The 288,358-nt window shown below is 44.0% G+C and overlaps 1 protein-coding gene and 1 pseudogene across 1 annotated transcript; one reads left to right on the forward strand and one right to left on the reverse strand.

The window, feature by feature from the left end:
- Nucleotides 1–4,615: 4,615 nt before the first annotated feature.
- On the forward strand, nt 4,616–217,060 carry LOC126355146 (BMP and activin membrane-bound inhibitor homolog). Its single transcript, XM_050005341.1, has 4 exons — nt 4,616–4,803; nt 154,617–154,770; nt 187,859–188,022; nt 214,641–217,060. The coding sequence occupies exons 1-4, from the start codon at nt 4,713–4,715 to the stop codon at nt 215,132–215,134; spliced, it is 903 nt and encodes a 300-aa protein (XP_049861298.1). The 5' UTR covers nt 4,616–4,712; the 3' UTR covers nt 215,135–217,060.
- LOC126356766 (5S ribosomal RNA) lies at nt 62,347–62,464 on the reverse strand (annotated as a pseudogene).
- Nucleotides 217,061–288,358: the final 71,298 nt, after the last annotated feature.

A 288,358-nucleotide genomic window follows, 5' to 3' on the forward strand; every position in this document is an offset into this window, starting at 1 on the left:
AATCGCGTCGGAAACCTTTTCACATGAATCATCTGAGTACAAATGATAGCTCCGTCAATGCACTGTCTTTTTTTTTTTATACCGTCCTCTTAATGTATGCATACTCGCTATCCTATGACTTCTGTCACCTCAGTGTATGTTTAATTTGACAACAAACGCAAAACTTTAAATGCGATTTTCTCGAAACCCTATTTTTCGATTTAGCGGGAAACATCACCTGAGTACAGTACACACGACTTTTATTAGAATTTGATATTGGCATTCAGAATTGAATTCCTTATTGGCGTAAGTAACCTTTAGCGATATCTTCAAAATTCTGTTTTCCGTGCACGCTTTTGTCTCTATTTTGTATGAGAAGAAAATTATTGTTTCAACACCTCCCTATTTTGTCTGAATTTAATATTTTTAAATTATCCTAAGTACGCTAAAGAAAATATGTAAAAAAAGATTTATAAAAATTATTTTGTTACAGGCCGAATAGGAGGGTTTCGAAATTCTCGCCGATGATCGGCGTTCCGGCAGCTAGGAGTCCTTCCACCTGGTACAGCGGTTAGTTGCTTAGCTAGTTAATTACGTGTTCCATAGATCATTTGAAAGATAGTTTTATAGAAAGGATGTGAAACGAGCCAGTTTCCAGGATCTGTATACATTATTAATGTTAACATTAACGAACACGTTATTATTTTTAGGCCTACTCATGTGACTACATTTATTTATTTATTTTTTACTGGCTACATATTACTAAGTGATAATTACTCGATCAAATAGAAAGACTTGCCCAGGAAAAATGATTAAATTAGATTTAAACTATGTTTCACTAGGTGTCATATATTTTATGTTATTGGATAAATTATCAGGATTTTTTGTTCCTGCATATTGAAATCCTTTCTGAATCGCTGATAGCTTTAACAGTGGGTATTACTTTGTGTCGTCTAGTGTTGATAACTGCTGTTATCAAATTCTGATGGAAATTACAGGGAGTGCCCAGTGTGGACATAAATATGATTTCTGACAGAAAAAGTGTAAGAAATAAAAATATGTTATTGCATTTAACATTAATTTTTGTTTTACTTGAAGAAAAAAGAATTATCTATTTTTCATGCGCTGCAAGCGGAATATCCCCTTCAGCATAGCTCATTTTCTAGATGTGCGGCCATTCTCGAAACTATTAGTGTTCGTGCTACTCTATTCCTCGAAAGTTAACTGAAAAGTGTGCCAATATACTGTACATAAAAATATAGTGCTTATAATGAAATATTGGTGATGGGGAGGGGATTTGGTCATGACCTCCATAATTCTCTCTGGTTTACTCCCCCCAGTGTAATATGTGCCAGCGAAAGGGGTAGTCTCCGTGTAGTCAGCCTTTCCCTCCCTTGTTTTTTTCTGTTTAGCAACATAAACGTCGACATACACAAGGTTTCATCAGTCACCTACAAGATACTGGAAGAGTGCCTACGCTTCTTAGGAGGTAGGAGAAAAGCAACAGGAAATCACCTATAATAACCCTTTCCCAGGATCGAAATGCAGTATTCCTCTCCGCGTATGTTAACATCGAATATAGATTTACCTATTAGGAAGTCTGTTCTGAAGGTAAGTGGCTGAAATGTAGCCGTTACAGAAGTTAAACGTGGGATCCAAATAGACAGGAAGAGAGCAGAAGCTTTCGAAATATTATGCTGCAGAAGAATACTGAATAAACAATGGAGAGGTGCTGAACGTAATTGGCAGGAAAAAAAAATTGTAGCACAACTTAACTATAAGAAGAATTCGGTCGATAGGACACATCCTGAGGCATCAAGAAATTGTCAGTCTCTTAATGGAGGGAAGTGTGAGGGGCTAATAATTGTAGAGCGAGACCAAGGCTTTTGAGCCGTCCGCGGCTATCTTGTGGCAGATCATTTTTCGGTGGTTTTGGCGCTACTTCTACCTCCTTGGTTGGTTCGACTGCTCTCTCGACACTTCCCGTCAGAGGGTTTCTTGCGCAGAGCGAGGCAGGCTATCTGGGCGCGAGCGCGCTGCCTTCGCAGAGACTGTGGCGCCTGGAGGCGCCCCGTGAAATGCCGCGATGACGCGGAGAGTGATGACGATGGCCGGAGCAGTCGTCTGGAGAGTTCAATGTGGCTGTCACTTGAGTAATAGGGCTGTGTCAGCATTCTGAACAACAAGGCAAGGCGCGGAGTGGTATTCTGTGGCGCCCGTAGTGTGCGCTGCCAGGAAAGATTACGCCACTGCCAATGCGATGCAAGCATCCCCTCTCCAGAGCTCCAGGTGCACTTAAGCCCGAAGATTTATGCACTATTTTTGTGTGTTTGTCAGTTGAATAACATTTACAGACTTTCACAGGGGCGAGGGCTCGACATTTTCTGAATACACTACTGGCAATTAAAATAGCTACACCACGAAGATGACGTGCTACAGACGCGAAATTTAACCGACAGGAAGAAAATGCTGTGATATGCAAGTGAATAGCTTTTCATAGCATTCACACTAGGTTGGCGCCAGTGGCGACACCTACAACGTGCTGACATGAGGAAAGTTTCCAACCGATTTCTCATACACAAACAGTAGTTGACCGGCGTTGCCTGGTGAAACGTCGTTGTGATACCTCCTGTGAGGAGGAGAAATGCGTACCATCACGTTTCCGACTTTGATAAAAGTCGGATTGTAGGCTATCGCGATTGCGGTTTATCGTATGGCGACATTGCTGCTCGCGTTGGTCGAGATCCAATGACTTTTAGCAGCATATGGAATCGGTGGGTTCAGGAGGATAATACGGAACGCCGTGTTGGATCCCAATGACCTCGTAACACTAGCAGTCGAGATGACAGGCATCTTATCCCCATGGTTGTAACGGACCGTGCAGCCACGTCTCGACCCCTGAGTCAACAGATGGGGACATTTGCAAGACAACAACCATCTGCACGAACAGTTCGAAGACGTTTGCAGCAGCATGGACTATCAGCTCGGAGACCGTGGCTGTGGCTACCCTTGACGCTGCATCACAGAGAGGAGCGCCTGCGGTGGTGTACTCAACGACAAACTGGGTGCACGAATGGTAAAACATTAGCTTTTCGGATGAATCCAGGGATCTGTTTACAGCATCATGATGGTCGCATCCATGTTTGGCGACATCGCTGTGAACGCACATTGGAAGCGCGTATTCGTCATCGCCATACTGGCGTATCATCAATGGGGTGCCATTGGTTACACGTCTCTGTCACCTCACGTTCGCATTGACGGCACTTTGAACAGTGGACGTTACATTTCACGTGTGTTACGGCCCTTGGCTCTACCCTTCATTCGATCCCTACGAAACCCTACATTTCAGCAGGATAATGCACGACCGCATGTTGCAGGTCCTATACGGGCCTTTCTGGATACAGAAAATGTTCGACTGCTGCCCTGACCAGCACATTCTCCATATCTCTCACCAATTGAAAACGTCTGCTCAATGGTGGCCGAGCAACTGGCTCGTCACAATACGCCAGTCACTACTTTCGATGAACTGTGGTATCGTGTTGAAGCTGCATGGGCAGCTGTACCTGCACACGCCATCCAAGCTCTGTTTGAGTCAATGCCCAGGCGTATCAAGGCCATTATTATGCCAGAGGTGGTTGTTCTGGTAACTGATTTCTCAGGATCTATGCACCCAAATTGCGTGAAAATGTAATCACATGTCAGTTCTAGTATAATATATATGTCCAATAATATCCGTTTATCATCTGCATTTCTTCTTGTTGTAGCAATTTTAATGGCCATTAGTGTATAAAGTAATTGCGACCCGTCACCTTACCACCTCATTCGTGATCCTACTACTTCACCTTGACTGCAGCAGGCAGTTGCAGTTAGGTGCAGGTTGCAGCAGTTACGCAGAGATGAAAGGCTTTTGCACAAGATAGACTAGTGTATCAAACGAGTCTTTGTGCTGAACACGATAACAACGATCAACCAGTGCCCATGAGGCTTACGTTACGTTGTAAATTTTGTAAACAAGACGTTCCTGGCTTGTGCGAGTCTTTTTTACGTTTATCATGTTGACTGTATAAAAAGACGCTATGCGGCAACAAGAACGAAATGATAGGTCTTCTAAATGAAACACGTTAGTTTGAAATTGAAATTTTATTTTGTTGGTAATTATTCATTTACAATTGTGCTTTTATTTGCTAAGTACGTAGCACGTCAAATACTTTCACTCATCTTCAGCGGATACAAAAAAAGATTCATCATGTATAATCCCTTAACGGCTTCTTCTCATACTTTTTTTATGAACCTGGATAGACGGGAATGTACACCGTAAGTTTATTAATCCTAAGAGGCTCGTGTGTCAGAGACCGACACAAGAGAGTCTATACTTTGTTTTGTATTACCTGAAGATAGAGCGTAGCCCCCCGAAAGGCGAAGTGATTGATGAAGAAACAGCGGAGTGGCGGGTTTACGGCGTTTTATTCCCCATCAGCAAAAAACAGAAGGGACTCCTAAAGGGGGCCGAGTGCTCCAGGCGGTCGCCGGGACGCCCGGTGGGTCCCGGTCCCTAGAGCGCATGCGCGGCTGGGTGCTGTGGTGGGGGGCGAAACGCCGTCCCGCAGCTGGAGCGCGCGGCTGCATGCGCTCAGTCTGTTGTCGGCTGTGGGCATGAGCGGTCGCGCCGTGGAGAGACGCCTCGAGTGACACGCGAGACCGTGCGACGTGTTGAGTGGCGAAGCGACGCCGCCATGGGGGGCGTGCTCGGACGACGACGGCGCCTCTCGCTGATCCTGGCCACACACTTGCCGCTGCTGCTGTGCGCCGCCGCCTCCAACAGTGGTGAGTGCTGCCATCCTTCAACACGGTGTTGCTGTTAGTTCACGGAAAACGCCTTCTCGCATAATGAGGAGAATGTACCCGTTGCGCCGATAGAAATGCATGTTATGAGGCTGTGAACCTGCTAAATGGCTTACCCTATCACAGGAAACATTGTTGTCAGATGTATTTGGAAGCAAAATTTCTGCATTGGACAATTACTAAGACCTCAACTGGTACGAAATATTCTACTGGTACCGATCACTTCACTGTTCATCTTAGGTTTTATTTCAATACATGACAGCTCGTTGCGAGCATTTTCTTTTGTCTTCATTTATCGAGGCGGACACACAGCGTCTTTGTTGTTTTCTACAGGCACAGAAACAGCTTAACACGAACTAAAAGTATGCAAAGAAGTTGATCTGATAGACCGATGTCGTCCATTGTCATTGACGTGCAATTGCTGGTCGTAGATTGTGTTCCAAAAATGGACAGCATAGAGACAGAAGTGATGACACTTTCTGCAGGACTCGACCATGATTTTTCAGGACAATGCTCAAGCACGTACAGTGCAAGCTGTTAATGATTTGTTGACTGATGAGGCTGCTAAGTGCTATATCACTCCCCTGACTTAAGCCCTCGTATGTTCAACTCGATTTATTAACTGAAGGAAACACTTCACGGCATTCGCTTCAGAACTGCTACAAATTCGTCGGCCAACAGAGCGCGCCGCTCGAACTGTCAAGACAACTGGCACTGCTAAGAGCGTCCTACGACTTCCACATCGCTGGCAACGATTTATACACGAGCTGGTGACTACTTTTAAGGGCAGTAAAACTTTGAAACGCGTATCTATTTCGCACGAGCTGTAAATAAATAGTTCCCACTATTAAAGTTTCAACCCTCGTATTTCCTTTTTTGTGGATAGTAACGGCTCGTTAGTAATTCTTCGTTTGGAACTCTTCAAGATCAGGGTTTCTGATGCACCCAAAACTTTTAATTTCAATGGCGTGATAGTAATAAATGTTGTTTTTAGGTCCATACAGGCTTCTTATTACAAAGATTCGATTCCATTAGGAAGTTTGTGCACCATGATCACGCAAGAAGTACTGTAAGCAAGGGAAACGCCAACATTGATCGTGTAAATTTGAAACCATTTCTTTTTATTATTGCATAGACTCATATAATCGAGAGCCATATATCTTCAAACATGGGTATTTATCGTGAAGAACATGCCAACTAGCAAGTAAGATTCAAACTAAATCTTAAATTTCACTTGCTAGTTGGCAGGGTTTTCACGATAGATACCCATGCTCGAACTTACATTTTGTGCATGATTATACGAGTCCACTGGGCACTGTGTTGCACTGTATATGATTACTCTATGATTGAAATCGATATGCAATAATAATAATGAAACGGTTTCAGATTTATACGACCAATGCTGGCGTTTTCCTTGTTTACAGTCTCATTACAAATATCTTCTTGCAACAATGCTCGGTTCATTGTGACTTCTACGTGTTTTGCAGTTATGGGTCCACCCATCCTCAGGGATTCCTTGTTCTTATTGATCTGTGTTGCTGCTTATAGGTGCAGTGTATAATAAGCCAAGATAAATATTTTTTGCGGTATTCACCCACCTAGTTGCCTGCCGTTGCCACAAGACACCAGAATGGATGTCTTTGTACCTACTGATTCTATTTGTAATGGAGATAATGCGTTTTGCAGTCCATCATCTGCAGAGTACAATCGAGGCATCATGCCCGCGAGCGAACTCACTTTGATGATGTATTCCTTGGTCTCAGAAAGACATTTAATTCAATTACGCTCTGCAGCCCAGTGAAAGAAATGCGAGCTTACCGCGTATCAGACCAGGTTTGTGGTTATATGTAGGACTTCCTTGCAGTTAGTTACACGTTGCTCTTAACGGGACAGAATAGACGGATGTAAACTTAATTTCAGGAGTAAAACAAGAAAGCATGCTAGTACCATTCATGTTCACAATAAGATCTAAATGATCTAGTGGATAACATCGAAAACTCCATGAGGCTGTTCGCAGATGATCCGGTCGTTATAGGAAGAACTCGAGAAGTTTAGAGAATCGAAGGAAGACCAGCAGAAGATTGTTTATTGTTGCAGGGAGTGGCTGTAACGTATTCCGCTTGAGTAGGTGAAGAAATCCACTACACCGGTGGCGACAAATCACTGTAAACAGTCACTATCCTAAACTGCCTGTGAGTGACCATCACGAGCGACCTGTATTGGAATGATCACACAAAACAAACTGCAGAAATAGCAGATTCCATGCTGAAGTTCGTTGGAAGCTTCTATGGAAATGTAATTCATCCACGAAAGTAGTTGTTTACGGAACACTTGTTCGACGGTTCTCGAGTATTGCTCATCGGTCTCGGATTCTTTCTCCGTTGGTTTAATAGACGAGATAAACAAAGGGCGGCGCCTTTCGCCACGGAATCATTTAGGGGCAAGAGCATTACAAAGTTGCTCAACAAACTCGTATGGTAGACGCTTCGAGAGATGCGTTCTGCCTCACAGAGAGCTTTACTATCAAGAAATTCCGAGAGAGCACTTTCCGGGAAGCCTCGAGGAACATTTTACTTTCTCCCATATATACGTCTCGGGAAATAACCACACGGAAAGGATTGGAGAAATTAGAACTCATCCAGAGATTCGTTCTTCCCACACGCCACTTGCGAGTGGTACAGGGAAGGGGAGAAACGATAGTGGACCAGAGGTACCCTCCACCATACACCATAAGGTGCCTTGCACAGTCTAGAACTTGTTGAACCGCTAGAGGAAATAACAAACGCGCAGAGCGACCTGTGAACTACATTTGCTCTCGAGCGCATAGAAATTTGTGTTCGCCGGAAAACCAAACAGCAGGTGGCTCGGGCTGAGCTGCTGCGAGCGACGGACCCAGTTGTGAACAACGAGCACGCGAACAGCCAACAACCCGTTCGGCTGAGAAATGTTCTCGCGGCACAACACCAGTTTGGTGGGAAAGGAGTCGGCGCCGCACAGCTGAGAAATCGTCTTGGCGTCCGCCTTAATTAGCATACAACTCTTCAGGAAATATGCCTTGCTACTATGAGACTTCGTTGGTGCTACGGCAATAACACAACATCACTGCGTTTGTCATTTGTGATATGTTGACTTCTGACTGAATACGGAATATAGGTATGAATTGGTTCACCGTCTCTACTTTCTTAAATGTTGTCTAAAAAAGTGAAATGCTTCATATAGTTTGTTGTTGCCTGTCTGAGTCTGGATCCTCGTGATCTGAATCTCGTCACAGGCTTCAGAGTACTGCGTAACTGTCATTGCCACATGACGAAGATGAAACTTTGAAATTTAACACTAAAGTGTTGTTATATTTTAGAGTAATTAAGTGCAGGGTGTTTGACTAGCACAGGTAAAAAAGGAAGCTGCGAGTAGAGAATAACCAAACGTAGGTCCGAAGACACCCCATTACGACGTATGGGCAGGAGTACAATCATGGTAGTGTAATAACACTGATGACTTCTAAGTGTTCGTTTATTTCGAAACACCACAAGTGAGGTGTAAATTACAAAGTAATAAACTGCCCTCGTATGATTTCATCATCATTTAGAATATCTAAATGTAAATGTTGTGTGACTAGGGCATCCCGTCGGGTAGACAGTTCGTCCAGTCCCTGAGCGGAGAAAATCTCCGACCCAGCCGGGAATCGAACCCGGGCCCTTAGGATTGACATTCTGTCGCGCTGACCACTCAGCTTCCGTGGGGGGGGGGGGGGGGAGACTTAGAATATCTAAGTATTGGTGAACAGCGCTCTGCCAGGTGCACCGATGAGTCCGTTGGCCTTTTGTGTAGGGGCATTTAAACGCTGTGGTGTATTCCAGCCCTGTGGCTAATGTTATTGAACTCCAGGAACGCATTGTGGATGGTTGTCAGTGCGTTCGGAACACTCCTAGAATTTTTGAACGAATATGGGCATCAGTGAGGAGACAAGGTGAGACCTGCGATCACAGGAACAGGGCCATGTTGAACCCTCTTGTAATGTGTTTGTTCTCAAGTGCATATTTGAAGTTTGAATCCTCGGGGACTCTGTTATGATGTGTCAGTAAAATTCTTCTGGGCTGTTGACAGCTGTGGTAATTTATAAAATTGACCAACGTTTTAGACAGTATTGCAAGTGACGTTCCTCAGGGTTTTGTGCAGAACTGACTGTTATAAGGTGTTCATGTTCTTGATCGTAATACGTCGTATCAGGGAAACCATTGGTTTCCGCACCTACGTTGTTAGAATTATTTCCTTATTTAAACTTCCTCTCTTCTCCCGTTTGATTTATAATCAAACACCCCGTATCAAAGAGAAAGAAGCAGATCAAATATCAATAACAAAGCCACACTCTAGTGTGAAATTGCGACTTGAAATACCCCGTAAAGCAGCCACATTACCAGGAAATGTCAACGGATATTTTCCTACCGTGTTCGGGAAAAAAGTCTACTCTTCGCACAACTCGTTTCGTGTTAGTAACACTTTATTTATACATGGAAGATGGTTTCGTTGATGAAGCAGGTTGAACAGATGGCAGCGTGCGCTCCCGTATTGTTGCGAAGTGTTTTTGTTTCTCCCGGCCAAACCGGTTTTCTGGCATTTAGGGCTCATTCTCTGTGGATGCATTCGCGTGTACCTCGGAGACTTCTATTGTGGAGCAGTTTTCTAAAACAATGCCCAACAGCGACGAGTCTCGTGAATGGAATCTCGAACCTAATGTCTTCAACGAACAGGACACCCACAGGTTCATAATTAAAGTGGCCAACATTACCAGCCTACGCGCGGATTACTATCAAGCCACCCAATTTGGTAATGGCAGCACTCGGGCTGTTTCAAGCGTACTCCGCGGTGATTCCTTCCGAATACGCTACCGTACAGTGAAAGCGCTTCGCCTGTAAACGACCACTGCGTTGTCGGACCTTACGCCACAACGAGTGCAAAGATAACCCTTCAGACGAGAGATTTTTGTCGAAAGGAATACGCTCACACCTATGACACCTATGATGAGAACCTCGCTCTGTATTTGGCGAGAAGATCAGGCCGGTTGCAAGGTGCACGCGTATTTCGTAGTGTCTGATTGCGTGTTTCTGTCCCATATGTCTGTCTTCAGTAAACAAATAATGCCAACATTCGTTTGGAAGTACACAACCTAAGAGATTTAAATAAACTGATTACGTTTGCGTGAGCTGAAAATTTAAATAAAATCTTTGACATGAAATTGCGAGACATTGACAGTGAATTATGTTATCACTTGGTGAAGTCAGTTCTATAAAAATAGTCAGAACATTTAACAGGTTCAGAGCAATCCTCAGTAGCATACAAGTTAATAAGTTAAATTTTCCAATTAGTTTTAAATGTACGAAATTAATGCCTTGGAACAATGGCATTACACGAGAAATACAAAATATTACAACCAATTTTAATAGTCAAAATGAAAATCCATCGTGTGTTTTAGAACTTGAGCATTGGGCCAGAATTTTTTTTTCTCAGATACGCATTTAATTGCTCGATTGGTGAAGGAATCTCAGGATGAATATCAGTAATCGGTTTCCAGGTAATTAAACGGTATTTCTAGCCTTATTCATCCGGAGAGTCCTTCACGCTTAATTGTATCTTAGAGATCCGCAAGCTTTGCACGATGGGAAAATTTTGCTGAGACGTTGGATGCGGTTTACAAAAACACAGGGCCAACGTGTAGATGCACAATATGTGTCAGTTATCTCAAAACAGTTCAGAAAATGTTTTCAGAATTTTGATAATGCCGCACAGTCACAGTCATAGTAAAATACGTTTTTCGATATGCACGAGGTTTAGGATTCTCTAATATTACCAAGAATGAAATGCTCAGATTAGAAAGATCGTAAAATAGGGATGTAGTGTTTCAGCTTAATCTGTATATCGAAGGAACAATGACGGAAATAAAACAGTTCAGGAGTGGGTGTAACATTCACAGTGAAAGGATATCAGTGATAAAATATGCCGATGATATTGCTATCCTCAGTGGAAACGAGGAAGAGTTGCAGCATCTGTTGAATGTAATGACCAGTCTATTGAGAATACACTATGAATTGAGAGTAAAAGACAAGTACTGGAACGTCTGAGGAGTGGTATTATAGAAAGATGCTGGAAATTAGATAGACTGATTAGATAGGAAATTAGGACAGGGACATGTGGAAAATGTTGACAAGAAGAAGATGGGCTAGGGTGGTAAGAAATGTGTTACGACATTAAGGAAATATTTCCATGGTACTAGAGGGGGCTGTAAAGGGCAAAACTATTGGGGAGGACACACGCTGAGACATATTCAACAAATAATTGAGGGCGCTGGGCGCAGGTGTTACTCTGATATTAAGAGGCTGCACAGGAGAGGAATCCATAGCTGTACGCACTATACCGTTCAGTAGACTGACGAAAACAAAGAAGAGTTTCTCAAACAAGCATAGAGACTTACCAACAATGTTTGTCAAATTTATCATCACTTTTGAAGCAGTTGTCACGCTGTACGAAGTGTTTTGATATGAATAACCGGGTGATCAAAGAGTCAGTATAAATTTGAAAACTTAATAAACCATGGAATAATGTAGATAGAGAGGTAAAAATTGACACACATGCTTGGATTGACATGGGGCTTTATTAGAACACAAAAAAAGTATTGCTAGACGCGTGAAAGATGTCTTGCGCGTATCGTTTGGTGATGATCGTGTGCTCAGCCGCCACTTTCGTCATGCTTGGCCTCCCAGGTCCCCAGACCTCAGTCCGTGCGATTAATGGCTTTGGGGTTACCTGAAGTCGCAAGTGTACCGTGATCGACCGACATCTCTAGGGATACTGAAAGACAACATCTGACGCCAGTGCCTCACCAGAACTCCGGACATGCTTTACAGTGCTGTTCACAACATTATTCCTCGACTACAGCTATTGTTGAGGAATAATGGTGGACATATTGATCATTTCCTGTAAATAACATAATCTTTGCTTTGTCTTACTTTATTATGCTAATTATTGCTATTCTGATCAGACGAAGCGCCATCTGTCGGACATTTTTTGAACGTTTGTATTTTTTTGGTTCTAATAAAACCCCATGTCATTCCAAGCATGTGTGTCAATTTGTACCTCTCTATCTACATTATTCCGTGATTTATTCAGTTTTCAAATGTATACTGGGTCTTGATCACCTGGTATATTGAGCCTAAAGCTCTTCTGCCTGTGTTTGCTTACAAATAGATGTTTTTGAGAGCAAAACACAGTTTTGAAAGTAAAAACAATAATTCTGTTTTGCGCAAGGCGGACCCTCTCCAAAAATAAATCTATTTTGACACTTGTAGGAATGATTGCCAATGCAGACAAAGCATTTCTTGCGTTGACTTTAGCACTATGTGCAAAGAAGAAAAATAAAACACTACGCTGGGCCAGCTTATGATTGAAATTGAGAGATGTACACAACCATGAAAATCTGCTAAAGGAAATATTACATTCAGAACCTGATGATCACATCAACTTTTTCCAAATGCACAGCCAAACTCTTGATGATTTGATAGAATTACTTTTCACTCACGCTGAAAAAGAAGGCACACTTCTGCGGAAATCTGCTATCTTCTACGTGATCCTCTAATCAAAGGTCATTAACCACGATGAGGAAACACGTGGAACCCCAGATCTCAATCCCCTAGACTTTCAGTTATGAGGACACTTGAAGGAATTAGCCTACGCCATGGCAATCAGCGATTTGCGGACACTACAGTGTCGCGTTTTCAGTGCTTACCAATAGGAACAACGCCAACCAGGCGTACTTGAAAGGGTGCATCATTCCTAACGCCGGGGCAGACGGAAGTGTGCATTCTCATCAATGGACACCACATTGAACCCCTCCTCTAAACACGTGTATATCGCTGAAAGTATGCATTTCCAGACCCATCTTTCATAAAATCATTTTTCTTGTTTCGATGAGTACTACCACCTTTCAAAGTATTCGGCATTTTATTTTGAACATCCTTTATACATCGTCCGTGGAAGAACCGGATATTTTCGATTTTTATTTTTTATTTCATTGCGCTCTCGCTTTTATGTTGTGCGCAAAATATTGATTATCTTTCTAACGTCTATTCGTTAAAAACAGTCTTGGTTGCAATTTTAGTCTTTTTTATTTTTCAACGTTTCGCCTTATTTAGGCATCTTCAGGTTATCTATATAGAAAACAGAGAACAAATACATCTATTTAAGAATCGCGATCGCGTTGTGCAGACTTGGATAATCTATAAGCATATATAAGCAGATCACCTATTGAAAGTATAAACAGATCACCTATTGAAAGAGCAAACACCTATTTGATATTTCTTAGAAGAATCCTTTAGTCAGTGTAGCCAAAGGGCACCGTCAAGTATATCAGGTCAACATTACCTTCGTTAAATTCAGTAAAAACTGGAAATATAAAATAGTAAAGTCATTACCTTTCCTATATGGACGCGAGAGGCACCAAGATCTGCATAACGCGTTCCCGGTCACAGGAGCGACCACGATTCTTAAATAGATGTATTTGTTGTCTGTTTCCTATGTAGGTAACCTGAAGATGCCTAGATAAGGTGAAGGTGAAACGCGTCGCTGAAAAATAAAAAAAAAACTAAGATTGCAAACCCAGACTGATTTTTAACCAATACTGTTAAGCACTGGTTTGCTGTATGCCACACATGGATTGGAAGAATTTCTAACGTCTTTCTGCGTATTATACGACTGTGAGAAATGCAACACTTCCGCCATTTTTGTAATTGCCAGCGCTCTTTTATTTTCATCCTTGATAGCGAAATATGCGCGGCGGAACATGAACACAAACAATGTCCGACATCTTGTCAAATATGGTGTCAATCAGAACTTCTCTCAAACGCGGTTTGTGTTTGAAAAAAAAAAAAAAAAAAAAAAAAAAAAAAAAAAAAAAAAAAAGAGCCTACTGCCAAATAATTGTACAAACTGGTGAACTTTGACAGATTGTGTTCTCTTTTACAAGTGCTTGAGAAATCCGGGACCCCTTGTCCCGCTGATTGCGCTCGAGGTTTTAGACTCGCTACTTGTGTACCCTCGCCCCTGCCCCACCCCAGTGCAGTGCAACGGCCCGCTAGTGGGGAGTGGGAACTGACTCATTACCCGGCGCAGAGCGGCGCCACGTCTCGCGGCAGAACAAAAGAATGGCGCCGGAAGTTGTCTGCGGCGCAGTGGCGCCTCGGATGTGCGTGGCCGGAAGTCGGGCCACCTGCTGCTGGCCGGCGGCGGCCAATCGCCAGCACACATCTCTGGCGCCAGCCCCTGACCCCTGTTTTTATCCCCTCATTATGTCTGGCTACAACAAGGATAACGAGGCAACGTGGGAAGTCTACCACCCTCTGAGTTAGTCAGGTGCGTATAGAACGACATTTTGTTTCTGTTATGTTGGCTACAGATACGCTTCCTTTCTCTTAATTAATTCCAAAGGCAAGGCAAAAGGCCTTTAATAACCAATTCGCCAATTAATGTGTTAGACACGGTTGCTGTTCGTCTTCTGTCTTCTCCATCCGGTACTTGGCGATACTGGTGTAGTAGGGAAAAGCAACATCTCAATCAGGTATTCACATGTAACAATATAAAGCCGTTAGTACCTCATGTTTGTGATGAGGAAAAACATGATAGTAACAATGGATGTGTGGAAAAGAAAGTGGGAAGTTCAATGACGTTAGGAGCGTAATAGAAAACAGTGGGAGGAGCGAAAGGGAGATTAGTGAAGCGTGAGTTCCTGCCTGATTTGGTGTAACGATGTACCACTAAGAAGCAAACCAAGTGTTGTAGCGAGTATATTGTGCTCCAATACCCATGTATGCACAGCAATCGCTGGTAAACAGGATACAGGCTTGCGAGACGTAATTTAAAATGAGGATTGGACTAAGTAGAATGGATACGATAAGGAATGAGACAGCGAGTGAAAGAGAAGCCAATGCAAGAGACCATAGAAAAGGCTTAAGATAGTAGGGGCATGTTAAAAAAGTAGAAGTTTGCAGGCTGTCAAGATAGGACAATACGACGCCACGGAGTTAGACACAGAGACGAATGCATCGTTGCAGTGAAGTAATGTGTGATGGAGAAGATTGGGACGAAGTGAAGGGACAAAAAAATGGGTCTGAGCACTATGGAACTTAACGTCTGAGGTCATCAGTCCCCTAGAACTGAGAGCTACTTCAGCCTAACTAACCTAAGGACATCACACACATCCATGCCCGAGACAGGATTCGAATCTATGACCGTAGCGGTCGCGTGGTTCCAGTCTGAAACGCCTAGAACCGCTCGGTCACAAAGGGCGGCAAGGAGAGACAGACGAGGTGCGAGGACGGGAAAAGATGGAGAGGCTTAAATTCCATTCAGACCTAGGCAGGGACTGTAAACTATAGATGATGGCGATGAGTACCTTAATGTTTGCAGACGATCTCTAACAATGACTTAAAGGAAGCAGGTGGCAGCGTAACCTAGTCAAAATATACAACTGTGAAATTTTACGTTAGGAGAAAAGTAGTAATGAGATAAAAATATGTTTAGATGGCGCCTGTCCCGAATAAATGTCAAATTATCTCGACTGCAGTACCGCACACGCATATCTTGGCACATGTTATCCACTAACGTAAGTTAATTGCTAACAGGATGCCGCGTTTGTTGAGTGCTGGTAATAAAATGCAGTACGAATATCTGGAGCCTTTTAAAGAGAAACGATTGAGTTTGGAGTGACGTAAAGTGGAACGATCACATAAAACCAGACTGAGTTCAACTGGAAGAATCCTAAGGATATGTAATCCAGCCACGAAAGAGGTAGCTGACAAAAATCTCGTTCGGTCAATTGCTGAGTAGGCTAATGCTCAACACTTCGAGCCCTACCACGTAGTATCAATAGAGGGGGTAGAGAACACCTAAAGAACATTGGAATGTTCGTCATGGCTTCCTTTAGTTAGTGCTACACTATTTACAGAGCCCCATCAAACTCCAGTGGCAAACGCCGCAATAAAGACGTTATTCGCCATAGAGGGGTTAACTGCTGAAATTGCGATAGCCAGCATTTCAAGATGTGTATGGAACGTATTACTTCCTCAAACACGTTTCTCACGAGATGACCACGACGACAAAATTAGAGCAAATCGGGCTCATACGGATCCTTGCAATCAGCCGTTCTTCTAGATCTACGTATATAGGATTTCCCTCCTCTAAGTCATTGGTTGGTTTTCTCTTTAAGTTTAGGTAGATATTCGAAATTTCGTTTTTGTAATGTGTAGTTGGACTCGGCTCAAACAAGTACTATTCATTACGTATCTCATGCGACACCCCATGGAAGCATCAGTTTTTTTTTTTTTTTTTCGATTACGAACAACATCGTTTATAAATCGGAATTTTCCATGTCACTCGATACAGTAGTCCGAAATTAGTCTAGTGTGATATTCGTTTTATAGACATGTATTGAGAGGGACAGTAAAACGAATGAGTAACCAACGACTCGCGCGTCGCCCTGGTTTGTCTGCACTGACTGCAACCGCCAAGCAGCACCGCTGCTCAATCGCTGTTGGAGAACTAGTTTTCTCCGTGTTTTACTGACCATGTTAACACATGTCTACGAAACGAATATCGCACTACACTAAGTTGGGACCGCTCTATCATCGGGCACGTAAAATGCAGCTTTGAAATTAGTTTTATTGTTACGGGAAACAAATAGACGCTTCCTGTCGACACGGAGCGTCGCATGAAGGCGTGGCGAACCCTATGTATTTGGGATGACTCCACCTGCGCTCTGCGGAAACGAAATTGGGAATATCTGCTGAAACATCAGGGAAAATGTGCTTAACAGCTCTCAGGAAGGAAACCCAGGATACTCAGTACGACCATGCACGTTACATGGTGCGGGATATTTGGTACCAGTGCCAGAGATTTTCTATCCTGTTGCGTTCGCGTGGTGAGTGAGGGAAAAGTGACAGCTTACAGACAGACGGGTCGCCATCGATACTGTCGTATGCCCCCACTTCAAAAAGGGTTCAAATGGCTCTGAGCACTATGGGACTTAACTTCTAAGGTCATCAGTCCCCTAGATCTTAGAACTACTTAAACCTAACTAACCTAAGGACATCACACACACCCATGCCCGAGGCAGGATTCGAAGCTGCGACCGTAGCGGTCGCGCGGTTCCAGGCGGTAGCGCCTAGAACCGCTCGGCCATCCCGGCCGGCGCCCCCACTTCATGAGACACTGCGGAGAGGTTTGACATTTAATCTAGGACATTGGTACAAAGACTGGTGGTCAGGAACTTTACGTCATCACCTCTCCTCGTTGCCGTCCAAACAGTGGCAGTGGAAATTTCATCCGCCACCAGGATTCGAACCGGCTTACCTTCGAGTGCAGTGCAACCGCACAGGCTTGCGTTAGCCATCTCGCCTGTGGTGACGACTAGTGTATGAAGTACTCTTCCTCACGCACCGTAAGGTAGCTTGTGGAGTAAAGACGCAGAAGCGATTCAGTCTCAGTACAAACCGCGTCTCGATTCCGGCAGATAATGACCAATCTAGAGTACTGTGACTGTACAGTGTAGCTATCGCGTGGGTAGACCATTCGTCGATTGGACTTCCGATTATAGCTGTGTGACATGTGCGCCGGGTAAACTACACGCGTACAGACGCGTGACGATAGCAGCGGGGCCGCATGTGGAGAGAACTGTTTGTTGTTTAGGGCCGTCATAAAAACAAACAGACACGGAGAGGATCCTCTGGGGCAGCGTTCAGCCGAGCCCCGGCCGCCCGCAGGTGGCTGGCGCAGAGTGCGTGGCTTCTGATTTACAGACCAGGTCGGCCGGCGGTATGCGTCCGCCCTCTAGATCCCCGGACAGATATCGCAGCCGCCGAAAACAATTCACTCGCCCGACCCGCTACACGGCCAGCGCTCTAGCCGATAGCGACGAGTCCCGCGAATTCGATAGCAGCTACTTCACTCCCACACTGTGCTGTATTGTTAGCTCTTCCCTTCACTTACGCCACTGACCCAGTTCCTGCACTCCCCAACAGTACAACAGAACGCAACAGTTGGGCGGCAACAAGAAAGAGATATGCGACATGTGGAACACACAAAGCTCGGCACTACTACCCGATCACGCTGCTATTGCACTTGACCTTTATCGGAAGCTGGCGATGACGTTACAGTGAACAGGTCTAGTAGTGAGTAAGGAAAAACGCGCTATTTTGTCAATGCTTCCAGGTCGGCTGTGCATATACTTCCAATCGCAAATACGCACTGACTCACGATAAGCCAAGCGAAGCGATCTCACTCCAGGTTATGTACGCGACTGCATGCGTACCGAATGTGTTCCAAAACGCTCCGCATACAAAATGGGTAGTGGTCAGCACTCTACACTCGCATTCAGGAGGACGACGGTTCAAACCAGCGTCCGGCCATCCTGATTTAGATTTTCCGTGATTTCCCTAAATCGCTTCAGATAAATGCCGGGATGGTTCCCTTGAAAGGTCACTGCCGACTTCCTCCCCATTCCTTCCCTAATCCGATAATCTTGATGTTCGGTCCCCTCCCCCAAATCAATCAATCAAAATGGGATTTTCCGGTGCTCATTCTGTTGGTGATGAAAAGGTAAGATCAAGTGCTGTGGATACCCACGAGAAGGATCGTCTTAGTATCACTATCTTACAGTACAGGATCAAAGTGTGAATATTACACACTTCCTCTTGGTTAGACAAATGGAGCAGCTCGGCTGGTTCTTTTTGAGTTTCATGTAGTCTACGGTGGGCTTGATGGGACCATTAATCCGTGGGCAGTTCCTTGAAAAACGAGATTTTTTTTTTACTAAATTTTCGCCGTCACTGGTGGACCAAAACCAAGCCGAGGTTTTCAAGACGGATATGCAAAGCAAATGGCTGAAATTTTTACGATATATTCCTAAGATCATGATAGATTTTCTTGATATCTTTATCCGTTTCCGTGATTCAGAGGGTCAAAGTTAACCTACTTCCACAAGCGAAATTGGTTATGAGGGCCGGCCACGGTGGTCTCGCGGTTCTAGGCGCGCAGTCCGGAACCGTGCGACTGCTACGGTCGCAGGTTCGAATCCTGCCTCGGGCATGGATGTATGTGATGTCCTTAGGTTAGTTAGGTTTAAGTAGTTCTAAGTTCTAGGGGACTGATGACCTCAGCAGTTGAGTACCATAGTGCTCAGAGCCATTTGAACCATTTTGGTTATGAGGCGATATCTTAGTAATAAACAACCACAGCAAATTGCTCAAATCTTAACGCTACATTCTCTAGGCATTTTTATAGAAGAACCATCTCCTTGTTATCAAAAATGTTTATCCAATATACAGAAACAACACAAAAACTTGTTTTTTGCACTCGAAAACCCATCCGCAGATTCCGAAACGACTGCTCGCAGCAACTGGGTGTAATTTATACAAAGTAGATCTAACATCCAGATCTTGAAGAAACTTCAAAATTTTCTTCGAATCTTTACCTGTTTACGAGATACAGAAGTTCCAAATTACTCTGCTTTTACACATATAATACGCACAAAATCCCGTGTGATGCGAAAAAGTAATTTTTAAAGTGATGTAGCACGTAGAAATATGATGTTAAGTGTCCCCGTTGTCATCTAGGGACCACATGATGTAATACAGAAGAACATGCGAAATTTTTTACACGTAAAATTCGGTCTGAGGTGCAGAATTACTTTTGCCAACTATCTGAAGTTTACTGACCAATACATTTATTTTCATACAAGTCACATGGCATGCTGCAGCAAGGAAAAGAAGGGAATCAGCGGAGAAATCCTCCTACAGGAGCACAAAAAACGTGAATATGTTCCTCTTTATTCGAAAAGACTCTCACTGAAGAGTGGGATAGGAGCAGCCTCATTCTGCCTTCCTCAGCAACTTTTCCCCAAAAATTTTGCCATGCGGACAGATTCGCGCTTTTTCAAGCTAAGAGAGAATAAGACTGTAGCAATGGCAAAGAGATGGAAAATAATAAATACTTGAACGTAGTAGATAACAGTTGTGCTATAGAAAGAGCAAAGGAGACAACGGTAGTGTGAGAGGAAAAAAAATGGTTCAAATGGCTCTGAGCACTATGGGACTTAACATCTATGGTCATCAGTCCCCTAGAACTTAGAACTACTTAAACCTAACTAACTTAAGGACAACACACAACACCCAGCCATCACGAGGCAGAGAAAATCCCTGACCCCGCCGGGAATCGAACCCGGGCACGGGAAGCGAGAACGCTACCGCACGACGACGAGATGCGGGCAGTGTGAGAGGAAGATACATAGGAACACAGTGGCTGTGGGGTAAAGGTGACTGCCGGGGGCGGGGGGGGGGGGGGAGTGGAGAGAGGAGAAGGAATGAAGAGAAACAGAAAGTGGCTGTAGAAGAGAGCCATTGAAATGTGAGATAGCAAAAGGGAGGCAGTGATAGTGAAGGGGGGATACTGCAGCAGTACGGCGAAACGAAGGGGACTGTGGCTGTGACGCAGGAGACAATGACAGAGAGAGACACAAAGAGATATTGGCAATGGGTTGGTTGAAGGAGTGAGTGAGAAAGGGCAGCTGGGAGTGGATGGTTGTGAGCGACTTACAGCGATGAGCTGAGCTTGTGGCAGTTTGAAGTAATTTGGAAGTTTAAAAGAGCCCGAACATCTTCTCAAGCCAGAAGTTTTGGGATAATTTTTAAAGGTGCCGAGGAAAACAGAATGAGGCGGCTGGTACCCCACTTTTCAGTCAGTCTTTTAAAGAAACAGGAACATATTCCCAGTTTTTGTGCTCCGACAGTAGCATGTTTTCGCTGGTAGGCCTAATGTTGTGGTCGGCAAGTAGAACTTACAAATAGTCACGCATAGAGACCTGATATTGTTTGTTTATGCTAACTCCGATCAAACACTCGAATCAGTCACAACAATCAGATGTCTGGCTTTATCCATCTTGGGAGTTTAAGTTGGAGCAAACATCTAAATATACGTGGCTATCAGTCAATTAGAATGGAACTAACTGAGCTGTGCTCCAACTAAAACTACTTTAGTCTTTCCTTCTCTGCAGTATAATGTGTAAATCGACCAAGCAGCCGGCCGAAGTGGCCGAGCGGTTCTAGATGCTACAGTCTGGAACCGCGCGACCGCTTCAGTCGCTGGTTCGAATCCTGCTTCAGGTACGGATGTGTGTGATGTCCTTAGCTTAGTTAGGTTTACGTAGGTCTAAGTTCTAGGGGACTGATGACCTCAGAAGTTAAGTCCCATAGTGCTCAGAGCCATTTGAACCATTTCTTCGAACAAGCAATGAAATATACTGTTGTATCACCCATTAGCGTCAAATCTGGTATAAAGAGAACCCGGTACCACCGAAAGTAGTTGCTGTTATTGATGTGGCTTGCTTACGTGCAGCAATTATAAACCCTCGTGACAGGGCCTAGAACTGCTCGGCCACAGCGGCCGGCACCACAAGAGGTATAAACGGTCTTAGGCCTCATTTACTTATATGATTAGCCTATTACTTAAAACATGTTTACGTTGAGCAGGACTCATGAAAGCTACCCATTGATGAAGGCACAAAGGCGCTGAAGCATATTTGGGTGTTTATAAGCAACAGTTGTTTGTATAAAAGGCGGACCCGAAATTCAGTAAGTTTTTTCTATAACCGCGGCTGCTGCTAAAGCTTAAACAACCAAATTCTGGATAACGTTTATGAAGACATTAGAGGATAACTTTCATCGTACTAGAGACAGCCGTCGAGGGCAAAAAAGTTGGAGGAAGAAACTGTTATTGGGACATGTTCAACAGGGAATCGAGGAAGATGGGTACAAGAGAACTAGATGATACGGAAACTGAAGAAAAGCGGGGAGACTTTGTCTGCAAGACGGAATTATATCGAGGTCAGGGGCACTATGAGCAGCGGAGGGAGGGAATATCACAAAGTGACAGAATAAAAGATTATTAGGCGAGATGAAGATGAAATGGGAGATATGATAGTGCATAAAGAGTTTGACAGAGCACTGAAAGACCTAAGTCGAAACAAGGCCCCGCGAGTAGACAACATTCCATTAGAACTACTGACAGCCTTGGGAGAGCGAGTCCTGACAAAACTCTACCATCTGGTGAGCAAGATGTATGAGAAAGGAGCAATTCCCTCAGACTTCAAGAAGAATATAATAATTCCAACCCCAAAGAAAGCAGGTGCTGACAGAAGTGAAAGTACCTAACTATCAGTTTAATAGGTCACAGCTGCAAAATAATAACGCGAATTCTTTACAGAGGAATGGAAAAACTGGTAGAACCTACGTTTCTAGCATTTGCAGACTTAGAGAAAGCTTTTGACAATGTTGACTGGAATACTGTCTTTCAAATTCTGAAGGTGGCAGGGGTAAAATGCAGGGAGCGAAAGGCTGTTAACAATCTGTACAGAAACCAGATGGCAGTTATAAGAATCGAGGGACATCAAAGGGAAGCAGTGGTTGGGAAGGGAGTGAGACAGGGTTGTAGCCTCTCCCCGATGCTATTCAATCTGTATATTGAGCAAGCGGTAAAGGAAACAAAAGAGAAATATGGAGTAGGAATTAAAATCCATGGAGAAGGAACTAAAACTTTGAGGTTTGCCCATGATATTGTAATTCTGTCAGAGACAGCAAAGGACTTGGAAGAGCAGTTGAACGGAATGGAGAGTGTCTTGAAAGGAGAGTATAAGATGAACATCAACAAAAGCAAAACAAGGATAATGCAATGTAGTCGAATTAAGTCAGGTGATGCTGAGGGAATTAGATTAGGAAATGGGACACGTAAAGTAGTAAAGGAGTTTTGCTATTTGGGGAGCAAAATAACTGATGATGGTCGAAGTAGAGAGGATATAAAATGTAGACTGGCAATGACAAGGAAAGCGTTTCTGAAGAAGAGAAATTTGTTAACATCGAGTATAGGTTTAATTAAGTGTCAGGAAGTCGTTTCTGAAAGTATTTGTGGCACAACTTGACCAGAAGAAGGGATCGGTTGGTAGGACATGTTCTGAGGCATCAAGGGATCACCAATTTAGTACTAGAGGGCAGCGTGGAGAGGAAAAATCGTAGAGGGAGACCAAGAGATGAATACACCAAGCAGATTCAGAAGGATGTAGGCTGCGGTAGGTACTGGGAGATGAAGAAGCTTGCACAGTAACATGGAGAGCTGCATCAAACCAGTCTCAGGACTGAAGACCACAACAACGACAACATAGGCGAGGAACAAGCTCGGTATGAGAACGTGGGCCACAGGTGGCGGTAAGTGGAAGGAGAATCGGCTGTGCGCTCAGTGGAACACGGTTTGCGGGCGCCCAGTGGATGCCTGCCGGCTGTCTTGGGCGCCCCCGACCTGGCAGCGCGGCCGCCCGCGGCTTTGCCCTCGTCCGTCATTACCGCCCCTCGCCGACATTCCGGCGCAGCAGGCTGTGTTTAGCGCCCCCATTTCATTTGCGGCGGTCGCAATTACTGCGCGATTAGCGCGGTCCGCAGCCCCCCCTAATAACAGACGCCGGCGCCGCGGCGCCTTCACAGCCCTTTGTCGGCTGCCGGGGGCGACTCGTAATGCCGACGTCTTCCTCTGGGCGCCCCTCCGGATGGTACTTTACGAGGACAAAAGTGTCCTGCGCCGCACAAATCGGTCGGTTTCACAACGGAACATTTCGCCGGCGAACTACGTACCCCATGGCATAACGCTGGAGGCCATCCTTATCGTATTTTAAGCACATCGACAACTAAAACCTACCATATTGTGTGTAACGGATGGTGCTTTGTGCTAGACTGCCACTTCCACTCATTTGCGGTCGCTAATGGTACACAAGACGAACAACTGCTGCTAAACCGCGGTGTAAGCTCGAATCTCTAAGAGGAAGCAGTATAACAACTCACCGTGCTACACTACTGGCCATTAAAATTGCTACACCAAGATGGAATACAGATGATAAGCGGGTGTATTATGTGACTACATTTTCATGTAATATGAGTGCACAGATCCTGAGAAATCAGTACCCAGAACAACCACCACTGGCCATAATAACGGCCTTGATACGCCTGGGCACTGCGTCAAACAGGGCTTGGACGGCGTGTACAGGTACAGCTGCCCATGCAGCTTCAACACGATACCACAGTTCATCAAGAGTAGTGACTGGCGTAGTATGACGAGCCAGTTGCTCGGCCAACATTGACCAGACGTTTCCAGTTGGTGAGAGAGCTGGAGAATGTGCTGGCCACGGCAGGAGTCGAACATTTTCTGTACCCAGAAAGGCCCGTACAGGACCTGCTACATGCGGTCGTGCATTATCCTGCTGAAATGTAGGGTTTCGCAAGGATAGAATGAAGGGTAGAGCCACGGGTGGTAACACAGCTGAAATGTAACGTTCAATGGTCAAAGTGCCGTCAATGCGAACAAGAGCTGACCGAGACGTGTAACCAATGGCACCCCATACCATCACGCCGGGTGATACGCCAATATGGCGATGACGAACTCATGGTTGCAATGTGCATTCAAATGGCTCTGAGCACTATAGGATGTTAACTGCTGTGGTCATTAGTCCCCTAGAACTACTTAAACCTAACTAACCTAAGGACAGCACACACCTCCATGCCCGAGGCAGGATTCGATATGCGACCGTAGCGGTCGTGCGGTTCCAGACTGTAGCGCCAAGAACCGCTCGGTCACTCCGGCCGGCAATGTGCGTTCACCGCGATGTCGCCAATCACGGATGCGACCATAGCGATGCAGTAAACAGAACATGGATTCATCCGAAAAAATGACGTTTTGCCATTTGTGCAGCCAGGTTCGTCGTTGAGTACACCATCGCAGGCGCTCCTGTCCTGTGATGCACCGCAAAGGGTAACCGCAGCCGTGGTCTCCGAGCTGATAGTCCATGCTGCTGCAAACGTCGTCGAGCTGTTCGCGCAGATGGTTGTTGTCATGCAAACGTCCCCAATTGTTGACTCAGGGATCGAGACGTGGCTGCAGGATCCGTTACAGCCATGCGGATAAGATGCCTGTCATCCCGACTGCTAGTGACGCGAGGCTGTTGGGATCCAGCACGGTGTTCCGTATTACCCTCCTGAACTCACCGATTCCATATTCTGCTAACAGTCATTGGATCTCGACCAACGTAAGCAGCAGTGTGGCGATACGATAAACCGCAATCGCGATAGGCTACAATTCCACCTTTAGCAAAGTCGGAAACATGATGGTACGCATTCCTCCTCCTTACACGAGGCATCACAACAACGTTTCACTAGAGAACGCCGGTCAACTGCTGTTTGTGAATGAGAAATCGGTTGGAATCGTTCCTCATGTCAGCACGTTGTAGGTGTCGCCACCGGCGCCAACCTAGTGTGAATGCTTTGAAAAGCTAATCAGTTTTGCATATCATAGCATCTTCTTCCTGTCGGTTAAATTTCACGTCTTTACCCACGTCATCTTCCTGGTGTAGCAATTTTAATGGCCAGTATTGTAGGTCGGGAATTCAATAAGTAATGCAACACATTCGTTTCTGTCCCAATTTCTGTTGAAAAATGCGGAATTTGTTGTGAGACATCGTGGAATATTCCCACTTCAGCCCCTATAGTTTCATGAAGTTCCGCTTGCTATACGGAGCCTTCAAAATGGCACATGTAACGGATGTGAGAGGGGCTGTCATTGAGTTTCTTTTGGCGGTAAACCTGATCATCGCAGATGTTCGTTGGCGCTTGTAGAATGTCTACTCAGAACAAAAGCTCGGTGGGTCGCTGGGAGAGGCGTATATCACCGCAGCAAGATCGTGCAAACCTGTCCGATCTCTCGCGTACGCTCAGGAAATTGAAGAAATGATTCAGCGTGTTCGTCGGCACAAAGTCCAAGCGAACTTCTATTTCTTCATGACAACTCTTGGTCTTGAGAGAAGCTCACAAAACTTGACTGGTCTGTTCTTCCTCGTCCACCCTATAGCCCGGATCTCGCACTTTCCGACTTTCATCTGTTTCGCCCAAAAAAGGATGCACCCCTCGCAAAGAAGTACGAGTACGGTGGGGAGTTATTGATGCTCCGACGTAGACCAGTAGAGCGGTACGAGGCCCTGCCAGTAATGTGGTGTAAGACCATAGCATTGCACGGAGTTATGTTGAAAAAACAGGTTTTAAGCCAAAGATTGGGCAATAATATAGTCTACTGGAGTGTTAAATACAACGAACCTGCAATCAGAAAAAAGTGTAGCATTACTAATTGAACATACTCCCTCTAGAGTTTAACAGTAGACCACACTGTGATGCAGAACGTTTCTCTCTTGTAGAATCTGCCACTAGAGTTGGCTGTGCGTCTTTGTGACACCTTATCTCTTACTAAGCGAATCTGTGGCAAAAAGTGCAGCTCCTCTTTGGATCTTCATTAATTCCGGCAAGACTTGCAAACTGACGACCAGTACCCAAGCAACTGTCGAACTATGGATTTGTATGTTTGCGGGCATATGCCTTTCTTAAGAGTAGTTTAATGTGGTGGTCGTACTTTACAATCCTCTGTTTCCGAAGTGACAGCTTCCACTAACTGTTCAGCAGTTGTTTAATTACACATTAACAGCACTTCTTAACAGCCTTTCTTAAGAGTAGTTTAATGTGGTGGTCGTACTTTACAATCCTCTGTTTCCGAAGTGACAGCTTCCACTAACTGTTCAGCAGTTGTTTAATTACACATTAACAGCACTTCTGTCTATTTGTGTACAATGCATTTATTTATATTCAGAGCATTGACCCTCTGCAGGTCTTCCTTTATTTCGCTACAATTTGCTAGCGTTGTGACTCCTGTGTACACGACAGCACTGTCAGAGAACAGCCTCGTGGACCTTCCGACGTTATGCACTGTTTACACATAACGTAAAAAATAATGGACTTGTAACACTTCCTTGGGGTACGCCAGAAGTTACTTTTATGTCTGAAGATTCCTCTCCGTTTACAAGAAAGTTGAAGACGTCGTCATTAATGAGAAATTTTGTCAGAGTGTAATTCGAACCCGAGTTCTGTGCTCATCGTGAGCAGACCTCGTAATCATTAAGTCATATGAGCACGCCTCCAGGCCTGACTTCCGTTCATGTTCCCATCAATGATTTCCCTAACCTAGTGCTACCACCTGCATTTCTTCCACACGGAATGTGTGAATAGCGTCACTTAGCGAACAGATTTCATTTATCTCGACAAACTCGTTACGTTAAGGGGTCTGACCGGTTTTCGCTCATATCTTTTCATGACATTGCATCTTTATTGACGTCATACCTCCTCGACCTTCATCGCATTTAATTCAATTGGTAGTCGTTTGGAACTCATATTTGGAAAGTTCACTATCAGTGTTTGAGTCCGGCTTGCCGATGTGCTACGATAGCGTAATGGTAAAGGCGACTCTTCGCGAAAACCAGAAAATCCGACTCCCAGTCTGGCACAGATTTCCAGTTGCCAGTACATGCGCATTACCTTCCTGGCTCTACATATCGAAACGATTTGCACTACTATCATCAGAAAATTAGAAAAAATGGTGTCTTCCTCTTCAACCCCTTCTACTATCTGAACACATTCTAAAATATCTACCATATTGTAAACTATAGGAAGATGGAATCCACATCTTCATCTGCTTCTGCTATTGGCAATATTGTGTAAAAAAAGGCAAGCTGTGTTTCACAAGCCTAGAAGTGTAAAGATGGGCTGATAAACAGGCAAGAATGAAACTTCCCACAAACGAAAGAGGCAACGCGCCTTGTATTTCACATTAATAGTCTGGAAACATAGAGAGATAACACAAGACCTTTACGTACTCTCGCTCATTATTGTGAAACACGGGGGTAGACGTGAAATTATTTGGACGGCGACCCCGCGGTTGTGAATTGGCCTTCGTTTTCAGTTCAACTGCATAGTCATTGCTCCTGCTCTGGAGCATCTCGGTTCCGTATTTGATTCTGTAACAAGACAGAGTAATTCTTGATAGTGACTAAGCGAAAACACTCCCTCACTTTGAGCTGCATTAGGATGCACGTACGCGGCGACAGCAAGCAACTGGTAACGAGCATTTGTACGCCTGAAAGAGAATGACCTGTTTTAGAGAATAGTATAGCAATTTTTAAATTATAGGAACAGCTGACAAATTTGTGTCTTTAGGACAACTCACAGCAACAAGCGGATACGCCCTTAATGCAACAGAGAACAGGAGAAACAGCGTGGTGTTCATTTGAGAAACCGATTGCTGTACCGAGAAGCAAATTCCAATTTGCCTTACACGGAAAGTATAGAACCAGTGCATGCCAGAACTAACGTACGAAAGTGAAACATGGACCTAAGGTGCTGGAACAGTTCAAAAATTGGAGGGTTGCCTAATAATGGAAGGAAAGATGCATTTTGGGTCAAACAAGTATGCAAAGAAAAACGAAGACAAGACACGAGTTGGAGGATGTGGTGGAAGCTGTTAAACGTAATGCCCGTTCCAGCTGGGTAACTGGTGCCTGCAAGGCAGTGCGAGGAGCGGTTTATGATCACGGGACATGTAATCAGCAGTCTCCAGTCCCTGCAGCCGTTACTGCTAGCAGACGTTCCCTGAGCATACCGCCGCTTCTTTATTCAAGCAGCTCCTTCTTTTGCCTCAAGAAGCTGTGTGGACCGCGTTCCAGACTTCCTACCTCAGTAAAATCCGAGGAAGTAACGGGAATCGAAAGCGGGTCCTTCCGCACCGAGTACAGCGCCGCTAACCTTTCGGCTGCGTAGTCGTTCGAAAGTACCTGTTATGAAACTGAAGTGGAGATGGGCTGGGTGTATAACGAGACGAAATGATGTGAGGTGTACGGAGATTCTGTGTTGGATTCCTCGGGCGATGAAAAAGACGTAGAGTACGATCCAATGGAAGATGGACTGACGACAGAAACAAGCAGAACCAACTTGAATGAAAGCAGAACCAACTTGGATACGAAATGCTGGAGATTATAACGGACGGATAAATCAGGGACAGAACTTAATTCAACAGTGAATGATAAATCGATGATAATCAAAATAAAAGAAGTCTCGAGTGAAAAATTTTGCCTCAAAACGTAATCTGTTGCGAAATTTCATCTTAATTACTAGCTGATGGCGTTTTTTTGGAACCCAGAGAGAGAGTGAGAGAGGGGTGGACGGGATAGGGGAGGAAGAGAGAGAGAGAGAGAGAGAGAGAGAGAGAGAGAGAGAGATGGGGAGTGGGGTCATTTGATAGAACAAGGGACAGTAAGGAAATCAAAGCACAGACAAAGTAATAAAGTACTCGAATATCGGATGTAGCGATGCATCGAACACGAGTACAAAGGTTGTGTTTGGAGCACGTGCTTAAAAAAGCTTATGCCTGCTGTTACTAAAATTAACATGTAGATTGATAGTGACTATTCATGGATAAACCGACAGAGTGAAATAAATGGCAAGCTTTATAATAAAAGATGTTCGAAACTGAGTATGTTCATATAACAGCAGGCCGATGTGGCCGAGCGGTTCTACACGCTTCAGTCTGAAACCGCGCGACCGCTACGGTCGCAGGTTCGAATCCTGCCTCGGGCATGGATGTTTATGTTGTCCTTAGGTTAGTTAGGTTTACGTAGTTCTAAGTTCTAGGGGACTGATCACCGCAGATGCTAAGTCCCATAGTGCTCAGAGCCATGTGAAACACTTTTTTCACATAACGTAGCAAACAAAGTGTGGAAGCTACGCCATTAGGACATTGACGTGTCATATACTGCAGAAATAAGTAACTTCTCATATATACACAATCTGATGAGAAGTGTCAGGACACGCCTACACGTAATGCAGAACTGACAACTGAACATCACGAGGTGCGGACTCGACTTTGTAAAAGGAGGCGGTTTTGTGTTTTTTGGAAATTTGTGGTAAGAACTATGGGATCAAACTGCTGAGGTCATTCGTCCCTAGACTTACACACTAATTAATATAAATTACGCTAAGGACAGCACACACACCCATGCCAGAGGGAAGACTCGAACCCCCGACGGGGGAGTCGCGCGAACCGTGACAAGGCGCCCGAGACCGCGTGGCTACCCCGCGTGGTAAGTTTTGTGTTAGTAGAGAAGCAGTAACAGTAAAATGCGTTGTTCAGGAGATCTCAGTAACTTCGAACGTGGATTAGGCATTGGATTTCACTTCTGCAACATATCCATTAGGAACATTTCAGTCCCTTCTAAAACTGCCCAAGTCAGCTATTGCTGATGTGAATGTGAAGTGGAAGTGAAAAGGAACAGCCACAGATAAACCAAGATCAGGTAGATTTCATGTGTTGCCGGCAGGGACCCTCGAGCATAGCAGGAGGTGAGTGTAGGATATCGCATGAAGGCAGCGGAAGAAGTCACTCGTGAGTTGGTAATGATACCGGGAGTCCAGTTAGCAAAATGACTGTGACTAACAAGAATGGTGTACAATGATCGATTAGCTCCCCATACGCGAAATATTTCTGTTGTCAGAGCTGAGAGGCGATCGAGGTGGTGTGTAGTCCTCCGCCACTGACAGTGGATGACTGTACCCTGTGGCAGTCCGATGGAAGTATTTGGATTTGGCGAATACCGGGATAACTATGGCTGCCGCCATATGTGATGCCAACAGTGAAGTATGGAGGAGGTGGTGTTACGGTTCGGGGGTGTTTTCCGTGGCTAGGGTGTGGTCCCCTACATTTTCTTAAGCACAGTATGTTAAATGTGGGTGGTTATAAACACGCATCACAACCTAGTGTGCAGAGGAGGAACAGTTCGGAGACGGAAATTGTTTGTATCAGCATTATAGTTCACCCTTCCATAAAGCAGTGGTTTGTGGACAGTGACATTCCTGAAATGACCTGGCCTGCTCAGAGTCCCGATCTGACCCCAGCAGAACATCTTAGGGACGAGTGAGGGCGTAAACTTCGCTCGCTCTCGACCTCAGTGTCCAACATCGCTACCTTCTTTGGTTCAAATGGTTCAAATGGCTCTGAGCGCTGTGGGACTTAACATGTATGGTCATCAGCCCCCTAGAACTTAGAACTACTTAAACCTAACTAACCTACGGACAGCATACAACACCCAGCCATCACGAGGCAGAGAAATTCCCTGACCCCGCCGGGAATCGAACCCGGGCGTGGGAAGCGAGAACGCTACCGCACGACGACGAGATGCGGGCGACCTACTTTGGTTTCGACTCTTGAGGAAGAACGGGCTGCCATTATTCCAGACATTCAGTCAATTTGTTGAATGAATCCCCAGCAGAGTTCAAGACGTCATAAAGGGTGGACACACCTCATATTAACGCCCAGTAGTAGGTGCCCGGATAGCTTTGATCAGATATTGCACGCTTCTGACGTATTCACATCGCAATTAAGACACGTCTACAGCATCCGAACCCCTGATGAGGCTGCGCTTCTGACAGTACACTGGCGGATTAAAAAAGAAAAAAAACGCTATTGGAAGGACGTGCTGCAACAGGCGGAGTGGTTTTACAACACCGTCTTCAGTAATATCAGAAATTGAGTCCGCCTTGATGCAAAACACCTTGTTATTCGTTTATTTCTTTATTATCCCAAGATGGCGTAATATTCTGGATCAGAAACAAAGTACAAAAGTTTTGTTTTTCTGTGTAAAAAAGCAGCTACATACCACCCAACGAACATGACATGATGTTCGCTAAGTAAAAAGACGGCAACAGAAAAAAGAGCACAGAAAATATGTCACAAACAGCTTAAAACATGCTGCAACATACAATAAATAAGATTAAAAAAACCTACTGATGATGGTGATATTTGTCGTCGAAACTAGTTTGAGATAATAAAGAAATAAACGAATAACAAGGTGTTTTGGATCAAGGCGGACTCAATTTCTAATATTACTGTTTTTGTATGCAAACACCGACCAAATGGAAGAGTCCTAAAATAATATTATTGTATCACCGTCTTCACTGGAGCAGCGTGTTCTCGTATAATTGCAACCTGTGCAGCTACTTTCTGAAGCCGCCCTCCGTCGATCTGCTGCCTCCGACTTCACTGACGAAAGATATGATGTTGTTATGTACTGAATGTGCCCTACTTTTAGTTATATGTGTACATCAGATCTACATCTACATTCATACTCCGCAAGCCACCCAACGGTGTGTGGCGGAGGGCAGCCACAAACATCTTCACTGTAACGGCGACTAAATTTCGGGTTTTGATAATAATTAATGTTAACTTTCTGGTCAGTCGATCACCCTTCGTGTGTTGCTGAGTTACCGAAGACATGATGGTTAATAACGTCTTTGGGTGTTACTTATTATTTACTAATACGCCCGTAATTGTTGAAATAACTTTAGTTTTTTATTAACAACATTCAATGAATCGTGAATTATTGCGTTTTGTATAGAGGGAAAACGAGGGTTGATCCTACAATTACTCTCAGCAATTACGGCAACTAAAATGTCCGTGATTTTTATAGTTCGTCGCTCTAAATATATTATAGCAACGACTGTGTCCATTACTATACTTCGATAAAGTCATTCAAACTTCGTACGCGTTTATTTTCACAAAGCTAAGTGTCCAGTTCCGTTCTTATAATCAGTTTAACGTCCCTTCGTATAGTCCACAGATCGTCTTATGAGTTATTGACAATGCAACAGAATTTAATACTGAGCGCTACTTTTTGTCGTGCACACAGTCCCCCAGATATTCCTTAGTCCGCGAGCTTGCGGCAAAAGTCTATCCCGTGTAAATTAACTATAGTCAATTTTCTTGCAGTTTAACGAGAGTGCCCTGATCTCTTCCGTAGCATATTACACGGAAATGCCCGCTATATCGCGCGTCGCTGCTACGACTTATTCAGTGCTCAGAAAACAAGACAAGAGACCTAACAATACCCCCGCATGGTTTATACAGCAGAATTTAGAAACAAAAGTAGCCAGGTTAAACCCTCTTTCATTTCCCCCGCATTGCTGCAGATGCTATTCTGATGATAGATTATACTGGGTGATCAAAAAGTCAGTATAAATTTGAAAACTTAATAAACCCCGGAATAATGTAGATAGAGAGGTAAACATTTACACACATGATTGGAATGACATGGGGTTTTATTAGAACCAAAAAGAAAAACAAAGTTCACAAAATGTCCGACAGACGCTTGAAAGATCTCTTGCGCGCGTCGTTTGGTGATGATCGTGTGCTCAGCCGCCACTTTCGTCATACTTGGCCTCCCAGGTGCCCAGACCTCAGTCCGTGCGATTATTGGCTTTGGGGTTACCTGAAGTCGCAGCTGTATCGTGATCGACCGACATCTCTAGGGATGCTGAAAGACAACATCCGACGCCAATGCCTCAACGGACATGGTTTACAGTGCTGTTCACAACATTATTCCTCGACTACAGCTATTGTTGAGGAATGATGGTGGACATATTGAGCATTTCCTGTAAAGCACATCATCTTTGCTTTGTCTTACTTTGTTATGCTAATTATTGCTATTCTGATCAGATGAAGCGCCATCTGTCGGACATTTTTTGAACTTTCGTATTTTTTTTTTCTTTTTTGGTTCTAATAAAACCCCCATGTCATTCCAAGCATGTGTGTCAATTTGTACCTCTCTATCTACATTATTCCTTGATTTATTCACTTTTTAAATTTATAGTGACTTTTTGACCACCCGGTATATCGATAATTTTAATTAAAGCTTTTTCAATGCTTTTAATTATTACCCATGCTATCCATCACCTCTGCGCTATACGAAAATAAGCCTGATAATATTGTCCTTAGTTAAAAGAGCGGCTATATTTCTCACAGCGCTCATCGACGTAAGCACTTGTGACTCGTAGCAGAGCCGTGCTCACTATTTTAATAACCGCGACAGTGCGTATGTGTGTGGCTGACAGTGGCAGCCTGCGCGAGGAGACGGCGGGCGCCCTCCTGTCGCGACAGTGACCCGTCTCCCCCCCCCCCTCCTCCTCTTGCCGCCTTTGTTTGTTTGCCGCCGGCGCCAGAGGGGTGGGCACCCTCTCCGCCCCCCTCCGTGCGCGGCACCCCACTCAGCCGTCTCTGTTTCACCGCTTTGCCGGCGTCACGCAGTATATATCTTTGTCTGTGTCGCCGAGTCTTCTTCAGGTACTCACAAACACGACGGCTGTAGACGCACCTCTGGCAGTATCGTACAATTAAAAGCATGTGTACCTAATCTGCGAATCACGGAGGAGAGGAAACCTTTTATTATACTACGTTGTAAGGTGTATTCCCATTCCAATCACCGACAGAGCGTGGGGAGAATGAATACGTATGCGTCCCTGTAGATACGATGAGTCCCCTCCACAACAATCCCTCCGATGTGGTCGCACCTACGGTACGATAACGCTATCTGTATCGCCGAGGCACGCAAGCCGCCCCACCGGCAGCGACGTTTATTGTTTGTGACAGAATGTGCAGCTACATTTTATGAATCTATTGTGATACTCCACGAATCACTGTGGAGTACGCAGAAGAGAACATGTGCTGTGCCATTTTTAAACTTTCCTCCTCTTTCATGAGGAGGAAAATGAGAAAAATGACTGCTTGTATGTCTGTGTACGAGTTATTGCTTGCCTTATTTTACCTGTACGAATATAATGGATAATTTATCCTTTTGTGGTTTTATTTTCTTTTTGGGGGGGGAAGTAGGTTAGAATACTCACAACTTCTGGCTACAAAGAGGTTTCTGAAGTTTTTGAGCAGTTTCTCGATTCTCATCTTTCTTCGAGTGCCTACCAGCAAAAATTTTCAAAATTTTTTCTACACTCTCTCACTAGTGAAACACGGCAGTCCTAATTCGAAAACGTTCGCTGTCCCTTCTTCGCTCGACCCACCGAGCGAGGTGGCGCAGTGGTTAGACACTGGACTCGCATTCGGGAGGACGACGGTTCAATCCCGCGTCCGGCCATCCTGATTTAGGTTTTCCGTGATTTCCCTAAATCACTCCAGGCAAATGCCGGGATGGTTCCTTTGAAAGGGCACGGCCGACTTCCTTCCCCATTCTTCCCTAATCCTCGCTGTCTGGTCTCCTTCCCCAAAACAACCCAACCCATACCTCTTCATTCGACCTGATAACGGCTCCCATACACTTCCTCAGTATTCATGTAACGGCACTACAACTTTTCTCTACGCAATGTCTTGTGCAGGCAATCTACAGTTTCTCCTTATCCTCGCAACAAATCTTTAAATTCAATTCGGATGTTATCAGAAATAGGTGGTTCAAAGGGCTCTGAGTACTATAGGACTTAACATCTATGGTCATCAGTCCCCTAGAACTTAGAACTACTTAAACCTAACTAACCTAAGGACATCACACAACACCCAGTCATCACGAGGCAGGGAAAATCTCTGACCCCGCCGAGAAATAGGTGGTATAAACGTTACAAAGAACTAGCATACGTCACTTAATTTCATTCCATAACATCATACGTGGTCATTATTTGCGGTAACTCGTCAAGCTAGGGTTCTGAGAGTCCACAAACGTGCAATATGAATTAACTGTGATGCCAAGAACGCCTTGCTGAGGCCTGTTCAACGAACTACTGCTTACCAATATGTTTTTCCATAATGAAGTTTGTCATAAATAGTATAGCGTGTAAAAAGTGAAAGCACAAACATTTTTATTTGTGACCGAGGAGTGTGCTGAACAAGATTACATCAGTATTTACTTCATTTTCAGACAAATAACTATACGAGTAGCTGTTAGGACGTATGTTTTTAGATTGGTTAGTTCTTCCAAGTACGTGTTGCAAGAGCAAAACATTAATACTTATTTTTCTCTGGGCAGCAGGATAGGTGCTGAAGTGTGCACACATGCACGCTAAACGGATAGTCTATACTGACAGGTGTAGTCCGCTTACTGGTGCACTTATAACACTGTAGAAAACATAAAGTCCTAAAGTTTATGATGTGTTCGTGGGAATACCGTTCGACATAGAAAAAAACAACAAACACACATGTATGTACTTGTTAAAGTATCACATACAAAAGTGTCTGCACTTACACCCTGTATCTCTTTTTGAAACCAATAGCTCTGTTCTTGGAATAAGAACAGCCTACATTAAGATTAAAAGCCAGATATTTTGGTCCATAAAGGTGTCCATTAATCACGAACACATGTTTTTAATAACTTGCAAACAGCCACAAAAAGTGTTCAAACATGGCTCTGAGCACTATGGGACTTAACATCTGAGGTCATCAGTCCCCTAGAACTTAGAACTACTTAAACCTAACTAACCTAAGAACATCACACACATCCATGCCCTAGGCAGGATTCGTACCTGCGACCGTAGCAGTCGCGCGGTTCCGGACTGAGCGCCTAGAACCGCTCGGCCATCGCGGACGGCACAAAAAGTCTAGCTGCTACTGAAATTCAGTGTAAGAGGAGCTTAAATAGACACGCCGGTGAGCAATTGCTTCTGTTCCATTGACGGCCTTCTTAATAGAACCAAATAATGTACATATCATTAGTTACAATAAAGCTGTCACCAATTCTTCCAATTATGATTCACATTCTCTGGACCAGCACGGAGTGTATTCCTTCGTGGTACGGCGTGGAATACTTTTCAGTGCTGTGCTGTGAATCAGCGTAACGAAATATTAATAGCCCTCTGGTATTGGAGAAATGTGGTTATCTGTTTTCCCAGTGAGAGTGCGATATTTTTCCCAGTCAACCTTTTTTAGATTCCATTGTGGGACTAGGGGACTTTGTATAACGAGAACTGACAGTTTCACTTCGACATTCACAGTTTCGTGTTGGGTTCTAGGGAACTGTGGTAATACCCTTCTTGCACGTGAAGAACATAGCCTGTTGCTCTCCTTGTGAAGAAAGTCAGGTCCTGATGAAAAAGTGGCCCTGTCTGTAGGATCGCACAAGAGATGAGATCCCTCCCGCCAGCCCAATTATTCAGTCTTTCGCCTTCCGTGTTGCATTCCGTGTAACCCCCGTTGGTATGGTGAGAGTTCAAATCCCCAGCGTATACAGTTGGGTGTTCGGCTATGGGCATTTTATTTATTGGCCCAAATTCGGATGGGGGTTTGTACATATTATAAAGAGTTAGTTCTCTCTGTTTGATGCCTGTTTCGTGTTTTGATTGTTCTAGGCCCGTATTCACGTTTCCTACCAGGTTTTGTTGGACCAATGTTGTGAGGCCATGTTTGTTGCCACGCTCATATTCAACCAAAGTAAAACCAGGGATTTTACGACTGGAAATCATTTCCTTCGTCAGATGGGATTCTTGTAAAAAAAGTTACTACTTCCTGCGCTAAGATTTTTGCAGGGTTTCTTCTGTCGTCTTTGTGCAACCTTCTGCACTGAGATGGCACGTGCATAATCTCTTCATATCCGTCGGGGCAGGCGCTCCCTCTTTTTGTTAGCGTTTACTTGGACCGAGAGGCACTGGTGCGTTCGGTCGCCGCTTTTGTGTTGAGCCTTCGCCGATGAGTCATAACACAGCATTGCTCAGGGTGGAGAGGTGATCTATACATCGCAAGTCAGGTGTGGTGAACCGCTAAGAGTAGATGACGTCCGTGATCTCTTCCAGAATGTATACTAGGAATGTGTATTGTGGTAGAGCCTTAGATTATGTCTGCAACGAATAGACTAGCTACAATACTTGTGCGATACGGGAAGACCGACAACGGCACATGGACAGATTCCAGACAGCGCACTTTGTAAACGTGTTCACTTCCTAAGGCACAACAGATAGCATCCGTCTAACCTGCAGCATCGAAAAAAAGCAAAGTAGATCTTACCAGCCGGTGCATGGACCGTACAGTCACGAGTCAGCAATACCAACCACAGACGGAGAAACTTTTGTACGATATCCATGGATTCATTTTCGTAAAGACCACGTATCGCATTCCTACAGAGAGAAAAAATTCCGTATAGGTCGCAGGTTAGATTCCTGCCTCGTGCTTGGATGTGTGTGATGTCCTTAGGTTAGTTAGGTTTAAGTAGTTCTAAGTTCTAGGGGACTGATGACCTCAGCAGTTAAGTCCCATAGTGCTCAGAGCCATTTGAGCCATTTTTGAGAGGCATTTGGGCAGCCGTTTTCCCGATCTCCATACATGAATGGAACAGAAAAAACCGTAATAATGAGTAAGTGAGACGTACCTTGTGCTGTACCCTTTACACTGGTTTCCAGAGTATAGGAGTAGATGTAGTTTATAGGTGCAGTTTCGCTGTGATGTGAAGATTCAAATTAATGTTGTAAGCTGAATATTCGTTTCAAAAACTTTCTCCTCGTGTGACGTGTCCGTAAGATATCATGTTCAACTGATGAGCAATACTGACTGCTGGTTGGCCCTGTATTGTGCTTGTGAACAGTGCGTGAAACATAACTTTAATCTTAGTGAAATTGTAAATTTGAAATAATGAAAATGAATCTGATTAAATCCCAAAAGAACCTAATTGTGTACGCAGAGGAAACTATTTCAATGAAACTCAATACTGAAGTACGTCATGAAAGGTATGTAACATGAAGTGCAAAGTCTGACTGGAAGTATCCATAAAATAAAATACTGCTCAGTTCAGAAGAAAATAACTGTTGAAGATTATGTTCATTGTTTAGTGTAAATTAATCTGCTTACTTGGCACAACCACCGGAAATTCTGACTACATACTATTTGTTCTCAAGAATGTCAAACAAGATTTCCCATGAAGGAAAAGTAACTTACCTCTTTCTCGGAATGCTACTTTGTGTCTGGCATACTGACGTTCTCGAAACCAAGTTGAAGTTAGCAGCTAAAGAGAAATAATATAATTACTAAAAAGCTTTTCTTTGCTTGACAGAAACAATCTGTGGCAGCGTGTGGTGTAACGTGCAATGCATTTCACTACAAATGCTAGAGTAGAGTTTGACTTTAAAGAAAAGCGTTCTTGAAAAATTATATTCTGATTATTGTCGAAAAAGACTGTACAACATAAGAAGGCTCTTAACAATTATGAAATTCACTCATTACGAAAATTACCGACATTTAAACCAATTGCATTCTTTGTGACATAATAAAAAGAGAGATCAAATTAACATTAATCATGAATGTTTTTAGTTATCTAAGGGATAAACATTTCCTTCAGTTAATAGTTCTGACAAACAAACATTTCATTGTTGCATGGTCGTTGATTATCTTGAAATATTCCTCCGAACATTTTTTTCCATCCATACAGTCGAGAAAGTATCTTTACAAAGAATTCCATCTCCATAATAAAGAATTATAGATCATTTCTCCCACATTTACAAATATCAGATCTCCTTCTCTAAAACTCAACTACTACAGTGCCTCTATTAAGAGTGCCCTTCCTAACACTGCACATCACCAAGTGCACCACAGCTTACATTAAACACAGAGTGGCGGACCTTTTAGACTACTCGGGCAGAGCGATCATGTATCTTTATCCTAGTACATTGAAGGTGAAATACACTCCTGGAAATGGAAAAAAGAACACATTGACACCGGTGTTTCAGACCCACCATACTTGCTCCGGACACTGCGAGAGGGATGTAGAAGCACGGCACAGCGGACACACCAGGAACGGCGGTGTTAGCCGTCAAATAGCGCTAGCTGCGCAGCATTTGTGCACCGCCGCCGTCAGTGTCAGCCAGTTTGCCGTGGCATACGGAGCTCCATCGCAGTCTTTAACACTGGTAGCATGCCGCGACAGCGTGGACGTGAACCGTATGTGCGGTTGATGGACTTGCAGCGAGGGCGTATAGTGGGCATGCGGGAGGCCGGGTGGACGTACCGCCGAATTGCTCAACACGTGGGGCGTGAGGTCTCCACAGTACATCGATGTTGTCGCCAGTGGTCGGCGGAAGGGGCACGTGCCCGTCGACCTGGGACCGGACCGCAGCGACGCACGGATGCACGCCAAGACCGTAGGATCCTACGCAGTGCCGTAGGGGACCGCACCGCCACTTCCCAGCAAATTAGTGACACTGTTGCTCCTGGGGTATCGGCGAGGACCATTCGCAACCGTCTCCATGAAGCTGGGCTACGGTCCCGCACACCGTTAGGCCGTCTTCCGCTCACGCCCCAACATCGTGCAGCCCGCCTCCAGTGGTGTCGCGACAGGCGTGAATGGAGGGACGAATGGAGACGTGTCGTCTTCAGGGATGAGAGTCGCTTCTGCCTTGGTGCCAATGATGGTCGTATGCGTGTTTGGCGCCGTGCAGGTGAGCGCCACAATCAGGACTGCATATGACCGAGGCACACAGGGCCAACACCCGGCATCATGGTGTGGGGAGCGACCTCCTACACTGGCCGTACACCTCTGGTGATCGTCGAGGGGACACTGAATAGTGCAAGGTACATCCAAACCGTCATCGAACCCATCGTTCTACCATTCCTAGACCGGCAAGTGAACTTGCTGTTCCAACAGGACAATGCACGTCCGCATGTATCCCGTGCCACCCAACGTGCTCTAGAAGGTGTAAGTCAACTACCCTGGCCAGCAAGATCTCCGGATCTGTCCCCCATTGAGCATGTTTGGGACTGGATGAAGCGTCGTCTCACGCGGTCTGCACGTCCAGCACGAACGCTGGTCCAACTGAGGCGCCAGGTGGAAATGGCATAGCAAGCCGTTCCACAGGACTACATCCAGCATCTCTATGATCGTCTCCATGGGAGAATAGCAGCCTGCATTGCTGCGAAAGATGGATAACACTGTACTAGTGCCGACATTGTGCATGCTCTGTTGCCTGTGTCTATGTGCCTGTGGTTCTGTCAGTGTGATCATGTGATGTATCTGACCCCAGGAATGTGACAATCAAGTCTCCCCTTCCTGGGACAATGAATTCACGGTGTTCTTATTTCAATTTCCAGGAGTGTATTTACAACGGCATATGAAAATTTTACAACGTAAGCGTATGTATTTCTGCATATCTCTGGAAGGCCCGGAGGAATTGTTACGAACTGGACCAAAAAAGCTGTGGGCAAAAGATTGTCCTGGAACAATTATGGGCAGGGGTAGCAGTAGAAAGAGGATTGTAGACATTAGTGTCAAATTTGGTTTTGAGGATCACTAGGCCTGTTAGTAAGTGTTCTAATGTACACTAATGGCCATTAACATTGCTACAACACGAAGATAACGTGCTACAGACACGAAATTTAACCGACAGTAAGAAGATGCTGTGATATGCAAATGATTAGCTTTTCAGAATATTCACACAAGGTTGGCGCCGGTGGCGACACCTACAACGCGCTGACATGAGGAAAGTTTCCAAAACATTTCTCATACACAAACAGCAGTTGACCGGCGTTGCCTGGTGAAACATTGTTGTGATGCCTCGTGTAAGGAGGGAAAATGTGTACCATCACGTTTTCGACTTTGATAAAGGTCATATTGCAGCCTATCGCGATTGCGGTTTACCGTATCGCGACCTTGCTGCTCGCGTTGGTCCAGATCCAATGACTGAGCAGAATATGGAATCGGTGGGTTCAGGAGGGTAATACGGAACGCTGTGCTGGATCCCAGCGGTCTCGTATCACTAGCAGTCGAGATGACAGGCAGCTTATCCGCATGACTGTAACGGATCGTGCAGCCACGTCTCGATCCTTGAGTCAACAGATGGGGACGTTTGCAAGACAACAACCATCTGCACGAACAGTTAGACGACGTTTCCAGCAGCATGGACTATCAGCTCGGAGGCCATGGCTGCGGTTATCCTTGACGCTGCCTCACAGACAGGAACGCCTGCGATGGTGTACTCTAACGACGAACCTGTGTGCACGAATGGCAAAACGTCATTTTTTCGGATGAATCCAGGTTCTGTTTACAGCATCATGATGGTCGCATCCGTGTTTGTCGACATCGCGGTGAACGCACATTGGAAGCGTGTATTTGTCATCGCCATACTGGCGTATCACCCGTCGTGATGGTATGGGGTGCCATTGGTTACACGTGTCGGTCACCTCTTGTTCACATTGACAGCACTTTGAACAGTGGAAGTTACGTTTCAGATGTGTAACAACCCGTTGCTCTACCCTTCATTCGATCCCTGCGGAACCCAACATTTCAGCAGGATAATGCACGACCGCATGTTGCACGTCCTGCACGGGCCTTTCTGGATACAGAAAATGATCGACTGCTGCCCTGGCCAGCACATTCTCCAGATCTCTCACCAATTGAAAACGTCCGGTCTATAGTGGCCGAGCAACTGGCTCGTCACAATACGCCAGTCACTACTCTTGATGAACTGTGGTATCGTGTTGAAGCTGCATGGGCAGCCATAGCTGTACACACCATCCAAGCTCTGTTTGACTTAATGTCCAGGCGTATCAAGGCTGGTGGTGGTTGTTCTGGGTACTGATTTCTCAAGATCTATGCACCCAAATTGCGCGAAAATGTAATCACATGTCAGCTCTAGTATATTTGTGCAATGAATTCCCGTTTATCATCTGCATTTCTTCTTGGTGCAGCAATTTTAATGGTCTGTAGTGTAGTAGGATTTCACACTTGTTTTTAGCAGTACATTGGGTAGTTAGCATCTGAATGGTATTTCTTTTAACGGCATAAAGCTACGCGAGTACGCATGCACCTTGATAATAATAATAATAATAATAATAATAATAATAATAATAATAATAATAATGAAAGAAACGAGCTGGTGTACTAGCTGAAGTTTTCGGTTCTCAGATGTGCCTCCGATTCGGTTTTTGTTCTCGAAAACATTCTATACTGCCTGAAGTTCTCGTTTTTTGTATATCTCTAAACTGAAGCCAATAAATCCTACTGTAGGATCAATGTCTGGAGTCTTGTTTGCCACCAGGACGGTCACCGTGTCCTGTTAGCGTTGCAATATTTTACTGGCGACTGTTTTGTCCGTGACCGGTGGTTTCCTGGAATTCGAAGGCAGGCAGAAAACAGTTGAGAGGGCGCAGGGGAAAGACAGGGGAAGCTGTCCGCAGGCACGGACCTGAAAGCTAGCAGTGCGCTGCTCTGCGGGAGGCACGGACAAAGCAGCAGCCACAGTATACAGACTAGGATAGGGAGGGCCCGCGGGCGACCGCATCTGCGCTCGTACGGTGCCCACCTGCAGGGCCGAGTTTAGGCGCGGACCAGCTGGGCCCCGGCTAGGGCGTCGAGGGGACGGTGTTGCACTGTGTATTTGTAATAATATTTAAGTGAAATGTTGAGAGACTCACGTATTTTATATCATGTTGTTGTTGTGGTCTTCAGTCCTGAGACTGGTTTGATGCAGCTCTCCATGCTACTCTATCCTGTGCAAGCTTCTTCATCTCCCAGTACCTACTGCAACCTACATCCTTCTGAATCTGCTTAGTGTATTCATGTCTTGGTCTCCCTCTACGATTTTTACCCTCCACGCTGCCCTCCAATGCTACATTTGTGATCCCTTGATGCCTCAGAACATGTCCTACTAACCGGTCCCTTCTTCTAGTCAAGTTGTGCCACAAACTTCTCTTCTCCCCAATCCTATTCAATACCTCCTCATTAGTTATGTGATCTACACATCTAATCTTCAACATTCTTCGGTAGCACCACATTTCGAAAGCTTCTATTCTCTTCTGGTCTAAACTATTTATCGTCCACGTTTCAGAGTCATGCATAGCTACACTCCATACAAATACTTTCAGAAAATACTTCCTGACACTTAAATCTATACTCGATGTTAGCAAATTTCTCTACTTCAGAAACACTTTCTTTACCATAGCCAGTCTACATTTTATATTGTCTCTACTTCGACCATCATCAGTTATTTTGCTCCCCAAATAGCAAAACTCATTTACTGCTTTAAGCGTCTCATTTCTTAATCTAATTCCCGCAGCACCACCCGATTTAATTCGAGTGTCGGCCGATGTGACCGATCGGTTGTAGGCGCTTCAGTCTGGAACTGGGCGACCGCTACTGTCGCATGTTCGAATCCTACCTCGGGCATGGATATGTGTGATGTCGTTAGGCTAGTTAGGCTTAAGTAGTTCCAAGTTCTAGGGAACTGATGTCCTAAGATGTTAAGTCCCATAGTGCTCAGAGCCATTTGATTTAATTCGGCTACATTCTATTATCCTCGTTTTGCATCTGTTAATGTTCGTCTTATATCTTTCTTTCAAGACACTGTCCATTCCGTTCAGCTGCTCTTCCAGGTCCTTTGCTGTCTCTGACAGGATTAGAATGACATGGGCGAACTTCAAAGTTTTAATTTCTTCTCCATTTTTCTTTTGTTTCTTTTACTGCTTGCTCAATATACAGATTGAATAACATCGGGGGGAGGCTACAACCCTGTCTCACTCCCTTCCCAACCACTGTTCCGTTTCATGTCCCTCGACTCTTAAAACTGCCATCTGGTTTATGTACAAATTGTAAACAGCCTTTCGCTCCCTGTATATTACCACTGCCACCTTCAGAATTTGAAAGAGAGTATTCCAGTCAACACTGTCAAAAGCTTTCTCTAAGTCTACAAATGCTAGAAACGTAGGTTTGCGTTTCTAATCTGTTTTCTAAGATAAGACGTAGGGTCAGTATTGCCCCACGTGTTCCAACATTTCTACGGAATCCAAACTGATCTTTCCCGAGGTCGGCTTTTACCAATCGTGTGTAAAGAATTCGCGTTATTATTTTGCAGCTGTGACTTATTAAACTGATAGTTCGGTAATTTTCGCATCTGTCAACACCTGCTTTCTTTGGGATTGTAATTATTATATTCTGCTTGAAATCTGAGGGTATTTCGCCTGTGTCATACATCTTGCTCGCTAGATGGGAGAGTTTTTATAGGCCTCGCTCTCCCAAGGCCGTCAGTAGTTCTAATGGAATGTTGTCTACTCCGGGGGCCTTGTTCCGACTCACGTCTTTCAGTGCTCTGTCAAACTCTTCAGATACATTCTTTATATTGCAAGTGAAGGACAAACAAGAGTTACAACATGGAGGTAATGTTCCAGACGATGGAACCGCATTGCGGCAGCTTTCGGTATCTCCATAACTGACAGCTGTTAATGTAAACGAAAGAGGAGTTAGAACAAAGAAGACCTTAAGTCGTCCGCTCACGTGGTCCAGACATGCGTCGTGTTTGCTGTATCCCCTGCAACGACCTACTGCACCTCACGGCACGTGGTCCTCATCGTGGCTTGCGACCATAGCGCACTCCAGCGGCAGTTGGCGCTCCAGTCACACAGTTTGTTTACAGAAATGCACGAGCGTCAAATACAGGGTGGCGCACGAAATGTGTTACTATTTTGTTTTTGAATATACACTTTATTGTCAATACAATCTGAAAGGGACATATACTACAATGAAGAGCCGTCCATGGAGATTTGATTAACTCAGAACATGATCAATATGTTCACCATTTCGTTTCCTAATTTCCTTCAAACGAACACTGAAGTTAGTGATTACCCTACGGCACATGTCTTCCGCAATTTCAGTGCAAGCTTGAAGAATAAGTCTTCTGAGCTCCATTAAATCACGTGGACGTTTCGGGAAAATTTTTTCCTTTAGGTACCCCCAAAGAAAAAAAGGTCACGTGGATTGAGGCCTGGACTATCGGGGGGCCAATTTTGTCCGTCATTGAAGCGACGTGCAAACTTGGGTGAAATGATCCGCATGCCGAAATGCTCGTGTAAAAACTCCAACACAGTGTTTGCAGTATGTGGCCTTGCTCCATGTTGCATGAACCACTTCGTGTTGAAGGGCAAGGCAGTAGCAAGAAGCTGTGGAATGAAGCTATTGCGAAGCATGTTCAAATAACGCTCGCTGTTCACAGTTTCTTCAAAGAAAAAGGGTCCAATAAGTCCGTGACTGGAAATTGCTGCCCACGCTGTAATCCTCGGAGCATAATGTTGTCGTTCATGAAGCACTTGTGCGTTTTCAGTGGACCAAAAGCGTAAATTTTGATTGCTAACCACACCGTCTAAATGAAAATGCGCCTCGTCTGAAAACCAAACGTTGTTGAGAGTTTCTTCCCTATCCTCCGCCCACTGAGCAAACAGTAGTCTCTGCTGCTTGTGTTCTTCAGTGAGCTTCTGTGAACAGGTCATCTTGTATGGGTACATATGGAGGTCAGTTTTAAGAATGCGTTGAACGGAGTGTCTGGATATTCCCAGTTGCACTGCTGCCTTTCTACACGATTTCCCGGGACTTCTCTATACAGCAACTCGTACCGCTTCAATATACTCCGGCGAACTAACAGGCTTAGGCCGAGGTCGCTTCGCTTCCAGTACTGTTCCTTCCTGTACAAATTTATTGTACAACCTCTGGATGGTCTTCTTGCAAGCGACTCATCGTGTGTTAAACTGTTGTCGAAAACACCTCTGAGTCACAACAAGGCTTTTCGTTTCATGAGAAAGTAACACAATTGGCGATCGTTGTTGTATTGTCAGTCTTCCATTGTCATCCATTGCTGTTTACTAGTCTCCTAGCGGCAGTATCGTGAATTACACGTCATTTCGTAACTCATTTGTTTTTCCAAGCTCTGCTGGTGCTGGTGTAGAGATCCCAGCGGGATATCTAATGTGCGTCGTAAATTGTGAAAGAAACAATTGGTAACACATTTCGTGTGCCACCCTGTAGTTGCGTTGGCTCTTGTCAGCGATCGTCGAAGAAGGGCGAAGAAAATCGCGAGAAGATTCTGGACTCGCCGGTGACTGAACAGAGAATTGTTGGTAGAGTACCACTACATATGCTGCATAACGATCTGAAGTACGTAATAGCAGGGATTATTCGTTAGCTCAGTTGAACCTCCATCACAGTTCCAGTTTTAAAATTAATACAGTTAAAGTATAGACCCCTCCTCATCCACATTGAATACCTCCGCTTCTCCTATATTATCCGCAAACCAGATTCCAATAACGCCACCGTCTACCCTCTCATCACCAACCCTGGTACGCTGCCATGTCTTCCCTCCGTCCCTACACCTACACACCTCAACGCAACCAATTCCCTCTCCCAGACCATGAATCCACCCCGATATTTATCCCTCCCACTAAATTCAACCCTTCCCCACCTGTTCGGTCGCTACTTTCAACCGAACCACTGGAGAGTGCTGCCCTCTCTAGAGATATTTATACCTGCGGGACAATGGTCAGAAGTCAATCCCTCCAAGGGGGGCATAACGGTACACTCGCCGCGGCCAGGGTGGGAAGAGTTGTGAAATGCCTCTCTGTCAGTCAGCTGCCATTAGCTCAGCAAATATGTATATTTCGACTTGCAAGTATGAATCAAATTGTAAGCAATAAGTGGTTATCTCAACTGTCGTCACTCGTTACAATCCGAATGGATTCTAATCACCATAGTCTTTCTAAATTCATGGCTCTCCGGTACATTTACGCTTTACATTTTCGTCAGAGGACGCTAACGTTTTCATCCTCACCTAACCCACTCCACATCAGGAGTCCTCTCTCCTTTTCCCTCTCCGTCTATTCCCATCCCTTTTCTCTTGTAACCACTACCCTACCCACGCGCAACACTACAACTCATCCTCTCTCTTTCCTACATGTGTATTTCCAGCCATCCACTTTCACTCCTATCAATCATTTCCATAGTTTTCCTACCTAACAGACTCCTGTCTTTTCACTCATACCTCTGAACTGTCTGGGACATATGCTCTCTTCCCATAATACTTCTCATTCAGTGCAGATTCTCCAGATTTTAAGTAAAAGTGGAGTGCTTCAGTGTCTTTTTATCGGAAGAATTTCACTGATCTGTGATGGGTTTTATAAAATCTATGTACTTTCGTTTTTTGACTGCCCGTCTCTGATTTTTCATTTAAAATAGAAAAACAGTCCTGATGTTTGTTTCTCATTCTGTATTTTTTTAATCGCTTGATTGAAGAGTGGGATATTGTACAGTTGACAGCCCACCTCTCACCCATACGAGTCTAGGGAGTATGAAATAACAATAAAAGAAAACGTATAGTGTCTAATGTCAGTTTCTGCATGTATGATACCGATATCGTTGAAGTTTTATTGGCTAGTATCAGTCTGAAGTAAGCTACAATGTCACGTAGATTTCACGATCGACATTTGTTTCGTAATTTCATTCGAATGCAAGAGGAGATTCGAAGCTACTTACCATCACTGAAAAAGATATTTACTGGCGAGATACAGACATGGGGCAGCCCATGAAACCGATAAATAGGAATGTATCTTTTACGTCAAGCTTCATAATGGCATAATCTTCCAGCGTGTTACTTGTTTTTACGTTCTGACGTAGGTGGGCAGTCAGGTCATGCATTTGAAAGGTCTCGTTAAAGATTAACAGATTTCTGAGCAATGCTGAATACAAAATCTTTTTAGCTTATTAACGTAATCGTTGGTGAGTGCATAGCGTAATAGCATAGTAATAGTAAGATTTGTAATATTAAGACTGAAAACCATAGTAATTATTACTGTCTATCGAAAGTAAACACAGTATTCCAAAATCGTAACAGTAGCACCGTATTACTAAGGTTTGAAGCTCCTCTTCATGGCCGGCCGCGGTGGCCGAGTCATTTCATTGTAGCCATTTTTGTGGAATAATAAAAAAAAAGCGTTCTAGGCGCTACAGTCTGGAACCGCGCGACTGCTACGGTCGCAGGTTCGAATCCTGCCTCGGGTATGGGTGTATGTGATGTCCTTAGGTTAGTTAGGTTTAAGCAGTTCTAAGTTCTAGGGGACTGATGACCTCAGATGTTGAGTCCCATAGTGCTCAGAGCCATGTTTGATCCCTGCTGGCTGCGGATGACATGGCGCTCAGTCTGTACCGTTGGGCTTTTCGAGGCCTGTTCGTACGTGGTTTATACCTTAAAGAAATAAAATATGACCTACAGAAGATGGCAGATCGGTGTCGAACATGTCTGGGTGAATAGTAAGAAATAAACACATTTTGTATAAGGCAGATATTCGACACAACTCAAATTAACACATCATTTAATTTTTAATTACAAAGTAATTATTACTGCGGATATTCGCAGAAGTATCCTCATCGGCGTGGGATTTTATCCTCGAGGTAATTATTATTTCGGATGTGCACACTAACGCAGACCTCTACTCGAGCGATGATTTTTCTTGCTGGAGACCTCTCTCGTGTAAGGGTGTACAGTTCCGACGCCGACTGTAATGGCCCCACCTCACGTCTTTTGGGAATAGAGAAGCTCCGACCATAGGAAATCCAATACTGTAGCGAAGGAGCAGCCACAGCTGGAGACTGTCTGTAGGGGGGCCGAGCGGCTGGAGGGCTGTGCAGACACAAAGGACTGACCGGTGCGCCTCGCCGTGGCGCCAGCCTTGCCTCCCTCCCCTACCCCAGTAGGGGCAGCAGCAGGCCAGCCCCCTGCGACGTCTTCCTCCTGCCTCGCAGCTTGTTTGTTCCCCGCCGCAGGCAGCTTACCTGAGCCCTGCCTGCCGCGCGCGCGCCCAGACTTGAAGAGAAAGCCAAAGCCGTGTTTGTATAGCAGCGATGACACCACGATTTATACGGCGTAGCAGGCAATTGTTGCGCTCTTGAGCAACAACAGGTCCCTCTCTCTCTCTCTCTCTCTGTGTGTGTGTGTGCGTGTGTGTGCGTGTGCGTGTGTGTGTGTGTGTGTGTGTGTGTGTGTGTGTGTGGAGAGAGGGAGTCGATGTTATGTCACAGCATTTCTCGTGCTGTCGACTAATTTTCCACGAAAAAAAAGTCGGTCACCAGGACTGATTATCTACATTATACCCTAGAGCAGGGCTTCCCAACGTGTGGTCCGCGGACCCCTTAGGGATCCGCCGGCTCATTCTAGGGGGTCCGCGGCCACCTTTCACCAAATCTTGTAAAATAATGCCTAAAATTATTGAATAAAAATGTGAAAATCAAATTCATCACTATTTTTTTTTTTCGTGTGAAAAACATGTGTACTTTTACTTCAGATCGTATTCGCAAGCAGCCATTGCGTTTCCTAAGTGAGAACGTAACACAGTTTAGTGCCGGAGAACGCGGCTTCTCTGGGCGACTGTTTCGCAGCAATACGGGGGTCGTTTGTGCCCTGGCTCACGGCGCTACATGCGCTGCAACTTTTTACGCATGCGCGGAGCGAGCTTTGTCGACCAATCACAGCGCTCGCTCTCGCGTATGCGGCCCCAGGCATCATTAAATGTTAAACTTGCTTTGTCAGTGCACTACCTATTTCATAAGTCAATTTTTGACCAGTTTATTACTTCTAACACTGATCGGTGGCTGAAGTCAGGATCATTGAAGAAGGGTGCAGTTTCTCCATCGCCTTCACAACAAGCGAAGTTTCGAGTTGAAATGAATGAGAAGGGAGGACGAACAAAGGAAGACTTCACACACATTTGAATACTTTTCTTCGGATTTCACGAAAAACCACACACACACACACACACACACACACACACACACACACACACGACTGTTACGAAATATGCGTGCTCCTTACACAGCAGTAGCCAAATAGTGGAAGTGAACAGACCATAAGTGGCAGCTTCTCAACAGCGAACAGTTTGGACGTGACGTTGATTGCTCTTGGAGGAAGACAGCTCCATCGTCTGAAATTTCAGTTGCCAAGTAATTTTAATCAGGCTATAGTGTTTTGAATAAAGTGAGTAAATCCAGTAGTAACTGTCTGGATACAGTGGGAATTCAAATTGGATCGTTAATTTCAAGTTTTTTCATTCATCTCTAAACCAAAGACTATTGATACTTCGGGGGGGGGGGGGGGGGGGGGGTCCATTGGGAATTGGGAACATGGAACTTGCATTAAGAAGCTTTCAGTTCCTATGGGTTTTGCTGTGAAATTTAGTTACTGTGCTCTTGACTGACTAGGGGTCCGCCATGGATTTTCGACTGAAGAAGGGGTCCGCCAGCTGAAAAGTTTGGGAAGCCCTGCCCTAGACAGTAGGTCGAATAGAGGCAGAGAGGTAAATCCCCTTTCTTGTCATAATTCTTGTGACTGGTTTGATGCGACCCACCACGAATTCCTAGGGTGACCAGACGTCCGGATTAATCCGGACATATCCTCCTTTTTAGCTCTTTGTCCGGGGTCCGGGCGGATTAAAGTATCAATAATTAATAAGGAATGTATGTATGTTATGTCCATAAATAAGAAACTCATTTATTAAAATTGAACGTATGTTTGAAGGGGACCCGGTTGGGGTGGCGGAGCGGTTCTAGGCGCTACAGTATGGAACCGCGCGACCGCTACGGTCGCCGGTTCGAATACTGCCTCGGGCATGGATGGGTGTGATGTCCTTAGGTTAGTCAGGTTTAAGTAGTTATAAGTTCTTGGGGACTGATGACCTCAGAAGTCCCATAGTGCTCAAGGTTATTTGAACCATAACCCTGAATTTTAACCCCACTCGCCAAGAGGGTGACTCATTATATCGGAGGTCTTCGGCTGATATTGCTAAAGATTTTTATTAAAAATTTAAATAGTGAGATTTTTTGATTTGTAGTCAAAGCCACTATCCCTTTACCATGCACGCAATAGCGGTTCTTGTTTTAGAAAAAGCTTTTCGCAACTGAAATACATTCTCCGAAATTTTGATGTGGAAGGGATACATTAGTGGAGAGAGGAGTAGTACAGACTTGCAACCTATCCATGTTATTCAGTCACTACATTGGATCAATCAGCAAAGGAAACCAAAGAGAAAGTTGCCACCCACCGTGTAGTGGGGATGCTGAGTCGCAGATAGGCACAACAAAAAGACTGTCACAAATAGACTTTCGGCCAGCAAGGCTACGTCACACACACACACACACACACACACACACACACACACACACACACAAGAGCGCGCGCGCGCGCCCGCAACTGACACACACATAGCATGTGCTATATGGTCAATGGCAACATTCCTTTTCATAATACATTACAAAAGATATTCCATCCTGGATTTTACATTGTTTGAAACCAAGGAGAAAGTTGGATTGAGGATCACAGTTCAAGGAGAAGAAATAAAAGCTTTACTTAATTGTGTGGTTCCGGGCGGAAACGCATCATTAAGCAATAGCTCCAATAAAAACCTCAGAGATCTCAAAGGTCTTGGAAACGCAGTTGAGCGGAATGGACACTGCCTTGAAAATATGTTATAAGATGAATATCGACAAAAGTAAAACAAAGGGCAATGAGTTATAGACGACTTAAGTGATGCTGAAGGAATTAGATTAGGGAAAAAATGGTTCCAATGGCTCTAAGCACTATGGAACTTAAGATCTGAGCTCATCAGTCCCCTAGACTTAGAAACTGCTTAAACCTAAGAACATCACACGCATCCATTCCCGAGGCAGGATTCGAGCCTGCGACCGTAGCAGGCGCGCGGTTCCGGACTGAAGCGTCTAGAACCGCTCGGCCACAGAGGCTAGCAGATTAGAAAATGCGACACTTAAAGTAATAGATGAATTTTACTCTTTCGGTAATGAAATAAACGTGGTACACGTAATGAGAGTATGAAATACAGATTAGCAGTAGTAATAAAATCTTTACAAAGAATATATGCCATCATCAAAAATAAATTTAAATCTTAGCGTCTGTTTATTGGAAGGAATTGCGTGGAGTGTAGGTTTGTATGGAGGTGAAACATGTACGACGACAATTTGGTAAGGCTTAACGGCTTGATGCAAGTGTCAATTGCATGTCACTAGTCCTACCGGGGAAAAATGGTTCAAATGGCTCTGAGCACTACGAGACTTAACTTCTGAGGTCATCAGTCCCCTAGAACTTAGAACTACTTAAACCTAACTAACCTAAGGACATCACACATCCATGCCCGAGGCAGGATTCGAACCTGTGACCGTAGCGCCTAGAACCGCTCGGCCACCCCGGTCGGCTCTACCGGGGGAAAAAAGGAGGCCTATAGTTTAAAGTCAACCCTGCACCACGTGTCATCCACGGCGACTGTTCATATCACTGAGGGACAGAAGCAACGTTAATGGCAGAGTGAAAAATTCCCGGGGTTCGATCGGGATTCGATCTCGTGACGTTTCGATTTTGATGCACGCGCTTTACCAACAAAACTATCAGGCCCGAATACGCGGACGATAAACAGGACCGAAAAAGAGGGAACAGCAAGTTTTGCAATAATGCACTACTGCCCATTAAAATTGCTACACCAAGAAGAAATGCAGATGATAAGCGGGTATTCGTTAGACAAATGTATTATACTAGAACTGACATGTGATTTCACGCAATTTCGGTGCATAGATCTTGAGAAATCAGTGCCCAGGACGAAGTGTGGTACGGTTTTAATTCCGCCGGGAGCCGTGGTTATTACGCCCGGCGTTCGCGGCCACTGTGGCGCGTCCTCTTCCTCGGTGTCTGCGCCGAGAGCGCGATCCCGGCTCGGCCGCACAAAGGGCAGGCCTTTTATGGAAGCTGGCCGGCGCGGCGCGCACCAGGCTGGCTAAATTGGAGTAATTAACGAGCGGCAGGCGGCCGTGTAGCGGCGGCCCAAACACACAGCGAGTGAGCTGCGCGGGATAACTGGCTCCTCTGTGTGTGTGTCTGTGTGCGTGCCGTCGCTGGAACAGACCACAAAGACCTGCACCCTCCGCCGACTAAAGCTGTCGTCAGCCAAGGATCCAAAAAAATCTGCAACCGCTCACAAATTACAGAGCGATCTTTCACTTCGGTGCAGAGTGTGCTCTGTTTCGAAACTTCACTGGCCAGTAAAAACTCTGCCCCCGATATGTACTGCCTTTTTCTATGATCAAGTATCTTTGGCTCGCAAGGTTCCACATAGTCTGATGAGCAAACAAAATGGAATCGAGGAAGCAGCATTGTCAATACAGGTTATTAACGACAAAAGCAAAATTCATTGTAGTTCTTACTGAAAATCGCACGGTGAATTCTTCACACTGTGAAAACTGAAGGAATATTATAAACGTCGTCCAAACATTTCAAAATACCGACATTTATTTGCTCGATATAATGAATACTAAATTAAACAGTATTTAGGAGACAGTACTTTATCATTTGTATGTTACTCGCAGAATGCTCAGGTGCAGCCCTGCGTCTCAAGTTAAATTTTCCCCGTGCGGTTCATGACTGTCTCATGAGCATGTTGCTCGCAGGTGTATACGCGCTTTTAGGTGATGTACGCTCAGCAGACGCTACAGGCGCGACGTTATTACCATTCACAAAGCATTCCAAGAAGAGCCAGTCAATGCATTAAGTCGTCGTATATATATACATCTCGCGAAGCGACCACAGCGGGAAAGCTAGACAATTGAATTCAACTACCGACTGTCACTCTTTCGATGTACCGGTCGCGAATGGAAAATGACTCTGGTACTAAAGAATGCACAGTACATGTAGATCAGGCAGGCATCCTTTGGTGATCCGCGGGCATCATTCACGTACATAATTAAGGTCTCGCGTTCCTAGCGCATAAAGGCAAAACTATGTTTATGGGTTAACGCACAGATTTGAATGACACCCCTTTCCCCACACACCACGCCAACAAATTATGCATCAAAACAAGAGTTTTTGAGAGTACATTCATTCCACGTTCACCTCATCTTCAGATGCCTACATTTATTTACCTGTCATGAGCATTGTCTCTTTACTTATGACATTATGCAATAATTGTGAAAACTTCCGTTGCAAAGTTGTTAGTAATGAAACGATGTTCGTCACACGTGAATAAATGTAAACATCAGAAGAAGGCATGCCAGGCGTCTTGAAATATCATGATGGAAAAAAATTGCCTATAAAAGCAACTGGTTTCAGCTAATTCATTGCGAATTACCTTCAGTTTCAATAGTGCAGAGTTCTAATACATCCATAACAGACAAGAATTGTTTATTGATGTTAGTACCAGAAAGAACAGAAGAATAAAGTATGGCAATGAGATACGCAGTCCCAGTCGACAAGCGGTTAGGAGTAGCTTTGCGAATTTTGGTCACAAGCAGGTCATTCCAATGCTTGAAATTTAGTGTCTTAATATCCACAAACACTATTTTCAGGCATTTTCTAAATATTTGTACAGAAATACCTTTGATGGCAGATTGCATAGGCGTGTATTGTTTCCGTGACCCTAAATAAATTAAGTCATCAATTCTTAGTTCATTTTAAGGAGTTTAAACGTGTAAATCGCTTGAACTAAGCATACATCGGCTGTTAATATACAGAAGCCAAACTGAAACAATGCGAACAACAGAATAATGAATTGTCAAATCTTCTATACTCGTCCTTACACGTTCAAACATGTTTAGGTAATACTAAGAATATTTTGGTCAGTTCGTCAATATTTCTCCTATTGACAATACGACAATCCTCGCTCTCAGACGGTCATTATATTAACGTACTGGCAACTGTAGTGGGAGTGTGAGGGCACTTCCGTGTGACATTACTCCCACTGCAGATGATATCACGAATCGTGCGGTGTTAGCACTCTACGGAATAGCCGAAACTGCTCTAACCTGTGAAATCAGAGATCACTAAAAAATTTACGTTATGTACGGCCAGACAGAAAGCAGCACTTGTGTAACGAACCGATCGGCGGAAATATTCGAAAATGCATCCCGGGCGAAGTAAAATGTCCTCGCTCTCTCCCACAAATGTCTTCCGCGGGACGGTTTCAAAACAATCACGACCCATATCCAGCCGCACGTTGCCCACCCATAATGTACACTACTGGCCATTAAAATTGCTATACCAAGAATAAATGCAGAAGATAAACTGGTATTCATTGGATAAGTATATTATACTAGAACTGACATGTGATTACATTTTCACGCAATTTGGGTGCGTAGATTCTGAGAAATCAGTACCCATAACAACCACCTATGGCCGTAATAACGGCCTTGATACGCCTGGGCATTGAGTCACCGAGCTTGGATGGCGTGTACAGGTACAGCCGCCCATCCAGCTTCAACACGATACCACACTTCATCGAGAGTAGTGACTGTTGTATTGTGACGAACCAGTTGCTCGGCACCATTGACCAGACGTTTTCAATTGGTGAGAGATCTGGAGAATGTGCTGGCCAGGGCAGCAGTCGAACAATTTCTGTATCCAGAAAGGCCCGTACAGCACCTGCAACCTGCTGAAGTGCAGGTTTCGCAGGGATCGAATCAAGGGTAGAGCCACGGGTAGTAACACATCTGAAATGTAATGTCCACTGTTGAAAGTGCCGTCAATGCGAACAAGAGGTGACCGAGACGTGTAACTAATAGCACCCTATACCATAACGGCGGGTGATACACCAGTATGGCGATGACGAATACACGCTTCTAATGTGCGTTCACCACGATGTCGCCAAACAGAACGTGGACTCATCTGAAGAAATGGCGTTCTACTATTCGTACACCCAGGTTCGTCGTTGAGTACACCGTCGCAGGCGCTCCTGTCTGTGATGCAGCGTCAAGGGTAACCGCAGCCATGCTGCTGCAAACGTCGTCGAACTGTCCGTGCAGATGTTTGTTCTCTTGCAAACTTCCCCATCTGTTGACTCAGGAGTCGAGACGTGGCTGCACGATCCGTTACATCTGTGGGGATAAGATGCCTGTCATCTCGACTGCTAGTGATACGAGGCCGTTGCTATTCAGCACGGCGTTCCGTATTACCCTCCTGAAACCACCAATTCCATATTCTGCTAACATTCATTGGATCTCGACCAACGCGAGCAGCAATGTCGCGATACGACAAACCGCAATCGCGTAGGCTACAATCCGACCTTTATCAAAGTCGGAAACGTGATAGTACACATTTCTCCTCGTTACACGAGGCATCATAACAACGTTTCACCAGGCAACGCCGGTCAACTGCTGTTTGTGTATGAGAAATCGGTTGGAAACTTTTCTCACGTCAGCACGTTGCAGGTGTCGCCACCGGCGGCAACCTTGTGTGAATGCTCTGAAAAGCTAATCATTTGCATATCACAGCATCTTCTTCGTGTCGGTTAAATTTCGCGTGTGTAGCGCGTCATCTTCGTGGTGTAGCAATTTTAATGACCAGTAGTGTAGATGAACGCGCTAAACCCCCCTCTCCGATCCCCGGGCACTGCGCAATGCGGACGCTCGGAGCGCCCCGGTTGCGGCTGCCCGCCTGTGAGCTGCGGCAGCGTGTCCCACTCAGCCTCGCCAGTCAGCCGGCTGACGTATCCATCACGCCGGGTTGACAGGCCGCCCGCAAAACACTCCGCGCGCCCATCACTCACCGGCCCGCGTCTGCGCGGCAATTGAATTAGTCGCACCTTCTGCAGGCGCAAAGCACCCTCTTCCGTCTGCCTCTCCGCGACGTGCCACTGACTGCACAAGGACACAGGAAGCGGCCTGGCAGGAACTGCGGAGCGTACACACAGCATAATGACGTCTGTGTACTCCTCAGCGGAGCATACGTTACTGGGAGCGCATAAAAATACACTACTGGCCATTAAAATTGCTACGCCACGAAGGTGACGTGCTACAGACGCGAAATTTAACCGATAGTAAAAAGATGCTGTGTAATGCAATGATTAGCTTTTCAGAGCTTTCACACAAGGTTGGGGCCGGTGGCGTCACCTACAACGTGCTGACATGAGGTTAGTTTCGAACCGATTTCTCATACACAAACAGCAGTTGACGGGCTTTTCCTGGTGAAACGTTGTTGTGATGCCTCGTGTAAGGAGGAGAAATGCGTACCATCACGTTTCCGACTTTGATAAAGGTCAGATTGCAGCCTATCGCGATTGCGGTTTACCGTATCGCGACATTGCTGCTCGCGTTGGACGAGATGCAATGACTCTTAGCAGAATACGGAACGCCGTGCTGGATCCCAACAGCCTCGTATCACTAGCAGTCGAGATGACAGGCATCTTATCCGCATGGCTGTAACGGATCGTGCAGCCACGTCTCGGTTCCTGAGTCAACAGATGGGGACGTTTGCAAGACAACAACCATCTGCACCAACAGTTCGATGACGTTTGCAGCAGCACAGACTATCAGCTCCGAGACCGTGGATGTGGTTACCTTAGACGCTGCATCACAGACAGGAGCGCCTGCGATGGTGTACTCAACGACGAACCTGGGTTCACGAATGGCAAAACGTCATTTTTTTTTGGATGAATCCAGGTTCTGTTTACAGCATCATGATAGTCGCAACCGTGTTTGGCGACATCGCGGTGAACGCACACTGGAAGCGTGTATTCTTCATCGCCATACTGGCGTATCACAGGGCGTGATTCAATCGGGTACCATTGGTTACACGTCTCGGTCACCTCTTGTTCTCACTGACTGCACTTTGAACAGTGGACGTTACGTTTCCGATGTGTTACGACCCGTGGATCTACTCTTCATTCGATCCCTGCGGAACCCTACATTTCAGCAGGATAATGGACGACCGCATGTTGCAGGTCCTGTACGGGCCATTCTGCATTCAGATAATGTTCGACTGCTGCCCTGGCCAACACATTCTCCAGATCTCTCACCAATTGAAAACGTCTGGTCAATGGTGGCCGAGCAACTGGCTCGTCACAATACGCGAGTCACTAGTCTTGTTGAACTGTGATATCGTGTTGAAGCTGCTTGGGCAGCTGTACCTGTACACGCCATCCAAGCTCTGTTTGACTCAATGCCCAGGCGTATCAAGGCCGTTATTACGGCGAGAGGTGGTTGTTCTGGGTACTGATTTCTCAGCATCTACGCAGCCAAATTGGGTGAAAATGTAATTACATATCAGTTCTAGTATAATATATTTGTCCAATGAATACCCGTTTATCATGTGCATTTCTTTCTGGTGTAGCAATTTTAACGGCCAGTAGTGTATAATCCTATCAACTCAAAGGTTTACTATAGTCCGATTAAAATTTCTTGATAGTTGACACTTCATGCGTTGAAGCTGGATTCCTCCAATAGCAGCTCAACCTCATGCCCGGACCGTTTGCCGTTGTCAACCTGGCACAACAATGGGTCAGTTCAAATTCAATTCCTTGACAGTCCTCCTTTCTTGAAGTGTTTGGATCCCGAACATTGAATCTGCCCTTTTCATTTCGTATTTCATCACAAATGATAATCACACAAAAATCAACACACACGCACATACACAACGATGCTGACGAAGTTAACACGTTTCATATAAAGCACTAACCAAACACTACTGGATCCTTCTGCACAGACATGGGCTTACATTAGATAAGCTTCACACGACATTCCATGTAGCCGAATCTCTGAAGACTGCAATTCATCGTTCAAACGGGGTCACCAGGTCATAAACATAACAACCAAACGCGGTGTAGTGCTGTAGCGTGCCGCGCGGGATTAGGCGAACGGTCTAAGGCGCTGCAGTAATGGCCTATGCGTTTGGTCCCGGAGGAGGTTCGAGTCCTCCCTCGGGCATGGGTGTGTGTGTTTGTACTAAGGATAATTTAGGTTAAGTAGTGTGTAAGCTTAGGGACTGATGACCCTAGCAGTTAAGTCCCGTAAGTTTTCACATTCACATTTGAACATTATTTTTGCTGTAGCCTCGTGGGTAGTGTATGACCCTTACGTACTGAAGGTCGTAAGTTCAGACTTCGTCAGATACAACGAATTTTTTATTACTAAGTCTAATTAAAAGCTTTGATTATTATTTTTATACAGTGAATGGGTTTAAGTGTATTTTTTTCTAGTACTTTACCTCATAATTTTTATCATCGAATTTACTTTTTAGTTGGTCTTATTTATCTTCCTATCATTCTTTTTTCGTTTGCAATCTGTCTGTGTCGCCTATAGTCAGTAATCAAGTGCCAACCAAGACTGCTCATCGGTTGGTAACGCAGCAGCCAGGGGCGTTTCTAGAAGTCGGTGAAGGGGTGGACTAATGAGGGGGGGGGGGGGGGGGAAGGAGGGGAACAGAATATCGCTTAACAAAAGGAGAGTCTGGGTCCTCTACCGACAAATTGGTAAAATTTAGTGTTGCTTAAAGTAATTTTTGGTTACTGTTTTGGAGTTCAGGGTAACAAATGTGTTTTAATAAATAATAAGTCGCCTATTTTACGTAAAATGATATTTTTGGTTTAGACAGTAAGTCATTTTCCACTCTTATTCTTTTGTTAAAATATGTTTGAAGTACATTTTAACCTGTATTGCTACATAATTATTAAAAAAATGATTGAATCTGATGGTGTAATAGATTCGCTGACTTCTGAAGTCATTTTATCGAGTGCAATGTGATACTCCATGGGGGGGATCTGTTATTTCGTACCATGGGCCGCCAGCTGTAGAAGTGCAGGTGTCTCCGCAACTCAGAAACGGGGCTGACGTATAAAAAACTTCGTTTCCACAACGATGTAGCTTCTTAAAACAATGATTTCAATTCAATCTTGCAGATCCTTTCATCTCAAATAAAGAAAACCCGGAGATATCCCTACTGCTGGTCACGTCAAATCCGCATAGTTCCAAAAGTTGCATTTTTCGTCGCCGATATTGAAATGTTCTCTTTGGCATCAACAATTTTGTATTTCACTCTTCACATAACTGTAAATTATCGTACCTGCATTAATAATTCCTCTTATGAATTTAAAATAAATATATTCGATTAACGTGAGCATTTCCGTAATACGATTCAGCTTATTTGCAGCCAACTTTATTCAATTACTAATCATAATCAGAGATGTTAATCACTCTTAAAAGTTAAATATACACTCATAATGTTGTTGAATTTCCAAATTTAGTTTCACACACTGTATCTAGCGATTATCTTTCGAGATTAAATGACTACCACTGTAGTCAATTACACGAAAGTCTCAATTAATACCTCCCAGAATCACTGACTGGTAACGTGATCTCAAGAAAAACACATTACGAACTGTCTCTTGAATTTGCAATGTCACGAGTTATTACAGTCTTCTCCATCGTTCCGTTTTAGAATATACTGTTTAAGTATAGCTTCTGACTCCATATTACGATCAAAAACTCATCACCATCACTTTCGAATAAACTGTTTATAGACAGAGATATTACTGTACGTAACAACATTACTGCACGTAACAACCACTTGTCCTAGCTTTTAACATTAACGGCATATTATTCTTTTCTTATGAAGCTCATATTACCTTCCTACGCTGAATTACCTTTCAGTCAAATGGAAGGATTAATCTCTCCTAAGCATCCAGTCTCATGTTATTGCACTTTCAGTTTAGAACCAGATAACTTTGGAATATTCTTCAGAAGTTATTTGAAGTACGTTAACTTTATAAACAGCCTCAAGCGATACAGATTTTATGAAATCCACACATTTTCATGTTCACATGCTGAACATCTCTACAAGAAATGGTTACAACGTAATATTTCGTCATTTATTTGGACATTTCAACAACGTGTTAAGAGTATCGGCAAATCTTCAAAGGCGCCCTCCCATGGTCCTGCTGTCGGCTGGACTTCTTTTTGAAGCAGTGCAAAGATTTTAACACTGAACTGGTCCCTTGAGACGTGCTGGGATAGCCTCAGTTCGTAGCCGTTTCTGTAAAATAATGATACTTTCAACGGATCAACACTGTTTTCGCAATAATAACTGGTGTGAATATACAGCTTGCTTTATTCACACGCGAAATCTTGCAAAGAGGAGATGCAAGTGAGTTGATAGATTTCGGCAGGCTACAGTTCCGAAAGGCATTAGCACTGTACCAAACCGGCCACTAATGCGCCCAAGTTAAGATCATACACCGCTTCTTCGCAGAGGAGTGTTCGACTCGATGAACAGGGCAGCTGTAGAAGGGGGAAATGTCCCTAATAGATTTGTTAGATGACTTCCAGTGACTACACAACGTTCACTGAGCTCTTCCGACCTACCCATTCTCCTGTTGCTGTTCCTCCACCAACAACACAATACTCCCCATCTTCTTCTTTGAAATGTGTAGAATACGGATAGGCCACATCATTTGCATAATGTGGTGCATGCTGATTTAAGACACAGCTTTCGTAAAATGCTGATTGCATCAACGTGATAAAAGGTTGATCCCAAACTATGCTCAATGAAATTGCAGTCAAGTGTGAAATATTTACGCCTCATGGCTACAAAATATAACTGGTAACGATGAAGTGTAAATATTTTATAGTTCACTACAAATTTGTTAAGCACGGCTTAGGATCAGCCTTTTATTACGTTGCTATAGCCAGCATTTTACTGAAGTTGACTTAGAAGAAGTTCAGAGGCATACGGTGTATAAGCTGACATAGTACCTCACCGTGATCGATCTGAAGGTGGTTGTTTGCACAAGCAGAAAGTTTAAGATTGTATATTATTTGAGATCTAGACAATTTTAGAAATGTTGTAATAATTTTTAATTTTTTAAAAGTAATCTATAAGATCGGTGTTCTATATCCCACATTATGTCAGGCATTGCAAGCCCCTGACTGTTCGCTCCTATCTTCTTTGTGTTTTGTTGATGTCTGCAATTAATCCGGCCTGATACGGGACCCATAAAACTATACTAAACCCCACCCGAACAGGCCATGAAGGCCCAACGGTACCGACTGACCGCCGTGTCATCCTCTGCCCACAGGCGTCACTGGTTGCGGATATGGAGGGGCATGTGGTTAGCACACCGCTCTCCCGGCCGTTTGTCAGTTTCCGAGACCGGAGCCGCTACTTCTCAATCAAGTAGCTCCTCAGTTTGCCTCACAAGGGCTGAGTGCACCCCACTTGCCAACAGCGCTCGGCAGACCGGATGGTCACCCATCCAAGTGCTAGCCCAGCCCAACAGCGCTTAACTTCGGTGATCTGACGGGAACCGGTGTTACCACTGCGACAAAGCCGTTCTCCTACGGGACCCACACACCTGAGTAATATTAGAATATGTAGTGTTGAAATGTTTTGTGTGTAATCTCTCTTGCAGACATGCTGGGAGATTAAAGGAGAAGATTAGTATTTAACGTCCCATCGACAAAAAGGTCATTAGAGACGGATACCAAGCTCGGATTAGGGCATGATGGGGAAGGAAATCTGTCGTGGCCTTTCAAAATAACCATTCCGGCATTTGCCTGATGTGATTTAGGGAAATCACAGAAAATTTGAATCAGAATGGCCGGACGCGGGTTTGAACCGCTGTCCTCCCGAATGCGACCCCAGTTTTTCAGTATCCTACAACGTATTACAGCCAGCCATTTGCTCTACCTGCACTGCATCCTGTGTGGTACTTGCACTCACATCTTTATATAGGGATTATCCTAAATATTCTTATGACGTGACTGACTCTGGTTGTCACTCAAAAGATACCGCGCGTTGCCTTTCGTAAATTTTCCCTACATTAACAGATAATTTTCAGTCTTTCGTCGGCACCGCTATGTTTGTCTAGGTGTAACTGAATACTGCTGTATTTTTTACAGGATACTGTCTGCTTAGTGATTAATGCATACCATGGACATCAGCCACATCAGACATCACATCTAAACGTCTACAGATGACACTCTACGTGCTGCGTCCCACATGACATGTTAGATATACAGGAATGCATTTTTTTCGTTAGCCGTCCATATGGTAGTGAAAAAGAAAGAAAGGTTTCCGTAAGTCTAGAAATGCGGAATTAACCTGGTTTCGTCTGCTTCAGATCGTGTGTGCGAAGTCCGAGCTGAGTTTCGAGAGATATATGCTTTCGAAAACCCATGATGGAGGTAAGGTTAATGAAACACTAGAGCTGTTTTATCTGTGCTGAATCTTGTTGAGCTCCGTGGCCGGTAAAGATTGTTGGTGGAGAATGCAACCAGCCGGAAATTAAAAGTTTTGTTTTAATTTCATGACCGGTTTCGAGCTATCATCCTCACCTCCAGACGGCTACACATGTTTAATTGCAGTAATGTGTTCTTTAGCAAGATATCGTCTGCTTCTGCTCTGCGTAAGACTATTTAGGCAGTTAGCATCACATTATATGTTGTGGGGAGAGCAAATATATGCTAATGTGCCCACATTTGATTAGATATGAAGTAAAAGTGTTATATTCACGTACATTAGTACTGGTGAACCGGTTTCGTCTCATTCTGCCGTTACGCTCTTTCAGATCGATTGCAAAGTGTTGAAATGTAAACGGCATACACTTGCTGAACAAACCACTGTGGCACACAAACACTTCCTGACATTCATCATGTCAGCTTCAGCCTCAGATATGTACATTAGATGTAATTTTTTTTTGTTTACAATGCAAAGACTACATCCTAAACAAAGATACCACACATTAGCCAACAACCAAAGATCACAAGAACCTTATGTTAAGGAAAGAATATGTACGGGGGTGCAACAAATTAATAACGGAATAAATGCTACCTGTATAAGAAAAGATTTTCTACTCCATGGTACGCAGTGGCACGTGGCGAGGGCAGTTTATTTTTGCGGGTGTTTTATCGTCGGTATCCATAACGTACTTACCAACATTTATCTGCCAATCTAAAGATGCTTTGAATTAGGCGAAACGCGCGTCACTCATGAGTAGATCAACATTAAAATCTTCTCTGGAGGACCCGCAGCTTGTATAAGGTCATGTGGCGACTATCTGTTACAAAATCAGCTGCAAATATTTTATTTCTTGTTGTTTTTACGTAGATACAGCGACAAGCTTGTTTCGGCATTTGTGCCGTTTTCAAGTGTTTGTCTAGATGAAGTGACGTCCTCAAAACATCATAGAACGTAATTTTTTTAATTTACTGCGTTGTTAATATAGTTCACATATCTACCTTCCATAAAAATTTCGTGTTACGTTTGACAATTATAAAATGACAGATCGTGAATTGTAAACATAATGCATCAATGGAACGATCTGTCTTTTGATAATTGTCAAAAAGTAACACAAAATTTCTGTATAAGGTAGATACGTGACGTATATTAACAACGCAGTAAATAAAAAAGTACTTCTATGACGTTTTAAGGACTCACTTCATCTAGACGAACACTTGAGAATGGAACAAATGCCGAAACAAGCTTGTCTTGTACCTGTGTAAAGACAAACAGAAATAAAATATATGCAGCTAATTTTGTAGTAGTAAAAAAAAAATCGTTAATTTCAACATCGCAACCAAGACAGTTTTCTCCCCCTCTTTCTACATAAGAGTTACTGGAAAGTTGAAAGTAGTCCCTACTGAAAGGAACTACTTAATTTTGTGCCATACACTTTCTGAGTCGGATGGATCGCTGGGAAGTCACGGTAGCTGTAAGAAAGAAATTTGAAGAAAATGTAATGTACCTACTGCGAGGCAACTACCCAGCAACAAATATACTGAAATACAGATGCAGCTTCTTCATCTCGATACCAGTGTCGAACGTGCCACCACAGGAAGTTACGGTAAAGATATGACCAGCGAGAACTGGTTCCCTCTAACAACTGGCTGTGTACCGAATCAAGTCTTTATCGTTCCGATCTAAGATCGTCCTTAATGACTACGCGTCTCTCCCCTGGCCTGCTTTGTCTAGATGACATTCCTGTATCTCCCTCCGTGTGTGTGTGTTGGGTGGGAGGATGGTAGAGAGAGGTATAGACGGGATAGCTGTCTGACAGGGCAGATTGCTGGCGCGTGACTCAGCCGACCCGCTGGGAGGGCCTCCACTCATAACGAGAACTGCAGTGAGGAGTCAGCAGTAACCCGCCCGCCGTTACTGGGCTTTTCTGGAACAGTGGCGCGTAAGCTTCCACCGAAATCACCCCCCCCCCTTCTAATCCTCTTCGTCTTGTCCTATATTTCAAGAAAATTAAAAGTCACAAATTTCATTAAGGTAATCAGAATTTGTTTAGTTTTTCTTGGGGGGGGGGGGGGGGGTTCACAGTCGGATAAGACTTTTTAAAATATGTCCCAGTCGCCTTAGACCGCAGTGTTGTGGTCTTTAGCCCGCAGACCGTTTTGATGTAGTTCTCCACGATATTCTATCCCGTGCAAGTATCTTAATCTCTGCGTAACGATGATTCCTTAACGCCTGTGGATGTGTACTGTCAACCGATCCCTTCTTTCTTTCCTATTCAATCAGAACCTCCTCATTAGTTATTCAATCTGCCCATGTGATTTTCACCGTTCTTCTTTACCACCACATTCCAAAAACTTTATTCTCTTCTTGCCTGATTTGTTTACCGTCCACGTTTCCTTCCGTGCATGGCTATTTTCCAGACAAATCTCTTCAAGTACACGAAACCCTCTTCTTGCCATTTCTAGTCATTTTACATTCCTCTCTAATTCACTCAACCGCGCCTGACTTATTTCCACTACAAATCGTTACACCTGTCGATATTTAGATTTGATCTCTTTTGAATGACTGTCCAATGTCATCAACAAACCTCAAAGTTAAGTCTTCTTCCTGAACTTTTCCCTTTCGAAATTCCTTGTAGGCTTCCTTTGCTGACTGAGTGACAGGATATAGGCTACAACACTGTCTCACTACCTTCTCAACTAAACTGTCGAAATTACTTTGACATTTGCTAAAGCGCGAAATTTTCGTTGCGTTTTACCTAAAAAATGGCTAATGCTATAACTGCTATTGAGAAATTTAGGTATAAATAATTTTAAAATTCGAAGGCAGTTAGTTGCTGCTTAAAGTAAACAGAATATGAGGGTTGGAACTTAAACAGTGGCAACTATTTATTCACACAGCCGATACAAAAGTGTTACATGTTTGCACCTGTTACAGTCCTTCAAAGTAGTCACCAGCGTTTTGTAGAACCAGTTTCCAGCGATGTGGAAGGCGTAGTAAACCGTTAGCAGAGCCTGTTCTGACGATGGTGCGTATGGAGCGGTCTAATGGTTCAAATGGCTCTGAGCACTATGGGACCCAACGGCTGTGGTCATTAGTCCCCTAGAACTTAGAACTACTTAAACCTAACTAACCTAAGGACATCACATACATCCATGCCAGAGGCAGGATCCGAACCTGCGACCGTAGCAGCAGCGCAGTTCCAGACTGAAGCGCCTAGAACCGCTCGGCCATAGCGGCCGGCCAGTTGGCACAGCGAACGGTTACAAATCTGTTCTTTCAAAATAAAGGGCAGCTCCGAGCCAGAGGTCCAGTAGCAGACCGTCAATGCACAGTATTACTGATCGTTTTTGTAGCGTCGCCTGCGACCAGGTTTGCGAAAGAAGGGGCAACACTTTCTGTGCAATCCACCCATCACTTTGCATGACAATGCGCGGGCGCATACAGCGTTCTAAGTTCTAGGGGACTGGTGACCTCAGATGTTAAGTCTCATAGTGCTCAGCGCCATTTGAACCATTTGTGCCAACTGCTGCTGGAATTTCTGCTGCAGATGCAGCACGATGCGCTCCTCTCTGCAGTGTCACGTGGTCGTCCGGACTCCCGATCTTCCTGCGACCCTATATTTTCGTGACCACCGCTGCCGGCAGTGACGTCTACGGTGGCTAGATTGCGGCCAGTTATTTTGCAGCTTCGCAGAAAAAACATCCAGTTTCTCGTAGCCCTATTACACGGGCTCGTTCAAAGTCTGTGAAGGGCTGATAATGGCATCTTTGTCACCTGAAGGGCGTTCTTGACTATCAGCTACTCACCACGTCCAATCTCGAAGGTAACTAACGCCCACGACCGTTACAGTGTTTATTTAAAACAAACCTGATTTGCATCCTCATAATGGCGCTCCTAACGCCACTGTTATGCGACTGGCGCAAAATTTGAACAGACAGTATTTTCGAATGTAGCAACACGTCTACCAACATTCGTTTACGTTGCACAAAACTTTCTTGGTGATGCAATTTTTTCCCGTCCGTGCAATAGTTCAAACTATCAGTCGTAGGAGAATTTCCTACGCACTATATTTCAGAACAAGTAAAGGCCGTAATGAAGTAACTGTCCATTTCACATGTATGGAATCTCAACCCTAACTGTTAAAGATCGCACTGGCAGTCTTCGGTATTACTGCAGTACAACTTTCACTATAAGCTGAGCCATTCTTGAGTTTTCCCAAGTGAATTTTTAGAGAAACTAGTTTACTATTTCTCTTGATTTCGAATACGGATCATTAAAGCCACGAACTTTCATTTGAAAACTGTTTATGGCAAGTTATATCCTTAATTATTTGACTAATGCTACTTGTTAATAGCTTGCTGTCAAAATGTCTTCAGGTTCAAAAATGGTTCAAATGGATCTGAGCACTATGGGACTAAGCATCTGAGGTCATCAGTCCCCTAGAACTTAGAACTACTCAAACCTAACTAAGCTAAGGACATCACACACATCTATGCCCGAGGCAGGATTCGAACCGGCGACCGTAGCGGTTGCGCGGTTCCAGACTGTAGCGCCTAGAACCGCTCGGCCGCAAAGGCTGTCTGTCTTCAGGTGTAACATTGATTACTTTCATTTCTTCGCGTTTCCGTCGTTCATTCGTCATCTACATTATTCTCACATTTAATATTAGTTTTGCATCATGCTAAATCCCTGTTCGACTCCAGCCGTAACTCGAAAGGATTCCAGAACTCTGCAAGCTGCAATTGGGACCGTGTTTCGGCTTAGCCGTTTGGTAACAGATAAGTAACTGAAGCTGGCGCTACAACTTCTATCATGTTCCAGAAATGTAACGTAATGATTGAAAGTTAAATTTCGATGATTGCAGGTGTTATAATTTAAAGCCTGACACCATGACTAACTTTCTCGGACAGCAGTGATATGCTTTGCATCGACTCTATAATCTGCAAAGCACTAGTGCAACAAAACTGTGCTGTAGGTCACCTGTAAGTAGGCCAAAACTGCGTTTTTTACAACGTCGGATCGTTCACTCGTATGCTCATCCGTTTAGATCTTCCACAACACCGTGCGGAAGTGGGATATGCAATAGTTAAGATACTGGACTAGCATTTCGGAGGAGGTGAGTTCACATACCCATCAGGTCATTCAGACTTAAGGTTTCCCAAAATTACCCAACACACAGGTTGCAAATTCTGGGATGGTTCCTTTGAAGCGGATACATCCGATTTCCTCCTCCTCCTCCTCCTATCCGAACTTGCACCCCAACGCCAATGACCTTGTCGTCGACAGCACCTTAAAGCCAAATCTCGCTTGCTTTCTCCCTTCTTCAAGCCTTCAACAACAAAATTACTTCAATTTAACAATACGCGTAGTCAGTTTCTCATTTTAACAACATATGCTTTATTTCTTTATCCTTCGTCTCCTCTGATGTTTCTCTGTTAACCTCGTGGCCATATCTGTATAGGCATTAGGCCGTTTTTTTTTCTTATCAGCCTAACAGATGCTTCATTTTCGACGCAGAGGTCATGTGATTACCGCTAAGTGTTCTTGAATACGCCAATAAAGCAATATCTGTTATAATTTTTCTGAAGAGCAAAAAAAGTTACCGAGAGCGGGAAATGTATCTCATGTCTTTTGCGAGCCAATCGTGCCGAGAAATAAAATGCTAATATGGCTTCATATCAAGAGAGGCGAAGGTCGGAGACAATCTGCCAACATGCCACGGAAAAGTTACTCACCATCTGCGAGGAATGACGAGGAGTGAAGGTTCGATACCAGCGTATTTCATCATTTTAGATGTGTTCTCTCGTTCCTTAGTCCCTAGGTTGATTATGACTATCTCCTTAGTATCTTCGTTTTTTTATGCTTTCTGAGTGATCTGTAGTAATATTTGTTTCTCTTTGTAAGATGTTCATCGGTCGAGGACCCTTACGACGTTGAATTAACGGAAGAAGTAGAGACGGTCCAAGTAAGAGCTGCTGTTACGCACGGGTTTGTTTAATTAGCGCGAGAGTATCACGGATAAGCTCTAAAAAATCCGAGAAGAAATGCTGCAAGAAATACTGAACGTTGTGTATTGAAGTGGTCCTCCTCCCATGTTTGGGGGAGCCTATTTCCCACTTCATCAACAATATTAAGACAACTGTACAATGGCGATAGTGCTCGAAGAATAATCAATGCTTTACGGTAAGTCAATTTTGTTAGTAGGTAGAATATTTCGCTACCACTTTCGAACCACAGATCACTGTCAGCTAACCTTTCAGATCTACACCGCTATAAAACACTTAACGCTTTTTGAAGTTTTGAGAGTAGTCGCTAATGATTTGTTCCTGGTAGTAGATCTTATCTCTCCAAAAAGATTAAATTTATAATACGGGTAAATTTCCTGACACATGGCTGATGTCACACTTCATCCCTTCACCCAAGAAGAGCAATGCAACAAAATGGGGAAATTACGGACTAATTTGCCTAACAAGCCATGCCCTAAAGATATTTCTCAAGATCTTTCAATATAGAAACACTGCGCAGTGTGAAAGAGCTACGGTATCATGACGATATGGATTTAGACGGAGGTCCACGTACGAGGGAAGGATTGGTCACAATTAAACTATTGGTTCAGAAATGCTAGGATCAGAGGAAGAATGTAGTGCTGTGCTTCATATATTAAGAAAAAGTTTTGACAGAGTGTTTCGCCATAAACTTGTACAAATTTTGAGAAGACTTGACACAGACGGAAGAGATACTGCTACATAAGAAATCTGTATTGGAATAAAACAGCTGAGGTTAAAATTGGCAGTCAGGTGACAGAAGTGCAAAGAATCTGTAGAGGAGTTAGACAAGGATGTGTGCTCTCACCACTCCTCTTTAATCTGTACTCAGAACTTATATTCAAGGAGGCACTTGAATACCGTGAGCTAAATATCAAAGTAAATGTGATATGGATTAACAACACAATATATGCGGATGAGACAATCCTAATTGCTGATAACACGACACCTACAAGGCCTTCTTACTGCAATGAGAGAACACAGCAGGAGTATGGACTTCAGTACAACACAAAAAAACACAAATTTTATGATAGTAACTCGCAATTCAATCAAACATCGAAATGTAGAAATAATGCATTGCGGACGTGACTATTCGAAAATTGGTCGTCCGGCATGAAAATAAGACGTAGAATAGAGAAGGCCCGCAGTGCATTCATGAAATTTAACAAAGTGCTTACAAGCATTAACTGCGCTCTGAATCTCAGAATCGGGTTTATAAAGAGCAGTGTGTGGTCAGTACTTTTGTGTGACGTGGCAATGTGTGGTCAGTACTGTTGTATGGCGTGGAAAATTGGACACTGAAAATAAACACTGTGAACGATTTGGAAGCATTTCAGATGTTATTATATCGAAGAATCCTTAACCTTTTGTTGGTAGAAAGGAAAGCAAATGAAGAGCTCTTGAGAACAGTAGAAAGAGTCCGAGAACTGCTAATCACGATCAAACATAAGAAAAAAATTTTACTTAAGTCACGTGATACGAAATGAAAGGCACCACTTTCTTCAACTGATAATCGAGGGGAGGATTGAAGGCAACGGAGGGATTGGTAGGAGAAGGATGTCATGGCTTCGCAATGCCAGACAGTGGACAGGAATAAGAATTGCGGGAGACTTGACCCATACTGGAAGAGACAGAGAAGACTGGGCAGATGTGACCGCGAACAACCGTTAGTGGATATGCAGCAGCAGCAGCAGAAGAAGGAGAAGAAAAAGAAGGAGAAGGGCTCAACGGACGAAGCAAGGAGGGCATAAAAAGCGTATTAGCACATGAAAATAGGGCTTTCCTGCCCAGAATATGGTTCCTAGTATTCAGACAGCGGTCTTAATCTAAGAACGTACAAGGGGACCCCGAAAAGTAAGCTACACTTTACTGTGGCAGGTCAAGTAACTTTTAGTGAATGCTTCACTAAACTTCAAGGTGATGCAATTTTTTCAACGTAGTCACCAAGTCTCCGTGTCCGCCTCGATAGCTGAGTGGTCAGCGCGGCCGAATGCTGTGCAAAGAGGCCCGGGTTCGATTACCGGCTGGGTCGGAGACTTTCTCCGCTCAGGGACTGGGTGTTGTGTTGTCCTCATCATCATATCATTCCCATCGACGCGCAAGTCGCCAAAGTGGCGTTAACTCGAAAGCTTGCACCAGGCGACCGGACTACCTGACGGGAGGCCCTAGCCACACGACATTTCATTACCACGTCTCCGTAAATGACTGTCGCAACTTTCTACAAATCGTTCAGTTCCGCAACTACAGCAATCCGATCCTTGGTCACGGAACCATGTGGAACAGCTGTGTGAACTCCTCATTGTCGGAAAATCGGCGGCTGCTGCAAATCAGTTCCTCGATTACCTGGACTTCGTCTCCTTCCCAATCAGATCCACCCGCGTCTGTGCGGCCTTGGTCAAATCGTTGGCACCATTTCATTATGACAGATGTGACATCACATTTGGTCCATATACCGCTAGAATTTCACGGTGAATCTGCATAAAATTTCGACGTCTTTCCCATAAAAACCATACTGTTCCGCGTACTTAATTTGAAGTACATCTCCAGTTACGACGCCATTTCACGCGCTACCTGAGACCCACGTGTTATACGCACCGCAGCAGAAGCGTACCTGCAGGAAACCCGGAACAAATACTCTCTTCCGACAATGTGCCACTCTTGTAGCGCAATGGTGTTGGCTTGGGACGACTTGTGTAACTTACAGTTTGAACGGCTCTCGTACTTTTGGAACGGAGCATTGCTGACAGGAAATAATGGACTTTGGGAAAGAAGAGAGTCAAAGTGTTTGAGATACTGTGCAATGGCAGGATGTCGAAAATTATGTGAGATGGTAAGATGAATAATAAGTAAGTTTTCCGCTGCGTCGGCGAAGAAAAGAACATATGGAAAACATTGAAAAGGAGAAGGGAGGGGATGATAGGACATGTAAAATACACCACAGGATAACCATTCGTGGTAATAGATGGAGCCGTGGATGGTGAAAATTGTAGAGAAGGCATAGACTGGAATATACCCTACCAATACCCGTAACTGAGGACGTAAGTGTTACTGTGAGATGAAGATTTGTCGGTCAAGACACCACAAGAACAAGAGACGTCGCACGACGGCTTTCCGACTTCAGCCGAGTGCCAGGTATACTTCCGATTCTTTGTCACTAGTACTATCAAGCTGTGATTATGAGAAGAGCTTTCGGTTTTTCGTGGTCTCTCAGTCCTCTCTCATTGAGTTTCCCAGCGAGATGGTTCCCAGCCTACCTGTCTGCCGGCAGGAGCGCATGTTATCTGCGTGACCTAATGGCGGCCTGGACCCGTAAAAGATGGATCGCCAGCAGAAAGGAATGGTCGCATTATCTCTGGGGCCCCGGATCCATTAGCAGGGAGGGCTATCGTGTGCTGCCGGGGAGGTCGTGGCGCTCTGCATGTATCTGGCGGTCACCGGGCCCGAAAGGGGACATCTCTCCTAATTACCTGCTCCCTTCAGCGCGAGCCGCCTTCCCCCTGAGCACTGGGGAAAAGACTGAGCACGCTTCTTTTAAGATTGGAGCCTTTTTTATACGTACCAAGGCTCCGTCGTGCGTAGCTTGAAAGCGTTGTCCACACGAAAACGATTTGCTTGCAGATCTGTTTTCTACAACAAAACACATTGTAAAAGCTTTGTTGTAATCACATTTCACATTTTAGCTTCTAGATTCGGAATTCTTTTTTTTTTCAGAAATATATATTTCGAAATTAAACATTTCAGTTGATTAAAAATATGGTTCTAGTGCAAAGGCATGCTGCTAACATATTGAGAGGCTGGGTCACCCATTTTTTAATTTTTTATCTGTAGCTGGGTGATCTGTTCTCTTATACACTTAACAGATTGAGTTCCAATTTTTTCTGCCTGAAACCTGCAATTTTTTGTTTTATATTTTATTTTTTATGTGCCAGTGTCTTTCACATGAAGCCACCGATGCTATTGCGAACAGAGACATCTAGTGATACACTGAGGCACTTTTACGAATGTATTACACTGTAGCAGTTACGTACAGCGTTCAAAGGAACAATCTGCGCAGAGATCGTGCTAAGTGATTGTAGGAGAGTGTGACAAGTGTTTCTTTTCTTTTTTCAATAGACATCCGAGTCAGAACGTCATTGGCATTGAAACTAAGTATATCTAAAATTATTGTAATAAATATTTTAATTTGTTGATTTTAAGAGCACCACTGTTGCAGAACGTATTTTTGATATAAATTTATTAAATTTTAGGCCCAGTGTTGCTTGTTACCTACAACTATCATTTGTTCTAGGTATTATGAGTTCATGAAAATTTTGAGATGCGGGATTGTGTTTAAGAAAATGCGGAATTCCTTTCAAATACAGCTCATGAACTGATTGATGGCTGACACTATACGTACCAGTGGTTCCAATTTGAAACCACGCCCCTAAAATAGTTGACTGTTCACTTTTTGCCAATTTATTCCAGTCGCATACTATGATGATACAAATCAAAAAAATTAATTTATTTGTATTATTCGGAATCAAAGGGTTGAGGATCACTTGGATCCATAGAACCAGTGCCATAAAGTAGGGTGTGGCAGTCAGGGAGCATGCCCATGTCTCCTTTTGGTAGGGGTGCATTTTTGTAACAGGTGGAAAAAATGAGGAAGCAAAAAACAGAAGAGGAAGACGTTGAACGACGTGGGGCGGGGAAGACGATGGAGTAGTAGTAGATGAAGAAGAAAACTGATTAGGTGGAACCAAAATGGGAAGAGGACGAAGATATGTGATAGGAAACCATTAGGAGATTCGGAACGGACAGCGTTGAGCAACAGTTCTGTATCGCCTACCTCTCCCTGGTACGGAGACATCTGTCCTTTGTTTTCGGCTAACAGATTCTTAATGTGGTGCTAGTGCAACGAAAATTTAGAATGGTATGTTTTGCGTCTGTTTTAGGCCTTTACTTTGACCGGCAAAGAAACAGTCATGAAATTACTGTGAGAGGCAATGCGAGTATCGGAACAGATTTGCTACTGGATACAAGACTTCCTTGCAGATAGAACTCAACACGTTGCTCTTAACTGAACAAAATCAACAGGTGTAAAGGTAATATCCGGAGCACCCCAAGAAAGAGTGATAGGGCCTTTACTGTTTACAATATTTGTAAATGATCTACTAGAAAGCGTCGGAAGCTCTTCAAGGCTGTTCACAGATGATACGGTTGCCCATAACAAAGTAGCAACGCTGGAAGATAGAAACGATTTGTGGAATGACCTCCAGAGAAATGATGAATGGTGCAGGATCTGTCAGTGGACCCTGAACGTAAATAAATGTAATATATTGCCCACACACCGTGAAAAAAGTCCACCACCAGACAGCTACACTGATGACAAACCGCTGGAAAAGTATTAGGAGTCACTATCCAGAGCGAGCTCCAGAGATGTGACCACGTAAAATAAATAGTGGGAAAACCAAATTGCGGACTCAGATTCACAGGTAAAATCTTAAGAAAATGTAACTCATCCACGAAGTAAGTGGCTTATAAGGCGCTTGTACGACCGATTCTTGAGTAATGTTCGTCTATATGTGATTAATACCAGACAGGGCTAATAGAAGAGATAGGGAAGATCCAACAAAGAGGGACACGTTTCGTAAGGAGATCGTTTAGCCGGGGCGAGAACGGTGCGGAGAACTCCATTGGTAGACGTTTCGAGAGAGGCGTTGTGCATCACGGAGGGATTTACTATTGAAATTTCGAGACAGCACTTTAGGGAAGAGTCGGACAACATATTACTTCTCCCCACATATGTCTCGCGTAATGACCACGAGGAGAGAATCCCACAAATTAGAAGCAGTACATTACATTCTGTAATATTTCCATAAGGTAAGGTTCAACAGCAGTAAAGTATTTTATAAAATGCATTTTAATCACCAGCTGTTTATTTGTCCCATTAGTCATTTACCGGCTTCGGTTACTAATCATCATCCAGGATGTAGATCATTCCGTATTCCTCGTATTCCTTTGAAGATGAACAATGTCGACATCATCCAGTGAAATGGTACAAGCACCGGGCAATAATTTGTCTCGAATACTAGAGATTAATAGAGTATTCTAAGACAAATTATGTCATTGTGTAACATTTCACTGGATAATTTCGCTACTGTTCAGCTTCAAAGGAATATGGTATGCTTTTAACTAATCTGTTGTACCCTACAGTCTTGTCGTTGGTTAATGACTGAAACCGGTAATGACTAATGAGACAAATAAACAGCTATTCGCGAGTGGAACAGTGTTGGAGCGTTCGGTTAGTGGTACAAAAGTACACTTCGGCACACGCCATTAGGTGGCTTGCGGGGTATGATGTAGATATTAGGACTGCGTTTTGTTCCAGGTCTTTTATTCTCATCCTCGCTTAGCCCTTTTTTCCGCCCATGGAGGCCATCAGGCCATTACAATAAAGTAAAAGGTGCACGTTTTTAACATTGATAGAATTTTCTTTCTGTACTTGGCAGAGCTCGACAACAGTATTAAACAGGAAACACTTTTGATGATGTTTTCCAGTATTATTTAGTTGGTCACGAGCTGTCTTTCGGCTTCTTAAGTGACCGTCAGGTGACAATTGAATGTCGGAACCTCAGACAAAGTGACATGTGGCTTACAAACACAATACTCATGCACATACAGAGGATACATAAAATTTTTACATGAATGTAACCATTCCTGCAGGACATAAAATTAATTCTTTCCTTTGTGAAGAGTCTGAATTTTATGCATCTCCTATATCTGTATCGCGTCGGAGATGTCCTACATCTACATCTACATGGATACTCTGCAAATCACATTTAAGTGCCTGGCAGAGGGTTCATCGAACCACCTTCTCAATTCTCTATTATTCCAATCTCGTATAGCGCGCGGAAAGAATGAACACCTATATCTTTCCGCACAAGCTCTGACTCCCCTTGTTTTACCGTGGTTATCGTTCCTCCCTATGTAGGCTGGTGTCAGCAAAATATTTTCGCATTCGGAGGAGAAAGATGGTGATTGGAATTTCGTGAGAAGATTCCGTCGCAACGAAAAACGCCTTTCTGTTAATGATCTCCAGTCCAGATCCTGTATCATTTCTGTAGCACTCTCTTATATATTTCGCGATAATACAAAACGTGCTGCCTTTCCTTGAACAGTTTCGATGTACTTCGTCAGTCCTATCTGGTAGGGATCCCACACCGCGCAGCAGTATTCTAAAAGAGGATGGACAAGCGTAGTGTAAGCAATCTCCTTAGTAGGTCTGTTACACGTTCGTTTCGTCGTAATTCACATTCCACTACTGAGGTGGATACATGGGTACATCCCGAACAGAAAGCCAATAGACTGAAACTCGGACGACATTTCATAATGAAAAAGGGAGCGATGCTCTCGTGGAAAGGACACAACACATTTGGACCGGACTACTGACATTTCGACATCGTTTGTTTTCCAGGAATAATGTACCTGAGCTGAACATCGGAATTGCCACCTGATGATAAAGCAAAGCCTCTGAGAAGCGTCGTGAATTAAAGAAGTTAAATTCACTGACAGGCTACGTTGGCTTTCTATTTATGTTTTAAACAGTCACCGGCTGTAGTGGCCGAGCGGTTCTAGGCGCTTCAGTCTGGAACCGCGCGTCCGCTACAGTCGCAGGTTCGAATCCTGCCTCGGGCATGGATGTGTGTGATGTCCTTAGGTTAGTTACGTTTAAGTAGTTCTAAGTTCTAGGGGACTCATGACCTCCACTGCTTAAGTCCCATAGTGCTCAGAGCCATTTAAACAGTCAACCTACCAAACATTATAAAAGTTGTGCCGTTTTGATTTGACTAACCCTTCTACGACAAAAGTTTGTCTTGCTTTACGATTGTAGCGTGAATTGCGGACGATAGCGTAATTTCTGGAAGTCCGTCCCGGATGAATCAGACTGACCCCTGGGCTGTAGAGCATGAGAGGGGGAGCGAACAGATAACGAGAGAACTTCGCCGGACTCTGATAACCCCAAAACAAGGGCATGCCTCGATTAGTTTTCCTAATATGGCGCCCAAGACCCTCCGTCGTAATCAATTTATAAATATGGAGCGTGTTTGTGCGGGCTGTTTTAATGTTTCAGCCACTAATTGGTAAGTACACACGGCGTGTGTGCGGGATCCCGCTGGTTCCGCAGAGAAGTTACTGCGCGAGAGGCGTCCAGTGTTTGGGAGACGTCAGAATTGAAAGCTGGCAGGGGTCAATAGAAGACTCGGGCGGGTCCCGTTCTGCTGTATTTGCTTCCAGCTTCTAAATGGAGTCTACAGCGAGGCTGCCCCGCTTTTAGCCGCTTTGTTTACGGTGCGTCGCCGGAGTAGTGATGCGTTTCAGAACGCTGCTAGAGGGCTCAGAAGGGTCCTGCCATCTTTTAATGCGCTCGGCAACTCAGATAAACAAAGGTGCGCTGGTTGATCACCGACGTGCCGCAGCGCTTTGAAACATCTACACCTATACTCTGCGAATTACTTTGAACTGAATGGCAGAGCATGCTTGCTGTTGTACCATATATCACGATTTGTATCCCGTTCTGTTCACGTTTGAAGTATGGGAACAAATGACTGCTTGTACGGTTCTGTGCGAGCTCCTATTTGCCTGACTGCATACGCGCGGCCAGTACGATGTAGGTACGTAGAGGTTAAAGAATATTTGTCATTTCTCCTCTGATAGATGTTTCTTGAAACTTGCTAAGCAGGTTCTCGTCAGGTTTACGCCGATTCTTCTAGTGTCTACCAGTTATGACATTTCAACATTTCTGTTAGACTCTGTCAAGTCAGAAAAGCCCGTAATCATTCGTACCGCCGTTCTTTGTGCAAGCTCGCCGACCTTCGTCTCTTTTATACTCTCCAGGATAACGTGCATCATCCTGTCTCTAAGGAAATATTCGATCCAGTAGCACTCCTCGAAACGGATAGTTTTTTTTTTTTTTTTTTTTTTTACTTTTACGCGTCAATCAGCATGTTCAGTCATTCGTTCTCCGATTTCGTTGTGCAAAATATTGCTTATTTTGTCAATGTATGTATAGTAACAAAAAAAATGGTTCAAATGGCTCTGAGCACTATGGGACTCAACTGCTGTGGTCATCAGTCCCCTAGAACTTAGAACTACTTAAACCTAACTAACCTAAGGACATCACACACATCCATGCCCGAGGCAGGATTCGAACCTGCGACCGTAGCAGTCGCACGGCTCCGGACTGCGCGCCTATAACCGCGTGACCTATCTAGTAACAGCCATAGAATTATATTCTGTTTTTCACACGTATATGTATTGTCTAGGTTGTAATTATAATATGATCTGAAAATATTGAAAATATTATTCTGTATTCGAGGTAATGTGCCGGTCCAGTTAGAGATATATTTCATGTATGCAAAATCTCGTCAAGATGTTGTCGATGAAAATCATGAGAACGTAGGTGGCTTTGGGGGAGAGGACGTTGCAGACACGAAATATGGACAGTTTATTTGATTGAATATGGACAGTTTATTTGTTTAGGACACACTTTGGTAACCGATCTGAGTTGGACCTAGGAGTCCCACGGAGATCTATTTTGCACTGCTTGCCTAAGTGAAGACAACGTGGAGGTTGTGAACCATCAGTTTTGTGCGCTGACTGATTATGGAATTGCAGGTTACTGCTTTGTTAAAAAATGGCTCTGATCACTGTGGGACTTAACATCAGAGGTCATCAGTCCCCTACAACTTAGAACTACTTAAACCTAACTGATCTAAGGACATCACACACATCCATGCCCGAGGCAGGATTCGAACCTGCGACCGAAGCGGTCTCGAGGTTCCAGACTGAAGCGCCTAGAGCCGCTCGTCCACAACGGCCGGCTGCTGTGTTAAACCCCGGAGATTATTAAAAGATTGCGCTAGTGTATTTGAACGTTTTGGAAGATGGAAGTCTGATAAATTAGAATTTCTAATAAGAACTATGAACTACGTTAATTAACTGCTCAAGTGTAATGAACTTTGAAATCTTCTTCAGGATAGTATTAAGGATAAGGCAATCGACTAATATGTAAACAGACAGAAGCTAACCGACTGCATCGGCCACTCGCACGTTTTACGCAATGTCTGTGAGGGATAAAATATATATATGAACACTCTGATGAAATAAAGTTGGAACGGACGTGTACTGTTGACTGTGTTAACCTTGTGTTGTCCTAATTAGACGTCAAGCTCCTGTCCTAGCATCCGTTCGTGATTGTAGAGACTTTCATCATATCGCAGAGTGTCGAACGGTGGATGCTCTCCGCAAAAATTCTTATCTTGGTCTTTCAATCTACTCTTAACAGATATTAAAAATTGGTGACGTGCCGTTACAAAGATCGCCCATTTTGTCTTTGCATAGTGGCCCTCATAGGTTTGGCTGCAGCACCAGCGAGGTTACTTCAACTACAGACATATCGCCTTTGATGAAAATGAACGGTGACAAGAAAAGATTGTGTAGCTATTGAGAATTTCATACGTCATTGCTTATGTATGGGAATGGACTTCACAAGCAATGAAGTAGTCTCAGAACTGGAGCTAGTAAAAGAGGGAAAAAAATATCACATTAAAAAACTCGTTAATAATTAAACATTAAAATAACGCGTTAACTGTTGAAGGTTACATAACGCAATTAACATGTAGAGAGCTAAGTATTCGACTGACAACTAGATAATAGCACTCGATAAACCATTGAAACGAAATAGCATTGCGATATCATTTAAAATTTGATAGATATAGCTAAAAGGGAGCAGAAAACGATGCTTATCATGCAGTTTTGAAGTGCCGGACATTAAACGACTTACAGGATTATTTGTCGAAGTCGCTGGTATCATAAATCATCATACAACTAGGCGCCACAATTACATTTCCGTAGCATCACCAATCTTCATTTATTTGTTGCCTGTTATTCATATAACTTACTGTGTAACATATAGAGAGCGTGTATATGTGTGTGTGTGTGTGTGTGTGTGTGTGTGTGTGTGTGTGTGTGTGTGTGTGTGTGCGCTGCTACGGTCGCAGGTTTGAATGCCTCGGGCATGGATGAGTGTGATGTCCTTAGGTTAGTTAGGTTTAAGTAGTTCTAAGTTTAGGGGACTGATCAACTCAGATGTTAAGTCCCATAGTGCTTAGAGCCATTTGAACCATTTGTGTATGTGTGTGTAACAGTTACGCTTATGCCTGACAGATAGGAAGTGAATCCAGCACAAGTATTGTGGTAGAAAATATATTTTACGTGTGACAATCGTAGAGTTAATGCGTGATTAGATGTTCCATACAAACGTGCCTCCTTTACACGGGATTTGGTACTGAATCAAAAAGTTTCCTAAACTCTACAAACGCCGAATTACTGTGACTTCTTCTATCCATGCCACTGAAGACTTCGTGTACGAAGAGAACGAATTGATTTTCACATGAACGGTTTTTATGGCACCCGTGATCATTTCCCCGGAGAATGTAATGTTCTTCCAAGTAGGCCAAAACATGTTATTTCACGAAACATTCTAGTGTTCTGCAACAAATAGACATGAGTGATACAGAACGGTAGTTCTGTGCGATATTTCTTCTTCTTTTTTCGTAGATGCCACTTGTACTTTTTTCGAATCACAGGAAGTGTACTTGTGTTCAAGGTATTAACTGTAAATTATGATCAAAAGTGGAGCTGATTACGTAAATTCTCTGAGGAACTTGACGGGGACTCATTCGGGCCGTGCGGTCCTATTGAGTTTTTGAGTTTTACTTATTTAACCTGTTCAACACAAGTAGCTCTTACTTCTATGCCTTCTGACGAGGTTGTGGGAGGCAGTCGAGACGAAGTATCGTGGGAACCTGTCTAACGGAGCCTTTTTTGGATTTTATTGGCACAAAGATTCAGATCTTCCTTTAGAATTCGTTGCAAGCCGGTTCGGGAATATACGATCGTTGTGAACGTCGGCGAATAGCTTTTACCGGACTTGCAGCAACGTTATTTCTCACGATGGCGATGACTCCCGCAGAACGACAAACACGAGGGTTCAATGTCCACAAGCGAACCGGTTTTCCCAAATTTAGCAATCAGTCTCATCACAGTCGACTTGTTCGGTGCATACCGTTGACCAGATCATCCATAGAGCTTGCGAATAGTTTCTGCAGCATACCAAATCTTTGCGTTCGTTGGGTCAGTAATGCTAGCATGTTCAGCTTCTAACCGAACTTACACCTTTCTAAATATATCTGTGTTTGATTTTCGATCATCTTCTGTTTCAAAACAACGTACATAGTGAAGTCCCCTTGTTACCGTTTAGTCTCGCAACCGCCTTAGTGTAAGGATGCTTTTCTTTGTTCTCCATAATTTTAGTTATAATAATAATGTTAAACTTCATCTATGTTTTTCATTAGAGGCAATTGGTCCATATTACATTGCTAATGGTGTACACAGAGTTTGTTTGTCTATTGCTGTTTCTGTGTAAGACAAACCATTTGTTGCCTTATACTTCATGTTATCACGGTCCACCGTTACCAAGCTTTTCCGCTTCCCAAAGGCGACTCTGCACCTGACACTAGAAGAAATCCAATAACGGCAAGTAATGGAGTCGTCTCTGGCCACGTAGGACTTACAATTCCATTTAACATTAAAATTATTAGTTACTTGTTTCCAGGATTCTGAAATGCATGACCTCAGTAGCTGTATGGTTTACCAAATTATGCAGTAGTTGCAAGATTAATTTTCTTTATTATTCGATGACTAGTTTAGAGCCTAAGCTAATCATCATATCATCCGCTGAGCCATGGAATAACATTCATTGCGACAGCCACGTGGCTATTCACTCCAGTTAAAACATCTCGTAAATTGATGCAGGGTTGAACTTCATTCACCTAACACAGACAAAATTCTGATTATTCATATTTTATAATACGCTCCTGCTGTGCTCACGGTGATGTGTACCACATCTGAAAAATTAGTCTTCGGGGGATTAAAGTTCAGTCATTTTATTTAACATTCATTCCTTGAGGGATACATTGCAGCATAAAAGCCACCACGTCTGTTGTAAGTTTTCACTGTGACAACACGCTTTTCTATTGCGAAGCGCTCTCTTGCCAGCTACGAAGGGAACAGACGAAAATTGTGCAAGTTTCAGTGCTGCCAACATACTAGAATAGAAATACACTCCTTGAAATTGAAATAAGAACACCGTGAATTCATTGTCCCAGGAAGGGGAAACTTTATTGACACATTTCTGGGGTCAGATACATCACATGATCATACTGACAGAACCACAGGCACATAGACACAGGCAACAGAGCATGCACAATGTCGGCACTAGTACAGTGTATATCCACCTTTCGCAGCAATGCAGGCTGCTATTCTCCCATGGAGACGATCGTAGAGATGCTGGATGTAGTCCTGTGGAACGGCTTGCCATGCCATTTCCACCTGGCGCCTCAGTTGGACCAGCGTTCGTGCTGGACGTGCAGACCGCGTGAGACGACGCTTCATTCAGTCCCAAACATGCTCAATGGGGGACAGATCCGGAGATCTTGCTGGCCAGGGTAGTTGACTTACACCTTCTAGAGCACGTTGGGTGGCACGGGATACATGCGGACGTGCATTGTCCTGTTGGAACAGCAAGTTCCCTTGCCGGTCTAGGAATGGTAGAACGATGGGTTCAATGACGGTTTGGATGTACCGTGCACTATTCAGTGTCCCCTCGACGATCACCAGAGGTGTACGGCCAGTGTAGGAGATCGCTCCCCACACCATGATGCCGGGTGTTGGCCCTGTGTGCCTCGGTCGTATGCAGTCCTGATTGTGGCGCTCACCTGCACGGCGCCAAACACGCATACGACCATCATTGGCACCAAGGCAGAAGCGACTCTCATCGCTGAAGACGAAACGTCTCCATTCGTCCCTCCATTCACGCCTGTCGCGACACCACTGGAGGCGGGCTGCACGATGTTGGGGCGTGAGCGGAAGACGGCCTAACGGTGTGCGGGACCATAGCCCAGCTTCATGGAGACGGTTGCGAATGGTCCTCGCCGATACCCCAGGAGCAACAGTGTCCCTAATTTGCTGGGAAGTGGCGGTGCGGTCCCCTACGGCACTGCGTAGAATCCTACGGTCTTGGCGTGCGTCGCTGCGGTCCGGTCCCAGGTCGACGGGCACGTGCGCCTTCCGCCGACCACTGGCGACAACATCGATGTACTGTGGAGACCTGACGCCCCACGTGTTGAGCAATTCGGCGGTACGTCCACCCAGCCTCCTGCATGCCCACTATACGCCCTCGCTCAAAGTCCGTCAACTGCACATACGGTTCACGTCCACGCTGTCGCGGCATGCTACCAGTGTTAAAGACTGCGATGGAGCTCCGTATGCCACGGCAAACTGGCTGACACTGACGGCGGCGGTGCACAAATGCTGCGCAGCTAGCGCCATTCGACGGCCAACACCGCGGTTCCTGGTGTGTCCACCGTGCCGTGCGTGTGATCATTGCTTGTACAGCCGTCTCGCAGTGTCCGGAGCAAGTATGGTGGGTCTGACACACCGGTGTCGATGTGTTCTTTTTTCCATTTCCAGGAGTGTAATACGCATTTCAAAAGTTGCGTTCTTTATGGGACAACCTCCGTAACAAGTTCGTAACTGCTTCCCTGAATCCTTACTGTTTCCTCACGCCGGTTACGTCAATGTCAAACACAGTGATCTCGAGTCGCAGTATTCACTCGGCGCCCTGCGGCGCTTGTGTGGTCCTCGCGGCGCGCCGTGCTCGGAGGTGCGTTCCGGCACGCGCTCCCATCATCAGGATGCGGACCGCGCCGCTGGCTCCGAGCCAGGCGCCACCCGCCGCACCTCGTGCCGACGCCCTCAGGCAGACACAAGCTAAGGGGCCCTTGCAGTCTCTCGTCGCTTTGTCCTGCGCCACCAGGCCAAACCTCGCCTAAATCAGGGACGAAATTATTGGGTAACGCACCAACGGAAACGAACTCTTTGACCAAACTTCAACCGAAATTTAACAGCGAAGCTTGGAAAATGCTGAGGAAGCAGAGGCCGTTGCATTCTCGGTTCAAAGGAGGACGTGCAAATGACAACAGGCTAAAGTTAGTAGAGATTACTACGTCTGTAAAATGATATATGCGTCAAGTATACAATTACTGGAATACTCTCTTTCAAATTCTGAAAGTGGCAGGGGTGAAATGCAGGGAGCGAAAGGCTATTTACAATTTGTACAGAAACCACATGGCAGATATCAGAGTCGAGGGGCGCGAAAGGGAAGCAGCAGTTGGGAAGGAAGTGAGACAGGGTTGCAGCCTCTCCCCGATGTTAGTCAATCTGTATATTGAGGAAGCAGTAAAGGAAACAAAAGAAAAATTCGGAGTAGGTATTAAAATTGATGGAGAAGAAGTAAAAACTTTGAGCTTCGCCGATGACATTGTAATTCTGTCAGAGACAGCAAAGGACCTGGAAGAGCAGTTGAACAGAATGGAGAGTGTCTTGAAAGGAGGATATAAGATGAACATCAACAAGAACAAAACCAGGATAATGGAATGTGGTCAAATTAAGTCGGGTGATGGGGAGGGAATTAGATTAGGACATGAGACACTTAAAGTAGTAAAGGAGTTTTGCTATTTGAGGAGCAAAATAACTGTTGATGGTGGAAACAGAGATGATATACAATGAGGTTTGGCAATGGCAAGGAAGCATTTCTGAAGAAGAGAAATTTGTTAACATCGAGTATAGGTTTAAGTGTCAGGAAGTCGTTTCTGGAAGTATTTGTATGGAATGTAGCCATGTATGGAAGTGAAACATGGACGATAAATAGTTCAGACAAGAAGAGAATAGAAGCTTTCGAAATGTGGTGCTACAGAAGAATGCTGAAGATTAGATGGGTAGATCACATAACTAATGAAAAGGTATTGAATAGAATTGCGGAGAAGAGGAGTTTGTGGCACAACTTGACGAGAAGAAGGGACCGGTTGGTAGGAGATGTTCTGAGGCATCAAGGGATCATCAATTCAACATTGGAGGGCAGCGTGGAGGGTAAAAATCGTAGAGGGAGACCAAGATATGAATACACTAAGCAGATTCAGAAGGATGTAGGTTGCAGTAAGTGCTGGGAGATGAAGAAGCTTGCACAGGATAGAGTGGCATGGAGAGCTGCATCAAACCAGTCTCGGGACTGAAGGCCACAACAACAACATACAATGCGACTTTCAGTTGTCACCTGAAGATCGCCTGAGAAGCCGAAAGCCGGTTCGTAACCGAATAAAAATAATTTTGCAGAACTTTATGAAGTGTTTTTTCCTTTTAATATTATTATCATGTTCTGCAAAACACCGACGGAAAATTAAAAAAATGCTATAATAAATTCCCTTGAGAGTAGAAAGCTTATGTCCACTAGTCAGCACGCTTTTAGAAAGTATCGCTCGCACCAAATGCAGCTTGCCCTTCCCTCGCGTGATATACTGCGCACTATGGACGAAGGGTAACAGGCAGATTCCATATTTCTAGATTTCCGGAAAGTAATTCACAAGGGGCCCCAATGCGGACTGTTAACGAAAGTGAGCATACGGGATTGGTTCCAGGATATAAACGGCTTATTTCAATAGTGGTACAAGTCCATTTTTATTCATTCTGAGATACAGAGTCCTAAAGTAAAATGAGCGCTGAAAAATCTGCAGTTGAGATACCAGAAAATTTCAAGTATACATTTAACTCTAGGAGTCTGTATCTCATAATGAACAAAAATGGACTTGCACCACTATTGAAATAAGCCCTTCATATGTAAGTGGCTCGAAGACTCCTTGATTAATAGAACCCAGGATGTTGCCCTCGGCAGTAGCACCCAGTGTGTTGCCCTCGATGTAGAGTGCTCCTGAGAGACAAGGGTATCGTGAGGAAGTGTGGCAAGAGCACTGCTATTTTCTATGTACATAAATGATGATGTGGACAGGGTGAGCAGCAATCTACGGCTGTTTGCTGATGTTGCTGTTTTGTACGAGAAGGTGTCGTTGTTGACTGTCTGTTCGGTGTGATGAATGGCAGGTAGCTCTAAATGTAGAAAAATGTAAGTTTGTCTACATCTACATGGTTACTCTGCAATCCTCACTTGAGTGCCTGGCAGAGGGTTCATCGAACCATTTTCATACTACTTCTGTACCATTCCAGTCTCGAATGGCGCGTGGGAAAAAGGAACACCTAAATCTTCCGGTTCGAGCTCTGATTTCTCTTATTTTATGATTATGATCATTTCTCCATACGTAGGTGGGTGTCAACAAAATATTTTCGCATTCGGAAGAGAAATTTGCTGATTGAAATTTCGTAAATAGATCTCGCCGCAAAGAAACCGGTCTTTGTTGCAGTCACTCCACCCCAACTCGCGTATAATAACAGTAACACGCTCACCCCTATTGCGCGATAACACGAAACGGGTTGCCCTTCTTTGCACTTTTTCGACGTGCTCCGTCAATCCTACCTGGTAAGAATCCCACACCGCGAGGACGGGCAAGTGTAATGTAGACTGTCTCTTTAGTGGGTTTGTCCCATCTTCTAAGTGTTGTGCCAAAAAAGCGCAGTCTTTTGTTTTGCCTTCCCCACAATATTATCTATGTGGTCTTTCCAATTTAAGTTACTCCTCATTGTAATTCCTAGGTGTTCAGTCGAATTGACAGCCCTGGGATTTGTGCGATTTATCGTATACCCAAAATTGATAGGATTTGTTTTAGAACCCATGTGGACGACCTCGCACCATACAGAAATTCTCTCTAAATCATTTTGTAATTGACCAGTTGTCACTTTTCGCACCATACAGAAATTCTCTCTAGATCATTTTGTAATTGACCAGTTGTCACTTTTCGCACCATAGAGAAATTCTCTACAGATCATTTTGTAATTGGAATTGAACCTCTGATGATTTTACTAGACGTTAAATTACAGCGTCATCTGAAAATAATCTAAGGGAGCTGCTCAGATTATCACCTAGACCATTAATGTAAAACAGCAACAGCAGAGGGCCTATGACACGACGTTGCGGAACGCCAAATGTCACTTCTGTTCTACTCAATGATTTACCGTCTATTGCTACGAACTGTGACCTCTCTGAGAGGAAATCTCGAATCCAGTCACACAACTGAGACGATACTCATACAGATGTGTGCGAAGACCAAACACGTAATGTTCGAATACAGCATTAGTAGCGTGCTGCAAGGAGGCAGTCTTATTGGATTAAATATCTAGGCGTAATGTCGCAAAGTGATGTGAAATAGCACGAGCATGAAAATGTTGTAGTAGGGAAGGCGAAAGGTTAGACGCTTTGATACAACGTCTACATTTTCGGGAGATATTGGGAGAATTTTAGGAAAGTGTGGTTCACCTGTAAAGGACGCCATATACTGGACACTACTAAGACCCATTCTTCAGTATTTCTCGAGTGTTTGGGAGCCGCACCAATATTTGGCGACTTGATGCGTTACGTGTAAAAAAAAAAAAATGGCTCTGAGCACTATGGGACTCAACTGCTGTGGTCATCAGTCCCCTAGAACTTAGAACTACTTAAACCTAACTAATCTAAGGACATCACACACATCCATGCCCGAGGCAGGATTCGAACCTGTGACCGTAGCAGTCGCACGGTTCCGGACTGAGCGCCGAGAACCGCGAGACCACCACGGCCTGCCGTTACGTGTAACTTGTTGCCAAAACGTGCGATACGAGACCACTTTTTATAAATGTAAATCAAGTCTTTTCTGACATAAACTTTAGACGACCACGTAATTATAAAAATGAGGCGTTTAGAGCATGTGCTGTATGTCGAGGAAATTATTACATCCCTTGCTTTTACGCAGAATTTCACCGCAGCACGTGCAAATTACAACTGTAAAATAATAAAAGAATTTAATTTGTTTACAATGTTCTCATGTATGCCTTCCAACCCCTTCCTAAAAATTAGTTTGAGATGAAAAATTTTTCTTTGCTTTTCATTTTATTCCTTCTATGATGCCATTAATAAATTCAGTATATTGAGTATTATTCCGGTTTATTTGGATAAGTAACGTAAAAACTGAGTATAGAAACGTTTCCGCAACCCCCCCCCCTCCCCCGGCCCCCGATACTTGGGTACCATTCTGTGCTCTTCCGCTGTTCTTTCGTTGCTCTTCCGCTGTATATTAGAATGACAACAATGAAAATTTGTGACGGACGGTGACTCGATCCGGGGTTTGCTCCTTTAGGCGATCAGTTGCCTTAACCTCTTCTTCTATCCGTGCACGAATCACGTTCAGACTCAAACTTCGATACGTCGTCGTTCTTCTACCGCAACCTGCACATATCCGAAGGACCACTGCGCATACTTTTTAATAACACAGGCTCTACTATTTCATATGATAACATAAATGGTTCATGCCTGTTCCGATTCGTGCCAAAAAGCTGTTTTTTCTAAGCGGTTGGCCATCTGGAACCCTCAGTTCTACCACTTTCATTTCTGGCCACGCCCTACCACACATTTGTAGGAAATCGGTAATGATGAATAGCCACGGTCTCCTTGTTAGACTGAAACACACTAGCGCATATGGTTTACATAAACTAAAAGCGTGCTCCAGACGGAGTATTGCTATGCTTTCAGTGAATACAAGTGGCTACTGTCGGGTGAGGATAACAGAGTGAGGGCAGGAGAGTGTTTCTGGGGCCAGTCAGTGATGAGAGAGGCCTGACGGCGCCTAATTCTGGCGCCAGCGCGGCGCCCAGTGCGGGTATTTATATCCAACCCTGGCGCCGGCGAGGGCGGATCACCCCTCAGGCGTGTTCTGAGGGTGGAGGAGAACACCTCCCTGGAAAGTACTCAATGCGGGTGTCGAACAAACCCTAACTCTTCCTAGCAGATGCACCTGCTCACAAAGCGGCTCACGTTTTCTGGATGTAGATAAGAGGGTCGTTCAATAAATAATGCCCACATTTTTTTCTCAGAACATATTTTTCGTGAAGAGTCAGAATTTGGTGACAATATACATCAACATATTTTGTCCATGTCCTATTTTCCTACGTTGTCTCCGTCACGTTCTATGGCCGTACCCCAATGTTGTAGAAGAGCATGTATTTACTGCTGGTGAAAGCTCTTGTCCTGTTGGCGTAGCCATGCTTTCACCGCATGACTGACACTCTCGTCATCTTCAAAGTCGGTGGTCTCGCGGTTCTAGGCGCGCAGTCCGGAACCTTGCGACTGCTACGGTCGCAGGTTCGAATGCTGCCTCGGGCATGGATGTGTGTGATGTCCCTAGCTTAGTTAGGTTTAAGTAGTTCTAAGTTCTAGGGGACTAGTGACCACAGCAGTTGAGTCCCATAGTGCTCAGAGCCATTTGAACCATCTTCAAAGTATGTTCTCCGTAGAGAATCTGTAAGCGGCCCAAAGAGATGGAACTACGAGGGCGTCAGATCTGGACCGTAGGATGGATGAGGCAGTGATGTCCAACCCAATTTGGCGATGTGTTTCGGGGTTCTCAGATTTGTGTGTGAGGGCGCATTACTGTGTTGGAGCAAGATTTCTGCTGGATTCTTGTCCAATCTAACGCGCTGAAAACTTTTCTTGAGTCTTCACGTATGCCTCTCAATTGATGGTTGACTCTCTTGGCATCACATCCACAACATCGCAATCCTAGAAGACTGTCACCATGACTTTTCCGGCAAACGGGGTTGTCTTGAATTTCTTCTTTCGTGATGAATGAGGACGATGCCAATCCATGGACTACCTTTTTGTTTTCGGCGCAAAGTGGTGCACCCAGCTTTCGTCTCCCGTAACGATCCGTGCCAGAAAGGCCTCTCCGTCGGTCTCAAAACACTCCGAAAATTCAGACGAAATGGCCTTTCTTTGAATCTTGTGGTTCGCTGTGAGAATTCGTGGAACTCGTCGTGAGTACCTATTTGAATATCCGAGAGTCTCGATCATTGCAGACGCACTTACAATGCTGACCGCCAGCTGTAGAGCCAATTGTCGAGTTATGCACGATTCGGTACGTCTGGAGCAATGGACTGTGATAGGACGTCCCGAGCGTGGCAGATCATGGGGCTCTGTTTCTGTATTTCCAGAGGCTGTTAACTTAGTTTACCCACCGCCCAACTGTAGCCCTATCAACTGCAGCATCGCCATAAACTGCACACAAACGTCTACGGATGCTGACCACGATTTCTTTTTCTGCACACAAGAACTAAATAATATCACGCTGCTTCTAACGTAAGCCGTATGTTGACGCCATTTTGACGCTGTACGACAGCTCTGCCATCTACCAGAACGGTCCGAAACTTCACCGGCGCACAGAAGAAACATCAAATGTGAAGCACCAAAAGGCTACGTATATCAATGGCTATTTTCAAAAAAATGTGGGGCATTACTTATTGAACGACCCTCGTAATTCCCAGCCACTGACACCAAAGATGGCATTTCTGGCCATTAGATTGGTCAAGGCAACGAACATCTTGTTTACTTGCAATCTTATGTGTCGACTGGATTTGCCTAAGCCGAACACAGATCAGCACTAAGCGAAGGTGTGCAGTTGCTGGAAGAATGTTACTTATAGATAACGTTAAGTAAGGAGAGAAAGAAGCTGTCTTAGAGGTACTCTTCATTTCTTTGCATAGTCGTATAAAAACTGCCGGTACCAGGGAACAGAACTCGTTTTTGTACATTATGCATGTCATGTAAATATATTAAGAAATACAAGGGGCAGCAGTATCTTTGTTCTCATTGGCCTATTTGCAAGTAAGCTGTTGTTCGGAGCTACCAGACCTAGTTGTTCGATGACTCGTTCGTTGCATATTTTGAACGTTAGTGACCATCGCGTATTATTTCACAATACGAATACTACAGTATACCCTCACAACATTGCGGTTTTTTTCTTCCTTTTTGTTTAGGTGATTTGTACATTTAGATTTGGTTGTCTTTCATTAATTTCCTTCAGCTTCTTTATTCATCAGATGTCGATTATCGCGACAGCAGGTGTGACCATCCGGCAGTGGAACTACGGTAGATGTGGAGATTCTGCGACCGCCACGACTTCTCGTAAGAGACTCATGCAGTCCCTAAAGTTGCTTTCTTGGTGGAGGTGGAAGGGAGGAAAGGCGTGCATGTGATTGTCTGCAGTTGCATTGTCCTCCACCATTGCATTGGAATTCCGTAAATGTGGACGGGTTATACCGTTGGGGTTGGACATAGATATGGGTTTTAAATGTGCCACTGTGTCTTGTATAAACTCACTTGTTGCTGGAACAAAGAAAATTTTATGCATTGATCTCCAAAACGGCAAATCACGTTACTCTTGTGATGTTGCGCATAGCAGTGCTACAGTGATGATATCGCCAAAGGATCACATATACATCCATAGACACTTGATAACAAGTCTGTTTTAATCCCAGAACATCTTCATACTAGCGATAATGGTGATACGTGCAGCCATTAACGATGAACGATACAGATAGCACGATTTCCTGACGACTTGCTCGGCGTCCAACTGTACAAAACCTCCCAGCAAGTATTGCGAGAAGAGTCTTGAACAGTTTTTGCTCTGTACATGCAGATAGAATCTGTCGCGTAGCGCCGTATAACGATCCTGTCGCCGGCCGGAGTGGCCGAGCGATTCTAGGCGCTACAGTCTGGAACCGCGCAACCGCTACGGTCGCAGGTTCGAATCCTGCCTCGGGCATGGATGTGTGTGATGTCCTTAGGTTAGTTAGGTTTAAGTAGTTCTAAGTTCCAGGGGACTGATGACCTCAGAAGTTAAGTCCCATAGTGCTCAGAGCCATTTGAACCATTTTTTTGAACGATCCTGTCTTGGAGGCGGTTAAGTGGGAGATGTGTCTCAGTGCTGGATAGTGACAGATGGTGACAAGAGACTGGACTCGCACGTGGTTTATGTATCAGCCGATAGAGGACAGTATTAAATAGGGGGACTATGATTTTAGTTTCGACTGTGCCCACTAGAGTGCACTAAAGTAACTGAATGTTTTTCATAAGCTGTTCTAGTATTTTCATAAAGTGTTATTATGTCTTTTTGTGTATGTCAAATGTTATAAATGTGTTTTAGCAGTATGAATGATGCGTGAGTGTGGTTTAAGGTTAATATAAGATAATTGTTTAACGAGTTGTGTAGTAGGATTTAGTGTGGGAACATTTCGAAGAAATATGGATATGGACAAAGGGGATTTTTGTAATATAGATTTGTTAAGTCAGTTTGTGGTGAAGGGCAAGTTAATTCGGGTATAAATAACAATAGTAAATAACTTTATGCGTAAACGAAACTTCAGTATATTAGATAATTACGTCGGTAAAAAGTGCAGTCGTGAGATAAACTATTTTGCGATTGGTTATGGATGAGAAGCGCGGACTGACGTGGGAGAATGTTGTTTTGCTATTGGCTGTTCAGTAAACTGACCAATGGTAAGAAGAGAAGACTTAAAGAGTGTTCTAGAAGAAGAGTCGATGCCTAGCCATGAAACAGATCGGACGTGCGCAGTAGTAGTTCCGATGGAAATGATAAGTTGTCGGATCTAGCAGTGTTTCATACATCAAAAGTGTTGGAAAGTGACGGCATAATTATTCCGACGTGTGTGTAGAAATTTTGGAATTTTTAAGTGAATTTTGTGACGAGAAAAGAAATCTATTCCGCGTGGCGTATTGAGCAGGTCGGTGACTAAAAACTGTGACTGCATTTGGTACCGACAGACTTAACATTTGGCGAGCATTCTCAGTCAACAACAATCAGTATTTTCGTAGCTATTACGTTTTCGGGAAATGCAACACCATAAACTTGCTAACGTGAGTGAAAGGTATTGTGAGTGACTGTGTTAAGACTGGCACGGGCTTGGCAGTGATACTTGTTCACCTAAGTTTCAGAATATATTAATTGAGGACAAAATTTCCAACCTTTGATTTCGCATTTCTCCCAAAACGTAGATTAGTGACTTTGATTATAGCCTGGTTCACGTCGAAGTATAGTAGGTTTCACTCGGCTTTCCTACTGATGATCTGCTGAGACAATGTTCACAGGTAGGTGCAGGTTCGTCGTAAAGGGACGGAAAGGAACGCGCCGTCGCAATGGCTGTTACCTCCTAGTAACATAAATGGCGCTCAATATTTGCTTTAACGATACCATATTGAGAGGCAGGAGTTATTTATTGAAGTATTGCGGCAGTAACTGTAGCTGAAGATTTAGCGTTGTGGCCTGGAGGCGTATCGGCTGGCCGGTCTTCATTGCTCTTCAGGGTCGAGGTCGACGGAGGGCGGGAGCTGCGGCGGGAGCTGGAGCTGGACTGGCCTCGGGCAGTGGCTCACCGCCGTGTCGTACTGGTCCACCACCCAGAGCGCGTACACGAACAGGAAGATGAAGAACATGGTCATCACCAGCGCCAAGCCCACCAGGGCGCGCACTGCCAAATGTAGCGTCCCGAGCAGGAGACGCAGCATGGCTGCCCGGCCGTCGCTCCCTGTAGACAACACAGTCGACGTAAGGTGTCCTCTCCACAAGACACAGCTATTCTACGTTTCATATAAACCAGCATTATGTGGCCCCTCGGAGAACGAACCCTGTGTAACATGTCGCCACTGGAGAGTACCCAACAAAGCAAGTCCTCCCTGGAAGATAGTTCCAATGTGACGCCTCACGTGTGATTTTGTCCCATTCATAATAACTGCCAACCTTCAAAAACCAAAAATCAGGAGATTCAGTTTTAAAAATCAGGAGATATGAAAGATCAAAAGGCTGTGGCTCATTTTTGTATACACCTAAAACAACTGAAAAGTTTTCCTTTAAGGCGCTACAAAGCTATATAATGGCGAAAAAAAAAAAAACACATAGAAACTACCGTCCGTTGCAATAGAAAGTGGCCATTTTTCCAAAATGTCTCCGATTTCTTCTTTTTCCTTTTTTGCCATTTCTCCGATAATTGCGAAAGTTTTTGTCCTTCCGCAGCTGTATTTTTTCGCTATACTGCTATCCGGCGACATTTTCCGGAAAAGGTGACGCGCATGATCAGAGCAGTTAATCGGCAAATTATGTTCTAAAATAAAAGACGTAAATAAAAATTCATCATTTATCACTCCATCACTTTCACTTTTGTCGCTGAATTCCAGTTTTCTATTGTTACTGGCGCACTTCAAATTGTCTCGGTGCTTTTTTGTTTCCACATGTTTGGAAACATCACTTTTCCCACCATGTGATACACAAATATCACATCGGCAAACGGTACAAAAAGCGAACGACGGGCCTTTCCTCGACTCAATAATGCACGGAAACAGAACTACATTCGAAAAATTCCATGTTTTAAGGATTACAGTTTTCAATAATTTAAATTGGAACGATCACATAGATAATGTTGTGGGAAAGCAAACCAAAGACTGCAATTTATTGGCATGACACGTAGGAAGTGGAACAGGTCTACTAAAGAAACTGCTTAAGCACGTTTGTCTGCCTTCTACTGGAGTATTTTTTTTAAAAAAAAACAACTTTATTGACCAGTTATTATGATACAAATTAACCTACTACCTAAATACATTAGTAGGTCCTATTTTTAACTTTTACAATTTCTAACTACAGCTATTGTATCAAACACTACAGGTATCTACAATGATTCTTACCACTATGGGGTTAGTCTACTATGCTATACCACATTGTTATTTTGGTGTTACCTTAACTCTCTCTGCTTTTAATGATGACACTACTTTTGGATATTTGTTATTGATATTACTAACACTACACTACCTGCAGCGTTACAAGTGTGCCAGCTTGATATAAACCTAATTGTTGGCCTTTCCCACTAAGCTAATCCTAGTGGGAGTGCCCCTGGCACTGGGCTGGCCGGTGACTTGTCGCTGCAGTTCTATACTATTTCTGTATCCTAGTTTGACCTATAACTAACCTTATATCTAATGTCATAGTCGGTGCGTGGTCTTGTTCGGGTATTGATGTACTGCCCCCCCCCCCCCCCCCACCTATTCCGAAAACTTGGCGGCTTCCAGCTGTGAGGCGGCTGGCCAATCCAAGTCCCGGCGGAACTGAGGGGTGTACTTGACTGGAGTATTGCTGCCTGGTGAGGGATCCACATCAGATGTGCTTGATGGAGTATGTCGAACAAATTTAGAGGAGGGGTGCTCGTTTTGTACTATCGCGGAACAGGGGGAAGAGTACCACGGACATGATACGAAAATTGGGGTGGCAATCATTGAAAGAAACCCATTGCGGCAGGATCTTCTCGTGAAATTTCAGTCATCAACTTTCTCGTCTAATTGCGAAAACATTTTGTTTGCGCCCACCTATATAGGGATAAATCATCATCATAATAAAATAAGAGGAATCAGAGCTAACACGGAAAGGTTGAAGTGCTCGTTTTTCCGGCTCACCGATAGAGATATAGCTTGAAGGTGGTTCGAAGAACCCTCTGCCAGGCTAAAGCGATGTTGTCTTTTACTTGGACAAATTAAATGTGGGAAACGTGTGTACCGCCTTGGTAGAGAAGCTGTTTGCGAGTAGCCGAAGTCCTGGAAGAGCAGGCTACTGACCGGTTATCCGTTCTGGTCAGTGGCGGTGGATAACCCTCAGCGGCCAAACAGGGTCGCGTTCCAACAACTTGTGTGGCCGCGAGTAAACACTCGTGCCGACTATCGCTTCTATGGCGCGACAAGGCTAGTCCCCATTTCATTGTACTGATGTCCTCTCGGTAACCGGTTGTAATTGTTTGTTCGTAAACTCAACACAAAACAATGCTTTTAAGTGATCCATTATGACTAACAACTGTGAAATTTTGCTATTAAGCGAAGGGTTTAAAGTGTGCTGATGACAGTCGGAACATCCTGTTAGAGAATTTTTTTAAAAAGAGAAAGAAGTTAGTAACTATAGTCTGATTAAAATTACTTGATAGTTGACGTTAGCCACTTGCCTCTACAGTGTTGCCACGTCCGCTGTCGGCTACGCTTGGTTATAGGCGACACACAAGCATGGCGGGTCACTCACAAATGCTGTTAATGTGTAACGTGGAACAATGTTGCAAGCGGTCACCGCGAAGTATGACACAAATGGGGGATGCCCTGTCGACAGTTGAGTTTAACTGATCAAGACTGAACTGCGGCAGACGACGCGTTTTGTAGTCCTGAATTTAAGCTCACGTCCTAACCTAACCACAACCTCGTGATGTGCAATGTAACCGAGACTTTGCATCAACAACCTGCGGCAGAACTGAAATCACGATTGGTTTGTTCGGGCTTTTAAGGGTAACCTCTACGAGCAAACTCGAGACAGAAAAATTTCTGTTTCAGCTTTAAAAGTCATGCAGTTTCCTAAATGCTCGTGTCAAGCCTCCAGGCCATCACAATCTGCCCACATTCTCACTGACGCGCGCCTTCCCCATTGTATCCAAGGACGGCACGTTCACTGATACTACATGTACTGTGCGTGTGTCTGACTAACAGTCTCTCTTCGCCAGGACGTGGACGAGTTTGTATTGGTAGTAGATCAGGGGTCATATTGTTTTGGTTGATCAATGTATGATTGAAGCATTGTAGATGTGTAGCTAATATCTGACATCCAGCCATTCTGTCTGTGGCTGTAGTAACTATATGATTTGTGATTTATTATAATCACATAATATTTCTCGAAGACGAGAGCAGCTGTGTGGCTCACCTCTCACTTGCTGCTGTCTGCTGGGCTCCCCACCTGACTTGCTGGTGATGACTAGGTACTCACCTCTGGCCTCCTGGTGATGAGTAGGTCCCCAGTACTGGCATGCTGGTGATGGCTAGGTCCTCTCCTCTGGCTACCCTGCTGGTGGCTTATCTCTGGTTCCGTGGTGTGGTGACTCGGCCATTAGCTCTGCTTCCTTGGTAATCACTAAGTCCTCAACTCTGGCCTCCTGGTGATGAGTAGGCCCCCAGTTCTGGCTTTCTGGTGATGGCTAGGCCCTCTCCTCTGGCTCCCTGCTGGTGGCTGGGTCCTTACCTCCGGTTCTGTGGTGGTGACTAGGCCATTAGCTCTGCCTCCTTGGTAATCACTAGATGCTTACCTCTGGCCTCCTGGTGATGAGCAGGCCCCCAGTTCTGGCTTGCTGGTGATGGCTAGGCCCTCTCCTCCGGCTCTCTGGTGGTGGCTGGGTCCTTACCTCCGGTTCTGTGGTGCTGACTAGGGCATTAGCTCTGCCTCTTTGGTCATCGCTAGGTCCTCACCTCTGACTTGCTGGTGATGGCTATGTTCTCTCCTCTGGCTCTCTGGTGGTGGCTGGGTCCTTACCTCCGGTTCTGTGGTGCTGACTAGGGCATTAGCTCTGCCTCTTTGGTCATCGCTAGGTCCTCACCTCTGACTTGCTGGTGATGGGTATGTTCTCTCCTCTGGCTCCCTGCTGGTGGCTGGGTCCTTACCTCCAGTTCCGTGGTGCTGACTAGGCCATTAGCTCTGCCTCCTTGGTAATCACCAGGTGCTCATCTCTGGCATCCTGGTGACGAGTAGGCCCCCAGTTCTGGCTTGCTGGTGATGGCTAGGCCCTCTCCTCTGGCTCCCTGCTGGTGGCTGGGTCCTTACCTCCAGTTCTGTGGTGGTGACTAGGCCATAAGCTCTGCTTCCTTGGTAATCACTAGGTCCTCACCTCTGACTTGCTGGTGGTGGCTAGGTCCTCGAGGCACGCCAGCGCTGGTAGGCGGCGAAGAGGAGCAGCAGGACGAACGTGCCAGCCACCACCTCCAGCAGCGTCCCCAGGACCAGCTTCACGATCCACCACACCGTGGCCAATTTGAAGCTTCCCTGAGTGTCCGACAAGATTTTTTCGCCCATGTCAGCGCGATCCACATTCGCTGGCCTGTGGGAAAGGAGTTGGTCTCATCACTAACATAGCCATGGTATACAAAAAAGGCGTTCGTGACTAGATGTCTAGCTACTGGTGGTTCTTTCAGGTTGTATGGTCCACGAAACAAAAATAGTGTTATGGACCATGATCATATCATGATCATACGAGCCGAAAGACTCACCTGCAACTAACCGTGATATGGCCGACACAAGTGGCAGGGATGCCGTTGCTATGTGGGCGGAGTTTTGGAACAGATGAAAATATTAGGGACTGAAAAAGGAAAGAAGGAGAGCACAGTAAAGGGCGAAATAAGAAGGGAATGGATGCGAAGCACTCAGAACGTAAGGTGGCGGAGATGTATGAAAGGATATCGTCAGGATATTCCTATTACACAGTGTTGAACAACAGTTTCATAAAGCCTACCTCTTTCTGTAACAGAGACCCTGGTGTTTTCTTTGCGGTTACTACATGGAGCGCAATGGCCGTTTAATTGAGAGTACATTTTACGTTTGTTGGGATTTTGAGTCCGTCAGCAATGGAAAGGCGGCAAAGTAACCATGTTAGTGCTGCGAGCAGTGTGGCTTTGACCTGTGTGTTATTCCATATTTTCAACTATGAGGGCGCAATGTTGACGTTTGCCCTGGTCGCTCACTACACGTACCTACGCCAATGCCTGTTGTTTCTATCTAGGTTCGAAAACGGCGACGGTGACAGCCGATAAACGTGAAGAGAAAACATTAAAAAAATTTAAAGCTAAATTTATGAAATTTGGTATTTCACTTCTCGATTAGATACAAAGACATATCTGTTAGGGGATGAAAGTTGCTGTAGAAACATCTCCACAAGAACGCAAAAGGCATGATTAACAAAAACTTTGGATTCCACCTACCAGAATCGCTTTTTGGTCAGAACTACATTCGAAAAATTCCATGTTTTAAGGATTACAGTTTTCAGTAATTCAAATTGGAACGATCACATAGATAATGTTGTGGGAAAGCAAACCAAAGACTGCAATTTATTGGCATGACACGTAGAAAGTGGAACAGGTCTACTAAAGAAACTGCTTAATCACGTTTGTCTGCCTTCTACTGGAGTATTGCTGCCCGGTGAGGGATCCACATCAGATGTGCTTGATGGAGGACGTCGAACAAATTTAGAGAAGGGGTGCTCGTTTTGTACTATCGCGGAACAGGGGGAAGAGTACCATGGACATGATACGAAAATTAGGGTGGCAATCATTAAAAGAAACCCATTGCGGCAGGATCTTCTCGTGAAATTTCAGTCATCAACTTTCTCGTCTAATTGCGAAAACATTTTGCTTGCGCCCACCTATATAGGGATAAATCATCATCATAATAAAATAAGAGGAATCAGAGCTAACACGGAAAGATTTAAGTGCTCGTTTTTCCTGCTCACCGATAGAGATATAGCTTGAAGGTGGTTCGAAGAACCCTCTGCCAGGCACTGAACTGTGAACTGCAAAGTAATCGTATAAATGTACATGCATGTAGATGTAGATGAAAACTAAATGACATTTATCTTTCGTCATTTTAGTTGTTCACAGAAAGTTCTTTCCCACTGTAAAGTTTATTTTGACTCTAATGATGATGATGGTTGTGGAAAGAGAAAGGGGTAGTACCTAATAACTGACAGCACTCAAGGGTAATTATCTAAGAAAGGCTGGGAACCACTGAGATAGACTGATTCACGAGCGAGGTTTCTGTTTATAATTCAGTACCGTTAAGTAATGATGAGTGCGTAATATAACTACTTCAACTGTTGCATATTTCAGTGGCATTCGGAGTGACATCTAGGGGCAATGATGCGAGCTGCGAGCTGATCACCTAGAGATGAAGCAGCATGTGGCGGCAACCGCAATAAATCAACAGCCGCCGAGAATCCAGAGAACGGCGACCAGAATCTAGTTCGGACCTGATGGTCCACGGGTAAAGCTCGTGCCTGGAAACCGCTAAGTTGCGTTATCGAATCCCGGTCGGGGCACAGATTCAGCCTGCCTTTTAACCTATCATTCAGATCCCAGTTATACGGAGATTGGCGAGAAAGACACGTGGTCCGGATTCCACGTTAGACTGTTAGACCCCTCTCCACGGTCGAATAAGAGGGGTACGTCAGTAACACGCAAGTCGCCAAAGTGACGTACAGTTGAAAGACTTTCATCAGGTCACTGAGACACACTAAATTATTATTACCAGAATCTACAGATGTCTTCTACCTCTGTGTTTATACTATCTGTAAACAAACAAGCCAAACTTAAACAGCCGCAAAATCCCCAAGATTGACGATCTTTTACAGAAGCTCGAAATTTAGCGCGGACTTCAATGCGAGATACTTATATCAGTTTCCACAACTAAACTTTGTCTCGAAACCTGGCAGAAAATCCAAAGAGATTCTGGTCGTATGTGAAGTATGTTAGCGGCAAGAACAATGCCTTTTCTGCGCGATAGCAATGGAGATACTATCGAAAACAGTGTTGCCAAAGTAGAGTTAATAAACACAGCCTTCCGAAATGCCTTCACAAAAGAAGACGAAGTAAATATACCAGAATTCGAATCGAGAACAGCTGCCAACATGAGTAACGTAGAAGTAAATATCCTTCGAGTAGTGAAGCAACTTAAATCACTTAATAAAAGCAAGTCTTCTGGTCCAGACTGTATACCAGTTAGGTTCCTCTCGGAGTATGCTGATGCATTAGCTCCATACTTAAGTCATACACAACCGTTCGCTCAACGAAAGCACCGTACCCAAAGACTGTAAAGTTGCACAGGTCACACCAATATTCAAGAAAGGTAGTAGGAGTAATACACTTAATTACAGGCCCATATCGTTAACGTTGATATGCAGCAGGATTTTGGAACGTATATTGTGTTCAAACATTATGAATTACCTCGAAGAAAACTGTCTACTGACACACAGTCAACATGGGTTTACTAAACGTCGTTCCTCTGAAACACAACTAGCTCTTTATTCACATGAAGTTTTGAGTGATACTGACAAGGGATTTCAGATCGATTCCGAATTCCTGGATTTCCGGAAGGCTTTTGACACTGTACCACACAAGCGGCTCGTAGTGCAATTTCGTGCTTATGGAATATCGTCTCAGTGATGTGACTGGATTTGTGATTTCCTGTCAGAGAGGTCACAGTTCATAATAATTGACGGAAAGTCATCGAGTAAAACAGAAGTGATTTCTGGCGTTGCTCTTGGTAGTGTTATAGACCCTTTACTGTTCCTTATCTATATAAGCGATTTTGGAGATAATCTGAGCAGCCGTCTTCGGTTGTTTGCAGATGACGCTGTCGTTTATCGACTAATAAAGTCACCAGAAGGTCAAAACAAACTGCAAAACAGCTTAGAAAAGATATCTGAATGGTGCGAAAAGTGGCAGTTGACCCTAAATAACGAAAAGTGTGAGGTTATCTGCATGAGTGCTAAAAGGAATTCGTTAAACTTCGGTTACACGATAAACCAGTCTAATCTAAAAGCCGTAAATTCAACTAAATACCTAGGTATTACAATTACGAACAACTTAAATTGGAAGGAACACATAGAAAATGTTGTGAGGAAGGCTAACCAAAGACTGCGTTTTATTGGCAGGACACTTAGAAAATGTAACAAATCTACTAAGGAGACTGCCTACATTACGCTTGTCCGTCCTCGTTTAGAATACTGGTGCGCGGTGTGGGATCCTTACCAGATAGGACTGACGGAGTACATCGAAAAAGTTCAAAGAAGGGCAGCACGTTTTGCATTACCACGAAGTACGGGAGAGAGTGTCACAGAAATGGTACAGGATTTGGGCTGGACATCATTAAAAGAAAGGCGTTTTTCATTGCGACGGAATCTTGTCACGAAATTTCCAATCACCAACTTTCTCCTCCGAATGCGAAAATATTTTGTTGACATCGACCTACATAGGGAGGAACGATCACCACGATGATATAAAGGAAATCAGAGCTCGTACAGAAAGATATAGGTGTTCATTCTTTCCACGCGATATACGAGTTTGGAATAATAGAGAATTGTGAAGGTGGTTCGATGAACCGTCTGCCAGGCACTTAAATGTGATTTGCAGAGTATCCATGTAGATGTAGATACTAGAAGATGAAGGAATAGGCAAAGGATAGGGGGAAGTGATTAAGAGTTTAGATAGTTTTGCTACGTTTCACATTAGTAGATATACTAATTCACGAGGAAGGTTGGTGTGTGTGACTACATATTATAAACAAGTCGTCCGACTGTTTTGCGCTACCCGTGCGAAACCCGGACGAGTCGCTGGTAAATTACAATTAGGCATTAATTGGCTGTAACGAGCCACTCCAAGCCGCTTATCCTAAAATACGTGGAAAATATCCCGGAGATATTTCGGCTCCACCCTAGAAATGGCCAATTAGAACTCTTCTTTTGTAATTTTGCTCCGCTGTAAGTATGCGGACAACGCCAATACTCCATCTGCCTTGCGTGTTATCAGTGAAGTGTTTCTAGACGTCCCGGAAAACCTTTTAGCCGGTATCCCGTGCGCAAGATTGCGGCCCATTGCGGAATCGTGCGTGAGTTATCTGGGGCGATACGAGGTGACCTGCTCTCTGGGAAGACGGGGGAAATGAGGCGGCCTACACGACACGGAGCGGTAGACAGCAAGCCAAGGGGCTTTTAAAAGCTGTGCGCCTCCCGAGGGGCCCGTATCGCAGCAGACTGCGCGCCGCGCGCCATCCACGTCCACTCTGAGGGTCTTTGAGAGGCGGCGGCATCCTGGGGAGGGAGGTGGCTCCAGTCCCGGAAGCTGGGCGCTGGCGCCATTACCACGGGAGACGCCCCTCTAATGGAAGGCACAAAAAATTATCGCGACTCCACAGACTCGCCAGACCTCAGGACGTCACTGCACAGTAGAGTAGAGCAGAGCAGAGCAGACTGCTTCCAGACTGCACTTCCCCTACAGGTACGGCGTTACCAGCTGCTCTCACACAGTTGTACGAGGACATTTCGAAAAGTAAAAGATACAATGGCTCGCAGTCCTAAAATAGAACATTTACTTAGAAAACGTCAGTTACATCTTATTAACTGGATTATTTGTTATTTTCTGACATAATCACCCCCGTTATCCCAACATTTGTTAAGTTGGTGCACAAGCTTTTGTATCCCACAGTCATAGAAGGTTGCCGCCTTTTGTCGGAACCACATTTCAACTTCATCTTTGATCTCTTCATCGTCGTGGAATGATTTTCCACAAAGATGTGACTTCAGTAACGGAAGACATGGAAGTCGGCGGGCGCAAGGTCCGGGCTGTTATGGCGGATGGTCCAATACGTCCCATTTGAATTGTTTGAGTAGTGCTTTGGTTACGAGCGCTATGTGAGACCAAGCGTTGTCATGAAGCGAGCGGACTCCACTTGTCAACATTCCCCTGCGTTTGTTTTAAATTTCCCTTCGAAGACGATTCAAAGTCTGGCAGTATGCAGCAGCATTAATTGCCGTTCCAGGAGGCATAAATTCCAACAGAAGAATGCCTTGTCTGTCCCAAAAACTAGAAGCCATGATTTTCTTCGCTGAAATCGACGTTTTGCATATCTTGGCTTTTGGTGAATTCGAATTGCGCCACTGAATTGATTGTTGCTTGGATTCAGGTGTATGGTGATAAACCCACGTCTCGTCACCTGTCACAATGTGATCAAGGAACTCATCGCCCCCTTCAGCATAGCGTGTGAGGAAGTAGAGTGCAAAGCCCATTCTTTTCTTGTTGTTTTCTTCTGTTAACAGTTTTAGAACCCAGCGCGCACACAATTTCCTGTACCCTAACTTGACAGTCACAACGTCATAAAGAGTTGTCGTTGACACGTGCGGTATGATCTGATGCAATTTTTTCAATGGGAGACGTCTATTCTCACGAATTGCTTCCTCCGTTCTCCAAAGAAGGACATCAAAGGTCACAAAATGTTCAAATGTGTGTGAAATCTTACGGGACTTAACTGGTAAGGTCATCAGTCCCTAAGCTTACACACTACTTAACCTAAATTATCAAAGATCACAGATGGCCGACCTGTTCTTTATTCGTCATGAACATAGGCCCTACCTTCAGAGAAATGACGACACCATTTCGTTACTTTTTGACGATTCATAATGTTCCTATAAACAGAAACAATTTCTTTGTGAATATCCCCTGGTCGCTGCCCCTTCGCCTGAAGAAAACGTATGACGGAGCGCACTTCGCATTTGGCGGGATTCTGAATCGGCGCAGCCACTTTAAACACGACCTACTCCAACCAGAAGCAACGTTCAACTGCCGAACGACCGCGAGGAGAAAACTAACGGTTCAAGGTTAACACCAGAGTTGCCAACTTGCTCGCCAAAACTCTTCTGATCCTCTGGCGTACGGTGTATCTTAACTTTCCGAAAGACCCTCGTATATGAAATATGCAGCCTGAGCCTATAGTGGCCTGCAAGTCTGAAGGCAGCTGTATGATGCGTACTGCGCAGAGAGAGACGGAAGTTACAACGGGCGTTCAGTAAGTAATGCAGCATATATTTTTTCTGAAAGCAGGTTGCTTCTATTCAGGATTACAATACACCCCATTATCACCCACTCTTTGCATAAAACCCTATTTTTCAACATAATCTCTGTCCGATGCGAGCGGTCTTACTCTACCTTACTGGGAGGGCCTGTATACCTCGTGGTCGGCAATGGAGTCGACGTCTTGCTGCATCAATAACCTCCCTGTCATACACATACTGCTTTCCGCGGAGTGGATCCTTTCGTTGGGCCAAACAGATGCAAGTCGAAAGGTGCGAGCCCGGTCGGGGTGACCGAGCGGTTCTAGGCGCTTCAGTCTGGAACCGCGCGACCGCTACGGACGCGGGTTCGAATCCTACTTCGGGCATGGATATGTGTGATGCCCTTAGGTTAGTTAGGCTTAAGTAGTTCTAAGTTCTAGGGGACTGATGGCCTCAGATGTTAAGTCCCATAGTGCTCAGAGACATTTGAACCATTTTTTGAAAGGTGCGAGATTCGGGCTGTAAAGTGGATAAGGAAGAACAATCCGACGGGGCTTTGTGAGCTTCTCTAGAGTTCACAGGCTTCTGCGAGACCTAGCTTTGGCGTGGAGAAAGAGAACTTAGTCGGCATTTTAAAAATGTAAATGCCGTGTGACTAGGGTGTCCCGTCGGGTAGACCGTTCGCCTGGTGCAAGTCTTTCGATTTGACGCCACTTCGGCGACTTGCGCGTCGATGGGGATGAAATGATGATTATTAGGACAACAAAACACACAGTCCCTAAGCGGAGAATATCTCCGACCTGGCCGGGAATCGAACCCGGGCCCTTAGGATTGACACACTGTCGCGCTGGCCAGTCAGCTACCGGGGCGGGAAGTTGGCATTTTTATGACGACAAACAGTCTGAAGTCATTTCTTCAGTTTCCTGAGGCTAGGCCGTCCATTGTGGCTTAGCGGTTCTAGGCGCTTCGGGCAGGAACCCCGCTTCTGATACGGTGGCAGGTTCGAATCCTGCCTCGGGCACAGATGTGTGTGATGTCCTTCGGTTAGTTTGGTTTAAGTAGTTCTACGTCTAGGGGACTGATGACCTCAGATGTTAAGACCCATAGTGCTTGGAGCCTGAGGGTAGCACAATACACTTCAGAACTGATAGTTGCGCCTTGAAGGAGGAAGTCAAACAGAATAACACCTTCAGACTCCCAGAAGACGGTCACCATGTTTTTTACCGACTGAGGGTGCAGCTTTAAACTTTTTCTTTGGAGGAGAGGTGGTCTGGCGGCACTCCATGGACACTCGTTTAGTTTTAGGTTTGAAGTGATGCACCCTTTTTTCACTGTCTGAGACTATGTTCCACAAAAAATGTCACGATCTGGCTCGTAACGCGCTAGCAATTACGCATGGATGGCTGTTCGATGCTCTTTATGGCTTTCTGTTAGGCGCTGAAGAACTCGGAGGGTACACAGCTTTCAGTACTCAAATTGATGGACAAAAGTGTCAGGAGTGCCAACAGAAAAGTCCATTTGTGCAGCGAGGTGTTCGATTGTGATCATTCTATCAAATATGTTCAAATATGTGTGAAATCTTATGGGAGTTACCTGCTAAGGTCATCAGTCTTTAAGCTCACTACTTAACCTAAATTATCCTAAGGACAAACACACATACCCATGCCCGAGGGAGAACTCAGACCTACGCCGCATTCACCCGCACAGTCCATGACTGCAGTGCTTTAGACCGCTCGGCTAATCCCGTGCGGCTGATCATTCTATCACCTCGAATGAGAGTGTCCGCACGTTCCAACATTGCAGGAGTCACAGCTGGATGCGGCCGGCCGGCACACGGGAGATCGACAGATTTGCGACGATGACAGACGCGTCGCCCAGCGACTCACCGTGCTTTTATTCACTCTCCAAGTGTCCGTAGACATTCTGCAAGCGCCTAAGAATATTTGCAATGCTCTGGTTTTCCGCCTAAAGGAACTGAAAGACAGTTCTCTGCTTAGAACACACCACCGTTACAGGCGGCATTTTGAAGGCTACGTATAGCACCGCCACCTATCAGAACTTTATGAAACCATAGTGGCTCAAGCGGGAATATTTCACGACGTCCCACAACAACTTCCGCATTTTTCCAACCGAAATTGGCTGAGAAAAAATATGTTGCGTTAGTTACTCAACGTCCCTCTTACTGTGCGATCTCACATTGAGCTCTCTCTCTCCCTCGCTCGCTCTCTTTCCCACTCGCTCCCACCCCACGCTACACGCTTCACTGATAACTGGCAACACTGGGTTAAGCGTCACATTGGGCCACAGCTTCTGCTTCCTAAGTCGGATTTCGACATGCAACAGAAGTGACGCCACAATAGGTGGCATATCGGCTGCCATGGCAGTAGCGCCTTGTGCTGCTGTTTCCACAAGCTGCTGTCAAAATTCTTCATTCAAATGGACATTGGTGTTGTCTTTCATGTTACGGCGTTGGAATTAAGGCAAGAATACAACAAGAAGAATAGAATGCCATAAATATTGCACTGGAAATGGATTTTGCGCAGAAATCGCAGTGGGACATCACACACATTTGTAAAGTAGCATGCGTAAACAGAAGATCCATTTGCGAACCACTTTCGAATAACAGAAGCACATTTCAAGTACTTGTTGAGCTGTATATCGAGCGTCGTTAAATAATCCAATACTCAGGGATGCAGCGAAAGTACAAGTGACACTTCGATAATTGACACTGGCGACTACCTGGCATCTCTCCAGCATATGTACCCCGTCCCCAAAAGTACAATTTTAAAGTTCTTTTGTGGTGTATCGGATGTTATTAACAGTACCTCAAGACTCATATGAAGTTGTAATTTTCACTGTTGCACACCACATTATTTATATAAGTATACGGCAGTTATTAAAGTTATTCTGTACTGAATTTTGGGGCTACGCTGAAATACGCTGTAATATCGTTGGTGATTGTACATTTATGTGCATTTATTGAAGACTACTGTCAAGCTGAAATTGCACTATCGCCAGAAAACTTCCATTTGAACCACACTGCTTTAAAATATCGAAACGTATGTATTTTTGCTCTCCTTCTGCTACTAACTCCTGGTGTATAGGTGAAGTCAGCACGGCAAGTAAGATGACAGCTTGAACTGACAACTGAAGCAACAGACATGCATTTGACCTGTCAGTTGCGAGCAGGCAGTGTTAAGTAGTGGACTTGGTTCAAATGGTTGAAATGGCTCTGAGCTCTATGGGACTTCGCATCTGAGGTCATCAGTCCCCTAGAACTTAGAACTACTTAAGCCTAACTAACCTAAGTACACCACACACATATATGCCCGAGGCAGGATTTGAACCCGCGACCGTAGCTGTCGCGCGGTTCCAGACTGAAGCGCCTAGAACTGCTCGGCCACCCCGACCGGCATAGTGGACTTGCGCGCCATGCTGTGGGAACCTTGTTGTATCACAAGTCACAATGGAACAATATCTCTTAATCAAGTGTTCAAGATGTTCTCCATAATGCTTTGAAGAAGAGGAAAGCGTTTGCGAAGTTTATGCAGCACACTTTGATTCCCGGATCAAAACAAGGGCGCATGGTAGCCTCCCGCGACTTGACTGAAACGCAAAACGCCGACATTTCTTTTCTGGAAAAAATCGTCACGTCTGACGAGACTTAGTGTTAACAGTATTAACTTACCACAAAACGACAAAAAAAATTATATGAAGGGTCAACGCTTCGACGACATAACCGACATCCAAGACAATGAGGCGGTCGAGCTTAAGAACATCCTGAAGAAGTACTTTTGTTTGTTGTGAACGTTCTGTGCCTAGTAATCAAGCTGAGAGAGACTGTGTAGAATTCTTGAAGCATTGAAACCTCCATCTTAACGTTTCACTGTTTTTAAAAACTCCAGTCTAGAAATTTTTTCGACTGACAGGGCGTATACGTCATACACAGCACGTGAAAGTTTATAATTGACGTACGTGGCAAGTAGTTATAAGGTTAATACTCCGATACCTACAAGCATCATATTTTAGTAGCGTGCAATACGAAAAGCCCAGAAGTCAGTAATTTTGCTTCAGAAAGAAGGAAACCAGCATGGCGCTAGAAAAAGTTGACGACTAATGCTGCACTTTAACGCTACAAATGAAGCAAGGCAAGCGTTCTAGCAACACCTAAATCTCGAACTGATTACTGTCGCATATGTGCAGTAAGGCTGCCGATGACTGTCTGAGGCCGATATTCGAAAAAAAAGATGTTATGCAGAGATGGGATTTTGTCGAGTATTTAGCTCTAGGTAGTCTCACTTACCTCCTCACTCCGCTCGTCAGGGAAGCGAGGTGCGCCGACGAGGCAGCGCCATCAGCCGCCTATTAAGGCGTTGCCACAGTTACCTCGCATTGTCGTCGGTTCTGGGCGTGAGCTCTGTCGCGCAACCCGAGTAGAAATGCCAGAGATTTTTACCGAGTTACAGGCAGACCTGCACAGGATCACAGCGTCCCACTTCATATATCGCTGTAAATTTACCGTTTTGCAGGCGGGAAGACTCGCGTTTCTTCGATTACACTATTCGTGATCGATCACAGAAACAATAACTACCGTAAAATATCTAAAGAGTATGCGTCCGAATGGATCTAAAGTGGAACGATGAGCTAAAACGAGTCGTAGCAAATCGTGTGTTAACATTGGGATTCACCGCGCAAGAGTGCTGTAGGAATATAATTCACTTGCAAAATAGGTAGCTTACAAAATCCATGTTCGGTCCGTTCTTCTATGTTTCTCGTCAATCTGCCATCATTACCAGGTAGGAATAGTAGAGGAAATACAAAAAAACTAAAGAAGAGTGGCAATTTGTGTCACAGGTTCTTTTTGAAAGCGTTAGTTCGTCTGGGAGACGTCCGTCAAACTCGGCAGAGACTAAAAATTGGCTCTGAGCACTATGGGACTGAGGTCATCAGTCCCCTAGAACTTAGAACTACTTAAACCTAACTAACCTAAGGACATCACACACATCCATGCCCGTGCCAGGATTCGAACCGTAGCGGTCACGCGGTTCCAGACTGAAGCGTCTAGAACCGCTCGGCCACACCGGCCAGCCCTGAATGCTGTGATTCTAGCGAGTGTCACCCCCGCTCTCAAGAAACATCGATTATGTGTGGACTAAATTTATATAATACTGATATCTATACTCAACTAATTTAATGGGATAGATAAAAAAACCTACTCACAATGCGGCGGCAGAACACACACATAAAAGAAAGTTGTAATTCGGCGAGTTTGCGGAGCCAGTGGATCCTTCTACAGGCAGGAGGGTTGAAGGGGAAGGAAGGGGGGTGAAGGAAAAACGACTGGAGAGGTCTAGGAAAAGGGATAGATTCCGGGACATTTTTACTCGTGTGTTACGGTAATGTAGGGAAATCAGATTACTTAATCATACATAATGCTACAGACTTACATAGATTAATCTGTCTGGGCAACATTTCAAAGCATAGCCCCACTGACAAACACAGGAAAATACCTATTCGCACTTCAGCGCTCCGTATGATTATGTTACAAGAGCTGATATACGAACGAGAGTTAGGCCCCTGGGGAGAGGACGAGTGGTCCCAAAGAATATTGGAAAATAATCGTGACTGAAGCTGAAAAACACTTATTTTAGGAAATTACTTAATACAGCGAATTTAATGCAACGTGGACAAATTTAAATCTGCTATCATTGCTACACCTGGATTACAAAACAAAGTGAGTGACAGAAAATCGTTTACAAGACAACTGTCTTAGTAAAGTACTATGTTTCTTTTACGGGATGTGTGATGCCACAGTAGCTGTGAAGCAGAGAAAGTGATAGGACTAGTGAGATCGTCCCAAGTGGACTCGGTACTGCACGTTAACGGGGAACACGTGAATTTACTCAGTACGGAAGCGCACAGCTGTTTCTTCCGGAACCAAACCGCGCTTGCGCATAACGAAGAAGTGACAACTTCTACCCACGTTCCATGCTCATCTGTCAATCCCTTTATTACTCTCATCATCCAGACGGAGTTCCATTAGTAATCTGCTCGATGACTCGTTCAGACTCATCACCTCTGTAGCTCAGTATATTCCGACTTTTTCTGAGACGTACGATGCCTCACAAATTCGCGCTCGCCACTCAATACGGGGCTTAGCGACGGCGTTGTGCAGACTGGTGACGTCCCTTCCGTCCTCCTTCACTCGACGGGAGGAGACGCGACTCGTAACGGTGTTCGTCCCGTCGGTATGACGTGGAACAGCACCTGTAACTCTCGTAAGAACACAACTCCTCGCCTGGTTTAGAAATATTCTGTTATCTGTCCGCAACAGTCTTCTCAGCATGTGCGAACTGGTAAACTGCAATCGTTTATTTTTATTTTTATGCCTCGTTAGTTCCGTGATGAAAGAAAGTCTTGATTATTGATTTCATCAAAATGGTTCAAATGGCTCTGAGCACTATGGGACTTAACATCTTAGGTCATCAGTCCCCTAGAACTTAGAACTACTTAAACCTAACTAACCTAAGGACATCACACAACACCCAGCCATCACGAGGCAGAGAAAATCCCTGACCCCGCCGGGAATCGAACCCGGGAACCCGGGCGTGGGAAGCGAGAACGCTACCGTACGACCACGAGATGCGGGCTTTTGATTTCATCATTACAGTCGTTTTTTAAATCATACATAGCAAGGATGAAATTTTGCTGTTTACTATTCCGTTGCTATGCCGTTGCTACGTCAAGTTCTCTTAAAATGTTTGAAGAGTCAATCAACTTGCATTAATGCACGTTGTATTGTCCGTTCAATGAGTTCGGCGACACGTAAGATTTATCTTTTGACTCAGATTTTATTGTTCTTTCTGTAATTAATTGTTTGTCCCTACAACAAACGCACACAGATATATCATTAAAGATTAATTTCCGTTCAGTTCAGTAATCGTGACGCTGACTAATCGCCATACTTGTCTTTCTTCGTGTCTTCGTTTTATTCTGCCCTACTCAAGACTAAGAATTGTTTCTCTGTCGTTGACCCATTGCTTTCAAGGTTTGTAACTGTTCATCAGTACGAAGGTTAAGTGCGATAAACCAAAATCACTCAATTGAAATCTAACACTCGTCTTACTGTACCGTCGCGTTGAGAACGGTGAAGATTAACTTTCATCAGGCGAATGACTGAGCAATACTTCAGTCTCTACGTCACGAATTATCAAACTTCCAAAACTGAAGCATCTAATAGCGTTAACGTCCAGACACCTATAGCAAAAGTACTCTAGAGCGACTCAAGAGCAACTAATTAACTGAACATTTCTATATCCGAGTTGCATTGTAGCAGCTGACCGAGGTGGCCGAGCGGTTCTAGGCGCTACAGTCTGGAGCCGTGCGACCGCTACGGTCTCAGGTTCGAATTCTGCCTCGGGCATGGATGTGTGTGATGTCCTAAGCTTATTTACGTTTAAGGGGAGGTAGGACGTCAAACGGGCCGTCTTGGAGCAGGAGAGACACCAAAGAACTTTTTAATTCCTACTGCCTATACTTTTACGAGTAAATTCATAAAACTTTGTCAGCATGACCAGGAAGGATTCAGGATTCACACTCATAGCAGTGGTAGTTCAAAAACAGAACAAACTTAATTTTGTTTTACATGGGAAAGTTGATCATTTTTTCACTTACTATTGGCTGCGTTTGTTGCTGTAGGTACACGTTTCTTCATAAGTAAGAGAAATTCTTCGATGAATTTTGCACAGCATACAAACCATACTTACAGATGTATGAAACTCTAGAAATTATTTAATTTATGAAAAAAGGAAGGTGCTGTTACATTTTAAACTTCATGTTTGGGAAAAACTCAAATTTTATAGTTAATTATCTCAATTTTTACCACAGTTTTCAATAGACCTGTAAGTATGGTTTGTATGCTGTGCAAAATTCATGACTTATGAAGAAAAGTGTACCTATAGCAACAAATGCAGCCAATGGTAAGTGAAAAAAGGTCAAATTTCAAATGAAAAAAAAAATTTTCTTATGTTTTTGAACTTGCACTTCTATGTGTGTAAATCCTGAATCCTTTCTGGTCATCTTGACAAAGTTTTATGAATTTATTCGTAAAAGTATAGACAGTGGAAATTAAATTGTTCTCTGGTGGCTCTCCTGCTCCAAGTCGTCCTGCTTGACGCCCTAGTAGTTCTAAGCTCTAGGGGACTGATGACCTCAGAAGTTAAGTGCCATAGTTCTCAGAGCCATTTTTTGCATATAGTCGCACTGAACTTCCTTTTCTATGCGGCTACAACTCTCTTCCGTGGTAAATGTTATCTTCGACTGAACTACTTTCTTGGATTTAACCTTCGCTCGTATGATTTTGAATTTATTCTATAGATGTCTGATAAAGAATCTATGATAATCCTTTCCTTTTATCTCCCCTTTTTTATGCTATTCTCAGTATTTGAATGATATAGGTGTTAATCAAAATATTACCAGTGTAGATTTTATCGTCACTGTCAAGATGACTCGCTTCCCTCTTTGAAGTTTCCACAAAGTTTGTTAATTGAGGTTTTCTGTCCTTGGGGCGTTGAGCAGGCGCTCCCTCCAGGTTTCTGCAGCTGTAACAGTGGCGCCTCCACAGCGCAGCGGAGCCCGTATTGTTCGCGGAGGGTTTGGGGCAGGTCGCGCCATTAGCCCCGGGCGATGCTATCTGCGTACATGGTCTGCCACTCCGGGCCGTCCTGTCGGCGCAGACGCATGTGTCTGCCCCACCCCAGACCAGACCGCACCGCCTCTCTACCTGCACCTCCCTCGTCCCACACCACCCCCACAGCCCACATTCCACGAACGAATCCAGCCCAAACCTGGTGATTACACACATTTTCCGAGCCAGTGACCTCTACAGTGCAGTTCACACGATCACTGCTATTTTTACGTGCTCAGCACCCGACCTCTACAACTTGTACAAAGTTGTCCTTCCCGCGAGTACCGAACTCCACTACTAACAGCTGATCTGACATCTCCTCTTGGTCACTTCCCACGACACGTTGTCGGAATCTAGCAGCGTTAAGCTGAAGAGCATGTAATCTTCCACCTGCTTCCTAATTCCATCTATTGTCCGCATTAGTCTTTTACGAAGATTTGAGAGGAGCGAAGATTACAATAAACTTTCTAGTTTACTTCTCTTTTCACGCAGAGTTGGCTCCAGTTCTCCTTGTCCAGGGGCCTGATTCTCGAAGCTGCAATTCTCACATTTACGTCCTCACGGTTGACCTGATCTAAATAAATTTGTACATTGTTGTTGCAGAATTTTTGTCGTTACGTATATCATACAATCTTTTGATTTTTCACATTAACGAAGCCGAAATTAGATTGTTCGCACAAAATAGAAAAATACGTCCGACCACATCAGAGGTATGTTTACTACTGTCTCACTCAGCGGAAATAACAATATTCCAATGGCTCTACCAACTGAGCTACGCAAGCTCGTTCTCACAGCCTTACTTCTGCCAGTATCTCGCCTCCTACCTTCCAAACTTTACAGAAGCTCTCCTGCGAAACTTGCAGAACTAGCTCTCCTGAAAGAAAGGATATTGCGGAGACTTGGCATAGTCCAGCCTGGGGGATTATCCGGAATGAGATTTTCACTCTGTAGCGGAGTGTCCGCTGATATGAAACTTCCTGGCAGATTAAAACGAGAACGAAATCCTTCACACGCACTTGACCATCTCCAAATCACAAAGAACTCATCCGTCCAAACATATTTACGTGCCCTTTTATCTGAAGGGCATCTTGCGGAATTTGGGTCGGCCGATTAGTGGACCCTTCCTCGACCTTTCCTGAATTGCTGGCTTCGTTCCCGCCCCTATAATGACGAGACAAAGTTGTGGAAAAAAATTCTCTCTAACCACTGAGAGTCGTCGAATGATCGATTTTTTAGCCGTAACTGCATACATGGACTGAACCCGAACTCCACCCACTAAATTTTGGAGGTTGTTCAGGGATGTTTTCTGAATACGAGGGACCCATCGTCTACGGTGGCGGCTACAGAGTAACTGCATTTCGTCTGGTTTTTAATGATCTTTGCATCTTTATTGACCCCAAAACTCTTGTACAAGACTGCTAATGTCGACGGCATGCGCTCTGTATATTGTTTGGAAACCAACTTGCTTCATTCATTCATGACATTTGCTGTTAACAGAAAAGCGCACTCTAAATGCGAACATTTTATGTTAGGACTTACCGTCACAGTCCTTGATACTGAATGAAACACGTTTACTGTTACCAGTTACTGTTTATTTATATCCACTACACGTTTCAAAGGTTTAAACCTCCATCATCTGGTAGATTAATATATGTTAATACGACATATGTGTGTTGTGTTATGACTTTGGGGCTATCTGTGGCACTGTTTTGTGGAGAAACAAAACACTATTTCAGAACATATTTTGAGAAGGCTTTTGACTAAAAACTAAGCTGTAAAGTAAGTCTGAGAATAAAATAATTAAAACAGAAATGTCTCGAGTGGGCACAGACTCGTTCTTCTGTCGTAATACATCACATGTTTTACAACTGAACAATAACTTTCATATCTCATAAAACTTAATAGACCCACCCAAATAAAACCAACCATTTGTACCCTGCATCAGCCTGATATTGCATATATTTGTTTATGTTATGATGAGTGTATATATCTGGAAATCTTTAACTCGCTACCAAAATATTACATCAGCATTTACTTTGTTGTAACACGTAACGGATGTAAGTGTAACAAACCCACGCCCCCAGCATACCCGAAATTTAGCTCTCTTTCTCGTAATCCTTCCATCTGTCTCTGAACCCCAACACAAACTGTTATTTATGTATAATTTTACCACTCTTGGTAACATATAAATATTCCACTCAAGGTTGCAACATGTCACCTCATTATATAAACAAGCACGAAAGTTAAGCTATATAAGCTATGTAAACGTGACAGAAAAGGACTTGTATACAACTTTTAATATTTATTCTAACGTATATATTCATCAATTCAAGCATAGATGGCAACAATGCTTTAAAACTTACTTAGAAATAGTACTGTTGTTCTGCTATATGTTCTTGGTACTTCGAACTAATATTTCTGTTTTTCCTAGAGAAAGTAGCATGTGAGTACTGGAGGTACTTCTGTTTTAATTATTTTTTCTCACATTTACTTTATGTTTATTTTTTAGTCAGAAATCCCCAAAATCATATTGCGAGATAGTGTTTTGTTGCCACAGTCGGCCTCAAAGTTGTAACACAACCCACACATGTATTCAAACGTATTAATTCACGTTATGATGGAGGTTTAAGCACTTGAAACCCGTTGTACAAATAAATAAAGAGCAACGGTAAGCTTGTTTTTTCATCCCAGTGATGGCCACTTTACTCTCCAACGTATAGCTTGCCTTCAGTGCTGCTCTGGTCTGTCTCGTGCTTGCTTTTTCGGCAACGTTGGTTGTAAGTTATCAGTGGTACACACCAGTAGGTACAGGTTTACTAGTCAGTAATTACGAGATATGCACATACGTTACGTATTCAGTGAATGCAACGCGAGAGCGACGCAAGGACGCTTTGCTCAGCTGTTCAGGCAACTACGACAACTGCATCGTAGTGCTTCTGGAAAACTGGATCCTTCCTTAGAACGGAAGATAGTGGCCAAGCGAGTTATGCAAGAACATCCGATGCGGAAGAGAATGTGTAAAGACGCGACTGGTGATAAACGAGACATCAGTGGTTCAAATGGCTCTGAGCACTATGGGACTTAACTTCTAAGGTCATCAGTCCCCTAGAACTTAGAATTACTTAAACCTAACTAACCTAAGGACATCACGCACATCCATGCCCGAGACAGGATTCGAACCTGCAACCGTAGCGGTCGCGCGGTTCCAGACTGAAGCGCCTAGAACCGCTCGGCCACAAAGCCGGCCTAGACATCAGTGGTCTGCACTCTGCACGAGCTGTGAACACATGACAAACAACCGTCGTTGCATCACTTTATTTTGTGCTGTACGTAGGTTGTAGGAAATAAATGGAAAAGTTCTCCGCACAATCGGGAAGGATAGGAATATGTGAGAAACATTAAGCAAAAAGAAGAGAGTGCATGATCGACGTGTGTTGAGACGTCAGAGCATAGCTTTCGAGATGCAGGAGCGAGGCTTAGAGGACGAAAATTGTAAGGGAGGACAAAGACTGAGGTATAGACAACAAGTAATTAAATGAAATCATATGGTTCCAGAGACCTTTTCGGGTCTCATGATGAGAAATATTTCTGCGAACTGAAGCGACGAATGAAAAATTGTACCTAAGTCAGGATTCGAACGCAGGTCTTCTGCTCACTAAGCAGATGCAATAACCACTAGGCCACCATTGCACAGTCTCTGTGTACAACTGCACGTACTAACCTAGCACGCTTCCCACTTGACTCCAAATTCCCATTCACACCTCAGCCCACTTGGTTATTCTCCCTAAGCTTGAAGATTGTTGCGGTGGATCTAAAGCTGTATTGGAACAGCACTTAGTTTCGGGGGAAAGAGCAAATGGACTGAGGCGTGAATGGTAATTTGCATTGACGAGGGAGTGTCGTGTCCTGACACAGGTGGGAGAGGGAGAAAAGGGGTTACTGGTCAGTCTGCGCTCCCGAGCGGTGAAGCACTTTATTGTTTCCTTTTATCTGAACCAACACTGGTACAGGCATCTACTAGAAATGCAGGTGGTAAGACTTGGTAGAGAACTCATTGTGGAGACTCTCGGACAAACATGGTTTTGAAATAGTTGTTTATTCCAGACAGGACTAACTAATGCACTGGAGGCTAGTTCTAGGGTTGGGAAAAGCATGAATAACACTGTTACAACAGAAGCCAGTGCAGAAGTTCCAGGAGTGGATGCCTACCACAGTAGCAAACACTGGCAGCATCTTAAGGCAACAACTTAGTTGCAAAACAAAACTTAGTGCATGTGACACTGTTCACTGAGGCACTCCGAGAGAGTAGACTTATGGGGAGCTGCACCGAGGCTGGAGTCGACGGACGCGGATTCGACGCCCAGATTATCTGACTGAGAACTCCGCCATAATGCGGACTCTAGGGATTTTAAAGAGTCGCTTGGGGCCACTGTTTTTCCCACTTAAAGCCACCCAGCCAATCACGCAGGTCTGTTGCAGGCGCCTGCCAATCACGGTTTAGTTAGGTCCCCTCTATTGCTCCTAAATCGGGGGTGTTAATGCGGTTGCACTAAGTCCGTATTTAGTATCAACATTGTTCAGCTGGAAGCTAAACGTAACTGCTCTGCCAAGTAAGGCTTGCAACATTATTGTTATACGACATTTAGCCCCGCCCCTAGGGCTCTCCGGAGTAGGGACTCCTAGGTCAACAGTTTTTTTTTTTTTTCGTTTGCGCTCTCTTTCTACCCCTATGAGTCTACTGACGTTGCCGCTCCCAGGGCTGGCATCAAGCTGGCTTTATACGCTACTACGTGCCTGTTGGTTACAAAGTTCTACGGTGGCAACCTACCACAGCGTCTAGACGACACACGAAGTTACATGTTAATTCCTTGAAGAGTGACTAGCGTCCTGGGACCGGGTCTGGGGGCGTCTGCATTTTCGCAAGGCTCTCCCCTTAACGGTTTACTTGATGTAACAATGTCTCTCCTAGTCTCGTCTGCCCTCAGCATCGTCTCTGCTTCCGCGCCCTGGAGCGCCTGTCCTTTCTCACAGCTTCAAGAAACGCTACAGCAGCAAGGAATAATCAATATACTACAGGTGGCGTACTAGGATAGTCCGTGCAGCTGTGCAAACCCACTGTACCAGAGCGGCCTAGTGAGCAGGAAAACTGGATCGCAATGTCGGCCTTGGAACACATTTGAATTCGTCGCTTCAGTCTCCATATGTTGTTGCTGTGGTCTTCAGTTTGACGCACCTCTCCATGCTACTCTATCCTACGCAAGCTTCTTCATCTCGCAGTACCTACTGCACCCTACATCCTTCTGAATCTGCTTAGTGTACTCATGTCTCGGTCTCCCTCTGCAATTTTTACCCTCCACGCTGCCCTCGAATACCAAATTGGTTATCGATTGATGCCTCAGTATATGTCCTACCAACCGATCCCTTCTTCTAGTCAAGTTGTGCCACAAATTTCTCTTCTCTCCAATTCTACTCAATACCTCCTCATTGGTTATGTGATCTACCCATCTAATCTTCAGCATTCTTCTGTAGCACCACATTTCGAAAGCTTCTACTCTCTTCTTGACCAAACTATTTATCATCCGTGTTTCACTTCCATAGATGGCTACACTCCATACAAATACTTTCAGAAATGACTTCCTGACACTTAAATCAATACTCGATGTTAACAAATTTCTCTTCTTCGGAAACGCTTTCCTTGCCATTGCCAGTGTACATTTTATGTCCTCTCTACTTCGTATATACCAGAAATAATTAATTGGTGGATCTAAAGGACGTTCAGATATTTTATTGCCTTTATTAACACCTCTTGAGGACATATGTTACTCTTTTATTTCTGAGGACTTTGGTTCTGATCTTGTCCCAGCTTTCTGATGTCCAGCATTATCCTCTCCATTGCTCTTTGTGCACGCTGTAATTTACTGCCAGTCGCCTTTGTCATAAGGTGAGGTAAATCAACAGAGCTTGGCACTATCAGAGCTCAAGTTGTATGCGTCTAAACGATGGAGACAGCTTTAGACACCTACAGAAACCGTTTTGAAACGGTCCTTGAGGAAGCTGGTGTGGGGTGGAGTTGCGCCGCCACAGAGGTACCTGTGTGCTGCCGCGGCACGGCCACCAACGAGGCGCCCCGCGTAACAAGAGCCTTGTGTTGTGGGTGAGTGTGGGTGGGGGGGGGGGGCAGCAGGTACTCATTAGGGAGCAGCGCAGGCAGGGCTGACCAGGTAGGGCAGGCAGGTGGGGGAGCCACGCCAGCTGACCAGCAGCGGAAGCCGCAGCAGCTGCGGGGGCAGGCGTGGGCGCTGACCGCCGCTTCCGGCAGCGTGCTGCGGAAGTCCTGCACATCATCCAACTGATGGCGATGATGCGTCGAGATTCTCACTGATAACTATACCTCTATTACGTAATGCGATAAGGAGAAAATAGGCCGAAATTTTCAATTTTGTCTTGCGGTCCGACAGCTACCATGAAGTCTTCATTATCACCTCAAAAAAATCGGGCTGCACCCAAGAATCTTCATAATGGTGTGAGTCCTTCTCTTCATGTTCACAGTTCAGTGGACTCATTTTTTCCCATGATGAATGATTTAGCGGTGTCCTTCATCTACAATGCTGGCCATTAAAATTGATACACCACGAAGATGACGTGCTACAGACGCGAAATTTAACCGACAGGAAGAAGATGCTCTGATATGCAAATCATTAGCTTTTCAGAGCAAAAATATGGCGCCGAGCACTATGGTCATCAGTCCCCTAGAACTTAGAACTACTTAAACCTAACTAACCTAAGGACATCACACAACACCCAGTCATCACGAGGCAGACAAAATCCCTGACCCCGCCGGGAATCGAACCTTTTCAGAGCATTCACACAACGTTGGCACCGGTGGCGACACCTACAACGTGCTGACATGAGGAAAGTTTCCAATCGATTTCTCATACACAAACAGCAGTTGACCGGCGTTGCCTGGTGAAACGTTGTTGTGATGCCTCGCGTAAGGAGGAGAAATGCGCACCATCACGTTTCCGACTTTGATAAAGGTCGGATTGTAGCCTATCGGGATTGCGGTTTATCGTATCCGACATTGCTGCTGGGTTGGTCGAGATCCAATGACTGTTAGCAGAATATGGAATCGGTGGGTTCAGGAGGGTAACACGGAACGCTGTGCTGGATCCCAACGGCCTCGTATCACTAGCAGTCGAGATGACAGGCATCTTGTCCGCATGGCTGTAACGGATCGTGCAGCCACGTCTCGATCCGTGAGTCAACAGATGGGGACGTTTACAAGACAAACACCATCTGCTCAAACAGTTCTATGACGTTTGCAGCAGCATGGACTATCAGCTCGGTGAGCGTGGCTGTGGTTACCCTTGACGCTGCCTCACAGACAGGAGCGCCTACGATGGTGTACTGAACGACGAACCTGGGTGCACGGATGGCAAAACGTCATTTTTTCGGATGAATGCAGGTTCTGTTTACAGCATCATGATGGTCGCACCCGTGTTTGGGCGACATCGCGGTGAACGCACATTGGAAGCGTGTATTCGACATCGCCATACTGGCGTATCACCCGGCGTGATGGTATGGGGTGCCATTGGTTACAGGTCTCAGTTACCTCTTGTTCGTATTGACAGCACTTTGAACAGTGGACGTTACATTTCTGGTGTGTTACGAGCCGTGGCTCCACCCTTCATTTTATGCCTGCGAAACCCTACATTTCAGCAGGATAATGCACGACCGCATGTTGCAGGTCCTATACGGACCTTTCTGGATACAGAAAATGTTCGACTGCTGCCCTGGCCAGCACATTCTCCAGATCTCTCACCAATGAAAACGTCTGGTCAATGGTGGCCGAGCAACTGGCTCGTCATAATACGCCAGTTTCTACTCTTGATGAACTGTGACATCGTGTTGAAGCTGCATGGGCAGCTGTACCTGTACACGTCATCCAAGCTCTGTTTCACCAAATGCCCAGGGGTATCAAGGCCGTTATTAGGGTCAGAGGTGGTTGTTCTGGGTACTGATTTCTCAGGATCTATGCACCCAAATTGAGTGAAAACGTAATCACATGTCAGTTCTAGTATAATATATTTGTCCCATGAATACCCGTTTATCATCTGCATTTCCTCTTGGTGTAGCAATTTTAATGGCCAGTAGTGTATTAGATTGATGCTTAAATTTGTAGCGTGTTTGTTTTGCGTTTTGGTATTTTGCTTGCTACGGTTTTTTGTATCGAATATAATTTTTTATTTGTAGTTCACTGTTCCTATTGGAGTTTACATATTATCATTTTGTGATTTGGTGATAGGCAGACACAGCCAGAAATACGAGGTCCGGGTATGAGGATAATGCCACTGGAAAAAGCACGGCGTGAAAATGTTTTTCTGATTTTTAAGGACGACCGTTTTGACATTAGTGACTGTCAACGTTCAGGAAGTCCTTCGGCGTTTGATGAAGGTCGTTTAACAGTATTAATGCACAATGATCCACGTCAGTGCACTCGTGAACGGGAAGATGCGTTGAACTGTGATCATTTGCTTGTAATGGGCAATGTTCAAAAGTCGGGCGTACGGGTATCGCACGCTACAACCCAAAATCACAAAAATCTTCGGGCGGCCATATTTGCATCTGTGCTTGCTCGCCTCAAACAACACCGATCATGCCTATCCCGTCTCTTTACTGGTGACGAGAAATGGTGTCTTTATTTTAAGATAAGGAAAGGAAAGGAAACGCTGAGCCCAAACAAAGCAGCAACTTTCCGGGTGCTGAATTTTCCACGTCCTTCATCACTATGGGGAAAAAAAAATGTCTTGGAAGTAACAGCCAGTAGAGTAGGTTAAGAATCTACGCTGAGAAAACCAGTTTATAACAGGCATATTAAGTGCATATAAATGCAGTAACACACATGGGTAAATTAGTAAACTTTGAAAAGGAGAGAGAACTCAATAAATTGATTTAGAAAAATCTGTCAGAGATGGGAGGGTACACAAATGGAAGCCGTGTATAGATTAAGTAAGAATGTTTACAGTAAGAAGGCCATATCGATAAGAGCAAAAGTAACCCATTCATCGCGATAGTGAGGCTAGAATGTGTGTATGTGTGCAAAAACCCATCTCTGAACTTAGACAAGCTAGTATAATTGTAGAGAGAAAAATATGGAAAATATCTTGTGTTTAATAAGAAGCACGGAATTCTGGAAATTAAAAATAATGATGAAAACGTACAAAATGACAGAAACGTACAGGAAAAGATGACTAATATTTGTTAAACAGTTGTGCAGAATGAACGTCAACAGGCGAAGTAATCAGACATTCTGGTACCTCTGCCATAAGAAGTTAACGAGAATCAGATCCAAGAGCTAAAAAGAAGATATAGCAATGTCCAATATAAAAGAATAAGAAGTAGCAGAAAGGAACCATTTCAGGAGGAAGGTATTAGAATAAGACAAATTCCAAGGTAGAAGAGGTAAAAGAATAGCTGGGAAGTGCTCTAAAGAAAAAGAGACGTCGCGAAGAGATTAAGCAATATTGGAGAAAGAAGAAGCAGTTGAAACTTGAACTTGGTCCCTAGCTGGCCAGTACAAGAACAAATCTGTCTTTCGAAATACCTACATTGTGAAAGCAAAACTTTCCCATTGTTACACCGGAGCAAAAATGACAGTTACAGAAATAGATGAGAGCATTATTGAAAAAAACAGAAGTCGCTCAGTAGAGGAAGGACAAGTAGATATGATGGAGTACCATACGCGTTAGATTCCACGTCAAATACGCGGAAGAAATTGCCTTTCTTCCAACAAAGCAGTTTATCAAGGCAGATGTTAGAACGGAAAGTCTTGCGTAGCGGGAAATAGGCAGAAGTCATTAAATAGTCGTCTAGGATAGGCTGACGTCAAGGATGAGAGCAAATTCAGTCTGAGTCGTGATTCTGGACGTACCGCCATGTGGCGAGACATGCACAGCGGAACATTGTTGAACATGATCATATTGGTGATCCATGTGCTATGGTGTTTGGAGGCATAATGTTGCGTGAGTGTACTGACCTCCAAATCTTTCAGCACGCCACATTCATATTATTGTGACACTGCACTCCTTCTCCCGGCACATCTTTTCAGGGGTGAATTCGCCCAGACTTCATTTTTTTGAATCTCAGTGCAGGACCGCACCAAACAGCGCTGGTGCAGGAGCTCTTAGAACAAAAGAATATTCAGCAAATGGACTGACCCGCCCGTTCCCTCGACTTAATTCCCATCCAGGACGTGTGGGATGCTTCACGGAGCCGTATTGTAGCACGTCCTTATGCACCAACAATGTTGTGGCAGTTGTCAGCCACCCTGGTGTGGAAACGGGACGCCAGCCACGAGAACTCCTTACCAAGCTTGTGGCAAGCATTGGAACGTGTTGCAAAGAACCAAGGCCCGCCTTAGTGTTGTCCAGGGGATCATTATGAGTCGGTGTGTAACAACTGCCTTGAATAAAAGTGTCATCTCCGGTCGTCTTATGGCGTAATGATTTCAGTTACCATATGTACTTTACTGTACTGTAGAAGCTCTTTTTGCGTATGGTCCGAGTTTGATCGAGCGACTTAACTTGGAGGTGACATATCACACGAAAGTTACTTCCGTCCTTAAGTTTCGCACACTATTTAAATCATCTAACGAACAACAAGGAAAGCTGTTCGAAAATGATGGGTTTGTATATGGCAAAATCACAACAGAAAAAAATTGTAGCGAAGTGCACGAATAAGCGTAGAGCATCGACAATTGATGCAGGGTCTGACATTTGACCAACAACGTTATCAAACGTAACACAATGTGAATTAGCTGTCGGTAGCACAGATTACTCTTCGATTAAACCATCGACGAGTAGGGTTCAACATCACTTCGGCGAGGAGTTCAATGCAGATGAGGTACAACTTCAAATTGTGTAAAGATGGGGAGAACAAATCGACCGCTCCCTTCCCAAATTAATAATCCCGCCATTTCCCTCAAGTAGTCTGGCAAAACCACGGCAACCAAAATCTGGAAGATCAGACGGAGAAATGAAGTAGCGTCCTCCAGAATGCGAGTCATCGTGACAACTGCGCCACTTAATTCGGTAAAATGTGTGGGAGTAAGTGGCCGGATCGATCAAAACAAGAATGACCACATGAAACTAGTGGCAGGAAATGCAAACGTCAAGCTGTTTCGTTGGAAGAATTCTATGGAAATGCAACGCATCCACGAAAAAAGTGGCTTACAAAACACACCTGCGGTCGATTGTCTGTGAATGGGATCCTTCCCAGTGAGGACTCTTAGACGATTCAGGGAATGTCCGTCGAAGAGCCGTTCGTTTCATCAGGGTTTCGTTTAGTACGCCGAAAGAGTTACAGAGATACTCGAGTACTCGCAGTGAAAGAAGGTGCAGAAGAGGTATCCCGCCTCATTGAGAGGGGGTATGTTACAAGCAGATCGATGAAATACAGTACTTCCATTCACATACATCTCGTGTAAATATCACGATGGGAAAATCAAAGAAATTAGATCTCATACAAAGGTTTACCGGGAGTAGTTCTTGTCCCGATTGGAACAGGAAAGGGGCGTCATGATTGGCGCATCTGCAAAGCTCCGCCGCAGACAGTTCGGTGATTGCTTGCGGAGTGCGGTAGTAGATACAGTTAGGCACTGTAGTTTAGTAAATAATACACAGTATGTATTTACGAAGTATTGGAACGGCTATTCCGTTACTGATGTAAAAGAGGGGACAGTGTCAGAAGCGGAAGTTATGTTCGGTGTACCTCAAAGGCAGCGAAATCTCATCGCTAACGGGATATAATGCGACGTTATTAATGGGCATGCATTAGCGTCCAGCGTGCCTCCAAGAAAGTGTGTTACTGCAACATAATGATGACGCCACTGAGAACGGGAAGGTAACATCGTTATAAAATTGTCACGGAGTACAGGATCCTCATCTACATCAGTATCCTGCCGATCACGATGAAGTGCATTCCAGAGGGTACTTTTTATTGGATGAGGTTATAAGAATCTGTGTAAGCTGACGCTCGACATAAATAAATATAATGATATGCACCTGTTTGGGTAAACAACCTCCTCTCTGGCGATAATCATTATAGTACTTTCTGCCTTATTCATACCGCAAACTGAAACAGTTTTTCACTAGAAGAGCTTCGTTTTTATTGACGAAGCTTCTAGAATGGTTATACCCTAAACATAATCGGACACATAATATAGGGTGTTTCAGAAAGAATGTGCGGATTTGAAACACACATTTATTAACTGTGAGACATCGAAATGTGGAACTTGCGACACACAAGTTTAGATTACAGATGTTCAATATGTTCTCCACCAGCGACATGAGCAATATCAAATCGATACTCGAATTCCTCCCATGCATTCGAGTGAGCATGTTCATCGTCGATGAGGTTAGGCAGTACGGGTCCGTTTCTTCAACTCTTCTGGGTTCTGTGGTAGTACCGATGCATAAACGTTGTCCTCAGTGGAGGCCAGCTGAGAAATGCTACGTCGCCGGCTGTTTGATAACCGATCCAATGGCTTTGCACCGTTTCATTCACATACTAACGCACTTGGCGACACCGGCGAGGGGGTGCCGCACCTTGTCGAAAACTGATGTTATACCTGTTCAATTTGGGAAACAAGCAGTTTCGTAACATAGCTAGATACTGCGGACCGTTAGCAGTTTTACCATCAAAGAAGAATCGGCCGTAAACAGTTGACTGGGATATTGCACAAAACACATTGACTTTGGTTGAATCTCGTACATGTCAAGTGTGTGCATGTAGCTTCCGTAGGCCGCAAATCCGAACATTGTGTTTGTTTACTTTACCGCTACTGTGGAAAGTCGTTTCATCACTGAATATGATACGTTGGGTGAAAGTGTTATCATTGTCAATAGAATTCTGAAGCTTGGCAGGAAATGTCACACCTTTACGTCTATCGTCATGACTTAGGGATTGTAAGAGCTGCAACTTGCAAGGCTTCATAACCAACCGAAGTCTCAGAACACGCTGAACTGCCGTTGTAGTCAGTTGTAACTCCAGACTGGTACGACGAGTTGGTTTTATAGGACTACGTTGGAACGCGGTTTGATCTCGTGTGACATTTTCGCCGGAAACACGATGACCGACCATGACTCTTTTCTTTACACACACAGCCTGTGTCTAGAAACTATCGATACCATCTGCGAATGTTCCATCCACTCGGAGGATCAGTTTGGTAACTCAGTCTGAAACGTCTTTGGGCTCTAATCGCAGAATTACACTTAGCAAACTCGAGGACACAAAATTATTTCTGCTGCGGAGTAGACGTTTTGCAGCATACAACGGTAAGCAAGCAAAACAGAACACAACCGCAACAACTAGCGGCAATGAATATAAACCACACAATATATCAATTCATACCCCGGTGAACTTACCGAGCGAAATGGAGCAGCCGGCCGCAGTGGTCTCGCGGTTATAGGCGCTCAGTCCGGAACCGCGCGACTGCTATGGTCGCAGGTTCGAATCCTGCCACGGGCTTGGATGTGTGTGATGTCCTTAGGTTAGTTAGGTTTAATTACTTCTAAGTTCTAGGCGACTGATGACCACTGATGTTAAGTCGCATAGTGCTCAGAGGCATTTGAACCATTTTTTTTTTTTTTTTTTAATGGAGCAGTGGTTAGCACTCTGGACTCGCGTTCGGGAGGACGACGGCTCAAACCCGCGTCCGGCCATCCTGATTTTGATTTGCCCTAATCGCTCTTAATCGCTTCGGGCTAGTGCAGGGATGGTTCCTTCCCCATTCCCCCTAATCTCCCTAATCCGTCTCTAACGACCTCGTCGTCGACGGGACCGTAAACACTTATCTCCTCCTCCATATGAACATGGTTACTGCATTCAAGTTTCAGTCTCCCTCTACAATTCTGACCCACTAAATTACCCTCCATTACCAACCTGGCTCGACTTCGGGGCTAAAGGACGTGTCTTGTCTAGCTATCCTTTCATTTAGTAAAGTTGACCCATAAATTCGTTTCCTCCCTGATTCTATTCAGTTCATCTTCGTTATCGAATGAAACAACAGGTTTACGGTTACCAGTCACTGCTTTTATACATACACAACGCGTCACGAAGGTTTAAACCTTCGCCACCGGGTGGATTTATAAGTTTTAATACGACTTTTGTATGTGTGGTGTTACGACTTTTGTTACCCCAAAATCGCAACACAATATACACATCTCGTATTAACTGATGGGAATCCACCTGATGATAAAGGTTTGAACTTCTGAAACCCATTGTGAAGATAAATAAACAGTGATTGGTAACAGTAAACTTGTTGTTTCACTCGATATCACGGGAAAGCCTAAGCTAAAATTTTCCCATTTTGACGTCTTCTTTAGTCATCCATCTACTGTTCAACGTTCTTCTGTAACACCATGTATCAAATACTTCTGCCTCGTGATGACTGGGTGTTGTGTGATGTCCTTATGTTAATTAGGTTTAAGTAGTTCTAAGTTCTAGGGGACTGATGACCATACATGTTAAGTCCCATAGTGCTCATAGCCATTTGAACAATTTTTTTCTGTTCTCTTAGTAATCGTATTTTTCACCATCCACGTTTCAAGTCAAAGTAAAGCTACAGTCCGGACAAATACTGTCAGGAAAGACTTTTGAAAAATAATTATACCTGATATGTACGTTTTCTTCTTCAAGAAAGTTTATTTTTCTATTCCAAGTATATATTTTATACTCGCTTTACTTCTGCCATCCTCAGTTATTTCTGAAGCGTCTCATTTCCTGATCTTATTTCCGACCTTCCGCATAAATTAATTAGCTCACATTCGATTACCAACTTTGTAAAATTTTTATTTAGTTTCATCTTATTTCTTTTCAAGGCACTGTCCATTCCATTCAGTAGATCTTCCAGATCCTTTTCTTAGAGAATAACAAATTCATTACCAACCATTAAAGTTTTTATTTCTCGTATGGGACATAAGAAGGCGGATATAAGCAAAGTAAACTCTTATTCGTGTTTTATTCTCAGTATAAATTATTATTATAGTGGAGACAACGCAACCCTTGTTTCTGTACAAGATACTGAACGCGATACTGTCAAGAAAACTTAGCATCTTACTTCTGCGTTAAGGAGTTAATAATGCTGGAAACTTTGTCGATTATTCCATCGCCCGGTGATAGTGGCTTTCGTTCCTTTTTTGACGTGTGCTCGTATGGGCGGACGGCTGGCCGCAAAAGGCAAGGATCCGGGTTCGAGTCCCCGAGAGATGGCGCCGATTAGGATCTCCGCCGGCTGGTTTATATGCGGGGATAGAGGCGGTAATTACCGCGTGGAATGCGAGGGACTGGCCAATGCGGACGGAGAGGCGGAGAATGGCCGGCGGAGGAACACAGGCCCGCGATGGGCTGGGACGGGGCGGCCCGCGATTTGCAGGCAGCGGGCAGATGCCGGACAGGGCCCCGCGCTGAATATTCATGCCGCGGCCGGCGCAGCCGCCGGCGCGCGTTGTCTTCCCCTCCCCTCCCGGCCCTCCTCCTCCTGCAACCGGCTCCCCTCCCCCACACGCGGCCATGTATCGGGCGTTCATTAGCCGGCCAGCGCCAGGGATGGCCAAGAGACACACGCATTCCAGCAGGGCCTGGAGATGGCCGTCAACAGATCGCGAGAGTGTAGTGTGTGCGTGTGTGTGTGTGTGTGCGTAGTTGAGAAAGTGAGAAGCAGACTGCCCGTGCCGTCACAACGAATTAGTAGCGAAGTTGTCATTACTCTGCACGACTAACCTGCAGCAGCGAATGGTGTCCACCAGACTCGATCATGCGCCCTTTTCCATTGTCTTCCGCAGACTGGAAACCAAGTCACTGACGCAATTGCACTCGGACCTTCGCACGGAACGAGTTACCAAACGTCGACGAGGAGCTGTAAGAATTCTGTGACGTCACCTCGCGGCGTGGAAGAGTCATTTCCACGCGTGAAACACAAGTACTGCGATATTCCGGCAACGTGCTACGAAAGGTTGAACCAATAAGAGGCAAGAACGCTCTCTGCGTCACAGGCAGAACCTGAGACGCCATATTGTATTTGTCTTTTTTAGGTGATACCCATATTTCATGGGTTTTACATTACAGCTTACACCCCATAAATATATGATTTTTCTAAGCATCAGCACAATGAGCGTCTCTCGAAAACGCGCTGTTGTTAGTGCGATTTATTGTAACAAAATGTCGGGAAACGACTGTGGTTAACGAATTTCCATATTTAGTCATTTTCGTGTCATAACTTGCGCGTCATGAAAGTACGCCTTTTTACGGCAACAGCACAGTGAAGATTCACCAGAAAGGAGTCGTTCTTGGTGGGATTTGTTATGATTAAATACCAATTAAGAATATGTAGGCGATTAAAGTTTTCAGAATACTGTAGCTCAAATACTTAGCCGTGTGCTGTAGGAGTTCAGCACAGCGTAGGTGGGAGGGGCGCTGAATTACGTAACAAAGTGTAGCGGCTTCGCGTCTACTATATCCAGTTTCCTCTCTCTTTTCTTTTTCCACCTACGCTTTTTTTTTTTTTTTGAAATGTTTTGCGACATTCTTCTTCCATTAATAGAAATATTTCCTGTAGTATTCGATGTTACGCAGGTATAAGTGCACTGTCCCTCAGGACTGAATTTATCTGATTTTGCAAATAATTATAAGCTAATTAGCCGACAAACCCGTCGTTGCTCGGGTATTCTTTTTGCCAATTTTCTATTAGAAACGAAAAAAAAAAAACTGGACTGTGTTTGTAGTGAAGTAACGAAAACGTTTCATTTCCAAGTGTTCCCGAGACACCTATGAAATTACCAAACAGTCGCCCAAAGATATATGCATAGTGTACAATTGATTAAGTACAGTATCCAAATTAAGAAACACGGTCCTGGACAGCTTCTGTACGCTGCACGCAGCGGCTTCGCGTATCTACAACGTGACTTTGTAGAAATATCTATGGCGACGCCTTTCCATAGCTATACGGACGGCTTTCATTTTCATGTTGCGATTCGCAGTTGAAATCTGACAAAAGCATTGCAGATGTCAGGTATTTCCTTAAGCCAATATGACTATAGATGCGTCTTAGTAGTGAAGAATAAAGTAATTAAAAATTCGAGCCGGCCGCGGTGGTCTCGCGGTTCTAGGCGCGCAGTCCGGAACCGTGCGACTGCTACGGTCGCAGGTTCGAATCCTGCCTCGGGCATGGATGTGTGTGATGTCTTTAGGTTAGTTAGGTTTAAGTAGTTCTAAGTTAAGTCCCATAGTGCTCAGAGCCATTTGAACCAAAAATTCGCGCATGACGCGGCGCTCTTTCACGTATCTAAGAGCGTATGGCACCGTATCTCTTGACCTGTGTGTCCTACATGACATATGTGTGTAGGTATATTCAGCTACTTATGTGGATACTGTTAGCGAAATATGTTGGGAATAGAATTAGCAGTAAAGATATATTTTAAATTTAAGCGCCAAGAATGAGGCAGCAGTTTTTCACCCATCTCAGTGTTTATGACGTCGTATCTCCTGAAATTGAGGCCCACGAGAAACACACGCTACGGCGCGTACGTCACGAATTTGTAATTGCATGTTTACGTACCAATGAGAACTGCATCTTTTACTGTGGAGATGCTAGATTGTTTATTAGTCCCACAACAATCGAAAGTCCCTAAGCCTAATAATAATCTGATACGGCTGTACAGGGTACAGCAAAATTTTATGGGTTGGATGAGGCACTACATCTTGTATGAAATGAGGCCTGTAGAGACTAAACGGTATAAACGAGCTGTTGTATCATTTATGCAGGGCATAGATCTTAAATTATAGCCAGTTGCGTATTTTATTGTTGTACTAGTAACCAGTAAGGCACACTTCAGTAGAGTTAACACGATTGGAAACGCATTTGGTCTGCTGATCTGAGCGAGCGAGCCAGCTCAGGCCTACCCCCTTGACGTACGTGCCGCGGCCTGTCTTCCTCGGAGACCTCGCCTGAACTACGTGTGGTCGGAACGAGTGTCTGGCGGAGTTATTAGATCGGCTACTGCTGCTGCAATGGGAGGTCATCAAGATTTAAGTGAGTTTGAACTTGGTGCTATAGATGGCGCACGAGCGATGGGACACAGCATCTCCCAGGTAGCGATGAAGTGGGGTTTTCCCTTACGACCATTTCACGAATGTGCCGTGAATATCAGGAATCTGGTAAAACATCAAATCTCTGACATCTCTACGATCGGAAAAAGATCCTGCAAGAATTGGACCAAGGACGACTAAAGAGAATCGTCCTGTGTGACAGAATTGCAACCATTCCGTAAATTGCTGCAGATTTCAATGCCGGGCCGTCAAGAATTGTTAGCGTGCGGACCATGCAACGAATCAATATGGGCTTTCGGACCCGAAGGCCCACAGGTGTACCCTTAATGACGGCAGGACACAAAGCTTTACGCCTCGCCTGGGCTCCTCAACATTGCAACTGGAAACATGTCGCCTGGTCGGACGAGTCTCGTTTCAACTTGTCTGAGCGGATGGACGTGTACGGGTATGGAGACAACTTCATGAATCCATTGACCCTGCATTTCAGCAGGGCACTGTTCAAGCTGATGAAGGCTCTGTAATGGTGCGGGGCGTGTGCATTTGGAGTGATATGGGACCCCTGGTACGTCTAGATACGACTCTGACAGGTGGCACGTACATAAGCATCCTGTCTGATTTCCTGCATCCACTCGTGTCCATCGTGCATTTCGACGGACTTCGGCAATTCCAGTAGGACAGTACGACACTCCATACGTTCAGAATTTCTACAGGGTGTCTCCAGGAACCCTCTTCTGAGTTTAAACACTTCCGCTGGCCATCAGACTCCCCAGACATGATTCATGATGACGATTCCCTCCAGCACTACTTGAGACATTAGTAGAGTCCATGTCACGTCGTGTTCCGGCACTTGTGCGTGCTCACACGGGCATTACACGATATTTGGCAGGTGTTCCAGTTTCGTTGGCTCTTCCGTGTATATTCAATTAATAATCGAAAATGGGACGAAAATGCAATTGAGTTAACGAATAATTTGCATTAACATGTACCTCAAATCGCTGTACAGCATTACGTACCATTACTCTACCAACAATTCGCTGTTCAAGCCATAGACAAGTCCAGAATATCCGCTCTTCATCGACAATCGTCAACAGAGTTGACGCAGCTGTTTCCCGTGTGGCCATTTTCGTAAAGAAACTGTGTGGTTTTCGAACCAATTAAAGCCGACAACGGCCGCTGGAGGGCGCTGAGAGCGCAAACCACGTTAACCAGCTCGTCCCGTGTGTCGAGGGCACTGTCTCTCGTGACGTCGTACGTCCCGTCCGCGACCACGTCAGCGTTAGCTGCCATTTCCCGTGGGAGGACGGCTATAGGGTCTCGTATAATGATAATATTACGAGAAGAAAAAGCGCAGTCGTTAAAAATTTTCTTTTCGTCGTTCTGATTTTTTTTGTAGTTGGGGTGACGTACAGCGGTTCTCTGAGTTTACTGATCCAAAGATATTCCACAGCTCATACCAAACTAATGCTGATTCTTTGGTGTGTAGTCTGATCCACCGAGTTCTAGCACGATTTAATACTGAAGCAGAAAGACAGAAGCAGCTGCGCCGCTACTTGAGGAGCAGCTATTGTTACGTGCCCGGTTACCAGCGTTGCGAGGAAGAGAGAGCCGTAGGCGAGCGTGCGCGACTGTTGGGTTCGGCGTGAGTCCGGGTCCCTCGGGCAGCAGGCCGGCCGCATTAGCATGGGCGACTCGCGCTGGTATTGGCGCTGTCCGGGGAACGCGTTATGCAAATACGGCGGGCAGAAGCGCGCGCTTTCAAGTCGCCGCTGCCCGCCCCTGCGACGGCGGCTGCGCGCGAGGCAGGCAGGTAGGCGGGTCAGGTGCCGGAGCAGCAGTAGCCGCAGTCTACGCTGCACTGACAGCAGGCTGCTGCCGCTCCCCGGGAAAAAAACTGAGATGGTGAGACCGTGGATGTGTACAATTAATGTAGGTTGATTCTTACAAAGAAGAAGACAGCAACCAGCCACTATTAATACTGCTGTTTATTTAGGTAAATAGCACCGTTACCGGTTTCGAACTGGCAGGTTCATCATCAGACGGCTGTTCAGATGATTTGCAAGATACACTTTATATTGTCGTTCTTTTCCGATTTTTATTCTTCCACTGTGGCGAAATATTTTTGGTGTGTTGGTGCCCTACGGTAGAAAATAGTGTTAGAAGCGCCCGATGCGAAAATAACTAACCTCCAAACGATGAAATACAGAGTAAATAAATATGAGGTTAAGTTGTTATCATACCTACGTCAAAAATTCCACGCGAATTTGTTGCGAAGTTGCAGGATTGTGTTTACCGAAAATACAGAGTAAATAAATATGTGAGGTTAAGTGATTATCGTACTTACGTCGAAAATTCCACGCGATTTTGTTGCGAAGCTGCAGGATTGTATTTTTCGAAAAACTTCACATATTTATTTACTCTGTAACGGCGCTATTTACCTAAATTAATATCAGTATTAATAATGGCTAGTTGCTGTCTTATTCTTTGTAAGTATTAACCTACATTTTTTAAAAATTTCAGTAAAAAAAAAGCACTCTGTTTCTGGGAGATAATTCATCGCCGAATCCAGAAGTAATTTCAGGATTTCTGTATCAGCCTCAGCATCCACGTGATACTTGGTTTTAGTAAATGTTGAAGTCAGCCTGTGCATTATAGCGTTATGCAGGGCGAACCTGAAATGTCGTTGTGGGTGTATGTTTGCTGCCGACTCTGATAACAACAATGCTATCACTGAACTGTTCACAGTAACACACTCTTGCCCTAACTTCCTATTCATAACGAATCCTAGTTCCGTTATTCCATTTTCTTCCGCCATTGATATTACCCTAAACTAATCTGACAAGAAGTCCTTGTCTTCTTTCCATTTAATTTCACCTACACCTTTGTTGTTGTTGTTGTTGTTGTTGTTGTCTTCAGTCCTGAGACTGGTTTGATGCAGCTCTCCATGCTACTCTATCCTGTGCAAGCTGCTTCATCTCCCAGTACCTACTGCAACCTACATCCTTCTGAATCTGCTTAGTGTACTCATCTCTCGGTCTCCCTCTACGATTTTTACCCTCCACGCTGCCATCCAATGCTAAATTTGTGATCCCTTGATGCCTCAAAACATGTCCTACCAACCGATCCCTTCTTCTAGTCAAGTTGTGCCACAAACTTCTCTTCTCCCCAATCCTATTCAATACCTCCTCATTAGTTACGTGATCTATCCACCTTATCTTCAGTATTCTTCTGTAGCACCACATTTCGAAAGCTTCTATTCTCTTCTTATCCAAACTAGTTATCGTCCATGTTTCACTTCCATACATGGCTACACTCCAAACAAATACTTTCAGAAACGACTTCCTGACACTTAAACCTATACTCGATGTTAACAAATTTCTCTTCTTCAGAAATGCTTTCCTTGCCATTGCCAGTCCACATTGTATATCTTCTCTGCTTCCACCATCATCAGTTATTTTGCTCCTCAAATAGCAAAACTCCTTTACTTCTTTAAGTGTCTCATTTCCTAATCTAATTCCCTCCCCATCACCCGACTTAATTTGACTACATTCCATTATCCTCGTTTTGCTTTTGTTGATGTTCATCTTATATCCTCCTTTCAAGACACTGTCCATTCCGTTCAACTGCTCTTCCAAGTCCTTTGCCGTCTCTGACAGAATTACAATGTCATCGGCGAACCTCAAAGTTTTTACTTCGTCTCCATGAATTTTAATACCTACTCCAAATTTTTCTTTTGTTTCCTTTACTGCTTGCTCAATATACAGATTGAATAACATCGGGGAGAGGCTACAACACTCTCTCACCCCTTTCCCAACCACTGCTTCCCTTTCATGCCCCTCGACTCTTATTACTGCCATCTGGTTTCTGTACAAATTATAAATAGCCTTTCGCTCCCTGTATTTTACCCCTGCCACCTTTAGAATTTGAAAAAGAGTATTCCAGTCAACATTGTCAAAAGCTTTCTCTAAGTCTACAAATGCTAGAAGCGTAGGTTTGCCTTTTCTTAATCTTTCTTCTAAGATAAGTCGTAAGGTCAGTATTGCCTCACGTGTTCCAACATTTCGACGGAATCCAAACTGAAACCTACACCTACTATATCTATATCATACACAGTATGTACAAGAGCCAAGAGGAAATAATAAGAGGTCGCCGCCGTACTTGTGGACGATTGTCATCTGGAGTTGTACAGAACAGCGACTCATTACTGAAAACTATGTGACACCGTAGAAGTCCATGCTTCTCGGTCAGGGCACCACTTCAGGCGCAGCCATACGTGGTGGTAAGGTCTTATGGGACCAAACTGCTGACGTCATCGGTCATTTGTGTTGTGTTAACAGCAGCCTATGCATGGGATGGTGATTCCCTAGTCTCCGACTGATGGTACGGGGTGAAGTATAATATTCCAGTGAGTGCATTACTTGCTCTCGGCTGCCAGACGTGAAGGGGTCACGATGCGCGTGGTGCACAATAAGGCAATCCTCCGATCTGGCGGTCAGATGTAGTCGGCCGGAATCGTGGCAGCGACTGCGCATGCACTCACGCTTCCATCAAGTCCAACATCGGGCCACTGTCACTTCTGAATGGCCTTCAAATCTGTACACTGCGCTATTCGACCAGTCAGCCAATCTGAGATCCACAACGAAGCCCCTTCCAAACTCTGTGAGGCACTGACAACGCTGTCTCAGCTGAGTACGCCTCAGCTCCTTGTCCTTCACTCATCATACAGCTTCTGACGCTGTACGTGCCCCTTAAACGAGGTGGAATCCAAAATTTTCAGGACTGACGCCGCCATCTGGAAAGTAGGACTAGTAGATCTTTGCACCGCTAGGTGGCGAGAGCTGCATATCTGATGAGTCAATGTGCGGGGTGGCATTTCGCTGGGACGACGTGCTGCGTGTCCACAGTGATTTCCGTAATTCTCTGTGCTTGATGTGTGGCGATTTTACAATGTGTCCGCGAACAGAACATCGCGTGTGTATCACATTCTGTGCGAATCTCGGGAAAAGTGCCACGGAGATCCTTGCAATGATTCAACAAGTGTTTGGGGGACAGAGCATGAGCTGGACGCGTGTGTTTGAGTGGCATGCTGGGTTCAGGGCCGCCCGTACAGACGTCGAAGATGATGTTCACACTGGAAGGCCCGTTAGCCGCACAACGGCAGACATTGTTGCCAAACTTCAACAATTGGTTGGTGTGTATCGACGACGAACCATTCAAGACCTTCCGGATGAAGTGGTTATTGGTTATGGGGCATGTCAACGAATGTTGACTGATGAATTGAGCATGCATCAAGTCGCCGCAAAATGTGTACCAAGAATCTTGACTGTCGATCTAAAGTCACAGTGTGTTCAAGTGTGCACGGACCTTCGTCAGACTGCATCTGATGATCCGACCTTCTTGTCACGAGTCATCACTGGCGACGAGGGATGGATTTACGGTTATGACCCGGAGACAAACCAACAACCGTCCAAGTGGAAGAGCCCAGGGTCTCCAAGACAGGTGAAGATCAAAGTGAAGAGCATGATCATCGTTTTCTTTGATACCAAGGGAATTGTGCGCAAAGAATTCGTCCCACCCAACCTAACAGTGAGTGCCGCATACTACTGTAACCTTTTTGCGATGGCTCCGTGAAAACGTGCGGCGACGACGGCTCGAACTATGGCGTCAAGGAAAGTGGCTGCTGCATCACGACAACGCGCTCTGTCACACATCCTTGCTCACCAGGACCTTTTTGGCAAAAAAACAACATGGCGGTTTTACCCACCCACCGTATTAGCCAGATCTGCGCCTTGCGACTTCGCGCTATTCCCAAAACTGGAATTCAAGTTGAAAGGCCGTCGGTTCGACACTCTAGAGGGGTTTCAAGAAGCATCGCTAGCAGTGATAAACACCCTTTAAAAACAAGACATCCAGAAAACGTGTGACCAGTGGCAGAAGTGCTGGGACCGGTGTGTAGTCCGCAGGTCGTGGTCGTGCGGTAGCGTTCTCACTTCCCACGCCCGATTCCCGGCGGGGTCGGGGATTTTCTCTGCCTCGTGATGACTGGCTGTTGTGTGATGTCCTTAGGCTAGTTAGGTTTAAGTAGTTCTAAGTTCTAGGGGACTGATGACCATAGATGTTAAGTCCCATAGTGCTCAGAGCCACCGGTGTGTACGTGCGGATGGGAACTACTTCGGGGGTGATGGTGACCGTTAGTCCAAAGGTAAGGTTTTCAACAGATTGGCAACACCAGTCCCGAAAAGTTTGGAATATGGGACTTAACTTCTGAGGTCATCAGTCCCCTAGAACTTAGAACTACTTAAACCTAACTAACCTAAGGACATTACACACATCCGTGCCCGAGGCAGGATTCGAACCTGCGACCGTAGCGGTCGCGTGGCTCCAGACTTTAGCGCCTAGAACCATTCGGCCACCCTGGTCGGCTCACGACTAATCCACTCTGGCGGCCGTTCTATGTGCTACTCCATAATTGACCTTTCGCTACTTGAGAAAGTTCCCACGGAAAGCGAGTGATCCTAAGAAATTTTCTGGAAGAGAAACAACGAATAAACCATTGAAAGAAACACATTCCATTTTCCACAGAACAGGGTAACGTTTGTTAATCACGTATCACGTTTTTTCACGTTCCAGGTTACAAACGTTGCTCAGAGTGACGACCGTCTACATCCACGACAGCTTGGAACCCAACTAGAGATACCATTTCGCTACTGTTCGAAGCACTTTTCGAACGGCGGTCCATGGAATGTTCAGCTGTCGTGACACAGCTCGTGCACTGTTCGAAAGTCACACAATCTCAGCCATCACAACAGTAACTTCTTGTACAATTTGTCGCGCAGTTGGCCGTCGTCCGGTCCCAGGCAATTCCGAAATCGCCAGTTAATTTGGGCTTCCGAAACATGTTCTGACAACATCGGTGCGGAAAGAGTATCTCTCCGTATTCCTTTAATGAACTACACTCGCGAACAACAGCAACACTACTGCTGTTGTTATGATAAAACAGCGGTACGAGTAAAACTCCGCTCACTTTGTCCAGGCTCACGTTGGCCGCCTGCAACTATGATGCACAGCGAACCTTCTGTTTCAAACCTGCGTCGCCGTACCAGTACCGGCGCCTAACGGAAACTCGTGACACTGACACCGTTCACAACGAAAATCGTGCAGATCGCTGTCTGAACATCATTCCTATAAAGTTGAGCACCTATACGCTAAATGGTTTTCCGCCTACACTTGTTCAAGTAGCGAGAATTTAATTATAACCGCTGCGTACATACCAGCGAAAATACATTAGCATCCTGGGGGTTTCACTTTTTTGCCGGACAGTGTAGCTATCTGGCAGGGATCACAATAGAACTTCTGGATGAAAATTAAATAAAAAGGAAAAAATTAAATGTTAGGCGACACAGTATAGTTTCTGGTCCATTGATAATAATCATAAAACTTGGATGAAAAAATACATCTAGGAAATGGACCCTGTTATTATCATTAATAAAATGGGCTTGTTAATATTTTGCTTCTTGTCTTAGCTTTGGCCAAACGGTTCAACGAATGATACTAACTAACGTAAGAGTAACTACTATCAATTTAGATGTAGACCAATTTTTTGAAATTTTGTGGAAATAAATTGACAATTACTTTACTTACATGTCTGCAGCTGGTAAACCTAACTCGTTTATTTTTTATTGCAGCTGACATTTTTAAGTGTATTGTTTATAAGTAATACACATAATTAAAGTAAATTAGCTGCCCAAGCGGCAACACAGAAATTATGTTCCCAGTGTGGGACTAGCAAGTTGCCCTGCACATGAAGTGGCACCCAGTGCGAGACTGACAAATCACTACAATATTTAAACTAAAGGCAAAAGCGAAGGACTTATCTGCTGCCACCACAGATCCAATTCTGCTTTCACGTAACAATTATGTATCTACAATCGTACTAGTACCTTGACCGTCACAGTTTGCAAATTTTTCCTCAGTTGGTAGAATATGTCAAATTAATTGACTAACAGCCAGAATGATTTACTATCGTGTGACTATGCATTTAAATATCATAGCAGTTATCATCAGATTATTGTCACCTTCATTTGAACCTTACAAATAGCGTTAGTTCCATTTCAGTGATGCCATTATGATTATCGCAGGACACATTGTTTCTCAGCGCTAGAAGCGCCCACACAGAATTTGAGACTTTCATTTTTGTTGGGAGAAGTGTAAACGTTCGACGGAGCAATGCACAAGAAAATAATATGGGCAATCAAGAACTACAGCAAACAAAACAGGATGTAATATTGGATTAGTAGTTAGACAGAGGCGAGCAGGTAACAAGACTGGAACAGGTGGAAGAAAACGCCAAACGAGACGCAAGACAGATGGTTCTAAAGAAACCAATTGAAGTCTGAGTGTGTGCAGACGCACTTAGCCATCAAACGCAGTGCATTCTGCCGTAAAGATAACGATACCTCTCAGAATGGTGCAAATGCAGAGGCTGTGTAGTTCGTATCTCGAAATGCGTTATGTTGTGTCAATAGATTATTGTGGCTGTTCATGCGATTAATTTGTTTCTGTCATTGTAGTTTTAGACAGTCATAGTTGGACAGCTATGGAAATGTCTACTACTGCGATTACGTTTGCGAAAAATTACCATAACGAGCATCATATTAGCGTTTTCTCTTCTCAAGAGTCTTCAAAATATCGTTAGGAGTACACCATTCAATTGAGAAAATGCCTCCCCCGGCATCTCGAAAGATAAAAGCGTTAATTCTTAGGTGCACAGCTTTGAGTGCCACCATACTTCGAACAGATGGTGAAATATTTGTACCATCGCTGTCGCCTGGTTCCACCAGTGTTCGTAGAGGACACATGAATGTTTTCGGTACTCAGATTTTTACCTGAGGACGATGACATCCGTAGGGTATCAAGGAATTTGATTTGAAGCAACTAACAAATCGAGAAAGCTGGAGATTCTTCTACCTAAGAGTGTCACAAACCTTTCTACGCAGCCAGGAGGCTACTTCTACACCCATGCTCATGAATTAAGGATAATGCTGATACATGGTGAAACAACGCTCTGGTGGGCGGTTTGCGGGTTTAAATCACCTCGGGGTATGACCATGCAGTGCATTTAACCTGCGGTCGTCGCACGGTGGCGCTGGCAGCAGTCCACACACGCAGAGGTGTGTTGGTGCATTTCAGAGTACGGTGCAGCGAGTAAGTGTGCAGACGTTTTCAGAAGTGCTAATGGTGACTGTGTGTTGAAAATGGCTCAAAGAACACATATTGATGACGTTATGAGGGTAGAATACTAGGGCGACGGAGGCTGGTCAAACAACAGGTCATAGCACGGGCCCTCCGTGTGCCACAAAGGCCTAAATCCCATCGAGCACGTTTGGGATGCTCTTGGTCGACGTATCACTGCACGTCTTCAAACCCCTACGACACTTCAGGAGCTTCGACAAGCACTGGTGCAAGAATGGGAGGCTCTATCCCAGCAGCTGCTCGACCATCTAATCCAGGCTACGCCAATCCGTTGTGCGGTCTGTGTACGTGTGCATAGTGATCATATCCCATACAGATGTCGGGGTACATGCACAGGAAACAGTGTCGTTTTGTAGCACATGTGTTTCGGGACAGTTTTCTCAACTTATCACCCATACCGTGGACTAGCAGATCTGTGTCGTGTGTGTTCCCTGTGTGCCTATGGTATTAGAACCATCTTTGTGTAGTGCCACTTTGTGTGGCACCACATTCTGCAATTATCCTTAATTCATGAGCATGTGTGAACATGGCTTTCAAGAAACGGACATTTGTCTCTAATTCCAGAGACGCGAAGACGCCGAGCCACAGCGACGGTAATATTTCATCGGCCCCGAGACGGGAGCACACCAGACAACAGATGTCAGAATAAGAAACCGTCTGTTGGCATTTACACCTATTTAGTTATGTGTGTTCACTAAGTTAATTTCTTGTCTTTAGTAATTATTCCTTTGTAATTCTGAACCGCATAGTGGTTACTATGAGTGTCCTAGGACCGTCAGTTAAGAAATACGTCTGCGCATGAATGTTATTTTCACTTGTTACAGAGAAAAAAGAGCGTTTACAGGCGAAAATCTTGTATGCTTGGTGCCCCGTAACTATTTTTTAACATATTGATGGTACACCAGGAGATGCATGAAAAAATATTTAATGTAAGACCGGAAATTCGGATATAAACCCTTTATATGACACTGAAGATGATACCCAAATACCAGTTTGGCAATTAAATATTTCTTCATCCAGCTCATGAGCTGATGGTGTGCAGCGAGATGACTTTTAACAACGTTTGTATGATTATGTTATTCAGATTGGTGAGAGTTGCATCGAAAACTTACTGTAAACATATTAAGTAAGAGTGTAGTTGGGTAAATAGCTGGACAGCTAGAGGCCGCGTAAAAATTAAAAATAATTAAATGAAAGGACGATTAGTCTACATGCAGTATGAAGAAGGTATCTGTTCTTTCGGACATGTCCGACCATGCAGCGCTCTAGAATGAAATAATTAAATCAAGACCCTACGTTGTCGACGGGAGTTGGTATACATTAACGGGGAGAGTTGAAAATGTGTGCCCTTACCGGGACTCGAACCCAGGACCTCATGCTTACATGGCAGACACTCTATCCATCTGAGCCACCGAGGGCACAGAGGACAGTGCGACTGCAGGGATTTATCCCTTGCACCCTCCCCGTGAGACCCACATTCCCAACTTAATGCCCACACACCACATTCGTGGTGACCTTGCCCATTACACTCATTACTCGCGGCAGACAATCTTACCAAGTCTCGTAAGAGTTCGGGCAATACGTGTGGATCCGTACAAAGTATATGAAGATGGTATCTGTTCTTTCAGACACTTGACCTTCTTCTTCTGTGCTGGATGCACACGCATTGCCCGAACTCTTATGGAACTCGGTAAGATTGTCTGCTCCAAGTAATGGGTGTAATGGGCAGGATCACTACGAATGTAGTGTGTGGACATTAAGTTGGGAATGTGGGTCTCACGGGGTGTGTGTAAGGGATAAATCCCTGCAGTCGCACTATTCTCTGTGCTCTTGGTGGCTCAGATGGATAGAGCATCTGCAATGTATGCAGGAGGTTCCGGGTTCGAGCCACGGTCGGGGCACACATTTTCAACGGCCCCCGTTGATGTATATCAACGCCTGTCGATAGCGTAGGGTCTTAATTATTATTTGATTATATGGAGGGTTTATAGACTAGTCGATATAGAAGTCACTGGATACAGATAAATCTTTAAAAGAAATCTTATAGACCTCTGTCTTCACCAGCTTAGTGAACTCGTAGAAGACCTGATTCTGAATCACTGGCCAGGAAATTGGACTGCTGTGCTCGAAGTACGAGAGCAACGTCTTTGTTGTTGTCGCGGTACCTCCCTCGCTTATACACTAATGGCCATTAAAATTGCTACACCACGAAGAAGACGTGCTACAGACGCGAAATTTAACCCTCAGGAAGAAGATGCTGTAATATGCAAATGATTAGCTTTTCAGAGCATTCACACAAGGTTGGTTCCGGTGGCGATACCTACAATGTGCTGACATAAGGAAAGTTTCCAACCGATTTCTCATACGCAGTTGGCCGGAGTTACCTGGTAAAACTTTGTTGTAGTGCCTCGTGTAAGAAGGAGAAATGCGTACCATCACGTTTCCGACTTTGATAAAGGTCGGATTGTAGCCTATCGCGATTGCGGTTTATCGTATCGCAACATTGCTGCTCGCGTTGGTCGAGGTCCAATGACTTTTAGCAGAATATGGAATCTGTGGGTTCAGGAGGGTAATACGGAACGCCGTGCTAGATCCCAACGGCCTCGCATCGCTAGCAGTCGAGGTGAGAGGCACCTTAGCCGCATGGCTGTAACGGATCGTGCAACCACGTCTCGACCCCTGAGTCAACAGATGAGGACGTTTGCAAGAAAACAACCATCTGCACGAACAGTTCGACGACGTTTACAGTAGCGTGGACTATCAGCTCGGAGACCATGGCTGCGTATACCCTTGACGCTGCATCAGAGACAGGAGCGCCTGCGATGATGTACTCAACGACGAACCTGGGTGCTCGAATGGCAAAACGTCATTTTTTTCGGATGAATTCAGGTTCTGTTTACAGCATCATGATGGTCACATCCGTGTTTGGCGACATCGCGTTGAACCCACATTGGAAGCGTGTATTCGTCATCGGCATACTGGCGTATCACCCGGCGTGATGGTATGGGGTGCCAATGGTTACACGTCTCTGTCACCTCTTGTTCGCACTGGCGGCACTTTGAACAGTGGACATTACATCTCAGATGTGTTACGACCCGTGGTTCTACCCTTCATTCGATCCCTGCGAAACCCTACATTTCAGCAGGATAATGCACGACCGCATGTTGCAGGTCCTGTACGGGCCTTTCTGGATACAAAAAATGTTCGACTGCTGCCCTGGCCAGCATATTCTCCAGATCTCGCACCAATTGAAAACGTCTGGTCAGTGGTGGCCGAGCAACTGGCTCGTCACAATATGCCAGTCACTACTCTTAATGAACTGTGGTATCGTTTGAAGCTGCATGGGCAGCTGTTCCTGTACACGCCATCCAAGCTCTGTTTGACTCAATGCCCAGGCGTATCAAGACCGTTATTACGGCCAGAGATGGTTGTTCTGGGTACTGATTTCTCAGGATCTATGCACCCAAATTGCGTGAAAATGTAATCACATGTCAGTTGTAGTGTAATATATTTGTCCAGTGCATTTCTTCTTGGTGTAGCAATTTTAATGGCCAGTGTTGTAATAGACGAGCGTAAATATTTTATTCTATACTTCATTCGCATATATTCACTTCATATGTTAAACTAAGTTCATATTGTCTATGATCAAATATTAATAAAATAAGGAATTCGAATTAAGGAAATTCTTAATCTATCCTCGTGTCTCTGAACTGTAAAACGAATACAGGACCAGCGTATGTACACAGTCCATTCCGTTGGGCTGCCCGCCTGCCTGTAGAAGCGTGCGTGATGTGTTGTTTGCGCTCGTCTTATTAAACTCCTGCTGCGGGTGCCGGTGTTGGCTGTTTGCTGGCCAAATAAATTAGAAAGCAGGCAGTGAACAAGGCTGCCGCCTGAGCAGAGGGCACTACGCACGTACAGTTCCGTCCATCACGACCTCAGGTCGGTCCGGCACGATATGCAAACAAGTCGAGCAGCAGGCGACAGGGGAACTGCTGACCTAGCCTGCTTTTAAAAATTACTGCGTTGTGAGTATGCCCTCAATACTGCCGCAGTCAGTCACCCTTTTCTGTTATCCTCCCACACTGAAGTGACAAGTCATAGGGTAGAGCTATGCACTTGTAGAGATGGCGATTGTGTTGCATACACAATTTATAAAAGGAGAGTGCATCGGCAGAGCCGTCATTTGTACTCAGGTGATTCATGTGAAAAGGTGTGGACGTGATTTAACAGATCGCGCAATGGTGGCTGGAGCTACACTCATGGGACATCGTTAGGGGGTTCAATATTCCGCACATAGTGTCAAGAGTGTGCAGAGAATAACAAATTTCAGGGATTACCTCTCACCACGGATAACACATTGGCCGTCGGTCTTCACTTAACGAGCGAGGCCAGCGGCATTTGCGTTGAGTTGTTAGCAATAACAGACGAGCGACACAGCTTGAAATAACCTCAGAAATCAATGTGGGGTGTACAACGAACGTATCCATTAGGACAGAGCGGCGAAATTTGGCGATACTGGGCTATGGCAGCAGACGACCGATGCAAGTGCCTTTGCTAGTAACACGCCATCTCCTGCAGCGCCCCTCCTGACATCGGGACCTTATCTGTTGGACCCCGGACGACTAGAAAACCGTGGCCTGGTCGGATGAGTCCCGTTTACAGGTGGTCAGAGCTGATGGTAGGGCTCGAGTTTGGCGCAAACCTCGAGAAACCACGGACTCAAGTTGTGAAAAAGGTACTGCGCAAGCTGGTGGTGGCTCCATAGTGGTGTCGGCTGGAATGGAATGGACTGGGTCCTCTGGTCCCACTGAACCGATCGTTGACTGCAATGTTTATGCTTCGCTGCTTGAAGACCATTTGCAGCCAGTCATGGACTTTATGTTCCCAAACAACGATGGAATTTTCATGGATGACAATGCACCATGTCACCAGGCACTAATTGTCTACGACTGGTTTGAAGAACATTCTGGACAGTTCGATGATGATAATGATGTTTGGTTTGTGGAGCGCTCAACTGCGCGTTTATCAGCGGCAGTACAAATTCCAAACCTTTGCTCAATCCAATCTCGGCACTTTCTTGAATAAAGATGAGATAATGAGGACAACACAAACACTCAAACATCACGAGGCAGGTGAAAATCCCTGACCCCCTCCGGGAATCGAACTCGGGACCCTCGACAGTTCGAGTGAATGATTTAGCCACCCAGATCACCCGACATGAGTCCCATCGAACATTTATGGTATATGATCGGAAGATCATTTCGTGCACAACATCCTGCAATGGCAAAGCTTTCGCAAATGTGGACGGCTATTCAGGCAGCATGGCTCATGACTTTTTCAGGGGACGACCAGCAACCTGTGGAGTCCATTTGACGTCGAGTTGCTGCACCACTACGCCGAGCAAAAGGAGGTCCTACACGATATTCGGAGGTATCCCACGAAGACTCATTACATGCTTCGAACGCCCCCCCCCCCCCCCCCGGCTCTTCTTCAAATAAATGTACACAGCTGGCCATTAAAATTCCAACACCGGGGAGGTTAGCAAATAAACGAACTATTACTTAGCGTACAAAATGGTTAAAATGGCTCTGAGCACTATGGGACTTAACATCTGAGGTCATCAGTGCTCTAGATTTAGAACCACTTAAACTTAACTAACCTAAGGACATCACACACACATGCCCGAGGCAGGATTCCAATCTGCGACCGTAGCGGTCGCGCGGTTCCAGACTGTAGCGCCTATAAACGCTCGGCCACCCCGGCCGGCACTTAGCGTACATACCGGGTGGTTACAATTAAAGTGCAGCTACTCAAAGAAGTCCAGTGTGGGCTGTAATTATCGTATGGCAGCGAAACTTGTTAGACGTTCTATTGCATTCACGCGGAACCGATTTACGCTAGAAAAAAAATTAGTTCCAGTTTTGACTAGCAGATGCAAATCTGGCGCAGTGAATACAAGAAAGATGTATAGAATTGCTTCCATTTATAATGGATTAGGGGAGGTACGTTGAAAGGTGGCTACACTGAGTCACAGCGCCAGAGATTGCGCCAAAGATTATTATTCCGCCGCCTCCACTGGACGCAGTAGTAGTTCAGAGGATGTCGAGAGCAGTCGTTGTTCTGTTGGGCGAGAGAGTAGACGATCTGAGTGTGGCCTAAAATGTTGTACTGTTCGGTTGGTGTAATGTATAGCTGGATGAAGATGCAATTGTGAGAATATATTTGGGAAAGCAATAAAAACCACGTGCAAGGGGGCTTAATTAAAAAGAAAAGACTAATATTAACGAATAAAGGCAATAATTATACCAGCTGTGCAACCGGTTACAAAGTCTCGTAACCGGTTGGCCCTGACTAGTATTAGCACGCAATTTGACTGCATAAAATAAAAATAAAGAATGACAAGGAATTTCCATTAACACAATTGATTTATCAAGTCCCCTGCAACTATAAAAGTTATGAAACAACAAAGGACAAGTGTAACTGTTCTGTGTGTGGTAGTGTGACTCAACGTACATGTATCTGGCTCAATTCTTTTTCAACACGACAAAATATTTTAGACACCATTTACAATGAACTAATTGAAAAACCAGAAATACTACAATTGCACATAGAAATCAGAATTACAAGTCTAATAAATGAACACGAGCCACATTCTTTGTTGACTGTGCCTGTGAGCAAGAGGGATCGTTATTAAAGAAAACTGTAATACCTTTTTACCTCATTATATATTAAGGAAATTATTCCATTACACCAGCATCATAAATTAAAAGCCCATCTACTTTCTCAAATATATTCGGACAATTGCATCTTATTCCATCTATACATTACACCAACCGAACAGTACAACATTTTAGTCAACACTCAGATCGTCTACTCTCTCGCCCAACAGAACAACGACTGCTCTCGACATCCTCTGAACTACTACTGCGTCCAGTGGAGGCGGTGGAATAATAATCTTTGGCGCAATCTCTGGCGCTGTGACTCAGTGTAGCCACCTTCCAACGTGGACAGAGGTCAAATTAGTGAGAAATGCATAATGCTGATTTTATTAGTAACAGCTGCTTACAGGATTTGTTCAATATGAGCACTGCAGAGGTCGACGAGATGCTGTACAGCGCCAGATTTTCACCTGGTGCCCAAAATAGGAACTTTTTTTTTTCAGCGTCAATCGGTTCCATAGTAACGCATCAGCATATCTACAAAGTTTCACTGCCATACCATAATTACAGTCAACAGGGGACCTTCGTGAGTAACGCTAATTGTAACCACCCAGTACAAAGTACGAAGGAGGAATACGTGATTAAATTTGTAGGTCATTTGGCGACCTACACAGTACAGAATTTAGTACACAGAGCTGAAACACCTGACAGCAACAATGGTTGTAACCAGGTAACTCATCGATTCGAGCTGACCTCGGATAACAGAAACGAGTATGTCGTTTCATGCTGATTTTAGTCTGTCCCAGGCTTCATCAATCACAGCGCCTGGCGACCGGTGTCTCGGCAACCCACGACCAAACGTTTTCGGTGGATACGAGATCTAGAGAATGTGCTATCGAGAGCACAAGTGAATATTCTTTGTATCAACGTTTGTTACGACGAAGACAGGCAGCAGGTGAAAGGGTCTTTCAACACATAAAGTTCCATCTTTTTACAGATTTTAAGAAATACAGGAATACTTCCTCAATTTCGACGTTTCTTTTGCACGTGTACGGAGTTTTGAACAGTTTCGACAGATGGCAGAGCCGTAGTGAAGCATCAAAATAACATCTGCGTAAGACAACGTGATGTAATTTAACTCTTGGTTGGCAGAAAAAAAAATCGGGGTTAACATCCATGAACATTTATTTGACGTTTATGGCTATCATGCAGTTGATGGAAGTACTGTTGAGCGATGGGTAAAGACAGATGAAGCGTCATAAAGTGAAAAACTGAACTCCATGATCGTACACGACCGAGACGTCCTGTCACATCAGCTGCTCCCGACATGATGAATCGCACGGACGCCATTCGTTATTTGTGGAGACCCGTACACCACAACTCGACAATTTTGCCCTACAGTAATCGGTGAACATTGGGATTACGTGTACAGTGACTGAGAGTCTCGGGTATTCAAAGGTGTGCTCAAGATGGGTTCCACGTATGTTCACAAAGCACCACAAGATTCAAACATAAGCCACTTCATGTGTACTGTTGTAGTATTTTGAAACCAGTGGAAAGGCCTTTCCGCAACGGGTCGTTGCAGTTGACGAACACTGTGTGCATCACTTTTGAGCTTTCACCAACAGGTTCAAATGGCTCTGAGCACTATGGGACTTAACATCTAAGGTCATCAGTCCCCTAGAACTTAGAACTACTTAAACCTAACTAACCTAAGAACATCACATACATCCATGCCCGAGGCAGGATTCGAACCTGCGACCGTAGCAGCAGCACGGTTCCGCACTGAAGCGCCTAGATCAGCTCGGTCACAGCGGCCGGCTCAGCAACAGGAAATACACGCACAACACTGGAGTATTACCGTAAAAAAAAACAATACATGTAAACCAATTATTGACCGAAATCGTTACTCAGTTCCAAACCTTAAGAATAAGAATGTTATGAGAAAAAAATGTGGACCATTATTTATTGATCGACCGTCGTGGTACTGTGTTACCTTACTGAAAGATAACGTTACAGGGACGTCGAAGATAAAGCACAGCCACTGACCTTAACACGTCAGAAATGTGATACCTGCTGTCTAAGTTACCGGCTATGTGAAAGAGATGATCTTACTGTGTACCCAGTGGCACCACATACCATCACGTCTGGCGCCGGGCTCGAATGCTATTTGCCAACTTTCGTTTGTCCCTTGAGTTTCTTTTTTTATCATGTGACGATGTGATGTGCATTAATTGAAATATATTAAATGACTTCATGATGATCATCAGTCCCCTAGAACTTAGAACTACTTAAACCTAACTATCCTAAGGACATCACACACATCCATGCCCGAGGCAGGATTCGAACCTGCGACCGTAGCGGTCGCGCGGTTCCAGACTGTAGCGCCTAGAACCGCTCGACCACAGCGGGCGGCAATTGTTATTCCGTTAATACGTATATGTATCTTAATGTTTATGTTTTATAATATTTATACCGCATTATTCCTATAATTTTAGTTCCCAGCGGCGTATAAAATGAGAGAAATAAATTTACTGCACTGTTCCTGATACGAACACAAATTAATGCAACAGCTTTCATTAATTAACCTTTTACTAACAGTGAAAGCGTCAGCTCTGCCGATCGGGGAAAATAGTTTTCTTTGACGTTATTTTGTACTTACAGGAAGAAAATAGAAACAACAGAGGAGGTAAAAAGGCTCTTTCTATTTCGTGTGAATATTTCTTGATGTGTTTTTACATATAAATTTTCTCTAGCAAATAAACGTCGACGTTTCTGAAACGTGTGAGAAACACTTTTCTTATTGTCTTACAACAATTTTTTTTCGCAAACATCTCTTTTCAATTTTACTTTGCCCATTAAAAAATTTTGCCACTGGTAGCGTATTAATTTTGATACTAAACTACAACTTTTTGTGTAACGAAAGGTAGGCGTGTATCATAACTTCACTTTCACCGTTCGCTGTTAGTGCATCGTTGCACACCTCCGTTTGACGGTTACGTCTTCCTCCGTTCCGTTCCGCTGGCGTTCATTGTAAATCGGCCTCCTGCTCTGGCTACTGTGCCGTCGCTTTGATAACTGCTTGTCCGTTGTCTCCGGCGTAACGAGGCTGTAGGTTCCCACACACCACACCACACCACACCGCACCGCAGCCGGCCCAGCAGAAACGCCAGACCCGAACGTCTGGCTGTGCTCCGTACCTCCCGCTTCCCCCTCGTCCTCCCCCACCCACTTCTGCCATTAGGCCGGCTCGGCTGTGTTTGGAGAGGAATCTCGCGGGCCTCCAAATTACAGGCCCCGTGTGTGTGTGTGTGTGTGTGTGTGTGTGTGTGTGCGGCCGGCCTTCACGTGCCTTCTTCCGCGCGCTCGCCTCTTCTCCTCCTGGAGGCTCGGGTCGTACCACTTTGTTTCGCAACGAAAATCAATACCCGACCTAGTCATTACTACAGCGATTTCAATCGGTCCATCGCGTACTCTGAGGCCCAAACCCGTCCTGGCAAAGAGTGCGTGATTTGTCACGTATGTCATGAATTGTGAATTGCTACTCCGTAATTCGGTCGACGTGTAAAAGTCGGCGTGTAAAAGCTAGTACATATCGCGGCTGCACAGTAGCGCTTCAGTCTTTTTTTAAATTTTTTATGATACTTAACACGATACCCCCTTTATGCAGAATAACACTATCGCCCTTGTACAGACATTTATTTCTGACGCGTGCTTTATGACTAGGGCTATAAAAGTAACGACTAAATTTTTTACCATATATATTCGGTATTATCTAGACACATAACTTACCCGTTACAAACTATTCGTTGCTAGTTACTTTCGTTACTAAATGATTCTGAGCACTATGGGACTTAACTTCTAAGATCATCAGTCACGTAGAAATTAGAACTACTTAAACCTTACTAAGCTAAGGACATCACACACATCCATGCCCGAGGCAGGATTCGAACCTGCGACTGTAGCTGTCGTGCGGTTCCAGACTCTGGCGCCTGGAACCGCTCGGCCATCCTGGCCGGCGAAGTTTACTGTGGACCCTCCTCTGAATGTAATTGTCGACAGTAATCGCAGTTTTATTTATGTCCCCGCTTTTCTCTGGACAAAGAGAAATGACACCGTGTGCTTATTTTCTGCTAAGGGATGACTGCACTACATAATGAGAAAGTATACTGAATTGTAGTTGGCGTAAACTCACATGACTAGCACAAGCCGTTGTAAAATAGTATCGTTCAGCTCATATCACAGTTTTGGAATCGAACTTAACACTTTTTCAGAAACGTAGGTGGGGCGAACACACTGATATCGGAGACACAAAGTTACGGAACACGACACTCAGGAATTGCTCCCGCATGACGCTTGAATTCACAGGGTTAAAGAAATGCATCTGAGAGTAAGCAACTGGAGACATAGGAATACCGACAACTTGGCCCGAACCCGACATGAACTGAACGCGGGGACGAAAATTGGGCAAACGGAGAAATACATTGCCAGCAAAAAAATCGCAGCGCCAAAAAATAATTAGTGTAGAGTAATGAAATCTAGCGAGTACATTTGTGTGGGTAACATATTTAAGGGATTAAGTTGCAAGATCACAGATTACTGTGAGCGCAATGTAAAGCCCTGCAAATGTGAAACTCTGGTACGTTAATAACCAGCGTAGCGGACAGAATATTGAAAGCAAGCATGAAAACGTGCGCAAGTGCGGATGTGAGTTTGTGGGATGGAGTACGACGCCTGTTGCACTCGTATTGTAGAAAGATCCCCTTAGAAATATTTATGAATTATTCAAATGTGGGTGAAATCTTATGGGACTTAACTGCTAAGGTCACCAGTCCCTAAGCTTACACACTACTTAACCTAAATTATCCTAAGGACAAACACACATACCCATGCCCGACGGAGGACTCGAACCTCCGCAGGGACCAATCGCACAGTCCATGACTGTAGCGCCTCAGACCGATCGGCTAATACCGCGCGGCCTTTGTGATTTACTGTGCTGGTAAACCTCTTACGTTATTTGATTTTCAAACAGCTAAGCAAAACTGAACGTACTCAGACATTTCTCTCTTTACTTACTCTGATCATCACTAAACTGACACACAATATTTTTAGCGCAACGCAACTGACTTTCAATAACCCTACAAAAGAATGGCCGTCACTAACAATAACCTATACCTTTCATGAATCACTTACCTCATAAAAATCTTCGTTACTCGGACTACCGCAACACAACGAGCGCCAATACTGCCAGCTAAACAGAAGATTCTGGCTACTGAAGGCAGTATATATATATATATATATATATATATATATATATATATATATATATATATATATATATATATATATAAGTGTGTGTGTTTCCAATCATAATCAATGCAATGTTCGTGTTGACGGGTGCAAATGGCTGAGCACTAGGGACTTAACTTCTGAGGTCATCAGTCCCTTAGAACTTAGGACTACTTAAACCTAACTAACCTAAGGACGTCACACACATCCATGCCCGAGGCAGGATTCGAACCTGCGACCGTAGCGGTCGCCCGGTTCCAGACTGTAGCGCCTAGAACCGCTCGGCTACTCCGGCCGGCGGTGTTGAAGGGCTCAGGCGACGCTTGAAGCTCTATGTGGTGCAGTCATCAAGGGTACACGAGTGCGCCTTCGGGTCCGAAAGCCCATCTCGGTTATGTATCGTTGAGTGGTTTGCACTCCTACACTTGTCGATGACCCACCACTGAAATCTCAGCGATTTGCGGAAGGGTTGCATTTCTGTCACGCTGAGCGATTCTCTTCAGTTGTCCTTGGTCCCGTTCTTGCCCGATCTTTTTTCGGCCACAGGGATGTTGCAGATTTGATTTTTTGCCGGATTCCTGATATTCTCGGTACTCTCTCGAAATAGTCGCACGGGAAAATCCCCACTTGATCGCTACCTCGGAGTTGCTGTGTCCCATCGTCGTACGCCGACTATAACACCGCGCTGAAACTCACTTAAATCTTGATAACCTGCCACTGCAGCAGCAGTGAACGATCTAACAACTGTGCCAGACACTTTCTTCTTATATAGGCGTTGCCGGCCGCAGTGCTGTATTCTGCCTGTTTGCATATCTCTGCATTTGAATGCACATGGTTATACCAATTTCTTTGACACGTCAGTGTATTTAGTCTTTTCATTAAACTACCACCTCACACAGCTGTACTTTACTGGGGCCATACTTGATAACAATTAATGTCTTCATCTAGAGAGGAAAGTGTGCTTATGTTATCCCGCAACTGTACATTTTATTAATGAAAGGCCACTCCACTTAGTGATATGTGCTTTATTTAGTCCACGACTGGTTCTGGCCTTCACAACCAGGCAATTTTCGAGTGGGTCTCAAAATTATACTGTTGCGAAGCAAGGTCACAATCAAAATAAGGTACGCATCACGAACTGGAGAGGCTTTTCATTAACTAAATGATTGATAACTATCATCGATTATGGAAGAATATCTTTTGCGGTTGCACAATGAAATGAAATTAGCGTTTGGCGTCATTGGCCGTGAGGCCCCTGACGGGGCAGGTCCGGCCGCTTTGGTGCAGGTCTTATTACATTCGACGCCACATTGCGCAACCTGCGCTTCGGATGGGGATGAAATGATGAAGAAGACAACACAACACCCAGTCCCTGAGCGGAGAAAATCCCCGATCCAGCCGGGAATCAAACCCGGGCCCGTAGGACGGCAATCCGTCACGCTGACCACTTTTTTAAAATTCTTTGTTGATCTCATTTTGTTCTATTCTCTTCATTGAATGTGATAGGGGCGGACGTCTCATGACACCCATTCAGGTTGTTCTTTGCTCCGTTCACTCAGTTTTTTTCATTACAGAGGGTAGCTAAACCCTCTGAGAAAACACGCTGAGCTACAGTCCCGGCGAGTATTCAGCTGTCGGGGCGGACTGCGGTTGCACAATGTGTCGGTGGTTACCACGTGCGCCTGATGATGAAGCCTTGAGCGTTCCGAAACCGATAACGATTACGAAACATTAAGTACAGCTGTGGGAAGGGGTTATCATGAAGGGAATGAGCAGTTGACTACTCTTCGGAACAAGGGTGTTTCTGCTGGCGTCCCAGCAAGGTGTAAGGTGTTAAGATAAACGTAGCTTGCATGCTGACGCGATCTTGTGCTTATCACGGTGGTGTCTGCGTTTGTGTTCGCAGGGGAGGTGCGGTGCTTCTGCAACGTGCCGCCGTGCATCACGACGGGCTACATGTGCAAGTCTGCGCTCGGCGCCTGCTTCAGCGAGGCACGGCTCGGCTCTGCCCCGGCGGGGCCCGGCGCCCGCCTCCACGGCTGCCTCGACATGCTGCACAGGTAGGCCACCGCCCCGCCCTGTCTGAAAGCACCCGCTCCACGACACTTCACGCCTCGAAGCCAACCTGTCGCCTCTTCGGCAGCGGTCGCGGTCGCACTGATGTCGGTGGATTCCGCCGACGACCGACGTCGGCAGAAGACGTTGTGTCCTTTAGAATCAACACATTTGTACGTGCACGGCCACAGTGGAGCCTGCCTCATCGCCCGAACTTATTTCGGACGACAGTCGGCGAAATTCAAATCAGTTTGTTTTCTTCGCCCGTATCGAACCACACGATACGAAACACGCATTCTGGCAAACTGATAAGTTTAGTCAAAGAAGGCGTTTGTGGCATCCTCACGATATGGTAACCGGTGTATACACTACTGGCCATTAAAATTGCTACAGCAAGAAGAAATGCAAACGGGTATTCATTGGACAAATATGTTGTACTAGAACTGACACGACATTATATTTTCACGCAATTTCGGTTACATAGATCCTGAGAAATCAGTACCCAGAACAACCACATCTAGCCGTAATAACGTCCTTGATACGCCTGGGCATTGAGTAAAACCGAGCTTGGATGGCGGGTACAGGTACAGCTCCCCATGCAGCTGCAACACGATACCACAGTTCATCAAGAGTAGTGACTGGCGTATTGTGACGAGCCAGTTGCTCGGCTACCATTGACCAGACGTTTTCAATTGGTGAGAAATCTGGAGAATGTGCTGGTTACGGCAGCAGTCGAACATTTTTTGTATCCAGAAAGGCCCGTACAGGACCTGCTACATGCGGCCGTGCATTATCCTGTTGAAGTGTAGGGTTTCGCAGGGATCGAATGAAGGGTAGAGCCACGGGTCGTAACACATCCGAAATGTAACGTCCACTGTTCAAAGTGCCGTCAATGCGAACAAGAGGTGACCGAGACGTGTAACCAATGGCACCCGATATCATCACGCCGGGTGATAGGCCAGTATGGCGATGACGAATACACGCTTCCAATGTGCGTTCACCGCGATGTCGCCAAACACGGATGCGACCATCATGATGCTGTAAACAGAACCTGAATTCATCCGAAAAAAATGACGTTTTGCCATTCGTCCACCCAGGTTCGTCGTTGAGTTCATCATCGCAGGCGCTCCTGTCTCTGATGCAGCGTCAAGGGTAACTGAAGCCATGGTCTTCGGGCTGATAGTCCGTGCTGCTGGAAACGTCGTCGAACTGTTGTGTAGATGGTTGTTGTCTTGCAAACGTCCCCATCTGCTGACTCAGGGATCGATACGTGGCTGCACGATTCGTTACAGCAATGCGGATAAGATGCCTGTCATCTCGACTGCTAGTAATACGAGGCCGTTGGGACCTAGTACACGGCGTTCCGTATTGCCCTCTCGAACCCACCGCTTCCATATTCTGCTAACAGTCACTGGATCTCGAACAATGCGAGCAGCAATGTTGCGATACGATAAAAAGCAGTCGCGATAGGCTACAATCCAACCTTTACCAAAGTCGGAAACGTGATGGTACGCATTTCTCCTCCTTACACGAGGCATCAAAACAACGTTTCACCAGGCAACGCCGGTCAACTGCTGTTTCTGTATGAGAAATCGATTGGAAACTTTCCTCATATCAGCACGTTGTAGGTGTCGCCACCGGCGCCAACCTTGTATGAATGCTCTGAAAAGCTAATCATTTACATATTACAGCATTTTCTTCCTGTGGGTCATATTTCGCGTCTGTAGCACGTCATCTTCGTGGTGTAGCAGTTTCAATGGTCAGTAGTGTAGTTCGGAATCTGTGGCCTGAAATCATAGGTTTATTTGAAACCACAACACGCAAAATCCTTAGCGGAAATTCTAGGTGTAAGTTTTAACCTAAAAAAAAAAATAATATTTCAGTTGAGAAGACTGGCGTATGTTACGCTTAAAATTACTGCACTGGGCTTTTTTATGGTTGTGGTAGGTGGACAGTAGCTGTCTACAAGTTATAATTACTGGTTACTCGCGTTTTGATGCCAGAAGAGTGGTGATACTGTATCTGATACTCACATTAATGATCCACTTCTGGCTTAAGTAAAACTAGAACATATACTTTGATATTTGACATGTGAAGATTACATCTTTCCAGTATTTAGACCTATACCACGTTCTGAAAAGTACAATTTCAAAGTTTTTGTGTGATATGTTGGATGCTATTTGCGATGCCCTAAAGGGTAATTTATAAGCTAAAATTTTTACTTTCGAAGAGATATGCCACTAAGTGAAGGCAGTTTGTTGGTTGCCATAAGCGTTTCGCTTCATTTATTTGGGAAGCATCATCAGTGGCCTGTATTACATGTTCTCTTTTATACACACAAAAAATGACTAAATATTTTTAGTCTTCCATTCCAAATATTACGAAATATGAAAACTTATTAGTTCCTTTCTCAAATCCACTGGACATGTGCTTAAGGACCATTGAAGTTTCCACTAATAGAATCTGATTTTCTGAATATACTGCTAGTATTGCATTAATTTTCACCGTTTTTCTAATACAGTGAACTGCTGTGAAACAAAAATCTTCCTTTCATGAATTAAGTAATACTTTCTCACACATAAATTTTACCTATGCATCTTGTAACAGAAACATCATTTATTGTCACAACGTAAATGAACCGTTATGCGCTCTTAATCTCATTAACAGTACGTTTACACACCGAAGTCGTAAAATCTACCACTGTAGCATAATAAACCATATTTGCCACAACGTGTTTTGGAAAGATCCTTAATGTGATGTATCATTGAAACTACATATTTTCATATTACACACGTATGAAATATACGAAAAATATCAATTACGGCATGTTAGCCTCAAAGATGGAAGTGACTTCTGACTGTAACGGGTCGTGGGAGAAGGAAAGTAAAGTCACAAAGTTGAAACTGTTTAATTTTTATGGCATAGCGTTTTTCCATTTAGCTCATATATTCGTTAAACTAATATTGTAATTCCAGTAACCGAGGACAGAGTGTACAGTAAGTCTGCGGGCTTTCGTGGCCGTTGTCACTGAAGTTAAAATTTTCTGGGTTATTAGGCCGCGTCATGTTTCTTCTAAAATGTTCGACGTTTCGGCCCCTCTGCTGGGATCTTCTCCAGGATCTTTTAGTGTCCTCTAGCAGTGTTCTAGCAGTAGAGGACACCAAAAGATCCTGAGGAAGATCCCAGCAGAGGGGTCGAAACGTCGAACATTTTAGAAGAACAGTCTACGAATATACCTCCGGTGCTCAGTGTCTGAGGGCCACAACTTTTCTGCAAGCAACTGCGTCTCCGTCTTCAATACGCCGCCGTGGCAGCTACCTGCCGAGAGTGGCAGCATCAGATCTTAAACCTTAGATGCCACCTAATTTAAATTAGACCTTAACATTCATCTGTAGTAAGCCTGTGATTACCAAGCGAAGCAGTAACACTCTCCTAATTAATACAGAGTGCAGACTGAGAATCTTAAGTCGCTAATTTCGCCTTTATAGAGTTATCATGAGAGACGAAAGAACACACAGTGATTAGAGTTCATGGGGCAAGCTCGTGTTCACACTGGTCAGGTTAGCAAATCTAAAGGGTCTTTCCGTGACGATGGTGAAGCTTCGTAAAGTACTTGTGTGGAACACTTACTTCAGTACCTCATAACTAGAAAGTGGCTCTGGACGGTACGGCTACCAACTATTTTCGGGTGTCCAGTGTTTAACTGTAGGGTCATTTACTAGACTGCGGCTCGTCTATCAGCTATTACAAGCTGGCGACGGTACTTTTCTCAGATCGGGCTTGTCACGATACATCTTCTGCAAACCGCCACGGGAAATGCCCATTGGATGCACGACCCTTGCTTCGGCCACCCACAATCTGACCGCTGTCAGATGTTCAAATGTGTGTGAAATCTTATGGTACTTAGCTGCTAAGGTCATCAGTCCCTAAGCTTGCACACTACTTAACCTAAATTATCCTAAGGACAAACACACACACCCAGGCCCGAGGGAGGACTCGAACCTCCGCCGGGACGAGCCTGACCGCTGTCAAATGGACTGTCGTGCTGATAGTCAGTGCAAGACCTGACTCGAGATCCTTGTCACATGACACACCGAACCGTTCGCTGTTGCTATAAAACTGTTTCTGGACTTTAGAAAAAGCATTTCATTCAATACTATATCGACGCTTCCCGAAGGAAATGCTTCCACGTAGGTTATCTAATCAGATTTGGATATGGATAAAAATTGAGTGACAGGTGGATTCCCAAATTATACAACTTACTGACACGCAAGTAATATTGCTTGATGTGAAGTTTAAAGCTTTCCCGGCGTACTGATTGTTCCATAAAAACACGGGAGAACTGCGGGATGTCAGTAACGTCCTGCCACGATATTTCGGCGCAGACTCTTCTGGCCATCTTCAGGTGAGTACCATTGTAGTAGTACTGGCGAATATGCGCTGAGCTCCTACTGAAAGGCCCGGGACCATTTATGTTCAAAATATACACTAATAATATTGCTGGCAGTATTAGCTGTAATTTTAGGCTTTTCGAAGATTATGCTCTTATCTGTGAAGACATTCTATTCGAATAAAAATTGAAAAAATATTAAATTAGAATTCCAGAAAATACTAGCTTGATGGAAACGGTGAAATCGGTGGCAGGAGCAGCTTCACGTAAAGAAATGCAAAGCTGTGCGCTTCACGAAACCTAAAAAGTGCTTTATCCTTCAACTATCGGATCAATGAATCACGACTGAAGTCAGCCAGTCTCTAGAAGTAAGAAACGAGGCGACCATACACGAGGGCTATTCGGAAAGTAAGATCCGATCGGTCGCGAAATGAAAACCAAAGTTAAATCGAAAATGTTTTATTTGCAACAGTTTGCTACACCTTCCAGTTATTTCTCTGCATAGTCGCCGATCCGACTTACGCTTAGACATTTGTCGTAGCGTTATATCAACTTTTCAATACCTTCGTCCTAGAAAGTAAACATCTGTGCTCTCCGCGACTTCTCTGTGCTGGTCTGCAGCTCGTTGTCTGTGCCAAAATGTCTTCCTAGCCAGCGGGAGCCAAGTCCGGGCTGTATGGTGGCTGATCAAACGCAATGCTTCGAAAAAGCTGCGGGGGCGTCCTCGTTGGCCTTGCAGTGCGTGGCTGAGAATTGTTATGAAGAAGTAAATGTGTGACAGGTACATTATGTGAGGTCGCACGAAATCGGGGGAAACATCGCAGCGGGCACCCATACTATGGGGGGACACTGTTTTTCTAGGCATCTGTAGATGCCCAGAATCGAAAAGAGCGACGTGACGCGATCGACAGGCATACCAGAGACACTGCCCAACACATCTGTGCAAAGCTTCATGGGATTTTCAGTGTCGTTTCCATTTCTCGACTTATCGGACCTTATTTTCTGAACAGCCGTCGTCGGTTCGGTTTTAGATAAAATAGATCACAATTCGTTGAGAGAGGATAGTGGATAACTTGCCTTCAGCATGTGGATACCACTGGCCAGCCACCGAAATGAGACGAGGGGCGAGGCTGAACTCATGACAGGAAAAAGCCTTCTCCTGGATTTTGGCCACTAGACGGGAATTAAGGTGATCATCTGTAGACGCGGTGTTCCAGAAAGATAATGAAGAGTGTCGCGTGCGGCCAGATCTGAGTGGGAAAAGTCACTTATGAAACGTGTAAACGGTCAGCCTTGGGCGGCAGTGAACAGTCATGGAGTCACTGAGTAGTCAGTAATAATGGAGTAAGGAGAGTACCAATAAAGACGCCACAAATTGGATGACAGCAGCTACTGACGGAACAGTAGTACTTCATTCGCGAGGAGACGGCGATGTTCCGTGCGACGCAACAACTGACAGATGAGTAGCTGCAGTTTTTCAACTGTCTTGTGTATGTTTCATCGAATAATTTAGAAAAGAGACAGCCTTCGTCCCGACTAGGAGTGTAGCGCATTCCATTTAGTACCTGTCTTCTGTGAGTTACACCAAGGGGCCAGTGATGTAACAGTTAGGCCAAGAAGCCACTGAGTTAGGTAAAGTCACCTTTAATTAGTAGAAGACAAAACAACAATTGCCTTTGTGTCTGATCTAGGCAACCCAATAGAACAAGGAGCCAATGGGCTCTTGTCTCTTGATAGTTGGAAGAACATGTGTAGCACAACGGAATCATAGTGAAAAGAGTTTCTACAATAAAAAGTTGGTACCTGGTGTGACTAACGTATATATGTTAGCTAGTCAGACGCCTCACATAGAAATATGCCTCAAGGTAAATAAATTTATTTGATGTATTCATATCACTTTGCTACTTTGGCAGATCACCAGCCCTGTCAAAGATCCTTCTCTGTTCCCCTACAACAATCCTAAAACAACCAAAGAGGTTCTACTCCCTCTCCACTCAGTTATGAAGGCTAATTAGGCAAAAAGACAGCGAACAGTTTTGTCGTCAATGTCCTGATTACAATACGCAGCACACCACATGTTTATTGGTAGCATTTACCTGTGCTGGGACGCGGAAAACTGCTGTTTGAGGAAATTTGGAAATTTGTTGTAAGGTCTCACGGGACCAAACTGCTGAGATCATCGGTCCCTAAGCTTACACACTATTTAATCTAACTAACTTACGCTAAGGACCACACACACACACACACACACACACACACACACACACACACACACACACACACACACACACACACACACACACACCCATGACCGAGGGAGGACTCGAACCTCCGACGGTGGAAGCCGCCCGGACCGTGACAAGACGCCCCAGACCGAGCGGATACCCCGCGCGCCTTCTAGAAGAGAGATTACAGACAAAGCACTTCTACGACACAGAACTGAATACTGTTAAAGTGTGTGTAAACCATTATGGCAGTCTAAAAGGTGTCACCAACCGAATGAAGGCACGGCGAATGGTCGTTGTCTTGATTCACTGTCGTGTGAATACAACAGAAATATTGAAAAATCTTAACAGTTAGGCATTAGAGAAAAGATTGGATACGTTTCACCGAGAAGCTGCTTAGAAGACCTTAAGGATCGCTGTACTGGCAGAAGCTATTAAAATCCTTCAACCCCGAGCGTATATACACTGTAGAGATCACCTGATAAAATTAAGCAAATAACATCTCGCACAGAGGCGTACCGCTATCTTTCCTACGTTTCATCCGCTAACAGAAGAAGAAGAAGAAACTTATATGGTCACACACTTCACAGTGATTTGCAGAGTAGTACATACAGAGCGCTTTGCCTTTAATAAAGGAGCTATCTCTCATTTCTCTTGCGCGTAGGTGTCCCATGTCTTAACCACTGTGCCTCCTAGCTCGATATGACAGCATGGCCCTCTGGAGTCTCTTTGGCTTACTACAAAAAAACTATAATATTATTTTCATTAGTGGAGAATGTTGAGCTGCGGGAACATAACTGCTTGCTTGGATGTTGGGTTCCAACCGCGTAATAAAACGAAATTGATTGGTGGCTCGTTAAACGACACTGCAGGCAACTCGTCCGGCGCAAGGCTATCGTCGCGAGAGAAAGTCCGAGTTTGGAAACGCGATTACATCGCAACATTATAATGTAAATCAAAATCCGCGCCGTGTTCCTGGGATGTTGACGGTTCCAGCGCAATCGGCTGTGCTCGTGCGGCATGTGTGTAGCTGACAGTGACCTGTAAACTATTTGGACGAAGAACTCTGATCTTGCAGCGTAGACTTACGTGTGACTCTAGATTCTCTCACATTCCATGTAGCAATTAGACAAAAAGATTCGATCAGTCTGAGAATGATACAGAATTATGTTACGAGTTTCGTCGTCAGTTGTTATGATGGCAGGTGGCCAATGCTAAATAGAAACATATATTGCAGGTTTGTCAGTGAAGTCGGTAAGGAGCTGGCTACATAGTGTGTATCTGCAACGACTGAAATAATTAGTAGTCGTTGTTTAAAAAATAATATACAGGGTGGTCCATTGATCGTGACCGGCCCAAATATCTCACAAAATAAGCGTCAAAAGAAAAAAAAACTGCAATGAACGAAACTTGTCTAGCTTGAAGGGGGAAACCAGATGGCACTATGGTTGGCCCGCTAGATGGCGCTGCCATACGTTCGGATTTTACTAAAATGTGACGATGATGAAGTATCTTGCATATTAATAAACAGCTTCAGCTGTATTTTGTCGTTTGTTATTAGATCGCTATCGCTTTCGCGTCACTAAAAGCCACTTCTTCAGGTTGAACACATAAGTAAAACATTACAGCTAAAAAGCTCGAACCTTTGTGCCAAACATTCGTTGTCCGACCCCTAAAAGAATGCATGTCACAGAATAAAGCAGGTGGATTCCAAAATGATGTGTGGGTCCGCTTTTCCGGTTTTATGCAGTCGCGAACTGGGGACACGATTGCGTATAGACCCACCAACCACATTGCAGGCAAGCTGTTTTATTCTGTGACATGCCGCCTTTTAGCGGTGCTTTGTTCTGACGGACAACGAGTGTTGGAAACTAGCTTTCGAGATGTTTAGCTCAAACGTTTTAGTTATACGTTCACCTGAACATGTGGCTTTTAGTGCCATGAAACCGGTAGTGATCTAATAATAAAGAACAAAATGCAGTTGAAGCGGCTGAAGTACTCATAGCTGTGGTTGCCCTACCTACAAGGCTGTCTGCAGAACGATGAAATGACTTTTATCTTATGTGGAGAACTTCTGTAAATTTGTATCGCCATATGGAGCGTTTTAAGCCGAAGTCGCTATTGACTGCACATGGTACTTACATTTTTTGCCTTACAACATGTCCACGGATATTGAAGTTTTTATTTATGTATACTAGAGCCAGAACAAAATACTACCATATGGTGATGGGAGGAAATGCGTGTTTTAATATAGCTAACGTAGAAATTTTACGCCCTTCCATTTCGCAAACAGTGCCGTTTGCCAGCCGATACATTTGACAATTGAGGAGTTTGATGGACTATGGACGTAAATCCGAAAACTGCATTTCCGGTAAAAGTGAGTTGAAGATTTGCATGTTTATATCTAATTGAGAAACAGTTATATTTCAATGATGTAATAATTCTGTCTTAGACCACGCTTTTAACATACAGAATCATACCTTACAACTGAAGATATTTCTTCCATTTGTGATATATTATCCAAAATGTAATGAATGGTTTTTATGCCCTTTTACCATCAAACATGATACCTCTACAAAATGTCATGAAAATTGAGTTGAAAATTGCTTTTATTATTTTGTTAACCAGTTAAACTGTACATTAACAAAAAATATATGTTCATGGCCATTATAGTTTATGTTGCTGTTCAGGATCAGTAGCTTCTTCACTGTTTACTCTGTCTAGAAGTTCTTCATGCCAGCCTTTCACTGTATCAGGAAGAAAGTGGAACAGGTCTTTCTCCTTCAACTTTGCTGCTGCAGCAGTTGCTTTCTCTATTAATGACAAAAATGAAATATCTTCAGGGAGTCTTGCTGATTTCTTAATGAGCTTAAAGGGTGTAAAGACCTTCCAATATGATTTTGAAGCACCGATTGTGCCATCACTGACAAATTGCATCCTCACATATGACTGCAAATGGAAAGGAAATTTCCCCTGTGGCTTTGCTGAGAAGCAGCCCATTAAGCTTTTCTTCCAAACTTTAATAAGCTCTCTTCCGTCAATGACTTGAAATGGCTCTGGTTTCTCCCTGCATTGTATGACGTACTCGCTTTTAAGTGTACAGTTTCCCTCTTCTTCAACTTTCTTCCATCAATGCCAAAATTCCAGTCACACTGACTTCTTTTCGTCTGTAAAGTCATTTTCTGACTCATTACCACCCACTTCACTCATTATATCACACAAGTTAACACGCAAAGCAGCTGAGAGTCGATGATATAATAACCTATACGCCACAAACAAGGTGACAACTGCCTGTCATCCACTGTCTTCATAAGGTGATTAACCGAGCGAGATGGCGCAGTGGTAGCACACTGGACTCGCATTCGGGAGGACGACGGTTCAATCCCGCGTCCGGCCATCCTGATTTAGATTTACCGTGATTTCCCTAAATCGCTCCAGGCAAATGCTGGGGTGGTTCCTTTGAAAGGGCACGGCCGACTTCCTTCCCTAATCCGATGAGACCGATGACCTCGCTGTTTGGTCTCTGCCCCCACACAATCCAATCCAATCCTTAAGATGATTGCTTAGCGTACACCAAAACTATCGAGCTGAAATTGTCAAGGACGATAATTCAAATACGGAGGTATCGTTGTAGCACTTTGACAGAAAAATGGCGTAAATCCAATTACGCCCATAGTCCATCACACTCCTCGATTGCGACTAGAGCGCGCTGCTGTCGCGTATACCACGTTGAGGGACACGCACGTCTGCACGAGACGCATTTCTGAGCATTCACAGCTCGTTGAACTCGGCGCGCCCGATGCTCGAATGCACTGCCCGTATCCTAATCGTGCGAGGTGTGAAGCCAACGTATGTTAGCGACAAAACTGTTCTGCGTATCTGAAAGTTCGCTCCGCGGGCTTTCCTACGCTGTGGGTGCCTGGCATCTGCGGTCCTGCTGCAGATGACGGCAGGCCGGACGGAATGCCCGGCGAAATAAAGGCTCGCTTTAATTAGGCGTGGGCCATCTCGGCTTTTCACCGCGACTTTATAATCGCCTTCGCGAGTAATTAGCTGCGGAGAGCGGCCCCTAATCAGGCGGGGCATTACGTTTTAATAGAGGCGGCGCTGTCTCATTCCCGCTTCCCCCTGCAGTCGCTGTCGTCTTGTTGGCGGGACTCCTCCAGCCTCCACTATCCTGCCTGTGGCCGCTGGCCGCTAGCCAAGCACCGGAGTCGCTCTCACGGAGCCTCTGCAGACAAGTTGTCCGTTGCATCAGAAGCGGCGAGCATCGGACGCCCGCCGAAAACACACACGCACACACTCCGACTGGAATAAAAATGTGCCCGGACAGCGAATGGCTGGAGGGGAGGAGAGTAGTGCGAGGGAGAGGGAGAGAGAGAGAGAGATAGGCGCTGTGGGAAAATTCCCTCCGTCCCGGATCCGGCAATTATGCGCCGCGGCCAAACACGAAAGGATTAACAACGTGACTGGACGGGGAAGCACTTAACGGCCATTAAAAATGACGTGCCGTCCGCAGGTCACACAAAGCCCGCGCGTCACTTTCTGTGCGGACTGCGGCCGTAATTGACTTCCGGAAAGCCTCCGATGCGCTTCCGCACTGCCTCATTAAAAACCAAAATACGTACTCACGGAATTTCAGATCAAGTTACTCCACGACGGAGGCAATGTGCTCCCAGCTTGACAGGGAGCGTACTTGCTCACGTGAGAACCTCTGCATCCACACTCCGCAACACACGGGCAGCGAATGTGACAGAGTAGTTTTTACCAATGCTACTCATTCCCTTTCCCTAGGCAAACCTAGGTTTCTAGCATTTGTACACTTAGAGAAAGCTTTTGACAATATTGACCGGAATCCTCTCTTTCAAATTCTGAAGGTGGCAGGGGTAAAATGCAAGGAGCAAAAGGCTATTTACAATTTTTACAGAAACCAGATGCCAGTTTTAAGAGCTGAGGGGCATGAAGGGGAAGCAGTGGTTGGGAAGGGAGTGAGACAGGGTTGTAGCCTATCCCCGGTGTTATTAAGTCTGTATATTGAGCAAGCAATAAAGGAATCAAAAGAAAAATTCGGATTAGGTATTAAAATCCATTGACAAGAAATAAAAACTTTTGATGTTCGCCGATGACATTGTAGTTCTGTCCGAGACAGCACAGGGCCTGGAAGAGCAATTGAACGGAATGGACAGTGCCTTGAAAGGAGGGCATAAGATGAACATCAACAAAAGCAAAACGAGGATAATGGAATGTAGACGAATTAACTCGGGTGATGCTGATGGAATTAAATTAAGAAATGAGACACTTAAAGCAGTAAAGGAGTTTTGCTATTTGGGGAGCAAACTAACTAATGATGGTCGAAGTAGAGAGGATATAAAATGTAGATTGGCAATGGCAAGGAAAGCGTTTCTGAAGAAGAGAAATTTGTTAACATCAAGTACATCTACATCTACATCTACATCCGTACTCCGCAAGCCACCTGACGGTGTGTGGCGGAGGGTACCCTGAGTACCTCTATCGGTTCTCCCTTCTATTCCAGTCTCGTATTGTACGTGGAAAGAAGGATTGTCGGTATGCTTCTGTGTGGGCTCTAATCTCTCTGATTTTATCCTCATGGTCTCTTCGCGAGATATACGTAGGAGGGAGCAATATACTGCTTGACTCTTCGGTGAAGGTATGTTCTCGAAACTTTAACAAAAGCCCGTACCGAGCTACTGAGCGTCTCTCCTGCAGAGTCTTCCACTGGAGTTTATGTATCATCTCCGTAACGCTTTCGCAATTACTAAATGATCCTGTAACGAAGCGCGCTGCTCTCCGTTGGATCTTCTCTATCTCTTCTATCAACCCTACCTGGTGCGGATCCCACACTGCTGAGCAGTATTCAAGCATTGGGCGAACAAGCGTACTGTAACCTACTTCCTTTGTTGTCGGATTGCATTTCCTTAGGATTCTTCCAATGAATCTCAGTCTGGCACCTGCTTTACCGACGATCAACTTTATATTCAACAGCCATTCCGTGCACCATGCGTCAATTCGCTGCAGATCCTCCTGCATTTCAGTACAATTTTCCATTGTTGCAACCTCTCGATACACCACAGCATCATATGCAAAAAGCCTCAGTATTGATTTAAGTGTCATGAAGTCGTTTCTGAAAGTATTTGTATGGAGTGTAGCCATTTATGGAAGTGGAACATTGACAATAAATAGTTTGGACAAGAAGAGAATAGAAGCTTTCGAAATGTGGTGCTACAGAATAATGCTGATGATTAGATGGGTAGATCACATAACTAATCAGGAGCTATTGAACAGAATTGGGTGGAAGAGAAATTTGTGGCACAACTTGACTAGAGGGAGGGAACGGTCGGTAGGACATGTTCTGAGGCATAAAGGCATCACCAATTTAGTATTGGAGGGCAGCGCGGAGAGTAAAAATCGTAGAGGGCGACCAAGAGATGAATACACTAAGCAGATTCAGAAGGATGTTGGTTGCATTAGGTACTGGGAGATGAAGAAGCTTGGGCAATATGGAGTAGTATGGACAGCTGCATCAAACCAGTCTCAGGACTGAAGACCACAACTGCAACAACATCCACATGGGTACTCAACAAAGGGATAATGATTGCTTATATGCCTGCATGCCAGCTCTGCTCCTCATTTTGTGAACGTTGGTGAGAGTGTAATCTTTCTCCATTCACCTAAAACGCTGCTGCTTTCTACATCGTCAATAGCGTTCTGCGAGTTGTACTTCTTCCCGCCAAGGACACCCACCTGAACTTGACGGAGGATGAAAGTGAAATACACTTTGTGGCCGAAAGTACCCGGACACCTCTGTGCAATGCGGAGCTGACCACTGAGATGTCACGAGAAGCTGACCCTCGAATATAAAAGAGGACGGGGATATTGCTCTGCCAGTAGAGAGTCATCAACAGCAGAATGGGTCGGTCAGTACAGCTCAGTAACTTAGGACGTGGACCAGACATTGGATGCCGCCAGAGTAACAGATCCATCATGGTACAATTCAACTCTTCTAAAGATGCACAAGTCGACTGTTGGTGATGTGATAGTGATATGGAAATACAGAGGAACAACCACAGCTAAACCACGACCAGCAGACATCACCTACAGTCGGACGGGGACCATCGAGGTTTGCGCAGGGTGGTTGTAAAAAAATCGCAACAAATCAGCGAAAGCAATGACTTGTGGGTTGCAAAGTGCTGCCGGCAGACCAGCTAGCGCAAAAAAGAGGTACCATGGTGGTAGAGCGGCGCTTGAGGTGATGTAGATGAGCGGAAATGAGTAGTCTAGAGTGACGAAACATAGTATACCCCGCGTCAATCCGATGTAAGGGTTTAGATTTGAGAAATGCCTGGAGAACGCGTGTTTTGGGGTGTTTTTCCTGTTTATGATGCGCTCCTCTTTTTGCACTTAAGACAATGCTAAATGCGGAAGGATACGAAAGCATTTTGCAGCATTGTGTTCTGCGTATAGTAGGAGGATAGTTCGGGGGCGATGATTGCTTTTATTAACATCAAAATGCAGCCTGCCGTGGGGTAGTCTCTGTGGGGCAATGATTTGTGGGCAAAAACAGTCTTGAAATGTACTGGACTGTCGAGAGTTAGCGACCTTAACTCAATGGAACAGCTTTGGGATGAGTCAGAACGTAGACTCCGCTTCAGCCTCAGCGTCCATGACTACCTTCTCTGGTTTTGGCTCTTGAGGAAGACCGGGCTGCCATTCCTCCACCGGCATTCAGACTCTACGTCGAAAATGTCCCCAGCCGTCATAAACGTGAAGGGTGTATGAACCACATATTAATGTCCACTAACAGGTATCCAGATACTTATGATGAGATAGTGCATGTAGCAGCGTGTCCCCCAAATACGTTCGACGTCTGTTTTTAATCCGTCCTGGTGGTAAGCCTAGAACTCTAGCAATATTCAAGAATGTGCCGCCCACACCTGTTCGTGGTCACCTTAATAGGTCTGCTACACTTTTTCGCAATAGACCTTATGTGCTTATTAAATTTCACGTCGTTTCTCAATATTACGCATACATATATCGTTGTGCCTGAGTCAAGCAGTATGCCATTGATACTGCATTCGAATACTACAGTAATATTTCTCCAACTTATGTGCATTAATTATCACTGTATTCATATGCTGAACATATCTACAGGATGTCTCAAGCCTTTTCGGTCAAATTGAAACAGGTGTTAGAGGGTTCACAACCAATTACATTGAGAAAGGTTCAAATGGCTCTGAGCACTATGGGACTTAACATCTATGGGCATCAGTCCCCTAGAACTTAGAACTACTTAAACCTAACTAACCTAAGGACATCACACAACACCCAGCCATCACGAGGCAGAGAAAATCCCTGACCCGCCGGGAATCGAACCCGGGAACCCGGGCGTGGGATGCGAGAACACTACCGCACGACCACGAGATGTGGGCCATTGAAAAAGGGAATCAATGATTGGAAATGCACATTTATTGTGTTATGGACATACTCAGTGAACATCGCGTAGCAACGACGTACCTCATGGTAATTGTTCAAAGCGACAACCGCCAGCCTCAATGCATGTAACGCAATGGAGCATGCAGTTCTTGGAGACTGTACCCCTTGACCGCGAAAGGATATGGTTTCAACACGAGGGTGCACCGGCCCATTTCGATGTGAATTTCCGCGAACATTTGAACAACACGTACCCTCGCCATTGGGTTCGAAGGGGAGGTCGTGACCCATGGCGATCGCCGGATCTCACGCCCCTGGACTTTTTCCTCCGGGGTTACGTCAAGACGTTGGTTTACGCTACCACCGTAGAAACGGATGAAGATCTGCCTGCTAGGGTCCAAGTTGCCTATCTCCTCGTATAACAGATACCAGGGATCTTCGAGGGGGTGTGGCAGAACTTCATGCGCCGTCGCCATTAATGCACCGAGACTGGTGATTAATGCACCGAGACTGGTGATCGTAACTTAGAACAACTACAACGACCTACGCTGTTGTTATGCGGTGTACGCTGTATATGTCCATATCACAATAAATACGTATTTCCGCCCTTGGTTCCCTATCTCAGTATAGTAACTATTACCCATTTCAAAATGACTCAAAAATTTTGAGACACCCTGTATAGCGCCAGTTATCTCCCTGCGTTTGGACAGACCGTGATTACAGAAAATAACCCTCACAGACGGGCCCTGCACAATTTGCTACGCTTTTTGATGACAATTAGGAGAGAGGATGCTGGCGATAAAGCTGACGGAATGAGGTCCCCCCCCCCCCCCCCCCCCCCTAAGAAAACATTCGTGTGGAGTTCTGTGATTTGAACGAGAGTTGGCAGGCAATGCTATCCAGACACGACTTAGAACGTACCCTCAACACATCAAATTTTCCATTACCCCGCTACTATTGCACATATGTTTTCCTGTATACCTTCCAGGGCTAGCACTCCTAGCAGGAATGGAACGCGGAGAAATGGCCCAGCCACAGCTCACACTCAGTGTGCAGAATGAGTCTTCGCAGCGAGGTGTGCACTGTTGTGAAGCGTAGACTGAGTGAGGTGACTCAGTGGTAAGGTAATGGACTCCACTCCAAGATGACACAGAAACTTGGGCCCGACGCTGGCGCATTACCATCAACTCGGAAAAGACGCAGGCTATGCTGATTACCCGTAGGCTCGGAAGGCGCGAACCTCCTCAACACCCCCCCCCCCCCCCCCCTCCACCTTCACCTAAACGGATCCCAACTCCCCTGGCGCAGAACCGCCATGTACCTTGGCGTAACCTTGGACTCTCGTCTTACGTGGAAACCCCACATAGACGAGATCCACAGGAAGGTCTGCGCCAGAATGTCCATCCTGTACCCAATCCTTAACACAACCAGCTCCCTCCCCTGCACAGTAGGAGTGAACGTTTACCAGGCCCTGATCCGGCCAGTAATGGAATATGCGTGTCCTGTCTGGGGATACGCGGCGAAGCAGCACCTGGACAAACTCCAGAGGCTGCAGAACCGCGCCCTCAGGAGGGCACTGCACCTACCCATGGGATTCCCCACCGACGATCTGCACGCCGCTGCTGAAATACCACTCCTCAAAGAAAGATTCCAGGATCTGGCAAGGGCTTTCTACGAGAGCTCTTCCAGGTCCGAGAATAACCTTATCCACTCCTTAGGTCGGTATGACATGTCCCGCGATAAACACAAACGCCCCATGACGATCTTTGACGATTAAGTCGAAGATTAAATCCCAATATCCAATCCTCAATCCTGCTCCTTCCCAAGAAACACCAATATTCTCGCCAACCTCAGGCAAGTACCAGACACACACAGAACATTCATCACATATCACAGACAACCAAAAAACTACAGCTAAAAATCACACACACAAGTACACAGGGGAGTAAAAGCCAAAAGGCTACAAACTCCCACACACACTTCCCCAAAGAGGGGAAAGTATAAGATGAAGCGAGAGACCAAGAGCGTGGCGGCTCAAATCCTCCGTCCCCGCAAACAGATTCGAGTTATCCGTTGTTGCTATAAATGGTGTATGGAAAATACCAAGACAATTTCTTTGGAAAGGAAACGGCAGACTACCTCCCCCATACTTACCGAATCCTAGCTATCCTAGCTTGTGCTAGGACACTGATGGCCTCGCTGTCGACGAGCTGGCAACCCCTAATATTCCTTCCTTCTTACTCGTCTACTTTCACGCACGATATCTTTCAAAACACGTGACTGGTTCGAGAAAATTTTGAATAATTTAGTCCCGTTTGATACCAAAGGAACTTGCACATCTTCAATGTAACTGCACAGCTTACCATCTGAATACATCATGCCTTATTGATAAACTCTTCGAATACCGAAGACAACTGCGCAGTTCAGACGGGCCATTGGTCGGCGATCGCGACTCGTCTTTTGCGACGATAAATCGCGCATATCTCTCCGGTAATCGTACGGTTCATTGCTTCTTGTTGCCATCATGTCCTCTATGGCTTATGGTTCTTGTTGGACACTACCGGCGTCTTCCTGAACTTTGAAGTACAGAATGTTTTTCTGATTCTAACTGCGTATTAATTTTTTAAAAAAGCTGTCGCATATGATATTTTAATGGAAGAGCAGAAACTCCAGGAGCCTGACTCGTCTTCTGACAGTGTAACAAAGAACACGAACAACTTCCGATCCGGTTCTCGTGAAGAAAATACCAAAGTTGCTGCAGCCACCGAACGACCTGTGGCTCACCTTTTCCTGTCACCCAGTGTCACTTTTGTCGTGACAAATGCTGCGTGGGACGTCAGGACTGAAATCAGAGCTTCGCATAACACTGAAAGCAGCAAGTTTTTGGTTCAGGTTACTACACAGTGAAACTGAAAGTTCGTAGGACACGTACAGAAACACACAGAAAGTCAAATTTCGCTTGATTGTTTGCGGAATAGAACAGTGGAAATTTGACTCGTATTGAAGTATACCCTGCCATACAGGATAGTGGTTAGCCATATTATGTGGATGTAGATACAGAATTTGAGCGCTCCACACAAATTTTCGTAATGAATGACTAAAACAATAGCTAGAGCCTGGTAGGAGTGGAAAATAAGCCCGGGTCCAGTTGCAGAGTAGCAGAGGCTGCTTGGACGTCTTGGCGCGGCTTCCCCCTCCCCCACTCCCTTTCCAACGAGGTGAGCGTGACTCGCCACTTCCCAGTGGCCGCCGCACCGCCACGCTATTATGTTTGACGCCTGTCAGGTAATAACGCTTCATTACGGTAGCGGCTTAGATTTTTAACTCGCTGCCTCATCACGCGCACGAATTAAAATTCTCAGTCCAAGGGCGCGTGGTGCGCCCGCGATACACCGCCGAACAGCAGCACCTTGCTCCTTTTACCTGGAAAGTATGAAATTTGTGGCGCGCCAATGTGGAAGGCACCCGTTGTCCGCAGCAACGATGATGCAGCACACTCGTTTGGTCTGTACGATTACTGGAGGGATTTACTCGACACTGGCAACGGCTGGCGCTGTTCTGACGAATGCTTTCTGTTTAGACTCAGTTCTCTTTGCAATTAATCAAACGAAACTGTGTGGTTCCAGAGACCTTTCCAGGTATGAAACAGCTATGATGTATATATGAAAATTGAAGGGGGGGAGTTAAAATTTGTACCAATGCTGGGGTTCGAACCCAGATCACTAGGCAGATCCGCTAACCACTACGCCACCCTGGCCCAGTGGCTATGCACTAGAGGTCTGCGCGGATAAGAAAAGTTCAATCCGCACCGCATCCGCGAGTTCCCTATCCGCATATATTTAAGTTTTGAATGAGCAATTAATAGTAATAGACAGCAGTACTTAGAATTATGGTATGTAATGACATAGTTATTGTTAGGGTGCCATTTCTGTGACAACTTAACTACTTTTTATATATACTAAGATGGTATCTGTTCTTTCGGACATGTCCGAAAGAACAGAGACCATCGGTGACCATGCAGCTCGTTAGAATGAAATTACAATGAAATGAACACCCTTAGTTGCTTACAGGCGTTGACATACGCCAGTGGGGACAGATGAAAATGTGTGCCCCGACCGGGGCTCGAACCAGGGATCTCCTGCTTACATGGCAGACGCTCTATCCATCTGATGGTAGACAGTGGGCATGTATTAGGCCTACACTGCAAAACTCTGGCCCACCTGTGAAAACGTTAAAATGTCAGCAATAATTGACGTTGTCTGGAAGAAATAATTCGTCTTCCGAAGAGTGACAACAAAATCAGTGGTTATAGAAATTAGGAGTGGTTGCATGAAGTAGCAGTTCCTTAGCACTCACTGGACCGTACTTGGCCCCCACATCAATAAGAAACTGTGCCGTCCCCAGAAACCCAGATCCATACGCAACTTCGAATTGTAAAATGTCTTTGCTGACAAGATTGATAAGTTTTTCTGTCGCGGCTGTCTTCAAATTCGGCGGAACTTCAGGAACTTTCACGTCTCTCTTAGTATTTAAATAAGTAATTATGCTACTTTTTCGAGCCTTACACGAATGTTTTAGCAAATTTGAAGTTCCACTTTTGTGTTCAGTGTAGGAATATACTTTTTTACATGCAAAACAAGCCACTATATCTTTTATCTTTCCGTTTCCATCAAATACTTATCCGAACTTTTTTCCAAATTGGCGATCTCAATTTGTTTTCCTTCACTAATGTAAAATCACCTTTTTTCACCTTACACGAAAACGTATCTATCGATATGGTGTTCATTTGAAGAAAGAACTCTCAATGGTATTTGCTACGATGCACGTTGTCACTCGGTTACTACAAAGCGCTAACTGAAGGCAGCGGAAAATTGCAACGGTCACCTGTCTGGTAGGTTTGCCACCCAGAGAGCACTTCACAGGCCACAAAAAAGACACGGTCGTGGAAACGGATTAGGTGCAGGTCTCTTGGGTACAGCTACGTCGGTCGTAGCCAGGGGCTGAGGGCAACAGACATTCGCTCTACCGGGGCCGTGCAAGATTCCAAGAATGTCAACACACTTGACACATTGCAACATACGTACTGGACGGATGCCTTGCTCATTATCCGCAGATGACCCGCGGATATCCGCGCCGGTCGCGATTTTATCCGCCAAGTAATAAATACCGCGGATATCCGCATCCGCGCAGACCTCTACTTTGCACGGACTACGCTAGCTCGCCTCCCAATTCCATCCAAATTCCCCTTCACGCCTCAGCCTATGTGGTATAATTTCCCTTGAACTTAAACAGCATTGCCGAGGCTCTCCAATGATATTGGAATCGCACCTCGATATTGAAAGGAGCAGGCGATCCTGCCTGAAACCCAGGCATGGGTGCTTTAATCAAAGCTAACTATGTCGTTCCAGAGACTTTACAATTTTCCTCGTCTATGATGTATACATGCAGACTGAAGTGACAAGTGAAAATTTGCACCAAGGAGACTCAGTTTCGAATCGCAGCCTTGGTACAAATTTTCATTTGTCACTTGAGTCTGCATACATACATCTTTGCAAATAGATTTTTAAAAGAGACACAAAGTCCTTGAGATCAGCTAGGGCATTACGAGCAAATTCAAGCACAGCTCCCGATCTCGCACACAGCAGCTCCGAGTCTGCCTTCATGGTTGTCGCCAGCAGGCACAAATACAAGACGCAGAGTATACAAGACACTAAAACCAAGACAGTGCAAAGAGACCATATGATGTCAGCTTATGTGTCTGGTGGACAGTGATCAGTGGTAAGGCGTGTGACAATTTTTTTCTTTTTTCATTCCACTCACTGGGGAGTGGGGAACGGGCGGAGAAATGTTATTAAAAAGTTTTTTATTTAAAATAAGAAAATTTAAGAACAATAAAATATGATCCCTTTTGAAATTATCGTAAAAAATAGCAGTGGCGTGGTTGGTGCATAGATGTACTTGACGATGCTGTCTGCAGGAGGAAAGCTACAAAGCCTCCGTACCTTCAGGCCTCAAAAAGTACAACCGAATACGAGGTGCTATCCAAAATTTACGGGACTGATGCTGCCATCTGTTGAAAACCTTACCTTTGGACTAATGGTCACCATCACTCCCGAAGTAGTTCCCATCTGCACGTACACACCGGTCCCAGCGCTGGTCAGACGTTTTCTGGACGTCCTGTTCTTTGAGGGTGTTTGTCACCGCCAGCGATACTTCTTGGATCCTCTCTAGAGTGTCGAACCGACGGCCTTTCAACTTCAATTCCAGTTTTGGGAACAGCGCGAAGTCGCAAGGTGCCAAATCTGGAGAGTACGGTGGGTGGGGTAAAACCGCCGTGTTGTTTCTTGCCAAAAGGGTCCTGGTGATCAAGAACGTGTGACAGGGCGCATTATCGTGATGCAGCAGTCAGTTCCCTTGACGCCATAGTTCGAGCCATCGTCGCCGCTCATTTTCACGGAGCGCTCGCAAAACGTCACAGTAGTACGTGGAATTCACGGTTTGTTCGGGTGGGACGAATTCTTTGTGCAAAATTCCCTTCGTATAATAAAAAAAAAAAAAAAAAAAAAAACGATGATCATGCTCTTCACCAGTCTTCGAGAGACCGGGCTCTTCCACTGGGACGCTTGTTGCTTTGTCTCTGGGTCATAACCGTAAATCCAAACACTTGCTGAATCATTGCAAGGGTCTCCATAGCACTTTTCCCGAGATTCTCACAGAATGTGATACAGACGCGTTGTTCTGTTCGCGGATCCGTCGTAAAGCCGCCACACACCAAACAGAGTATTACGGAAATCACTGCGGACACGCAACACGTCCTCCCAGCTGAATGCCAGTCCACACACTGACTCATCAGATGTGCAGCTCTCGCCACCTAGCAGTGCAAAGATCTACTACTGCTACTTTCCAGATGGCAGCACCACTCCCGAAAATTTTGGATTCCACCTCATACACTAGAAGACTGTGGCACTGTTATGGAAACTTCAGAAAGTGCATAAAACTCCCGTACGCTAAGTTTTGTCTTCAGTTTCCTGAGGGCGGCACAATACACTTCAGAGTTGATAGTTCACTGTGAGGGAGGACATCAAGCAGAAAACCCCTTCAGAATCCCAGAAGGCCGACGCCATGACTTTGCGGAGGCTGCGACTTTGAATTTTTTTTTCGGTGGGAAGTGGTGTGGCGCCATTCCATGGGGTGCCGTTTTATTTCCGGTTATCAAGTGATGAGTCCATGTTTCATCGCCTGTGACTATTTTCCGTCTTGTTGGGCAGCGAGGAACATAGCGGGTGCGGCGGAGCGGTGATAAGAAAGTTCGCCAGCAGTGAGTGAAGCAAGCTGCAAATTAATGTACACCTACCTCAGTATAGCGTTCGTTCACCATCCGTTGCTCTGCATTCGTAGGTACTATGTAGACGATGTTAAAAGTAGCGCTGAACAAAACCATCGTCCATGCATAGTCCGCGTAACACACGTAACAAAAGAAACCTGTAAATCTCTAGTAATAACGGGCAAAAGTGGATGCTTCCTTCCTTCATGAAAATGTCCCGATACTAATGTTTTTTACTGTCTGTTACTTATGGTGTCAACAAGCTCACACTTACGTCGACAGCACATCTACTACCAGTTCATGTAGCTTATATCACTCACAAGACAGCCAGAAAGGCACTGAGTCCAACCCGAAATATTACGAGATTAATACAGTCAATACTCTGCTACGAAATGAGTTTTCACACTCGCTCCTTTTCAGTGGATTCTTCAAAGGAAGGTGCTCGCCAAAAAATGTTCTGTAAATGCATACTGAACACGCCACGCTGAATTCTTCACAAAGGCCGATAGTTTCACACGCTGTTTTCTCTACAACAAACACTTCAAAATATCCCAAACTTCACAGAGCTGTCCGTAAATGCATCTGTTTGCACGGCGATATAAACCGAACGCGAAATAACAGTCACTTGATCATTTTACAAAGAACTTTTTCGGACACGTGTAACATGACCTTCTCGTCCAGCACCTAATCCACGCCTCTCTGAATGCCGTCCGGGAGCTAGTCCACGACTCTCTGAATGCCGTTGCTTTCACAGCATATAACTCATTCCAATGCGCGGAAAAGACTTTCCTCTGATTGGCTGATCAAAACGAACATCCAGTCAGATCAATTTTTCAAGATCATATTCGAGCTTAAGCCGTTTTACTCCAATCAACATTCGCAGATGCATTTACGTCATCTCATGCCGCAGATATTAACAAGAAGTACCACCAAACCAAACCAAACGAAAACTATCCTTGAAGTATACTGTAGAACTGATTATCCTCTAATTACCTTTCTGGCTGCCTTGTTACAAAAGCAAACACTCGTAGATATACGTCATCCGCCAGTTAGGGGGATTTACAGTTTTCATGACACCCACGTGGCGTAACACTTGTTACTTACGTAAGGTGTAATACAACATAGAATTGAAATTTGACGCATGTCCCACATACAGGCTCACCTTCACTGTCATTTACTCTCACCCTAACACAACATATAAATATTAACTTTTCAACTGTTACTTTCATCACGAAAGAAAAATTGTCGAAAGTTTAGAATTGAAAATCTTTATAAAATAAATTGGCACACTGAGAGTGCAATTACTGCTTTCAAACAACAAAATAAATATAAACTGTTATTGTTCCTATCCGAATTTACTTTCTTAAGTACTTTTTAATGGGTTTCTTATATCTCCGAAACTATTAGAGGTAGCGGTATCAAATTTTTACTCAAAGTTCGTCTGAATAACAAAAGCTGATACACAAAATTTGGAATAAAACAGATGATATTTAAGATAGTTATTTAGTTTCTTAGGTGAGGTGAATAAGTGATTTTAGTACACGCCACCATGAGCATCTCACGTTCCGCTTTAGCGACAGGTGTGGTTGTGACGCATACGGGAGGCCAGAACTCAGCCACTGCCTTGTGCTACTATACTGCAGCCTTCCAAAAAAGCTTGCCATAACGTAACAAACTTACTGCAAAAGTTTGCAGTCTCGTAATAGCTGCGACGCTACACCTTTGAGTTCACAAGCTGTGGTCGAGTATGTCGGCACCACCATCAGAGACATCCAGTGTTTCATGCTCGTCCGTCGATCACCTCGAACGAGAGTGTTCACTTCCAACAGTGCAGAAGTCACAGCTGTGGCCGGCATGTGGGAGAACGGCCAGGTTTGCGCAAGCGTCGCCCAACGACTCGTCGTGCTTTTGTCTCTGTAGATGTTCTGCAAGCGCCTATGTATACCTCCTATACTGTGGTTTTCCGCCAAAAGAAACTCTCTGTTTGGAACACACATACGTCACAGACGCTATCTTGAAAGCTACGTATAGCACCGCCACCAATGGGAACTTCATGAAACTATAGGGGCTGAAGCGGGAACATTCTACTATGTCCTACAAGATATTCCTTTTTTTCCAATCGAAACTTGCCAAACATTACTTGTTGAACGCCCCTCGTACAAACCGAAAGAAGCGCTTTTAAATCTAGATCATTTTGAGACCTTCTGTATGCACGTGCGCCTGCTGTGGCTAATAATTCTAATGATCTCGTTATCGACGCAAAACGCTAATTTTACTTACTCCTCTTTTTCAGCAACGTTAAATCATCTAGACAACAGGCGTAGACTGGTTAAGTTCATCCTTGAGGTTTACAGAGCCGTGGGATTCTGCGAGCTCGTTTCACTACTGTCGGCCAATTACAGTCGCTTTACGGAAAGTGGAATGGCGCCCGCGAAGAGAGCAGAGGGTAACCAGTAATCGCGGAGATTAATGGCGGCCGGTTGGCTGCGAACTGCGCCGGATCGATGCTTTAGCGCCGCGTTGACAGCCTCGTTATCTCCGCACGGGTCCACGCTCCGTGGGGCAGGGCTGCCATTAAGCGGAAAAAGCCACTAATTCCGAATCACCGGCAATTTGCGGAGGTAATGCTTTTATGCTGATAGGGGGGGGGGGGGGGGGGGAAGGAGGAAGCCGGCAGGCCGCCCCGCACTGCCCAAGGACGGGGAAACACAGTCCCCAAGGGCATGGTCTCGCGTATCTAATGCTCTGGTCTGCCGGCGTTGCTATCTCGTCATTCTCATTAACCAGAAAAAGAAGCGCACCGGACAACAAATACGTCACTGCCAGGAGGCGTCACGCTAATTCACGTGTGGCGACAGAGAGAATCGACAGGTTTCTTTGATTACACCGTATGCAGCTGAAGCCACTCATTAATGATACCCCATGCGCTGTAAGGCGTGGTAGAGGGACCGTCATACCAATATTATAGATTTTTTGATAGAAATAAGTTTCTTGAATTGGCCGTTATTCGTTTACAGCCATATATGAGAATATGACAAATATGAAATACGACGTATGAGAATATGAGAAATATGACGTTGCATTCCATCTGGCCTTGGTGCATTCCATTCGGAAGGTATCACAAAGCTGTCGTATCCTGTTCTGGGCAAGCTGGCCGACAGCTGAATATTTCGTCCATAAGGGACGGCATTACGAGGGCAGCGACCGTTGATCAATATAAATACAACAGTTTCTGCGTCAGTCACTTGTTTATTTTGTCACAACGCGTTTAGATGGTTCAGACCGTCATCTTCAGGTGGAAAATTGTTTATTTATACTACCGGTGTTGGTGAAGAGTACAGACGTTTTCCACAGATGTAGACTAAGGGCAGTGTACATTATTTTGCGTGTTCTACTAACGATAAAAATTTTTGATTTAGAAAAGGCTGTTACAGCTTAAAAATCATGAATTTCTGACAGTGAATTTTACTTACAGGGACGGTAGAGTTCTAAAAGGTCTGCCCGATGTATGTCCTCTCTACTGCACATTACATTTACGAGTTTACAGTTGAGAGAACATACATCAGCTCTTTATTCACACGAAGTGCCGAGTGCAATTGAGAAGGGATTTCAGATCGATTCCGTATTCCTGGATTTCCGGAAGGCTTTTGACACTACCACACACGCGGCTCGTAGAAAAATTACGTGCTTCTGGAATATCGTCTCAGTTATGTGACTGTATTTGCGATTTCCTGTCAGAGAGGTCACAGTTCGTGGTAATTGACGGAAAGTCATCGAATAAAACAGAAGTGATTTCTGGCGTTCCCCAAGGTAGTGTTATAGGCCCTTTGCTGTTCCTTATCTATATAAACGATTTGGGAGACAATCTGAGCAGCCGTCTTCGGTTATTTGCAGATGATGCTGTCGTTTATCCATCAGAATATCAAAACAAATTGCAAAACGATTTATAAAAATATATGAATGTTGCGAAAAGTGGCATTTGATCCTAAATAACGAAAAGCGTGAGGTAATCCACATGAGTACTAAAAGGAAGTCGTTAAACTTCGGTTACACGATACATCAATCTAATCTAAAACAGATGTAACAGATCAGTTAAGCAGACTGCCTACACTACGCTTGTCCGGCCTTTTTTAGAATACTGCTGCGTGGTGTGGGATTCTTAGTAGATTGGACTGACGGAGTACATCGAAAAAGTTCAAAGAAGAGCAGCACGTTTTACATTACCTCGAAATATGGGAGAGAGTGTCACAGAAATGATACAGGATTTGGGCTGGACATCATTAAAAGAAAGGCGTTTTTTGTTGCAATGGAATCTTCGGAGAAACGATCACCACGATAAAATAAGGTAAATCAGAGCCCGTACGGAAAGATATAGGTGTTCATTCTTTCGGCGCGTTATACGAGATTGGAATAATATATAATTGTGAAGGTGGTTCGATGAACCCTCTGCCAGGCACTTAAATGTGATTTGCAGAGTATCCATGTAGATGTAGATGTAGATCAGGCAACAGTATGCAGACCTTAAGAACTCTACCGTCCCTGTAAGTACAATTCACTGTAGAAATTGATGTTTTATAACCTCTGTCGTGCCTTTTCTAAATCAACAATTTTTATCATTAGCAAAATACACAAAGCTACACCGTCCTTGGGCTGTGACTGTGAAAGACGTCTGTACTCTTCACTACACCAGTCATGTAAATAAACAATTCTCCACCCGAAGGTGATGGCGTGAACCATCGAAATGCGTAGTGGCAAAATAAACAAGTGACTGACGCAGAAACTGTTTTATTTGTGTAGCCCACAGCTGTTGTGACTGGTACTTGATAATCTGGATACTGTCACTGCGTCGAAGTTGACGTCCCAGTTGGTCCCACACATGTTCTATCGGTGAAAGTAGCAGAGATCTTTCTGGCCACGGGAGTACCTCAGCACCTCGGACACTGTTCATAGAGACACGCGTCACGTGTGAACGAGCACTGTCATGTTAAAAAAAAAAAAAAAAAAAAAAAAAAATGGCACCACGATACTCCCACACTCAAGGTAGCACGTGAGGATGGAGGATGTCCGTGACTTACCAGCGAGCCGTCAGAGTCCCTTCAGTCGCTAACAGCGATGACGTGACGTCATACCCGAAGGCTCCCAAACCATGAGTCAGGAGTAACACCGCTGTGTGCCTCAGAAACACTGAAAGAACGGGACCTCTCCCCAGGACGTCACCATACGCGGCGGCGATGGTCGTCCGGGTATTTCAGTACCACGATTCATTACTGAACACTGTGCGACGGTATTCACCAGCAGTCCTTTCCGGTCACGGCACAACGCCAAACAAGCCGTCGGTGTCGTGGAGTTACTGCTAAGTCCATAGTCCGGCTGCTTTTAGGCTGCGACCTATGGTGCGGGATGAGACGAAATGTTGTAGGGAGGCCATTACTATGGTAGGCGCTGACGTGAGCGGGCCACGATTTCCAATGCAATGTGTAATACAGCGATCCTACATTTTGGGAATCAAGCGTAGTCGATGGGAACCTTGACGACGAGAATGCCTGCTATCAGTTCCCACGCAGTCCACCATCGGACCACCGTCACATCGGAAGGCCCGACAAATCTCAACATTGTAAAATCCGACAAGCTGGCCAAATTGAGACCAACAATAAGGTCTCTTTCAGTCTCTGCCAGGTACGGACAACGCTGTCTCAGACTCAACACCTGGCGCTGTTTACGACCCTCGTACACTCTCCCAGGCTTGGTAACAACAGTAAACACGAATATCGCTAATGTACTCTGGTGGCCGATCTACTTGTTGCAGAACTGCAACTACAATCATTTACATACACGCCGATAATGTGTGTATGTGTACGGAAGTGACACTGACATCCGACCGTGTCTTCAGGGTGACTCACCTTTCTTGTCAGGCAGTGTAGTTATACAATGCGACGTGCTGCAGTTGTCCAGCACTAACTATGTTATCAGATACTATATGTCTCAGTTGTGTGACTGGATTCGTGATGTCCTCTCAGATAGGTCACACTTCGTAGTGATAGACGGTAAATCATCGAGTAGAACGGAAGTGATATCTGGCGTTCCGCAAGATAGCGTCATAGGCCCTCTGCTGTTCCTGATTTACATAAATGATCTAGGTCATAGACTGAGCAGCCCCCTTAGATTGTTTGCAGATGATGCTGTAATTTACCGTCTAGTAAAATCATCAGGCCATCAATTCCAATTACAAAATAGAGAGAATTTCTGTATGGTGCGAAAAGTGGCAACTGGCACTAAACAAAGAAAAATGCGGAGTCTTCCATATGGGTACTAAAAGAAATACGATAAATGTTGGGTATACGATAAATCGCACAAATCTGAGGACTGTCAATTCGACTAAATAACTAGGAATTACAAGAAACTTAAATTAGGAAGACCACATAGATAATATTGTGGGGAAGGCGAAACAAAGACTGCGCTTTGTTGGCAGAACACTTGGAAGAGACAGCCTACATTACACTTGTCCGTCCTCTGCTGGAATAATGGTGCGCGGTATGGGATCCTCACCAGGTAGGATGGATGGAGGACATCGAAAAAGTGCAAAGAAGGGGAACTCGTTTTGTGTTATTGCCAATAGGGGTGAGAATGTCACTGATATGATACGCGAGTTGGGGTGGCAGTCACTGAGACAAAGGCGGTTTTCTTTGCGGCGAGATCTATTTACGAAATTTCAATAGCCAACTTTCTCTTCCGAACGCGAATTTATTTTGTTGACACCCACCTACGTAGGGAGAAATGATCATCATAAAAAAATAAGAAAAATCAGATGTCGCTTTTCCCATGCGCCATTCGAGAGTGGTATAGTAGAGAAGTAGTATGAACATGGTTCGATGAACCCTCTGCCAGGAACTTAAGTGTGAATTGCAGAGCAACCATGTAGATGTAGATGTGAATATAGTCATACAGTTTATGGCTGTTGAAAGTAGTGATCACTATCTGAGTTTCGAAATTTTATCATTTTGAAGCATAGTGCGATATTAAAACCCGCCCTACGACATTAGATTTTGATGTGCTGAAACATAGTCTCCAGCAGTTTTAGTGCAAATACTTTGGGTATACGAGAAAGTATGACCGCGTCTCCACACACGATCCACCTGGCGAGCACAAAAACAGCTTTCCACTTAATTAAAAATAAAATTTCGTCCACAATATACACAGGAAAAATCGCTTGTTTAGCCAACCCGATGCTAAACGAAGCTTTGAAAATCACGTCGCTACCAGTCAGGAAAGGCTCCCGGACTTACCGGGTCTGTTCGGAAGAAATTAAATTGACTGTAGAGTTGTAGCGGAGGTGGCAATGAGAAGAGAGGTTGATAAGGGTTTATCGTCCCGTCGACGAAAGAGTAATAGGAGACGGAGAACAAACTCGGTTTGGGGAAATAAGGCGACCGCGGCCTTTCAAAGAAACTGTCCCGGCATTCACCTTATGTGACCTATAGAAACGACGGGGTGCCTAAAACTAGATGGAGGGGGCAGGCATTTGACCCGCCGTCCAATACTTTTGATGGAGGTCTCTCGGCTTAACCGCAGGAGAAGTGCTGCAAATCTTCTGTCGTGGGGTACGCACTACGGTCACACTATTCCGCAATCCATTACGGAGAAAACCGCGTGCACTTGCTGACCTAAACTTGAGTTTTGTTGCCTCTCAGTTTCTCATACTGTGATGTTTGTCGTGGTCGTTGACAGCCATACGCTGCAGTTTTAGGGGAGAGGTCAGAGCAGCATGTGGACTGGAAGAGACCTCCGATGTCGCAACTCGAGGCGCCCGCGCGTGCAGTACGCGGCCTTGGGTTGGTGCAGCTCGCCATGCTGCCAAGAAGGCGCCACGCGCTTGTCTCCACAAAACAATGCTTCACCAGCTTCGGTCTTCTGCAGCAGTGGGCAGCGAGAGTGCAATCGTGCGCTGAGCCGGCGAACATACACTCCTGGAAATTGAAATAAGAACACCGTGAATTCATTGTCCCAGGAAGGGGAAACTTTATTGACACATTCCTGGGGTCAGATACATCACATGATCACACTGACAGAACCACAGGCACATAGACACAGGCAACAGAGGATGCACAATGTCGGCTCTAGTACAGTGTATATCCACCTTTCGCAGCAATGCAGGCTGCTATTCTCCCATGGAGACGATCGTAGAGATGCTGGATGTAGTCCTGTGGAACGGCTTGCCATGCCATTTCCACCTGGCGCCTCAGTTGGACCAGCACAATATTTCGGCGAGCAGACATGTCGCTATCGTCAGGTGCGCTGACGAACTGAGCTCCTGAGGGCGGGCGGCCGTATTAAATACCCTTCCCTCGCGAGGTGTTCTCTCCGCGGTCCGCGCCCGCGCGTCAGCGGTCGCAGTACACTCTTCGACTGTTCGAGGAAGAAATACGCCAGGAGAAACTGAAGAATCACATTGTTGTTCCTGATTACCACCTTCTTGATTTTATCACGCTATTTTCATTGTAAGTATGTTGCTCGTATTGGCGGGCGGGATTAGCCGAGCGGCCTAGGGCGCAACAGTCATGGACTGTGCGGCTGACCCGGCGGAGGTTCGAGTCCTCCCTCGGGCATGGGTGTATGTGTTTGTCCTTAGGATAATTTAGGTTAAGTAGTGTGTAAGCTTAGGGACTGATGACCTCAGCAGTTAAGTCTCGTAATATTTCACACTCATTTTGAACATTTTTGTTGTTGCTGGTATTCTACTTAATTTTGGCTCCCATTCGTAATATTGAGTAGGGTAAATATTTCGACATTTGCTTTTGTTTCATATGAAACAGAAGCTGGTTTCGTCGGATGGTATTCTGTGGATTCGTGTCTACTTGTTACTGCTTACGAACCAGTGTGCGAACTGCTCGGTTTAAATGCATTGTAAGTGTGTTATTTTCGTTCTCATCCGTTTTCGGTACACTCACATTTAATAGGGGGCCATTGAAAGTTTGATTGACGGTTGCTTAAGTGTACTGTTTACAGTAATTGTTAATAAGGGTTCCAAACATCTGCGTAACTATTCCCGCATTTTAGCATTTGCGAGAATGTATGGTGTAGTCACCAAAACTACGAAGCATACTCGTCTACATCTATATCCCCATCCACATTCTGCAAGCCACTGTGAAATGCGTGGCACTCAGTGGCGAGAAGCAACAGCATTCAAAGCAGAATTACGTACTCATTCTGTGACGAGATGTAATAAAGTTGAATTCCAGCACTGTCAAAAGTTGCTAACTTGCAGTTCTCCTTTAAATGCGAGAAACTACTCATCGAGCAGTCACAGACGGATTCGTAAGCAATAACAAATACAAATAAGTCCACAGAACAGGATGTAACGAAAGCAGCATCTGTTTTATATGGAATCATTTACCCACCGAATTATTACGGATGCGAATCGGGATACGAAGAACATATTTACAATGCAATTTGAAGTGTGCAGTACACGCGAGAAGCCATAATCAGAAGCACAACGTGATGAAACGAACTTCTTTTACTTAAGCCGGTATTACACTATCAAATTTCTTTGTTAAAGATTTGATCAAAGATATGATCAAAGATATGATCAAATATTCGTCAAATATATTTGACAAAGGTCTTTGACGTAGCACTAAAAATGGGTATTACACTGTCATCATATTTTTCGTCAAAGTTCAAGATGGCTGACAACAACAACTTGTTGTCAACAGCAGTTGCATGTACCACAATTGTACTGTGGCACATGCGGAAGAGAAGCGGGGAAACAAAAGGAAACGTACCTGGGTGAAGCTGCGGTTTTTACGACGACACAATAAAAGCATTCAACAAAACTTGTTACGTGAGCTTATAGTGAAGTAAGTCAAGTCGTACATCAATTACTTAAGAATGGATGAGCATACGTTTCTGTATGTGCTCAGTAAAGTGTATCCTCATATCACAAAGCACAATACTCACTTAAGAACTGCTATATCTGCAGAAGACAGGCTCACTGTAACACTCCAATTCCTTGCTACAGGAGAGAGCTAGGTTAGGTTAGGTCTCCAATCTTCTTAATCTATTTTTGTATTCAGGGTGCCTCACGTTGTAAAGCGCCTCATCAGCTTCATACACCACTATTGACTTTGTAGTTGTCGGTAACACACCAATTGTGTTTACAGGCAATGTTTATAAAAACACTAAAGATGACAGAACGTTGCAGTGAACAGAAGACAAGCGACTTCTTTGATGAAATCTACAGCGATGCCCTAGAAGCCGCGCGAGATTAGCCGAGCGGTCTGAGGCGCTGCAGTCATGGACTGTGCGGCCGGTCCCGGCGGAGGTTCGTGTCCTCCCTCGGGCATGGGTGTGTGTGTGTGTTTGTCCTTAGGTTAATTTAGGTTAAGTAGTGTGTAAGCTTAGGGACTGATGACCTTAGCAGTTAAGTCCCATAAGATTTCACACACATTTGAACATTTTTTTGATGCCCTGGGTTTGATCAAATATTTGACGACGTTTGACAAAGTTTCCTATTACACTACCAAATTTCTTTGACAAAGATATTGGACAAAGAAATTTGACAGTGTGATACCGGCCTTACGAAACGAAAACAAACTTGACAGATTGCAGCGCCCCAAGTGGCTTGGCAGCGAACCAAGGTCGTGTTACCGGAAGTCTGTATACGAGTTCCACTGTCGTTGTATGACGGCTGAGTGTGTGACGTGTGCCCGCAGGGACCAGCAGGAGGCGTGCAGCGAGGACGGCGGCGCGGGCGCCGGGCTGTCGTGCTGCTCCACCGACATGTGCAACCACGTGGACGGGCTGGCGCATGCGCACGCTTTCGGCCGCCAGTACGTCGCCTGGCACCACGGCCGCCTCAACGCCTCCTCCCTCACAGGTGCGTAGCTCAGGGCTGCCTGCCCGCCTTCTCACCCGTTTTATGGAAGTCGTGATGGGAGGAACATCGCCACATATTAAGTGAATCTCCTTACTGTCCTACCATTTTAGGTCTATGTTGTTGCTATTGTTACGGTCTTCAGGCCAAAGACTGATTTCATACAGCTCTCCACGGTTCTGTCCTGTAGAAATCTTTTCATCTCTGCATAATTACGATGGTAAGCCCAAAAGTAAGGTCTCCTATTTTTTTTTATAAGTACAGAACTCTGTTTGTGTGGCAGTTGGTCAAACTGTTATGAGGAGCGCCTCAGGCGCTCTGTGTAAACATACGCACGCCGCACTGAGGCACTCAGTCTTGGCTTGGCAGCCGTTGAGAGTGGACCTCCCATTAGATGTTGCTGTCAGTAGTAGAACAAGGTTCGTGTCTCCGTACTCTGCATTCTTGCCAAATTTATTCAAGATGGCGGCGATGACGTCATCCAAGATAGCGGTATGTAGACTTGGCAACATGGCATGACGTCATCTAAGATGGCGGATATTGGTGGGAAAAATAAACCAATTGGGCTACCTCCACTAACCTAACCTCCAGAAAAAATGATGGCAAATTTGAATTTTGGCGGGAAAATAGGTCAATTGGGCTACATCCACTAACCTAACCCTCCAGAAAAAATGGTGGCAAATTTGAATTCCAACAGGATAGCGCATGCAAAATCGTACTTGTCTTTATTATTATTCATTATTATTGATTATCATTTATTAACATGATTATCCATTATTATTATTTATATCATGCACGTTTGTATTCAGTCCTACTGGCTTAGTTCATATCTCAGCCACCAGGGAGCGCCGCTGTGACGTCATTCAAGATGGCTGATTTTGGTGGGAAGAAAGCCGATTGGGCCACATCCACTCAACTACCGTTATGACCTTAAATTCTCTTGCACATTCAGTCTTTGCTATCGTTGTCAAACCATCGCCATGTGTTCGATCATCGAGATGAATGTGAGTGATAGAGCTGCTTTCAATAAATGCATTTCATGTAGACATTCGAGTGCTATAAACGTGGTTTCCTTTCTTCAGCCTGTCTTGTAAGATACGTTATAGGGTCAAAATTGTCCCGGTTGTTCCTATATTAATCCTAAACCTAAACTGAATAGATGCTGCCTTATGCTCTGTCATACTAATACAAACAATGATCATCTCCAAACCGTTCCTCTACTGTCGTAATGCACAATGTGCTCAAAAATAAGTTCATGTCTTTCCGCGCTTGTCGTCTCTGTATTATAAGGGATCTACAGCTAAACCAAGGATAGTACCCCCATACCGTTCTCCCATCTCCTCCGTTCTTCACTATAAGCACTGCACATGATAGGTAACATTCCACAGCTAGTCACCATGCCTAAATACATCCATCGGATTGCCAAGGAGCATAGTGTGTTTCATCTCTACAAATAATTCGTTTCCTGTCATCCGCTGTCCACAGGCACCGCCTTTTACATCATCTCAAGCGCTGCTTAGGAACCGCGACGGAAATGTGTGGCTTATGAGGAGGTGTTCCACCCTTTCTCCCCATCATTTTTGACCCCCTGCGCACAGTCATCGTGCTAGCTGGACTGCTGGCTGCATTTGGAACTCACTAACGATTCCTTCCGCTGATTTGATGCGATTCCTTACACCCATCCTTCGTAGAATGCTCTACGCTCCCTGTACTCGGTACCCAATGTAAGCCTGGTCTCGGTTTATCCGTGGCTGCTCCTTCGCGTTTTGACTTCACAACAGCATCACAAATAGTCGATTGGGTAGCGTTAGAAGATCGAAATCTCCCTCGAGGATTTCTTACTCAGGAGACGTCCAACGGCTAGTCCATGTTTAAGGTCACTGAGCTGTGCTGACCGGCTCATTTTTCTGTCACTGCTTCTCTATTGACAACACAGTACTCTATGCCTCCTGTTATACTGACGCGTCTGCGTAGTGGGCAATTCCGCATTGCATACGGGTGTCTACATCTACACCTACATCTACATTTATACTCCGCAACCCACCCAACGGCGTGTGGCGGGGGTTCACTTTACATGCCACTGTCATTACCTCCCTTTCCTGTTCCAGTCGCGTATGGTACGCGGGAAGAACGACTGCCAAATAGCCTCCGTGCGCCCTCGAATCTCTCTAATTTTACATTCGTGATCTCCTCGGCAGATATAAGTAGAGGGAAGTAATATATTCGATACCTCATCCAGAAATGCACCCTCTCGAAACCTGGACAGCAAGCTACACTGCGATGCAGAGCGCCTCTCTTCCACAGTCTGCCACTTGAGTTTTCTAAACATCTCCGTGACGATATCACCCTTACCAAATAACCCTGTGAAGAAACGCGCCGCTCTTCTTTGGATCTTCTCCATCTTCTCCGTCAACCCGATCTGGTACGGATCCCACACTGATGAGCAATACTCAAGTATAGGTCGAACGAGTGTTTTGTAAGCCACCACTTTTGTTGATGGACTACATTTTCTAAGGACTCCTCCAATGAATCTCAACCTGGTACCCGCCTTACCGACAATTAATTTTATATGATGATTGCACTTCAAATCCTTCCGCACGCATACTCTCAGATATTTTACAGAAGTAACTGCTACCAGTGTTTGTTCCGCTATCATATAATCATACAATAAAGGATTCTTCTTTCTATGTATTCCAATACATTACTTTTGTCTGTGTTAAGGGTCAGTTGGCACTCCCTGCACCAATTGCCTATCCGCTGCAGATCTTCCTGCATTTCGTCATATATATATATATATTGTGAAAAGCAATGGTCCCATAACACTCCCCTGTGGCACGCCAGAGGTTACTTTAAAGTCTGTAGACGTCTCTCCATTGAGAACAACATGCTGTGTTCTGCTTGCTAAAAACTCTTCAGTCCAGCCACACAGCTGGTCTGATATTTCTTTGGCTCTTACTTTGTTTATCAGGCGACAGTGCGGAACTGTATCGAACGCCTTCCAGAAGCCAAGGAAAATGGCATCTGCCTGAGAGCCTGTAGCTAATATTTTCTGGGTCTCATGAACAAATAAAGCGAGTTGAGTCTCACACGATCGCTGTTTCCGGAATCTATCTTGATTCCTACAGAGTAGATTCCGGGTTTCTAGAAATGACATGATACGCGAGCAAAAAACCTTCTAAAATTCTAGAACAGATCGATGTCAGAAATATAGGCCTATAGTTTTGCGCATCTGCTCGACGACCCTCCTTGAAAACTGGAACTACCTGTGCTCTTTTCCACTTGGAACCTTCTGTTCCTCTAGAGACTTGCGGTACACGGCTGTGCCGGATATTTCTGATCGGACATTGTGTATCAGTTGACTGACTGTAGCCATGAGTATTGGTGCTGTTAACACAGTTTCGTGAAATGCACAATTCGCATTTCTCTTAAATCAAGAAATATTTACCAGTCCATCATGCTGTTTATATGTAACTGGGGATTGGAGCAGAATCGCCACATATCCCGTAACAAAAACACCTGCGAAAAGCCTCAAATTAGAACCAGTACTATCTGCCAAATCACTAATGTACAACACGAACAGCAACGATCCTATTGCACTCTTCTGGAACACACCAGATATTACTTCACTGTGTTTAGACGAGTCTTTGTTGGCCGGCCGATGTGACCGAGCGGTTCTAGGCGCTTCAGTCCGGAACCACGCGGTTGCTACGGTCGCAGGTTCGAATCCTGCCGTGGGCACGGATGTGTGTGATGTCTGTAGGTTAGTTAGATTTAAGTAGTTCTACATGTAGGGGACTATTGACCTCAGATGTTAAGTCCTACAGTGTTTAGAGCCATTTGAACCATTTTGAGACTTTGTTGAAGGTATCGTATGACGTGTTATCTGTCAGGAAATGTTACCTTTGGTCGCGAAAAAGAATAGATAACAAAATTTTGTACATGGCTGCACGTTCAGAGACCGTGAATAGTAACAATTAAAAGAAAACAGCCCTCGGTCACTAATTTTTAACGAATTAATCGGATTTCGACAGTGCTAGGAATGTCTTCCTCAGAATTTACCCCAAAGAATGGTCTATAACATCGTCACAGAATTCTGACTAAAAACTTATGATACAACTTATAAGCACGGAATTATCGTGAAAGACTATCAGTACTTATATGTCAATTATAAAATAGTAAATATGCCAAAAGGGCATTAGTGACAAAGATATTTAAGATAAAAAAACTGTGATGGCGAGCCACTTAGGGCTGCTCGTTACTTGTGTGGTGCAGGTTTTAAACGGACTGAACGACATCTTTTTTTTTCTTAAATATCTTTGTGACTAACGCCCTTTTGGCATATTTACTATCTTATAAATGACATATAAGTACTGCCAGTCTTTCACGATAATTCCGTACTTATAATTTGTATCATACGTTTTTAGTCATAATTCTGTGACCATGTTATAGACCATTTTTTGGGGTAAATTCTGAGAAAGACACTCCCAGTAGTGTAGAAACCCGGTTAATTCGTTAAAAATTAGTGACCGAGGGCTGTTTACTTTTAATTGGAAAGATTAGATATATTCGTAGGAACGTGTCTCCCTTACCTTGACCAACAGCGAAAGATTTCAAACCGTATTTAGTTCAGAGGGCGTACACGTGGTGACTCTTATCGACGTCAACTTGTGAAGTGCGCTGTGACTGCACGTAACAGATTTACGAGCCAGTATACGGCCGTTGGGCTCGCGCGAGATGCAGCCAGCGAGCGATCAGAAGTCGGAGGCGATAAAAAGGTCAGCGAGCGTTGCCGGCTGCCAGCTCTTCGTTCTGCGGCCCCTGGCGTTAGGCAACCACACACACTGATATACGCGGGTGGCCAGCGGTCCCTATACCGCTGCGTCCGCCTTTCTCCTCGCAGGCACAAGGAATGTCAGCAGATTTCTCCCATCGTAACATTCAGCGTGATTTTCATCTCAGCAGCGCTGATCCTGGTAGAGCTACAGCATACCTGGTATGCCGCGAACAATGTACCCTACGAGTAACTGTCTATATGAAGTGCGTGGCGAAATATAGTTTTTATTGTACCGTACTTTAAAGTTGGTCGTAGTTTGCGGAAATATGATGTGAAGTGTGTTTTTCGACCACTATCTAAGGTCAGGGTCCTTTCAGTTTCCGTGCAGGACGATCTTCTTTTGCTCAAGGCGAATGTCTACCGTATTCTTTGCAGTTGTGCCATGTCAAATATCAGGACTCTGGAGGACCAGTGTATTCAGTACTCACCACAGCCGAGAAAATCCACCTCTGCAGAACATTGTCTTGGCACCGATCATCCCATGGAATACGACAGCTTGGAGGGACAGAGTTAATGCAACCACAGCCGTTGATTATTAATTTCACTTTCGACGTGGGTCATATTTTGTTTGTGAAGGCGCCAGTGTTTACAGTGTCTGTGTGTGTGTGTCAGAGAGAGAGAGAGAGAGAGAGAGAGAGAGAGAGAGAGAGCTAGCTTTCCGGAGTTTCTCTGCAAACTGAGGTTTTAAATTCCCTTGCAAGGCTCTTACAGCAGTTATGCCTTGAAAATGGCAGAGCGTTCTCCTGTCGAATCATCGGCGGTTGTCGGCGACACCATCTGGCTGGATTCCGGTACGTTATTGGCACATATTACTTCCTTCCACAAACGAATCGCTGACCGCGACGAGAATCTTAGAGAAATTTGACTTCATGCGGATTCTTATTGACAGGTACCCCTACCCTTGTAAGCAAAGAAGGGAAAGCAGAAAGGTGGAAGGAGTATATAGAGGCTCCATACAGTGGTGATGTACTTGAGGACAATTTTATGGATATGGAAAAGAATGCACATGATGATGGAACGGGAGATATGATACTACGTGAAGAGTTTGACAGAGCACTGAAAGACCTAAGTAGAAACAAGGCCCCGGGAGTAGACAACATTCCATTAGAACTACTGATAGCCTTGGGAGAGCCAGGCCTAACAAAACTCTACCATCTAGTAATCAACATGTATGAGACAGGCGAAATACCTTCAGGCTTCAAGAAGAATATCATAATCCCAATCCCAAAGAAAGCAGGTGTTGAAAATTACCGAACTATCCGTTTAATAAGCTACGGCTACAAAATACTAACACGAATTCTTTACAGACGAATGGAAAAACTGGTAGAAGCCGACCTCGGCGAAGATCAGTTTGGATTCCGTAGAAATGTTTGAACACATGAGGCAATACTGACCCTACGACTTATCTTAGAAAATAGATTAAGGAAAGACAAATCTACGTTTCTAGCATTTGTAGACTTCCAGAAAGCTTTTGACAGAGTTGACTGGAATACTCTCTTTCAAAGTCTGAAAGTGGTAAGGGTAAAACACAGGGAGCGAAAGGCTATTTACAATTTGTACGAAAACCAGATGGCAGTTATAAGAGTCGATGGGCATGAAAGGGAAGCAGTGGATGGGAAGAGAGTGAGACAGGGTTGTAGCCTTTCCCAGATGTAATTCAATCTATACATTAAGCAAGCAGTAAAGAAAACAAAAGAAAAATTTGAAGTAGGTATTAAAAGAAGAAATAAAAACTTTGAGGTTAGCCGATAACATTTTAATTCTGTCAGAGACAGCAAAGGACTTGGAAGAGCAGTTGAACGGAATGGACAATGTCTTGAAAGGAGGGTATAAGATGAACATGAACAAAAGCAAAACGAGGATAATGGAATGTAGTCGAATTAAGTCGAGTGATGCTGAGGGAATTAGATTAGGAAATGAGACACTTAAAGTAGTAAAGGAGTTTTGCTATTTGGGGAGCAAAATAACTGATGATGGTCGAAGCAGAGAGGATATAAAATGTAGACTGGCAATGGCAAGGAAAGCGTTACTGAAGAAGAGAAATTTGTTAACATCGCGTATTGACTTAAGCGTCAGGAATTCGTTTCTGAAAGTATTTGTATGGAGTGTAGCCATGTATGGATGTGAAACATGGACGATAAATAGTTTGGACAAGAAGAGAATAGCTTTCGAAATGTGGTGCTGCAGAAGAATGCTGAAGATTAGATGGGTAGATCACATAACTAATAGTTATTGAATAGAATTGGGGAGGAGTTTGTGGCACAACTTGAGTAGAAGAAGGGGTCGGTTGGTAGGACGTATTGTGAGGCATCAAGGGATCATCAATTTAGTATTGGAGGGCAGCGTGGAGGGTAAAAATCGTAGAGGGAGACCAAGAGATGAATACACTAAGCAGATTCAGAGGGATGTAGGTTGCAGTGGGTACTGGGAGATGAAGAATCTTGCACAGAATAGAGTAGCGTGGAGAGCTGCATCAAACCAGGCTCAGGACTGAAAAATGTTCAAATGTGTATGAAAATCTTATGGAACTTATCTGCCAAGGTCATCAGTCCCTAAGCTTACACACTACTTAACCTAAATTATCCTAAGGACAAACAGCCATACCCATGCCCGAGGGAGGACTCGAACCTCCGCCGGGACCAGTCTCACGACTGAAGACCACAACAACAATAACAACATCCCTACCATGTATGATTCGCAGGTGAATTAGGGAAGGGCGAAAAAAGATAGCGGTGTTCTCTACCATACAACGTACGCTCGCTTGCGGAGTATAGATGCAGATGTAGAAGTTCTGCCATCATCGGCAGCAGACAAGATTAGTATTTTACTTTGCAGTCGACAGCGGCGCTTCTCCGCAGCGCCGGTGCCGCAGCATCAGTGAGTGGCGAGCGGAGCTGGTCCTCCAGCAGCCTCGCGTGCGCCACAAGGCGCGCCTTGTTCCTGGCCCCCTCTCCCCGCTAGATGCTAATGAGTCCCCCTTCCGCCCCTTCCTTCCTTTCCTCTTCATCCTCATGCCAGTTACAGCCTAGGCTTAGCGCCAGCGTACTCTCCCATTATACTGCATTCGCAACGGCTCTTTACTTTCTTTGCGCGCGTGCTTGGAATATCCACGGCTGTTGTTTTGACCCTCCGACTGAACCTTGGATGCCACGTCTTTGCTCAACTGAGAACGGACGGTTCATTAGCTACGTTATTACTTTAGCTGCAGCTGACACCATGCGAATCAAATTACAGTTTCTATTATTGTGTAATACGCTACGCGATTAACAAATGGTGTCTCTCATCAGTCATTTACGTAATGCGTGCAACTATCGTAAAAAGGTGAAACTGTACTTAACCCTGAGGGTAGTTTGAACAATACAATGATTTTATAGGCATAATGTTCCATTGGAGGCCCCCTTGCTATCCTCCGACCTTTAACTCACATGCCCAACCAGCTACTGTGAGGATCTACAGTTTTACCTGGGCTCAGAACGACGGATTAATTAACAAATCATTGCCACAGCTGAAAGAAGTTAGATGCTTAAAAAAAAAAAAAAAAAAAAAAAACCGCTGGCACCGACTGAGGATTCAAGGAAGGACCTATCATACTACAAAATAACGATAACGTTAAATAAGCCGTAGGAATGTTGACATTACTGCAACATAATTGTTTCTTTACGCACTATCTTTCCGAGAACCTTGTTCATATCGGGGAAAAGAAACGGACGCACCGTATTGAATAGAGAAGTGAGAACCAGAAGAATCACAGACTCCGATTTCTCGCCCCTTTCTTTTAGCGCAGGACCCACAACCAGTTAATTACAGACTCTGATGACGGCGGTAGATAAAACATGTCGTGGAATACCGTCATCATCGAAAAATTTCATTAAGTAGACCCAACAGAATTATTTGTAAGAGTGCAGAACGATTATGGACTCAGTCCAAGAATTTATTTCCTTCATTAATGACCAATGGCCCGTACTTCCTAACGGAAGGACCAAGTAGCATCGCGCAGGAGCTTTGTTTGGTGACTCCGGAGTCCAATGCGAGTGCCCACAGTTGGGACAGGTGTATACTACGACGAAAGATGGGCTCGTCGCAGACGCTCGTCTACACGTTTCTCTCGCAGCTAAGGCGCGGCCGTGTAACATATTGACATCCTTGATGAGTTTCCTACATCTGCTGTGGTCTTGGGCGAGTTCCTCCCATTTGCCGCAGCCAGTATTAAATGCATTCACGTCGCGCCTGACGTAATCTTCAAAGCTCAAAGCACGTCTTCCAGGGGGCCTTTTGCTATGTGCTGTCTCACTAAGCGTCGGGAAAGACGAGAGTGGTCCGTACGATGTTAAGTGTCCAAGTCACCGCAGGCGACGTTCGTTGAGAGTGCTGGTGATACTCTGTAAATTCATAGCATTCAGATCGTCTCCTTTGTCACATGGTTCCTCCATCTTTTGCCTAGATTTTTACGAAAGCACCGCAGATGAAAAGTGTTGAGCTTACGTTCTTACATGGCGTATTGTGTCCAGGTTTCAACGCCATAGAAGACGGTGCTAAGCACGAATGGGTGATAGACGATGGTCACCTTAAGGTGTTTGTTGTCCCACACTCCCGTGCGGAGCTTCCCGAAAGCGTTAGCCGCTGTGCTAATTTTTGCGTTTATTTCGTCGTCTGGAGAGAGGTCTTATGACACCTCCGAACCGTGGTAACAGAATTCGTCGACTAAATTCATCAAGGAACCATCAACATTAGCCCAAGACCAACGGGACAGATTTCTCGGCCTATCCTTGCGCCGTAATCACAGTCTTCTTTACATACACAGACATAGAGAAGAGCTTGCATGGAGCAGCAAATTTGTCCATAAACCTCTGAAAGACGTATCGAACGTATGCTATGGATGCGGCATAGCCAGCGAATAAAAGGTTACCTTCAAGTAATTCATCACGATAGCGTTTAGATCTGAAGAATAACATGTTGCAAACTTCCCGTCAACCAGGCTACTTTCGCAACTTCGAGAAATAACTAGATGAATACACCGATCAAGGTAGGAGCCAGTACAGAGCCTCGACGAACTTCTGTTTGCTCCAGAAATGGATGTGATATGCATCCTCCAAATATCACAACACCCTTCACAGCTTTGTGAAAAACCCTGATCATCTTCAAGAGTGTTGGAGAAAGACCTGTCTTCACTAATAAAATTACAGTCTCTTCCTGCGGACTGTGTCCAATGCCTTAGTTCGGTTGATAAAGGCAACAGGTAAAGGAGTCTTCTGCTCGCAGCGCTTGTCCTGAATTTGTTGGAGTGTGAAGGTTGCATCATCAGCAACAGATCGCTGGGCTTGAAACCCACATTTGGGGATTCACGTTACACACGCTCAGCAAGCTTCTTCATACTGCCCAGCACCACCAGTACAAATGCTTCTTCGACGATACTCGGCAGTGAAATTCCGCAGTAGCAATTGCAATCACCGTGACCGCCTTTACCTATGTATACAGTGCCGATGTTGGCGTCGCGCATATCCTGCGGCGCAGTATCCTTAGCGCAACATTCCAGTAAAAGGTTGCAGAGCACTGGAAGGAGCGGAGTCAGTGTGATAAGTTCTGTGGGGGCGGTGTCTTTACCTGCGCATTTCGCTCATTTTAGCCGCGCAACAGCTCCTTGAAGCCCCTCCTTAGTATGGGAGACGTCCAGCTCGGGGTAAATTTACGACCGAGAAATCTCTCCTGTTGGTCTTGGGCTAATGTTGACCGGATGTGAGTAGACGTCGCATCGGTGAAACTCTCGATTGCAATCTGTGATGACTGTTCCATCGATCTCCATAAGTGGGGCAGTCTTCTTAGGGTTCGGCCCATGGTCCTTTTGATACCCGAATACACTCCGCCGATGTCTCCACACTCCTGTATCTTTGTGCAAAGTTTCTCCAAGTACATGTTAACGCAGTTCTGGACTGTTCCCTGAACAATTGCTTTGCTTTACTTAACAGGCAACGTTGCATGAGCTCGAGTGCCTGTTTATATTTGGCTGACGTTTAGAATCAAGGAGGGGGTTTCAAGGCATAACCGTAAGTTATACTCCGCCGATTAACAGTGTCAGTTTCACTGAATGTGCCTGTGGAATGTTTTATTTTTTGATTTGCAATGCCAGGCTTTCTCGCGCTCGATCGTACTTACTTATACACTACTGGCCATTAAAACTGCTACACTGAGAAGAAATGTAGATGATAAACGGGTATTCATTGAACAAATATATTATACTAGAACTGACATGTGATTACATTTTCACGCAATTTGGGTACATAGATCCTGAGATACCATTACGCAGAACAACCACCTCTGGCCGTAATAACGGCCTTGATACGTCTGGGCATTGAGTCAAACAGAGCTTGGATGGCGTGTACAGATACAGCTGCCCATGCAGCTTCAACACGATACCACAGTTGATCAAGAGTAGTGACTGGAGTATTGTGACGAGCCAGATGCTCGGCCACCATTGATCAGACGTTTTCAGTTGGTGAGAGATCTGGAGAATGTGCTGACCAGTGCAACAGACGAACATTTTCTGTATCCAGAAAGTTCGGTACAGGACCTGCAACGTGCGGTCGCGCAGTATACTGCTGAAATGTAGGGTTTCACAGGGATCGAATGAAGGGTAGAGCCACGGGTCGTAACACATCTGAAATGTAATGTCTACTGTTCAAAATGCCGTCAGTGCAAACAAGAGGTGACCGAGACGTGTAACCAATGGCAACCCATACCATCACGCCGGGTGACATGGCAGTATGACGATGACGAATACACGCTTCCAATGTGCGTTCACCGCGATGTCGCCAAACACGGATGCGACCATCATGATGATGTAAACAGAACCTGGATTCATCCGAAAAAATGACGTTTTGCCATTCGAGCACCCAGGTTCGTCGTTGAGTACACCATCGCAGGCCCTCCTGTCTGTGATGCAGCGTCAATGGTAACCGCAGCAATGGTCTCCGAGCTGATAGTCCATGCTGCTGCAAGCGTCGTCGAACTGTTCGTGCAGATGGTTGTTGTCTTGCAAAGGTCCCCATCTGTTGACTCAGGGATCGAGACGTGGCTGCACGACCCGTTACATCCATGCGGATAAGATGTCTGTCATCTCGACTGCTAGTGATACGAGGCCGTTGGGATCCAGCGCGGCGTTCCGTATTACCCTCCTGAACCCACCGATTCCATATTCTGATAACAGTCATTGGATCTCGACTAACGTGAGCAGTAACGTCGCGATACGATAAACCGCAATCGCGATAGGCTACAATCCGACCTTTATCAAACTCGGAAACGTGATGGTACCCATTTCTCTTCCGTACACGAGGCATCACATCAAAGTTTCAGCAGGCAACACCGGTCAATTGCTGTTTGTGTATGAGAAATCGGTTGGAAACTTTCCTCATGTCAGCACGTTGTAGGTGTCGCCACCGGCGCCAACCTTGTGTGAATGCTCTGAAAAGCTAATCGTTTGCATATCACAACATCTTCTTCCCGTCGGTTAAATTTCGCGTCTGTAGCACGTCATCTTAGTGGTGTAGGAATTTTAATGGCCAGTAGTGTATTATTATTTGCAAGCGTAGAACTAGACTGGCATACAGTTTGGAATGTAGTTCCGTTGTTCGTCGCACCAATCGCTGCAGTACGCAAACAACAGTTACTTGAATTATCAGGCTTCTGTCGAATGCTTCCGTCGGAGCTGCATTAACTGTAGAGTAATTACAAGACAGCATAAGATTTATGATCACAATGCGGAGTAAGTAAAAAGAAAATCCCTTTAGATACACGGCGTGGTCGTGGAGCACGCCAAACAAAAGGAGGAAGATGGGGATGGGTAACATCGAGAGCAGTGCGCAGTAGAACGGGGAGGCAGAAACAAGGATGAGTCGAGCGGTAGAACTGGCTCTGCTGTCGTCAGCAGGGGTTGATCTCGTAAATCATGCCGGGGCCAGTTATAAATTGAATATTAGGGCCGTGTCGTGCGCTGCCGTCCCATTGTTCGAGGCGGGCCGCCATCAATATGGAACTGAGGACGGCGTCCGGCCCGCCTCAAAACAATAACGCAGCGCTCTGACCGCGCTGTAAATCAAAACACGCTCTGCTGCTAAGGTCCGCGCATGCGCGAGGGTGGCAAGCGTCCCATTGGCTGCGACCGCCACCGGTAGCGTTCATGTTTCCTGCGACCTCCGGTAACTCGTTCACAATCATGCCAAGTTCCGCAGTTGCTGTATATAGTCTTTAAGGGACAGCGCAGTAATTACTAGTTGTACACGGCCACGGTTTACTGTGGCTCAATCTGCTTAAATGGAAAAGAAAGATAAGAAGAGCACGCGTTTCTAATATTTACGGGTATTGTATATATATGCCCTAATCTCCTTCTCTTCTCTGCCTCTGGCAGTTTCCCCCACCAGCTTTCTTTGTCCATCTCCCCTCTCTCTCCATCACCTCCCCTCCTCCTCCTCTCTCTGCCCACCTTCTCATCCCTCCTTTCTCTGTCCCATGTTCACCTCCCCCCTCCCCCCCCCCCCCCGTCTCTCCTTTTCTCTCTCTCCATCTCTTGCAGCCCCCCCCCCCCCCCCAATCACTGTCCATCTCCTCTACACCGTTTTCAACGAGATTAGATATTAGATTAGATTAGTTTTTAATTCCATAGATCCGTGCTGAGGAGGTCCTCGTGGATGTGGAACTTGTCAATTTTTTTTAAGCTGAAATAACAATAGTAATAGTATGAATAGATACAATACATCATTTGTTTCTGTTAAAAAAATTCGTCAGTGGAGTAGAAGGAGTTGGCCGCTGGTAAGCCTTTCAGGCTCCTTTTAAACTGATCTTTATTTGTAACTAAATTTTTTGTGTTTGTTGGCAAATTATTGAAGATGAGTCTTCCTGAGTAGTAGACCCCTTTTGGAACTAAAGTAAGTGCTTTCAAGTCCTGGTGCAGATCATTTTTGTTCCAGGTATTGTATGTATGAACTGAGCTGTTTGTTGAAAAAAGAGATATATTATTTAGGACAAATTTCAGTAAGAAGTAAATATACTGAGAGGCAGTAGTTAGTATACCCAGTTCTTTGAAGAGGTTTCTACAGGACGTCCGTGAATTTACTCCAGAAATAATACGTATTACATGCTTTTGGACTCTGAAAAGTTTTGTTTGACTTGAAGAATTACCCCAAAATATTATACCATATGACATTATGGAATGAAAGGAGGCATAGTATGCAAGCTTTTTCATATTTATGTCACCTATGTCAGCTAATACTGGAATTGCAAATACAGATTTGTTAAGGCGTTTCTGCAGGTCTGTGGTGTGCTCCTCACAACCGAATTTATCATCAAGTTGTAATCCTAGGAATTTAATACTGTCAACCTCTTCCATCTGCTCTTCTTCATACTTTATGCATATGCTGGACGGAAATCTCTTACAGGTTCTGAATTGCATATAGTGAGTCTTTTCGAAGTTTAATGTCAGTGAGTTGGCTTTAAACCATTTATTAATATCCATGAAAATATCATTAGCAGATCTTTCTAGAACTACACTCGACATATTATTTACTGCAATACTTGTGTCGTCTGCAAACGAAACGAACTCTGCTTCTGGCAGCGCAACTGATGAGGGTAATTTCTGAAAGTAAGTTTGTAGCGGTAACACTGACCACCTTAAACGGCAATCGATGCTAACGTTAAACTTCTGAGAGGAATTTTTGAGAAAGTTGTGACCGTGAGGTAACCTAATGGGAACAGAACAGTCAAACTGGGATTCGTTTCCGACACACTTCAGTGTCAGGAATAGACGTTCTCCCAACGTAAAAGCAAGTTGTAACATTACATATTACTGTCAGTCGCCAGCCTAATTAAGCATCTTTGGCAAGCAATATCGTAAAGCAGAAGGCAGCGCTAAGGCTAACTTAATCTTCCTTGACACACACACACACACACACTAAACTCTTTTTATATCTGTTCACTCTACAACACAGTAACCTAACTTCCAGATAAATGTACTACTAACGTGGAAGTCAGACAAACAAATGGCCAATGAGATAGCAAACAGTGACATATGCCTCGCAACAACATGTTCCTTAAATGAACTAGATGCAACAGTTTATAAAATCAATCACCAACACACCCTAGTAGCAATACTAAACAGGGGAGAGCATTAAATGATTCTGATTTAAATTACATGGTCTGTTAATGATCATATTCTAAAACATCATTGCTTAGTACAGGGTCTCTATACCTGTGCACTAACCAACTTGTGTTAGAATAGCTAACGCAGTAAATATTTCATTCTTAAACTCGGACTGAAGCCGTTAAACAAGTTGCAAATCTAACTACACTAGTTCTGAAGGAGCCTTTCCATTGCTTCATTAACATAACTAGCCTAGGACATGCGAAGGTCCTTAAACTTTCATGATTTGAAGAACCATGCTCATTAACAAAACTACACAAGTATTTATGACAAATGGTAAGTATCTCCATCAATAATTATTGAGTAAGTAAATCACAACAAACTCTAACTATTTAAATAAATAATGTGCTTTGGTAAGCAGTCTTTTAACCTACTCAAAACATAGTTTGCTGTGCAAATGCCAACACAAGATTAAATTTAATTCAAACACTTACTCATGGAATAAACACTGATAAACTTTGTAATACTGATCGAAGTGCATAAATGCAATAATTAATAATATTTTTCACTTCAGATCAACTTTACTATTTTCAGGCAGCTTTTCAAGTAAGGCAAATTATTTAAGGAAATGACTGCTGACTGATTTAAAAATGCACTGGAAATGGGGTATCTCTCAAACTATAAAGCTGGACTTTAAACACTATAACTCCACACATTAGAAACCAATCATAACTATTTTTATAGCTGCCGAATAAATTTTTCCATTATAAATTACGACACTCGGAATTAAATTCATTAAGATAGGATTCCTGTCCAGGTTTCTGATTGGGGATAGTCACAGGTGTATGAAGGAGCTTTTAGCAACACCACGATTATTATTAAAATCAACCAAATTTCACAATTACCTGGTCTGTTTACAGAGTGCCAGTTAACAATTTAGTGGAAGGCTGGTGGTACTGGTGGCGTAATTTGCAGTGACTGTCAACATGGCGGCGATGCAGTCATGACAGTACTGTTGGCCTGCCCTGTTACAGATCATCTTGGTGTCGCAATTATGCCATGATAGTAGTATCTCGAAATGCGGCATTCGAGGCCCATAAATACTCTGGCCTCAAAACTCCAAGAATATATGCCACAATGATCCACCCCTTCTTGCGACATGTTGACCACAGCATTGCTCATCCCAGACTCCTTACCCTTCACAAATGACGACTTGCCACTTGCGCGCCAACCACACCTTTTAAACTCTGCCAGGCAACTTCCGCAGCTGCGGGGCTTCCCCACATCTTTTACATTCAGCTCTGCAGATGACGAAGAAATTGAAGAAATATATGATCAAATAAAATAAATTATTCAGATAGTGAAGGGAGATGAAAATTTAATAGTAATGGGTGACTGGAATTCGGTAGTAAGAAAAGGGAGAGAAGGAAACGTAGCAGGTGAATATGGACTGGGGCAAAGAAATGAAAGAGGAAGCCGCCTGGTAGAATTTTGCACAGAGCACAACCTAATCATAGCTAAAACTTGCTTCAAGAATCATAAAAGAAGGCTGTATACATGGAAGAAGCCTGGAGATACTAAAAGGTATCAGATAGATTATATAATGCTAAGACAGAGATTTAGGAACCAGGTTTTAAATTGTAAGACATTTCCAGGGGCAGATGTGGACTCTGACCACAATCTATTGGTTATGACCTGTAGATTAAAACTGAAGAAACTGCAAAAAGGTGGGAATTTAAGGAGATGGGACATGGATAAACTAAAAGAACCAGAGGTTGTACAGAGTTTCAGGGAGAGCATAAGGGAGCAATTGACAGGAATGGGGGAAAGAAATACAGTAGAAGAAGAATGGGTAGCTTTGAGGGATGAAGTAGTGAAGGCAGCAGAGGATCAAGTAGGTAAAAAGACGAGGGCTAGTAGAAATCCTTGGGTAACAGAAGAAATATTGAATTTAATTGATGAAAGGAGAAAATATAAAAATGCAGTAAATGAAGCAGGCAGAAAGGAATACAAACGTTTCAAAAATGAGATCGACACGAAGTGCAAAATGGCTAAGCAGGGATGGCTAGAGGACAAATGTAAGGATGTAGACGGTTATCTCACTAGGGGAAAGATAGATACTGCCTACAGGAAAATTAAAGAGACCTTTGGAGATAAGAGAACCACTTGTGTGAACATCAAGAGCTCAGATGGAAGCCCAGTTCTAAGCAAAGAAGGGAAAGCAGAAAGGTGGAAGCAGTATATAGAGGGACTATACAAGGGCGATGTACTTGAGGACAATATTATGGAAATGGAAGAGGATGTAGATGAAGATGAAATGGGAGATACGATACTGCGTGAAGAGTTTCACAGAGCACTGAAAGACCTGAGTCGAAACAAGGCCCCCGGAGTAGACAGCATTCCATTGGATCTACTGACGGCCTTGGGAGAGCCAGTCCTGACAAAACTCTACCATCTGGAGAGCAATATGTATGAGACGGGCGAAATACCCTCAGACTTTTTCAAGAAGAATATAATAATCCCAATCCCAAAGAAAGCAGGTGTTGACAGATGTGAAAATTACCGAACTATCAGTTTAATAAGTCACAGCTGCAAAATACTAACGCTAATTCTTTACAGACGAATGGAAAAACTAGTAGACCTCGGGGAAGATCAGTTTGGATTCCGTAGAAATGTTGGAACACGTGAGGCAATACTGACCCTACGACTTATCTTAGAAGCTAGATTAAGGAAGGGCAAACCTACGTTTCTAGCATTTGTAGACTTAGAGAAAGCTTTTGACAATGTTGACTGGAATATTTTCTTTCAAATTCTGAAGGTGGCAGGGGTAAAACACAGGGAGCGAAAGGCTATTTACAATTTGTATAGAAACCAGATAGCAGTTGTAAGAGTCGAGGGACATGAAAGGGAAGCAGTGATTGGGAAGGGAGTGAGACAGGGTTGCAGTCTCTCCCCGATGTTATTCAATCTGTATATTGAGCAAGCAGTAAAGGAAACAAAAGAAAAATTTGGAGTAGGTATTAAAATCCACGGAGAAGAAATAAAAGCTTTGACGTTCGCCGATGACATCGTAATTCTGTCAGAGACAGAAAAGGACTTGGAAGAGCAGTTGAACTGAATGGATAGTGTCTTGAAAGGAGGATATAAGATGAACATCAACAAAAGCAAAACGAGGATAATGGAATGTAGTCGAATTTAAGTCGGGTGATGCCGAGGGAATTAGATTAGGAAATGAGACACTTAAAGTAGTAAAGGAGTTTGGCTATTTGGGGAGCAAAATAACTGATGATGGTCGAAGTAGAGCGGATATAAAATGTAGACTGGCAATGGCAAGGAAAGCGTTTCTGAAGAAGAGGAATTTTTTAACATCGAGTATAGATTTAAGTGTCAGGAAGTCATTTCTGAAAGTATTTGTATGGAGTGTAGCCATGTATGGAAGTGAAACATGGACGATAAATAGTTTGAACAAGAAGAGAATAGAAGCTTTCGAAATGTGGTGCTACAGATGAATGCTGAAGATTAGATGGGTAGATCACATAACTAATGAGGAGATATTGAATGAGATTGGGGAGAAGTTTGTGGCACAACTTGACCAGAAGAAGGGATCGGTTGGTAGGACATGTTCTGAGGCATCAAGGGATCACCAATTTAGTGTTGGAGGGCAGCGTAGAGGGTGAAAATCGTAGAGGGAGACCAAGAGATGACTACACTAAGCAGATTCAGAAGGATGTGGGTTGCAGTGGGTGCTGGGAGATGAAGAATCTTGCACAGGATAGAGTAGCATGAAGAGCTGCATCAAACCAGTCTCAGGACTGAAGACCACAACAACAACAACTGAAAAAATGGGTTTTCATAAACATTGCGCACATTGTGTGCGCGCATGACCAATGCACTTGGTTTTTTTGACACGTTACGATAACAATGGCGACATACTTTTATCATAGATAGTCACGGAAGATGAAACTTGAGTTGGTTAAGACACTCCTAAAACGATACGGCAATCGATGGCATGGAGGTACACTTCGTCCCCAGGAAAGGTTAAACCCAAATAACTCCCGACATCCCGAAAACTCATGTTCAGTGTTTTTGGAGAGACAAGGCGCTTTACTGACTGACTTTTTTACCACGAGGTGAAACAATCAATAAGGATGTTTATTGCCAGACGCTTAAGAAATTGCCCCGCGCAATAAGGAACAAGTGTAGAGGAAAGCTCTCAAAATGTGTGGTTTTCATTCACGACAATGCTCGAACACACACTGCGAAAGTGGCCAAACAGCTCCTTCGGAGCTTTGGCTGGGACTCTTTTAGCCATCCTCCGTTCAGGCCCGACCTCGCTTTTCATCTCTTTCGGCATCTGAAGTCATTATTTGGTGGCAAGCGCTTCAGTAACGATTAAGAGGTAAAAGAACGTGTTACCTCATGGTAGGCAATACAGGCGGCAACATTCTACGACGAAGGAATACATAGACTATGAGAAATGCCCGGAAAGTTACGGGGTCAATGTTGAAACATAGTGCGTTACAGATTTTTGTGAAATAAATTGCTTTCTTTATCTGCATTCGATTCCTTTTTTTGTTACCAACGGAACTCACTTTTCGAATTACCCTTGTATGTCCATTTCCTTGGACCCCTCTGTCCAATTCCTCTTTCCCCCTCTCTCTGACCTTGACCATTGTTTATTGTTATTGCAAATTCAGATTCTGTATTAGCATTCTAATGATAAACCAATACTGAGCGGGGTGTCGCAGTGGCTGCCACACTGGACTCGCACGTCGCGGGGACGACGGCTCAGTCCCGCGTTCGGCCACCCTGATTTAGGTTTTCCGCGATTTCCCTAAATCGCTCCAAGAAAATGCCGGGATGGTTCCTTTGAAAGGGCACGGCCGACTTCCTTCCCCGTCCTTCCCTAATCTGATGAGACCGATGGCCTCACTGTCTGGTCTCCTTCCCCAAGCAACCCAACCCATAAATCAGTTAACCACAAATACATCTTTCCTGTATGCCAACAACGTTTCACTATAAAGTATATAGTACACTCCTGGAAATGGAAAAAAGAACACATTGACACCGGTGTGTCAGACCCACCATACTTGCTCCGCACACTGCGAGAGGGCTGTACAAGCAATGATCACACGCACGGCACAGCGGACACACCAGGAACCGCGGTGTTGGCCGTCGAATGGCGCTAGCTGCGCAGCATTTGTGCACCGCCGCCGTCAGTGTCAGCCAGTTTGCCGTGGCATACGGAGCTCCATCGCAGTCTTTAACACTGGTAGCATGCCGCGACAGCGTTGACGTGAACCGTATGTGCAGTTGACGGACTTTGAGCGAGGGCGTATAGTGGGCATGCGGGAGGCCGGGTGGATGTACCGCCGAATTGCTCAACACGTGGGGCGTGAGGTCTCCACAGTACATCGATGTTGTCGCCAGTGGTCGGCGGAAGGTGCACGTGCCCGTCGACCTGGGACCGGACCGCGGCGACGCACGGATGCACGCCAAGACCGTAGGATCCTACACAGTGTCGTAGGGGACCGCACCGCCACATCCCAGCAAATTAGGGACACTGTTGCTCCTGGGGTATCGGCGAGGACCATTCGCAACCGTCTCCATGAAACTGGGCTACGGTCCGGCACACCGTTAGGCCGTCTTCCGCTCACGCCCCAACATCGTGCAGCCCGCCTCCAGTGGTGTCGCGACAGGCGTGAATGGAGGGACGAATGGAGACGTGTCGTCTTCAGCGATGAGAGTCGCTTCTGCCTTGGTGCCAATGATGGTCGTATGCGTGTTTGGCGCCGTGCAGGTGAGCGCCACAATCAGGACTGCATACGACCGAGGCACACAGGGCCAACACCCGGCATCATGGTGTGGGGAGCGATCTCCTACACTGGCCGTACACCTCTGGTGATCGTCGAGGGGACACTTGAGTAGTGCACGGTACATCCAAACCGTCATCGAACCCATCGTTCTACCATTCCTAGACCGGCAAGGGAACTTGCTGTTCCAACAGGACAATTCACGTCCGCATGTATCCCGTGCCACCCAACGTGCTCTAGAAGGTGTAAGTCAACTACCCTGGCCAGCAAGATCTCCGGATCTGTCCCTCATTGAGCATGTTTGGGACTGGATGAAGCGTCGTCTCACGCGGTCTGCACGTCCAGCACGAACGCTGGTCCAACTGAGGCGCCAGGTGGAAATGGCATGGCAAGCCGTTCCACAGGACTACATCCAGCATCTCTACGATCGTCTCCATGGGAGAATAGCAGCCTGCATTGCTGCGAAAGGTGGATATACACTGTACTAGTGCCGACATTGTGCATGCTCTGTTGCCTGTGTCTATTTTCCTGTGGTTCTGTCAGTGTGATCATGTGATGTATCTGACCCCAGGAATGTGTCAATAAAGTTTCCCCTTCCTGGGACAATGAATTCACGGTGTTCTTGTTTCAATTTCCAGGAGTGTATATATGTGTCTAAATGTTTAGTACAACAACGTGAAAAAGTGTGAAGTAAATCGGAAAGGTATATTTTGATATTTTTGGTAGCAATGTTTTGCCTTAATATAACACATATAGTTTTATATTATCTGTATTAAAAATATCCATACATTAACGTATTAGTTACCTAAAAACACGGCCGTATTAGAATTCAACGTTGCGTCAAAATTACAAAGCATTCGGTCAGGAACTTTCGTAGAATAGCGATTCTGAACAAACCAATATTTACATTTTATAACGTTTCCTCCTTTGTTACATATGTATTACACATATAACAGGCAGCGTTCCAGTAGGTACATGAAAACACGTGAGTATTAGAATGCAATGTTGCTGTCAAAATTTCAAAGCAATCCGCCAAGAACTTATAGAGATGTGAGATTTTGAAGAAACTAACATCCATGTTTGTACTTATATAGAAACTGTGAATGCTCCTAATCACAAATATCCGAAAGTTTTTGCCTCAACGCGTTGAAATTTTGACACAGCGCTGTATTGGAATACGTTTGTTTTTATACCTATTTTTAAATATATATAATGTATATTTTTTAAAAAATTTCGTAATAGTAGTTACAAAAATAGCTGTTACAAAAAAAAACTCAAAAAGTGAGAGGCGTTTAGTGCTTATTACGCTATGACTTACAGATAGTTCAAATCGCCGGTGTCACATATTGTGACATCAGTGATGACTCTGGCAACGGAGACGGAACACGTAGCTTTGTGTAGACCTATCCGTAATTCCTATATCTACGGCAACACCTAAATATTATAGGCCATTCCTAAAATTCGATTTACGATGTGTTGGGTTGGTGCATAAGTTAGTAGCATTTTTGCAAAGTTTAGTAAACACAAGAAACGCACATAACAAGGACTTCGGTCTTCAGTAACGTATTCTCCATCAGTATTTACAACAGTCTGCCAGCACTGGGGTAACTTTTCCGATTCCGTAACTGCAGAAATCACGTGGTTTTTAGGCGAAGAACTCAGCAGTGTTCGGAGCTCAATTTTATCCATATTGGAAGTTTTCTGAAGGTTGTTCCATAGAGAGCGGAAAACGTGAAAATCTGAGGACGCACTGTTTGCAAAAATCGAAGAATATTTGAAAGATGATCTCTTGCTGTATCAGCTTGCAGCATTTTTGTGTACTGTTTTTAAATATTTTATTATACAACAGACAAGAGATATTCCTAGCTTGCATACGAAAGTCTCAGAAAGTTTTTAATCTGATCGAAGTCCTGTGATTTTTGTTCAAGTGTTTCTTGATAACTTAAATATGTACGCTTCTGTATCCACTCCTTCAGACAAATTTATTTTTTTCTCATATTTTTATTTCTCTTCGCGATTTTTCTTCGATAATAATGATGTAACAACGATGGTGACAGCTCTGATTTTTCAGCACTGCACCGCAAACTTGCACTTACTTGCCTCAAGACGCGACTGTAGTCGAAACTGTTCTGCAAATACGTAACAGCAGTCTGTGTGTAGTTAAGAAGTGCGAGGCACTGCAGCAACTACAGCCGTGAAGAAATACAGGAAATGTATTCGCAACTGCTAATGTGAAACGCCATCTGCTGTATATAGGCATGACAAGAATGAAAATTCGTGCTAGACCGGAGCTAGAACCCAGATTTCACACTTTACGTAAGCGGTCACCTTAACAGCTTCGGCCATCCGAGCACGAATCACCCAGACCAAAACTTCCGTATGTCACCCGTGTGTCGCAACTTGCACTCTTACATTACGCACATTTCCGTCCAAGAAGCACATATTTATTGAGAGTCAAGGACCTGATAGTTGCGAATAAATACGAAATAGCAGTCCTGTTTTATGAACAAGTAAAGTGCATTGTTCCTTCAGACACGCACGCATGAATAAATAAGTTCTTCCTGGACAGTAATGTACGCAACATATGAGAGCTGGTTGCGACGCATAGACGACGACGTATGGAAGTTTGAGTCTGGCCATGATTCTTGCACGGATAGCCGAAGCAGTTACCACTATCCCTAATGTAAAGTGGGAAAGCCGGGTTGAGTCTGATGGGGCACAAATTTTCATCGTCGTCACTCCAATATACAGTCGACTGTGGTGCATATTTGCAATTGCAAATACATAATGTAATAATAATGTACTTCTGCAAGTATTTGCTGGAACTTTCTGAAATTAACTTGCCCAAACGACTTTCAAAAGTAAACTCGGGCAAGTTTTGGTTCTAACACCTTAGCAACTGCAGAAGTTACTTGCTAGTGGACGCACGCCTTTAGGAATGTGGGTTTTGACGTTAAATGCACGTCCTTTATTTGAGTCGTTTTATTGTAACAAGATTGTCGCTATACGATTTATGATCGGTCAGTATTTCACAGGACTGTTTGACCAGTAAGGTATCAGCGTCACTATCAGTGTCACATTGTGCTCATGCAGGAAACCCTATCACACTCCGTATTTTTGTAGACATGTACTCGTTTTCGATGTTTAGTGTAGTGCCAATATAAATTTTTATGATTGCCACTAACGTCCGCATTTTCTCGTTTTGGGAATTAAGATCTTTCGATCCTTCTTTTAATCAACAGCTTATATAGTTCTTAATTCAGTTACTGAATTACGTAATTTGTTATTTGTTTACTATCGATCTGTTATGTTAGTAAAGCCAAAAAAATCGATTTACATTGCTTAGAGTTAATGTTTCGTCTGGATGTAAAAGTTTCTGAATATGTGGATGCAACCATTAAGTGTTATTTTCTTGTTTTAAGTGGCTTGATTTTGCAGATGTATCATTGACTTATATGGAAGAAATTTTTGTTGGATAAAAACATTGAAATTGATGATAAGCGTTTGATCAGTTTTACCCTCTAGAGTAGCCGAGAGCGCTAACGCGCTGCTTCCTGGACTCGGGTTTGCGCGCCGGCCCCGGATCGAGTACGAGTGGCGGATTAACGACGAGGGCCGGTGTGCCGGCCAGCCTGGATGTGGGTTTTTAGGCGGTTTTCCACATCCCGCTAGGTGAACACCGAGCCAGATTCCCACGTTCCGTCTCAGTTACACGCGTCGCAGACATTTGAAACACGTTCGCACTATTTCACGATTTACACTAGATGCAGACAGCTAGGGTACACTGATTCCCTCCCTGGGGGTACGGGATGGCGGCAGGAAGGGCATCCAGCCACCCCTAAAACTAACCTTGCCAAATCCGTGCTAACCACGCCGACCCTACGATCGCTGCGGGACTCTGGCGTAAGCGAAAGAAAGAAAGCGTTTAATCAGTTTTCAGATTTAAAAAAAATTATAGCCACATATGAACCAAGCCGTAAGTAATGATGCAAGTACATCGTGTAGTGCAGTAGAGAGGAACAGTTTAGTGAATTAATTAAAATTATGCAGTTCTTCTTCGCAGTGACCCCCCCCCCCCCCCCCCTCCCCCAAGGGCTTGTGCTGAGCGGTTGTTTTCCTTAATACAGGAACAGTGGACAAGGAGAGAAATAAACTGACACCTGAATCTGTGAATGGGATTGCAACGGTTAAATTTAAGTTTAGACATTAGAATACAAAAAGCTTTTTTTAAAATATTTGTGTCGACAAAAGGCACTTTTAAGAAACATTTGGTCCAGTGCAAAATATACACGGGAATGGAGCTCTAAGGTAATGTAAATACACTACTGGCCATTAAAATTGCTACACCACGAACATGACGAAATTTAACCGACAGGAAGAAAATGGTGTGGTATGCAAATGATTAGCTTTTCAGAGCATTCACACAAGGTTGTCGCCGATGGCGACACCTAAACATACTGACATGAGAAACGTTTGCAACCGATTTCTCATACACAATCAGCAGTTGACCGGCGTTGCCTGGTGAAACGTTGTTGTGATGCCTCGTTTAAGGAGGAGAAATGCGTACCGTCACGTTTACGACTTTGATAAAGGTCGGATTGTAGCCTATCGCGATTCCGGTTTATCATATGGCGACATTGCTGCTCACGTTGGTCGAGATCCAATGACTGTTAGCAGAATATGGAATCGGTGGGTTCAGGAGGGTAACACGATACGCCGTGCTGGATTCCAGCGGCCTCGTATCACTAGCAGTCGATAGGACGAGCATCTTATCCCCACGGATGTAACGGATCGTGCAGCCACGTCTCGTCCCCTGAGTCAACAGATGGGGACATTTGCAAGACAGCAACCATCTGCACGAACAGTTCGACGACGCTTGCAGCAGTATGGACTATCAGCTCGGGAGACCGTGGTTGCGGTTACCCCTGACGCTGCATCACAGACAGGAGCGTCTGCGATAGTGTACTCAACGACGCACCTGGGTGCGCGAATGGCAAAACGTCATTTTTTCGGATGAATCCAGGTTCTGTTTACAGCATCACGATGGCCGCATCCGTGTTTGGCGACATCGCAGTGAACGCACATTGGAAGCGTGTATTCGTCATCGCCATACTGGCGTATCACCCGGCGTGATGATATGGGGTGCCATTGGTTACACGTCTCGGTCACCTCTTGTTTGCATTGCCGGCACTTTGAACAGTGGACGTTACATTTCAGAAGTGTTACGACCCGTGGCTCTACCCTTCATTCGTTCCCTGCAAAACCCTACATTTTAGCATCATAATGCACGACCGCATGTTGCAGGTCCTGTACTGGCTTTTCTGGATACAGAAAATGTTCGACTGCTGCCCTGGCCAGTACATTCTCCAGATCTCTCACCAATTGAAAACGTCTGGTCAACGGCGGCCGAACAACTGGCTCGTCACAATACGCCAGTCACTACTCTTAATGAACTGTGGTGTCGGGTTAAAGCTGCATGGGGAACTGTAGCTTTACACGCCATCCAAGCTCAGTTTGACTCAATGCGCAGGCATATCAAGGCCGTTGTTACGGCCAGAGGTGGTTGTTCTGGATACTGATTTCTCAGGATATATGCACCAAAATTGCGTGAAAATGTAATGTCGTGTCAGTTCTAGTATAATATGAATACCCATTTATCATCTGTATTTCTTATTGGTGTAGCAATTTTAATGGCCAGTAGTGTGTGTGATATGTGTGTAACAGTTTGATTTTTTGTTTGTTTGTCGTGTAATAAATTTAAAAGATTGAGAGTGTCCCCTTTCTTCATCCTAAAATACACAAAGTGTCCTCTGTTTTGCATTCCAACATACGGTAAACGTGCCTGCAGGTGGTGCGGCGAATGCGAGTGCGTCCGCTCGCGGCGCGGTCTCGCCCGAATCGACGGCGTACGCGAGCGGCGAGGTGTGGCTGAAGGCGGCGACGATCGCAGTGCCGGTGTGCGGCGTTGTCATCCTGGTGGCGCTGGTGGCGGCAGCGGTGCGCATCCTGCGCCGCGACGCCCGCGAGCTGGCCGCAGCCTCGGCCGCCTGCAAGGCGCCGCCGCTGGCGCGCTGCAAGGTGCCGCTGCTGCCCTCTGCCGCCGCCGCCGCGCGCCACCACCACCACCACCACCACCACCACCACAACCACCACCAGGAGGCGGCCGAGCGCCGTCCCGACAAGAACGAGGCGAACGCACGCCGCAACCGAGCCGCGGCGCACGCCAACCTGTTCCGGGGAGACGAGGCGAGCGGCGCGGGGACCGCAGGGGAACCCCCGGCCAAGCTGTACCACAAGGCGGCCATCGCGTGGCGCGCCGACGGCTGCGCCTGCCCCGTCTAGCAGAGGAGGCCTCGCCGACACGAATCCCAGTTCAAGAGTGCAGTCTTCGAATTCGACAGACCAACCCCCGGTGCACTTGCCATACCAAAACCAGCCACCTCAACTTAACGAGTTCTGATTGCCTGCTGGTGACTCTTGAATCAGAATGGCCTAGGTGCCATTGGATCTTGCCAGTGCGTGGAGGATCCTGCATACGTTTCAGAGCAAGTACGAGAACCACTTACTTCCGTGTACTGGCTATCGAATTAGAACGTGGTCTGAGAAATGCCTAAATGACATCCTCGAGGAATCGAAAGATGATGTAATTTATTTCTCCTGGCCTATAGTTAGATTAGGCCTATTCTGTTCCTGATATGTCTTGGGGCTGTAATTTAAAGCCAGGATGAGGACATCACGCACTAATTTTCCTCTCGATTAGATTTGCTTTCTGACAAAATGAATATCAGCAGAGAAAACTGCCTTGGAAACACCAGACTCCTTTCCTCCTTAGGTATCTATAGGTGTATCTTGCGATACCAGGGAACAGCAGAGGTAACATCCCAATATCAACTGCAATTCCTCAATTACAGGGGAAGTAAACTCTTTTCTGTTTCAGTTTGTGGTTCTGTTTCAGTTCTAGATTTTTCTAGATGAGTAAAGTTACTGGAATGATCAGGTAATCTTGAAAATGTGGCTCAATTAACTAACTGAGAACATGGCAAACAGCAAAGTGTAACATATTTTGCATACAACAGTGCTTTGTTTTATTTTCTTGCTGTCTGCATACATACGTCAGGTAGATACCTTACACTACTATGCATTGCTGCTTGTATATGTATCAGAGATCATTTAGTTAGACACATACAAATGCAGTTCTATGTCTTGGATGTTGTGTTTTGACTTTGCAAGTCCTGCAAGTTCGCATTATTTCCATTTGTGTTAGTAAAACGGTATATGTTTCATTTTACATTGAATTCTTCCAAGTAATAGAACATTTTGAAATGCGGCATCATTAGAGTATGTTAATGTACCCCAGCAGAAGTAATTTTCCCTCTTCACTTGGGGTACTGGCTGTCTTTCCCATGCACATCTTTCATTTATGGGCAAATATGACAATCTTGGTCATGAAATTCTTTTAACTGTATCTGTCCCACTTCTGTCCCATTAACAAGAAGACTTATCTATGTCTGTTTTAACTGGTGCTGTTTTTTACTGCTGATTGCAATCAGTTTGATAAAATCATTTGCAATTTGTTATACCATTGGAAATTAGGACTACATATGGAACTACAAATAACTACTATTCTACATTAATTCTCCTTCTGACTCATCAACTGTCAATCTCTCATGACCTCCTATATATTCACGACAATAACTTGACTCGTAGGTAGGATACCCAGTAAGACAGCAATGAAAATGTTTTTAAATGTCATTCTCTGTTCAAAAAGCTCTTTGTAGCTTGCACAGTACAAGATATATACTTTTTTAGTCAACACTGTAATATATATGTACAACATTTATTTAGGTACATTTATAACCATTTTATACTGTGAATATATATATCTATACACATTGTAATACTGTACATTAACAAATATTTAAAAGACTGTATAGGATAAAGGAAATGTACATAAAATACTTTATCAGTCGGACTTCACTTGAAAGTTGATTTGTGTTTGGGTAAAAATGTTCCAGGACACAAATTCTGACTTTAGTGCATCATCTTCATGATTAGTGATTTGTGAGTAAGTGGCCCTAAGTTTTGTGGTCTTTCGTTATAGCATTGACTGAACAATGTCATTAATAGTGGGGCAGTAGTAACTATCTGGAGATCACAAATAATGCTGTGATAAATAAATATGATTTTTACATTTTAGATGTAAATATATACATTTTTGTTACTATATATGTGTAAAAAGACAATAAAAGAAGTTAATTTTTTCTTATACATATTTTTCTTGCTTCATATTTTACAATGTTGCTGGATACATCAAATTATCAGAAAATAAAATAATCAGTACACAGTTAATAACAGTTTTCATATAAAAATAATTTACATTATAAATAAGAATATTACACGTAACTAATAGGCTACTCTAATCATATTACATACCATGTGGTGACAGCCTCACTTTATGATATATGTAGCTTACTGATCACATAACTGGAAATGAGCCAGCTAATATGACACACTTATAGTTTTAAAATTTAAGATGGAATATGTAACAATCCATCCCTGATCAACTCAAAAAAATTAATAAAACTTTTGCTACAACTACTGGTTCCTGGTTGCAGTGCTATCAATCTCAGTGCAAGTTAATTACACAAAACATTCCTCAGGAAGATGAGAGTTGCTATAAAATCAAAGAAATAAAAAAACTGCTTAGTTACATTTACCTGAATTGTTCCATAAAAAAGAGAATCTTATCTTGATTGTATGTGAAGATTTGGGTTTGTTAAATCTAGGTATCATTTCAGAGTTGTAGTTATGTTTTTATATGCTACAATGCCTGTAATATGTAAATTAGAATTGCACTTGGGATGTTCCCTGCAATATTTGATAAATGTTCAGAGGAGAACTTCATGTAATAGTTCTGAACTGATGGGCATGGATCAGAAATTACTGACTTGCTTGTCAGGAGTATATCTCCATCTTGATAGCTTCTTTCTTCTCTTGTGGATTTGTCTGCTGTGCAGTTTGGCCTGTGTTTAAGAGAAAAATTGTGTTTATCTACGTCCAACAAGGTACTAAATAACAGAAATCGCTTTCTGAAGATATACATGTATTCTTCAAATGGCTCTAAGCACTATGGGACCATCTGTTGTTCCAACTCAGTGCTGTGTGCTATTCCATGAATTGCAGCATGTATCTGAGGTGAGTAATTGCCAAACCAGCAGGTGCCACAAATTGTCACCATATGCCAATGCCACCCCTTCTTGCAGGAATGCTGCTTCCATCACATGCATCAACATGCCCAAACAATAAAATTTTTATGCGCGCTATGGATATCCAAATTCACTAAACCTACTATTAAAAATTAACGGTATGTGTGGCAATCATCATTCGTTGGTGCAGTAAACAATGAGAACATATCATGTCAATGAAGTATGTCATACCTCATATCCCTCTCGATAAACAAATGATGTCATGCTAAACATTCAATGTTTGTAACAAAACACATCAAATACTCATCCATTATCTGTGCTAGATATTTATTTCTATCAGCTTCAGATAAATGAAACTTTTAATCCCACATATAGGCCTAATTCATCTGTACTAAGTATTCATGCAAGTTAAGTTCATTGTAAGTTCTTTCCTTATTTATCAAATTATGAATGCTGACATTCCATGTTAGCTGATTCTAATTATGTAGTTTATGCACCAAATTCATTTAACACTTGCCATACAAATGTCATTGAACACTTTGGTTACAATCAGTATTCATACCTTTATCAAACATGTAGGCATATGGCATTACTTAGAACTGATTTCAGCATGCATCCATTGCATACCATTCCTATATTTTGATACATTTTTGCTTTTCTAGAACCATCTTGTTCAGGTTGCAACTCTTCTTTATGTTTTTATGTGTTTGCAATTGAAAATTTGGGTTTTCTTGAAATCTGCTGTACACAAACTACTGTTTCTTTTCATTAACCCAGACATGTTTCAACACCTAAAAGTTATAACAAGTGCATTTTGTTTCGTTTCTTTCGACTGCTCACCTGAAAATTAAATTTTGTGAACTTTTTTGTCATTCTGACTCAGAAACTAAAACAACAGTACAAAAAAATCCAGAAAACTAAACAAAAACCTAAAAGAACAAAATGCAGCGATACTTTGGTCCTTATGAACAAGGCAGAATACATTAACAAAACAAGATAATTCATAGAAGAGAACATCATTCATCAGTGATTGTACCATGAAGAACCAAACATACAGAAACTTACACACACACACACACACACACACACACACACACACACACACACACACACACACACACACAACACACACACACACACACAAACACACACACACACACTTCTTCACAGTGGAGACACAACAATAGTTCTCACATAACATTCAAAATTAACACGACACTAAAAATAAGGCAAAACATGACAACTGAGCAGCAGCAACAGAAGTGCCTGCTCAAATTATGTTTTATGGAAAATAAATGTGAATTAAAGGTGAGGGTGAAATAATTGCAAGAAAAAAACTGAGTGGAAACAGCTTGCACAATAGCAGTCGAAAGATATATTCACCAGAGATACAATATAGGATGGAAAATGTAAGTGTAGTGCTCTACTACAGATGGGATCTGGAATGTACAATAACACAACCAGTACCCCAACAATCATACACTTTATTATAACAACAGTGGTGCAACAGAGCTATATCTGCAATGGTTGAAGCCATTAGCCCATCCTGCCCATGAGCTATTGCTGAAACATGGCCTGAATCAGCCTCCAGCTATACTGGTTATTGTCACAGAGATCCCACAGAGGCCCACATGCAGTGAAGAGCACTGTCAAGAATGTATGCAAAGTGCAGAAGGTGATGAGACAATTTGGAGGTGGGCACGTTTCTGGGTACCATGTGGATGTGATAAGCATGTTGGCACGTCTGGCAGAATCGAAGTGAGGAGGTGGCGTACGCTGCATGGCATACAGATCACAATCATGAAGATGTTCTTTGCACAGCAGAGGCAGCAGAATCATGACTGCATGGTGGTGTCTAGAAGTTGGAGGGATGGCGGAGAGCTCACTGGGGCTGAATGGTGCCAGTGAGAATGCATGATCTGAAGAGGACAGGTGGAGATCCATGCAGATCTTCAGCAGAGAAGTGGAAAGTGAGACCCACTGTAGTATCTTAAAAATTCTCTTGGAGCGAAGGGTTATAGAGCCACATGCAGCCTGGCAGTCTGAGTGCTGCCATTTAGTGGGACGGTCATTGTTGATCAATGTCGTTAAGGTCTTCTGGAAGAAAACTTTGATCATCAAAGTGCAGCTCAAAAGCCTGGGGCGTGTCGCAAGGAGGGAGGGAGTCATCTGACGAGATTGTGGAAGGTGGATAGAAAGGGTCATTGTCAAGTAAAGGTTTTTGCAGAGTCCATGGTAGCTTAAGGCGATTGACAGACATTGTTTCCCATGTAGCGGTACATCATAGGAATGGTTGTCCCATCAAAGTACTCTGAGGGGGCCCGTGTTTGGGGGTTGCAAGACTGGTCGGATTGTGTCAACATGTGATATCATAAACTTGCATTCTTTTAAAGCCTTGTGGAACAATACCTGAGGCGCAGAGCGAGAAAGAAGGGGAGTTACGTGGACGATGAGGATGTGGTGTTTTCCTCACAAAAACCAGTTTGGTCCTATCGGATGGCATAGTCAATCGTTGCTGGATCGCAGCCAGTACTCTTCGCCATACAAATTTTCAGTGATTGTAGCTCCACGATCACGTTTGGGGCTCGTACGCACTCTCAAGAGTACCTGTGGAGCCCAGAGCGCACCGTGACTCATGACAGCTGTCTTTAACGTGTGATGCCACCATTCAGTGATCCCATTGCTCTCAGGATGATACGCTGTAATTCTAAATCCAGGAGTGCCACTCATGCTGCACAACTCGAGGAAAACGGTTGATTCCAACTGCTGGCCTTGGTCGATCGTTATGGTATTGGGACAACTGTAACCTGAAATCCACGTGACAATAAAGGCTTTGGCAGTGTGTTCAGCCATAATATCCTTAGCAGTATAGCTTCCACCCAGCAACTTAAGAAGTCAGTCACTGACAGAATGTAACGACAGCCATCAGAGATGGGTAGCAAGCCCACGAGACTGGCTGTCACACGTTGAACGTCCTTTCGGCATTTCAGAGTGATCTAGGGGCGGTTGAGTATGGCCTGATACCTTGCTCCTTTGGTGTGGAACACACACATGGATTCAGGGCGTCCAGACCTCTTTCACTTTAGGCCATAACAAAGAGTCTGTTAGCAGGCATGTGGGCAGACACATACAGGCAGGTGCAAGTTACGTAACTGGTCAAAGATGATGTGATATTTGTGGAGAAAGGCGGCATGTCCATTTTTGCGAGACATCGCAGAGGATCAGATGAGTCTTACATGAATAGTCCGAAGTTTGATCTAGAGGTTCATGGGGGGATCGTGAAGAAGAGCCTGTAACTCCTGGTCTTGACATTGGGCTTCCACATACTGGTCATAGGCAGAGTGGGATCACATGTCATTGATGGATCCCATGAAGTTTCCTATGCCTTTCATATGATGGATGTAGATGGTACAATGTAATCTAAGTGCCAATATTTTTATGTGCAGATGTCGGTGGAGGGGTTTCAGATAGTCTGTGAACGGTCAGTGGTCCAAGCAAATAACCAGAACACCTCTTCATGTCTTGTTGGAAGTAACGTACTGCTTTATAAACTGCTAATAGCTCTGGATCACATACTGACTACTTACATTGCAAAGGTGAGAGCTTGCGTGAGAAAAAAAAGGAGTGGTTCTTGAACGCCTACCACTTTCTGTTGCAGAATAGCATCCATAGTGTACGAGACAGTCTTTAATCCATTCAAAAGGGGATTGCATCTCTGAAGTCCACATGAGTTGACGTTTCTGGGTAATGTTCTTGTCGATGAGGGTTTGAGTTGATGGCATCATTTTCGTGTTTCGGACGGATGTTCCTCACGTGTGAGTCCAAAGGGAGCTGCTGTAGCGCCTGAATGTGATCAGTGGTGTGAAGGCAGTCCTGAAGGCACCAGCGGCCATCAGGCGTTTCGGGAAGTAGCGGAAGCTGTTGTGTAAAGTGGACAGCTCTGTTGTGCTGGGGCCCGAGGGAGAGTGGTTGATAACACTTGTCATAGATCTGGCGCTAGCAGTGTGAGTCTAAACGCTGCTGCACAGATCTGGAACCAAGCATAAGTTTTGAAGGAAGTGTGTGCCGAGTACAGGCTCACTGAAACCCACAACAATGAATGTCCATATGAAAATGTTATCAAAACTCATGTCCTCCATGCTAGTCGGAAATCCAAAGACTTATAGAGTTATTTGTTATGTGATGCTGGACCAATGAGCAGGAAGGCATTGGGTATCGAGAAGAGGACAGCGAAGAACTACCTTTTGAGGTGGAGTCAAAACGTAAGTCTCAGCTGCTGATATGACTGAGAATGAAGAGCCCATTGTCATGATGAGAACGTGGTTGGAGAACACTGATGTCATTGTTCCAAGCATCTAGGTGGCTTTGATATCCTGTATTTTTCGGGCTGCCTACTATGAACCATGCATTGAGGCTGGGTAACCACATGGTGGCAAACAGATGCGACTGGAGTCACCAAATCATACGAACTACCAGCAGATTTTTCACAGCCGTCAGTGTGACATGGTCGGTAGGTGAGTGAGGGTTTGTTGTGATGATGCATGGGTCGTCTCTCTTGCTGGCGGTGGAGACACTAGGGCCAGCAAAGGTTGAGGGAGATCAGCTTTACTCATGGTAGGTAGAGGTTGGTTGTGCTCCCACTGCAGTTGCCACGCATGTCTGAGACCATTATTGTCTGTATAATAAATACAGTTTCGATGTCGAACGGTGGAAAATATTCTATCTGGAAGTTTTGAGGCATGCATCTAGTGGCTCTTGCTCACAGGCAACCATGGCCAGTTGAAGTTGTGTGTGTGTGTGTGTGAGGGGGGGTGGGGGGGAGGGAAGCTCAAAGATCCATAATATCCATAGCATCTCATTGGGTATGAGATGCAACTCCGTTTCAGTGGATGACTGATTCCATGGCTGCCAGAGTTTTTTGACTTTAAATATGGGAGTGGCAGAGGCAGCAAAAGAGTGCTGATTTGGTCTAGTATTTATTTTCCAGGGGTGGGTAGGCGTGACGTATCCATGTGTTCACCTGATTGACTAAGCAGTATGACAGGTTTTTTGCCATCACTAATGATGTCACTGGGAACACAAATGCTTTCGACTATGGTGGACCACAGGCTTAGTAGATGGGGTCCAAAAAGTGAAAGCTTAAGACGAGTCCCCATTCCAGTAAGTCGACATGGCAACATCCATAGAAGAAGAAAAGCTGTGCAATTTGGCACCACACTTGGCACAACTTGATGCACACTAGGCAAGTTAGAAGACAATACAGCCAGGTGCATGAGGTCTCGATTGACCTAATTTGTATACATTACAGATGATATCTCAGCCAAAATGAACAAATGCAAATCTGACTGGTCGGATTGACATGGCTCGAAAGTATCCCAATTTTTGAGAAAAGCAGAGTCCATTGAAAAATCACAGAGGAGGTTGCCCATCGGACTGTATTGTACAACACTGTTCTTCACTAGTGGAGCACTGTCAGAAAGAGTATCACTAACCCATTTCATAACTTGAGGTCCATGGTGGATCTTGTCCATAACACTGGCGATCGTGACATGAGATCGACTGTCTGGATGTGTGAAATGCCCAACAATGCAGACAAAAAGACAGTATTGTAGCTGTGCAATAACAGTAGATATGCAAACACGGTTGTTGTAAGTCACCACTGTAGTGCTCTACCGTAGATGGGATGTGGAATACACAATAACAAAACCTGTATCTGAATAACTGCACACTTTATTATAGCAAAGGTGTAACAGCAGAGCTATATCTAGACTTGGTGAAGCCATGAGCCATACTGTGCATCAGAGATCGCTTGTGTGTGATGTGAGACGACTGACAGTAATGTTGTTTATTGTCATGTAGTTCCCTCAATAATAATGGTTTGGAAAAGGTAGGTGGTTGATGCTTCTATATATGGGGTATATTAGGGCGCCAAAGAAAAAGGAATGAAAGCGTGAAGTTGGCATGGCAAGAAAGCTTCAGCTGAAGCCGAAGTGTGAACAGTGTGGTTTGGAAAGTGAAGCAAAATTATTTCCACATGCTAATATAAGAGCATCAGATGGAGGTACTATCAGCATATTGCAATTTGCCGTAATATGGAGTGCTCTAAGATATATGACAGTCGAAATAAGTAATTTAAGAACTTAGGAACACACAAATATCTAATCAACATCTAATAATACATAACTAAATTGAGGAGCAGAGTAGCAAAAGTGGTAGATAAATTGAGACACAGGATAGCACAATAAGCAAGGAAAATAATCCTGTATACAAAAGGTTTTTAACGAGTTTTCGTCTAAAAAGCAATCTTGTTTGCGGTAGGATTTTATGATGACCAGTATTTGTGTCTATAGGGGAAGAAACACAGTACAAGAATTTTGTCAGAACTGGTTCCGAAAACTAATGCATGTTAGAAGCAAGAGCTGAGAATCCACAGATGTCTTGGAACCTTAGAAAAATTCTTCGAATATTCTTAGCGACATATAGGTAGAACCACAAGAATTTTGCTACATTTGTGGAACATATGGAGAACGAAGAAAAGTGACAAGGGAATCGCGATTTTTACCAGTGTAATAATCGAAATAAGTAAGTTAGCAATAAAAGAAATAATAATGAAAGATTTGTGGGGAGACCAGCACAAGTAACATCTCTGACTAGAGAACACATTTGACTGACTGCAATATTTGGATGGACTCCAAAGAAGGATAGTTCAGTTTGGAACTTCGTTAAGTGTGTAGGTCATGTATGGTGCTTTGTGAGCCATAAAACATTATTGTCAAAGCAATGTATTGACTCCATTATTGGTATGATCCTTGCTTCTAATAAGGAAAGCTGCCATACTGATGATCTACAACACTTACATAATGCGATGGGCAGATGTTTCTTACTCTATCATGATAATATGCAGTAACAATACAGCCATCATGCATCGGTTACATCACATCACCTGCTTCTCCAGATCACACCTCAAGAATTAGTGTGAGTGATGTGTATCATCGTGTAATCAGTGTAATAACTCTCAACCGCTGCTCAAATACAAACTAAATATTAAATGCATGCTTCAACACAGCACAACAGTGGGTAACATCGAATAATCTACCATTGCACTTGGTATGCTGTACATGAAGTTCATCAGTTCATAATTCAACAGGCCTGGTCAGACTAAATGTGAAAAATTACGTGACTACTGCACCAACTATGTCAGCTGAGTTGCGAATGCTATTAGCAAATATGACTGCCGTGTATGGATTAGTGCAAGAGACCATGCACTACCTTGATGTGATTGCTGGACTGGTGACTGTGCTGTGAGTGCTCCATGATACAGTGTTGGTTATACCGTTTTGCACAACAGCATCAGTGCAACTATGGCTTGGTCATATTTCACTTCAGAGACTTGGCACAACCCAAGCTGCCACTGTTCTGGGTAACAATCAGTACTTTGGCTCTCAACAGTAAAATGTGTGTTCACTTCGCTGGGAGTTTTCGATGACAATTGTCGATTTGTGACATTACTTTGCCACATAACAGAGCAAGCTGACATTGTCAACGATCTCACCTTTGTGCCAGCCAAGCGAAATAAGTATCAAGTGGCAAAATTTAACATGCTCCAACACTTCTCATGCACCCCAGAACAACAACTGAAGCAAGCAACCAATGAACAAAAATACTCTGCGAAGACAACCATCCCAGACATGGCGCTGATTATAGACACTACTTGACATGAACCTCATTCCAGATGCTGCATTATGGAGTCTGTAGATTTGAAAGCTTTTGGCACAGCTACAACTCGCTATGACTCCTCATGAGACAGAGCCATTAGTAAAGCTAAGCCTGGGGAACAGAATATTCACTGTGCTACAGTGTAGACAGTGCATCAATGCTGTGCACAGTAATAGGCCCAGAAGCCTTAGATTTCACTAGAATGCTGCATACGCTGAACCACTATGACCCATGTCAAAAGCACATGCTGGGGATATCACCACCCTTACCAGGTTGTGGATACGTGTGACACACACGCCACCACGCACATAGCTGGTAATGGTACACCAAATGCCACCAGTGCCTCAAGCTCAACAAATTCTTGGTGTCTTGTTCAGTTTGGCGATACCACAAGTAACTGCTGGTCTCCATGCAGCTACTCAAACGCCAGATTTGGGCAATGGTAGGAGTATTAACCCACACAGGTGCATGAAGCTCCTAATGCTAACAAGGCGTAGAACAAACATTCTGTGCACCACTCCCGTTATCAGATGGAAGGCCCTATATATTTGACTGGAATACACGTAAATACTTCGTCACTGGTACGGGGCCAGACATCAGTATTGTAAGGACACAAATGCAACACTCTCTGACATGGCATCCCCACAACTCTGCACAACATGTGAGTTGCGTATCACCGTGCTTGGGACCAGTACCACATGTGAGTTGCATATCACCGTGCTTGGGACCAGTGGCCGCACCTTGGAGCCAAGTGTCGATCAACAGTTTCAATAGACCTTCTTTGTTACTAATGTGAGTGAATCAGTCATAGGAATTCCGATGGCAGTTTCCCCTTTCTTGGAATTTAAAAAGTGCCGTGCTACTACATCATGACACCGAATGACAGAACACAGGTCTCTTCAAACTGAAACCTCCTCAGCTATTGGAAACAACCTCATGCTCCACTGAACATCAGTATGATGATGATGCACACTCAAGTGGATCAAAGGAAGGTGTTTCAATGATGGAGAATCTAAAGACGACACACAAGCTTCATTTGGGCTCCCATAAAATATACTCGGCACCAACAATGCAGCACTACATGAATGCTTCTTACATGATGCGTCTATACAACTCACACACACATTCGTCCAATGTGACACCTCACATCAACACTGAGTTTGCTGTGCCCACTCTGGTAGACTACATCTCACCACCAATATGACCCACACCTACGCTGTCAACGATTCTGAGAGCACTGCCTTGAACACAGGTCAGTACAGTGGACTCTACCTTGTCACTCTGTGAATTGAACAAGCATATGATCTCCCCACCCAGCCAGGAGGAAGTGAAAGTTAAACAATGCCCCATCCATAATGGTATGGTGTACCAAATTCCCGCTATCTGTGGTCAGCCCGTCTCTCTCAAAGCACACAAGATGGCACCAGCGCACTTACAGGCAGCACAAGCAATGGTTGATGAACTATTACCATCAGCGATGGTCCGGCTTTTCGACAGCCCATGGGCTTGCTCAATAAAGCTTGCACTGAAAAGGGATCGTTACATGAAATTCTGCAGTCATTGCAAAGCTCTCAGTGCTTGAACAATACACAACAGTTATTCAGTTCCAAATATTTAAGACATTGCACACTCTCCAGCGGGCACCACTATTTTCAGCATAATTGATTGCGGAAAAGTTTTCCTCCAAATACCCATGAACCCCAACGACGCCTCAAAGGCCGCAATATCACACTGTATGGACTTTTTGCATTCCTATCTATGACTTCCAGGCTAAGAAACGCAATTCAAATTTGACAACAGTTCCATGATGGAGTTCTGTTCAAATCTAACTTTTCTTACTCTTACCTGGACAATATAGTATTATTTTCTGCCACTGCAAATGATCATGAACGGTATATTGAACTAGTTTTTTACTGTATGTACTCCAGAATGCGGGTATGGTCATAAATTAGGATAAAGCACAACTTTGGAAAACCAAAGTGATCTTTGTCAGACACATACTAAATGCCACAGCGATCAAAACCCATCTTAGAACGAATAAAACTCATCAAGCAGTTATCACCTCTGCAAAATCACCGTGACCTAAGACACTTTCTAGGGATAGTAAATTTTTGAAGGCCTTTCCTGCCACAATCGGCAGGCATAGAAGCCTCCCCCACTGACGCCCTCGAAGGGCCAAATACGTAAGTAAGCAAAGACAAAAAGCAAGAAGCGTTCAAATTAGCCAAAGAGTGCCTCGCAAAAGCAATCACTTTAACCTAACCAATAGCCAGTGCACGTTCACTGTCACACTGACACTAGCAATTCAGCCATCTTTGATGTCTTACCAGAAGTGCTAGAAGAAGCTCAGTTGCTTCGTTTCTTCTTGAAAAACTCATGGCCTTGCAATTGAAATAGTCTGCACTCATTTGTGACTTATATGTAATCTATGAAGCAGCCGTATACACTGAAGAGCCAAAGAAACTGTTACACCTACCTAATATTGTGTAGGGCCCCTGCGAGCATGCAGAAGTGCCACATCATAACGTGGCATGGATTCGACTAATGTCTGAAGTAGTGATAGAGGGAATGACACCATGAATCCTGAAAGACTGATCATAAATCCGTAAGAGTACGAGGGGGTGTATATCTCTTCTGAACAGCACTTTGCAAGGCCTCCCAGATACACTAAATAAGTTAATGTCTGAAGTAGTGATAGAGGGAAATGACACCATGAATCCTGAAAGGCTGATCATAAATCCATAAGAGTACGAGTGGGTGGATATCTCTTCTGAACAGCACTTTGCAAGGCATCCCAGATACACTAAATAATGTTAATGTCTGGGGAGTTTGGTGGCTGGTGAAAGTGTTTAAACTTTGTTCCTGGAGCCATTCAGTGGCAATTCTGGAGGTGTGGTGGGTCGCTTTGCCCTGCTGGAATTGCCAAAGTCCGTCGGAATGCTCAATAGACATAAATGGATGCAGGTGATTAGACAGCATACTTACATACGTGTCACCTGTCAGAGTCGTATCTAGACGTATCAGGGGTCCCATATCACTCTAACTGCACAAGTCCCACACCACTAGAGAACCTCCACCACCTTGAACAGTCACCTGCTGACATGCAGGGTTCATGGATTTATGAGGTTGTCTCCATATCCGGCCTCTAAAACCCCATATCAATGTTTCATGGAATGGTTCACACTTACTGACGGCCCAGCATTGAAATCTGCAGCAATTTACGGAAGGGTTGCATTGCTTTCACGTTGAAGGATTCTCTTCAATCCTCATTGGTCCCGTTCTTGCAGAATCTTTTTCTGGCCACAGTAATATTGGAGATGTGATGTTTTACTGAATTCCTGATATTCATGGTGCACTTGTGAAATGGTCATATGGGAAAATCCCACTTCATCGCTACATCAGAGACGCTCTGTCCCATCGCTCGTGCTCCAACAATAGCACCAACTTCAAATTCACTTAAAATTTGATAACCTACCATTGTAGCAGCAGTAACAACTGCGCCAGACACTTGGTGTGTTATATGGGTGTTGCTGACCGCGGCGCCGTATTCCGCCTGTTTACATATCTCTGTATTTGAATCCACATGCCTATACCATTTTATTTTGCGCTTCGGTGTATTTCGGAGAAGATATTAAAGAAAGACGTGTAATACAACAGCTCTGCGAGCTACCACATGTTTCTTTGAAATTCTACTTTTAGATGTATTTTTTCTACAGATCAAAGTTTTTAAATAAGTGTACCACTGTTTGTATGATGAAATGGAATGTTTTCGAGCTGTAAAGTTAAATAAGTGTTAGACACGCTAGCTTAGTAAGGGCGATGTGATAGTGTTAGAGAGTATAGTGAACCGGCAGTTGCATTATCGCTAGGCGCGCAAGTGCGCCAGCAGTTGAATGAGTACAATGGTGAGGAGAACGTAGGAGACTGTTCAACGAAAGAGTCGAGTCGGGTTAGGCGACCAATACGACTCATCACTGAACATTTCGTTTGGTCGAACATTAAATGTAACAATGAACCAGGCTACAAGCTTGCTTGGCGTGTCTACACATCAAAGTTGTTCATCATACACAGCTTCAACTAGGACACTATGATATACCACTTGTACATTTTCGACACATACAGCTGGGAAAGACTCGTTTGCATTTTGTAGTGTTTTGTATACTTTTCAGACAATGAATAACAAACATATTTGTTAGTTGTTTGACACAAGGAAAGTTTATATCTTTTATGGATATTGGAACTACAAGGTTGGGTTTATAAGCGTTTTTGGGGGAGGTATGGTTTTTAGGGGAGGTATGGTTAATATAATTGGTCAATATAATTGGTTTAATTTGTTTAGTTTAGTTATCATGATGTATTATGCGAACCAGTAGCTGCCAACAGAAGGCATCTTAACCCAAAAGTTCAGGATGGCTTTACAAAGCTAGAAAGGTTTTTTTGTTTTGATATACGCTTTTTTAATATGTCTCATGCAAACACTATTTGTTACTTTTTATTCACCCAGACATGTTTCGACACCACTGTGTCTTCTTCTATGGGTCTAATGTATTGCTGTAATGTATAATACAAAACTTATGATCGTTTACATATTTATTATTGCCTTCAAACTTTTTTGTGCTTTCTTTGTTTGGTTCTTTCTGTTTGCTCGCCAGAAAACAGCGTTCTAATGACAATGCATTCATACAGATCGGTTTTCTGTGACTTTTTGTCATTTAGACAGCATGTCGTCTACAAAGCAGTAATGAAAAAAAGTATGTATTTTCAAGTGCTTTGTTGTGGGTAGATGTTACACATGTTACTGTACTTGTGTGGGAATTCAGTGTCAATGAACAATATCGCAGATGGTCGACTCAGACTACACTTGGACAATCTCTGACAGAAATTACAGCTAATGGCTTCAATCAGTGCTGACTTGGCTTTGTTGTACCGTCTTTGTTATAATAAAGAGAGTATTTATTCAGATACGGGTTGTGTTACTGTAGGCTCCACATCCCACTATAATAGAGTACTGTGTTGGTGACTTACACCGACCACGTTCTTGTTTATTTCAGGACGTTCACCATTATTGCACAGCTACAATGCTGCCATTATGGCCTCATTTTCTGCACATTTCGCTTATCCGGACAGCAGTTCTCGTGGTATGAAACTTGGTGTTATGGATAACACCTTCCATGCACCGCAAGTTATCAGAAGTACTAGTGACACCCTTCACGACAATGCTACAACATTGAACAATTATGCTGAACAATAGATTGCGTCAGACAACTTACTCTGTGATTTCAAATGGAGTTGGCTCTGCTCGTAACTGGACTACGTTTGAGACACACCAATCCACGTGGTCGGATTCACGTTCGCTCACTTTCGCTGTGGTGTCATCCCTGCCACAGGAGAATCCATTTGCTCTGGGCGTTTTGCAGCTGGCTGCATCGTCTTCTGACCTGCCTACTGTGCATCAAATTGTGACATACATGGAGCCAAACTGCACAGCTATTCTACTCTACGGATGTCACGAAAAGCAGTTTCGCTTCGAATAACGTCAGTGACGGCGGAAAATTCGTCACACTACTTAATCACTTGGGTGAGCACATGGATATGATCAGTGATGTCATCCTCACTCCACCCTTGGATAATAAATAAGAGGCTACTGAAACAGCACTCCTCAGCCACCACTCCCCTCCCTGGAAGAACAGTTAAACCATATCATCTACGATGAAGATTTAAAGGACAGGATACTATCGCAACTATGGCTTCAGTTACATGCTCACAGTGATTTGAACCTTTGCATATTATGGGTCGGAAAGCGCTCCTGCAAGTTCAGATGGTCATAGTTGCCCATGAGCGACCTGCCAACTGCACCATGCCTGCGCCTGTGCAGAGCCATTTCTAGTGGTATGTAATGTGATTCGGTGACTAGAGTCGAAACTGTCAGCTGCAATGCGACTACCAAAACTCAGTGCATGGCTTACAGGAAGTGCACCACGCTTTGCAAGATATCTAAGCTGCTTAGGCTTTTGGAATGATGAAGTCAACTCTCTTCCACTTTGTTTTCATCGAAGAACAGGCTCAAATGGTTCAAATGTCTCTGAGCACTATGGGACTTAACATCTTTGGTCATCAGTCCCCTAGAACTTAGAACTACTTAAACCTAACTAACCTAACGACACCACACAACACCCAGTCATCACGAGGCAGAGAAAATCCCTGACCGGGCCGGGAATCGAACCCGGGAACCCGGCGCGGGAAGCGAGAACGCTACCGCACGACCACGAGCTGCGAACGTAGCAACAGGCTCTTCATTCTCCGATGCATCAGTAGCCAACACTTTCTTGTCAACTCTGACTTGGAAGTCAGTACCTCGCCATCCTCTTCTCCATCCTCGATGCCTGCTTCGCAAATTAAACAACTCATTAATTTGAGTCTATGGATATCAGACCATCTTGCTGCACCTGGGTTTTCATTATTTTTCTGTATGGTTATTCATTGTTGCGAGTGTTCATGAGCCAATACACAATACAGATTTCCTTCGAAACTTGCACTTGGTTCCTGAGCTGTGTTGCGGCATTTACACTCATACTGCCACTGGCCACTCTGTCGTGGATATCATCAGCGATGCCCCCTTGGTGGCAGGGCACAATGGAGCCACCCAACAGTGTGCGCCACTTACCAGCTCTGTCGCGCCTGGGTAATGAGCAGGAAATGGCTGGACCATTTCTTGGTGTCTTTCCAATGTGATAAAGATGACCAACTGCGCCATGGTTGACTGCAAAGCAGGACACAGTTGGAGAGCTTTTCATTGTGGACTGGCTGCAGGAGGTGGTGGAGGTTGGGGTGACTGGTTGCCACATCAATAGAAGGATCAGAAACTGTCTGTGAAATTATGTTTGGCATCTGTCATTGTCGATCCATCAGGGCTGTAATAGTGAGTATCCTATCTGCTGTATGCGGTCATGCAATTATGCATAATGCGATAGAGGTTACAGAGTCATTGAATAGAGCAGACTCGAATTGCCTTCCCTGGTCTGTTGTTATCGTTTTGGGGCAGCCGAACTGAGCTATCTAATCATCAATGAATGCACAAGCTGTTGACTCTACTTTAGTGTCTTTGATTGGGACTGCTTTCACACATAAGAAACTCTGTCAGTATTTGAGAGTAAGTATTTGTTACCTCCTGATTCTGCAAGGGAGCCAACGGGGTCTAGGTGCATGTGTCGAAAATGAGCTCGTGGTATATTAAGTAGATCAGGTTGTGAATGATGATCAACTTTGCTGCTTCATGAAAGGAAACATGGTGCATCACAAACTGTAATATAAACGATCTTTATTTAAACTGTTTACATTACAGCCTACTACATATAATGTTTTCTTTTATGAAGCATTTAGAGGCTGTACATCCCTACAAAAACCATTTAAAGAATGTTACGGCATTCGCATTCCAAGCAACCTTGGGCCAGGCTCGATTGTCATGTTTAATGTCGGGCCAGAAGAAACGTTCAGTGATGAGACATACTGTTGGCCTAACCCCTGGCTGCGACAGGTTCTGTAATTGTTGGAAAATTTTCTGGCACACAGAAGTGGGGACTAGTGTCCAAATAGTATTTTGACGTTCTTAGGGACTGTCCACAGTTCTGAGCGAGATTGATGAAATCACTGTTGAATAAGCCCATCATGGTTCTGCCAATAACAAAGACGTTAAGTGGAATTACCCCCTACCTCATTCCTGCCTCACAGGATGGGTTCACTGGCTGGGGATGCTGCGGCTATTTCTAGAACAGTGAAGCATACACAGAACCCCCAGAAGCAGGTAGAGGAAGCAAGAAGACATAACTGCACGAAGGAAGCAGCAACCAGCGGGAAAGGACTATACATGAATCCATACAAGAAATGACTACGTTTCTTCATAAATAAATAAAAAGTCCATTAGCTATTCTACCGGGCAGACCTCTTACAAATACACATCTTCTTAAGTTTTGTTGTTGTTGTTGTTGTCTTCAGTCCTGAGACTGGTTTGATGCAGCTCTCCATGCTACTCTGTCCTGTGCTAGCTTCTTCATCTCCCAGTACCTACTGCAACCTACAACCTTCTGAATCTGCTTAGTGTATTCATCTCTTGATCTCCCTCTACGATTTTTACCCTCCACGCTGCCCTCCAATGCTAAATTTGTGATCTCTTAATGCCTCAGGACATGTCCTACCAACTGATCCCTTCTTCTGGTCAAGTTGTGCCACAAACATCTCTCCTCCCCAATCCTATTCAATACCTCCTCATTAGTTACGAGATCTATCCACCTTATCTTCAGCATTCTTCTGTAGCACCACATTTCGAAAGCTTCTATTCTCTTCTTGTTCAAACTATTTATCGTCCATGTTTCACTTCCATACATGGCTACACTCCATACAAATACTTTCAGAAACGACTTCCTGACACTTAAATCTATATTCGATGTCAACAAATTTCTCTTCTTCAGAAACGCTTTCCTTGCCATTGCCAGTCTACATTTTATATCCTCTCTACTTCGACCACCATCACTTATTTTACTTCCTAAATAGCAAAACTCCTTTTAGTACTTTAAGTGTCTCATTTCCTAATTTAATTCCCTCAGCATCACCCGATTTAATTTGACTACATTCCATTATCCTCGTTTTGCTTTTGTTGATGTTCATCTTATATCCTCCTTTCAAGACACTGTCCATTCCGTTCAACTGCTCTTCCGGGTCCTTTGCTGTCTCTGACAGAATTACAATGTCATCGGCGAACCAAGATTTTTAATACCTACTCCGAATTTTTCTTTTGTTTCCTTTACTGCTTGCTTAATGTACAGATTGGATAACATTGGGGAGAGGCTACAACCCTGTCTCACTCCTTTCCCAACCACTGCTTCCCTTTCATGCCTCTCTACTCTTATAACTGCCATCTGGTTTCTGTACAAATTGTAAATAGCCTTTAGCTCCCGGTATTTTACCCCTGCCACCTTCAGAATTTGAAAGAGAGTATTCCAGTCAACATTGTTAAAAGCTTTTTCCAAGTCTACAAATGCTAGAAACGTAGGTTTGCCTTTTCTTAATCTTTCTTCTAAGATAAGTCGTAAGGTCAGTATTGCCTCACGGGTTCCAACATTTCTACGGAATCCAAACTGATCCTCCCCGAGGTCCGCATCTACCAGTTTTTCCATTCGTCTGTAAAGAATTCGCGTTAGTATTATCTTAAGTTTATCAGGAAAAAATTCAGCATTCCAGGACTCCGTGGCGTGTTTATGCAGAATACATTACTAAAGACTAAGTGGATATCTGTAGAACATGGAATAGAGAATTTAGATTTTTCTGGGGCACCAGAAGCCCACTGGGTGGGGTATGTTAAGAAAAATACAAATAATGTCTAATATTTCGACTCATTTGGAGATATGCAGCCGCCACAATAGTTACAACGCTACTTCGCCGACAAAATATGGGTGTTCTACAATTTTCATCGGTACCAACACTTTGATACCTACTTATGTGTGCATTTGTGCATGCGTTTCTCCTAGCATTTACGAAGAAGCATATGCAGGGTGGTCAATTGATAGTGACCGGACCAAATGTCTCACGAAATAAGCATAAAACGAAAAACTACAAAGAACGAAACTCGTCTAACTTGAAGGGGGAAACCAGATGGCGCTATGGTTGGCCCGCTAGATGGTGCTGCCACACGTCAAACGGATATCAACTGCGTTTTTTTTAAAATAGGAACCCACATTTTTCATTGCATATTCGTGTAGTACGTAAAGAAATATGAATGTTTTAGTTGAACCACTTTTTTCGCTTTGTAACAGATGGCGCTGTAATAGTCACAAACGTACAAGTACGTGGTATCACGTAACATTCCACCAGTGCGGACGGTACATGCTTCGTGATACATTACCGGTGTTAAAATGGACCGTTTACCAATTGCGGAAAAGGTCGATATCGTTTTGATGTATGACTATTGTGATCAAAATGCCCAACAGGAGTGTGCTATGTACACTGCTTGGTATCCTGGACGATGTCATGCAAGTGTCCGGACCGTTCGCCGGATAGTTACGTTATTTAAGGAAACAGGAAGTGTTGATCCACATGTGAAACGTCAACCACGACCTGCAACAAATGATGATGCCCAAGTAGGTGTTTTAGCTACTGTCGCGGCTTATCCGCACATTAGTAGCAGACAAATTGCGCGAGACTCGGGAATATCAAAAACGTCGATGTTGAGCATGCTACATCAACATCGATTGCATCCTACCGTATTTCTATGCACCAGGAATTGCATGGCGACGACTTTGAACGACGTGTACAGTTTTGCCACGGGGCACAAGAGAAATTACGGGACGATGACAGATTTTTTGCACGCGTTGTATTTAGCGACGAAGCGTCATTTACCAACAGTGGTAACATAAACCGGCATAATATGCACTATTGGGCAACGGAAAATCCACGATGGCTGCGACAAGTGGAACGTCAGCAACGTTTGCGGGTTAATGTATGGTGCGGCATTATGGGAGGAAGCATAATTGGCACCCAATTTATCGATGGCAATTTAAATGGTGCAGCGCATGCTGATTTCCTACGTAATGTTCTACCGATGTTAATGCAAGATGTTTCACTGCATGACACAATGCCGATGTACTTCCAACATGATGGATGTCCGGCACATAGCTCGCGTGCGGTTGAAGCGGTATTGAATAGCATATTTCATGACAGGTGGATTGGTCATCGAAGCACCATACGAAGGCCCGTACGTTCACCGGATCTGATGTCCCCGGATTTCTTTCTGTGGGGAAAGTTGACGTATATTTGCTATCGTGATCCACCAACAACGCCTGACAACATACGTCGGCGCATTGTCAATGTATGTGCGAACAATACGGAAGGCGAACTACTCGCTGTTGAGAGGAGTGTCGTTACACGTATTGCCAAATGCATTGAGGTTGCCGGACATCATTTTGAGCACTTCTTGCATTAATGTGGTATTTACAGGTAATCACACTGTAAGAGCATACGTTCTCAGAAATGATAAGTTCACAAAGATACATGTATCACATAGGAACAACCGAAATAAAATGTTTAAACGTACCTACTTTCTGTATTTTAATTTTAAAAAAAAACTACCTGTTATCAACTGTTCGCCTAAAATTGTGAGCCATATGTTTGTTACTATTACAGCGCCATCTATCACAAAGCGAAAAAAGTGATCCAACTAAAACACTCATATTTCTTTACGTACTACGCGAATATGTAATGAAAATGGGGGTTCCTATAAAAAAAAAAAACGCAGTTGATATCCGTTTGACCTATGGCAGCGCCATCTAGCGGGCCAACCATAGCGCCATCTGGTTTCCCCCTTCAAGCTAGACAAGTTTCGTTCTTTGTAGTTTATTCGTTTGATGCATATTTCGTGAGATACTTGGCCCGGTCACAATCAATGGACCACCCTGTATATGCGGAGACCCACTAAGTATCCACCCGTTAGTCACGGTTCAGATGCAATGTCGTGTACTCTTGACTTTAAAAGAAGGAAGTCACGCAAATTACTTCCCAACGACTGATTTAAGCAACAGAGAGTGGAGTCTTGCGCTGACTGGACTGGAGATTTACAACAGCTTTCCATATATCACAGAGGCTAACAATAATCTTCCTCTGGAAATTAATGGCGGAAAAGAAATTGTCGAAACAGAGCCTGGTGCATACGATATTGACGATTTAAATGAAGTTTTAAGACTCTGCTACATGTAATAATCAATAGACTTAGATCTGAAATAAAGACGACGAGTACAACGATTGACTTTAACCATAAAGGGTCAATATGATGGCTACTGGGTTTCGCAAAAGGACAGGCTTTGAAGGAGGATCCTAATAAATTCTACAGATCTGACCAGTCAGCGGATATATTCCCTGCCAATACAATCCGTGTCGAGTGTAACATCTCAGACACACTTTTATCTCAATAATAGATTGATTCATACAGTTTACGGATTCTTACCATCAGTGGGAACAGGGTATAAGATCGCTGAGACCACTACCAAAGGTATTTACCTCGCAGTAACAGTCCAGGCTCTGGACTCTCTGGAATTGCATATTATGGACCAAGATAATCGACCTGTCGATTTTCGCGGAGAGGAAATCATTGTGCAGCTACATCTAAAGCAAAACTGGCAGTGATCTTGAACGTGCAGAGACTCAGAAGCAGTAGCGACCTTCCAACCATCTGGGACCTGTTAGAGGCAGAATCGGTAACCTTTAACTTACCAGACCGGAAGCGTTGGTTGCAAGCTTCAGACAGTCAGGGATCGCAGTATCCCTTTATTGTTAATGAAGACAGGGTGGGCATAAGGCATAAAACCAAAAGCATAAAACCAAAGTGAACAATGTGCAGAGCAGCACTTCACAACAGAACAAAGAGGCAATAACACATGCAAACTACGAGTTTCTTAAACCAGAGGGTCTGAACCATGCAATGAGATCGTGCAGTATAACTAGCCTTGTGGAATGTGATGTTGTTGTTGTTGTTGTTGTGGTCTTGAGTCCCGAGACTGGTTTGATGCAGCTCTCCATGCTACTCTATCCTGTGCAAGATTCTTCATCTCCCAACACCCACTGCAACCTACATCCTTCTGAATCTGCTTAGTGTATTCATCTCTTGGTCTCCCTCTACGATTTTTACCCTCCACACTGCCCTCCAATGCTAAATTGGTGATCCCTTGATGCCTCAGAACATGTCCTACCAGCCGATCCCTTCTTCTGGTCAAGTTGTGCCACAAACTTCTCTTCTCCCCAATCCTATTCAATACTTCCTCATTAGTTATGTGATCTACCCATCTAATGTGATGAGATTATTATACACCAGGAATACTTCTCACATAAACCTTATGCATCAACCACAATTAACAAGAACGATGAAATTAGGATTGTCATCCAACACAAAGACATTTTAACCCTCCCATCAAAGATCTTGATAAGTCTTGGTGTATCATTTATGAAGACAGATGGTCTGCTACAGTAGCATTGAACCTTACACATAATGCTTTAGTTCTCATGTTTCATGAGATACGATATGAATTCAATGAGGTCGAGATTGACCATACAACCAATGTAGGGATAACATGAACTCTTAAAACGTATATCTCTGCTTCTCCCACGGATTTGAACGATTTAGAAAATGCTGTATAATTCGATGTCTAGCCAGTGGATAGGACAGTGGAAGAGTACAAGAAATTTACTGCATGTATACCTTTAAAATTACTTATGGAATACTTTGAGAACATGCGGCGAATTGTTCTGAATGTGAATCAGAAACCTATTCTGGTATGGAGTGCAAAGAATAACAACTCAAACACTCAAAGAGCTTAGGAGGAGAATGAGATCACTTGTCAATAAAATACTGTGAAAAATGCTACACTTCACGGTATTGTATGAGCAGCGTTTGGAGATTTTAAAAGTTCTGAATGCCAGTGTATTTCCACTGTTGTCTTTCCATTCATTAGTGGTTTTGGAGTACCCAGTGCTACTGACTGCAGGCAGACAAACATGGTCTATTAATACTGGAACTCAGCTGCTGATGCTCAGGTTCATCATACCTGTGTGTCAGACCAATAGAAGAGGAAATATGGCAAATTATTCTGATAAATTTGATAATTGCAAGTTAACTAATGCCAGAGTGTACCTGAATTCTGAATTCTACCTGTATAATACTTTACACCTGCAATGGGATGACAATGCAAACGGTCTAGCATATAAAATGTATGCAAGGTTCTGTGCTTCATACTATGAAGAAGAGGGATGACTACTCAGTCCTGGAAATTCAAGGAGTTGGTGCCAATCACCATAAAAGACAGCTCAAAAAAGAATGAGATAATTAAGCCTGGACCTATAGACGTGTGAACTGAATTTGAATCTTTGGAAAATTTCTTGGGGCAGACTGCAGCATGTGCTCTGGTTCTACAAGCTGTGTAAATGAACAAGTGCTGCACTACATCCAGAGCATTCCACATTGTTATCTCAAGGGTGTGAATATCACTGCTGACACTCAGGGTTTCTGTTATGACGAGCGCAGACAGTTCATATTTACAGATGTTGCATTCAGAGTTTACACAGATGATGCTAGGATTATAGAGACATTATCTGTAAACACTGCATCACCATGGCTTTTAAGGATGTGAAGTACAGTAAAACACAGAAGAGTGCAAAGTGGTTGACACATCTCTGCCTTGGAATTCACTGGAATGATTGTGGCATACCCTATAAAGATATGGTGACATCACTTCGATTATTTGACCACACAGATACCATCGTCTACATGAAGGTGAAGGAGAAGATCTCATAGATGTGTCGAATGTTCACATTTACTGCTACTCAAGACCAGGAATTCTCTGGGTGCCCTGCTCTCCATCAACTCAAGAAGAACACTTGTGAAAATAGTATTGCTGTGTTTGCTTATGAAAATGTAAAATTACTTTCAAGTTGGATGAGAAAGAAATGAATTTTTATCTCATAATATGTGTGCGTGTACTTTTTTACTGATTTCAGCATGTTCCCACTTTAATAGTATACTGTGTCTCTGGTTTCCTTAAAGCAGAGAAGATACAATTTTAGAAATGTTTGCTATATGTCCTTGAAATCAGACACAGTCACATGCCTCCTGTTCCTATTAGCCAATTCACGCTGTATGATATGTGTAATCCCACGCAACCATTCTATATATTTTGTTATCTCCCATCTTAAGCTTCACCTCCTTAATAGCATTCATTTTCGAATAAGCAATGTCATTCATCTCATGTGCATGATTTCTACACAGAATGGAATGGGGGATAGGTGTTTCGTAAATAACAACAAGAATGTATAGAAACAATTTTTTCTCATTTATTCAATTCCCACAGATAAAATTTGATTTTTTGAGATATAGTTCAGTTCTTGAGGTACAATTCTGTTCTTGAGAAACAGTTCAGTTCTTGAGATCGAATTTGACCTTGATATTTCAAAGCAAATACACTCCTGGAAATGGAAAAAAGAACACATTGACACCGGTGTGTCAGACCCACTATACTTGCTCCGGACACTGAGAGAGGGCTGTACAAGCAATGATCACACGCAGGCACAGCGGACACACCAGGAACCGCGGTGTTGGCCGTCGAATGGCGCTAGCTGCGCAACATTTGTGCACCGCCGCCGTCAGTGTCAGCCAGTTTGCCGTGGCATACGGAGCTCCTTCGCAGTCTTTAACACTGGTAGCATGCCGCGACAGCGTGGACGTGAACCGTATGTGCAGTTGATGGACTTTGAGCGAGGGCGTATAGTGGGCATGCGGGAGGCCGGGTGGACGTACCGCCGAATTGCTCAACACGTGGAGCGTGAGGTCTCCACAGTACATCGATGTTGTCGCCAGTGGTCGGCGGAAGGTGCACGTGCCCGTCGACCTGGGACCGGACCGCAGCAACGCACGGATGCACACCAAGACCGTAGGATCCTACGCAGTGCCGTAGGGAACCGCACCGCCACTTCCCAGCAAATTAGGGACACTGTTGCTCCTGGCGTATCGGCGAGGACCATTCGCAACCGTCTCCATGAAGCTGGGATACGGTCCCGCACACCGTTAGGCCGTCTTCCGCTCACGCCCCAACATCCTGCAGCCCGCCTCCAGTGGTGTCGCGACAGGCGTGAATGGAGGGACGAATGGAGACGTGTCGTCTTCAGCGATGAGAGTCGCTTCTGCCTTGGTGCCAATGATGGTCGTATGCGTGTTTGGCGCCGTGCAGGTGAGCGCCACAATCAGGACTGCATACGACCGAGGCACACAGGGCCAACACCCGGCCTACACTGGCCGTACACCTCTGGTGATCGTCGAGGGGACACTGAATAGTGCACGGTACATCCAAACAGTAATCGAACCCATCGTTCTACCATTCCTAGACTGGCAAGGGAACTTGCTGTTCCAATAGGACAATGCACGTCCGCATGTATCCCGTGCCACCCAACGTGCTCTAGAAGGTGTAAGTCAACTACCCTGGCCAGCAAGATCTCCGGATCTGTCCCCCATTGAGCATGTTTGGGACTGGATGAAGCGTCGTCTCACGCGGTCTGCACGTGCAGCACGAACGCTGGTCCAACTGAGGCGCCAGGTGGAAATGGCATGGCAAGCCGTTCCACAGGACTACATCCAGCATCTCTACGATCGTCTCCATGGGAGAATAGCAGCCTGCATTGCTGCGAAAGGTGGATATACACTGTGCTAGTGCCGACATTGTGCATGCTCTGTTGCCTGTGTCTATGTGCCTGTGGTTCTGTCAGTGTGATCATGTGATGTATCTGACCCCAGGAATGTGTCAATAAAGTTTCCCCTTCCTGGGACAATGAATTCACGGTGTTCTTATTTCAATTTCCAGGAGTGTATATTTGTAACTTACACACTACAACAGTAACACTGTTTGAGAATATTTTTTCCAATTTTTTCCAGCAGCTCTGGATGAGAATGTTTACAATTTTTTATAAATCGACACTAAAAACTAATCATTGGTGCTTTTACTTACACTAACTAAATTCCAGTCCCAATAGCATAGGTTGAACAGTAATTCTAATGGACTGTGTGTAAACTTAAAAATTAATCAGTCTGTGACAGTTAGCGGTAGGCAAAACTTAAAAACTATTGTATTTACTTTATGCTCATGGTTCTTGGCTATATATATTTAAACCGTACATGTATGCTGTGTCTGAATAAATAAATACACAAACCTTTTGTTTGTTTTATGCTTTTGTTTACATTTTTAAACTTCTTTTACTTTTTCACACATGGTCTGCAGGGATACAGGTAGCTTCATCTACTGGGGGAAGGACTGCAACCCATATGAAGTAATGAGGTACCCTGGCTATGCATGCGACACATGCTCATATGAGGCCTATAATCCTCATAGTATTGATCCACAGAACAAGAAGGTTATCGGCCTTATGAAAGATGAGGTGAATGGATTGCCAATTGTGGAGTTTGTAGCTATGCAATCAAAAATGTTTGCTTACCGCACATTAGAAGGTGCCACCCAGAGGCAGGCTAAGGGTGTGTGTTGAGAGCCCTCTCTATCCAAGACTATTCATGGCGACTGCACAGTGTTATTCGTGGTGCTGCACTGCGCTGCATATGGTACAGCAAACTAGTATTCGATAGAGAGGACATGAGAAGTACACTGTGCTGCAATTTAAAATCTCCCTGTCACCTCATGAGAGTGAGAGAATGACTGTGTGTGTGTGTGTGTGTGTGTGTGTCTGTGGCATAAATATATATTTATTTATTCGTGTGTACTGGGTACACATGTATATATGCTCATACATGCATGTCAGTATAATTATGAGGTGGTTTACAATAAAGGTTCTGAAACATAATGTTTGTATTGATGACTCATTATGTAAAAACCATGTTACAGTGGACAACATGAGCTTGTGGCAGCAGCAGATATAAAGCAAATAGCTGAGGACACCCTATAAAATTATAAGCTTTGTTAATAATAATTTCATTCCATACATGGTGCCATGCGGGGCATCTGTGCAGTCTAGGGGCAGCTTGCCATGGTTCGCTTGGCACCCCCGTCAGAGGTTCAAGTCCCCCTCTTGGGCATGGATTTGTGTGTTGTCCTTAGTGTAAGTTAGTTTCAGTTAGATTAAGTAGTGTGTAAGCCTAGGGACCAATGACCTCAACAGTTTGGTCCCATAGGAACTTACAACAAATTTCCAAATTTTTCCGTACATGGTGTATATATACACACATGTACATAGTACACATTAATAAAGAAATATTTACACCACACACACACAAAATTACAAAAACTATAATAAAAGAGTCATACTAGTCTACACACTCACACACACACACACACACACACACACACACACACACACACACACACACACATTCTCTCACTCTCACTCAAGAGTGCTTTAGCTGACTAAGTTCTATCTCGGAAAAACCAGGCCAGTGTAGCTCTCAAGGTGGGTTCACGAAACCACTCGGCAATTGATGTGCTCCGCGTTATCACGCCATTTTCCCCCCAAAGACAATGAAGACTTGCCTCTTCAATGCCAGAGGCAACCTGATGAGGTTGCGACCATTTGATGCACAGCACCGCATTGCACTCAGTGGTGAAATATCGTGGATCATTAATGACCTTGGGGAGCTTCATTTCCACGACAAGAAGGCATGCTCTTAGAAACCCAACAGGGTTGTGGCCGTCCTGCAGGATTCTAGATCTTTGTGAACGAGATTCGCTCCTCAGTGGCGTCTCCATCGCCGAGTATTCTAACTGCAGTATGGTGTCACTGACCTGATGTCCTTCACTAAAAGGACGAGAGAGGGAACTGCCACATTAACATTATCAATAAAACTATGTCTAGGAGATGAAGCTGATGACTGTGTCCACTTGATGGATGATAGTGTTCGGGTGTTTGGGAGGAGGAGCCTGGGGGGAGGGGGGGGGGGGGTATGCAACGAGGCACTCATACCTTTCTTTGGCAAGGGGGATCATTCTCAAATGGAGTAGGAGAAGGCAGTGACAGTGAGGCCCAGCTGCTGCTGCTGCATGCTGCAGCCTTCACTGCTGCCAACCTGAGGGATAGGAGATCGTGATTCTTATTCCTCCAACTGAACTAGCCACAGACGCCAGAATGTATGTGATGGAGCGGCGATGGCAGAAGTTGTTGTTGGAGGGGAGGCCACGACGATTGCATGTGCCTCTCAGTAGGACATGACCAGTGCCTTGCATGCCTGTGCATAGTGCTTGAACACGTATTTGATTCCTGACCCAGCAACCACCACTCTAGGAGGCTATACCACAGCTAGCTGCTGATGTGGCGGTGTTGGTGACACCTCTGTAACAGAAGAATAACGAAAGAAATAAAGTACAATGCTCAAGATTTTTTTTTTAAATTCATGCTGTAAGCAAATAATAATATCAGTTAAGTACACCAACATTCTAGAATAATAATTATATGGTGTAATGACGGCAGTTCCATTATCACCACCTTTTACACCCTGAGTTCACGGATTGGGCAGTTGAATCGAGTTTTCTGGTAGTTCTTCCACCAATCCAGTGTCTCCTCCTCCAAAAGAACGACATGGGGATGCTATCAACATCTTTGACAGCTGCCATCTCATGTACACAGTCTGGTATTATTGCCTCTCCTTAGAGTCATCTGTCTAGCTAATTGAAGCTGTCTACAACAAGAAGATACTGAGTGTAATTATTTCTTGAAAATGGTATAAATATGCACAGAAAACAATACTGAGATATAAATAGAAAATCTTATTCAGTAGCTCACTGAAATACAAACAGAAAACCTTATTCTTAAGCTCACTGAAATACAAACAGAAAATCATATTCTCTAGTTAACTGAAATATTAGATACATGGAACACAAATACTGAATTTTAAAATCGTATTCTAGTACTGACAACACTGAATCAATGGCTCCTGAATTTCTGCATCAACACACACACACCTTTTTCTTCTTTCCTTCATCCATAGAAATACCTAGGAAATCAAAGAATATGTCTCAGAGAACTGAATGCAAAATGTTACAAAAAATAAATGTAGTAGTAGTTGTTGTAGTGGCAGTAGCGTTATTCATCTGTGGAGCCGATGGGGTCGACACCAGTATCGATCTGAGTATCGTCTTTGAACTAAGCTAAACATTACCTTTGTGCAGTTCCATCATCCAGATATTTGTAAGCCTTGCTTGTGTAAAGAGGTGAATAAATGAACTCCTGATAACAAGGTGTTGTTTGGTGTAACTGACCCGAACATCCACCTCACTGGTCACCCCGAGTTATAACGTCTTCCGTTTTCGCCGTTTTACTGTGTCCGCGACCTCCGCGTTGCTTATTTTCGCGTGTATTACGAACACAACATTCGAACAATGGCTTCAGCCCAACGCCTACCGCCGGATTTTGTGATCAACATACATCGTGTTGCGGGCGATGTACACCCGCCAGGACTGCAACACGATGCCTCTCACTCTACGATTACGCCGATTTCATCGCACATTTTCGAGGCTGCAACAGTAAGTGAGATTAGGAGTGTGCATGACTCCGCCTATCAGACGCCTTTGTTCCCGCCACATGTGCCCTCCCTCATCGACGGTGCAGTTACCTCTTACTGATCTACGTGCTGTAGGGACCAATGCCGATTTCTGCAAATGTTTCGTTGAACAACCTACTACCGCCAGGACAACGATTTGCCACGCCGCAATCCGTGCAGTGCCACGCGGATTCCTGCCACGTGGCTGGAACTGCTTTGTTCACAGGTCAGCTTCCTCAGCATCCGACCACGCCCGCACATGCCTCGGTTCAGCATCACCACATGCCTTCCTGCTTCGATATCTCGGCCTGCTTGTTATCTGTGCCTGTCCTCCCATCTCCGTCCTACTGCTACGCCTCAGTGTTTTGTGCCACGACATTCACCTTATCCGCACATCATTTTGAGTGGAGTGACTATGAACAGTGAACATTCGCACATGCTGTCCGACGCTTGACATAATTTTCCACACTGTGCTTCTGGACAGCTCGCACCTCCACAGCCTCCCTGCATCACAGGTGGCCCCGGGTCTGATCGTACCTCGAGCTTTCCCCGGTCTAGCACGCGTTATCAAACTTTGAACTTTTTCTCACCTGTCACCCCCGCGCCGGCTCCACTCGAGCTTCCACTACCGTTCTCAGCACATCTACCTAGTAGATAGTGTCGGAAGTTTCGTGCGGCTTTTCGCGGATGATGCTGTAGTATACAGAGAAGTTGCAGCATTAGAAAATTGTAGCGAAATGCACGAAGATCTGCAGCGGATAGGCCCTCGGTGCAGGGAGTGGCAACTGACCCTTAACACAGTGGCACATGAAGTGCCCTCCGCCACACACCGTTGGGTGGCTTGCGGAGTATAAATGTAGATGTAGATCTCAGTGCCTCATCCGCGTCGGTCTTCCGCGACACGTCAATCCGAACACACTCGCAACGTGTTGAACTTCCACAACTGCAATCGACACATTACGGTGTCTCACCCGCGTCGGCCTTCCGCGTTGCCACGGATCGCGCTCAACCACAACGTGTCACCTTCACGCTGACACCCGACCAGCCATCGTCGCCACATACCCTGGAGACACACTCTCCTGGAATACTGCAGCAACAGCAGCTCGTTTCAGGCAGTGCCCCGACGAATTCAACTCAACTTGTTCTTCCGAACATTCCACAACGCTTACCGACGCTGCCGCCATTCAATCCCGACAGGGAAACAACCTGGTTCAAAATTGTGGACGAAGTGTTCGACCATTTCAGACTCGACGAATCAACCAGATTTATGTGCCTTATTAAACATCTGCACGACCAGGAAGACTAGATTGCTGACCTGGTCGACACCCCGGACTCTACTACCCGGTACACTCTGGCCAAAGAGACAGTTCTACGTCGGCTTGCGCGCAAAAACTGAGACAGCAATACGGCAAGTGGTCCACGTCGAGCAGCTAGGCAATGACAAACCTTCCCGACTCTGGAGACGGCTACGGGCCCTGGTCAGCGACGATCTACTCTCTGACACAGCTCTCCTCACCATCTGGTCAGATAAACTACCTCCTCACATCCGCTTTGCTCTGGCTCAGAGGTCTCCCGAACCTGTCGAGCAACGAATCACAATTGCTGACAGACTACATGATGCATCATTGCTCTATTTCGCCAGCCACTGCCTACCTGGCAAGACTCAGGTTCAGGCTCTTCGTCACGCGGTTGGGGCCGTACTGTATCGACTGTTCCACTCGCTCCAGGAAGCAGTAAACAAGCAGCTGGGAAGTCACCAGCTCCGCCCACGGTCACGCCCCCTCCTGCAACTGAACCTGCTGCGGCCACTAAACCTCGGTCACCGCCTCTGGCAACGAACTTTCCGCAGGAAATGCAACCGCACTACCCATATTGGTACTGCCACACATGGTTTGGTGAGGCGGCACAGAACTTCAGACCACCCTGCCGGATCCCAAACGCCAATCACAGGTAGGGCCAGGTGCCGCCTCCTGCACACAACATGACAGGCACCTCCCAGTGCTCCATTCTGTCCTGGAACAATCGGTTAATTACGGACGACTTTGTATTAAAGACATCTCGTCGGAATACTTTTTCCTAGCGGACACAGGCGCCGATGTTTCACTGCTGCCTATGTCCTTAGTGTCGTTGCACATCCGCCTTCGTCATACTTCACTGCAAGCCGTGAATTCAACTAAACTACTATGCTCGGGTTCAACCTCCCACGTCGTCTCACTCTCTGCAAACTGCAAACTCGAGTGGACTTTTTTAGTGTGCAATACTGAGGAACATATACTAGGCATTGACTTCTTGCGACACCACAAACTTTCACCAGACCTAGTGCGAAACACCGTGTTTCATCACCCGTCCAAAACTCAATTCCCCTGTGCTCCGTCGGGCAAACCCCCCCCCCCCCCCCCCCGCGACATGTCGGTCCAGGCACATCTCATACGTACATGATCGTCTCTGTCGACGACGTTACAAGAAACAGTGTACAAGTGCCTTGTCGAGCTTGAAAACGTCGCTCGCCTAATCAAGGAAAACTTAGAGCTCTTCCTCTGGCTCCACGAAACTCAGCTCCAGCTCTCCAACGCAGCAAAGGAATTACAGACACTGCAGCAAGGACAAAGCAAGGTCAGTAAGTGCACCGAATCTGCTTGTAATCCCAGCAATCGAGCCTCCGTGTGCATACCTCCCGCTACCCCTTGCAACTGTGCTATCAAGTTTACTGTAACGTGTACTGATAGTTCCACAGGACCGCACCCCCCTAACACGGCAGCATTTGACACTCAGCCAGACATGAGTGCGCATGTGCGACACGTGTTCCCAAACTGACAGTTCCTACCCCTCCCCTCATGGACAGCATCTCAAACTATGCAACTTCGGCTCCTGCGCACCGCCGTGCGACCACCACTGACAACACAAACAGTGTACTCGCTCCTAGCGCTTCATCCATGACCATGCTGTCACAGGCTGCACTCTCGGACAATGGACTCAACAACGCTTCACGAGCTCTATCGAGCTCGCCCAACCATGGTGCCACTTCTTCGGGCCAGTGACCACCTTGTCACGTTGACTCCTAGGACACTTCACTGCCTGAGCTCCCATCGGATCTGCCGAGTGGCTCCGAACACCACGACGACGCCTCACCTGCCCTGCCTGCCACTCACTATAAACAAACCGCCTCACGTGGCGCCAACAACATTTCCAACGGCATGGTTCAAAAGCTTCGCCTCACACCAGGCCCCCTGATCTCCAGTAAACCACGTCGACTTTGTCCCGAGCGCCTCTCTGACCTTAAAAAGTAGATTTCTGAACTTCTAAGCTCCGGTGTCATTTAACCCTCTGCCAGTAGCTGGTCTACACCCAATCATATGTCACCCAAGAAAGACGGGTCCTGACGCATGTGCGGAGACTACCGTCGACTAAACGCACGAACAATTACGGACACCTACCCCATACCCAACACTGCCAACTTTACCAGTTCCCTACCAGGTGCAACCACGTTCTCGGTCACTGATTGCAAATGGGCGTACCACCAGATCCCCATGGCACCTGAATTCATCGAGAGGACAGCAATCACCACCCCATTTGTGTTATTTCAATTTCGATTCACGCCCTTCGGTCTGATAACCGCAACCCAGGCCTGCAACGCTTCATCAACGAAGTGCTATTTGACCTAAAATTCTGCTCTGCATACCATGATGACATTCTTGTGTTCAGCTCCTCCGTCGAGGACAACATTCAACAGGTGCAAACTGTTATGAACACTCTTGCGGCAGCAGGCATCGAGACCAACCAGGAAAAATTGCAGCTACATCAACCTGCTGTTACTTTCTTGGTTTTCGTGTCTCTGCCGATGGCATTTCACCACCCCCTGAGAAGGCACAAACAATACTAAACCTACCCAGACCTGCGTCATTCAAAGAGCTCAGGCGCTTTCTGGGGATGGTTAATTATTACTGCCGACATCTACCATGGGCTGCGGAGATTCAGGTTCCACTGACAGTCGCCTTGACAGGTACCCACACTTCTGGATCTCGGACCATTACATGGACCCCGGCTATGACTGACTCTTTCACCATCCTCAAAAGTCTTCTTGCTAAGGCCTGCACCATCGCGCATCCTCATCCCAATGCGCAGCTTTTCATAACCGCAGGCGCGAGCGATACTGCCATCAGCGCTGTCCTTCGCCAGACACTCGACGGCCAGACTTCGCCTCTGCAGTTCTTCTTACGCAAGCTCACCAACAGACAACAGAAATATTCCGCGTGTGACAGGGAGTTGTTCGCGGTCTACGAACCGATCAAGCATTTTAAGGCTGATGTGGGACGTCCTTTCTATGTTTTAGCGGACCACAAACCCCTGGCTGCGGCCATTACGAACTTGGCAGCAGACCCACCTCCTCGCCGCTTCAGATACATGGGCTTCATGTCTCAGTCCACCACCGATGTCAGACACATAAAGGGTGATGACAATATAGTTGCTGATTTCCTTTTGTGAGTCGACTCCATTCATTCACTCCTACACCTCTCTGAACTGCCTAACCTCCAACTCGCCAATGAGGACACACAAGACCTGATTTCAGACTCACTACACTTCCTCCGCACCACCTTCCCTGGCATTTCTGGTGAGATCTGGTGCGATGACAGTATGAGCACGTTACGCCCCCTCATCCCAACCACGCTCCGTTGAGCTGTCTTCAACGCACTGCGTAATTTAGCCCACCCTGGTGTTCGTGCGTTTGCCTGCCTCGTTGCGGACCGCTTTGTGTGGAGAAGTGTCAACAAGGACTGCCAGCAATGGGCACACTCCTGCGTCGCGTGCGAATGCTCTAAAGTACACAAGCACACTTCACACCCCCCCCCCCCCCTCGTAGCCTTTTCAATTCCTCCTGGGCGTTTCCAGCATATTCATATTGACATTGTTGGCCCTCTCCCCCCCTCTAACGGCTTTCATTATGTCCTCTCGTCTATCGACCGAACAACTCGCTGGGTCGAGGCTGTCTCCTCCCCAATATTATGGCAGAAACTGTTGGTCGAGCTTTAGTCGAGTCATGAGTATTGCATTTCGGATGTCAGTCACAACTGACTAGGGCAGACAATTTGAGTCAGCCCTATTCAACGAGATTTGTAACATCTGCAGCATCCAGTGCTTCCATACCACAGCATATCACCCGCAAAGTAACGGGCGAGTTGAGTGCTGGCACCGCACTCTCAAGGCGGCTCTTTGATGCCACCACTATCTATGGACGGAGGCCCTTCCCCTTGTGCTACTCGGCAGTCGTGCGACCTATAAGGAAGACCTCAAGGGCACAATAGCTGAGTTCGTTTACGGCCAGTACATTGTTCTCCTGGGCGAACTTGTGAGCCCATCCACTTCTCTCCCTAAGTCACTTACACACTCAACCGAGTGACCTTCAGCTCCATTTGTCGAGCTCTCCTCTGACCTCGCTCCCTACTCCAGTCTCACACACTATGTCGAATGACCCCATGCGCCCCAAGTTGAGCTTACCTACGATCACGCCCTTGCCACTGGGCCCTTCGCCAGTCCCTTCGTCCTCTCCCCCTTGGCCTGCCTCGATCTGTCGAGGTTCCTCACGCCCCCCCCCCCCCCCAATCATGAACGTGCCCTTGCTCGAGGTGTTTGTGCCTGTTCCCCCGGACATAATCCACGATATCTCTGTAATACTATGTGATGATACACTGTTCGTCATGCGTTTCCCTTCGTCTGGTGATCATGACACCACCTCCACCATTCCCTGCGACCTGGTGACATGTGTTCCCCTCTCGCCAGACGTCGACCTGGACATGCTTTGTGTGTTGGCCCGCCCACTGGAGACATCGTCTTCGTCGCTCAGTTCATCCCACAAACCGCCGGCCTACTGTCACCCCTCCCCCGGCCTCTTAAGAGTACTCTGTACTGCGCGGAGGGGGGGGGGGGGAGGCTATGTGGCGCCGATGAGGTTGACACCAGTATCGATCTGAGTATTGTCTTTGAACTAAGCTAAACATTATCTTTGTGCAGTTCTGCAATCCAGTTCTTTGTAAGCCTTGATTGTGTAAAGAGGTTGAATAAATGAACTCCTGATAATAAGGTGTTGTTTGGTGTAACTGACCCAAACATCCACCTCACATCCATAGATATCTTTTTACAAGGATATAGGACATGTCAAAGTATTTACAAATTTAGATCAATTTAAAATAAGCTAATTCGTACACACATATATTTACAGACTTCTGGTTAGAGACAATGATTAGATTTACTAATCAATCCTTCAATGTATAAATTGTATTGCATAACAGGTACTTTTTTATTGTACAGTTTCGTTCCTTGCTAGGAATTGCTGTTTTGAGTTTTATGTTTATTATTTCTTGGTAAATGTATGTTGAGTCTATCTCTTGTTGCATAGTCATGGACAGAGCTGTTTGTGCAGAAATTACCAATGTTATTTTTTATGTGTATGACTAGTAAATGTATTTGCATGGAACAGTTAAAATCCCCAGTTTTCTGAACAGATCTTTACAATGAGCTTGACTAGAATTTTTGGTTATTATTCTTATGGCTCTTTTCTGGAGTTGGAAATTGTGTTAATATTTTGTGCATTTGTTCTCCAAAAAAGAATGCCATAGCTAACAACTGAGTGTATATATGAACAATATGTGACTAAAAGACACTGCATTTTACACACTGATGATAGGATTCTAAAGCCATAACATGCTGATGAAAATATGTGTATATGTTCCTGCCCTCATCATTAGAACCATGGCACATTACATGAAAAAATATTTTCTCTAGCAGCTACATGTTACGAAAAAACAAAAAGTAAATGCAATTATGTTCTTGCTGATCTGGCTCGTTTATTATTGCTGGGTGCTTCTGCAGTGCTCTCTCTGCCTGCAGTTGACAGACGAACTCAGCCAGTATCTCAGGGATGAACGCTGCAAAGACAGGAAGCGAAAAGAAGGATGGTAATACCCATTATGGAATAAAACTTCGTCGCAGACTAAAATTACAGCAGCAAACTGCTCAAAAGCTTGGTAGAACAGAGGTATGCCTCGACCAACAAGAACCTAAACAGTTGCTGTGAGGTACACAGATATATTGAATCAATAAAACAACTAACTTACATGGCAGACTGTCCTGGCGAAAACATCTGCTGCTGCTACCGCTGATGATACTATCGTTGGAATCTGTTTGCTTAATTTGTCTTCCCTGAAAAACAAAAAAATAAAACAAAGAAGAAAAAGAAAAACTGATACAAGAACACACAAGCAAACATATAGGTGAACTGACAATGGCAGAATGAGAGTGACTGCACCACAATGAGGATTTATATAACCTCTACCCCCTCCACCCACTATTTCATCCAGGAAGGCCATAGGAGAAAGGCATTCCTCCCCACCTGCTAATGAATGCTGGTCTCAGCACACAGGACAAGTTGGTGCTGGTCCGCCATTGATGAATTTCACACAATTATGTACATAGGTTTCGGTGCACCCTGCAAATACCCACAAACTATAGCCTATACTCGAGTGTTGTACAGGATTTTCAGAACAAATAATGATACTTTGTCAATGTGAAAACGCATGTTGCTATGGTTTCTTCTATCTTTGAAAATAACTCTTACAAAAGGGAGAAAACTACACTTCGCATGAGAAATTTGCAAGGCATGGCCAACAACATCCACATATCGGATTTTTTTAAACTGAGAAGTCCATATCAGAGATGGAACTACCGTATACATCCCAGCTGCTGGTGCTTCACTCGCATTGTATTGGGGTCGGCAGTGGGAGTCATGAGGGGGTAGGGTAGCAGCAGGAATTCATGAAGTAGCTTGGCCTCCAACGACTGTCGATTCCTTGGCAGTCTGGCTCTTCAGGTACACAATACACTCCATAGATGGCGTAGGAGTAGGCTAGAGGTGACTGGTCAGTCTTCGTAGAGGTAAGATAATGTTGTATGATATAGTTTTCATGTTTCTATTCTCTAGGATGCGACGAGACTCGTAAATAGGTATAAGTGTGTTTCATTCCCAAATTATGTTGCTACACTCCTGTATATATGGACTGGGATGTTACAGTCGCAGTGGGAGAGTTGATTGCTGTTCTAATATTATTACTGCCCTTCCTTACATTCCTCCCAGCAGCAGCTATTCACTTGTAGATCAGCAGAAGGCTACGCCCCTGTACTTCAGTGATAGATTGTAGTCCTATTATTATTACCCACACTTCCCATAGAGGGCTATTGGCTAGAATGGCTGAAGTACCTCCCTAGTGCTAGACTAGTAGCGAAAACATCCCTCTCCACATCCAGCAGGTATTCACTTGTAGATTGGCAAGAGGCTACTTGCCTGTGCTTCAGTGATAGCTTGCTGTCCTATTATTGTTATTACCACCAACCATCCTACCCATATAGGACTATTGGCTAGACTGACTGGAGAAACTCTCCAGTGCTAGACTAATAGCGAAAATATCCACTCCACACCTAGGTGTTATTTATAAAACTGTCCCTCAACCGTTAGGGGTAAAACTCAATGGGACTCGGGACAAGTAAGGCTAGCAACCTGCTTCCCTGATACTTTAAATATGATGCTGGCAAGAATCAGAGCAAAATGCCTTGGACCTTTGGAGGTGACAGAGTCCCACCTCTAACTGACAAACGACTTGGCAAACAAATGGTAATGAGATGGGGAGCTATTAATATCAATGGGGGCTACCCTGAAAAAAAGGTAGAGCTGGCAGAGGCTGCAAGTAAGATGGGGCTGGACGTTTTAGCTGTTAGTGACATTCGGGTAAGGGGTGAGAAAAAAGAGGAAGTGGGAGAATACAAGATCTACCTGTCAGGAGTCAAAGCAGGAATAGCACAATAGGGTGTAGGGCTTTACATCAGGAAAGAAATGGAACCCAGCGTAGTTGCAGTAAGGTATGTAAACGAATGACTGATGTGGATAGATATGACAGTGTCTAGCAAGAAAATTAGGATTGTGTCAGTATATTCACATTGTGAAGGGAGAGATCAAGATAACATGGATAGTTTTTATGAGACACTCAGTGATGTAGTTGTTAGAGTAAAGGACAAGGACAGTGTTCTCCTCATGGGGGATTTTAATGCCAGGATTGGAAATCGAACAGAAGAGTATGAAAAGGTTATGGGTAAATTTGGAGAGGATATGGAGGCCAACAGGAACGGGAAACAACTCTTGGATTTCTGTGCCAGTATGGGCTTAGTAATCACAAACTCCTTTTTTAAACATAAGAACATTCACCGGTATACTTGGGAAGGCGGGGGAACCAGATCTGTCATTGACTATATAATAACAGATCAGGAATTCAGGAAGGCTGTGAGGGACACACGTGTATTCAGGGGATTCTTCGATGACACTGATCATTATTTAATCTGCAGTGAAATTGGGATTGTGAGGCCGAAAGTGCAGGAGGTCAGGTCCATATGTAGGAGGATAAGAGTGGAGAAACTTCAGGATAAGGAAATCAGGCACAAGTACATAACAGCAATCTCAGAAAGGTACCAGTTAGTTGAATGTAGTCAGTCATTGGAAAAGGAATGGACAAGGTACAGGGACACAGTACTGGAAGTGGCTAAAGAATGTCTGGGAACAGTAGTGTGTAAAAGTAGGATGAAGCAAACAGCTTGGAATGACACAGTCAAGGCAGCCTGTAAAAGGAAAAAGAAGGCGTATAAAAAATGGCTACATACTAGAACTCAGGTAGACAGAGAAAGTTATGTTGAAGAAAGAAACAAAGCCAAACAGATAATTGCAGCATCCAAGAAGAAATCTTGGGAAGACTTTGGAAACAGGTTGGAGACCTTGGGTCAAGCTGCTGGAAAACCATTCTGGAGTGTAATTAGCAGTCTTCGAAAGGGGGGTAAGAAGGAAGTGAGAAGTATTTTGGACAGGTCAGGAAAACTGCTGGTGAATCCTGTGGATGCCTTGGGCAGATGGGGGGAATATTTTGAAGAGTTGCTCAATGTAGGTGAAAATACGATCAGCAATGTTTCAGGTTTCGAGGTAGAAGGGGATAGCAATGATGATGGAAATAGGATCACATTTGAGGAAGTGGAGGAAATGGTCAATAGATTACAGTACAATAAAGCAGCTGAGGTGGATGAAATTAAGTCGGAACTCATCAAATACAGTGGAATGTCAGGTCTTAAATGGCTACACAGGATAATTGAAATGGCCTGGGAGTCGGGACAGGTTCCATCAGATTGGACAAAAGCAGTAATCACACGAATCTTTAAACATGGAAACAGAAAAGATTGTAACAACTACAGAGGTATCTCTTTAATCAGTGTTGTGGGTAAAATCATATCAGGTATTGTTGAAAGGAAAGTGTGAGTATTAGTTGAGGACCAATTGGATGAAAATAAGTGTGGGTTTAGGCCTTTTAGAGGTTGTCAGGACCAGATCTTTAGTTTACGGCAAATAATGGAGAAGTGTTATGAGTGGAACAGGGAACTGTATCTATGCTTTATAGACCTAGAAAAGGCATATGACCAGGTTCCTAGGAGGAAGTTATTGTCTGTTCTACGAGAGTATGGAATAGGAGGCAAACTTTTGCAAGCAATTAAGGGTCTCTACATGGATAGTCAGGCAGCAGTTAGAGTGGACGGTAAATTGAGTTCATGGTTCAGAGTAGTTTCAGGGGGTAAGACAAGGCTGCAAACTTGTCTCCACTGTTGTTCATATTATTTATGGATCATATGTTGAAAACAATAGACTGGCTGGGTGAGATTAAGATATGTGAACACAAAATAAGCAGTCTTGCATATGCGGATGACTTAGTTATGATGGCAGATTCGATTGAAAGTTTGCAAAGTAATATTTCAGAGCTAGATCAGAAATGTAAGGACTATGGTATGAAGATTAGCATCTCCAAAACGAAAGTAATGTCAGTGGGAAAGAAATATAAACGGATTGAGTGCCAAATAGGAGGAACAAAGTTAGAACAGGTGGACAGTTTCAAGTACTTAGGATGCATATTCTCACAGGATGGCAACATAGTGAAAGAACTGGAAGCGAGGTGTAGCAAAACTAATGCAGTGAGCGCTCAGCTATGATCTACTCTCTTCTGCAAGAAGGAAGTCAGTACCAAGACTAAGTTATCTGTGCACCATTCAATCTTTCGGCCAACTTTGTTGTATGGGAGCGAAAGCTGGGTGGATTCAGGTTACCTTATCAACGAGGTTGAGGTTACGTATATGAAAGTAGCTAGGATGATTGCAGGTACTAGCAGATGGGAACAATGGCAGGAGGGTGTCCACAATGAGGAAATCAAAGAAAAACTGGGAATGAACTCTATAGATGTAGCAGTCAGGGCAAACAGGCTTAGATGGTGGGGTCATGTTACATGCATGGGAGAAACAAGGTTACCCAAGAGACTCATGGGTTTAGCAGTAGAGGGTAGGAGGAGTCAGGGCAGACCAAGGAGAAGGTACCTGGATTTGGTTACGAATGATTTTGAAGTAATAGGTTTAACATCAGAAGAGGCACCAATGTTAGCACTGAATAGGGGATCATGGAGGAATTTTATAAGGAGGCTATCCTCCAGACTGAACGCTGAAAGGCATAATCAGTCTTAAACGATGATGATGATGATGATGATGATGATGATGGTGATGGTTGGAGTTACTGTCTAGTGCTTAATCAATGACAACTCAGATGATTTAAAGAAACAATACGCAGCACTATATACAAAATAACAACTTCTGTCTGTCTTGTACAGTAGCCCAGTACAGACTAAGTCCTTTTCCCACCAATTTCCAAATGGATGAGGGGAGGGAAGTGGGGAAGAGCAAACAGCACACTCCGGTAGTGATGTTTGGAATAGGTCAGCTGGTCTCCAAACCTCAACGTGAACACACAAAATTTGATATTCCCACCAACAAAACTGAAATTCCTGCCATTTTTAACTTCCCCTCCAAAATTTCAATTTCCTGTCATTTCCAGAGTTGGGGGTGAAGATGAAGGGAGGGGGGGGGGGGGAGGACCCCAAATGCCGCTGGGGAAAACCCATCATCATATGGGGTGGGGGATGAAGCAGAATAAATGCAACCTATATAAACAAGGTGAGGCAATACCAACTTTGTCCCACTACTCCCTGCTTGCAATAGTTCACAGACTCCCTGGAAGAGTGCCAGGGTCAGCCAATGTGCTTTGTGTTGGACTGGGAGACCAGGGGCCAGGTTGATTTGGTGCACCATGGCATTATGTTTAGCACATTGTTCAACTTTCACTCATATCTTGTTTTGTGGGGGGATGGTACATTCGTTTTATGCTCACAGAGACGAGACAGAGTGTGCCATACCGACCTGTGATCTAGACAGTATGCCCAGTCGTTTGCTGTGTGTTGTAGTGGTGGTGAGACAGGGTCAACCAGATTGGGCATGTTGGAGACAGTGTCAGTGACAGCTGTGGAACGTGTGAGCTAAAGGCTCTCACACTGCTCGCACATGGGTGTAAGTAATGTACAGACTTCATCTATGTGCCAGTACAACATTGCCAGTATGGAGTGCATTTTATGCTTTTTAGGTGTCTATGTACAACTGGCTCTCGATCGTCGAAACACATTCTTTTAGTGTGTTATAGTATGCATCACCATCGTATTGTTGTTCAATGGAGCATGAGGTAGTTTTCAATGGCCAAGAACAATCAGGGCAAAGAGCCCCAGGATGTGCAACGATGTTAGCAGCACTGTGTTTTTAAATTCAGTGAAAGGCGAAAGTGCCATAAAAAGTTGATTCCTATGCCTGATTGGCTCACATCAGTAACAAAGTAGATCAATGACAACTGTTGATCCAAGCTTAGTTCGAAGGATTAGATAGTAATGTGCATGGTGATATGTAAGTCATTTGCCGTGCAGAGTTGTAGGAATGTTGTGCCAGTTAGAATTGCAATTGTTTCCTTTAGGTACTACACTGATATCTGACCCCATATCAACAAGTACGTATTTAGGCATGCTTCAACCAAATATGTCTTCCACCCTATGCTGGGGTGACACAGAGAACATTTGCCCCATGAATTCTGGGCGTTGGCAGCTTGACGTTTCAGCATGGGTTAATGTTCCTACCACAGCCTGTATTTGCAGTGCAGATTGCTGTAGGGAGACCAGCAGTTACGTGCAGCGTCACCAAAGCTGACAAGATACCAGCAATTCAGTGAGCTTGAGGCGATGGCAGTGCTCAGTGCATCATTGCTAGTTAGGAGTGCAGTGGTGTATGTGTTGTGCAGGTTGACGTCTTGCCAGGAGCAGTGAAGTCGCTGTCGTGTGCTGACGACATGGGGCAGAGCAATTGAGACATGGTGTTCGAGTACGTTGAGTGCTGCATGGCCTGTGATTGTCCACAAAACTGATTCAGTGTTATGCTGTAGCTTACTGAAAATTTGTCTGTCAGGCATAGCTCCTCCTATAGCAGCTGTGCCTCATGAGCAATCTTGGCGAGCTGTGGCTGTGGTGGGATGGGTTGACAATCCATGGAGTCCATAATGTAGCATATGGCATGAGGTTAGCTTCAAGCATTGTCCATAGCCAGCGCCATAGCTGAGATGGTGTATTGTCATCGAATTTTTCATAACAGATTGCAAACTTCAGTGCTTCAGTTGTTGCGCTGAGGTGCTCGACAAGCATTGAAGAAAGAGAGATTTTGCTGCTTCATATTTATTGGTAGTGCATTGATGATGTCACTGATAAAACCAGCATGCTCTGTTAAATAGTAAATTAATGTCATTAATCGAGAGTTGTCATCCAAAATTCCAAATGAAGTAAATACACATTCTACTGTCATGAACCAAAAGTTATCCGAACACTGGCAATTTGGGTTGTGGGCCAAGTCTCTGAGCTGAAGTATGACTGAGTTGTAGTTGCACTGATGCTTTTGTAAAAAACAGTGTAACCAAAAGTATCATGGAGCTATTGTGGCACAGCTGTGAATCCAGTAATCATTTTCGTGTAGCACATGGCCTTTGCTTTCTATCATAGATGGTGATTGTATTTCCTAATAGAATTTGCAATATGGTTGACATGATTAGCACTGGAGTCATGTTATAGTCTGAGCTGTCCTGCAGAATCATTAACTGATGCACTTGATGTTGAATGCTGTACCAAGACGAATGCTAGATTGTCCAATCTCAATGGTTCTTTTTGTCTTTGGAAAATGTGTCATTTTGAGAAACAACACCAGTGCTCATATTTAGATTGCATTTAAGCACTGGTTGACAGTTATTCCATTGATTACACTGGTGATGCACATCACTCATGCTAATCCTTGAGGCATGATCTTGAGGAGCAGGTGATATGGCGTAGCTGGTGCTTGACAACTGCATTCTTACTGCATGTTATCACAATACAGAACGAAATATGGTTGTTGTCAGTCACCAATGTGGTAGCTTTCCTTATTAGTCCTAGGGACCTTATCAACAATAGATGCAACACATTGTTATGAGAATACTGCTTTATTGCTCAAACTACAAACAAGACCTCCACATGGTACAATGTTCCAAACTGAAATAACTTTCTTTAGGGTCCACCCAGATGTTGCACTCAGCTGTGTGTTTTCTCTGACCAGAGGTATTACTTGTGTTGGTGTCCCCACATATCTTTCATTATCATATATTTCGTAGCCAACTTGTTAATTTCAGTTATTGTACTGCCAGAAGTCACAATTCCACAAACATAGCAAAATTCTTGTGCGTCCTACATGCATACCACCAAGAATATAGTCAGAGTTTTTTTTTCAAAGTTCCAAGGCAGTTTTGGGTTCTGAGCTTGCAACAAAGCAGTCTAATACATTCTATGACACCAGTTTTTAAATTTCAAATGAGGTGCACAGTAGATGAAGCTAATTTTCAACCTATGTAAATTTCATGTTTGTTTAATGAGTTAACAACCAAACATAAAGCCACAAGGTAATAATCATCCTATTAAGTATATATTAAGAGAGTCTAAAAATATAATTTTAAAGAACATAAGCATGCCAAAACACATAATTTCATTTCAGTTTAATAATGTTTATCTTAAAGTAAAGCATGTGTACTTATGAATTTCCAAATCTGTTCCATAATGTATTCAGAAATTTTTTATAATCCACTAGCTAACATTTGATTACCTGATTGAAAAAAATGTAGATAACTTCACTCAAAATTTTGTCACTTGCGTAAAGCAAGCTCTTTTGTAAAATATAAACAACTTTTTTGAGTCACAACTTCTAACACTTTTATTCTTATTATGTGTTATTTAAACCTCTTACTATCACAAGTATAATTTACAGACAATTTAAGAACCAATGATACACTTTGTTAACATCTTTTCATTGTGTGTAATCACTAGATATTAAATATATAAATTAATATGACAGCATTTTTCAATATGTGCAGGACAGTGCAGTACATTAGACATAGCAGCACTTGGCGCCAAAGCCATCTCAGTTGTATTTCACATTTGTCTGAGTGAGAAAGCATGGTATATTGTTTTGTTATACACAATTTATTATGCAATTATTTTGATATTGATTGGAAAGCTTTGGAAGTACTTTGGAGAGAGGTGGTTTGGAGTGGTGAACATAAGAAATACTGTGTGACTATGTTTTCATCTCAATAACTGCTGAAAATGATCAGCTGCTAGTGTTCTCATTTGCTATTAAAACAACACAGGAACCTCAAGAATCATCTGAAAGATAACGACTGCCACAAATGCATTAAAAACGATAAGTATTTTATTTTTTTATATTTAATTGTTACTTTTCACTGTATAAATGCACAAAATGTTAGTCGCTACACTGAGGAAATGTGTTGAGTACCAACGATTTAACTTACTTTATTTGAAGAGCTGGTGAGTGTCCCATTTCAAGCTCCTACTTTTATGATACATTAGTTCTTGGAACGAATTATCACAAAATACTTTCATTTGTTTTTACCTCTTCTCATACATTCTGGTAATCATGAACTCATGCCACAAACAAGGCTGTTTCTCTTAGATTAGCATTGGTTAAAAAATTACACTTTTAAGTCATTAGAAGTCATCTGGTCTGTAGTTAAAATCAGACCCAACGTTTAGTATATCCCATGAGAGGGCTTATTACAACATTAATCCTTTTGTTATTAGTCACATCTCCAGGAAAGAACTTTTGACAATCTTTATGAAGTCTATATTATGCCATCCATTCAAATTCCGCTTTACCAACAACAATTTTATATTGCCAACTTCGTCTATAAAGTAATTTGGCTCCTCTTTGGTCATAAACATTACCTTGAATATCAAAAGTGTTGATGGCACAATTCTGTTTGCAAACAACTACCTTCTTGTGACTCTTCAACATGTTCTGGATGATTTGTTGTAAACAGTCTCCATGGGTTTGTCACCAGATCACATTCTGCGAATTCCACAATATTTATTTGGAGCAACCGTTAGACATCTTCAGGTGGTTCAACATTGCTGGTGACTAGGAATTACTGACAGTATTCACATATCGACGCCCTGTTTGCCGCCTAGCCACCAGCAAGGTGAACCACCTGAAGATGTCAGACAGCTGCTAAAAGGAAATGTGAAATTTGCACAATATGATACGCTGACACACCCAAGAAGACTTTTTTTAACTACCTACTTTTTTAAAACAGTCTCAGTATCAGACAAAACTTCTCTCAAATTTCAGATTTCTGGTCTATTATTCTTTCACTATTTCTGCTTTTAAAGTAGATCATTTTAAAGTCTACTGCATCAGTAGCGCCGAAAATATCTAGTAAGGACACCATATAAAAGACTTTTTGTTAAGATGTTATTTTCTGGTGCTACCAGCTTATTTCAATCCCATGGCCATCGTCAAGCTATTGCAAAGATATGGAATTGTTGGTGCAGGTATCTTATGTTTGTTCATAACTATAACAATTTTGTGTATATCTGCCATGGTGTCTATTTCCATAACAATAGTTAACTATGTCAATGTCTAATTCCTTGTATTGCTAAGTATCGTGGATACAGCAGACGAAATTGTTATTCTCTAGATATGTAACGTCTCATCAGTGGAATTTCTTGCTGAGCAATATTTGTAAGACTTATTTAATGTTTCCCGTTAGTCTGAAAGCTTGAGTCACTGTCGCTTCAGTTGACACCTAAGTCAACAATATTATGTGGTCACATAGTTGGCATATTTATCTATGCAGTTGTGAGTTGCAGGTGTTGTTTTTGAATGTAAATTGATTTTAGTAAAACTGTCAATATAATATTTTAATGTTGTAAGTCAGTTTGTTCATTACGAATTTTGTCTGACTATTTGCACGTATGGATGAAGATGAACTTCTAAAAAGTTCACTGTGTGGGATAGCCGCGCAGTCTAAGGTATCTTGTCACAGCTCACGCAGCTCCTCCCGTCAGAGGTTCGAGTCCTCCCTCGGGCATGGATGTGTGTGTGTGTCGTCCTTATGATAATTTACGTTAAGTAGTGTGTCAGCTTAGAGGCCAATGATTTCAGCAGTTTGGTCCCATAATATCTCGCCACAAATTTCCAAAATTTCTAAAAAGTTCATTACTGGGCCGTTTGGTGTTATCCACAGAGTTTGCATCGCATTCTCGATCTGGATTACATTGTGGTTTTCTGTTTGTATGTAGTTGAAGACTGCGGATGGACGTGTGTCACTGTTTCTGGTATGTTTTTATCTGATTTTGGGTAGAATTTTTATATATCTGTGTCGCACTTTCAGGCAGTGTAGCACAACAAATCGATAAAAAAAAGACATATCTTTGATAGATCTTTAATATGCTGTAGCACTAAAACTATATTTCCATAATAAGTACGTATAAATACAAAATCCAGCAAACACGGCTCGAAAGCTTTGGAAACAGACACAACAAGATTGCACTGTACCATGTACTTTTGTTACAGAAACTGGGCACAGGACTTGTGGTCTCTTTAACCAATCAGAGCACAGAATGGGAAAACACTAAACATTATGTAATCAGGAAATCATGTAATCAGATTTTCAATGCACAAACGACGAAAAAATTTTGAGAATGAAACACAAATAAAGCAGATATTCCAAGACAATGTACAGCGTCAAGTAAAGTGATGCTGTAACATGCCGATTTCCCAGAAAGGCACCGAACTTGCAGCATTTTTCAAAAGAATTACTGCTTTGCAATTCCGATGAGAGGGTAAATTTTACCCACTTCAACAAAAAGGGTGATGTAATATTTCTTTCTGGCGATGTACTCGATAATCAGCTAGATAACCCGCAATGTGTTTAATCTTTCTGCCAGATTGTTAACCTCTGACGTCCAACCACATTCTGTCCATGTTTCTGAGTGTGAACACAATGCTCTTTTGTATCTACAAAGTCCAGACTGTTTCACTTTAAAGTGCAGAAACCCTTCAGTGTTGTACGAACTGAAGCAGTCACTACCGATCGTCATCCGTGGAAGAATCTTTTTTGTGATTATCCTTAACAACATTTCCTTGGTCCGAAATTCAATGGGCTCAAGGAGAATTTTTCTCGACCCTCCCTGAAATTCACCTACACCCAATTTCGTACAATTTCATAGCCTTTGTTGTGTTTCCAGTTCCCAAATTTTGTTTCAACTCACCAAGCTGTTGCATTTCAATCAAAACTATACCTCTGATTACGCTAAAGATCTGTCTGTCACCATACCCATTTTTTTTCCTGCCAATTCAAGCTGTATCCTTATGCTTCAGCCTAACAACACTCTAGGAAATCTCGAGATATTCCGAAAATACAGCCGGAAACAGCTTAACCACACTCCTGGAAAGCTCGGCCTAGTCGTAGAATAACTGCCAAGTATTTATAACAATAAATAATATAAAAGTCAATGCTTCATTCCTGGCAATTTAACCTTAGATCACTAAACCCTTCTAGAATTTACAATTGCAATTGGTACCAATTCATGGTGCCTGTCAACATTTTTAGCAGTACAGTTGTCTGTAAACAGTGTAAAATAGGACTTTTGTACTTACTTTGTATCTGACATACCACTGGAGACCTTCCAAGTAACTAGTGCATAAACTATAAATTATGACTTTCATTGAGTAAGATATGTAGTAAAGTTACGATGGTTTTGTAACAATGTCACAATGCCCCCCAACCCTATCGCCCTTTAATGTTCTAAGATGTAAGTTCTGTTGTTTTTCCAAGCTGATATGGAAACCAAGACATATTCGGAATAAAACAGCCTTATATTTCTCTTAAATAACAGTGGCAACATCATTGCTTCATTCGCATAAATTTAACCTGTCATCTTCCAATCCAGCCTAACCACATTTTTTATTTCTAACGAAACAAAGGCTGAACCAAATTTATATAAGAAGCCATAGCTCTACTCACTTCTGTACTGTACATATTTTAATTTGTGTTTGCGCGCGATAGAATAGTCACGTTTTCATTGGCTGAATAGATCACGTTTGCTTTGCTTGCTGTAACTGGCTAACTAGGTAACATGTCATGCGCTAGGACTGCGCAACAAAAGCAGATCGCACACTGCAATCACAATTTCAAAGTTTCTGAAGCTATCATGCCGTGTTTGGCCGATTTCTTATTTATACTTGCATATTCCGCAAATCTGCAATTTCAGTGCTACAGCGCATTAAAGATCAGTCCGAGAGACGTCATTGTCTTCTCATTTATTTGTGCAACAATACCCAAAAGTGCAATACCGATACACAAAAATTTAACCTGATTTTGAAATTTCTGTCCGTTTGGCCTATGTAGAATTTTATGCAGTCCTTGCAACTAATTTGTTACGTGTTCATGAATGGTTTTGGAGCGGATTTCTATTCTCAGGTTGTGTGTAATGCGGTATTGTAGTTTCTTTAGTAACGGCTAATTCTCTCAGGAACATGTCACAGACACAAATAGGAAATGTATCAGTTTAGTTAGTACCTCTACTGTAAATTTCATGTCTTGGAATGTTAATATGTATTGATTTGTTTTGTTTATCAGAGATTTCGTCGACTATTTTGATACTGACTATTGTATTGTGCTATGCATTTGAGACAGGGATGTGGAAATATATCGATTTATCGACATATTCCCAATAAAGTAGCGATATTTCTTTTCCTGATATATCGATATCGAAATGGCAATATTGACTGCCATTATTTTTAGTTTACATGATATTTTTTCTCGCAATTTTCGACAAATATTTAAAATTGTAGTAGGATGTAATTTTACTTTCACTATGTCAAGGAGACTTACTACTGTTTGAGCTTTCACCACAATTATACGTGGCAGGGGCACAAAGAAGTAGCATGGATGCACTGGTTGGCAGGGGGGGGGGGGGGGGGGGGGTGAATGGAATAACAAGATTTCCAGTGTGAAGAAATAGCACACCAGTTGTTTTAAACAAACAATTTTTAACGCAACTAGTGTGCTATTTCTTCCATAGGCATCCTTAAAAACATTTGCTAAAAACTGTAATAAAAATCTAAATGTCGAAATTAGTCTTTGCGGTGGACAGAGCTGAGTGAAAATGCTGATGCAGTCGGGTTTGGTGCTAGTAACTGAAACTGAAACTTTTAATTTCACCACGCAATTTTGACACAACTGCTAGGTCGCTAGCCTTTTCACAAATGAAAAAAAGAGAGAAGTCGACATTAAGTGTTACACATAAATCCGGTATGTAATGAAACAGTACCATTATTAGCAAAGTGGTTATCACCAAGTGTGTAGATACATCGTTTTCCTTTCATTTCTTACTCCAAGGGGAATAAGCAGGCTGCTAGGTTGTTGATGTACAAAATATCTAATAATAAAACAGTACTTAAATATGCAGCTTTAAAACTGGAAGTATATTTATAACGTGCAGCCAATATTTTTACAGACCAGTATCTCGATATTTTTCTGTCTACATATTGAGATCCGATATCAATATATCAGATTCCTGATATTTAAAAATAATACCGTCCTAATTTGAGATCTCCAACTCATTCAGTATTGTATGAAAGTATGTATGTCTGTGTTTCAGGGTGACAAGAATATGCATTAATTATGTTATTTGATGTGAATTTTTTGTAGACTTCGAATTCAGGTATATTGTGAATGCATATTATGTTAACTCCAGAAAGTCGGTCGTTTTATTGTTTTCTGGTTCCATTCTGAATTTCATTTAAGGTTTTGTGCATCTGCAGGATGTCTGTGTTGGTACCATCTATTAGTAGTGAGTTGGAGCCATCTGTTAGTAGAAAGGTACATAACAGTAATAATGTACAGTTTTCTTTGCAAATGTATCTGTGGGGCTACAAATACTTGTTCCATTGTGTATCATCTATGTTGCTAGCTACACTACACCCCATGGCTACTCCATCCTTTCCTGTGTGTAATGCATTACTGAATTCAAAATTCTGGTTTAGTACTAATTTCAGCAGCTCAGTGATCTCCTATATCCCTGTAATGGCTAATTTTCTATAGTGCAGCATTGTATCTTGTATTTTAATATTGTTGTAGATATTGGTGACGTCGAAGGATGCAGCTTTATGGCCACTGCCAAACTATCTGCAAACATAGTGTTGTTACTACATATATCTATGTCTGTTCATAACTAATAACAATTTTGTGTGTATCTCTCATAGTATTTACTTCCATAACACATCATTAATGCTGTTGGTATCCAATGCCTTTTATTGCTGTATGTCGTAGGTGTAATACAGCCAAAATAAGCTTATAGCACCAGAAAATAAGATCTTAATTAAAAATCTTTGAATACAGCAGCGTTTTGGCTTACTATATGTATAATGTCCCTAGAAGACATCTATAACACTGCAGGTCCAGAAGAATTTAAAATGTTGACATTTAGGTCATGTCATAATATGGGGAACTAAAATCGAAGATGACAAAATTAACCAGAACTGTTAAGATCAACAAGGAGTGTCTAAAAAACAAAGGGTCCCAGCCTATGTATCAATCAAGATCACAACATCACCAAACTTCTTGTCAATGATCAAGAACTCTGGAGCACAGTTATGGATAGAACAAGAAATCAAGGTTAAACTGACAGAGAAAAAATTTTTGATCAAGATGTGTACATGGTGCACTTGTCTTAGTAATAGCACCATTCTACTAATTTTTGACTAGCTATCAAAATTCATTGATCAGTATGTGCATTACAGCAACAAACATGTACAATTAACCTACAAGAAGAAACTTCAATATTTATTGCACGTACAGTACCCAAATAGACTGCAACAGACACAAATATAATCTCTTCAGTTCCATGCAAGCACCACAAAGCTAACCGATATCAACATCACATCTGATGAACAGAACTTACTTGACAAATGAATAAAGTATCATTTACAACTTAAACCAAATACGAAATCATTGAAAAACTCATAGCTGTCACTGAAGTCAAAGGGGACACAACAAAATTAATAGTCAGACAACAAAATGAACTGTCACTACAAGCATCACATATTACAGAAAAACATTAACCTGCAGTCATAGATACAAACTACAGCCAAAACCAGATTACTTTAGACTAAATAGCACAAAACTATAACCTCATCATAAACCACGCAATATCAGTTAAATAACCTGAAGCAAACAGTCATAATACATGAGGATGATCATATGAATAAGGTATATGACTTACACAGTGAACAACATCACTGAAATTAATAGGAATCCTACAACAGATACACTGCACAAACCAAAGAAGTAGTGAAATGCTGCAATATGATTCTTACCGATTGTGAAAAACGAAAATACATAGCAATGAACCAAAGGATACCTAAATTATATGGACAGCCAAAGATACACAAATCCAAGTACGATTGACGGTTAACTGTGTACATGGTGGTCCATTGATTGTGACCGGGCCAAATATCTCACGCAAAAAAAAAAAAAAAAAAAAAATAAAAATAAAAATAAAATAAAATAAATAAAAAAAATAAAAAATCAGAGAATGAAACTTGTCTAGCTTGAAGGGGGAAACCAGATAGCGCTATGGCTGGCCCGCTAGATGGCGCTGCCATAGGTCAAATGGATATCAACTACGTTGTTTTTTTTTTAAATAAGATGTCCCATTTTTTATTGCATATTCGTGTAGTACGTAGAGAAATATGAATGTTTTAGTTGGACTACTTTTTTTGCTTTGTGATAGATGGCGCGCTGTAATAGTCATAAACATATGGCTCATAATTTTAGACGAATAGTTGGCAACAGGTAGGTTTTTTAAATTAAAATACAGAACATAGGTACGTTTGAACATTTTACTTCAGTTGTTCCAATATGATACGTGTACCTTTGTGAAATTATCATTTCTGAGAACGCATTCTATTATGGCGTGATTACCTGTAAATGCCACATTAATGCAATCAATGCTCAAAATGATGTCCGTCAACCTCAATGCATTTGGCAATACAAGTAACGACATTCCTCTCAAAAGAGAGTAATTTGCCTTCCGTAACGTCCCACATGCATTGACAATGTGCTGACGCATGTTGTCAGGCGTTGTTGGTGGATCACGATGGCAAATATCCTTCAACTTTCCCCACAGAAAGAAATCCGGGGACGTCAGATCCCGTGAGCATGCGGCCCACGGTATGGTGCTTCGACGACCAATCCACCTGTCATAAAACATGCTATTTAGTACCACTTCAACCGCACGCGAGTTTTGTTCCGGACATCCATCATGTTGGAAGTACATCGGTATTCTGTCATGCAGTGAAACATCTTGTAGTAACATCGGTAGAACATTACGTAGGAAATCAACATACATTGCACCATTTAGATTGCCATTGATAAAACGGGGGCCAATTATCCTTCCTCCCGTAATGCTGCACCATACACTAACCAGCCAAGGTCACTGATGTTTCATTGTTGCAGCCATTATGGATTTTCCGTTGCCCAATAGTGCAAATTATTTCGGTTTACATTACCGCTGTTGGTGAATGACGCTTCGTCGCTAAATAGAATGCTTGCAAAAAATCTGTCATTGTCCCGTAATTTCTCTTGTGCCCAGTGGCAGAACTGTACACAACGTTCAAAGTTGTTGCCATGCAATTCCTAGTGCACAGTAATATAGTACAGGTGCAATCGATGTTGATGTAATTCTCAACACCAATGTTTTTGAGATTCACGGTTCTCGCACAATTTGTCTGCTACTGATGTGCGGATTAGCCGTGGCAGCAGCTAAAACACCTACTTGGGCATCATCATTTGTTGCAGATCGTGGTTGACGTTTCACATGTGGCTGAACACTTCCTGTTCCCTTAAATAACGTAACTATGCGGCGAATGGTCCAGACACTTGTATGATGTCCTCCAGGATACCGAGCAGCATACATAGCACACGCCCGTTGGGCATTTTGATCACAATAGCCATACATCAACACGATATCGATCTTTTCCGCAATTGGTAAACGGTCCATTTTAACACGGGTAATGTATCACGAAACAAATACCGTCCGCACTGGCGGAATGTTACATGGTACCACGTACTTACACATTTGTGACTATTACAGCGTCATCTATCACAAAGCGAAAAAAGTTGTCTAACTAAAACATTCATATTTCTTTATGTACTACATGAATATGCAATAAAAAATGAAGTTTCCTATTACAAAACATGCAGTTGATATCCGTTTGACATATGACAGCGCCATTTAACACGCCAACCATAGCGCCATCTGGTTTCCCCATTCAAGCTTGACGAATTTCATTGTTTGTAGTTTTTTTCGTTTGATGCTTATTTCGCGAGATATTTGGCTCGGTCACTATCAATGGACCACCCTGCAGATATCCCAACCTATCAAATAAGTAGAAAGCTGAACATCTCACTCGCAAACTACTATGCAGATGAAAAACAATTCATAGTAAAAAAAAATCAAGTACATCAGTAAATAACATAAAAGATGTAATAATTCCAAAGATTGAGAAATTTGTGTCCTTTGAGTTCACCAATTTCTGCACTACTACTCAAATACAAGAAGCAGTTAGTACTATAGAAAACAACTTGCTACAAAATATGAAATTACCCATTACAGGAACACAGGAGATCACAAAACTGCTAAAACTATTACTCAACAGAATGACTTAATTCAGTGATGCATTATATACACAAAAGGATCGTGTAGCATAGCTAGCACCACAGCCAATATGTTTTTAAGCACAATGGAACAAAAAATTTTAAACCCACAAACACACTTGGAAAGACATCTCTATATTGTATCTCTTATGCAGATGACACCCTGCTACTAATAGGTACCTCAACACTGACATTCAGTAAACTCACAGAACATTCAATAAACTTCATACCAAAATGAAACACACAGTGAAACCAGGGAACAATAAAACAATGCACTTTTGGTCCTAACAATAAAAATCATTCACAACATACATCCATTCCATGTCTACAGAAAACAAACATTAGATAACCTCATTTACGCAGTTCCTTTCCTCCTAAAATACCAAACATGTTCACTTTCATACGATGATTAACAGAATGATGAATCTCCCATCACAACAATCTGCAATACAAAATAAAGCTGGAGGCCTTCAAATACATAACAGAACAAAATATATTCAGTATCAACATAGTTGACCAAATCAATGAGAAACACAACAAACCAATGCATGTCAATATTCATACGTACATAAAATTAACGTGAGTTAGCAACAAAACAGAAAATAACATACTTATCACAAATATGTATAGGAAAGATATCAAACAAAGTTAACATATTACTATGTTGTTGTTGTTGTCTTCAGTCCTGAGACTGGTTTGATGCAGCTCTCCATGCTACTCTATCCTGTGCAAGCTGCTTCATCTCCCAGTACCTACTGCAACCTACATCCTTCTGAATCTGCTTAGTGTACTCATCTCTCGGTCTCCCTCTACGATTTTTACCCTCCACGCTGCCCTCCAATGCTAAATTTGTGATCCCTTGATGCCTCAAAACATGTCCTACCAACCGATCCCTTCTTCTAGTCAAGTTGTGCCACAAACTTCTCTTCTCCCCAATCCTATTCAATACCTCCTCATTAGTTACGTGATCTATCCACCTTATCTTCAGTATTCTTCTGTAGCACCACATTTCAAAAGCTTCTATTCTCTTCTTGTCCAAACTAGTTATCGTCCATGTTTCACTTCCATACATGGCTACACTCCAAACAAATACTTTCAGAAACGACTTCCTGATACATAAATCTATATTCGATGTTAACAAATTTCTCTTCTTCAGAAACGCTTTCCTTGCCATTGCCAGTCTACATTTTATATCCTCTCTACTTCGACCATCATCAGTTATTTTACTTCCTAAATAGCAAAACTCCTTTACTACTTTAAGTGTCTCATTTCCTAATCTAATTCCCACAGCATCACCCGATTTAATTTGACTACATTCCATTATCCTCGTTTTGCTTTTGTTAATGTTCATCTTATATCCTCCTTTCAAGACACTGTCCATTCCGTTCAACTGCTCTTCCAAGTCCTTTGCCGTCTCTGACAGAATTACAATGTCATCGGCGAACCTCAAAGTTTTTACTTCGTCTCCATGAATTTTAATACCTACTCCAAATTTTTCTTTTGTTTCCTTTACTGCTTGCTCAATATACAGATTGAATAACATCGGGGAGAGGCTACAACCCTGTCTCACTCCTTTCCCAACCACTGCTTCCCTTTCATACCCCTCGACTCTTATTAGTGCCATCTGGTTTCTGTACAAATTATAAATAGCCTTTCGCTCCCTGTATTTTACCCTGCCACCTTTAGAATTTGAAAAAGAGTATTCCAGTCAACATTGTCAAAAGCTTTCTCTAAGTCTACAAATGCTAGAAACGTAGGTTTGCCTTTTCTTAATCTTTCTTCTAAGATAAGTCGTAAGGTCAGTATTGCCTCACGTGTTCCAACATTTCGACGGAATCCAAACTGATCTTCCCCGAGGTCTGCATCTACCAGTTTTTCCATTCGTCTGTAAAGAATTCGCGTTAGTATTTTGCAGCCGTGGCTTATTAAACTGATAGTTCGGTAATTTTCACATCTGTCAGCACCTGCTTTCTTTGGGATTGGAATTATTATATTCTTCTTGAAGTCTGAGGGTATTTCGCCTGTCTCATACATCTTGCTCACCAGCTGGTAGAGTATTGTCATGACTGGCTCTCCCAAGGCCGTCAGTAGTTCCAATGGAATGTTGTCTACTCCCGGGGCCTTGTTTAGGCTCAGGTCTTTCAGTGCTCTGTCAAACTCTTCACGCAGTATCGTATCTCTCATTTCGTCTTCATCTACATCCTCTTCCATTTCCACATTTCCATACTATTGTCCTCAAGTACATCGCCCTTGTATAAACCCTCTATATACTCCTTCCACCTTTCTGCCTTCCCTTCTTTGCTTAGAACTGGGTTGCCATCTGAGCTCTTGATATTCATACAAGTGGTTCTCTTCTCTCCAAAGGTCTCTTTAATTTTCCTGTAGGCAGTATCTATCTTACCCCTAGTGAGATTAGCTTCTACATCCTTACATTTGTCCTCTAGCCATCCCTGCTTAGCCATTTTGCACTTCCTGTCGATCTCATTTTTGAGACGTTTGTATTCCTTTTTGCCTGCTTTATTTACTGCATTTTTATATTTTCTCATTTCATCAATTAAATTCAATATTTCTTCTGTTACCCAAGGATTTCTAGCAGCCCTCGTCTTTGTACCTACTTTATCCTCTGCTGCCTTCACTACTACATCCCTCAGAGCTACCCATTCTTCTTCTACTGTATTTCTTTCCCCTATTCCTGTCAATTGTTCCCTTATGCTCTCTCTGAAACTCTGTACAACCTCTGGTTCTTTCAGTTTATCCAGGTCCCATCTCCTTAATTTCCCACATTTTAGCAGTATCTTCAGTTTTAATCTACAGGTCATAACCAATAGATTGTGGTCAGAGTCCACATCTGCCCCTGGAAATGTCTTACAACTTAAAACCTGGTTCCTAAATCTCTGTCTTACCATTATATAATCTATCTGATACCTTTTAGTATCTCCAGGGTTCTTCCACGTATACAACCCTCTTTCATGATTCTTAAACCAAGTGTTACCTATGATTAAGTTGTGCTCTGTACAAAATTCTACTAGGCGGCTTCCTCTCTCATTTCTTAGCCCCAATCCATATTCACCTACTATGTTTCCTTCTCTCCCTTTTCCTACACTCGAATTCCAGTCACCCATTACTATTAAATTTTCGTCTCCCTTCAATATCTGAATAATTTCTTGTATTTCATCATACATTTCTTCAATTTCTTCATCATCTGCAGAGCTAGTTGGCATATAAACTTGTACTACTGTAGTAGGTGTGGGCTTCGTATCTATCTTGGCCACAATAATGCGTTCACTATGCTGTTTGTAGTAGCTTACCCGCATTCCTATTTTCCTATTCATTATTAAACCTACTCCTGCATTACCCCTATTTGATTTTGTGTTTATAACCCTGTCGTCACCTGACCAGAAGTCTTGTTCCTCCTGCCACCGAACTTCACTAATTCCCACTATATCTAACTTTAACCTATCCATTTCCCTTTTTAAATTTTCTAACCTACCTGCCCGATTAAGGGATCTGACATTCCAGCGGAATATTTTACCCAAGAGGATGCCATCATCATTTAATCATACAGTAAAGCTGCATGTCCTCGGGAAAAATCACGGCTGTAGTTTCCCCTTGCTTTCAGCCGTTCGCAGTACCAGCACAGCAAGGCCGTTTTGGTTAATGTTGCAAGGCCAGATCAGTCAATCATCCAGACTGTTGCCCCTGCAACTACTGAAAAGGCTGCTGCCCCTCTTCAGGAACCACACGTTTGTCTGGCCTCTCAACAGATACCCCTCCGTTGTGGTTGCACCTACGGTACGGCAATCTGTATCACTGAGGCACGCAAGCCGCCCCACCAACGGCAAGGTCCATGGTTCATGGGGGGGGGGGGGGGGGGGCACATATTACTAAAGAAAACTAAAGTAAGATATGTTATCCGCTGTGGCCGAGCTGTTCGAGGTACTTCAGTGCTAAATCATGCTGCTGGTATGGTCGCAGGTTCGAATCCTGCCTCGGGCATGGATGTGTGTGATGTCCTTAGGTTAGTTAGGTTTAAGTAGTTCTAAGTCTCGGTGACTGATGACCTCGGATATTAAGACCCAAAGTGCTTAGAGCCAAGATTTGCATATCACACTGGACATAATTTAAGTACAAAAATCTACTACATGAAAACGGTATCGCCAGTGCACACATACTCAGGCATACATAAAATTACTTGTAATGACTGCATAAAATTCTATATAGGCCAAAGGGGCAGAAATTTCAAAACCAGATACTAAGAACACACCGGAAACAGTGGTAAAACACCTCCACTGTCTCAACCACATGAATACAGAAAACCACAGTGTAAACCAGATCGAAAATGTGATGCTAATCCTGCACTTAACATGAAAGAGCTGAATAATGAACTTCTTACAAGAAACAGAAATCCACATACATACATACAAATATCCAGACAAAATTCCTAATGATCAAACTGTCTTAAAACATTAAAATGTACTGCCAAGTTATTAAAATTATAGAAGGTGATAATGGATAAAAGACATTTACAGCCAAAACAACATCAGTTAACAATAGCAAAGAATTTACTACTACCCCACACAATTAAATAGAAGACTAATTTAACTATGTAACTGTAGAACATTATTGACTTAGCTGTCAATTGAAGTTGAAAAACTTACACATCATATTAAATGTGTCTTATGAATAAATCTCAGCAACAAATAGATGTCACATATCTAGAGAATACCAACTTTGACAGCGTTACACCTATGGGGTGCAGCAATACAAGGTATTAGACAATGACAGCATTAACAATGTGTTACAGGAGTAAGTACCACGACACATATACACAAAACTTATTAGTTACAAATAGAGCTCTTGACATGCAGTAACAGCTCCATACATTGTCAGGCAGCTTGACAATGGCCATGGAGCCAAAATAAGCTTTTGTTGCCAGAAAATAACATGTAAATAAAAACTGTTTGAATATATCATTGTTTTGGTTTACTGTATGTAGACTCTCCTTAAAATACATGTTATTGTTCAATTTTGTCTCAATCGTTGGTTCAACAATTCCCTACATTGTCTCCATCAATGATTAAAATCTACCATTCACTTCATTTAACTGAACATGCACATATGTATCATTGTAGGCAGATTGTCCATTTTTACTTTGATGTTTTTAATTTCTTCATTCAGAGTCTCTGCTTTTGTGTCCACACAGTTTCTGTGCTTATTTTGCTGCCCTGTCTTTCAGTTTGACCACCAGTTTTGCTACTCTGTTCCTCAATTTTGTTATTTATTAATAAACGTTGATGACATATTTAAGTTCTTAAATTACTTCTTTTGACTGTCAGACATCTTACAGCATTCCACATTATGTCACATTACAATATGCTGATGGTACATCCATTTGACGTCCTTATGTAACAATTTGGAAATAATTTTGCCTCACTTTGCACACTATGATGTTCACACTTTGGCTTCAGCTGAACTTGTCTTGCCATTCAAGCTTCATACCTTCACTCCTTTTCCTTTTGAATCTTAGCAGCTCCCATAAATAGAACTTCCCACCACCTTTCCTTCTTAACCACTACAATTGTGGAAATTCTTTGGCAATAAACAAAATCACTGGCTGTCAACTCACAAATGATCTCTGAAAGACAGTAAAGCTGATGGCTTCAACCAGATATAGTGCCATAGTGCTTGTAATTCTCCCCTTTCTTCCTACTTCCATCTATTTCATAGGAGCAAAGATTACAATAAATTTTCTAGTTTACTTAGCTTCTCATGTTGAGATGGCTCCAGTTGTTCTTGTCTAGAGGCCTGATTCTTGAAGCTGAAATTCACATTTTGGATTCTCATGATTGAATTTAACTAAATAAATTTGAAGATTGTTGTTCCAGAATTTTTGTTTTTATGTACATTTTTTTCACGTTTTAGTATATCATACAGCCTTCTGATATTTCAAAAAAAAAAAAAGTGTGAAATCTTATGGTACTTAACTGCTAAGGTCATCAGTCTCTAAGCTTACACACTACTTAACCTAAATTATCCTAAGGACAAACACACACACCCATACCCGAGGGAGGACTCGAACCTCCACCAGGACCAGTCACACAGTCCATTACTGCAGCGCCTTAGGCTGCTCGGCTAATCCTGCATGGCTTGTTTTTTCACATTAACAAAGCTGACATCATATTATTCACACAAAAATACGTCTGTTCACATCTGAGGCATGCTTATGACTCTCACACTCTGCAGAAATAACAATATTCCGAAGAGTTTTCAATTCTTCTTAACAAATGAATTCCTACTAGTTTTGTTACTTTATTAATTTCGATTAATATTTCATAAATGAATCCAGAAATAAACATTGTAATCAGTATAGGATTGTGTAATTAATAATAGAAATTTTAAGTGCGTGAATATTTTGTAATTTCAAATATTTCTAAAAGAAAAAAATGTTAACTGCCATTTCTCAATCATAACATCAAAACTAAAATATTTTTATAAAGTAATTACTTTTCATAATTTTAGTTTGAAATATAATATACTGTGTATAAAATCACATAAAAGTTTTCAGAAGAGCAATTGATACAATACTGACCTGTTCAAAATTCGAAAAATAATAGTGGTGTCGACAACTACTGTTGAGGAAAAGTAATGCTGCAGGAGGATGTCCCGTTACAATCTGTTGTACCAGCTTTGTGACAAAAACATGTGCCTTTACACATATACAGTTACTGTGCACTGTACATTCCATATCCCAACTTTAGTAGAGCACTACACTGGTGACCAACAATGACTGTGTTCGAATTCATTTCTGAGCATATATGGTTGCTGCACAGCTACAGTACTGCCATTGTACCCCCATTGTTATGCACATTTTACATATCTGGCCAACAGTTGTGATGCTATGATACCCTCTTTTATCCATGACATCCTCCATGTACTCGAGTTATCAAAAGTGATAGTGACATCATTCACAATAACATTCCAACAGTGAACAATGCTGCTGAAAAATGTACTATGTTAGACAACCTGCTCTGTGATTTTGCAGTGGCATCCTCTTCACTTGTGAAATGGGCTACAACAATCTGACCAGTAAGATTTGCATACCATCACTTTGGCCGATGAGTCATTCATAATGTGCATGAATTCATTCGCTCTGAACCACACACAGCCAGCAGGATTGTCTTCTGACTTACCTACTGTGCAGTGAAATTATACATCTTATCTTCGTCTACACATGTCACTTTGGCAACCTACTTGATTGGGTACTTGTATTTAAGCTGCTACCTTTTGTGGCCAGATCAATGAAGCCTGTGGTTTTCCAAGCTGGAAAGCAGTTTTGCTTTGAGTGCCATCATTAGTGATGACAAAATTTGTCACAAACTTAGTCACTTGGACAAACATGCGGATAAGATCAGCAATACCACCACCACCTGATACTAAGACAATAAATATGAAACTATTAACACAATAAAGATTTAAAGGACTGTATACCATCACAGTATGGCACCAGTTATGCACTCAAACTGATTTGCTCCTCATGCCTGACTACACTCTATGGACATGGGGGTCGACAAGCTTCCTCCTCGTCTCCCCCCCCCCCCCCCCCCCCAAGTTTAACTGGCCATGGTTGCCCACCAGCAACAGCCACGACAAACTTGTGAAGATCAATCACCATCGACACTATATTAATAATTCAGACAATACTGGTGCCGGACTTGTCTTGCTACTACAGCAAAAGCACAACCAACAAGCCAAGTTGATCACACCTGACCTCTGCTGACAATGACATCATCACTGCCAGCTGGAGTGGCAAACTGCACCATCATACTAAACCTCCACCCAACTGCCAACTGCACCATGCTCGCATCTGTGCAGAACCACTTCCACTGGTACCGTAACATAGCTCACAACTGTTGTCCTCCATGAGACAACCCAAACTGGATGCACAGCTTGCAGGAGGTGCACCAAACCATGCAGGATATTTAAGTTACATAGACACTAGCAATGATAAACTAACTCTCTCCTGCCTTGCTCTCATCACAACAAAAGGCTCTTCAGTCTTGATCACATCAGTGGCCATCACTTCCTTGTCATCTCTGGCTCAGAAGTCGGTATTTTGCCACCCACTTCTCCATCCCTGATGCCTGCCTGCTCAGTCGTACAGCTGTGCATAGCAAACGGAGTCTATGGATCTCATATCTGCATGCTGGACCTGGGTTTAGCTAATGTTTTCATCAGGACATTTGTTGTTGCAGATGTCATGAAGATTTGAGAATTCAATCATTACCTGGCGTACACACCTCTGTTTAGTGTCACTGACTAAAAGAAAACATATCTGCAAATCTCTGTGTATTCCGACGATAGCCACAAAATTACTCTTATTCTTTTGGCCTGTTTTGAGTTTATTCCATACAGATTTAAGAATGTTGTTCAAACCTGTCAGTGCTTACCTTGATGACATTCTTATTCTCTGGCCAGATGAAGACTCCCATAACACACATCTCAAAAAGCTTTTTATGCACTCTCACAGCAGACTTGTGATCAATGAAGAAAAATGCCAACTCTGACAAAACAATAAATGAAAAGCTTCCCATTTATTATAATGTTGTTCTACCATGAACCGATGGAAGATTCTGTTAACATGACATAGTTTTCCTCACTCACATAATAAATGCCTGTGAGATTTGCCTGATGCCACATAGCACAGAGATCATTCAACATTTGCCACCACTGCGGAACTACAAGAGTGGTTTGCAAAGTCTTCAGAAAAAAATAGGAAAAAAGTACTTACATAACTGAAACTTACTTTATTTTTCAATGTAATCTCCTTGTAGATTAATGCACTAGGTTGAGCAATGTTCCAGTGCCTTGATCCCATCTCGAAAATCAGTTCCCTCCAGGCCTGTAAAATAGTTGTAAACTCCAGCTATCAGTTCTTTGTATGAAGTGAATCTTCATCCACCAAGAAAAATTTTCGGTTCTTGGAAGAGATGGAAGTCTGACAGAGCCATATCAGACCAATAAGGTGGGTGTGGCAACAATTCATACTTTAGTTCATGCAATATTGCCATGGCAATGGCATGTGTGCGGGCGCACATTGCCTTGTTGTGGCACCCATCTTGCAGACATTTTGACTGAAGAATTAGAAATGAAAAAAATTGTCATATACCCTTTCAGATGACATCTGGCAAGCATGAGCAATTTCACACAGTTCCAATCGGCGATCCTCCATAACCATCTTGTGCAGTTTTGCAATTATTTCTGGAGTAGTGATACGGGTTGGCTGACCACTGCGTGGATCATCTAAGTTCTCCTGACCAAAATTAAATTCAGTTGTCCATTTGGCAACAGTTGAAATTGAAGGAGCAGAGTCGCCCAGTGTATTCTGAAAATTGGCATGAATGCCCTATGTTTTCATACCTTTCTTTATAAAGTACTCAGTCTCTGCTCAAATCTCTATTTTTTACCATCTTTGCAAATCACTATGCAGGAACAACTACAGAGTTACGTCACCGCCACAGCTCTCTTCCAAGAGCACTGATGTGGCACGTATTTATAGGCAACAGCCCAATGAATATCACACGTGAACAACTCGTGCCCGTGCTGACCTCTCATGGTGATTATGAGAACTTTTCAAACAACCCTTGTACCAAGAATTACGTGGGTTTTAGGCATGATTAATGTTTACTCCCGACACCTGTCACAGGCAGCTTCTCTTTAGGCGCGACTCCCCCAAGCTCTCATTTGAAAAAACACTACCAGCACACACAAACTCAGATGGACTTCAGATTTTCAATTCTCGCCATTACTTTGGCACACGCCCTCCTTGATACCAGCTCGTCATAAGGGCAGATATGAGCGACTTTGCTATTGGTGCTGTCCTGCGACAAGGGATGGGGCATGTACACCAGCCACTCAATTTTTTTTGCTCAAGCTCTAGCCTTTGCAGTTCAGGTGGTCAGCAGTATGTTACTTCTGGCAAGACATCAAGGGGTGCCATCTGATTATTTACAAGGACCACTGGCTGCTCACTTACTCTACCTGAAACTCATCTACGGACACATGTCCGTACAATTTCAGCACTTAGACAATGTCACCCAGTACACCATTCAAGTCTGTCATATGAAAAGTGCAGAAAATGTCATGCAGATTACCTTTCGCACATCAGTGATATGTGATCTGACTTCAAGTATGATGAGTTCACAGAAGCTCAACAGGCTGGCCAGCTTTGCAGCCCTGCCATAAATCTCCAGAGTTAACTCAGCATCTTCCAGATGTGATCCATCCAATCCTCCGTGATTTCACAAGAATAGACATGCCCCCATGATCCTCAACCATATCACCTTGTCATCTTTGACCAGTTATATAACTTGCCACACCCCGGTTTAAGCATGTGCACATCAATCTCATGAACCCACAACTCATGCCTGATGGCTATCGGTACATCCTGTCAGTGATCAACTGTGCCACTTCATGAGTAGAAGCAGTACATTACCATGGTTACTCCTGGGAGGCATGTACAGACTCAATGCACAATTTCAGAGCTTTGCTTGCTGAAATTTTGTATGGCAAAGTGCTCTCCTTGCTTGCTGAGTTTGCATTCCGACAATTGTCAACTACACCTCCTGACCTGCCTGATATGATTTCACAAGTAGAACACCACATTTCCCATCTACAGCTACACTTTGCAAACCACTGTGAGTTGCATGGCAGAGGATACGTCCCATTGTACCAGTTATTAGAATTTTTCCCATAGATTTCAGGTATGGAGCATGGGAAGAATGATTGTTTGAATGCCTCTGTGTGTGCAGTAATTATTCTAATCTTACCCTCACGATCCCTATGTGAGCAATACATAGGGGATTGTACCATATTCTTACAGTCATTTAAGACAGGCTCTCCAAACTTCTTCAATAGGCTTTCTCTGTATAGTTTACATCTATCTCCAAGAGTTTTGTCATTCAATTCATTCAGTATCTCTGTGAAACTCTCCCAAGGATCAAACAAACCTGTGACCATTTGTGCTGGCCTTCTCTGTATACATTCAATATCCACCATTAGTCCTATTTGGCATGGGTCCCACACACTTGAGCAATATTCTACAACCAGTTACATGAGTTCAAACGGTTCAAATGGCTCTGAGCACTATGGGACTTAACATCTATGGTCATCAGTCCCCTAGAACTTAGAACTACTTAAACCTAACTATCCTAAGAACATCACACACATCCATGCCTGAGGCAGGATTCGAACCTGCGACTGTTAAATGAGTGATTTGTAAACAATCTCCTTTGTAGACTCATTGCCCTTCTCCAGTATTCTACCAATAAACTTAAGTCACCAATCTGCTTTACCCACAACTGAGCCTATGCAATCATTCCACTTTATATCCCTACATAGTGTTAATCCAGGTATATGTAAGAGTTGGCCAATTTCAACTGCGACTCACTTGTATTATAGTCAGTGGAGCCTACATTTTTTAATTTTGAGAAGTGCACAATTTTACATTTCTGAACATTTAAAGCAAGTTGCCAATCTCTGCACCATGTTGAAATCTTATCAAAATCTGACTGAACATTTATGCAGCTCCAGCTGTCAGTACAGTACTGCATCACAGATAACTGCATACCTTCAAAATGTAAGAGGTTACTGTTACTATTGTCTCGAGGTCATTGACATACAACATGGACAGCAAGAGCCCCAACAAATCTCTGCATACCTTCATTTCTTCCTCACTCTGTGCCAAATGTATTCTTCCACAAGGCTCTAAAAAACTGCAAGTTTTTGAAGTTACACGATGACATAATCTGCCCTACTTTTCAACTCCCATACTCTGATTTCCACAAGGTACTCTAAAGGATGACCATACCTCTGGCATACTGTAACATGGGAAACTTACAACAGTGTTTGTCAATCGCTTTAAGGTGGCATGGACTCTGTAATGACTCCTTCCAGCTGCCTTCCACTACTCCATTAGATGACACACACCCCTGGTGATAAACCCCCACCTCCGAATTGCACCTTGACGTTCACGATTTTATTCTTCAAGACTTAACATCAAGTCTATAAATAATGACCTCCTTGTTGAGGGATAGCATTCAGACCACTAGACCATGGACGGCTTTATCGCCATCACTCCAAGGAGAGCTTTTAAGATACTGCCTTCTCACCTCCTGTTTCTCAGCTGGTAGGGTCACCACTTTGGGGAATTTATCACATCCACCACAAAAAATAAACTGGTTGCAATACTGCACTTTATTAGCTATCCAATATGATATTCGTCAGAGCACAAAACATGGAACAACAACATTCTCACAAAGAACTGAGGAACCTAAATTACCATACATGTAGATACATCATTTTAATCTTAATTTTCTCTGGCCCAGTTCCTGACACTTTTGACTCATTTATTAACTTGGGTCCATCACATCACCCCCAGCCTCCATTTGCAGAAAGCTGCAGCTTGTCAAATAACTTACATCATACACAATTTCACCGCAGTTCACTTACACAGTTGGAGTAGATTTAGCAAATCCAGGTGCCCCAGGCACTTCCTCGTGACAACACTGGCCCATTCTACCTCAACGCATGTGAGCAATTGGTGGTTGACATGTAACAGAAAGGTAATGACCCACTATTCATCACCTACTCCTTATGGTGTCTCAGAAAGATTGTTAGTCACTATACTAGCTGCCTCCAAATTGTCTTTGTAATAAGCAGATTTTAGGTGATCTACCAATACTGACCCGCAAGGTTAGCCGAGAGTACTAATGCGCTGCTTCCTGGACTTGGGTAGGCGTGCCGACCCCGGATTGAATCTGCCCAGCAGTTTAACGACGAGAACCAGTGTGCCACCCAGCTTAGACGTGGTTTTTAGGCAGTTTTCCACATCACACTAGGTGAATACCAGGTTGGTCCCCACATCCCGTATCAGTTACACGCCTTGCAGACATTTGAAACACATTTGCACTCTTTCATGGTTTACACTAGAGGCAGACAGCTGGGGTACACACGTTCCCGGGGGGTATGGGGTGGCGGCAGGAAGGGCATCTAGCAATCCCTTAAAATTAACCATGCCAAATCCAACTTAACCATGCCAACAAGCATTGGCAAAAGAAAGAAGAAATTAGGCAGTCTACCAATACTATGTCTGTATTGCCAGTTCTCTCAATAATAAACACTTTGTCCCACACTGAGTAACCTTAAAAGGACTTTAACAATTTGAGGAAAGTGACGGTCTGACTGTATCATCTCTGAGCCAAACAAATTAATGAGTACTCAATTCCTTATGAATAAAGATGGGTCTTACTCCTTGTGCCAGCCAGTGCATGTGTGGCTGTAGGTTGCACAAATATTCTGTAGTTTCTACTCTGCAAATTAGTTGGGCTGAAGGCGAGAAGGAATTGCTAGATATCTTCGATGGTTCACCATACACCAGACTGGGCAAACCTTGTTATATTTTATAACTGAGCATAATCCCAGTGTCTGTGCTGAATATGAAGATTCTGCATGGCATATGTTGGGTGCATATGTTTCATCATCCCATTACTGGTGTGGTGGTAGCTCACAGTGTGGACGTATTAACATCCACATATTTGCAACAAATCTGCAAATAATTGGCACTCAAATTGACAACTCCTGTCTGAAATTATTACCTGTGATATACCAAAATGTGAAAATAAATTAAAAACCAAAACACAGGCCACTGAAATTGCTGAAATATCCTGTGAAGATACTGCCTAGGGCCATCTAGTAAAATTTTTTATATGTCCATCCTTTTGACAGGAGGTCTTTGGAACAACAGCTGTTTACTATTGTGAGAAAATTAAATGCCTACATCAGTCCTTATGATTCTATTTATTCCCACATGCAAATGAGAAAATCCCCTAAAAGGCAACAGAAAATCACCAACAAAAACTGAGGTATGCCTATTAATCTTGCACTTTTGACAGTGTATTCAGTCACTTGCCCAGGACCAGTACCCATGCATTCCTGGCCTTCTGGGGTCAGATGTGCCATTTTTCTCAATGTATCACATCAGATACCATGACTTGAATCTTGCAGTGGTTGCTGTTTGATGCATAAATTCATCGAGTCAGGTCCATCTGGCAACAGACAAGGAATTCATTCATACCCTGTTCTGCAGCTGTGACCATCCAATCTATAATTGTAACCATTGTGCAGTTGTGGGAGAAGCAATCTGCCACCACACTGACTTGGCCAAGACATACTGAACATCAGTGGAAAATTGTGTAATGAATTCCAAGTGGTGCACTTGTAGTGGGGAATTAAGCTCTGTGTCATGTTTGAAGATCGATATCAGTGGCTTAGGGTGGGTGAAAATAAAAAAACTTACAACCAAGGAGAAAAATGCTTCACTGTGAAATACATACATTGCCAGAAAGAAAAGGGAGTAATACACCTGGAAAGACTATGTGAATTCTGATTCAGTGATAGCATATGCCACCTGGGAGTTGGTAGATGTTATGATAACATCATCTGCTGACAGATAGTGTAGTGGCATAGCTACCGGAGTGCCATATGTGCCTACCCTTCAATAAGGAATGCTGACAGCCAGGAGGATCAGTGTGATGTAAACGGTGTGAAGCATGCAGGCCACCATGCCATGGAGATGTGCATGTGCTTCCTGCAGCCAACTGAATGAGTTTGAAATGGGTCAATTTATAGCCTTCTCAATGGCAGGATGGTCCATTCGGATAATTGTAATACAAACTGGACACGCTGTGCCAGTTTTGCGATGATGCTGGTATCAGTGGTCACATGAACATTCTCACACCTATAGACAAGGTTCTGGGTGTCCACATAGCACAAATGCCCACCAGGATCGTTGTATCATAAGGGCAGCTGTGGCAGATCACACAACTACCACAACACAGATAAGAGGGCTTGTGAGCCCATATGTGACAACACATACCATTGCAATCCAGTTATGAGCAGTGGGACTATGGTTATGCAGGTTTTGGAGGAATGTCGGTAGGGTGTCTTCACCCACAATCCAGATTGCAAAGACGTCATCAGTGAATCTGAGCCAGGTGAAGAGTTTAGGATTCTCGGTTTTTAGGAAGGATTCCTCTAGATGGCCCATGAATAGGCTGGCATACGGTGGTGCCATGTGAGTGCCCATAGCCACACTCTGGATTTGTTTGTAGGTAATGCCTTCAAAGGAGAAGTAATTCTAGATGAGGATGTAGTTGGTCATCGAGACTAGGAAGGAGGTTGTTGGTCTGGAATCTGTCGGGTGTTGGGAAAGGTAGTGTTCAATAGCAGTAATGCCATGGGCATTAGGAATGTTAGTGTAAAGGGAGGTGGCATCAATAGTGATGAGCACGGCACCGTATGGTAAAAGGCCAGGAAATGTGGAGAGTCGGTGGAGGACATGTTTGGTTTCTTTTATATAGGAGGGTAGGTTCCGGATATTAGGTTGAAGGTGTTGGTCTATGAGAGGAGAGATTCTCTCAGTGGGGGCACAGTAACCGGCCACAATGGGGTGTCATGGGTGGTTAAGTTTATGGACTTTAGGGAGCATGTAGTAGGTAGGAGTGAGTGCAGGAAATAGTAGGGGGTGAGTACAGAGATGGACTCCAGGGAGGGGTTCTGGGATGGGCCTAAGGTTTTGAGTAGTGCTAGATTTCTGGAATGGGGTCACTGTGGCAAGGTTTGTAGGTGGACGTATCTGACAGCTGGCAGAGTCCTTCTGCCAGGTAATCTTGCAGTTCAAAACAACAGTGGTGGAGCCTTTGTCTGCAGGTAGGATTGTAAGGTTGGGATCAGTTTTCAGATGGTGGACTTCAGTTCTTTTTGCACATGTCAGGTTAGTTTGCATGTTGAGGGATTTGGGGAATGACGGTGAGGCAAGGTTCAAGGTTAAGAAATTCTGGAAAGTTAACAGGGGGTGATTTGGGGGCAGTGGGGTGGATCACAGTTGGATAGAGGAGTGAATTTAGTTAGGCAGGGTTCATTATTGGTCTTTGGTTGAGTCTGATTGGTAAAATTGGTGGTGAGAAAGTGTTTCCAACATAGGGACTGGGAGAAGGAGAGGTCTTTAACAACTCCTGCATCATTGAGTCTGAGAGTGGAGGAAAAGGTGAGGTCTTTGGAAAGGACTGATATTTCTGTGGAGCTAAGGCTTCTGGAGGAAAGGTTCAGGACTGTGTTAGGGTCTGTTCAGGTTCTGGATTCTGTGTGGTGGTGGGAGGGAGTTTTGGAGGTCGTTGTGGAGTTGGTTGACAGTGTTACTCCACGGCAAGAGTAGGAAGCATGCAGGATAGAGAGCTTTTTAAGGTGGCACTGTCTATGTTCCTGCAAGGCAAGAGTTTCAATGTATGTTATGGGTTCCAGGAATTTGGGATTTCATAGCAGGAGAATTTTGCGGACAGAGAGAAGGTACTGCAAGGAGGTTTGAGCTTGAATCTGAACAGGTGGAGGTCATTGTGGAAGGAGGGGTGGATTGAATTGTGGTTTATTAGTCTCATAACATACACAATCTGAATCATTTTATTCAGGTACAGGAGACACGTAAAAATTTTGGTAAAGTTTCACCATGTACATACAACACCTAATTTTAACAAATGGTACCATATTAATAACACAATATAAAAGTACACATGCAACAAAAAAACTAACAATCAATTACAACAACTGATTTTAACAAATGGTATAATAATAATAATAATAATACAATTTTGTTACACATACAATAAACGACTAACAATTAATTACCCCTTGCTCCAATTATCATGTCATCCTCTATGATTTCTTCTACTGAACAGTAGCATTTCTCCCAAAGAATCTGCTGTAGCCTCATTTTTAGACTCTCTGGCTTCATATTAAATATATTTTTGCCCATTAGCTTGTTATATATTGTCATCCCCATATACTGTGGAATTCGTACGTATAATTACAAATGGTGTGTGGGTAACATAAAATTATTTTTATTTCTTGTCTTGTATGTGTTGTTAAAATGATTTTCCTCAAATAATTTTTGTCTGCTGTGTACAAAGATTATACTTTCATAAATGTATGTGGAGGAACTGTTGTGGTTGGCAGGAGAGCCAACACCGTATGGTTAAAGGAGGCCGAAATGCACGCGTCTCAGCTCATGCAGGCTGGCATGAGGTCTGGAACATGACAAGGGAATTAGAATTGAGAAAAACGAACGTAGCTGGTGGAATACTTAACGTTAACCCATTAATGACGAACGTCGCTCTTGACGGTACATGACTTACAATATCAATAGAAACTGATCATGGCACCTTGCTAGGTCATAGCAAATAACGTAGCTGAAGGCTATGCTAATTATCGTCTCGGCAAATGAGAGCGTAGAAGTCAGTGAACCATCGCTAGCCAAGTCGGCTGCACAACTGAGGCGAGTGCTAGGAAGTCTCTCTAGACCTGCCGTGTGGCGGCACTTGGTCTGCAATCACTGATAGTGGTGACACGCTGGTCCGACGTATACTACCGGACCGAGGCCGATTTAAAGGCTACCACCTAGCAAGTGTGGTGTCTGTCGGTGACACCACAGGAACTGTTAGGATTTGCAGGTT

This window comes from Schistocerca gregaria, chromosome 3 (assembly GCF_023897955.1).
Source record: "Schistocerca gregaria isolate iqSchGreg1 chromosome 3, iqSchGreg1.2, whole genome shotgun sequence".
NCBI lineage: Eukaryota > Metazoa > Arthropoda > Insecta > Orthoptera > Acrididae > Schistocerca > Schistocerca gregaria.

Bases quoted from the DNA above. Each gene is read 5' to 3' on its own strand.
- LOC126355146 (XM_050005341.1), top strand. From the start codon at position 4,713: ATGGGGGGCGTGCTCGGACGACGACGGCGCCTCTCGCTGATCCTGGCC. The intron at 154,771-187,858 runs GTAGGCCACCGC...GTGTGCCCGCAG, and splicing joins TGCCTCGACATGCTGCACAG to GGACCAGCAGGAGGCGTGCA. The intron at 188,023-214,640 runs GTGCGTAGCTCA...ACGTGCCTGCAG, and splicing joins CAACGCCTCCTCCCTCACAG to GTGGTGCGGCGAATGCGAGT.